We start from the raw sequence: 288,358 nt of genomic DNA, 5'->3' as shown, positions 1-288,358 counted from the left end.
TCAAAACCCAGTTTGAAACGTCTCCAATGGGATGCGCTGAGATTAAGGGGATTAAAAGTCATGGAGCCCGGCAGCGGAGAGGAGACTCTCGTTCCCACGGTAACAGCAGCATCCTTCACCTGACACTAAACCTGCTGCTCTGCATCCAGACCTTTTCTCTCTAATATCACCATCTGTCAGCAGGTAGCGTCCCGCAAACGTCACCTGGAGGCTGCAGCTCACCATAAACACCTATAAACCTTCCATAAAACCCTGAACAACAACAAGCTCTGAATGTGACCAAAATGACTCGTAACATGTCTAAAATGAAGAAAAAGTGCCCAAAATAACTCAAAATGTATCTAAAATGAAAGAAATATGCCCAAAATAACTGAAAATGTGTGCAAAATTATTTGAAACTCATTCGAAACAACTCAAACTTTGTCAAGAATGACAGAATTTTGGTCCCAATGACAACAAAATTGTCTAAAATAATTTTAATTCTCTCCAAAATGAGAATTATTTGTCCACAGTGACTCCAACTTTGTCTTAAATTGCTCATAATTTGTCTGACAGGACAACTATTTCCTTTAAATGATCTAAATTTTCTCCACGACAAAAATTCTAACTAAAATACCACGTGTCAAAATGACTTTTAAATAGAATAAATCAAACACGCTAAAATAAAAATAAATACGTTAAAAGAATTACTTTGAATGTGTTCAAAATGAGAAAATATGATTTCAGTTTCCTCCACAACAACAAAAAACATTAAAATGACAAAAATAAAAGGTCACAAATAGAGAAAATGAATCTAAAATGACCTGGAACTTGATGTAAAAAATTGTGTCTTTGTGGTTCTTTTGGGTCTTTTTATGGTTGTTTTGTGTCTTTTTGTGGTTGTTTTGTGTCTTTTCATGGTTGTTTTGTGTATTTTTGTGGTTGTTTTGTGTGTCTTTGTGGTTGTTTTGTGTCTTTTTGTGGTTGTTTTGTGTGTCTTTGTGGTTGTTTTGTGTCTTTTTGTGGTTGTTTTGTGTCTTTTTGTGGTTGTTTTGTGTGTCTTTGTGGTTGTTTTGTGTGTCTTTGTCCAGTGAGAACTTGACTGACAGCAGCAGGAAGTGAATGAACAGAACAAACAGGCGGCGTCTGGATTCATTAGATGGATTCTGATTGATAATTTACACTCAGCAACACAGTGTGTGTGTGTGTGTGTGTGTGTGTGTGTGTGTGTGTGTGTGTGTGTGTGTGTGTGTGATCAGGCAGCAGCAGGTTGTTCCTGATTCAATATAAAAGCTATTTTCTCTGCTTCTGCATCTGAGCTGGAAACAATCAGTCTGCTGCTCTACTGCTATTGATTTACCTGTGTGTGTGTGTGTGTGTGTGTGTGTGTGTGTGTGTGTGTGTGTGTGTTTGTGTGTGTGTGTGTGTGTGTGTGTGTGTGTGTGTGTGTGTGTGTGTGTGTTTGTGTGTGTGTGTGTGTGTGTGTGTGTGTGTGTGTGTGTGTGTGTGTGTGTGTGTGTGTGTGTGTGTGTGTGTGTTTGTGTTGTTGTGTGAAAGCACCTAATAATCCTCATCCATCCCCTCATTCCTTCTATCAGGTCCAGCTGAGTTAAAACACACAGCTGCAGAGGATCGATGGATGTTCCGACAAAAGACACACAAAGACACACAACAACACACACAGACACACAACAACACACAATAACACACACAGACACACAACAACACACAGCTGGGTTGTAAACTGGGTTTGGACTGGCTTTGAGCTTGGTTGTAGACTGGATTTAGACCTAGTTCTCGATTAGGTCCAGGCTTTGTTTTAGATTGGATCTAGTCCAGTGTACAGATCCATTCAAGACCAGGTTTTATATTGCATCTGGTCCAGGCTCTAGACTGGATCTAGACTTGGTTCTAGGTTGGATGTAGACTGGATCTAGACTGGGTTCAAGACTGGTTCTAGACTTTGTCCTAGACTGCATTTAGACTTAGTTCTAGATTGGATCTCGACTTGGTTCTGGACTGTATCTAGTTTTGGTTTTAGACCAGTTCTAGGCTTTGTGCTAGACCTCGTTATAGACTCATTTCAAACTACATTTGGACCAGTTTTTGATTTTGTCTTAACTTGTTTTGAGCGATCTTTAGACTTGTCTTTGGTCCTGGTTTTGGACTGGTTCTACACACGTGGACAAAATTGTTGGTACCCCTCAGTTAAAGAAGGAAAAACCCACAATTCTCACTGAAATCACTTGAAACTCACAAAAGTAACAATAAATAAAAATTTATTGAAAATTAAATAATCAAAATCAGCCATCACTTTTGAATTGTTGATTAACATAATTATTTAAAAAAACAAACTAATGAAACAGGCCTGGACAAAAATGATGGTACCTCTATAAAAGATTGAAAACTATTTGACCAGAGTGACATGATTAACTCAGGTGTGTCATTTAATTGACATCACAGGTGTTTCCAAACTCATAATCAGTCAGTTTGCCTATTTAAAGGGAGACAAGTAGTCACCCTGCTGTTTGGTGAAAAGGTGTGTACCACACTGAACATGGACAACAGAAAGCGAAGGAGAGAATTGTCCCAGGACATCCGAAAAAAAATTATAGACAAACATCTTAAAGGTAAAGGCTATAAGACCATCTCTAAACAGCTTGAAGTTCCTGTGACAACAGTGGCTCATATTATTCAGAAGTTCAAGACCCACGGGACAGTAGCCAACCTCCCTGGACGTGGCCGCAAGAGGAAAATTGATGACAAATTGAAGAGACGGATCGTTCGAATTGTATCCAAAGAGCCCAGAGCAACCTCCAAAGAAATTAAAGGTGAACTCCAAGGCCAAGGTACATCAGTGTCAGATCGCACCATTCGTCGTTGTTTGAGCCAAAGTGGACTTCATGGGAGACGACCAAGGAGGACACCACTGCTGAAAAAAACTCATAAAAAAGCCAGACTGGAATTTGCAAAAATGCATGTTGACAAGCCACAAAGCTTCTGGGAGAATGTCCTTTGGACAGATGAGACCAAACTGGAGCTTTTTGGTAAGGCACATCAACTCTATGTTCATAGACTCAAAAAGCAAGCATACGAAGAAAAGAACACTGTCCCTACGGTGAAACATGGAGGAGGCTCAGTAATGTTTTGGGGCTGCTTTGCTGCATCTGGCACAGGGTGTCTTGAAAGTGTGCAAGGTACGATGAAATCTGAAGACTATCAAGGCATTCTGGAGAGAAATGTGCTGCCTAGTGTCAGAAAGCTTGGTCTCAGTCGCAGGTCATGGGTCTTCCAACAGGACAACGATCCAAAACACACAGCCAAAAACACCCAAGAATGGCTGAGAGAAAAGCGTTGGACTATTCTAAAGTGGCCTTCTATGAGCCCAGATCTGAATCCCATTGAACATATGTGGAAGGAGCTGAAACATGCCATTTGGAGAAGACACCCATCAAACCTGAGACAACTGGAGCTGTTTGCTCATGAGGAGTGGGCCAAAATACCTGTTGACAGCTGCAGAACGCTCATTGACAAATACAGAAATCGTTTAATTGCAGTGATTGCCTCAAAAGGTTGTGCAACAAAATATTAAGTTATGGGTACCATCATTTTTGTCCAGCCCTATTTCATTAGTTTGTTTTTTTAAATAATTATGTTAATCAACAATTCAAAAGTGATGGCTGATTTTGATTATTTAATTTTCAATAAATTTTTATTTATTGTTACTTTTGTGAGTTTCAAGTGATTTCAGTGAGAATTGTGGGTTTTTCCTTCTTTAACTGAGGGGTACCAACAATTTTGTCCACGTGTGTAGATTAGCAGTAGACTGGTTTTAAACTGGTTTTGGACCAGCTTTGGACCTGGTTATGTACGTGGTTGTGGACTATATTTAGACTGGTTTTAAACTGGTTTTGGACCAGCTTTGGACCTGGTTATGTACGTGGTTGTGGACTGGATTTGGAAATGATTTAGATCTGGTTTTGAGTTTTTTTTTAAAAACTGGTTTGAGACCTGGTTTCTCAGACCTAGTTTAGGCTGAGTTTGGACCTGCTTTCAGACTAGTTTGAGTCTAGTTGTGGACTGATTTTTAACTGGCTTTAATTTGCCTGTAGACTGGTTTGTAACTGGTTTGTAACTGGTTTGTAACTGGCTTTGACCCGGTCGTTGCTGCTGGAGTGGCTGCAGATACAGTCCAATAATCTGAAATGTAATCCAGATTGGATCTGGGTCCAATTAAAGCTGCTGAGTGCGATTGTGGTCAGCGGTGAAGTTTTAATCACAATAATCAATCTTCCTCCGTCTCTCTGCTGCAGCGTTTATTGGAGCCACTCGACGCTACGAGCGGCTAATAAAGCGGCTAATTGTGAGGTTGTCAGGACGGATTGATTTGTCTGTTTCAACACTGATAACACGAGTAATCATCTGACAGCCAGCAGAGTGGAGCTGTGTGTGTCTGTTTGTGCGTGTTTGTGTGTCTGTTTGTGTGTGTTTGCAGGAAAACGACACACATTTATGCAGTTAAGACTTGCAGTACATCCAGAAGGCATTCATACAGCTTCACTTTTTCCATATTTTCTTGTTACAAATGGATTAAATTCTTTTTTCCTAAAAATTCTACACACAATATCTCATAATGACACTAAAGTGAGAAATGTTTTTTAGACAATTCTGCAAATTTATTAAAAATAAAACACTCAAATATCCTGTGTACATAAATATTCACTATTATTTACTATTTACTATTAAACTCACAGTCCAACTGTAGTAAAAATCACCTGGTTGGAAAACAAATACTGAACATCATTATGAACACACCTTCTGTGAAGCATGGTGGTGGCAGCATCATGATGTGAAGCATGGTGGAGGCAGCAGCATGATGTGAAGCATGGTGGAGGCAGCAGCATGATGTGAAGCACGGTGGAGGCAGCATCATGATGTGAAGCATGGTGGAGGCAGCAGCATGATGTGAAGCACGGTGGAGGCAGCATCATGATGTGAAGCATGGTGGAGGCAGCATCATGATGTGAAGCATGGTGGAGGCAGCATCATGATGAAGCATGGTGGAGGCAGCATCATGATGTGAAGCATGGTGGTGGCAGCATCATGATGAAGCACGGTGGAGGCAGCATCATGATGTGAAGCATGGTGGAGGCAGCATCATGATGTGAAGCATGGTGGTGGCAGCATCATGATGTGAAGCATGGTGGAGGCAGCATCATGATGTGAAGCATGGTGGAGGCAGCATCATGATGTGAAGCATGGTGGAGGCAGCAGCATGATGTGAAGCACGGTGGAGGCAGCATCATGATGTGAAGCATGGTGGAGGCAGCAGCATGATGTGAAGCACGGTGGAGGCAGCATCATGATGTGAAGCATGGTGGAGGCAGCATCATGATGTGAAGCATGGTGGAGGCAGCATCATGATGAAGCATGGTGGAGGCAGCATCATGATGTGAAGCACGGTGGTGGCAGCATCATGATGAAGCACGGTGGAGGCAGCATCATGATGTGAAGCATGGTGGAGGCAGCATCATGATGAAGCATGGTGGTGGCAGCATCATGATGTGAAGCATGGTGGAGGCAGCATCATGATGTGAAGCATGGTGGAGGCAGCATCATGATGAAGCATGGTGGAGGCAGCATCATGATGTGAAGCATGGTGGAGGCAGCATCATGATGAAGCATGGTGGTGGCAGCATCATGATGTGAAGCATGGTGGAGGCAGCATCATGATGTGAAGCATGGTGGTGGCAGCATCATGATGAAGCACGGTGGAGGCAGCATCATGATGTGAAGCATGGTGGAGGCAGCATCATGATGTGAAGCATGGTGGTGGCAGCATCATGATGTGAAGCACGGTGGAGGCAGCATCATGATGTGAAGCATGGTGGTGGCTTGCCTGGGGACCAGACAGCCTTTATATTGTGTATTACAAATACACATAAAGTCAGTCTGGAACTGCTCCATTGAACCAAATCTAGCCCAGAGGCGGGACTACCGATCACAGCTTGAATTGGAGAGAGCCAATCAGCGTAACACATGTGTGACGCAATCACTAAGCGACCTAACAACTGCCTTTCCGCCATGATGTTTTGTAGTTTTAACAGGGGTCCTGAGGAAAATCTAAGCTCTCCCTTTCAACAGTGGAGGGCAGCATTACGCATTCTATCGTACAGCCTGCCGGAATTAAAAGAAGAAGAAGAAGAAGTAGTCCAAACAGTTATGGCGACCAGTTTTAAGGACAAACTCAGCCCGTACAAAACAGAGGAAAGCGCACGAGAGAAACCTCGCTCTGTTGCGGTCGCCATTTCGTTTGTATGCGGGAGGTGCACAGGTGTTAGATGGGTAATCTCGGTCCTGAAGATGACGCATCGTTAACTCCCGCCTCTGGTGCTCTGATTGGTTCGGTCTGATCTGCTCGGAGCTTGACAACCTGTCAAAATGTGTCAATGGAGGAGGGCTAGACCGTATTCCCGTATATCCCTTATAACGGGAATACAAAGTCTAGCTAAGCTAGGCTAGGTGGTGGCAGCATCATGATGAAGCACGGTGGTGGCAGTATCATGAGTTAGTTATTTCTGCAGATGTTTGTTTTACTTGTCCATTGTTTTGTTATGCTAATAGTTTGCCTTTGTTTCCAGTCTTTATGCTAAGCTAGGCTACTTCCATGCTAGTAGATGAGTTTATTTCTAAAACCAAACATCTGCTGTTTGTTTTTCTCCATCATTAAATCCTGTTTCCTCCGTCTCTGATCTGAACATGACGCTGTGTTAAAGCAGATACTTTTCCTCCTTATTATTTCTCTCCCAGGTGTTCTCTTCCCTGTATTCTCCTCGCTTCTGTTTTTTCTTTGCTGCTTATCTGAGGCTGACAGGTACTTCCACATTAGAGCTGCAAATTGTTCCGCCGCTCTATCGAGTGGAATCAAACACGCTCCGTATAAATAGCCTCTCCGGGCAGCAACACGCTGCGATTCGTCGTGTCAAAAGGTGGAAAAACGTCGGTTCTTAAAAACATGTGATGAGCAGGGAGGGTGAGATGCAGACAAACGCTGGGATTTAATGCCTTCAGAAATTCTTCTTCTCCTCTGTCCTGCTCTGGATGTGATTCCGGCCGGTCGGGAGGATTCCTTTTGAAAAGTGGTGCTAATTAAAATCCCCAGAAAAGCCAGAATTCAAAACAAAAGGCTTAGAACGGCCCCAGCCTTGAATGCAGATTAACTCCGTCAAATCCCTTTGTTCCGCTCAGCCTTCACGTTGACGGACGTCTTCCTTCCCGTTCCTGACATCAAGGTGTCGTCTTCGCCTCAGATGTTAACCTTGGCGCCTGGTGTGGGCGTCTGCATGGAGGCAGGTGAAGGAAACATGTTGATTGTGAAGAATCTGTGAAATCTGTTGTTCCTCTGAAGGATGAGAACCTCACAGAGGAGCTCGTCTTCCACCGGGAGGCCCTTCAGACAGCAGCTTCCCTCAGAAACATTCACTCAGTGAAACTTCCGGAGATCAGAGGCGGCCGCTGGAGGCCTTTTTTTTCGGAACGGCTTCACGTTCCTCCAGTAAATTCCTTTCTGGGTTCTGTGAGTGGAAATATTTAGTGACTTAAAGGTTAAATCATCGCTGCAGATGCATCACAAAACATCAGCGTTGGTAACAAACTGAAGATCACAGCGTCTACAAACAGCTTTCACCCACATCGTAAGCTTTTCTCTTTTGTTTTTCCTCGTCATTGAATCTTTTTATGACAAGAATTTCCAAAAAGACTCCTTTCCTGTCAAAGTGAAGCAGATTTCTACACAGTGAAGTCAATTAATATAATAATAATCATGATGCTGCCTCCACCGTGCTTCATCATGATGCTGCCACCACCATGCTTCACATCATGATGCTGCCTCCACCATGCTTCATCATGATGCTGCCACCACCATGGTTCACATCATGATGTTGCCTCCACCATGCTTCATCATGATGCTGCCACCACCATGCTTCACATCATGATGCTGCCTCCACCATGCTTCACATCATGATGCTGCCTCCACCATGCTTCATCATGATGCTGCCTCCACCATGCTTCATCATGATGCTGCCTCCACCGTGCTTCACATCATGATGCTGCCTCCACCATGCTTCATCATGATGCTGCCTCCACCATGCTTCATCATGATGCTGCCTCCACCATGCTTCATCATGATGCTGCCTCCACCATGCTTCATCATGATGCTGCCTCCACCGTGCTTCACATCATGATGCTGCCTCCACCATGCTTCATCATGATGCTGCCTCCACCATGCTTCACATCATGATGCTGCCTCCACCATGCTTCATCATGATGCTGCCTCCACCATGCTTCACATCATGATGCTGCCTCCACCATGCTTCATCATGATGCTGCCACCACCATGGTTCACATCATGATGCTGCCACCACCGTGCTTCACACCATGATGCTGCCACCACCATGCCTCACAGTGGAGATAGTGTGTTTGTGATGGTGTTCAGTTTTTGGTGTCCTCCAAACTTCTACCGAGACACAAGACAACAACAATAAATTTTACAAAGAGCATCAGAAACCAGCGAACATGATCTAGGTGAGAATGGTGAAACCTCCTCCTACAGTCGATACACAGAGCAGTGTGGAGTTTGTAAAGGTTGTGCTCTTTAACACTCCTCCAGGTTTATCATCGCTGCTTTATTTCCTTTAAGTTGGTGGAGCTGCTGTCTGAGCTGCTGCTGATGGACGGAAGCTCCTGCTGTTCCTCTTATAGACGCCGAGTTGTGCAGATCAATGTCAGGTGTCGCATTAACAACAGGAGCTTGGAGCTTCATTTGACAGCAGAGGTCACTCTGGAACAACCACGAGTCAGATATCACCAAGGTCACGATGGGACAGTTCACCACGGGAAGCACCAGATTTAATGTTTTTAATGTTCAGCCTCATTCAGAGCAGCAGCATCAGGGGCAATGAAACAAAAGTGGCACAAACAGATGCACAATCACAAAAAATGAATACAAAATGTACTAAATGATCACAAAGTGACACAAAACGCTTAAAATGAGTCCTAAACAACCACAAAGAGTCACAGAAAAAATAAAAATGCCGCTTCTGATGTGTGAATCTTATTACCAGAAGAAAAGCTTCTTATCCTGCAGCAGCAAAACCAAACACCGGATCAGATCCCAGAGCAGCAGAATTAGTGAAGATGTTAAAGAAGAGAACAGAATGAGATCCTCTGGGATTCACACTTTCATCTGAGATTTTAATGACTCCATTATTCAGAGAGCCGGAAGGGTTACTGTAGCAGCCATAAACCAGTAGAAAACCAGTAGAAAACCAGCAGTGAACCAGTAAAAAACATCAGTAAACCAGCAGTAACTCAGTAATAAACCAGCAGTAAGCCAGTAGTAACTCTGTAGTAAACCTCCCATAAAAAACACAACTGGGCTCACATTAAACTCATAAAGCCTTGTAGGAAAATACTCTAACCTTACACACGCATGTTACCTAAAAAAGATTCATCGAACTTGGACCGTGCTTCATATCATGATGCTGCCTCCACCGTGCTTCATATCATGATGCTGCCTCCACCGTGCTTCATATCATGATGCTGCCTCCACCGTGTTTCATATCATGATGCTGCCTCCACCATGCTTCATATCATGATGCTGCCTCCACCGTGCTTCATATCATGATGCTGCCTCCACCGTGTTTCATATCATGATGCTGCCTCCACCATGCTTCACATCATGATGCTGCCTCCACCGTGTTTCATATCATGATGCTGCCTCCACCGTGCTTCATATCATGATGCTGCCTCCACCGTGCTTCATATCATGATGCTGCCTCCACCGTGCTTCATATCATGATGCTGCCTCCACCGTGTTTCATATCATGATGCTGCCTCCACCGTGCTTCATATCATGATGCTGCCTCCACCGTGCTTCATATCATGATGCTGCCTCCACCGTGCTTCATATCATGATGCTGCCTCCACCGTGCTTCATATCATGATGCTGCCTCAACCGTGTTTCATATCATGATGCTGCCTCAACCGTGTTTCATATCATGATGCTGCCTCCACCGTGCTTCATATCATGATGCTGCCTCCACCGTGCTTCATATCATGATGCTGCCTCCACCATGTTTCATCATGATGCCTCCACCGTGCTTCACATTGGGGATGGTGTGTTTGTGATGTTTAGTGCTTGGTGTCAACAAAGCATCTAGTTTTTTGGACAAAAACCTCCATTTTTGGTCTCATTTACATGAATGAAACTTTGGTTGAATCTTTGGTTGAATCATCATGGTTGAATCTTTGGTTGAATTTGAATCTTCGTAGTTGAATCTTCTACTAGTTGGATCTTCATGGTTGTATCTGAATCTTCGTGGTTGAATCTTTGCTTGAATCTTCATGGTTGTATCTGAATCTCCATGGTTGTATTTGAATCTTCTCGGTTGAATCTTCTACTAGTCGGATCTTCTTGGTTGTATCTGAATCTTCTCGGTTGAATCTTTGTCTGTAACTCTGACTGAGTAAATGTTTATCGAGCAGCTTCTCATCCTGACAGGCTGCAGCTGCGTTTTCATGTTTCTCCAACAACTTTAAAGTGACGTCTTTAAAACGCCGCACGCTAAGCGCTTCGCAGCTATTAAAGCAGTTGCTAGGAAACAGATTCCTGCTGCTCCTGTTTGGTTCCACAGAATAAATTCACAGACAGATGGAACAACAGCGATACTGGCTGATGCACAATAATCTCTCAGGACTCCGTCAAATTACTGCTGGACACAGCGATTTCTTCCTGCAGCTCAGCAGGGAGTAGAACGGCCACTTTATTAGGAACAGCTGGGCAACACAACCCAGCAGGCTGACAGGGTGGACAGAATGAGAGGAACACCTCAGTATGATGCAGCAGCTGCTCAGTGGACAGAAAATCATCTGGTCCTGCTGGTGGCAGTGGTTCATGTTCTGTCTCCATCCAGCTAAAACTAGAAAACAAGAAATTGGACATTAAGAACAACTTTGTGTTGTTTTCTTTTCTTCTGATCTGTTGTAGTTAAAGCACCTGTCACCATGTGTTTCAGTAAAAATCACATCTTTGCATTGTGGTGTGTGTTGAATTATCATCAGTTTCTCTGTTTAGTGTCTGTATGAGAGCATTACAGCAAAATAAGCATCGTATGTAGAACAAAAAGGCGACATAAGATGTCAAAAATAAGATTTAAAACAACAAAAATGGGACTCAAAACAAGAGGCAAAAAAAAGCCCCACAGAGAAATAAAATGACAGAAACAAGACGCAAAATGTTAAAAAAAAAAAAGCTTCAACACACCCAAAAGAAGACACTAAACAACAAAAATAACAAAAAATGTCAAGAATGAGACACAACATGACAAAAATGAGAAACGCATTATCAAAAACAAGACAAAAAGAAACAAAAGAGAACAAAAATGTATAAAACAAGAAAAAGAAGGCACAAAACAACAAAAAGAACAGAAAAATTTCCAAAAGAAGACAAAAAGCAAGAAAAAGAGAACAAAAATGTCAAAAACAAGATATGAAACAGCAGAAAGACAATAAAAAATGTCAAAAACAAGCTATAAAACAACAAAAGAGGACACAAAACAAAAGAGAGGCAAAAAAGTTCCACAGAGAAATAAAACGGAACAAACAAGACACAAAATGTCAAAAAAATACAAAAACAAAAAGAAAACAAAAAATGTCAAAAGCGAGACACAAAACTGGACACAAATTCACAAAAAGGAGACTAAAAAACAATAAATATAATAAAACAACCACAAAACAACCAAAACAAGACACAAAACTAAAAAATCAAGAAACAAAATGTAAAAAAAATGGATGCAAAACAGGAGACAAGAAATTTCAAAAATAGCCACAAAACAACCAAACTGAGACACAGAACAACAAAAACATGCCACCAAATGAGCACAGAGATCTGAAATAACACAAAACAGACACACAAACCTGTAACTTCATTTATTAGACAACCAACACCTAGACCTCTATGAACATCTAGACCTCTATGAACACCTAGACCTCTAAGAACACCGAGACCTCTATAAACATCTGGACCTCTATGAACACCTGGACCTCTATGAACATCTAGACCTCTATGAACACCTAGACCTCTAAGAACACCTAGACCTCTATGAACACCTGGACCTCTATGAACATCTAGACCTCTATGAACACCTAGACCTCTAAGAACACCTAGACCTCTATGAACATCTAGACCTCTATGAACACCTAGACCTCTATGAACATCTGGACCTCTATGAACACCTGGACCTCTATGAACATCTGGACCTCTATGAACACCTGGACCTCTATGAACACCTGGACCTCTATGAACATCTGGACCTCTATGAACATCTGGACCTCTATGAACACCTGGACCTCTATGAACACCTGGACCTCTATGAACACCTAGACCTCTAAGAACACCTAGACCTCTATGAACGTCTGGACCTCTATGAACGTCTGGACCTCTATGAACATCTAGACCTCTATGAACACCTGGACCTCTATGAAAGTCTGGACCTCTATGAACATCTGGACCTCTATGAACATCTAGACCTCTATGAACACCTAGACCTCTATGAACATCTGGACCTCTATGAACACCTAGACCTCTATGAACACCTGGACCTCTATGAACATCTGGACCTCTATGAACATCTAGACCTCTATGAACACCTAGACCTCTATGAACATCTGGACCTCTATGAACACCTAGACCTCTATGAACATCTGGACCTCTATGAACACGTAGACCTCTATGAACACCTAGACCTCTATGAACATCTGGACCTCTATGAACATCTAGACCTCTATGACCACCTAGACCTCTATGAACATCTAGACCTCTATGAACATCTGGACCTCTATGAACACCTAGACCTGTATGAACATCTAGACCTCTACGAACACCTAGACCTCTATGAACATCTAGACCTCTATGAACACCTAGACCTGTATGAACACCTAGACCTCTATGAACACCTAGACCTCTATGAACATCTGGACCTCCGTGAACACCTAGACCTCTATGAACATTTAGGCCTTTATGAACACCAACATCTAGACACCAGTCACTGAGTCATTTTAAACAAATTTCAAGTTATTTTGGATTGAACTTAGGTAATTTCTGACAGATTCTCATGGTGAAAATACAAAAAAAATGAAATTCAGGTCTGAAAACATCTACAATTCTTGCAATTCTAAATGAGTCACTGAATAATAACTTTAATGCTGATGAAAAAAAACTCCAGAATCCACCTCCAGACGGTGAATCAAACACAGAAGCCGATGAAGCTTCATTAAAACAAAGCAGAAAGGAAACAGAAGCAGAGAAAAGCAGTAAAACTAAAGGACTGAGAGAATAAAAGCAGCTCAGGGAGGATAAACAAACAGGTGAAGACAGAATTAAAACAGAATTGAAATTAAACCCAAGTAACAGGGAACAGGTGGAAACGTTCAGGGAACCACCAGAGAACCAGCAGGAAAACCAGCACAGATAAATAAACTCCAGCCAAAGACACATCCAGCTTCATTCCAGCTAGATCCCAGCTGGAATGAAGATGTTGACAAAAGGAGTTTTTCCTGACAAACCAGTTGAACTTCTGAAAATATTCTGCAGGTTTTTACTGAATCTATCCATCTGATTTAAATAACAGTTTATTCCTAAAACACAAAGACCAAAGAGTTTTTCTGATGTTTGTGTCTCTTTGCAGTCGCTTTGTGTCTTTGTGGTTGTTTTGTGTCTCTTTTAGGGCTGGCCTGAATAGTGGTTTCTGGTCTCCGGATATTCGCGCCCTATTAAAGACGAATATCTGAATATTCGCTCCATAACGTCCAGCGGGGGGGGGGGGGGGGGGGGGGGTAGACGGCCCGAATATTCGGATCCATTCGTCTGGTCTCCCAGACACAAACTTTACACACTGCCTTCGTTTTGTCTTCAGTTAAACTGAAGAATTCCCAAACAGAGGAGGTCTTCAGCATCTTGTCTTGTGTTTATCCAATGAAGTGAAGCGTGACGTCAGAGTCAGCAGCAACCCGGACATTAGGGTGGTGGTAAGAAACACGACGGGGTGAGCCGAAGTGGGCCGAAGGCGAAGGGAAGAGACGAGCTCTGAATATTTTCGTCTGGGTGGAGGAGGGGGTGATCACATAGACATATGTGTATATGTTTATGTGATCACAGATGGGATGAGCCGATGTGGGCCAAAGGCGGAGGGAAGACAGTAACGCCGAATAGTCGTTGCGCCCGGTAACGTCTGACCGAGGGGGTTTGGGGGCGGGCCGAATATTCGGATACCAAATTAATATCCGGATACCGTCCTAGCGAACGAATATTCGGATATTCGGCATATTCGGGATATTCGGGTCCAGCCCTAGTCTGTTTGTGGTTGTTTAGTGTATCTTTGTGGTCATTTTGTGTCTTTGTGGTTGTTTTTTGTATCTTTGTGGTCATTTTTTATCTCTTTGTGGTTGTCTTTTAATCTTTGTGGTCGTTTTGAGTCTATTGGAGGTTGTTATGTGCCTCCTTAGATCATTTTGTGTCTCTTTGTGGTCATTTTTGTCTCTTTTTGTGTGTGTTGTTGAAGCGCCTTCAGCTATAGTTCTACTTCCTGTGTTTCTCTCTGGATCTATAAATCTGTTTCCATTTTGGAGAGATTTTAAATCCTTTTTGATGGGTTTTAGGTCATTATGGACAAGTTTGAAGTATTTTAGGGCAGGCTGGACAAGTTTTAATTCATGTTTGACAAGTTTAGAGTCATTTTTAAACAAGTTATAGGTCGCTTTGGACACATTTCCTGTCATTTTGGACAGATTTTATGTAATTTTGGACAAATTTAAAATCATTTTGGACAGGTTTTAATTAATTTTAGACAGATTTTAGGTCATTCTGGAGATGTTTTGAGTATTTTAGGACAATGTCTACACATTTTAGGTCATTTTAGACATTTTTTAGGTCATTTTGAACAGGTTTTGAGTATTTTTGGACAATTTGGACAGGTTTCAATTAATTTTAGACAGATTTTAGGTCATTTTAGACAGGTTTTAGGTCATTGTGGAGAGGATTTAGGTCATTTTGGACATGTCTCTTTTCATTTTGAAACAGATTTTAGGTCATTTTGTACAGGTTAGCTGTTGTACCGTGATTCTGGTGGATCATCTTTCTCACTCAGACGTTAATTTCAGTCCCAATGTTGTTCTGCAGTTTGAGATGTGGAGTGGAATAATTCGTCCTCTGGAGAAGCAGCAGTGTTTGTTTCCTGCTGCAGCCAAAAGATAATGAGCTGCTGCTTCTGAGAGCATCTCCTCACTTTCATGTCTCTGTAACTTCCTCAGAAAACTTTAACTGCTTCCTGTTTGCAGCAGCACAAACAGACCGGTGAGAAGCCGGTGAGGGATCTCTGGGCGGTGGAGGAGGAACAGCGGGACAGAAAAATGTAAAACATGAACCTGGACGACGTTTCCAGGAATGAAAGGAGTGAAATTGGCTTCAGAGATGAAGGTGGATGGAGAGTCGCTCTGAAAGCGTTTGATTCGTTCATTCAAAGGTTCCCACGGCGAGCAGCAGGTAAACACTGAACACATCACACACAGACACACAACCACAACACCACCAGCTTCACCAGGTGTTCCCCAACAGCAGCTGGAATGTGCTCAGACCCACAAAATGACCACAAAAAGACACAAAATGACAAAAAGACAGACAAAATTATCACAGGCACAAAATGACCACAAAGAGACACAAAATGACTAAAAGACGAAAAAAACAATCACTTAAAGACACAAAACAACCACAGAAAGACACAAAACAACCACAAAACAACACAAAACAACCACAAAAGTATAAAACAACCACAAAGAGACCAAAAAGTACAAGAAAAAGACACAAAATGACCACAAAGAGACACAAAATGACCACAAAGAGACACAAAATGACTAAAAGACGAAAAAACAATCACTTAAAGACACAAAACAACCACAGAAAGACACAAAACAACCACAAAACAACACAAAACAACCACAAAAGTATAAAACAACCACAAAGAGACCAAAAAGTACAAGAAAAAGACACAAAATGACCACAAAGAGACACAAAATTACCACAAAGAGACACAAAATGACAAAAAGACGGAAAAAACAATAACTTAAAGACACAAAACAACCACAGAAAGACACAAAACAACCACAAAAGTATAAAACAACAACAAAGAGACCAAAAAGTACAAGAAAAAGACATAAAATGACCACAAAGAGACACAAAATAACCACAAAAGACACAAAATGACAAAAAGATAGACAAAATTATCACAGAAACACAAAATGACCACAATGATGAAAAAAACCAATCACTTAAAGACACAAAATAACCACAAAAGACAAAATGTCACAAAGGAACAGAAAATGACCACAGAGACTCAAAAAACATCCACATAAAGACAGAAAACAACGACAAAAAACACAAAATAACTACAAAAAGACTGCAAAAAGACAAAAAACAACCACAAAAAGACACAAAACAACCACAAAATGACGGCAAAACCATAACTTTTTCAACCCACGGTTTCTTTCCATCTCTATCTGTGAATCACATCTCGTTACTTTGAACCTTAAAATCTCCCAGAACTCTCCGTACTAATACCGTTAAACGTGTAGTTGAGCTGAGTACTCGAGTAAACGTACTCCTGAGGTGTAATCAGAGTAAAGTACTGATGAGGTGTAATCAGAGTAAAGTACTCCTGAGGCGTCCTATTTAAAGCTGCTCTGGCAGATGTTTGTTTTGCCCTTCAGGTTGGATTAACTTTAAGCCTTTTACACGACGCCAAGCAGACGGCGAGAAAACCTTTACGTGATCAGACCAGGAGTTCAGACGATGAAGAAGACATAAAACAGAAGAAGCAGAAGCAGACTGAGTTTCTGGTGTTCCTGTTCATCTCTCAGCCTCATGTTCCTCCACCAGAAGAATCTGAACCCTCAGTGAGTTCCTTCAGACCTACTGAAGTCATTTTCATGGAGTTTGTCTCTGAACCATCAGTGATGTGGATTCATAATTCATGAAGCTTCTGTCTTTAAACTTTAACTCCCAGTCATTAATACATTTAACACTCTTTCCCTGATTGTCTGAAGCCTCAGAGGTCATTTCAAACCATCTAAGCATGAAAACATGAAGATCTGCTCTGAGCTCCATGATCAGGTCTCATCTCTCTGAAAGCTGCAGCTCCAAACTGGAAATAAATCTTTAAAATCACTCACTGCACAACACAAAGCAGAGTTAAAGACGAGATTCTGCAATGAAACATTTGTAGGAATTCACTCACGCAGTCTTCTAGAAGCAGTGATTATGAAGAGGAAACATCCAGAAAACACAACAACTGACTGCAGAGACGCAAAACCACCACAAAGAGACACAAAACCACCACAAAGAGACACAAAACAACCATAGACACACAAAAAGACCACAAAGAGACGCAAAACCACCACAAAGAGACACAAAATCACCACAAAGAGACACAAAAAAACCACAAAGAGACACACAACAGCCACAAAGAGACACAAAACCGCCACAAAGAGACACAAAACCACCACAAAGAGACACAAAACCGCCACAAAGAGACACAAAACCACCACAAAGAGACACAAAACAGCCATAGAGACACAAAACAACCACAAAGAGACACAAAACCGCCACAAAGAGACACAAAACCACCACAAAGAGACACAAAACAGCCACAAAGAGACACAAAACCGCCACAAAGAGACACAAAACCACCACAAAGAGACACAAAACAGCCATAGAGACACAAAACAACCACAAAGAGACACAAAACCACCACAAAGAGACACAAAACAACCACAAAGAGACGCAAAACCACCACAAAGAGACACAAAACCACCACAAAGAGACACAAAACAACCATAGACACACAAAAAGACCACAAAGAGACGCAAAACCACCACAAAGAGACGCAAAACCACCACAAAGAGACACAAAACTACCACAAAGAGACACAAAACTGCCACAAAGAGACACAAAACAGCCACAAAGAGACACAAAACCGCCACATAAGACACAAAACAACCATAGACACACAAAACCACCACAAAGGGACACAAAACAGCCACAGAGACACAAAACAACCACAAAGAGACACAAAACCGCCACAAAGAGACACAAAACCGCCACAAAGAGACACAAAACCACCACAAAGAGACACAAAACAACCATAGACACACAAAACCACCACAAAGAGACACAAAACAGCCACAGAGACACAAAACAACCACAAAGCGACACAAAACCGCCACAAAGAGACACAAAACAGCCACAAAGAGACACAAAACCACCACAAAGAGACACAAAACAACCACAAAGAGACACAAAACCGCCACAAAGAGACGCAAAACAACCACAAAGAGACACAAAACCACCACAAAGAGACACAAAACCACCACAAAGAGACACAAAACAACCACAAAGAGACACAAAACCACCACAAAGAGACACAAAACCGCCACAAAGAGACACAAAACAGCCACAAAGAGACACAAAACCACCACAAAGAGACACAAAACAACCACAAAGAGACACAAAACCGCCACAAAGAGACGCAAAACCACCACAAAGAGACACAAAACAACCACAAAGAGACACAAAACCACCACAAAGAGACACAAAACCACCACAAAGAGACACAAAACCACCACAAAGAGACACAAAACAGCCACAGAGACACAAAACAACCACAAAGAGACACAAAACCGCCACAAAGAGACGCAAAACCACCACAAAGAGACACAAAACCACCACAAAGAGACAGAAAACAACCACAAAGAGACACAAAACCACCACAAAGAGACACAAAACAACCACAAAGAGACGCAAAACCACCACAAAGAGACACAAAACAACCACAAAGAGACACAAAACAGCCACAGAGACACAAAACAACCACAAAGAGACACAAAACCGCCACAAAGAGACGCAAAACCACCACAAAGAGACACAAAACAGTCACAAAGAGACACAAAACCACCACAAAGAGACACAAAACAGCCACAGAGACACAAAACAACCACAAAGAGACACAAAACCGCCACAAAGAGACGCAAAACCACCACAAAGAGACACAAAACCACCACAAAGAGACACAAAACAACCACAAAGAGACACAAAACCACCACAAAGAGACACAAAACAACCACAAAGAGACGCAAAACCACCACAAAGAGACACAAAACAACCACAAAGAGACACAAAACCACCACAAAGAGACACAAAACAACCACAAAGAGACGCAAAACCACCACAAAGAGACACAAAACAACCACAAAGAGACACAAAACCACCACAAAGAGACACAAAACAACCACAAAGAGACGCAAAACCACCACAAAGAGACACAAAACCACCACAAAGAGACACAAAACAACCACAAAGAGACGCAAAACCACCACAAAGAGACACAAAACAACCACAAAGAGACACAAAACCACCACAAAGAGACACAAAACAACCACAAAGAGACGCAAAACCACCACAAAGAGACACAAAACAACCACAAAGAGACACAAAACCACCACAAAGAGACACAGAATAACTGTCTCCTTGTTGTTGGTTTTCATCTGGAGCAGTTAAAGGAGAAGAACTCCACGGAGGTCGACTACTTTCTGCAGCTTCTGTTCCATCACAGCAGTAAAACTTACAGAGAACAGGACCAGTAATGCTGTACATTACATTCAGACGAGTGAAGCTAAAGCCATTAACGGTGCTGCTGTGATGTTTCTATGAGGCGTTATTTGGTTTTAATTGAGGTTTTTGTGTGAATGTAATAGAAACATGAAAAATCAAGTGGAAATGATGTAAAACTGCTGCAGACTGGTTTAATAAAGCACCGAAGCCTCAGGGATCTGTTTTGATATTTGCTTTTACAGACACTTGCTTCATATTTCCCCCCAAATATCTTTACTCTCATTAGTTTTTCCAATATTTTCAGCTGGGATTAGAATGGCCTCCTTCATCTCAGCGGCTTTGATCAGCTTCCTGCGTCCAGAAACAAAAATGGACTCCGAAGTCTGCGAACCTTTCAGCCGCACTTTGTGTTCCGTCACGTCGAGATCTCTGCCGAGGAGGAAATTGGAAGCAGCACTCGGCTTTCATCTTTCCACCTCCCCACCGACTGGAATTAGGAAACACACGGCGGGCCAACAGGCTTTTCCTCCAGCAGCAGATGATCCCGCTTTGACCTCTGCATGGATGCAAACGCTGCGACCGGCGCCGCACACAGACCTGCAAATTACAGCTCGATTACAGCGCTGGGCTGCAGAGGAGTGAAGGATGTTTGCGCCGTTCAAAGCTGCTGGCTGAGGCGGAGGGATTGGGAGGTGGCAGCGCCTCGGTTCATGAAAGCACAACTGGAGGCGACTGGCGCCAAACAATGAAGAATCCCTCCTCAGCCGGGGACACACTCAGCACAAATCAAAGCGGGAAAACAAAGCAGATGACAACCTGGTGAATTTTAATCAGCTTTGAGTCAGCAGCTTTTTACACATCCCTTTCTTCCTCAATGTCACCGACACACACAGCAGCTAACCTGTAATAAACAGCTGCAGGTGGAGGAAGGAGCTGCTGCCACTTTCTGCCTCTTTATGCGTCACTTCAGAGGAAATTCTTTTCATCTGACAGCTGCAGGTAGAATTCACCTCTCTGAAAACACATTATGTACTTTATATATCCAAAATGACTTAGAACCTGTCCAAAATTACATAAGCATGTCCAAAATCACTTGAAACCTGTTCAAAATGGCCTAAAACGTGTCCAAAGTGACTTATTACATGTCCAAAATTACATAAAACATGTCCACAATTCTATAAAATATCTCCAAAGTCATTTAAAACATGTCCACAATCGCTTAAAACTTGTCCAAAATTACATAAAACATGTCCACAATCGCTTAAAACTTGTCCAAAATTACATAAAACATGTCCACAATCGCTTAAAGCTTGTCCAAAATTACATAAAACATGTCCACAATTCTATAAAATATCTCCAGTCATTTAAAAAATGTCCAAAATGACTTAGAAGCTGTGCAAAATGACTTAAAACCTGTCCAAAATGTCATAAAACATGTCCACGATTCTATAAAATATCTCCAAAGTCTCTTAAAACCTGTCCAAAATCACGGAAAATCTGACCAAAATTACATAAAACATGTCCACAATCGCTTAAAACTTGTCCAAAATTACAGAAATGTGTCCAAAATGACTTAGAACCTGTGCAAAATGACTTAAAACCTGTCCAAAATTACATAAAACGTCCAAAATCACTTAAAACATGTTCAAAATCACTTAAAACCTGTCCAAAATGACTTAAAACATGCCCAAAATCACTGAAAATCTGACCAAAATGACATAAAGCCTTTCCAAAACTACATAAAACCTGTCCAAAATCACTGTGACTGTGGATGTCATCAGGGTTGGACTGGGATCATACATGTTCAGTTTGAGGCGGACTGGAGCATGTTCAGGACAGTTGGACACAAGGGCGTAGGTTTGCATAGGGACGGTAGGGACATAACACTACCAACTTTTCAAGAGGGTCAAATTGTCCCCACCAACTTTTAAGCAACCTTATTTATAATGAGTTCAGTTATATAGGTAATTTTGATTGTCTTCCCACATGTAAGGATAGAATTGACCCTACCATTATTAAGTGAATTATTTTCATTATGTTCAGACCAGGTTCAGACTTACATTTACCCCTTTTCACTTGCTGAATGTGCCGGTCCAATCAAACGTGCGTTTGATTGGCTGATGACTTGACTCAAAATGCCCAAAATATGACACGTAATTCAAAATGGCCGACTTCCTGTTGGGTTTTGGGTATGTGTGCAGGCGGCTTTTCTGTGTGTCCTGATGTTGCAGGTGTGTACTGAACTTCACAGCTGTAGGTGAAACGTGGTTGGAGGGCTGAAATTTTCACATTTTCAAGAATTTTTAGGGCCTCAGAAATGCATTTGTTTCATCTGAAGTACAGGAGGTCCTCGTGTTACATCGTTGTTTCGTTCCTACGGTGTGAGGTAAGCTGATTTTCACCTTAAGTCAGAACTCCGGTGAAAACGTGAACAAAGCCGCTCCGTGCATCGTGATCAGTTTACATGTTAGTACGACTACAGTAAGGACAGCAGTCATCAGCTCACACTGAAACACAACTCAGTCAAGAAATACAAGTCTGATGTAGCTGTAAGTCTGACTTCTGTAAGTCTGACTTCTGTAAGTCTGACTTCTGTAAGTCTGACTTATGTAAGTCTGACTTCTGTAAGTCTGACTTCTGTAAGTCTGACTTATGTAAGTCTGACTTATGTAAGTCTGACTTCTGTAAGTCTGACTTCTGTAAGTCTGACTTATGTAAGTCTGACTTCTGTAAGTCTGACTTCTGTAAGTCTGACTTCTGTAAGTCTGACTTATGCTTCCATGAGAAGTTAGTGAATGCAGCATGAGTAAATGTGGCGGCTAACGTAAACAGAGCCGTCTCACAGCGCCGCATCATGTGTTCCTTCTGTTTGCCAGCTCGTTCCACACATCCAGCTCTGACCTAACGATGACACAACAGACTCCCTGTACAGAAAGTACCGCTCCCTTACACTAGGCTCCTGTCCCTGTTGGTGCTTCTTACATTCTTACATTTGCTCTCATACTGAACAACAGACGACTCTGAATCAGGTCAGCTTTCCCTAAAACGTCCAGACTGATTTAAAGCCGTCAGACAGAATGGATGACTGCTGTTTGTTTTGTCTCTGAGTTCACGGAGGTTGAAGCTGTTGTTCCAGGACGTTTAACCGCAGATAAAACTCTGCTTTCAGGTAAATGTGTCTCCACTTCCAGCAGATTTACATCCACGGCCAAATAAACAGCCCTAACCAGCGGAGACGATGTTTGCGTGGATGGAGGTTCTCCACCTCTGCGGTCCAGAGGTCAAAGCGGTGCCGTCAGGCCTTAATAACGTTCTCCGGTGTTATCTCCATCATCAGACGTCCCTGTGAGCGTCCAGAGGGAAGGACCGGCTGACATTATGCCGAAGACAAAGACGCTGAAATGTCCCGACTCACTTATCTGCCTGCCATTTCCTAAAAGGAATGTAATTTCTGCAGAAATCAAAACAAAACGCCAAAACAAATCTCTTCTGAGGCAATTTCCAGCCATTTACTTGTCAGGCGCAGCTTTTTAAGATGCCAGACCGGCTGACGTTCGCACAGACACACAATTACAGACGGACACTCAGCAAAGACAAAGCGTTCAAACACAATCAGCTCCATCGTTCAGTCAAATCAGACCGTAATCACTGCACAGCACCTCTAACGGACCGACCAAACAGTCCAGTATTTACACTGAAGCATTCAGTCTGAATGTTAGATTCATGTTCCATAAACGAACTGCAGCTTGTTGTGTCTGTAAGGGTTCAGATAAATGAGGAGAACTGTCCCTCAGCTACTGAAATTTGTACAGAATTACTTCAAATCTGTCAAAAATAACTAAAAGCACGTCCTTAATGACTTATTTATGTCCAAAATACCTCAAATTGTGTTTAATTTATGCAACACTTATCCAGAATAACTCAGAATTTGTCCAAAGTTAATTAAAAGCTGTCAGAAATAACTCAAAGCTTGTCCAAAATGAATTCATTTCTGTCCAAAACAAGATAATCCTTTATTACTCCCCGCATCAGGGGAAAATGTCTTAATTCATGTCCAAAATAACTTAAAATGTGTTTAAAATGACGCAGAATTTATCCAGAATAACTCAGAATTTGTCCAAAATTAACTAAAAATGTGTCGCAAATTACTCCAAACTCATCAACTACAACTTGAAATGTGTGCAAAAGTGCAAATAAAAGCCCCAAATTACCTACTATGTGTCCAGAAAGACCCCAAATCTGTCAGACGGGAATATATTTTTAAATATTATCCAAAAGTCTCCCCTTATGAAACACAGAAAGCGAAAATGAAGTGAATGAAGTTGGATAGAAATCACTCAGAATACATCAGAATGTGTTCAAAATGAGCTGCAGGACTTTAAAAAGGAATCACAGCGAAGAAAACGTGGCGTTACTGCAGAGAAACTGAAGCTACAGATCAGAGACTGAAGCACAAATCACTCCATTATTTCATTCATTTGAAAATGAGTCTATTATTGTGACTGGTGTTTAAACGAGTGTAAATGATCCGCCTGCTGTTGGGTCGCTGTGCAGCAGCTGTCTGCATCGTTACGTTCATTCCTCTAATTGTTGTGACTGGTCGTGTTTCTGCAGAACTTTATGAGCTTCGTTCAGACGAACACGCTCTGATTAGGTCACTTATCTGTGATGCAGTTAGCACCGTGACCTTCCACTGCTTCACGCTCTCTGAACACGTTTCTCTGAGTATCTGCAGCATCGACACCCTGAAAGCACAAAATAAAACCAGCCCAGGATCCATTTGAAATAAACATCAGGTTCCTTCATTGCCCAAAAAATGATTTACTATTTGTCCAGAATGACTAGAATGCTTTGAAAAGGAGGAAAACAATGTCCCAAATGACTTTAAAGGCATCAAAAAGATAAAATATTCACTAAAATGACTTAAAATAGTCGAAAATGAAATCGAAGTTGAGCAAAATCCCTCAGAACTGGTTAAGAAAAGCAGAAAAAACATGAGCCACACAGACATAAAACGGGAAAAACGAGACACAAAAGAGTACAAAGTGCTAAAAACACAAGAAGAAATGCAAAAATGAGACACAAAACTGCAAAAATGAGGCACAAAACTACAAAAAAGAGACACAAAACTACAAAAATGAGACACAAAACTGCAAAAATGAGGCACAAAACTACAAAAAAGAAACACAAAACTACAAAAATGAGACACAAAACTGCAAAAATGAGGCACAAAACTACAAAAAAGAGACACAAAACTACAAAAAGAAACACAAAACTATAAAAAAGACACAAAACTACAAAAATGAGACACAAAACTACAAAAACAGACACAAAACTACAAAAAGAAACACAAAACTACAAAAATGAGACACAAAACTACAAAAATGAGACACAAAACTACAAAAATGAGACACAAAACTACAAAAAAGAGACACAAAACTACAAAAAGAAACACAAAACTACAAAAATGAGACACAAAACTACAAAAAAGAAACACAAAACTATAAAAAAGACACAAAACTACAAAAATGAGACAAAACTACAAAAAACAGACACAAAACTACAAAAAAGAAACACAAAACTACAAAAATGAGACACAAAACTACAAAAATGAGACACAAAACTACAAAAATGAGGCACAAAACTACAAAAATGAGACCCAGAACTACAAAAAAGAAACACAAAATGACAAAAAGAGACACAAAACTACAAAAATGAGACACAAAACTACAAAAAAGAAACACAAAACTACAAAAAAGAGACACAAAACTACAAAAATGAGACACAAAACTATAAAAAGACACAAAACTACAAAAATGAGACACAAACCTATAAAAAAAAGACACAAAACTACAAAATGAGACCCAGAACTACAAAAAAAGAGACACAGACGTAGGGAAAGCAGACAAAGCTTTACCCAAAGAAACACAAAACAGCACAAAGTGACAAAAAACACAACAGAAAATGCAAAAACAAGAAACAAAACTATAAAACAAGACACAAATAAATAAATAAATAAATTTCCTGTCATTTAATCATGTCCTGTAAGTACTGTATAAAAAAGTGAAAAAATATTAAATAAACCATTAAAATAATTGCTGAAACAAACATTTCTCCTCTTGCAGTCTGTACTTTAGTGGTGAAACATGTTTTCAGGATGTTTGTATTTGGGTCCACACGTTTCCTTCATCCTTTAATCCATCAGATCGATTGTAATTGTGTTAAAGGAGACGTGGTGACCCGGCTGAAGCTTGACCTGATCCTCCTGAACCATCAGAACCAGCTCCACTCTGACCTTTACTGTGGCGGGATGCTGACATTTCCTCACATTTATCTCGAAGAGCCTCTCAGTCCAATCAGAGTGTCATCAACCGAGGCTTCGCTGCAGTTTGACCTTCAAGAATCAGACAGAAAAACCTTCGTAAACATCCCGATAATTACCAGAAATATCCTCATAAACGTCCTGATCATAACCGGAAATATCCTCATAAATGTCCTGATCATAACCGGATATATCCTCATAAACGTCCTGATCATAACCAGAAATATCCTCATAAACGTCCTGATCATAACCGGAAATATCCTCATAAACGTCCTCATCATAACCGGAAATATCCTCATAAACGTCCTCATCATAACCGGAAATATCCTCATAAACGTCCTGATGATAACCGGAAATGTCCTCATAAACGTCCTGATCATAACCAGAAATATCCTCATAAACGTCCTGATCATAACCGGAAATATCCTCATAAACGTCCTGATCATAACCGGAAATATCCTCATAAACGTCCTCATCATAACCAGAAATATCCTCATAAACGTCCCGATCATAACCGGAAATATCCTCATAAACGTCCTGATCATAACCGGAAATATCCTCATAAACGTCCCGATCATAACCGGAAATATCCTCATAAACGTCCTGATCATAACCAGAAATATCCTCATAAACGTCCCGATCATAACCGGAAATATCCTCATAAACGTCCTCATCATAACCAGAAATATCCTCATAAACGTCCCGATCATAACCGGAAATATCCTCATAAACGTCCTGATCATAACCGGAAATATCCTCATAAACGTCCCGATCATAACCGGAAATGTCCTCATAAACGTCCTGATCATAACCAGAAATATCCTCATAAACATCCCGATCATAACCGGAAATGTCCTCATAAACGTCCTCATCATAACCGGAAATATCCTCATAAACGTCCTCATCATAACCGGAAATATCCTCATAAACGTCCCGATCATAACCGGAAATATCCTCATAAACGTCCTCATCATAACCGGAAATATCCTCATAAACGTCCCGATCATAACCGGAAATATCCTCATAAACGTCCTCATCATAACCGGAAATATCCTCATAAACGTCCCGATCATAACCGGAAATATCCTCATAAACGTCCTCATCATAAACGTCCCGATCATAACCGGAAATATCCTCATAAACGTCCTGATCATAACCGGAAATATCCTCATAAACGTCCCGATGATAACCGGAAATATCCTCATAAACGTCCCGATCATAACCGGAAATATCCTCATAAACGTCCCGATCATAACCGGAAATATCCTCATAAACGTCCCGATCATAACCGGAAATATCCTCATAAACGTCCTGATCATAACCGGAAATGTCCTCATAAACGTCCCGATCATAACCGGAAATATCCTCATAAACGTCCTGATCATAACCGGAAATGTCCTCATAAACGTCCCGATCATAACCGGAAATATCCTCATAAACGTCCTCATCATAACCGGAAATGTCCTCATAAACGTCCCGATGATAACCGGAAATATCCTCATAAACGTCCTGATCATAACCGGAAATGTCCTCATAAACGTCCTGATCATAACCGGAAATATCCTCATAAACGTCCTGATCATAACCGGAAATATCCTCATAAACGTCCTCATCATAACCGGAAATATCCTCATAAACGTCCCGATCATAACCGGAAATATCCTCATAAACGTCCTCATCATAACCGGAAATATCCTCATAAACGTCCCGATCATAACCGGAAATATCCTCATAAACGTCCTGATCATAACCGGAAATATCCTCATAAACGTCCCGATCATAACCGGAAATATCCTCATAAACGTCCTGATCATAACCAGAAATATCCTCATAAATGTCCCGATGATAACCGGAAATATCCTCATAAACGTCCCGATCATAACCGGAAATATCCTTATAAACGTCCTCATCATAACCAGAAATATCCTCATAAACGTCCCGATCATAACCGGAAATATCCTCATAAATGTCCCGATCATAACCGGAAATATCCTCATAAACGTCCTGATCATAACCGGAAATATCCTCATAAACGTCCCGATCATAACCGGAAATATCCTCATAAACGTCCTGATGATAACCGGAAATATCCTCATAAACGTCCTGATCATAACCGGAAATGTCCTCATAAACGTCCCGATCATAACCGGAAATATCCTCATAAACGTCCTGATCATAACCAGAAATATCCTCATAAACGTCCCGATGATAACCGGAAATATCCTCATAAACGTCCCGATCATAACCGGAAATATCCTCATAAACGTCCTCATCATAACCAGAAATATCCTCATAAACGTCCTGATCATAACCGGAAATATCCTCATAAATGTCCTGATCATAACCGGAAATATCCTCATAAATGTCCTCATCATAACCGGAAATATCCTCATAAACGTCCTCATCATAACCGGAAATATCCTCAGGGTTGACAGGTTCTAGGTGAGGTTCTCCTGCAGGTTCTAGTTGGATTTTCTATTTATGGACATTAATTACACCAACAGAGTCCTTTCTATGGTCTTTTACTAAAATAATTCACCCTAAACTCGTCTCTAATGTGACATGGGACGTATTTTTAATCCTTTCAGCCTCATTCAGAGCTGCTCTGAGTACATTTTCATTCATTTATAACACGTCATGTTCGGTTATTTCTGAGTCACTTGGACAATTTTAAGTCATTTTGTCTAAAAGGTGAGTAAATATCGACCGGTTTAAGTCATTTTGGACATGTTTAACGTGTTCAGTTCCATGTCTGAGTGGTTTTGGACAGAGATGTGTTTGTTAAAAACACAACAGGCTGAAATAAAGCCGTTTTTTTTTTCGTTGCTGTGGTGTTTGCATTCTCACCGACACGCAGCAGCAGGTTCTAAACGGAAACCTGGAACCTCAGAGAACGTTCTTAGATGTGCACGTCTCTGTTTTTACCGGCACTAATCAATGCAGCTACAGATGTTGGAAAGCTCACAAACAGCTGCTGCCACTGGAAGGACGCCCAGCAGGAACCCAGAGAACGTCAGGAACAAAGCTGTGGTTCCTGAAGGAGAACGTGCAGCTGATGGATGAGCTGTTAAACAGGATTTATACTTTAATACTGACCACCGACATCAAACCTGAGACGATAAATTCACACTGTAGGAAGCAGCAGAGATAAAGATTAGAAATATGATATCACTGAAACATCACATGGTTCCACATTTTAAGATCTTTTACCAACTTTTACAGGCTTTACTGGTTATTTTCTGCAGAATATTTGTGATTGTTTTCTGTCAACTTTTGGTCATTTCATGTTTTTATTGTGATTTTTCACCATTTTTAGGTCATTTTCTTCACATCTTTGTCATCACACATCTCTGCATGGCCCTTTTGGTCACATTTTGGTAGTTTTATGTGTTTTTGTGGTTCCTTTGCTTCATTTTGGTAGTTTTATGTGTTTTTGTGGTTCCTTTGCTTCATTTTGTCTGCTGTACGACTTTTAAATGTGATTTTGCATCACATTTTTGTTGCCTTACATCTTTTTGTGGTCGTTCTCATCAACATTTCTGATTGTTTTATGCGTTTTCCGAGTTGTTTTCTTTTAATTTGGGCATTTTAGGACTTTAACTTTGATTTTTCATCACATTTAGTCATTTTTAGATCATTTTCTTCAACACTTTTGTCATTATACTTCTCTGTGTAATTCTGAGTCCTTTTGAACAAATATTGAACAGCTTTTTAATTATTTTTGACAACAAATTTTTGAATGATTTGATAATTTTTGAGTCATTTTGGAAAATGTTTGAATACTTTTTGACAAATTTTGGGCTATTTTTGAGTCATTTTGGACTATTTTCAAGTCATTCTCAGTGGCTGTTCCCTGAAAAGCCTGAACATGCTGCACTGAAGTGGCATTGAGCTGCACTGGGCTGCATGAGAGCGCTGCACATGCAGAACATGTTGGAGGTTCCACTTGGTTACGCCGCAGTGATTGGACTAACAGGTGGAGCGTCGGCCGATGCAGATGGAGCATCAGGACCCCTCGCTGACAAAGCCGTTATCGCTGATCAGGACGATCCGCTGCGTGATTCAGCATCCTTTACAGGAATAAATAGCAGCGGAGTGGGAGGGGAGCTGATGATGGAGAGATCTGTGTGCTCACATTCCTCTGTTCTGCTGCAGATTCAGGAAACAAACAAACCTTTTCCAGAGTTCTGCAGAGGAGCTCACAAACACCAACAAACCACCCAGACCAGAACCGCCCACATGTTTGGAAGACGAGTTTAAAGAGTCACCAGAACGGAACCATTTAGCAGCAAAAACAGACAAAAGAGCAGATTATCAACTTTAGCACAAACACTGAACTGATCCTGTTCAGATTCTGTCAGAGAAATGAGCCACAGATCAGCTGATTATATATATACAGAATCATGTGGATTTAATTCTATTTTATGTCTCTTTGTGGTCATTTTGTGTCACATTTTTGTTCTTTTCTATCTTTTTGTGATTCTTTCATGTCACATTTTGGTCTTTTTTTGTTTTTGTTGTGATTTTTCATCACATTTACTCATTTTGCATCCTTTTTAAGGTCATTTTCTTCAACAGTTTTGCCGTTTTATATCTTTTTGTTGATGTTTTGTGCAGAATTTTGGTAGTTTTGTATTCTTTTATGGTCTCTATATGTCGCATTTGGTCACTTTACATCTTTTTTTAGGTAATTTTTATACAACATTTTTGTTATTTAACATTGTTTTGTGATTGTTTCATCTCAAATTTTGGTCATTTTACATTTTTTAGGTCATTTTGTTCAACATTATTGTCAATGTCTGTTTTCCTGTACTTTATTTTCCTCAGCATTTTTGTTGTTGTGCATCTTTTTCTGGTTGTTTTGTGTTGAATTTTGCCCATTTTATGTTGTTTTGTTGTGATTTTTCATCATATTTGGTGATTTTACATTTTTTAGGTCATTTTGTACATCTTTGTCCTTATATGTCTTTTTGTGGTTATTTCGTGTCACATTTTGATTGTTTAATGTTGTTTTTATTGTGATTTTTTTGCCATATTTGCATTTTTTAGGTAATTTTGTACAACATCTTTGTTGTTTTACATCTTTCTGGGGCCGTTATGTGTCACATTTTAGTCATTTTATTTTGTTTTTGTTGTGATTTTTCATCAGCTTTGGTCATTTTGCATCTTTTGTGGTCATTTTTTGTCACATTTAGGAGAATTTTACATCTTCTTCTTGTTGTTTTGTGCATAATTTTTGGTAGTTTTCCATATTTTGTGGTTGCTTTATGTCAAATTTTGTCCATTTTATGTCGTTCTTTTGTGATTTTTCATTAGATTTGATCATTGTACATCTTTTTTGGCCTTTTTCTTCAACATTTTGGTAGATTTGTATTCTTTTGTGGTCTTTATTTGTCATATTTTGGTAATTTTATGTTGTTTTTGTTGTAATTTTCATCAGATTTGGTCAGTTTACATGTTTTTTAGGTCATTTTGTGCAAAATAGTTGTTTTCCATATTTTTGTGGTTGTTTTGTGTCACATTTTAATAGTTTTATGTCTTTTTCTTGGAAAAATTTGACTCATTTTGGACAACCTTGAATCATTTTGGATAAATGTGGAGTGATTACAGATAAATGTTGCGTTATGGATAAATTTTGAAAGATTTTGCACAAACTTCAAGTGATGTTGGACCAATTTTAAGCCATTTTGGCCAAATGTGACTCATTTTAGTTAAAAGTTGGATGATTCTGGACAGATTTCAGGTGATTTTTGTACAAATTTTGCAACTTTTTGGACAAATTCCTGCCCTTCCTGATGTAAATCTAAGGTGTGGTTTGTGCAGAGCAGCGGTGGGCCGATCGTCTTCAGGTGGACTTTCAGAGCTCATTCCTCCTGCGGTGAAGCTGTGAGAGCATCTTCACCTCCTCTTCCTCGCCTGGCTGCCTCCTCTGACTCCAGCTTTTCTCCTTTCTGACCGGCGTATCCGTCGCTGTTTACTCTCGCTGCTCTTTGGTATTCGCCGGCTGGCAGCCGCTGTCATTTCAACTCTCGGAGGCGCTGACCGCATAAACTGCTGCTAGTATTAGAGCCACGGATAAAGAAGCGCACGGAGCTGAACATGCATCGATTCCTGCGACATACAGAACAGCAGGAGGCAGAAAAACACGCCGTCTGTCCAGGTGGAGAGATGAAGTCTAAAATGTCCTGAAACCTGCTGAAATAATCAAAGACTCGTCCAAAAATGTCTCAGAATTAGTCAGAAATGATTGAAAAAATTCAAAAGCACTCAAAATTGATCCAAAATGTTTGAAAACTTGTCTAATTTGACAAAAATGTGTTGAAAATGTCTTGAAAAGTGTTGAATTTACCAATGACTAGTCCTAAATGTCTCCAAATTAGTCCTAAATTATTTAAAAATTGTCCAAAATCACTCAGAATAGGTCCAGAATGTTTTTAAACTTCTATAATTTGACAAAAATGTGTCTAAAAAATTAAAAAATTAAATTTGGGAGAGAATGTCTGATTTTGGACAAGTTTGGAGTGATGTTATATCATTTTAGAAATGTTTTGTCGTTATGGACAGGCTCTATGTCAATTTGGAGATATTTTAGATCATTATGGACAAGTTTTATGTCATTTGAGTACATTTTCCCAGGTATCATCTGAAGTCCGTATTCCAGCCTTTGAGCCTGTAAAATTGAACTAAACTCTGAGATGATTTTAAACCAGTAAAGTTGAACTAAACTCTGAGATGATTTTAAACCAGTAAAGTTGAACTAAACTCTGAGATGATTTTAAACCAGTAAAGTTGAACTAAACTCTGAGATGATTTTAAACCAGTAAAATTGAACTAAACTCTGAGATGATTTTAAACCAGTAAAGTTGAACTAAACTCTGAGATGATTTAAAACCAGTAAAATTGAACTAAACTCTGAGATGATTTTAAACCAGTAAAGTTGAACTAAACTCTGAGATGATTTAAAACCAGTAAAATTGAACTAAACTCTGAGATGATTTTAAACCAGTAAAGTTGAACTAAACTCTGAGATGATTTAAAACCAGTAAAGTTGAACTAAACTCTGAGATGATTTTAAACCAGTAAAGTTGAACTAAACTCTGAGATGATTTAAAACCAGTAAAGTTGAACTAAACTCTGAGATGATTTAAAACCAGTAAAGTTGAACTAAACTCTGAGATGATTTTAAACCAGTAAAGTTGAACTAAACTCTGAGATGATTTAAAACCAGTAAAGTTGAACTAAACTCTGAGATGATTTAAAACCAGTAAAGTTGAACTAAACTCTGAGATGATTTTAAACCAGTAAAGTTGAACTAAACTCTGAGATGATTTTAAACCAGTAAAGTTGAACTAAACTCTGAGATGATTTTAAACCAGTAAAGTTGAACTAAACTCTGAGATGATTTAAAACCAGTAAAGTTGAACTAAACTCTGAGATGATTTTAAACCAGTAAAGTTGAACTAAACTCTGAGATGATTTAAAACCAGTAAAGTTGAACTAAACTCTGAGATGATTTAAAACCAGTAAAGTTGAACTAAACTCTGAGATGATTTAAAACCAGTAAAGTTGAACTAAACTCTGAGATGATTTAAAACCAGTAAAGTTGAACTAAACTCTGAGATGATTTTAAACCAGTAAAGTTGAACTAAACTCTGAGATGATTTAAAACCAGTAAAGTTGAACTAAACTCTGAGATGATTTTAAACCAGTAAAGTTGAACTAAACTCTGAGATGATTTTAAACCAGTAAAGTTGAACTAAACTCTGAGATGATTTAAAACCAGTAAAGTTGAACTAAACTCTGAGATGATTTAAAACCAGTAAAATTGAACTAAACTCTGAGATGATTTAAAACCAGTAAAATTGAACTAAACTCTGAGATGATTTTAAACCAGTAAAGTTGAACTAAACTCTGAGATGATTTAAAACCAGTAAAGTTGAACTAAACTCTGAGATGATTTTAAACCAGTAAAGTTGAACTAAACTCTGAGATGATTTTAAACCAGTAAACTCTGAATCCCGTTCTTCTTCCGGTTCTTTTTGTTTCTCCTCATATCTGTATTCTGAGCGGCTGCAGCTGTCCTGCTGATGAAACAAATCATTTTAATTGCTTTTGTGTAATTTGTTTTTGTTTCATTTGAGACCAAAACACAAACACAGTGTAGGTGGAGGTAATAAGCATTTACATCGTTCTGTAGCTGTCACACTCTTTTTTCTCTCCTTCTGAAGGTTTCTGTCTGCAGCCTTGAATCCTCAATAACACATTCATACCCAACACAAAGCAGCAGTTTAGCCTTCTGCTGCTCACAACCAACACACAATCTCATCAGAAAGTCAGCAGAAAGTCACCAGAAAGTCAACAGAAAGTCACCAGAAAGTCACCAGAAAGTCACCAGAAAGTCACCAGAAAGTCAGCTCGAGCCAGAAAAGATCAACCTGATTCAGGACACGCTTTAGATACGACCACAATTCCATATTTCTGGCTTTATTCTGCTTCTACAACATGTTTTATTTCAGATTACTGCAGAGAAAACAACAACATACACATTCAGCTGTTTAAGGAACAACAAGCAGGAACAAGAATCAGGAATAAGAATCCGGAATAACACTAAGGAATCGTAATCAGGAGTAGCAATCAGGAATAACATTTAGAACATTTGTCTGGGGCAATAGCCCCTTCAGGGTCTCCCAAGCAGAGCTGTCAGCTGATCTCCACCTGGTGATGAGGTGGATCTGATGGACAGACCTGGTAAATCCAAACCTGTAGTGAGGGTGAACTGGGAACATCTGGTGGAGGACCCTGTCTGTGAGGTTTTCAACTCCCACCTTCAGAACAGTTTCTCCTGCACCCTGGAGGAGGTTGAAGACATGGAGTCTGAGTGGTCCATGTTCAAAGCCTCCATTGTAGAAGCAGCTGTTAGGAGCTGTGGTCTGAAGGTCACTGGTGCCAAAATTGGACATCATCATTATAATAATAGCTGATGGACACCAGCTTTGCTCAGGCTGTTTACAGTCAGGTGGAGAACTGTTGACCGGTACTGGAGACATTGTTGGACGGTGGAAAGAGAAGTTTGAGGAACTCCTGAACCCGGTGAACACGTCCTCTGTGGAGGAGGCAGAGCCTGAAGACTCGAGGGAATCTTCATCCATATCCATGGCAGAGGTTGCTGAAGTAGTTAAGAAGCTCCTTGGTGGCACCAGGTGTGGATGAGCTCCTCCCTGAGATGCTGAAGGCTCTGGACATTGTTGAACTGTCTTGGCTGACACGTCTCTACAATGTCAGATGGACATCAGTACCTGTGGAGCAGCAGACCGGGGTGGTGGTTCTCATCTTTAAGAGTGAGTTCCAGCTATCAGGGTATCACACTTCTCAGCCTCCTCAGCAAAGTTTCCTCTGGGTGCTGGAAGGAAGGCTCTGACTGATTGTAGAACCTCAGATTCAGGAGGAACAATGAGGATTCTGTCCTGGTCGTGGAACGGTGGATCAGATCTTTACTCTGGTGGAGCTGCTGAGGGGGTCATGGGAGTTGGACCTGCCGGACTACATGTTCTTTGTGGATCTGGAGAAGGTCTACGACTGTGACCTCTGAGGACTTCTGAGGGGTACTGAGGGATTATGGGGTACCAGTAGCTTGGAAAATCCAAACTGAATCTCCATGTAATCTCCTATCTCCATGTTAGGAGATACAGGAGAGTCAGTTTTGTATTGGGCGAATTGAATCGCGTTTCCCTCCCAGGACAGTTTGGTACGACCAATCATAGGACGGGAGGCGGGAGTTAATGCTGCGTCATCTTCAGCGCCTCGAAGATGATGCCGGAGAACGAGGAGGGGGGCCAAAGTGAATCTTTTTGTGGTCTCTTGGCGTTTTGGATGGCGTTAGTCGTTGCCTCTTTTCACTTGACGTTTCCGACGATGAGGAGGCAGTGAATGGCTCGTTACTTTCGGCTTCTTGCCATTGTTTGTACAGAGGAAAATCCCGTTCCAAACGTGTGAGTAAATTTAAGCAACTTTTACACATACGCACTGACTTGGTTTGGCTCTGATTTAAAGTTATTCCTAACACCGTTAATCGTTCTAAGGAGTCTTTTGTTGCGTAGCCTTTTCAAAAATAAGTGTTCTACTTGAGAGTACCCCATGTATTTGCAGATTTTTGTGACAAAAACGGCAGTAATCATTCACCGCGACGCTTTCTCGGCTGCATGCCATTGTTGTTTGGACTACATGGACTTCAAGGTCGATTTGTTTGTGCGTCACATCCGTGTTACGCTGATTGGTTCTTTCTCGTTCAAGCTGCATTCGTTAGCCCCTCCTTTTTGAAATCGTCTCCTGTCATCACAATGCCAGACTGCCTTTATTTGTATTTATATTAATACATAAATAAAGTCAGTCTGGATTTTCCAGGCAAGGGTACCAGGATCACTGATACGAACCGTTCAGTCCCTGCAGAACCAAAGTGAGCGCTGTGTCCTCATACTCAGCACAAAGTCAGACTGGTTTCCAGTGGGTGTTGGACTCCTCCAGGGCTGTCCCTGGTCTATGATCCTGTTTGTGGTCTTCATGGATCTCAAGGATCAGCCGGGGTGAGGAGGGCGTCTGGTTTGGGGACCTCAGGATCTCTGCTTTTTGCAGATGATGTGGTTCTGTTGGTTCCTCAGACCTTCAGCAGCACTGGAGCGGTTTGAAGCCGAGTGTGAAGTGGTGGAGATGAAGATCAGAACCTCCAAGTCTGAGGCCATGGTTCTCTGACGGAAACCGGAGGATTGGTCCCTCTGGGTTGGAGGAAGATACTTCTCCAAGTGAAGGAGTTCAAGTATCTCAGGATCTTGTTCAGGAGTGATGGAAAATGGAGCATGATGGAGGGAGCTCAGAGTAGATCTGCTGATCCTTCACCTCTGAAGGAACCAGTGGAGGTGGTTTGAACATCTGATTAGGATCCTCCAGGGAGACTTCCTCTGGAGGTTTTCTAAACACGTCCTCCTGGGAGGAGAACCCGGGGTAGAACCAGAACCCTCTGGAGGGATTATATATCTCATCTGGCCTTGGAACGCCTCAGGATTCTCCATGAAGAGCTGGAAGTGTTGCTGGGAGGAGGAACATCTGGAATGACCTGCTGCATCTGCTGCCTAAAAGACCCAATGGATGATGGATGATGGATGGATGAAGGATGGATGGATGGATAATGGATGATAGATGGAAGGATGGATGATGGATGCATGATAGATGATGGATGGATGAATGGATGATGGATGATGGATGATGGATGGATGATGGATGGATGGATGGAAGAATGGATGGATGATGGATGGATGAAGGATGGATGGATGGATGGATGATGGATGATAGATGGAAGGATGGATGATGGATGGATGATAGATGATGGATGGATGAATGGATGGATGGATGATGGATGGATGGATGGATGGATGATGGATGGATGATGGATGGATGGATGGATGGATTGATGATGGATGGATGGATGGATGATGGATGGATGGATGGATGATGGATGGATGATGGATGGATGATGATGGATGGAGGGATGGATGGATGGAGGCTGGATGGATGGATGGAGGATGGATGGATGATGGATGATGATGGATGGATGATGGATGGATGGATGATGGATGGATGGATGATGGATGGATGATGGATGGATGATGATGGATGGATGAAGGATGGATGGAGGGATGGATGGATGGAGGCTGGATGGATGGATGGATGGAGGATGGATGGATGATGGATGGATGGATGGATGGATGGATGATGGATGGATGATGGATGGATGATGATGGATGGAGGGATGGATGGATGGAGGCTGGATGGATGGATGGATGAATGGAGGATGGATGGATGATGGATGAATGGATTAGCTCCTTTTAGAACTGTGTGTGTTTCTTAAAATTGTTTTATTTATTTATTTTATTTTATTCTGTTAAGTGCCTTGTGCTCCTTTTGGCAGTTGGAAGGCGCTTTATAAATAAAATTTGATTGATTGATTGATTGAAAATAAAACGAGAATTCTGCAGCTGCTTCATCCAAAGTTCACATTTCTGCTCTGAAATTTTATGCAAATTAGTGAATTGTTGCCGAGGTAACGGCTCATTTGCATATTTGAAAAGGTTTTTTCAGATGACTTGTAAAACAAGAACTAATTATCTCGACCTGCTGAACCCTTAAACCTGCTGGAGGGTTACTGAGCAGCATTTTCCTTTAAAATATCACCAAAAATACACAATTCATTGACAGGAAGCTGGAAAAACAGAGAGAATAGTTGGGTTTCAGGTTTCCATAGGTCCCTGAATGCATCATATCAGAGAAATTCGCTGAATGAGAGCTTAAAATCTCAATATTTCCTCACTTCGGACAAGTTATGAATCATTTTGACAAAGTTTTCAACTTATTTTAGACAAGTTTGAATAGTTTCTGACATACTGTATGTCATTTTTGACACACCGCAAATAATTTTAGGAAAAATCTGACTCATTTAGGCAGATTTTGAATCTTCTTGGACACATTTGAGTAATTTGGACATACTTTGAGTCATTTTGAACGCATGGTAGGTCATTTTGGGCAGATTTTGAATCATCTTGGACATATTTTGAATCGCTTTGAACACATTTTGAGTCACTTTTGGACATATTTCATGTCATTTTGGACACTTTTAGAGTCACTGTGGGCATATTTTAAATTATTATAGGATAATTTTGAGCCACTTTAGACAGGTTTTGAGTCATTTCAGATAAATTTTTACTTTTTACACATTATAAGTCATTTTCGAGAAATTTTGAGTCATTTTGGACTTATTTTAAGTTATTTTACACACATTTTGAGTCATTTGTGCAGGTTTTGGGTCATTTTGAAGACATGTCATGTCACTTTGGACATATTGTGGGTTATTTATAACACGATGTAGGTCATTTTAAGAGAAGTTTAGAGTATCTGCAAACATCCACTGTTTATTTCTGCTTTTAACCTGTTAAACGTGTAAACATCCGTGTGTCCGTCGGAGGTTTTCTGTCCAACAAACAGACCTTTTCCTGCAGAGAGTGAAATGGCAGCAGACCTGATCTGGTTTAAATGTCAGCAAACACTCCCCACGCTGTGATTCTAAGTCTTTATCAGCAGCAGGTTGGAGGAGCTGCTTGACGTGGAGACTTTAAATGACTCTTTCAGTTCTATTAACTGTTCTGGATCCTCCCAGCTCACATTTACACCCTCAGACGCCTCACTTCCTAAATTCTGAGGGTTCTGTTGGTGAATTTGGACAAATTTTATGTTATTTCTGACACATTTAAGTCGTTTTGGAGAAGTTTTCAGTATTCACAAGTGTTCTTTGTGACCACTTTGTGTCTCTTTCTGGTTTCTTTTGTGTCTTTTTGTGGTTGTTTTGTGTCTCTTTCTGGTCTCTTTTGTGTCTTTTTGTGGTTGCTTTGTGTGTCTTTGTGGTGGTTTTGTGTGTATTTGTGGTTGTTTTGCGTCTCTGTGGTTGTTTTGTTTCTCTTTGTGGTCGTTTTGTGTCTCTTTGTGGACATTGTGTGTCTCTTTGCGGTCGTTTTGTGGTCATTGTGTGTCTCTTTGCGGTTGTTTTGTGTCTCTTTGTGGTTGTTTTGTGTCTCTTTGTGGACATTGTGTGTATCTTTGCGGTCGTTTTGTGTCTCTTTGTGGTCGTTTTGTGTCTCTTTGTGGTCCCTTTGTGTCATTTTGTTGTCATTCTGTGTCTGTTTGTGGTCATTTTGTGTCTTTTTGTGGTTGTTTTGTGTCTCTTTGTGGTCCCTTTGTGTCATTTTGTTGTCATTCTGTGTCTCTTTTTGGACATTTTGTGTCTCTTTGTGGTTGTTTTGTGTCTTTTTGTGGACATTTTGTGTCTTTTTGTGGTCATTCTGTGTCTCTTTGTGGACATTTTGTGTCGCCTTGTGGTCGTTCTGTGTATCTGGATGTTGTGCGTCTCTTTATGATGCATTTTTTAAAGCTTACGCTGTCATGAGTTCACACGTAGATTTTCCGTCTGTGTTTCGGGGAAATAAAAACTCCATCTGTGTGTTTTCTTTCTCGGCTCTGCTCTGTAATTAACAGTCTCCTCCAGAGTGTTTGAGGATCTCAGCTTCAAAAGAATCACGTTTTAATTTAGCGCTGTAATATTTGAGCATTTTACAGCTGAACTCTGCAGCAGCCTCATTATCTGCAGCTGCCTTCAGAGCGGGAACGAAGCCGGACTGGTTCTGGAGCCGCTGTTTAACCAAACCACCGTCAGAATAAAGGTGTTGGAGCTCCGGCCTCAGCACTGATCTCCTGGATGGATTCTCAGCATCCGCAGATAAAAGCCGCAGAGCAGCGACGGCTTTATTGTCGGCCTGCCGCCTGCCAGCTGTAATTACACAGCAGTCACATCAGAAACACATTTAAAAGCTGGACCGTATCCATAACGACCACCCAGACCGAGAAATATCCACGTCAGGAGGGAGGTAAGAGACAGAGGTGAAGAATCACAGGACGGAGCACAGACACACAACATCACTGCACGATATCACCACAAAGACACAACATGGCAACACAATATCACCACAACGAGACAACATGGCAACAAAATATCACCACAAAGACACAACATGGCAACAAAATATCACCACAAAGAGACAACATGGCAACAAAATATCACCACAAAGAGACAACATGGCAACAAAATATCACCACAAAGAGACAACATGGCAATAAAATATCACCACAAAGACACAACATGGCAACAAAATATCACCACAAAGAGACACAACATGGCAACAAAATATCACCACAAAGAGACAACATGGCAACAAAATATCACCACAAAGACACAACATGGCAACAAAATATCACCACAACTAGACAACATGGCAACAAAATATCACCACAAAGAAACAACATGGCAACAAAATATCACCACAAAGAGACAACATGGCAACAAAATATCACCACAACTAGACAACATGGCAACAAAATATCACCACAAAGAAACAACATGGCAATAAAATATCACCACAAAGAGACAACATGGCAACAAAATATCACCACAAAGAAACAACATGGCAACAAAATATCACCACAAAGAGACAACATGGCAACACAATATCACCACAAAGACACAACATGGCAACAAAATATCACCACAAAGAGACAACATGGCAACAAAATATCACCACAAAGAGACAACATGGCAACAAAATATCACCACAAAGAGACAACATGGCAACAAAATATCACCACAAAGAGACAACATGGCAACAAAATATCACCACAAAGAGACAACATGGCAATAAAATATCACCACATAGACACAACATGGCAACAAAATATCACCACAAAGAGACACAACATGGCAACAAAATATCACCACAACGAGACAACATGGCAACAAAATATCACCACAAAGAGACAACATGGCAACAAAATATCACCACAAAGAGACAACATGGCAACAAAATATCACCACAAAGACACAACATGGCAACAAAATATCACCACAAAGACACAACATGGCAACAAAATATCACCACAAAGACACAACATGGCAACAAAATATCACCACAAAGACACAACATGGCAACAAAATATCACCACAAAGACACAACATGGCAACAAAATATCACCACAACGAGACAACATGGCAACAAAATATCACCACAAAGAGACAACATGGCAACAAAATATCACCACAACGAGACAACATGGCAACAAAATATCACCACAAAGACACAACATGGCAACAAAATATCACCACAAAGACACAACATGGCAACAAAATATCACCACAAAGACACAACATGGCAACAAAATATCACCACAAAGACACAACATGGCAACAAAATATCACCACAACGAGACAACATGGCAACAAAATATCACCACAAAGAGACAACATGGCAACAAAACATCACCACAAAGACGCAACATGGCAACACAATATCACCACAAAGACACAACATGGCAACACAATATCACCACAAAGACACAACATGGCAACAAAATATCACCACAAAGAGACAACATGGCAACAAAATATCACCACAAAGACACAACATGGCAACAAAATATCACCACAAAGAGACACAACATGGCAACAAAATATCACCACAACGAGACAACATGGCAACAAAATATCACCACAAAGAGACAACATGGCAACAAAATATCACCACAACGAGACAACATGGCAACAAAATATCACCACAAAGACACAACATGGCAACAAAATATCACCACAAAGACACAACATGGCAACAAAATATCACCACAAAGACACAACATGGCAACAAAATATCACCACAAAGAGACAACATGGCAACAAAATATCACCACAAAGACACAACATGGCAACAAAATATCACCACAAAGACACAACATGGCAACAAAATATCACCACAAAGACACAACATGGCAACAAAATATCACCACAAAGAGACAACATGGCAACAAAATATCACCACAAAGACACAACATGGCAACAAAATATCACCACAAAGAGACAACATGGCAATAAAATATCACCACATAGACACAACATGGCAACAAAATATCACCACAAAGAGACACAACATGGCAACAAAATATCACCACAACGAGACAACATGGCAACAAAATATCACCACAAAGACACAACATGGCAACAAAATATCACCACAAAGACACAACATGGCAACAAAATATCACCACAAAGACACAACATGGCAACAAAATATCACCACAAAGACACAACATGGCAACAAAATATCACCACAACGAGACAACATGGCAACAAAATATCACCACAAAGAGACAACATGGCAACAAAATATCACCACAAAGACACAACATGGCAACACAATATCACCACAAAGACACAACATGGCAACACAATATCACCACAAAGACACAACATGGCAACAAAATATCACCACAAAGAGACAACATGGCAACAAAATATCACCACAAAGACACAACATGGCAACAAAATATCACCACAAAGAGACACAACATGGCAACAAAATATCACCACAACGAGACAACATGGCAACAAAATATCACCACAAAGAGACAACATGGCAACAAAATATCACCACAACGAGACAACATGGCAACAAAATATCACCACAAAGACACAACATGGCAACAAAATATCACCACAAAGACACAACATGGCAACAAAATATCACCACAAAGACACAACATGGCAACAAAATATCACCACAAAGAGACAACATGGCAACAAAATATCACCACAAAGACACAACATGGCAACAAAATATCACCACAAAGACACAACATGGCAACAAAATATCACCACAAAGACACAACATGGCAACAAAATATCACCACAACGAGACAACATGGCAACAAAATATCACCACAAAGAGACAACATGGCAACAAAATATCACCACAAAGAGACAACATGGCAACACAATATCACCACAAAGACACAACATGGCAACACAATATCACCACAAAGACACAACATGGCAACAAAATATCACCACAAAGAGACAACATGGCAACACAATATCACCACAAAGAGACAACATGGCAACAAAAATCACCACAAAGAGACAACATGGCAACAAAATATCACCACAACGAGACAACATGGCAACAAAAATCACCACAAAGACACAACATGGCAACAAAATATCACCACAAAGACACAACATGGCAACAAAATATCACCACAAAGAGACAACATGGCAACAAAACATCACCACAAAGACACAACATGGCAACACAATATCACCACAAAGACACAACATGGCAACACAATATCACCACAACGAGACAACATGGCAACAAAATATCACCACAAAGAGACAACATGGCAACAAAATATCACCACAAAGAGACAACATGGCAACAAAATATCACCACAAAGAGACAACATGGCAACAAAATATCACCACAACGAGACAACATGGCAACAAAATATCACCACAAAGAGACAACATGGCAACAAAATATCACCACAAAGACACAACATGGCAACACAATATCACCACAACGAGACAACATGGCAACAAAATATCACCACAAAGACACAACATGGCAACAAAATATCACCACAAAGAGACAACATGGCAACACAATATCACCACAAAGAGACAACATGGCAACAAAATATCACCACAACGAGACAACATGGCAACAAAATATCACCACAACGAGACAACATGGCAACAAAATATCACCACAACGAGACAACATGGCAACAAAATATCACCACAAAGAGACAACATGGCAACACAATATCACCACAACGAGACAACATGGCAACAAAATATCACCACAAAGAGACAACATGGCAACAAAAATCACCACAAAGAGACAACATGGCAACAAAATATCACCACAACGAGACAACATGGCAACAAAATATCACCACAACGAGACAACATGGCAACAAAATATCACCACAACGAGACAACATGGCAACAAAATATCACCACAACGAGACAACATGGCAACACAATATCACCACAACGAGACAACATGGCAACAAAATATCACCACAAAGAGACAACATGGCAACAAAATATCACCACAAAGAAACAACATGGCAACAAAAATCACCACAAAGAGACAACATGGCAACAAAATATCACCACAAAGACACAACATGGCAACAAAATATCACCACAACGAGACACAACACCACCTCAGAGACACAAAACGACCACAAATAGACACAAAATGACAACAAAATGACACAAAAAGACACAAAATCACTACAAAAGACCCCAAAAGACACAAAACAACTTCAAAAAAACACACAATCATCAAAAAGCAGATACAAAATGATCACAAAATTACGCAAAAAGACACAAAACGACCACAAAGAGACACAAAATAACCACAAAACGACACAAAATGAACACAAAAAGACACAAAACAACCACAGGCACAAAAAACAACCACCACAAAGACACACTGAGCAGTACATTTAAAATGCAGGTAGACAGACAGGTACAGTGTCTTTCTTTAAATGCTGCAGGGTTGCGTTGAAAAGTTAAAAGAGAAAACCTAATTAATGTTATCTGAGCGTCCCCATGGACGACGGTTGAAATTAAATTAAATTAAATCAGTGTCAGCTCAGCGGAGGCAGCGAGAAAAAAGTCCCCAATTACAGCTGGGAGCTCCATCAGGTGTCTCCTACAGAAACATGAAACAGCACGAAGGTTTCAGGAGAAGAAAACCAGCAGGTGATGAGTTTCTGAGCAGAAGGAGAAACAAAAGGTTAAAGTCTGCAGAACGATATGCGACAGACAACACAACGCATGATTTAAATCCAGAAACCATCAGAGGAGCAGCAGAAAACAAACCAGGGTTTAGTTTTATTAAATAGAGGAGAACGTCCCCTGGAGAAAGTTCTAGAGAGGACCTACTGACAACCAGCCAGCAAAGACATGGAAAATCACCACAAAAACAAACAAATTTACCATGAAAACTGTAAAAACTGCCATAATACATGTGAGATTGTGATGAAAACTCAAATTAGGCACAACAAACATGCAGGTTAACCACAGAAATGAACAAAATCATGACAAAAAGACACAAAACCTACCTTGAAATGTTCAAATATACCAGGAAAAATATGCCAAATCACCATGAAAAACACCAAAACTACCACAAAAACAACCAAAACCACCGCATAAAGGGCCAAACCTACTATTAAAAATATCAACATTATCACTAAAAGTATCAAAATTACCATTAAAAATACCAAAACTACCACTGAAAGTACCACAATTACAACTAGAAGGACCAAAATTCCCACAAAAAGGACCAAAATCAGCACTAAAAATACCAAAATTACCACTAACAATACCCAAAATACCACTAAAAGTACCAAAACTACCACTAAAAGTACCAAAACTACCATGAAAAGAATCAAAACTACCACTAAAAATAACAAAATGACCACTAAAATAACCAAAACTACCACAAAACAAGTGAAATCTCAAATTCAACACAAAACTATCACCCAAAATAGGACTAAAGTTCATTCCAGACCTCCTCAGAACATCTGGTTCTTCATCTCCAGTAACTTTATCAATGATCAGAGTTCTACATTCATACTGGGAATATTTCCAGAGTTCCAGGTCCTTGAACTCCAGAGAGGAGAACGTCTCCTGGAGAAAGTTCAAGAGCAGACCTACCGACAGCTGTCCAGTTGTCGGTAGGTCTGCTCTAGAACTTTCTCCAGTTGTCAGTAGGTCTGCTCTAGAACTTTCTCCAGTTGTCAGTAGGTCTACTCTAGAACTTTCTCCAACTGTTGGTAGGTCTGCTCTAGATCTTTCTCCAGTTGTCGGTCCAGTTGTCGGTCAACAGTCAGAGTTTATCCTCAGAGAGGAGACCCTCTGGTTCTCCAGGGAGAACTCCAACAAAGCGACCTCAGCACCTCTCACCCTGGACAGCTCCGGAAAAGGACACAAAACAACCACAAAGACACACAAATAGATGAAGATAGCTTAGCCTCCAGTGTATTAACATGGTTGATTCCTCTGAATTATTTGTTGCAGAACCATCTGGTTCTGAGGAGGTGACCTAAAAACTAACCTGCATGAACATCCAAACACCAAACAGATCTAACAGTTCCAAACTATAGATGATGTCTTTAGTTAAAGTAGCATAAGTTTGAGGTTCAGATTAGATTTAAGTTGATGCTCGATTTAATTTACAGATTTAGTTTAAGGAATATTGAATTTAGGTGACGTGCTGGGAGAGGAGTGGATATTAAACCTGCAGAGAAACTCCCCTGTAGACATCTGATCCTTCAGCATAATTACATCTTTATTTAATGAACAAAGCTGCAGGTAACAGGAAGTGACATCGACGGCAGCAAAGAACAGAGAGATCTTTATTCTCTGGAATTAAAGAGTTCAGGTGGATGAAGCTGTGAGAGAAAAATAGGTATAAGGAAACAATTCTCTGGTAGTGGATGGTGTGTCTCTTTGTGCTAGTTTTGTGTCTCTTTGTTGTCTCTCTGAACACATTTACCTCATCCAGTCTCACATCTCATATTGTCTTAAATAGTTTCTTGATGACGTTAAATTCTGTTCAAATCTAAATCATGTTGACTTTAAACCCTCCAGATGTTAGCTGTAGAGATCCTGTTGTCAGTCGAATCGTTCCTCTGTGATGGAATCATTAATCAGCTGTTGCCAAACATTGTTATCGTTAGATGAAGAAACTCCTTTGTCCATCAGTCCATCCTTAAATTAGTTAAAACTGCAGTTTAATCTACAAAACCAAATTATAGTGGACAAGGGCGAGTAGACAATGGTCTTATATCTTCTTCTTCTTTTCCTTTCAGCTTTTCCCTTCAGGGGTCGCCACAGTGAATCAGTTACCTCCATCTAACCCTGTCTGCTGCATCCTCTTCTCTCACACCAACTACCTTCATGTCGTCTTTAACCACATCCATAAACCTCCTCTTTGGTCTTCCTCTAGGCCTCCTGCCTGGCAGTGGGAAACTCAGCATCCTTCTACCAATATATTCACTCTCTCTCCTCTGGACATGTCTGAACCATCTCAGTCTGGCCTCTCTGACTTTATCTCCAAAGCCTCTAACATGTGCTGTCCCTCTGATGTACTCATTCCTGATCCTATCCATCCTGGTCACTCCCAAAGAGAACCTCAGCATCTTCAGTTCTGCTACCTCCAGCTCTGCCTCCTGTCTTTTCTTCAGGGACACTGTCTCCAGACCAAACAACATGGCTGGTCTCACCAGTTTTGTAAACCTTTTCTTTCATTTTAGCTGAAACTCTTCTATCACACATCACACCTGACACTTTTCTCCAGCCGTTCCAGCCTGCCTGTACACGCTTCTTCACCTCTTTTCCACACAATGGGCTTATATGTTAATGTTATATGTTAAATGTCTGTCAAGCATTATTGTGTTTGTGGGTGGCGGAGCTGCCAAACATGTACAACAAATTTTGGGTCTCTGATCTGACAATAAAATTTCAATCTATCTATCTACCTAACTCAGATCTCTTAATTGAATTAAATAATTCAGTAATTATTGCAGCTCTGGAGGGCTGTTTGTTGTTTTTGAGCCTGAGGGGAACAACAAAACTAAAAATAAAAAGACGACTCCACACACTGTCAACACCTGGGTTTATTTAGATGCTGCTTCTGTAGTGGATGCTAACAAGAGGCCACAATACCAACATTAGCCTTCTGTAGTAGATGCTAACAAGAGGCCAAAATACCAACATTAGCCTTCTGTAGTAGATGCTAACAAGAGGATAAAATACCAACATTAGCCTTCTGTAGTAGATGCTAACAAGAGGCCAAAATACCAACATTCACCGTCTGTAGTAGATGCTAACAAGAGGCCACAATATCAACATTAGCCGTCTGTAGTGGATGCTAACAAGAGGCTAAAATACCAACATTAGCCTGCTGTAGTAGATGCTAACAAGAGGCCACAATACCAACATTAGCTGTCTGTAGTAGATGCTAACAAGAGGCCACAATACCAACATTAGCCGTCTGTAGTGGATGCTAACAAGAGGCCAAAATACCGACATTAGCCTTCTGAAGTGGATGCTAACAAGAGGCCAAAATACCAACATTAGCCGTCTGTAGTAGATGCTAACAAGAGGCTAAAATACCAACATTAGCCTTCTGTAGTAGATGCTAACAAGAGGCCACAATACCAACATTAGCCTTCTGTAGTGGATGCTAACAAGAGGCCAAAATACCAACATTCACCGTCTGTAGTAGATGCTAACAAGAGGCCACAATATCAACATTAGCCGTCTGTAGTGGATGCTAACAAGAGGCTAAAATACCAACATTAGCCTGCTGTAGTAGATGCTAACAAGAGGCCACAATACCAACATTAGCTGTCTGTAGTAGATGCTAACAAGAGGCCACAATACCAACATTAGCCGTCTGTAGTGGATGCTAACAAGAGGCCAAAATACCGACATTAGCCTTCTGAAGTGGATGCTAACAAGAGGCCAAAATACCAACATTAGCCGTCTGTAGTAGATGCTAACAAGAGGCTAAAATACCAACATTAGCCTTCTGTAGTAGATGCTAACAAGAGGCCACAATACCAACATTAGCCTTCTGTAGTAGATGCTAACAAGAGGCCACAATACCAACATTAGCCGTCTGTAGTAGATGCTAACAAGAGGCTAAAATACCAACATTAGCCGTCTGTAGTAGATGTTAACAAGAGGCTAAAATACCAACATTAGCCTTCTGAAGTGGATGCTAACAAGAGGCTAAAATACCAACATTAGCCTTCTGTAGTGGATGCTAACAAGAGGCCAAAATACCAACATTAGCCATCTGTAGTAGATGCTAACAAGAGGCCACAATACCAACATTAGCCGTCTGTAGTAGATGCTAACAAGAGGCTAAAATACCAACATTAGCCTTCTGAAGTGGATGCTAACAAGAGGCCACAATACCAACATTAGCCGTCTGTAGTAGATGCTAACAAGAGGCTAAAATACCAACATTAGCCTTCTGTAGTGGATGCTAACAAGAGGCCAAAATACCGACATTAGCCTTCTGAAGTGGATGCTAACAAGAGGCCAAAATACCGACATTAGCCTTCTGAAGTGGATGCTAACAAGAGGCCAAAATACCAACATTAGCCGTCTGTAGTAACAGGAAACTAGTAAAGTGACATTAGTCTTCTGTAGTAGATGCTAACAGGATGCAAATGTTGCTATATTTACCTTTTTATAATCAATGCTAACATGAAGCTAATACAACGACTTCAGCCTTCTATAGTTGATGCTAACCGGATGCAAATATTGCTATATTAGCCTTCTGTAGTTGATGCTATTAGGAAACTAATACAGCGACATTAACCTTTATGTACTTGATGCTAACTGGAAGCTAATATGGCGACATTAGCCTTCTGTTAACCCTCTTTCTCTGCTGCTGGTTTTCTTGAAGGTATTTTCTGATTTCTGTCGTTCCCTCAGAGTTTTTATTTTTTCTGTTTACCCTCTGTGATTCTGATTTCTCCTCTAATGGCGGAGGCTGTGATTCGCTTCAGTCGTCTTCTCGGTAATTGTCGCCCCGCTAATGTTGTCCAATCACTCTATTGCTGATGTATCCTCCGACTTCCCCTCATTAATCAGTGTTAATTCTAATTGCCTTTCCTCGTGGCTGCTGTAATTGAATTAGTGCGGGAAGGTAAAGGAGGTCAATCAGAGATGAAGTTTTAACGAGTCGGGGTGAAAACTGGACAGGCGAAGGGCAGGAGGATGATGAGAGGAAATCATGGCAGACTAATCCTCAGAGTTTGTTGTAGAAGTGATTTCCCAGCAGAATGCTTTCTGTCTTCACACTTTCTCGACTTCATTTGCAGTCACAGAAACATTTCTGTCTTTCTTCTGTTGAGCTCTTTGAGAAGTTCAGCCGGTTAGAAATCAGACGACACAAGACCACATGAAAACAGAAAAATACACAAACGAGACACAAAACACCAACGTAAAGACACAAACTGACTAAAAACTGGATATAAAGGAAACAAAGAAAGAAAAATGATACCAAACAACAAAAACACAACCACAGCAACACATTCAGTTATCCAAAAATGACACACAACACCAAGAAGAGATGCACAATGACCAAAAACAGGATGGCAAATAACAGGAAGTGACACCAATGACCAAAAACCAGAACACAAACGGCCAAAAGAGACACTTGGAGACACAAAAGAAGAAAAATATGACACAAAACTACAAAACCAAGGCCTTTCAGCTATCAAAAAAGGTACAAAAATCCATCACAATGCACAGAATGACCAAAAACCAGATATCAACTGAGTAAACACGGCAAAAAACAACACAAAACAGCCAAATAAGACATAAAACAACACAATTCAGGACAAATGATGCACAGAAAGATAACAATAAGACACAGAACTACAAAAGCAAAGGATTAAACTGTCAAAACACAATACTGAAGGCCAAGATAAGACACACAACGACCAAAAACAGGATGACAAATAACAAGAAATGACACATAATGATGAAAACAAAACACAAACAGATGAGACACTGAAACACAAAACAAGAAAAATATGGCACAAAACTACAAAACAAAGGCATTAAGCTATTGAACAAGGTACAAAAAGCTGTTGCAACACACAAAACAATCAAAAAGAAGACCAAAAATAACAGAAAATGATATCAAATGACAAAAATGAAACACAAAATGACCAAAAACAAAACACAAACAGTAAAAAGAGATACAAAACAAGAAATAAATGACACAAAACTACAAAACCAAGGCATTAAACTATCAAAACGAGGTACAAAAAGCCATCTCAACACACAAAATGACCAAAAACAAGACAAAAACTATCAGGAAGCGACACAAAATGACCAAAATTCAAACACAAAAACACAAGAGCAATGCGGTAGATTATCTAACCACAACACAGAACACCAACAAAAGACTCACAACGGCCAAAAATAGGAATTAAAATAACAGGAAGTGACATCAAATGACTAAAAATCAAAACACAAATGACTGAAAGAGAAGCAAACAAGAAAAATATGACACGCAACTAAAAAACCAAGGCACTAAACTATCAAAACAAGGTACAAAGAGCCTAAACATGACCAAAATTAACAGGAAGTGACACGAAATGACAAAAACAAAGCACAAATGGTCAAAATCCACCTGAACCTGATCCTGATCCTGGTCTGAAATCTGAAATCCTCCGTCATGCTCGGCTGACTTCTGTCTCCAGTGTCCAGACCCTCCAGAGGCCGGTTTACCTCCATGACTGGTGGCAGCAGACGGACATCGCCGTCTCTCAGACTCTAATTCCTGTAATCCTTCCTGCAGGTGGACCGGTGGAATTCCAGATGAAGAGTCTTCCTGATCCACGTCAGCTGAGGTTCGTTAAGGCGACCAGACGGGGCTCTGGAGGTTGTTGAGCAGCTAAATAAGACGTGTTTGGTTCCACTTTGATCTGAGCAGCTGAATTTGACCTAATGAGGAAGAAGCTGCTGCTGCTCTTTAAGGAAATCTGCAGCTCGGATCAACAATTCAGACGTTTATTTGAGGGAAAACGCCACTTTCTGAACCCTAAAATATCAGGTTTGGTGTCCATGACGACATTTACCAGCTTCAGTTCAGACAAAACGTAAATTTCTATAGCATGTCTCGACAAAACGACCACAGTAACACACAAAACAACTAAAAGAGACACAAAACCACCACAGAGACACAAAACAACCACAGACACAAAATAACTAAAAAGTGATGCAAAACCACCACAGAGAGACACAAAACAATCACAACAACACACAAAACCACCACAAAGAGACACAAAACAACAATAATATGACTCAAAACTACAAAAACAAGGCATTTAATGTAGAAAACTAAGCATTAAAGACCACCATAAGATACAAGACATGAAAACAATGACAAACAAAACAATCAAAAACAATACCAAAGACGATACTGAACTACAAAACTGGGACACACAATGATCCTCCTTCTTCATTATTCCATTTACTTTGTGTGAAGCTCCAGTGCCACAAAGCATGATACTGCCACCACCATGCTTGATGGTAGGTTTGGTGTTCTTGGGGTCCAAGACCTGCTGAAGACAGCCTGAAACCAGTCCTACAAAAGTCTTTAACCAGGATCAAAACCAAACCTAAGCTACTCCTAAAAAAGTCACAGACATTGTAAAACCAGTCCTGAACCAGTCCTTAAAAGATCTAAAAGCAGGACCAGAATCAAACCTAAAGCAGTCCAATAAATGTTCAGAACCAGTCAGAATCCAGTCTGAAACCAGTCCTAAAGAAGTCATAAACCAGCATAATGTTTGGCCCAAAACCAAACCTAAACTTCTGCCCCCATTCCTCTGGAACAGGGTAAATCTGGACTCATCAGACAACATGACCTTCTTCCATTGATCCAGAGTCCAGTCTTTATCCTCCACAGCAAACTGAAGCCTTTTTTCTGATCATTGTCACTGATCAGTGGTTTTCTTAGAGCTCCAGCTGTTTAGTTCCAATCCTTTGAGTTCCCTTCATGTGGAAATGTTCTTCCTTTCACTATTAAACAGCTGTGAGTCTACTATTGGTTTCCTACCATCATCTAAGAGTTTGTTCCTGAAGATGATGGTTCTCCACCATCCTTCAGGTTCTAATGATGTGTGGGACGGTTCTTAACCTGATTTTAGTCATTTCATCTCCTTAGTTGATTTCTTTTCTTGATGCAGGCCAATAATTTGACCTTCTGAGACAAATTAACATCCTTTCATGACCACAGGATATGTCTTCCTACATGGTTGTTTAGAAATGAGAATCAGCTATAGGGTTAAAGAAGTTGTTTCATCACTGCTGTATTTATCCAGTGGAAGGTTCTTACCTGTTTGTTCAGGTAAACCCAGGTCGAAAAAATGAAAGTTTCCACAAAGAAAACCAAATAGATTTTATTTACAAACAGAAGTTTTTATTTCTGTTTTTACAGACGCAGTAAGACAGTTTTAGTGTTTAACGTCATCATGTTTCCTCCATCCTTCTGTCATTGTTTTTCTGTTATTGTTATTATTGTTACTATTATTATCATTATTACAAACAGCATCAGCAGTCCCAGGCAGCTACGAGGCAGCCAGTCGATGCTTTCTGACCTTGCTGGTGTTTCTGCTCTCCAGAGACACTGAGCATGTGCAGACTGAATACAGACGATCTCATCCTGACACCATAAACTGAGTCTTTATCTGCTGCTGTTCGACTACAGACAGAAAACATCCCATAAAACACACAGCGACACGTTCACATCACCGTTATCTGATGAATGAAGCCGAGCCTCACCAGGTTTTACTCATATTTATGACAAACATTTACAGTCACAAACAACAGTTTAATCCACTAGAAAGTCTGTTTATCATCAGTCTCCAATGACTCCTGGAACTCTGGATTTAACATGGAATCACTGAAACATGAATCTCTGTCACTGTTTGTTTAGGTTCTTCCACAGATTTATTAAAGACATAAATATACAAACAGGACAAAAATATGGGACAAAAATTTTACAAAATGATAAAAATAAGACAAAAATGTCCAAAACCAGTAAAAAATCATGATACAGCCAAACCTAAACGACTCCTAAAAACGTCCACGACCCAAGACAGTCTGAAACCAGTCCTGATCCAGGACCACATCCAGAATCAAAGAAATCCGAAACCAACTTTAAATCACATCCAAAACCAGGAGAACCCAGACTGAAACCACACATAAACCAGTCCCAAGAAAGTCCAGAACCAGTCCAACATCCAGTCTGAAACCAGTCCAGAAGCTCTTCTAGAAAGAACCAGAGCATGATACTGCCTCCTCCATGCTTGATGGTTGGTTTGGTGTTGGGGTTCAAACTAAAGTCTAAAGCCTCCCTAAGACAGCCTGAAACCAGTCCTAAAAAAGTAAAATAAAACAGTACAATGTCAGAACCAAGACCAAACCTAAAATACTCCTAAAAAAGTTAGTTTTATTAACAAAAAAATCTTTCAAATAATGACAGAAAATTATAAATAACAAATGTTTTGTATTGTAAACTTGAACTATTATCTTAAAATGTTGCAAAATATAGAAATATTTATAAATATAATAAATATCTGATTATTATTTTAATTAAAAAATAGACAAAACCTAAATATGGCATTAAACAGAACAAAATATTTATTATTATTATTATTATATTTGTAGGGTGGGAGCGCGCCATCACCCCGGGTCATCGTGCTTGAGTCGCTGGGTGCGCGTGCGTGTGGCTCGTTAGACACCTGGACAGAGAACCGGAGACACCGGAGCCCCACCGGGACTGGCACGCGCCCGAGTGTGTGCGCCTGGGGGGAGGAGGGGGAGGAGGGGGAGGGGGTTTCTCGGTTTCTCCGGTCGCACGCGCCGGGTTTTTTCAGCGGAAGGAGACGCGAGCGGACGCACGAGGCAGCCGGAGTGGATTTTACCGGGAAACGCGCGTGTTGGGAGCGAACCGGACCGAGAGGCGCGCGGAGCTCCGGTGTCGTCCCTGAAGCGGCAGAAGTGACCGAGCACCGGAAAGTTGGAGTACCGGAGTGGATGTGACAGACCCACCGGGACGCTGTGGCTCCGTCCGCCGCCCGTGGAGCGACTCCCGCGGACACACCGAGGACGCAGCGCCGCCTCCCCGGAACATGCGGTCCGAACCGGGCAGCGCGCTGTGAGTCCGGAGCGGCTCCCCGGTCAACCGAACCGCCTCCGGGACTCCAGCATGTCGGTGGACCGAACCGGGGACAGAGAGTGAGACACCGAGAGACCGAGAGGAGCGGACCGGAGCGGGCAGCGCGTGACACCGACCCCCGTTAACCGTCATGACCTGTGGGATTATTACAGCTGCGCGCGACGCGATGCTGATTAACATCATCTGTGTGCTGTTCGTGTTGGGTGAGTGCACGCGCGCGCACACACACGCACGCACACACCCACGTTAACCGTCAGTCAGGTGAGTCGTGGGTTCGAGTCCCGGTGGAGGCGCCGCTGTGACTCACCTGAGTGAATCAGACAAAGTACTCGAATACTTCTGGAAAATACCACAAAATACCTCATTACAAGTAGAAAGCTGCACCTGAGTAAAGTACTTACAGTAAACAGAAGTTAAAGTACTAATTGCACAGACTTGCGATACTGCATTAACCTGTACCACCATCAACCACTGCAGTACATTGTGTATTTTATACTGCATTCCTCCAGACCACACTGTACTCTCTAATACTACACTGGTACCTCTGACCATGTATTTTATTGCTTACTGTATAATACTACCAACATTACACTTCCTATTTGTCCACTATGCTGCTATATTAGTATTTTCTCCTACATGTTGTGTTTTACTACCATTAAACTGCAGTACATTCTGTATTATGTATTGCATTCCTCCAGAGCACACTATACTCTACATTATACTACACATGTATTTTTTATTACTAATTGTATTATACAATCACCACTCTGCATTATGCTTCATATTATACTTCCTATTTGTTCACTATGCTGCTACTATATTAGTATTTTCTCCTACATGTTGTGTTTTACTACCATTAAACTGCAGTATATTCCACATTACATTACTGCAGATTACACCATGCTGCTGTACTACATTAATATATTTTCCTCATATCATGTATTGTACTACCATTACACTACATTATACTACATATTATATATTGTGTTATTCCAGATTACACTACACTGATACTGCAGTTCATCTTTCTGTTCCACACTGTATTATACTATATATTTGCAGTACTGTCGGTCGTGGGTGGTGGTCTTTACTTTCTCTTTTATTTTTCCGTTTTCTCTGCTGCTATGCGTGTATTTGTACTGCAGTGTGTGTACTTGTATCTGCTATCTGTTCTGATGTTGTGGTGAAAGCAGCTTGTTGAGATGATTCTGATTTCCTGGATCATGTTTCTCTGCTTTAGAGGCTCAGGAGGTTTTCAGGGAATCAGTCACAGAAACGCAGTAAAAACTACAATAGTTCCCCAGAGGCCAGCCTGAATACTGTGCTAATGAGCAGTACTTCACTAGGAGTATTTTGTTCCTCTGCAGAGCTGCTGTACGGAGGTTTAGAGGGCAGATACCTGGACCTGGATGTGTGGAGACTGAGGCGTCCAGCAGAGGGCGACTGTAGCTCCATCAGCTGATCAATAAAAAGGGAGGAGGACCTGAGAACAGCTGTGAAAATGAGAACATACTGAAGGATGCAGACCAGAATGGTTCTGGACCGGGTTAAGAACTGGTTCTGGACTAGTTTGGTCTTGGGTACAGGTTTGGTCCTGGTATTGGACTGGTTTTAGACTTGGTTCTGGACTGGCTTGTACTAGTTTGGTCTTGGTTTTTGATTAGTTTTATACAGATTTTGGACTGATATTTGACTCGGATTTTGTACTGGTTTTCGATTAGTTTTGGACTTTGTCTTAGACTGGTTCTGGACTGGACTGGTTTTAGGACTTGGTTTTTGACTGGTTTGGTCTTGATTTTGGGTAAAGATGTGGTCCTGGTATTGGACTGGTTGGTTCTGATACAGGAACTGGTTTTGAGCCATCCTGGTTTTGAACAGTTTAGACTGGTTCTGGTTCTGGTCCAGGACTTGATTTTGGACTGTTTTTGAATGTGGTCTTGACCTTTGGTGTTGTTTGTGAATTGATTTTGAACCTGGCTTTACACTAACTGACTGGACTGGATTTTGGACTATTTTTGGACTTTTAAACTGATCTTGGACTGGTTTTGTAGTAATTTTAGATTGACTTTGGGCTTAGTTTAGAACTAGTTTGATTCTGGTCCAGGAACTGTCTTTGATTCTTGTTTTTGAACTGTTTGAACTGGTTCTGATTCTGGTCCAGGACTTGATTTTGGACTGATTATGAACTTGATCTTGACCTTTGGCCTTGTTTGGGACTGTCTGGACTGGTTTTGTGCTGGTTTTGTACTTTATTTGGACATATGTTTGACCTGGTTGTGGTCCTGATTTTGAACTACCGTTGTTCATGGGACTGGACCTAGTTTTTGGACTGGTTTTGAATTTGTTTCCTCAGTGGCTTTGGGCTGGTTTTAGACTTAGGTTTAGGACTGGTTTTGGCCCTAGTTTTGGACATAGATGTGACCTCAGTCTTGTTTTGGACTGGTTTTGTAATAGTCTGCAACTTGGTTTTATACTTGGTTAAAATGAGGTTTGGACCTGAGCTAAGACCTGGTTTTGGACTGAGCTAAGACTTGATTTTGGACTGAGGTAAGTCTTAATCTTAAATGTTAAACTGGTTTAAGACTTGATTTTGGACTGGTTTGGGACCTGGCTTGGTTCTGGATTAAGACTTAGTTTTGGAGTGACTTAAGACTTGGTTTTGTCCATGGTTAAGACTTGGTTTTGTCCATGGTTAAGACTTGGTTTTGTCTATGGTTAAGACTTGGTTTTGTGCATGGTTAAGACTTGGTTTTGTGCATGGTTAAGACTTGGTTTTGTCCATGGTTAAGACTTGGTTTTGTCTATGGTTAAGACTTGGTTTTGTGCATGGTTAAGACTTGGTTTTGTCCATGGTTAAGACTTGGTTTTGTCTATGGTTAAGACTTGGTTTTGTGCATGGTTAAGACTTGGTTTTGTGCATGGTTAAGACTTGGTTTTGTCTATGGTTAAGACTTGGTTTTGTCCATGGTTAAGACTTGGTTTTGTCTATGGTTAAGACTTGGTTTTGTCTATGGTTAAGACTTGGTTTGTGCATGGTTAAGACTTGGTTTTGTCTATGGTTAAGACTTGGTTTTGTGCATGATTAAGACTTGGTATTGACTGGGTTTACAGTGTTTTCAGACTGAGATGAAACCTAGTTTTGGACTAACTTGAGACTTGGTCTAGGACTGGTTTTAAGGTCTCATATTGTGCCTCTTTTTGGCAGATGAATCAAAGTCTTACATGTCCTGACCGTGCATCTTTTAATTTTCCAGCTCAAAATATTTAAAAAATAGATTCTGTCCATATGGGACCTCCAAGACTTTGGTTGTAGACTTTTTGGACCTGGTTTTGGATTACTTTTGGACTGGTTTTTGTGTGGATTTAGACTCGTTTGGGATCTGGTCTTGTACTGGGTTAAGACTTGATTTTTGGACTTGGTTTTAGACTTATTTGTGACCTGGTTTTGACTAGTTTTGGAGCATCTTGGAGAACTTTCCTCAGTGTGTCTCAGTGTTTCTTCATGTGGTCCAGACTGACTCCATAAGATCAGGACTCTGGAGGGTCCAGACTGATGGTCGTTTCGGTTTGTTTTATGGCAGTCTGAATTATTGTGGGTGTTTTCTTCAGGTCTTTTTTGTTCAGAACAAAAAAAATACTCTGAGACGTAATCCATCGACGTTTCCTGCAGTTGAAACTGTCTTACTTGCTGGTTCTTCTGGTAAGTTTACATTTAGCTAATCTTCCACTGCAGCACCTCGTCCAAACAACCGATGATATTTTTAAGAAACTTAAGCAAGAACCGGAGAAACCAGGGTCTTAATGCATCAGTCTGACAGTCCTTCTCAAGAGGCTGTGGTTCTTGGTTTTGGTTTTGGACTTGGTTTCTTTTGGGTTTCACACTGGTTTGTACTGGTTTTGGTCTTTCTTTGGACATATTTTTGAGGAAATGTCCAACTTTCCCCAACAGATCCACCATTAGAAAACAGCTAATGTTGATTTTTGTTTGAAATTATAGATTTTCTGTAAAATGTTTTTGGAAAATGTCAGTTTTTTCTGTTTATACACCCTTTAGACACTGTTTTCCAGAACATTTTTAATATATATTTCTTTACAATACATAAACCATCATAATACATAAATCATACATAAAATGTCACTTTTTAAATGCTGGTTTGCTTGGATAAACTCATGAGACATTACTAGTTTCAGAAAAAATCAATAAATCAATAGTTTCATCCACCACCAGTCTGTCCAGTTAGTTTGTCTCCACTGTATAAGAAAATCAGTGATGTCCTGATTGATTATTGGTAGAGTCATAATAATAATAACAATAAATAATAATAATAATAATAATAATACATATCTACCTTCTTAATCATTTAAGAAAGCAAAAAAAAAATATCATCAACTATGTTAATCAACATCTGCTTTGACTAAAATGTTTTTTACGTCTTCAGAAACTCCACTCCAGTCAACCCACAGTAAGAGATATTTAGGACTTTTGGAGCAGAAACACCACAGCACTAACACAAAAATCTATTTACACTAACAGATTTCTATCTTTGTCTACTAGAGGTCACACAATCTAACATAGCAATAAAAGCCATAAACTCTAAATCCAGCATAGAGGGGCTGAGTGAATGTGGTCTGGACTCTGTGGATCAAAGTCATGGTCTTAGACACTCTGTAGAAGGACAGAATACCGGCACTGTGGTCCAGATAGATGCCAATTCTGGAGAACCAAGAACCTGAGATGGGAGCTGCGATGCTGTCATGAATGAAGTAGAAAGAATCTTCTAATGCCCAAGATCTGTCGTTGGTCCCAAATTCACTTCCTGGTCCTGTTCTCCTGATATCCTTGTATGTCACTGCTACTGAAGCTAGTTTTTGTTCAACCTCCCAGTAACAACGTCCAGTCAGACTCTCTCTGCTCAGGACCTGCAACCATCCCATGAATCTATCTGGATGATCAACAGATGACCGATTCCGTCTGCAGCTGAATGTTGCTGTCCTGTTCCCCTCAGACAATAATATCTTTCTGTGTGCTGTGTTTGGATCCAGTGTGAGGCGACGTGAATACTGGAGGAACTCAGCTCTGGTCTTTGGTTCTGCTGGTGACAGGGTCTTCAATCCTGAGACATCTTCCAGTCTTGGTGAGGTCTTGGTCCCTTTTTCTTTCCGACTATCATGTAGTTTATCTTTGATCTTTGACACAACCACTGTAATGTCACAAAAGAATTGCAGACGGTGAACACTGGTGATGCTGGCTGGGTTTGTGGATTCGCTGAGGTCTGACATTAGAGGAGAACTGTGTAGAAACTGGATGTGGTCTGATTGTGAGAGCTGCTCCAGCTCACAGCTTCTACTTCTCACCTCATCTGTCTGCTTGGATCTGATCTGCTGCTTCACATCAGTGTTTCTTTTCTCAATGAGACGGATGAGATCTTTGGAGGTCTCCTCACTGTTGGTTACAGCTTCATCAGCAGACTGAATGTTGTCCTCCATCCTCACATCTTTCTCTCTGTCCTGGATTCTCTGCTGAATCTTCTCTTGATTCAACACAAGTCGTTGCTTGTCGTTTCTTTCTGCTGCAGCTGAAACTGTGTCTTTATGTTCATCCAAGGAGCAAAAACGACAGATGCACTGCTGATCGGTGTGGCAGAACATCTTCATCACCTCATCGTGACGAGAGAAGATGTTCTCCTGAACCTTCCTGGATGGGTTGACCAGCTGGTGTTTCTCAAATGCAGGAGATTGATGGTGAGGCTGGAGGTGTTGGTCTCAGAAAGAGACCAGACACTGCAGACAGGACTTGACAGCTTTCAGTTTCCTCCCAGTGCAGAAATCACAGGACACATCTCCAGGTCCAGCATAGCAGAGATCTTCAGCAGCAGCTTGGAGTCTGGTCTTCTTCACTTCCTCCATTAAATCTGCCAATGCGGTATTTTTCTTCAGGTCAGGCTTCCATCTGAATGTCTGTCTGCACTGAGGACAGCTGTAGGTTTTCCCCAGATACTGTCTACCCCAGTGACTTCTGAGACACTTCTTACAGTAGTTGTGTCCACAGGGAATAGTCACCGGATCCTTCAGTAGAGCCACACAGATCCAACATCTGAGTTTCTCCTGATCCGTCTGAATTCCCTGCTGCGCCATTTCACCTCTGAGATAATGACTGTCAAAGTGTTTCTCCTTCTCACGTTAGAAAGATGCTGGGAAATAATCCACACCCAAACTGAGTTCTCGTACTTCCTGTTCACTCACTAATGCTTGGAATGTGGTTCGACAGCGCTCATATTGGTTCCACCCATCTGTCAATTTGTAGATCTGATAAGTGCTGCAGGAATCAGGAAACCCGAAGTCTGAATGTGAGCGGCTGGAAGAAGGAGTGCCAAATTCTTTTTTGTGTCAGTTTCCTCCTAACCAACATTGTGTGAACTGTCTGATAAGTTAAAGACTATTAAAGAACTGAAATCTAACCTCTACTGTTGTCTTGTTTTTGTACTTTAGTGGTTAACCTTAGAGTCAATAGATATGTGTGTTGTTTCTAATTATGATGTAGGATTCTGTGTTTATTTCCACCTTCAGTCATCCATATAGTTGGTTCTCTGTTCATGTTTGTCTCATTTGTTGGATCTTGAGAACTACATCCTGGAGCTGATGCCCACTCTGCCTCAGCTGGACGGAATAGAGAAGTCCTTCTGTTCTTTCTACGTTTGCACTGCTGTTTGCAAGTTCTTTTTTTTCTTTGACTCCCTCTGAATAAGAAAGATAAAAATTGAAGATTGACCTGCAGTTTTCTAGATGACTTGTTGGAGTTGAGAGATGAGCAGTCTGTGGTCAGTACCTCAACCTGGACAAGGATCACAACAGCATGTTGAGCAAAGAGGAGCTTTCAGGCTACAGCAGAGCTTCTCCCACCTCAGTCTTCCTGGACAGAGTGTTTCAGGAGTGTCTCACGATGTACGGGTGATCTTGCTACCTGTCTCCCCCACTGCTCTGTCCTCTTGGGCCGGATCCACACCAGACTGCCTCTTATTGTGCACTTCACACTTTTCACACCTCACTGTAAATAGCAACCTCTGGGTTGTCACATATAGGGACACAACAGTTCGGGCCCCGAGGGCAGGTGGGGGCGGGAACGATGGGCACTGTGGTGGGGCGGGTGGCAGGGCTATATGGCCCTGTCTCCCCCTCATCACCCTTTTACCTGCCTCCCCTGCTCTCTAATCTTTTTTTAGTACACCACACACACTCACCTTGGGGGTAGGTCTGGGATGGCTGATGCCTCGCTCAGCCTCCCCACTTTTAGTGCACCACATGACACTCAGGGTTACACTATCACGGTGCTGGGATAATGTTTCCCGTCAGGGATTGGAAAACGTATTAATAGGGGAGTAGTGGGTGGGTTTCACAGCTATGGCCTCTCTGGTGGGATCCGGCCCCCTTACAGCTATGAGGTGGCTGGGTGTACCATCGTCCGTGTCGCTGTGGCTGGGGGTCCCTGGGGCTGGGGGGTTGTGGCCTGTGGGGGTTCTCCTGCATGCCCGATGGGTCCCGGCTGGTGCGGTGGCTCTAGGTGGGTCTGGATCGGCTGTCCTGGTGGGCGTGGTGGCTGTGGCGCAGGCTGGTGGTGTGTGGTGGCTCTGTCCTGGTGGGGGGGTCAGTTCGCGTCGCGGGATGTGGGGGCCTTGGGTGTATGGTGCTCGCCCGGGGGCTGGTGCGGGGGGTTTGCGGGGTGCCTCCCCGTTGGCGTCGCCGGGCCCCACCGCTCTGTCCAGGCATGAGTGGAGGGTGGGTCCTCCTGCCCTGGGCTGTCTGGGTCGGTTCTGGCATGCTGGGGGTGTCGGTAGCTGCTCCCTCTTGTTTTCAGGGTCCGTGTGGTACGCGGTGGCCCCGGTTGCTCTCTGGGGTGCCGCCCCATGGCTCCTGCGGTCTGGGGGGGGGCACCCTGTCAGCCTGGCCCTGCCTTGCCTTGATAGCTGTTCTGGGCTTCGGGGTCCTTCACACTTGCATGTGCGTGTTTGTTCAGGTCCCACCAGCTCCTGTCGAGTTCCACTGTTGAGAAGTGATGTGACCCGCCAGAATGTGCTGAGACTCTCTCCAGAGTCTAAACTCACACTAAACCCACTCCCTTTTCTCTAGTATCTTCTTCTGGCCTTTTCCACTCTATACTGACATGACACCCACAACTATGGTGTTCATCGTTCATCGTGCATATATTATGTATACACAATGCAACGCGGACGTCCGTGATCTATCGTAAGCGCAGATGTCAGCGTTTACTATACAGCTGTGTCTAAATGCTGACGTCCGCGCTGCATCATGCATACATAATATATGCACGATGCAGCGCCGATGTCCGTCCGTGTTCCGCGCTCCGGTCTGATGGTGATTTCTGTTGCATTGTGCGCTCACTTCCGCTTTTGATGACATATCGTGCTCAGACGATTACTCAAGGCTTCATTAGCTGCAGCCCTATTTTGGACTGGGTTTGGATTAGTTTGGACTTGGTCTTAGACTGCTTTTTAAACTGATTTTGGGCTGGCTTCGAATTTGTTTCTTAAGTGGCTCTGGACTGGTTTTAGACTTGGGTTTAGGACTGGTTTTGGTCCAATTTTTGGACATAGGTGTGACTTTGGTCTTGTTTTAGACTGGTTGTGAACTTGGTTTTGTAGTGGGCTAAGATTTGGTTTTGGACTGTTTTTAGACTGGTTTTGGATTCAGGTTCAGGACTGGCTTTGGTCCTAATTTTAGACTTGGTTTTGTACTTTGAATTGAACATAATTTTGAACTGGTTTTAGGCTGTGTTAAGACTTGGTCCTGATTTTCGACTGCTGTTGCCCATTGGACTGGACTTGTTTTTAGACTAGGTTTAGACTGACTTTGGACTAGTTTTGGTTCTGGTTTTGGTCCTATCCAATGCGTTAGTTTGAAAATCCCTACTCGGGAAAATTTTGGTTCTGTAAGAGTCTTGGACTGGCTTTGGACTTGGTATTAGAGTGGTTTTGAGCTGATTTTGGTCCTGGACTTCATTTCTGAACTGGCTTTTGACTGTTTTTGGTCCTAACCCTAACCCTTTGTTGCTCTCAGCTAATTATCTCATCAAACTTGAAAGATGAAAAAAAAAGTTTTCTTGTGGCATAGCGAGTCTCACTTACATGATGTGTAACTGGAAAAAAGACAATAATTTGTGACATTTTGGTGCTTTACCTTCATTAAGCAAAGTACTTTGTGGTCTTTTGAGTCTTTTTGTGTTTTTTTGTGTCTCTTTGTGGTTGTTTTTATCTCTTTGTGGTTGTTTCATGTGTCTTTGCAGCCATTTTGTGTCTCTTTGTGATCTTTTATTTCTCCGTTGTTATTTTTTGTCTCTGTTTATTTTAAGTCTTTATGGCTATTTTGTGTCTCTTTGTGGTTGTTTTGTGTCTCTTTGTTGTCATTTTGTGTGTCTTTGTGTTTATTTTTACCTTTATGGCTGTTTTGTGTCTCTTTAAGGTCATTTTGTGTCTCTTTCTGGGTTTTTATTTTTATTTTTGTGCTTGGTTTCTGTCAGTGAGGTTGTCTGATGAATGCTGAACACAGAAACGTGGTGAACTAAATGTATTTTTCTGTGTGAAACGTGAGGAGATCTTTTGTCTCTTGATGGCTGAATTACTAAATGGTGGATAAACGGTTAAATATTTAACTGAAACACAGTTCAAGTGTCCGTTCAGGGCGATAATATTAATGCAAACTGGACCAAACCGACTGAGACGAGAAGCTGCTTCCACCAGAAACCAGTCTGTGTGATTATTAGTGCTGAATACATGAGAATAAACGTCAGAGATCTGCAGCAGAGACGTGAATCCAGTCTCTCTGTGTGTTTGTTGTGATTACATAATTGGGTTTGCTTCCCGCAGCAGCAGCAGCCTCGGAGCTGAACTCGGCTGATTGAGCTTCCAGTGGCGTGTCCAGAGTTAATTAATCCTCCCGCTGCCTGTTGATTCCTGCTGCAAACTTCTCATGTCTGCTCCACATATGCTGAGGTCAAAGACGCCCGGCATCGATCGCTGTGAGTTTGATTTCTGCCTCAAGTGCCAACGGGGACCGGGAGGTGAGGAGGAGAAGCTGTTGATGCTTTTATTTTGAAGGCAGGGATTCAGGTCGACTGTACGAGCAAACGCAGGAAACTAAAGCCTGAAGGAAGAACGTGTGGAGGAAACAGTCGATATATTGTTCAGAACAGATGTGATGAATCTGAGAACCGGAGAGGAGGAAATCAAACAGATGGTCGAACACTTGGCTTGTTTTATTTGGGAGCATTAGCGATATTTTAAGATGAAAATTTAGTAAGATGAAGACCGAAATGCACAAAATGACCATGAGGGGACAAAAACAACAACAGTAAGACAAAAAAAGACACAAAAAGATTAAAAGTAGGGCTGCAGCTAACGAAGCCTTGTGTAATCGTCTGAGAACGATACGTCATCAAAAGCGGAAGTTGAGTGCGCAATTCAACAGAAATCACCGTCTGACCAGAGCGCGGAACACGGACAGACATCGGCGTTGCATCGTGCATATATTATGTATGCACGATGCAGCGCAGGCATCCATGATCTACCGTAAGCGCAGATGTCAGCGTTTACTATACAGCTGTATCTAAACGCTGACGTCCGCGCTGCATCATGCATACATAATACATGCACGATGCAGCGCCGATGTCCGTCCGTGTTCCGCGCTCCGGTCGGACGGTGATTCCTGTTGCATTGTGCGCTCACTTCCGCTTTTGATGACGTATCGTGCTCAGACGATTCGTCGAGGCTTCGTTAGCTGCAGCCCTAATTAAAAGAGACACAAAATGACATTTGAAAGATCAAAAATTACCACAAAAACACAGAAAACAATCACAAAAGGATGGAAAAAGACACAAATAGGCACAAAGTGACAAAGAATAACGAGAAAAATATAAAAAATGACCACAAAGAAAAAGATAACAAACACAAAGATATGCACAATAACCACAAAAGATGAAGAATTTCCACAGATAGACACAGAGACAAGGAATATCAAGAAAAACACAAATTATTACAAAATGGAGACACAAAACGACCACAAAAAGACGCAAAACGACCACAAAGAGACGCAAAACGACCACAGAGAGACGCAAAATGACCACAAAGAGACACAAAACGACCACAAAGAGACACAAAATGACCACAAAGAGACACAAAACGACCACAAAGAAACGCAAAACAACCCCAAAGAGAAACAAAATGACCACAAAGAGATGCAAAAGGACCACAAAGAGACACAAAACGACCACAAAGAGACACAAAACGACCACAAACAGACACAAAACGACCACAAAGAGACACAAAACAACCACAAACAGACACAAAACGACCACAAATAGACACAAAATGACCACAAAGAAACACAAAACAACCCCAAAGAGAAACAAAATGACCACAAAGAGATGCAAAAGGACCACAAAGAGACACAAAACGACCACAAACAGACACAAAACGACCACAAATAGACACAAAACAACCACAAAGAGAAACAAAATGACCACAGAGACACAAAACAACCACAAAAAGACGCAAAACACCCACAAAGAGACACAGAACAACCACAAAGAGACACAAAACGACCACAAAAAGGTAAAAAAATTTATGAAAAATGACCAGAAAGACTCTGTCAGACTCGCACACAGACACACACCTGGCAGCAGCAGGTAGCATCCATATCAGAGCTCCACACCGTTCTTATCTGAGACTCACTCTTAATTGGATTCCTGCTGCTTGTTATTGTCTTTGCTGTAATGGAAGCTGTCGAACGGCACGACAAAGGACACGACACACACACACACACACACACACACACACACACACACACACACACACACACACACACACACACACACACACACACACACACACACACACAGTCAGAGGTAGTTGGTATTCAGAAAATGACCACAAAGACACTAAATATGATCACAAGGAAACACAAAATGAAACCAGGAGATGCAAAGATGCACCACAATACTGCAAAAAGATAAAAAAAGATGCAAAGATACTAAACAAGTACAGATACAAGAGGCAAATAAGAAATGCAGTCATAAAAAATGACCTCAAAGAGACAAAAAATTACAGCCAAGTGAAATAAAATCAGCAGAATGAGACACAACAATAAACCAAGAGATGCATTATTACCACAAAGACATGGAGAATGACCACAAAGTGAACACAAAGAAACAAAAAATGAGGCAAACATGAAAAGCCCTCAGAGCTCAGTCCTCCTCCAAGGCTGCTCATTCCAGCATGTGTCAGAAATGCAGAATGACAGATAGAATGCACAAACCCACAAACACAATATCCTGAGCACAGGCGTGTGTTCTGCATGTGTACGTTATGTACGGATACCGGATCACGTGACCTAAACATGTAGCGGGCGGCTCAGAAACACCCCCACAGTTTAATCAGTTGTTCTCTGGATCATTTCTGATGGATAAGTCCTGATAAGTCCTCAGAGGTGGATCTTTAGTAGGATCACAATCAGCTGATGTAGGGTTCACTGGTTGTCATGGTTACAGTGACGCCGTGCTGCTATCTGGTAAGGATACAGAAATCTTTAACAAATCTGTGGATCCAGACTATGAGCTGCATCACTGCCAGAATCTGATCATTTGGTCCTTGTGTCATTTCTGACCTCTGGAAATTTCATCCAAATCTGTTGGTCTGTTTTAGAGTGGTGTTGATAACAGACAGACAGACAGACAGACAGACAGACAGACAGACAGACAGACAGACAGACAGACAGACAGCAAGGCGATGATGCTAACCCCCACTGTGCAGCAAAGACAATAAACATTCGCTGAACAGTTTAAAAGTTAACAAATAAGCCAAAAATTGATCCAGAAGTGACACAACATGACCACAGAGACATAGAAAGACTGAAAAGACAAAAAGGTGCTGGGCGACAAAACAACCCTGAACCAGCCTCAAAGACCCGGTTCTGGTCCGGCTGGAGGACCTTTAACCCTGTGGGTCAATTGACCCGTTTTAAAGTCTGAAAATGTGGAAAACATAAAATATTTTCACCGTGAAACTTCTGATGTCCACATTTTCAACATTTTTTTTTTAATTTTTGAACATTTGTTGGTGGAAAAAAGAAATGTTAAAAATGTTTCTTTAGATCGTTCACAAAAATCAACCAAAATCCAGCAAATTTCACAGGATTTTGTTAGATTTTTTTTAATGAATGTTCTCAAAGAAAATATTAGAAGTTTTACTGATATATATGGAATCACTTTAGATATTTTTAGGGTTTTTTGGAAGATTTTACTCATTTTTTTGAAAAATATTTACAGGGATTTTCTTTCCAAATTCGTTTTTTTAAAATAATACTTTAAAGGCAAACTTTTGAGGAATTATTGGAATTTTCTTCCTGAAGGTTTTGCAAATTTTCATAAATATGGTGAATTTTTTTCTCATCAGACCCGCTGCTGTAATGCTGTTTTTGTCTGATGTTGTAATCTGTTGTCGTTCTGCAGATGTGAGCGTGTGCGACTCGGAGCTCGGACCTCCCGGCTGGAGGGAACCTCTGGACTGCGTCAGAGCCTCAGAACTCTGCAACCAGAACAGCCAGTGCAGCTCCCGCTACCGGATCATGCGCCAATGTCTGTCGGGAGGCGACAAGGAGCGCAGCGCCATGCTGGCCTCCAGGGAGTGCCAGGGGGCGCTAGAGGTGCTGCAGGACTCACCGCTGTACGACTGCCGCTGCAAGAGGAACATGAAGAAGGAGCTGCAGTGTCTCCAGAACTACTGGAGCATCCACATGGGCCTGACCGAGGGTAAGGACCAGAACCAGACCCGGTTCTAGCAGCTGCTTGGGGTTTTCTTCTCCAGTCTGTCATTCTGTATGTGTGGAAGCTGCTGTGGAAAGTCTGTAGAGCCTGTAGGGGGCGCTGTGGGACTCTGACAACCAGGGTTACACACGACCATAAAGAGACACAAAAGGACTACAAAGAGACACAAAACGACTACAAAGAGACACTAAATGACCACAAAGAGACACAAAACAACCACAGAGACACAAAATGACTACAGAGAGACACAAAACGACCACAAAGACACAAAACGACCACAAAGAGACACAAAATGACTACAGAGAGACACAAAACGACCACAAAGAGACACAAAATGACTACAGAGAGACACAAAACGACTACAGAGACACAAAACAACCACAGAGACACAAAATGACTACAGAGAGACACAAAACGACTACAGAGACACAAAACAACCACAGAGACACAAAATGACTACAGAGAGACACAAAACGACCACAGAGACACAAAACGACCACAAAGAGACACAAAATGACTACAGAGAGACACAAAACGACTACAGAGACACAAAATGACCACAAAGAGACACAAAATGACTACAGAGAGACACAAAATGACCACAAAGAGACACAAAACAACCACAAAGAGATGCTAAACGACCACAGAGACACAAAATGACCACAAAGAGACACAAAACAACCACAAAGAGACACAAAACGACCACAAAGTGACACAAAAAATGACCACAAAGAGACACAAAACGACCACAGAGACACAAAACAACCACAATGCGACACAAAACTACTACAAAGAGATATTTTTTCACCGTTTTCTGACAGTGAACAGTCCTATAATTCAACCAGGTTTGTGTCTAGTTCTGTCCCGGTTCTGTCGGTGTGTAAACGTTGGTTCTGGTTTCATTCTCTGCTAACTGAGCTGCTTCTGTGGGGATTTAACGGAACAAACGAGGCTTCAGAGGAAACTCTGCTGAGTTTAGTCACCTGGTTCTGACCCACTATACACACACACACACACACACACACACACACACACACACACACACACACACACACACACACACACACACACACACACACACACTCGGCCTACTTTGGGTCTCAGCAGTGGCAGAGCTCATTAAGAGCCTCTGTCTTTGTTCTCTCCACTAAGGATGTCTCTGTAGTGCAGCAAAGCCCTGCAACAAACACACACACACACACACACACACACACACACACACACACACACACACACACACACACACACACACTCTCTTGGCGACCACACACAGGACGAGCAGTAGTTTAAGCCAGACAAAGTTGCGACGTTCAGAAACAAACAAGTCTCAGGCGTCTGTAAACTCAGCACGACCACTTCAAGGACACGCAGCATGGTGCGTTTGTGTGCCGCGGTGTGCTTGTGTGTCTCAGAGCTGCAGCAACTTAATGTGTCTTTGTACTGTGAAGCATCTCTGTGTCTCAGTGCTGTTCATGGTACGATCGGGTGTCTTAAAACTCCAGTAAAGTTTTTTGTCTCTGTACTGTTTGTGGTGTGTTAAGTTTATCAAAGTATTGTGGTGCATTCAGGTGTTTTAGCACTGTGGTACGTTTGTGTGTGTTTGAGCTGTGGTGTGTTCAAGTTTCTTAATACTACAGTACGTTTGTGTGTTTCAGTGCATTTGTGGTGCATTCAAGTGCTTCAGCACTGTGGTGAATTTGTGTATTGAAGCCTTGTGGTGCGTTTGGGTGTCTTGGAATGACAGAGCTACAGTAAATTTGTTTTTCTCTGTTAATGTGATACGTTTACGGTGCGTTTGTACATCTCAGTACTGTGGTGTGTTTACTTCCTTACTTCTGTTACTGCTGTGGTGCGTTCGGGTTTCGCAGAGCCTTTGTGAAGGAGACTCAATAAGTGGTGCGTTCAAGTATCTTTGTATTGTGATGCGTTTGTGTGTCTTGGTGCTGTGTTGGACTTGTGGTGTGTTTGAGTGCCTTAGAGCTGTAGTAAATTTGTGTGTTTGTGGTGCGTTTGAGTGTCTATGGTAAGTTTCAGGTCTGTGGTGCATTCAAGTGACTCAGTAGTGCTACTGCGGTTACTGCTGCTGTGGTGCGTTCAGGTGCGTCTTAACACTACAGTATGTGTTTCAGTACCGCGATGCGTTCAGTGTCTCCCTGCTGTTGTAGTCTTTCTGGCCAGTTTTTGTTCATTAACTCCCAATGATGAGTTCACTGTCCGCAGGTTTTATTTAACTTTGTATGAATCCTGCAGCTGCAAACGTGATTAATTCTGTTTAAAATATTCAGATAAACTGTTTCAACTCTGCAGATTCACATCAGTCATGACGATTGTTCTGAAAACAAGAATTCAACAAGTTGAACAACTGATTTAGCTCAGATAACGTCAAATAAATCAGTCTGACCTGAGGGAAGCCAGTGAATTTAGAACTTTTCAGAGGATTTTGAGGATTTTGTCTCTTCAGACCTTCACATTTTTCTACTTTCACCCTCAAAAAACCCCCTGAGGAACCGTTTCAGTGGTTCAATATCTGCATAAATAAAACTCCAACAGCCGTGAAATGTTTTCAGGACTCAGACAGAATAGTTTGATTAGATCAGAATGATTGAATGGATCCAGCAGAGGACACAGTTTAAATATTGGACCTTAAAAATGGAATAAAAGTGCTAAATGTTTAATCTATGGTGGCATAGAGTCCACAGAAAGTTCCTGTAAGTGTATTAAGTGACTCAAACTTTGTCCAAAAGAACTTTAAATTTGTCCAGATTTACTCGACATTTGTCTAGAATAACTGCTGTAGAGTCTTAAGTTAACGGTTACCATCAGTGAAGTTCAGTGGATGTTGTTCTGTACGCTGATGACTGACTCTTTTCTCTAAATACAAGATGGAAGGTGTTAACGTTAGCTGGTGGAACCCAAAAGTTCTGCAAAATATTTAATTTCCGGACTATAAGCCGCTACTTTTTTCTCACGCTTTGGACCCTGCAGCTTATACAAAGATGCTGCTAATTATAGATTTTTACATGTGAGCTTCATGCCATCATTAAGTTTAGCCTCGTCACATCAGACCAATAAAATTACCAAACAGGTCACAGTGGACCATTGACACTGTTCAAATTAAATTAAACACACACTAAATTCTTCAGATCAGTCATTCTGTGCTTCATGCTCACACCCTCATCATGGAAACCATGAAGAAATGCGTATGATGCAGCTGTTGCAGGCCGAGCCTGCTCTCCTTTAACTTAGGCATGTTAGGGTGTGTGTGTGTGTGTGTGTGTGTGTGTGTGTGTGTGTGTGTGTGTGTGTGTGTGTGTTGCAGACACGAGTGTGAAAATGGAGGCAGAGCGAAATGCACCACGATCATACACTATACAATAAAAAACTTAAAGATAAGTTTTAGCGTTAGAGCGCTAAGCTAAGCGCGCTAGCACTACCTGAGGCTGCCCAACCATGGTTCAGCGGCCGGCAGAATCGGGTCGGTAGCACAGCTTTTAAGTTAAAGGCAATTGATCTGCCTGTCGAAGAAGGAACTAGAGCTGCTGCACGTTAGCTTGGCATCAATGAATCGACGGTGGAGTTGGCAGCGTGAACTAGAGCTGGGCGATATATTGAATTAATTCGATTTATTTTTTTCAATCGATGTGTAAAAAGTTAAATCTCAACATTGAGTTTAATGTTAATGTCCCTCTGCTATTTTTACCCGACGCATGTAATACACACAGTCGCCATACCAGGAGGACTGGCGCTGTAGCACAGTCTACAGTCAACGTTCTCTGACAATTGAGCAATAGACGAAGAACACAAACAGATACGACAGGGATACGCATGAGAGATGGAGGTGGAGAAAGGAGAAGAAAATGAGGACGATATTGTGGGCGTCGCCTTACATGCACTGAGGCCGGCTCCAAAAAAACAGCAAAGTGTAGCTGCAGTGTTTTTAAAAAAAAAATCGCTTAAAATCGTTTATCGGATTTCAAGCCAAAAAAATGGAGATTTAATTTTTTGGCTATATCGCCCAGCCCTAGCGTGAACTGACTCAGTGTGTTTCACTGCCGAGTTACAGGCACTGTTCGGAAAAAAAGTATGAATTTAATTAGAAGTTTAAAAAAATCTTTCTGTGCAAATATCTCGTTACAACGTGGACACCTGCGGCTTATATATGTACAAAACTTTTTTCTTTTTAAATTTAGTGGGTGCAGCTTATATTCAAGTGCGCTCAATAGTCTGGAAATTACGGTAGTTGAATTTTCAGAAACTCATGTTTTCAGACCGGTGATGTTTCCTACTTCACCCTCAAACAACCTGTGAAACCGTTGTAATGGTTCAGTATCTGCATAAACTAAACTCCAAGTCATGAGATGTTTCAGGCTCAGAATAGTTTGATCAGATCAGAATGATTGAATGGATCCAGTGGAGGACATATTTTTAATTATTGGAGCTAGAAAATGGAATAAAAGTGCAAAATGTTCAATTAACGATGGCATAGTTCTAAAACCTGGAACCTTGTCTGGTCCAACGTTAACCCATCAGGTTCTACTGATGTTAGAGCCTCAACAGGTGGAGAAATGTGGACCAGAGGCTGGATTTCAGTAGAAACATGGATCCATCCATAGACAAACACTGACAGGAACTTTATGGAGACACTGGACCATCCTGGATTGTAGGTTTACCACTAACCACTATTTTTCCATTATATTGTGTCTCGTTTGTGTTGTTTTAAGTCTCTTTGGACAGTTAAATTTTCTATTACGTTTTTTGTGGTTTCTTGTTTTGTTTTTTGACATTTTTTGTCTCTTTTTTTACGGTTTCGCATCTTGATTTTGACATTTTGTCTCCTTTTGATTGTTTTTTGCCTTGTTTGTACCAATAGATGTCTCTTTGGACACTTTTATCACCTTTCTTTTATTTTCTGTCTCCTTTTTGTTGTTTTTTGTCTTGTGTTTTGACATTTTATGTGTTGTTTTCGTTGTTTTGTCTGGTTTTTGAACCATTTGATGTCTCTTGAACAATTTCATTGCCTTTCTTTTTTTTGTGTCACGTTGTTGTTGGTTTGTGTTTTGTTTTTTTGACATTTATTGTCTCTTTTATATGGTTTCGCATCTTGATTTTGACATTTCGTGTCTCCTTTTCAGTTTTTTGTGCTTTCTTTGGTTGTTTTGTGTTTTATTTTTGACATTTTCTGTCTCATTTGTACTGTTTTAAGTCTCTTTGGACAGTTTTGTCGCCTTTCTTCTATTTTGCGTCACATTTTTTGTTGTTTTGGGTCTTGTGTTTTTTGGCATTTTGTGTCTTGTTTGTGACATTTGTGACTTGTTTTGGTTGTCTTCTGTTTGTTTTTTTAACTTTTAGTGTCTCGTTTTTACCGTTTTAAGTCTCTTTGAACAGTTTTGTCGCCTTTCTTCTTGTGCTATGTCTAGTTTCTGTCCCAGTTTTTCAGTGTTTAGACTAAATGTAGACGTGGCCTCATTGGTCAGAAACAATAACAGCTGTTTACAGGCGTCTGTATGTTGGTGTCAGACGTTTATAGTTTAGTTTCCTCCTGTTTTATAAAACCTTCCTCCTGGTTCTGGTGTTTTCCGTCTGTTTGCAGCTTTACTTTCTCCTTCCTGTGACCATGAACAAAGAGTTTTTCCTCCTCATGCATGAATATTTAACGAGGCCGAGGAGGATTTGTTGGCTTTTCAGCTTAAAACTTGTGGTGGAGGCGAGCGACTAGAACAGGTGGGATGAGTTTGTCCGAGGTGGAGGACGAGGTGGAATCAGCCGAGTCTGGATTTATCAGACGGATTAAAAATTCGAGGAGTCCAAAGCTGTGGTCAGAGCTGGGAAGCAGATTAAAACACCGGAGGAATAATTCAGCCGCTTTAAATAGCAGGAAGAGAAAGAATGGGCAGCTTCTAAAGACGTCCTCCAGTCTTAGTCCAGTATTAGGAATCTAGTGGGTCTTTAATTTGGTCTGAAATCTAGTTTTTAGTCTTTATTGTAGTCTTAGATGCAGTCTTTAGTCTTTATTAGAATTCTTAGTCTCTCATCCAGTCTTTAATCTAGTCTGAGAGTTTTAATTTGGTCTTAAATCTAGTATTAGTCTTTCTTCTAATCTTAGATGGTGTCTTTATTCTAGTTCTTATTCTCTTCTCTGATCTTTAATCTCGTCTGTGGTCTTTAATTTGGTCTTAAATCTAGTTTTTAGTCTTTATTCTAATCTCAGATGAAGTCTTTAGTCTTTTCTATAGTTCTTAGTTCTCATCCAGTCCTTAATCTCGTCCTGTAGGTCTTTAGTGTTTGTTGAGTCTCAAATGTTTTCTTAAGTCTCTAATTGAGTCTTAAATCTAAAATTTTATGTATTCTTAAATCCAATCTTTATCTAGTCTTTATCCCAGTCCTTTTTAATCTTGTCTTTATTCTGTCTTAAATTTAGTCTTTTATTTAGACTTTAATTTCTAATCTGGCCTTAAACATAGTTTTAAATCTAGTTTTTAATGCAGTTTTAAGTTATTCATTTAGTCTTTTGTCTTTTATCTAGTCTTTAGTCTTTTACTAGTCTTTATTCTTTTACTAGTCTTTAGAAAAGACCAAAGACTAGATACAATTTTTAGTCTTTTCTCTAGTCTTTAGTCTTTACTAGTCTTTAGTCTTTTCTCTAGTCTTTAGTCTTTACTAGTCTTTAGTCTTTTACTAGTCTTTAGTCTCCAGTGTAGTCTTAGATATAGTTGTAAATGTTGACAATTCTAGTTTTGAATGAGATTTGAATCTTTATTGCAGTCTTAGATAGAATCTTTAGTCTTTTCTATAGTTCTCAGTCTCTCATCCAGTCTTTAAAGGGGAACTTTGTTTTTTTCAACCTGGGGTCTGTTTTCATGTCATTTCATACATGTGAGTGATGGAGAAATGAATTTTCAACATAGCTCCAATAATTAGCCAGGCAGTTAGCTTAGCAGCTCAGCGCCAAAACACCGGTGTTTTGGCGCTGAGCTATCACACGATTTCGGAACGAGATTTGCTTTCTAGCGTCCAGAGATTTGGATACAGACCACAACAAAGAGCGATCACCAGGTAATGTGGAGGTTTTCGTTCACTTCTCATCTTTAGTATGTTGTGGGACACTCGTTTAGACTATCTGAGCCGGTCAGTGTGGGAAAGTTGCCTGATACTTTTCGCTAGCTGAGCTGCTAAGCTGCCTGCCTGGCTAAATACTGGAGCTATGTCGAAAATTCATTTCTCCATCACTCACATGTATGAAATTACACATGGAAACAGACCCCAGGTTGAAAAAAAACGAAGTTCCCCTTTAATGTAGTCTGTAATTTGGTCTTTAGTGTTTGTGGAGTCTCAGATGTTTTCTTTGGTCTCTCATCTATTCTTAAATCCAGCCTTTACCTAGTCTTCATTCCAGTCCTAACTTTTCAGTCTATTTGCGTTGTGTTTTCGTTCTTTTACGTCTTCTTGTGGTTAATTTTTTACATCTTTCTGTGGTTGTTTTGTGTCCCATTTTTGTTGTTTTTTTGTCTTTTTGTGTTTTGTTTTGTGTCACATTTTTAGCATTTTACATTTTATTGTGGTCATCTTGCATCGTTTTTTTTACATTTGACCTTTTATTCGTTGTATTTGTGCCATATTTTGATTGTTTTATATCTTCTTGTGGTTATTTAATCAGATTTTGATGATTTTACGAATTTTTGTGGTGATTTTGTGTCACATTTGAGTTGCTTCAAATCTTTTTCTCATTGTTTTGTGTTATATTTTTGTTGTTTCATGCCTTTTTGTGTTCTGTTTGAATCACGTTTATTGTTTTGCTGTTTTTTTGGTTGATTTTTGGCCCATTTTGCACATTTTACACCTTTTGTGGTCGTTGAATGTCACATTTTGGTTGTGCGGTTGCTTTGTGCCATGTTCTGATCATTTTATGTTTTGTTTGTGGTTCATTTTGTGCTACACCTTATTTTTGAGAAAACATAATAGACCTAAATCAACATGTCCAACATTTTTCCAAGCGATGAAGTAAAAGCTGTGCTGAGAAGTTCAGAATGTAGGTTTTCTTCTAGTCTTAACTTTTTCATCTAGTCTTTAACCTTCTAACATGTAGTCTTTAATCTAGACTTCGATCTAGTCTTTTGTTTATGATGTAGTCTTTAGTCTCCAGTGAAGTCTTAGATTCAGTTTTAACTGTTGACCTTAAGCTAGTTTCAAGTTTGATCTTTAGTCTTTAAACTATTCTTGAATCTAGTCTTTAGTCCTTAATCCAGTCGTAAATATAGTCTTTAATCTAACTCAGAATGTAGGTTGTTTTTTTTGCAAAATAAGATGCAAGAACGTTATTATTGAAGAACTTTTTGAAAGGAAATGCGTACACTGAAGTAATTTTAATGAAACATCAGGATTAGAGGTGATTTCTGACTATTTTCCTGATGGAACAAAACGTCATGGTTGATATGAGAGTTTAAAGATCTGGTGATTCTTTTGGTTCTACATTAGTAGGTTATAAATGACTTTCAGACTCTGCCAGGCTGGAGTTCTGCATTAATAGACTCTTAATGTATTCTGATAAATCATTCTTTAACGGCTTACGTAACGCTCTGAATGGACGTTTGACTAAACGATCATTTTCTCCAACAACTCTTTAATCCTCTCCGTCGTCTGCAGTGGTTTCACTTTAAAGGACGTCTGCTGGAGCTTTCAGAGGAACGCTGATTAAACGACGCAGATCAAACCCTGATATTCAGAGAATCAGATCAGAGAACGGCGGTGGAGCTTTCTGAGCAAGATCAGGACGATGAAGACGAGAACGATGAAGATCAGGACGATGAAGATGAGGACGATGTGATCAGTACGAGGAAGATCAGGACGATAAAGATCAGGATGATGAAGATCAGAACGATGAAGATCAGGACGAGGAAGGCCAGGACAATGAAGATCAGGACGATGAAGTTCAGGACGAGGAAGATCAGGACGAGGAAGATCAAGATGATGAAGAGCAGCACGATGAAGACCAGGACGATGAAGACCAGGACGATGAAGACCAGGACGATGAAGACCAGGACGAGGAAGATCAAGATGATGAAGAGCAGCACGATGAAGACCAGGACGATGAGGATCAGGACGATGAAGACCAGGACGATGCGATCAGTACGAGGAAGATCAGGACGAGGAAGATCAGGACGAGGAAGATCAGGACGATGAAGATCAGGACGATGAAGATCAGAACGATGAAGATCAGGACGATGAAGATCAGGACGATGAAGACCAGGACGATGAAGACCAGGACGATGAGGATCAGGACGATGAAGACCAGGACGATGCGATCAGGACGAGGAAGATCAGGACGAGGAAGATCAGGACGAGGAAGATCAGGACGAGGAAGATCAGGACGATGAAGATCAGAACGATGAAGATCAGGACGATGAAGACCAGGACGATGAAGACCAGGACGATGAAGACCAGGACAATGAAGACCAGGACGATGAAGATCAGGACGATGAAGACCAGGACAATGAAGATCAGGACGAGGAAGATCAAGATGATGAAGAGCAGCACGATGAAGACCAGAACAATGAAGACCAGGACGAGGAAGACCAGGACGATGAAGATCAGGGACGAGGAAGATCAAGATGATGAAGAGCAGCACGATGAAGACCAGGATGGATCAGGTTGTTTTTCGTCCAGGAAGCTGAAGTTTTCTGACTCACTGGTTGAAGGATCTGAGCAGCTGATGGATGGAGGTCTGGTTCTTGGTTCATTAAACAGTTTGACGTCCGACAGAAAGAAGAAAAATAAATCTTCAGTGTTTAATGGAAATATTCACATTTACGAGCAGCTTTAACTCGCAGAAACACACAAATCTCATATTTCATCTGTTTGTGAGGCGTCAGAATTACTGGTTCACTGGAAAAATTTAAATTAGACAATATAAAATAATAGAAAAAAGTTATAAAAACTGCATTTTTACATTTACAATATTTTTTAATAGAATTTTTGCTGTATTAAAATCAAGAAAAACAATATTTTACTGATACTCGTTGTTATATTATTTTACTGATATTCGGGGGCAGCATGGCTCAGTGGGTAGAGTGGTCGTCTGTAACTGGAAGGTTGCCGGTTCGATCCTCGGCCCGTCGTGTTCATGTCGAGGTGTCCCTGAGCAAGACACCTAACCCCTGATTGCTCCTGGTGGGTCGTGGTTAGCATCTTGCATGGCAGCTTCCACCATCAGTGTGTGAACGTGTGAATGTGATGTATCATGTAAAGCACTTTGGATAAAAGCACTATATAAATACAACCATTTACCATTTAGATTAGGGATGAAAAAATGTAAAAAAAAAAAAAAAAAAGCTGTTAAAACTGTCAGAAAAAAATTCAGTATTTTTCCATTTACGTTGTTTTTCGTATAATTATAGTATTTTTGCTGTAATTAAATTAGAAAAACTATTTATACAGATCTTTCTTGTTATTTATGTAGATTATGGACTAAAATAAGATTCAAAAAATGATAAATTGTTGTCCCCATTTTGTTAAATTACAGATATCTGGTAGAATAACAGAAAAAGGGCTAATTTACACGTTAACCTGAAAAAACAGTTTAAAATAGTAAATTACATCCACATCAAAAATCAGTATTGTTACATTTACAAGGTTTTTTGTATAACTGTGGTATTTTTGCTGCATTTAAATTAGAAATAGCAACATTTTACAGATATTTGTTGTTATTTATGTGGATTCAGGAGTAAAATAAAAGGTAATAAATTGTTAATTGTTGTTTATAATAAATTATAAATCACAGATAAAAGGAATGATTGAAACAAGCAAGAACTGTAAATAATGTCAGCGTTAGAAACACCAGATTTGATCATGAAACTAAACGGTTTATCTGTATTTTAACAACTGAAAAACAGCTTTATTTTATAGAAATTTGCTGTTATTTTTACAGGTTTTTATTGCTGTTTTTTAATTTAATGTATGGACATAAATTAGGGACTATTTTCCTTTGATTAGCTCTAAACAGACCTTTACTTTGCAGGATTTTTAGATAAACCGCTGAAAGCAAAGAGATTCCAGCCTAATGTCAGTGTTCTGTTGATAATAAACAGCGTCTGTGTGTAAAATAAGCACTTAAAGCAGTTTTTATTTATCCCAGATAGTAGAAAGAGTCTGTCCCGGTTCCACTGTGGTCCAGTCTGAGCTGCCAAATGTCGGCCACCAGTGAACCAATTAGACAAATGAAACCCAAAAACCTGCTGCTGGGTTTGGAAGGCATGCTGTCCGTTTAAAAACGCCAAAAAATACACAATCTGTCAACAGCAAACTGCAGAAACAGAAAGAAATGTTGGATTTTCAGTTTCCTGGAGGTTCTTCTGAGCTAAAATCTGAGAAAAAAAAAAGTAATATTTCATCAAAATCACTCGATTCTACATGAGTAATTCAATATATGACATATGAACATGGAGATAGAAAATATCTACAGGATCAGGAGGGACACAGAATGACAAAATGACAAGAAAAATACACAAAATGACAGAAACGAGACACAAACTGACAAAAACAAGAAAGAAAAGGAAAAGAAAAAGACACAAAACGACAAAACCGAGACACAAAACAACAAGAAAAAGCCACAAAGCCACAAAAACGAGGCACAAAATGACAAAAACGAGGCACAAAATGACAAAAACGAGGCACAAAATGACAAAAATGAGGCAAAACAGCAAATACATGACAAAGCCAACCAGAAAACCATGTAAATTGACCAAAATAAATGGAAAAGTTGTCAAACATTGATCATCCTAGAAAGACTCTACATATGTGGAGCCTCCATTTTATCCCAGTGTTGGTAACATCTTTGGACACTTTTTGTTTTTTGAATCATTTCAGACATTTTGCACAAATCATTGGATCATCTCGTAAAAACTGTTGGTTCGAAACAGATTCTGCAACAAAATAAAACTCATGAGATCACAGTGAAGAAAGAAAAGATGCAGATGGAGACCCACCTCGTTCTGTATCAACAGTCCATGGGGCGACGTTTCTCCCAAAATGAACGCTCTGATCACATGAAAGCCCTCGTATAAAATCTTCTGATGCCTTTTCAGCAGCAGCTGTTTGAAGTGTGATTGGGCAGCAGCTAGTTGCAGCAGATCAGGGTGAAATGTTTCTGTCTGGCCTTCCTCACATCTCCGGTTGACTCCTGGAAAACACCGAGATAAGCAGGTGAGGAGGCGATAACTGCTGCTGCAGCTGACGTCGAGTTGATTCGCACAGAAAAGCTTAGATTAAAGAAAACACAGAAAAGATATGTAGTCCCTCTGAGAGTCTGAGTTTTGGGACGACAGAGAACCACATGAAAGCCTGACAGATGATCAAGAAAACCAAAGACAACAGTAAGTGGATAATTGTTGGTTAATGTGGAGGCTGGACGGAGGGTTTGTGGTAATCTGTCCCTGGAGGAGTCTTCATGAAGAGATGAATCCTTCACCTCTGATCGGAGCCCCTGGTGGGACCAAAGCTGTGTTTAAAGTCATGAAAAGAAAAAACTTTATAGAGAGATGAAGACTTACACTGTAGGGCAAGGTGGTGGCAGCATTATATGAAGCACGGTGGTGGCAGCATCATGATGTGAAGCACGGTGGTGGCAGCATTATATGAAGCACGGTGGTGGCAGCATCATGATGTGAAGCACGGTGGTGGCAGCATTATATGAAGCACGGTGGTGGCAGCATCATGATGTGAAGCACGGTGGTGGCAGCATCATGATGTGAAGCACGGTGGTGGCAGCATCATGATGTGAAGCACGGTGGAGGCAGCATCATGATGTGAAGCACGGTGGTGGCAGCATCATGTGAAGCACGGTGGTGGCAGCATCATGATGTGAAGCACGGTGGAGGCAGCATCATGATGTGAAGCACGGTGGTGGCAGTATCATGTGAAGCACGATGGAGGCAGCATCATGATATGAAGCACGGTGGTGGCAGCATCATGATATGAAGCACGGTGGAGGCAGCATCATGATGTGAAGCACGGTGGTGGCAGCATCATGATGTGAAGCACAGTGGTGGCAGCATCATGATATGAAGCACGGTGGAGGCAGCATCATGATGTGAAGCACGGTGGTGGCAGCATCATGATGTGAAGCACGGTGGAGGCAGCATCATGATGTGAAGCACGGTGGTGGCAGCATCATGATGTGAAGCACAGTGGTGGCAGCATCATGATATGAAGCACGGTGGAGGCAGCATCATGATGTGAAGCACGGTGGTGGCAGCATCATGATGTGAAGCACGGTGGTGGCATCATGTGAAGCACGGTGGTGGCAGCATCATGATGTGAAGCACGGTGGTGGCAGCATCATGATATGAAGCACGGTGGAGGCAGCATCATGATGTGAAGCACGGTGGTGGCAGCATCATGATGTGAAGCACGGTGGTGGCATCATGTGAAGCACGGTGGTGGCAGCATCATGATGTGAAGCACGGTGGAGGCAGCATCATGATGTGAAGCACGGTGGTGGCAGCATCATGATGTGAAGCACGGTGGTGGCAGCATCATGATGTGAAGCACGGTGGTGGCAGCATCATGATGTGAAGCACGGTGGAGGCAGCATCATGATGTGAAGCACGGTGGTGGCAGCATCATGATATGAAGCACGGTGGAGGCAGCATCATGATGTGAAGCACGGTGGTGGCAGCATCATGATGTGAAGCACAGTGGTGGCAGCATCATGATATGAAGCACGGTGGAGGCAGCATCATGATGTGAAGCACGGTGGTGGCAGCATCATGATGTGAAGCACGGTGGAGGCAGCATCATGATGTGAAGCACGGTGGAGGCAGCATCATGATGTGAAGCACGGTGGAGGCAGCATTGCAGTCGTTCTACAAAACTGTAGTCATTTTAAACAAGTATCTGGTTGTTTTGAGCAAATGCTGAGAAATCTTGGACAAATTTTGAGTAATTTTAGGTGATTTTTGAGTCTGGACACATTTTAGGTCATTTTGGACTTATTTTGAGATGCTTTGCACAAATCACAGGTCATTATGGTGAATTGTTGAGTCATCTTGGACAAATATGGAAACAATTTAATAATATAAGTCCTCAAACATCTGTCTAGATATGTGGAGCCTCCATTTCCCGCCAGTGCTGGTAACACCTTTGGACACGTTTGGAAAAATATTGGATATTCCAGGTTTTTTGAGTCTTTTCAGACAAGTTTTAGGTAATTTTGGACAAAACTGAGATATTTTGCACAAATCATGACTCCTTGTGGTCAACAGTACTCATTTTGCACAAGTATCTGGTTCTTTTGAACAAATGTTGAGTTATCTTGGACAAATTTTTATCCATGTCAGAAATTTACATCAACTGGGTGCCCAACAGGAAGTGACCATTTTAACCTCCATCATTGACGATTTACTGCAGGACTGTTTAGTTTCATGTGAAGCAGCTGTTGGTTCAATTGTTTTTAACTTTGGTTCAGTCATTCCCCTCCTGGTCTAGAAAGTCTACTGATGATGTAAAGTCTTACATGAATGTTCTGACGGCAGGAAAAGCTGCAGCGTTCGTAATCCTCGAACTGTCGGTGATTTCAAACGTAATAAAGTCGATTCAGTGTTTTGTCTTCACACGCTTTGTTCTTTGTGACTGTGATCATCCGAGTTTACATCGAAATGTGATTAAAAAGTCATTACCAGGGCAACATGGGGACTTCAGAGCTCAGGTAAACACCCAGCTTCAATTATGGTAATTAGAGGAAGCTCTGAGCTGTGCGTCTGTCATTACGTTTTCAGTCACAACTTTAAGCCTGACAATAAAACCACCTGTAAAATCTAACAGCTCTGCCATAAATCCAGCCTTTATCACGTGTTAATGTCTTGATAGAGATATTTTACCTCATAAACAGAAACAGTGAAGACGAGAAAAACAGTTTTTCAGGCTGGAAGCTGCCAAACAAAGAGCTTGTACTGCTTTGATTTTTCTTTTTATGCTCATTATTTACCCTGAAAGTAATCAGACGACGGATAAAAACTGCCCTCGACACTTCTCTAAGATGATGAGAAAAATAATCTGTGTCTCTTAAACTGTGTTTATTGTCGCAAATTAGTCAAATACGGATTTATTTGTCAAGGAACAGAGTTTAAAATGGAGACGGATGAATACGTTTAGGGAGTTATGATTCGCTTCCCTGCAGTCTTGAATAAAACATAAGTGACATACAGTTTAAATCATCAGGAGATAAAAGGACGCCGTTTTTATTTTCTGAATTTTATTCCATGCAGCGATGAAAATAAACAGTATTCAGATTTTTTTTGTGCCCATCTGCCTCAAAGAAATAATCATATTCAGAATTATAATGCTTTTGGGTGACTGTATAATAGCTTTGAAAAGCAGATAAAAGATAGTTTTATTTTAAAAAATACCTCCACGTATGTGAGTTTAGGAGGAAAATTAGCATCCTACCAAACTTTAAACCTGTTTCCCCTGAGAATCCATGACAAGTAGTTTGCAGTAAATGGTAGTGAAGAGCGGCTAAACCGTTAAAATCAATCAAAACCAGAAGATACACAAAATAAAGAGTTAAATGTAATAATTAGCTAAGCATGATGTATAAATATGGAGTTAGGTAATGTAATAATTAGTTAAAAGTGATAATTAAACATCGAAACAAAAGTACTGTGAACCTGTTAGCTAAAAGTAAATTAGCTAAACATAATGGATTAATAATGGAAACTCTAAGTTTAAAGTAAGCTAATGGACAATCAGGTAAACAGTTGGCTAATTACCAGTTGAATCACTTGGCAAATGCAGTGAAAGTAAACATGAACACAATTCTAAAACTTAGCTAAACATAATGGATTCATAGTTAAACGTGTTAGCTAAAATTAGGCTAATGGTTAAGTAGTTTAACAATTAACTATAAACCTACTTGAAACGTTAGCTAAAAGCAAGTTTGGGTAAAGGAAAAGACTAAACATGAAATACTTAGCTAGCTAAATGTATGCATTTACAGTTTTGTTAGCTAAACAGAAGGCTAAAGGACATTAGCTGTGGCTCAGGTGGTAGAGCGGGTCGTCCAATGATCAAAGGGTCAGCGGTTCGATTCCCGCTCTTGCCTAGTCATGTGCTGTTGTGTCCTTGGGCAAGACACTTTACCCACCTTGCCTCCAGTGCTCTTCACTGGTGTATGAATGCGTGTGAATGTCCCCGTCCCCACCAGAGTGAGAATGTGTGAGTGTATGGGTGAATGGAAGCAATTGTTGTATAAGCGCTTTGAGTACTCTGATGAGTAGTAAAGCGCTATATAAGAGCAAGTCCATTCATTAAATTAAGCAACCAGCTAGCAGTTGAAATGCTAGCTGTTTTTTTTTCACCATGAGCTGTTTTAAATGACACATTAATTTATTGATACTGATTGTATTTCTTTACCGAAAAGACACTTAAAACAGTCTTACAAGTGTAAGACTTGGAAGACTTACAAGTCTTACACTTGTAAGACTTGTAAGTCTTACAAGCTAAACATAATGGATCAACTGTAGAAATGGTTAGCTAAAAAACAAATTTAGCTAAAAAAAATGAATAAACATTAGATAAATAAACAACTAGCTAAATGTATTTAAAGTTATGTTAGCCAAACAGCAGGCTAATAGACAAGAAGTTAAGCAACCAGCTAATAGACCCTTTAATGTATGGAATAAGATTACTGTCAAAAGTATTCATCCACAATTCTAACCATTCGTATTCGTAATGTTAAACATTTGTATGTTAATAAAAAATTTGTACACAAAATTCTGCTGTCATATGCATGAGTTTGATAAATTAAGGATTAGGATTGTTTTTACGAGTATGAACCTCAAAGTTGTGAGTGCAACTCTTAATTTCTACGACTACGAAGTCTTCCCTGTGAGGACGAATTCAAGTTTATGGGTACGAGTAGAAAAACACTGGAATGACGTCACATAGGTCACAGGGGAAGGTAATCGAACACCGATTGCTCCAAACGCGCATGCGCCATTTATAAAGAGTAGACGCCGGGTGGACCCGGTGGACCTACCGGGGCAGGTGACGCCTCACAGGTCAAGTAAATAACACATCCAACTTCTTGTAATTTATTTATTTCATGAAACTGTACTGTTTTAATTGATATACAGTTTATGGACGAAAGACGGTACTGCTTAGCTTGCACGCTAACGAGCCGGGCTGGTGACACATTAGCCTTCTAATGCAAGGAGGCTAATGAGGAGGCTTAATAACAAAACAAACATAATTTGAGATTATGAATCGTGGCAATTGGCGTATGAATCAGCCCATTGTACAGCCTAAATTGCTGTAAATTAAGTCCAGTTTTAGTTCTTTGCAAACTCAGACACGTGCATTAGTTTAGTTTGCAATGAATCTGGCGGAGTTCGGTAAAGTTGTAAAGATATTCACAGATTCGGACTTCCGGCATCAATAACTCATGAGATATATGTTGTCAAAACATGAACGATGCCTCTTTCAAATGGTTGTAAGGTAGACAATGTGCTACAAGGCCAATTTTATCAAAAGTCGCTGTATTTCAAGCTACAGAAATAACATTAGCGTCTATGAGCAGCCGGCGGTGCAACGAGTGAACAGGGACCGTCTGCAAATAGCAAAACCGCTGCAACAGCAAAAAGAGACACTACACATTTATTCAATAACTTTACTCTTGTACCCTGTAGAGCCACTAAAATCACTGGAGCCATGAATCGGCTGCGGCTGGTCATACTACAACTCTTTGTTTGGTGCTAAATGAAAAATTGAATTTTAAGGATTTTTTATGATTATTTTATGAGTATTAAAATTCAGTAACTTCACTCTTACACACTGTACAGTCACCAAAATCACTGGAGCCATCAATTGTCTCCTGCTGGTCAAACTACAACTCTTGCTTTGGCGCTAAAAGAAAAATCTGAATTTTAAGGAATTTGTATTTTTTATAATTATCATTTTATTAGTAATAAAATTCAATAAATTCACTCTTACACACTGTACAATCACCAAAATCACTGGAGCCATCAATTGTCTCCTGCTGGTCATACTACAACTCTTTGTTTGGTGCTAAATTAAAAATCTGAATTTTAAGGAATTTTTATGTTTTGTATGATTATTTTATGAGTATTAAAATGGCACTTTTCTTGATGTATGTGGTATATTTTATATAACACACAGGAAAAATGGCATAAGGGCATAATGTACTTGTTTGTCCAAACACATAATTCTGTATAGTAATGGAATTTACAATACTTACCAAAGAGAGTATCAGATAACACCAATATACCAAACAAACTGTTTAGACTGTCACCTCAAGTACTGATGATTGAGAAGAAAGACGATAAGACACTTTATTGCAAAGTTTCAGTTTCAATTGATTCATTTATACCATAATGTTAAAATGAGAGTAATATTTTTCTAGTTAAGGACTGTACAGACAATACTTGGAGGTAATAAACCTGACGGTCGCCAGCACAGGTCACAGCAAGTACACTATGCCCTTATGCCATTTCCCCTGTGTGTTATATAAAATATACCACATACATGAAGAAAAGTGCCATTTTAATACTCATAAAATAATCATACAAAATATAAAAATTCCTTAAAATTCAGATTTTTGATTTAGCGCCAAAGCAAGAGTTGTAGTTTGACCAGCAAGAGCCCATTCATGGCTCCAGTGATTTTGGTGGCTCTACAGTGAAGTTATTGAATAAATGTGTAGTGTCTCTTTTCGCTGTTGCAGCGGTTTTGCTATTTGCAGACGGTCCCTGTTCACTCGTTGCACCGCCGGCTGCTCATAGACGCCAATGTTATTTCTGTAGCTTGAAATACAGCGACTTTTGATAAAATTGGCCTTGTAGCACATTGTCTACCTTACAACCATTTGAAAGAGGCATTGTTCATGTTTTGACAACATATATCTCATGAGTTATTGATGCCGGAAGTCCGAATCTGTGAATATCTTTCCAACTTTACCGAACTCCGCCAGATTCATTGTAAACTAAACTAATGCACGTGTCTGAGTTTGCAAAGAACTAAAACTGGACTTAATTTACAGCAATTTAGGCTGTAGAATGGGCTGATTCATACGCCAATTGCCACGATTCATAATCTCAAATTATGTTTGTTTTGTTATTAAGCCTCCTCATTAGCCTCCTTGCATTAGAAGGCTAATGTGTCACCAGCCCGGCTCGTTAGCGTGCAAGCTAAGCAGTACCGTCTTTCGTCCTTAAACTGTATATCAATTAAAACAGTACAGTTTCATGAAATAAATAAATTACAAGAAGTTGGATGTGTTATTTACTTGACCTGTGAGGCGTCACCTGCCCCGGTAGGTCCACCGGGTCCACCCGGCGTCTACTCTTTATAAATGGCGCATGCGCGTTTGGAGCAATCGGTGTTCGATTACCTTCCCCTGTGACCTATGTGACGTCATTCCAGTGTTTTTCTACTCGTACCCATAAACTTGAATTCGTCCTCACAGGGAAGACTTCGTAGTCGTAGAAATTAAGAGTTGCACTCACAACTTTGAGGTTCATACTCGTAAAAACAATCCTAACCCTTAATTTATCAAACTCATGCATATGACAGCAGAATTTTGTGTACAAGTTTTTTATTAACATACAAATGTTTAACATTACGAATACGAATGGTTAGAATTGTGGATGAATACTTTTGACAGTAATCTTATTCCATATTAATGACCCACGTCACGAATGACGTCACAGCTTTAGCTGGAGGCAAAAGAGGAAGCCCGCAGCCGTGACCCAAAGGCGAAATACTGAGGGACTAGGCTCTGTCAACTTTTCTAAAATGTCGTCCTGCTGTGTTTTTGGATGCCAGAATAGGAGGAATGACATTGGCGAACGCAAATTAAAGTTTTATAGGATTCCACCGAACACTGGTGCTCAGAGGGAACGAAGACAGTTGTGGTTAAATGCACTGAGGCGAAAGACTGGACAGAGACGATCAGCTTCAGTCAATTCCAGCCATTTTCAGTACAAAAAATCGCTAATATTCTATTTGTAAATAAAAAATATTGAATTCAATTCAGCTTTATTCCAGACACTGGGTCCAAATACACACCATAAGAACAAGGACACAACAAGACACAGAAAAAATACAATCAAAAACAATAACCTGTTAAATATGACGAGAAATACAGGGAATATTGGACGCGCATCGCGAGGTGCATTTCCTTGAAAACGACTGATTCGTGGATTATATACCGACTTCAAGACATGTTTTGGACAAAATAGTTTACTGGCTTGTGTCATCTGGATGTCCAAGGTTGGATTATGGTCGTTTTTTGTGGAATATTTTCATCTGTGTGTAATAATGAACCCGGAAATGTGAGTCGCGCTGTGTACGTTGAAGCCGTGTATAGAGAACGGATGGATGGATATTCGTTGTTTGTCGGACAAATGTGTTTTTATTACCCGCTGTGGTAATCACATCTGAAAGTGGTTTATACCGGCAGATTCATGAGAATCTAAGCTTTCCATCGGCGTATAATGTTTATATAATCGTGTTTGCAGCCTTCGGACATTCTTTAAATTCCTATGCAAATTAGTAAGTGTACCGCCGGCGGTACACTGAAGTTTAACGGGTTAAAAATGCTCGAGTTTGCAGCGCAAACTCCCAGCGCAAACTATATACTCCCAGTCCCGCTTGACTTCTCGCTCCGCTTTTGCCTCCAGCATAAGCCCCGCCCACAAAAAACGTCACAATGTTTGTATACAAATAAAGGGTCTATAGTTAAAACAGCTAAAAGCAAATTAGGCTAAAAGTAATGGATAAACATTAGATAAATAAACAACCAGCTAAATGTATTGTATTGTATGTTAGCTAAACAGCAGGCTAATAGACAAGAAGTTAAACAACCAGCTAATAATTAGCTAAAAGCAAATTAGGCTAAAAGTAATGGATAAACATAAAATAGAGCCGGTAATTAGCTAAATGTTATATAGTTATTAGTTAACCATAATTATTAGCTAAAGGTAGGCTAATGGACAAGAAGTTAAACGACCAGCTAACATTTAAAATAGTCAGCTAAACGGTGTGGATCAACAGTAGAAATAGTTAGCTAAAAGGAAATTAGGCTAAAACTAATGGACAAACATGAAATTGAAAACAAGCAAATAGCGAAACATATTGTACTGCATAATAAGAATCTTTTTATTTTTTTGTTATTTCTAGCACCCATCCAGCCCTATTTTTCACATTTTTTAAAAAAATATTTTTTTCTTTAAATGCATAAAATGCATAACTAGTATTTAGTCAAATTAGCTCATCAATGATCTAGTTATTTACCTTTTTACCTTTTAATTGGATATTTCTAGCTACAAGGTTGGCTAAAGAATTCAACACTGAGAATTAATTCTGTAAAAACTGCACTCTTTACTGATGCTTCTTCCCATTTTAAATAAATTGAACAGAACTAGAACCTGATGCATCAGATGTTCTGTTCTCTGGTTCTCCCTTCACTTCCACCTGCAGCCGACTTTAATCCAGCTGTTAAAGGTTTTCTATCAGACCTTCTGCTGGTTGTTAACACACATGTGGCCGACATAGACGACAACACCTCAGCAGAGCGTTGAGCTTCGGCTTTGTGTCGCCGCCGTTATCGGCTCAGGAGGCGGCCGGTCGCTATGCATCGCCGTGAAAACGCTTCTCTGGGGGATTTGCTGCTCTCAGAAAACACTAATATTAGAGGCGTGCACATCAGCAGAGTGAGTCGGTGCAGCGCTGCGAGTCGCATTGTGTCAGCAGCGCATGAGAATAAAGAGAACCTGCAGCAGCATCTCCTCACATTTAACCTTCAAACAGTCAGAGCTGCTAATAAAGGATGAACGGCCTCCAGTCCTCTGGTTCAGCAGGTTTCTGTCCGCAGAACCACGACAAACATCAGAGTTTTATAAGAATAATAATCATTTTCTAGTTCAGTCAGCACAGTAAACACTGAGAACCAACAAACTGGTGCAAAAACACCATTTATTACAGTCTATACTACAACTGTTTTCTCAGTAAAAGCACATTTTACAATCATGATTAAACTGTTTCTGTTCATGTTTATATTTTTAGGTCATATTTTCTACTTACATTTATATTTTTAGGTAATATATTTTACTTATGTCTATATATTTTGTACTGTTTATATTTGACTAAAACCTAACCTAAATCTAACGTAAACCTGACCAAACCAGATCTAAACATGACCATAACCTGACCATCCCTACGAGGTGTTGGGCCATCCCCTAGCCTAAACCTGACTCAAATCTGATAAAACTTAACCTAAACCTGACCTAATCTTGACCAAAACTTTACCAAAACCAGAGGTTATATATTTCATTGAATAGCAGTTTTGTGTCGTTGCATCATAGAGTTTTGCTCTAGTTTTCTTCCTGCCTCTCTTAACTTTCATGCTTTAAATGAGTCGATATTTGTGGTTTAGTTTCGTGTTTTGCAGTATTAGTTGCATTTCACATGAGCAGATATTTAATAAAAGTCGTCCCTCAGCTTCGTCCTGATTTCTGTCTGGTGGCTTCAGTGACCGGACCCTGTTCCAGTAATTGCTGGCAGTAGATTTCTAAATCCTTTAGCTAATAGATCGGGGCTCTCAGTATTGACCGAGGCTAATTAGCATGCGCGCTAATGTTGTGGGTTTAAGTCTTCTGTCTGCTGGACGGCCGGTGGAGCTTCTAATCACAGAGGTGCTGCGAGTTCAGGCCGATAAATTACACATTTAACTCTGACATGGTGTTTAGCATGCAGTCAGATAAATGGCTAATTTAGCAGCCTGACTAATGACTGATGTGTTTAGCATGCAGGCTAATGAGCGAGCTGGAGGCTGATTAGAGTTTCCTCCGCTGAGAGAATGTCTGTTTACTCATCTCATCCAAACACAGTCTGAATGTGTGTTTTTGAAAGGACTGATGGGAATAAGACGCTGCTTCACGGCTCAGAGTCTCTCCGATTCGAAGGTTTTCATGTGGAAAGTTTCTCTCTAAATGACTGTAATTATTCTGGAAAATAAGATTTCACTGTTTCTGAAGAAAAGTCTGAAAGTGATGAAGTTCAGACAAACTGAGACACAAACTCACCCTCAGAGTGTTTCTGATTCATCAACGCTGTAAAAAAAATCCTGATGTTTAACTAGAATTACTGTTAATTTCACTGATTTGTTAAATTACAGATAATATCCAGTAAAATCACACAAAAAGTTACATGGTACATGTTAAAACTGACGTCTGCATCAAAAATCTGTAATTTTACAAACACTAATTTATTCTTTTACAATTTGATGATACATTTAAACTATTTCACTGAATTATATTCATAAAAAGAAAAATATATATAGATATAGTTTTATTAAAAATAATTTTTTGACAATAACGTTTCACCATTTTATGATATTATATATTGAGGATTGAAAAATGATTTTTATTTCAAGAACAAAACTAAAACTTAACATGTTAACTAAAACACAGATGTCCACATCAAAAATCTGTATTTTTGCAAATAGTAATTTGTTCTTTTATAATGTTTGGTGATAAATTTGACAGAATGTAACTCAGACATGAACCTGACTGAAACCTAAACAAAACTTTACCCACACCCACACTCAACCTGAACCTAACCTAAACTTAAACTGGACCAGACCTAGACCTAACATTTCCCTGACTGATTCCAAACCTAAATCTGGCCTAAACCTAAGCTAATCCTGACCTAAACCTGACCGATACCTAACGTGAACCTGGTTTAAGTCTAACCTCAACCTCAGTCTGACCTAAGCTTGACCTGAACCTAACATTAACAGGACTGAAACTCATCTAAAATCTAACCTGAACCTCAATGTGAGTGAAGCCTAACCTATATCTAAGACTAAACTAATCCTGACCTAAGCCTGGTACGATTCTAACCAAAACCTGATCTCAACCTTGATGAAACCTGACCTAAATCCACCTTATACTTGACTAAAACTTATCCTCAACCAAACCTTAGTCTAACCTAAAACCTGACCTAAACCCATCTTAAACCTGACATAGTTAACCTAAACCAGACAGAAACGTGACCTAAACCTGGAGTAATCCAACCTAAATCTGACTCAAAGCTAACCTAAACCTCATGTATGTATCCTAATCCTGACCTAAACCTAAATTAACCCTAAACTAACCCTGACCTAAACTTAAATTAACCCTAAGCTAACCTTGACCTAAATCTAAATTAAACCCAAGCTAATCCAATTTCATTCAATTTTATTTATAAAGCGCCAATTACAGTCAAATTGTCTCAAGACGCTTTACAGAACCCATATGCCTGAACCCCAGAGCAAGCCCAAAGGAGACAGTGGCAAGAAAACATCTTATAAAGGGAATAAACCTGGAGCAGAACCCGGATCTATATGTGGGGTAAAACATCTGCTGCTGGAAGGAGGGTTGAGAGGAAAAGAAGAGAAATCCTGACTTAAATCTAAATTAAACCTAAACTAGTCTGAAACTGACCTAAATCTACACAAATCTAACCTAAACCTGTTGTAAACTAAACCTAAACTTGACTGAAACCTAAGCTAAAGTGGACCTAAACCTTGGGCTGGGTGATATGGCCAAAAAATAAAATCTCGATTGTTTTAGTCATCTTGGACGATTACGATTTTAATTGATTTTTGTTGTTTCTTTGTGGTCTGTTTGCTATGGCTAGTGCTAGCTATGCCGCACTCTTCCCATTCTTTAGGAAGCCTCTGCTGGAGGTGCTGAAAGAGGTTAGTTGTGCTGCTACTCTTGGTTTTCACAGTACTTTTGCAAACCTTGCACATGACTGTAGTTTGCTCTGTGTCAGTCTTGTCAAAGCCGAACCACTTCCATATAATCGATGTAACATGAGGCCCTTTTCTCACGACCAACTCTTCGTCTGCTGTTCTGTCCGCCATGACGGGGGTGTGAGTGTTTTGGTGGAAGGAGATGAGAGGCGGAAGCAAACGCCAGTGCACAAGTCGTGAAAGGCAGAAGAAGAATCTGTATTGTTCTATATTTAAACTCGCCTCGATTTTACGATTTGGCAAATTTTCAAATTGTCAGATTTTAAAAAGGCGAATCAATGGAATTAATTCGATTTATCGCCCAGCCCTACCTAAACCTAGCTTAAGCCTGGCCTAAGCCTGACCTCGCTGTGTTTTTACCCTGAAATGTGAACTGATGGTTCATGTCCTCATAAGTGAGGAGAGTCTCCGTGGTGTTGCTGTAGAAACACATTAATGTCCTCACAACGTCAGGAGGACAAACACACCAACAGTCGTTACAGTCATTAGGACTGAAATGATTCAACTCAGTGTGTTTGTGTGTGTTTGTACTCATTAAGTAAACAAAAAACAAATGTTTTTTCATGCACATTACACACACAGATGCACACTGGACAGGAATAATAACCGGTTGAGGCTAAATTTCCTCTAATAAAAGTGTAATATGCAGCACTTAACATGTTTGTACTTTCACTGTGTTTCTGTTGTCGTTTATTTACACAGATAATTACTGGATTTTGGGCTGTTTGTTCTGTAGAATCTGAAGTTTTGGTTAAATTCTGGTTTCCAGTTATAAACCATCCTATAATATTCTGTATTTATGGAGCGATGCTGCTGTGACCAAAGCATCGCTGCTGTCTTTATGCTAACTACCACTACCAGGAAGAAAACTGTCAAGCTGATGAACTTCTTGTCTGTTAACATTTGTCTACATGAATACCAGATTTTCTTCAAAGCATTGCGTTTGTTTCTCTGTAGTAACTGCAGCTTTCAGCAATCACGGCTGCAGCTTATTCAAGAATTGCACGTTGTAGTTTTCTTTGCTTTTTCTGTTTTTTTTAGCACATCGTAACTCTAAAACGCTTGCTGATAGAAACATGGTTCTAAAGCTGCAAAAACAACCGATACGTTGAGGTTTTCTGTCTTTTAAAAAGCTCAGTGTTTGTCTTTTGTTTGTCTAAAATATGACTAAATGGCCGAAAGGACACTGAAAATGTCCAAAACACCACAGAAAATGATCAGATTGACATGAAGTTGATTAAAATGACCAAAAAGACACTAAAACTGTCCAAAATGTGACAACTTGACAAAAGAGACAGTTGCATCGTTAAAACCAAAAGGCAAAATGATCCTTAAGAGACAAAAATGATCAAAAAAAGACACTCAAAATGTCCAAATCAAGACGCAAAATGATCTAAGACATGTAAAATGACTCCAAAGAGACACAAAATGACAACAAAGAGACACAAAATGACCACAGAGACATAAAATGACCACTAAGAAACACAAATGACCACAAAGAGACACAAAATGACAACAAAGAGACACAAAATGACCACAAAGAAACACAAAATGACCACAAAGAGACACAAAATGACAACAAAGAGACACAAAATGACCACAAAGAAACACAAAATGACCACTAAGAAACACAAAATGACCACAGAGACACAAAATGACCACTAAGAAACACAAAATGACCACAGAGACATAAAATGACCACAGAGACACAAAATGCAGGCTTACTTGTTGTTCCTAGAATTTCTAAAAGTAGAATGGGAGGCAGAGCCTTCAGTTATCAGCTCCTCTCCTGTGGAACCTGCTCCCAGTTTGGGTTCTGGAGGCAGACACCCTCTCTATTTTTAAGACCAGGCTTAAAACGTTCCTTTTTGACAAATCTTATAGTTGGGGCTGACTGGGTGACCCACAGGGGTTCGGCTTGTGTCTTCATTGTACAGCTGACTCCCTCTTGGACGTCTCTTCGTTCTGCCTCTAGTCATGCTGCTATAGGCCTATAGGCTGCTGGGGGACTTTTCTTGACGCACTGAGCCCTTCTCTATCTACCTTTACATTTAATATGTATACCGTTATTGCAGTACATTCACTCTGTTTCCCCCTGTGCTATTTCTCCGAGTGTCCCTGGTCCCAGAGCTGGATGCTTCAGATCTGTGGTTGATGTTCCACCAGCTGGTCCAGTCTCCATCATGTCCACTGTAGGATGCTGCTGCTGACCTTCCTCCAGCCCTCTGCTTCCAGCTCCCTTTTTCCACCAGTCAACTCTGCATCGCCTTCACTATACTGTTATGCTAACTTACATACTGTTTGAATTTTACTGCTAGCTATATATGGAGTATGTTTAATGTCAGAGCCGTACATCATCAGAGTAAACTATGAGTCAGTTTTCAATGTTAGCTTATACTTTGTCTGTGTCACATATCCTGTCATGCATGTATCCAAATGTGTGTTGTGTTTTCCTTGCTTTCCCACCCCTCCCTCTTCTCCCATCCCTCCCCCTTGCCCTCCTCTGTCCTTCTCAACCCCCCCGGCCAGCAGGCAGATGGGTCCCCCCTATATAGAGCCGGGTTCTGCTCGAGGTTTCTTCCCTGTTAAAAGGGTGTTTTCTTGCCACTGTCGCCTTTGGGCTGCTCTGGGGGTCAGGCATTTGGGTTCTGTAAAGCGTCTTGAGACGAGTTGACTGTAATTGACGCTATATAAATAAAATTGAATTGAAATTGAATTGAAAATGACCACAAAGAGACATAAAATGACCACAAAGAAACACAAAATGACCATAGAGAGACACAAAATGACAACAAAGAGACATAAAATGACCACAGAGACATAAAATGACCACAGAGACACAAAATGACCACAAAGAGACACAAAATGACCACAGAGACACAAAATGACCACAGAGACATAAAATGACCACAAAGAGACACAAAATGATCAAAAATAGACATAAAATGTCCAAAACAAGATGCAAAAGGACCTAAAAGACTCTTTAAATGTCAAGATAAAGAAGTAAAATGACCCCAAAGCGTCTGGTTAAAGTTCTCTCAGCTCTCCTAGCGTGTTGGTTGAGGCTGCATCTGTTAGCATGTTTACAGGGAGCTTTGGTTTCTGCTGCTGTTTAAACCTGTCTTCCTGCCAGCTGTTGGTCTGCTGTAGTTTGTGATGACGGATCGAGCAGAGCTGCTGATCTGATGTTTGACAGAAAACCTCGGTGGCGTTTAAAGGCCGACACGCTGCTCTGTCAGTAATAATTCAAAAGGGGAGTGAAAGCCGAGAGGATGCAACTAAGCACTCTGAGATTCCTCCAATTCAGCAGATTCCACCTGGACACGGATGCAGAACATGAAGCAGGAGAAATGCACGTATGCAGCTTTAAAACGCCGCCGCAGTGCAGCTCTGATCTGCTCATCAGGAGCAGCAAATAAAGAAGGTCTCAGTTAAAGAAATCTGCATCCAAGCAGCTGCTCCTCTGATCATCTGAAGCAATCAACACAATTCACACTTGAGCTTCTCATCGCTCACAAGTGGAGTTCTGTTTTCCAAATCAGCACACGAAATGTCACACGATGACCAAAATTATACGTTTAAAGCAACCACAAGGAGCGACCAGCAACCAAAAAGACACTAAAATGTAAAAACAAGACGCAGAATAACCCCAAAGAGACAGAAAATGACCCAAATAATATGTAATAAATAATGATAAAACAACCCTAAGGTTATGAAAGTGGCCAAAATGACACTCAATGATCAAATTAAGACAAAAAGACAAGAAAAATGTCAAAACCGCAACATAAAATGGCCCTAAAGAGACACAAAATGAACAAACTGATACAAAAACAACCACAAGCTGATGACAGTGACCAAAAAGATGCAAAAAAAAATGTCTGAAATGTGACTATATGGCAGTGTTTCCCCTCCTATATGACCGACGAGGCGGCCCGCCTCGCTGCTATAGGCCACCGCCTCATTACTATTTTGCCGACATTGCCGCCTCACTGGTCCGCACCAAAAAAACAAAAAAAAAGTAATGCTAAATATTAGAAAGCATTGACACATAAGTCCGGTATATTCGCCGCTGAAATCAACAGAATTTCAGCCTTTTCTCGTCGTGGGTGAAGACAGCAGACACATCCCTGTTGGTCGGTAACACTCAGTTCTCTATGACATCCCGCGAGTTCGTGTTTCAAATGTCGGTCGTTCCGATTGGCGAACAACGAGCATGGCGGACAAGAAGCGGCAGCGCTCCATGGTTTCGTTTTTCGGGGCTAAAAGCAGGTGTGTATCACAGACATATGTCAAATTAAGTATCAAAACTATCGCATGTCATCAAAATAAAGTGAGCAATGCAGTGTAGGCATCGATCTCGCTTCCTTTACTGAGTTACTGTTCTGTTGTCCGCGGCGATACGAATTGACAGCGACTGTAAAAATGGCTCCAGTTAAAACATTAAGGTGACAAAACCCGTTCTACCCAATGAGACAAATGATTTCAACGGAATATAAAGTTCATAGTTTCTTTTGATAAAATGATTTATAGAGTGCCCGAAATTATATCATTCAATGGCAAAACAGATTCTGTAATTTCAACGGTTCAGCGGCCGTTTTGATATCTGCACAAGCATTTTTCAAAATAGAACAACACTGCCAACACAATTATAGAAACACTATACACCCATGGAAAGCTTAGACTGATCAACATTAATCCCCACTTATATTTGATTTGCCTCATGTAATAAAGAACATGTGTTCAAATTTGGTGTTTGTGTTTTCAAGAATGTTTACTTGAAGTCTTTAATTCAGCTGCCTGACACATATCACAGTGCAAAATTATGGATTCTAACTCAAGGTTAACGACTGGTATTCTAAAGAAGTTATTTCTTCTTTCAAAAAGGGAACAGTTTTGAAAACAGAACTCCTTCAGAAAACCAGTTGTTCACCCAGAGTTGACGTTTTCTTTCACATTTTAAGTAAAATGAAGGTCATAACCTTTTAATTATAAATAAAAATGAATTTGGTACCTAACATGTAGTTGTTTTTAGAAAAAAAGTAAAAGTCACCACTTGATTCCAGATTCAAGTCCTTTGTCGTCTTTTTCAGATGTGTAATAAGAACTGATGTGGCATTTTGGAACGGAGTGGAAATCTGACCAGAATATAACAGACTGGACTAGTTGACATGTTTTGATCACAACGACAAGTGGTTTTATATTTGTCATATTTTCTCCCTGTCACTCATTTTTAGAAAAGAAACATGAACATTTTATTTAATTTAGTTTTTGGAAATGGCTACAAATACAACAAAATGTGCTCAAACTGTGCCTGAATGCCCCATTTTGCATCTTGATTTCCAACATTTTTCCGGGGGGGCAGGCCCCCGGACCCCCCTGGTTGCTTCGTGCCTGCAGCGCTCACCAATGCACCCCCCACCACCTCACAGCCATTTCAGCCCAGGGGAAACACTGTATGGCCAAACAGGAAACTCAAAATGTTCAAAACACAACACAAAGCATTTCAGAAAACTACACAGAGCTGACAATGACCAGAACAACAATCAAAAATGTCCAAAACAAAATGACCAAAACAGTTGTTTTGTTTGTGTTTGTTTGGTGATTTCAGCTATATTTGTGGTGATTTTGTGTGTTTTTAGATCCGTTTGTGGTTATTTCACATTTTTGTGGCGTTTCTGTTGTGGTTTTTCATTGGTTCTTGGAGATTTTCCATGTTTTTGTGGTGATTTTGTGTCTTTTTCATTTCTTTTCATCTTTATTTTGTGCATTTTTTGGTTATTTTTGAATCTCTTGTGCATCTTAAAGCTGTTTTATGTTTGCTTGCTCAAATATCATCAGGTTGTGTTGATTTTGCGTCTCTTTGTCCCTGTGGAGATTGTTTTCTTCTCTTTCTGGTGTTCTGTTTTTCTCTCGCTTTATTTCCTGTCCTGGTTTTTGTCTCTTTGCAGACGTTTTGCATTCAGATGTGTCTCTTTGGGTCATTTTCTGTTGTGTTTTGGACATTTTTGGAGTGTCCTTTTGCTCATTTCGTCACATTTCCAACATGTTAAGTGCCTTTTAGATAATTTTGCGTCGTGTTTTGGTATGAAGCCCTTTAGTTTAGGAGTGTTTGTGTTTTTATTGCAGGACTTTTACCGCTAACGGCGTGTTTACAGTAAAGATTCTGTCGGTTTACAGGAAAACTTTCAGGAATCAATAAGTGCAAAAAGAAATGTTCCCATAAGAGACATTTCCAAACCTTCAGTGGACCTGATCGACCCGCTGTGTGTGTGTGTGTGTGTTTGTGTGTGTTTTAGTGTGTTGTTGTGTGTTAAAGCTGCCTACATTAACAGCTGCTGTGTTTAGCGTCGTCTCTGCTGCCTGAGGCTGGATTAGCTTCCCGCTAACGCTCTGCAGCCGTATTCATGTATCTGAACGCACACCTTCGGCTGGTTCGTCTCTGATAATTAACCTTCAGGAGGAGCCGTGCTATCGTTAACCGAGCGGCTGAGCAGCAAATCTAAATGACTACAAGCTTTAAATGATGTCAGACAGTCTCTGTGTACGTTAATCTCAGGTCACATAGTCGCTTTAATGCTTCATTCATCGTCTCTAAATGATGCACTTTCATCCTGTTTTCCAGCCACCATGGGAGAATTTCTTCAAAACTTTTTATCCTGCTGCATAAAACGGATTCAACGTCTCTCTGAAGAACAAAGAGCTGCTTCTGTTTGGTTAGAGTGGAGTCAGTTCACTGAAGGTGTCCAAAACCAGGTGCAAAGTGATCAAAAAGAGGCACAAAATGACCAAATCGACAGTAAAAACAACCACACAAGTCCAAAAGACATTTAAAAGAACCACAAAGATGCTTAAAATGTCACAAAACCAGATGCAAAATAATCAAAAACCATTCCAAATGTAAAAAGCAATACAGAAAATGACCAAAAAGACACTGAAAATACCAAAAAAAAAGATCCATAAAGATCCATAAGACACTGAAAATGTCCAAAATTAGACAAAATAATTCTAAAATACACATAAACTATTCAAAATATGACAAAAATGATCGAAAGGACATCAAAAATGTCCAAAATGAGACACAAAATGGTCATAAAGACACTTAAAATGTCACCAAACAAGATGCAAAATGATCAAAAGGCACAAAATGACCAAATTAATAGTAAAAACAATCACACAGGGATGAAAATGAAAAAAAATGTCCAAAATAAAACAAAGAGACTCAGAAGAACCACAAACATGCTCAAAATGTCTTAAAACAAGATAAATCAATCAAAAACCATTCAAAATGTACAAAGCAAGATGGAAATTAGAAATTAAATGCAAATGACTACAAGAAGACACGGGACACAAACCAACCAAAATAAACTGCAAACGGCCACAAAAAGATTCAAAACGACCCAATTGTGACAGAAAACAACCACAGTGGCGTAGAAAACACAAAAAGCAAGGAAAGCACCAAAACTGAACACAAATGACCCTGAAAAGCTGCAAAAGCCGCTGAATATAGCAAAACAACCAGAAAAAGACGCAAAAGAACCAGAAAAAGACACAAAAGAACCACTAAAAGATGCAAAACAACCACAAAAAGACACAAAAAAACCACTAAAAGACGCAAAACAACCACTAAGACGTAAAACAACCAGAAAAAGACGCAAAACAACCAGAAAAAGACTCAAAAGAACCACTAAAAGACGCAAAACAACCACAAAAAGTCACGTAAAAGACCACCTAAAGATGTAAAGCCACCGAAATGAGACGCATAACGCCCAAAATTAAATGTGAACAAATACAAAAAGACAGAAAAACCAACATGTGGCCCAAATGTGACATAAAACAAAGCAAAACGACCCAAACTGAATGCAAATGACCACAAAAAGACGTAAAACAATCAAAATACGATTTAAAATAATAAAAATTCAATGCAAACTAAACAAAAGGATGTAATACAAACAAAACTAGACACAAAACAACAAATTTGATTCAAAACAAGCACAACAACAACCGTAATTCAATGCAACTGACCACAAAACATGTGGAACAACAACACTGTGACACAAAATAGTCACAAAAAGATGCAAAACCAGACACAAAATGACCAAAATAAACTGTAAATGACCACAAAAAGATGCAAACTGACCCAAGCGTGACACAAAGCAACCACAGGGGTGAAGACAGGGACAGGGATGTAAGTTGTGTGGACTGAAACAGACGTTGAGGACCAGTAATCTGATGAACCTCCGTCATTAAGAAGCTGCAGCGTCGTGTTCAGACTTCCTTCTGGCTGATTCGCTATAAGTGAAGCTCTTCTCCTGGAGGAAGCAGCAATTTCAGACTCAGAGCAGCACTTTGGCCTTTTCTTCAGCTCGGCTTTCATCTGGCCTCGGCTCCAATCTACCGGCATTACCGCCACAAATAGTCTGCATTTATTCAGCTGCTCTCCTTCAGGAGGAGACGCCCAGACGTGGTCGGTCGCTGCCTTCACTGGCGTCTCGTTATTTTGCTCAGAGAGGGCGAATTAGTGGAACTGTGAGAGACAGGAAGCTGCTGAACGCCAGACGAATCCGGGCTGCCGTGGATCTGCAGCGAATCGCAGTTTTCTGGCACGTCGACTCGCAGATTAAAGACAAAACAGCCGACGAACAGACGGGTTTGGAGACGCCGGCTCAGAGCGTTGCCGTGGAAATGTCAGCCAACAGTCGACTGTTTACCTGCAGGATAAAGAGATGTGTCGGCGACCGTAATCCACCGTCCGTTTGCTGCTAAAGGTAGCAGGAAAACAAGCTCTTTGATCGAGCTCTGAGACGATGCTAAGCTCAGGCGTCAACATTTAGTGTTTGCAGAGTCGCTGCACGGCCTTCAGGAAGGATGAATAAAACGTGTGAAAACCTCATCAGGACAGGACAAAACGGCATCTCTTTGCTCACCGTCGACGAGAAGAAACGTTTCACTGAATCGCTGCACATTTCCCACTTTACTTCCTTTAGTTCTAATAACCTGTAGCCCCAAAATAACACACAAAAATCCATCACCAACGACTACGAAAAGACACAAAACAACCAAAACAAGACGCAAACCACCAAGAGTAGGCACAAAACAACCACACAAAGACGCAAAACTAACAAAATGAGACACAAAACAACAAAACAAACACAAACCACTAACATGAGACACAGAATGACCAAAATGAGAAGAAAACATCCACAAAAAGATCCAAAATGTGACAAAAACGACCACGAAAAAGATATAAAACAATCAAATTCAAACCACAATGTGACAAAAAACAACTACACATCACAAACGACTGTGAAAAGACACAAAACAACCAAACAAGATACAATAGTTTATACTTTTACTAATTTACAAACTGCAGTTAATGTCTTCTCTGTAATTTTTACCCTTTGAGGGCCGGATTGGACCCTCTGGAGGACCACTTTTGGACCACGGGCCTCATGTTGGACACCTCTGGTCTAATATCCTGTTCCATTTGTAGAATCTCCACTATAATCAAAATATCTGATGAGTTTTGTGCCTAAATTTTAGAAATGATCTCGTCTGCTGTTAAACTATAACAGAGATGAGTCAGTTTGATGTTTTTTAGTCGCACTAAAGGAGCGAAAATCTCATTTTGGAAAGTGGAAGAATGTATTCTAAGAATGGAATTGGTCTTTTAAAGTGTTTGAACCAGTAAAAACTGCTGAATATGTTCTAATTTCATTCTTCTTTCTGCCTTCTTCTATTGATTTGATTCTAAAACAGAAACTTGCACTTGTTGACCTCATTAGATCTGCTGTAGATCTGCATATTTTATTAGTTTTTTTCTCATTTCCAGACAGTTTAGGCTGCATTCGGAACAATAAAACCGTCTGAGACTCTCTGAGAATGAGACTGGATGTTTAATAGTTTATTTTTATTCTATGGTCATTTATTGTTTATGTAATGTGTCTGTGTGTGAGCAGCATGCAGAGATTCATCTGTAGTTTTGTTACACAATCTGAAATCATAAAGCAGCTGAAGAGTCTGAGTGGAATTACTCATAGTCACAAAGCAGCATTTAGGCAAGGTTTAGACTTAGTTCTAGACTGGTTTTAGACTTAGTTCTACACTCGTTTTAGACTTAGTTCTACACTCATTTTAGACTTAGTTCTGGACTGGTTTTAGACTTAGTTCTGGACTGGTTTTAGACTTAGTTCTGGACTGGTTTTAGACATAGTTCTAGACTGGTTTTAGACTTAGTTCTAGACTGGTTTTAGACGTAGTTCAAGACTGGTTTAGACTTAGTTCTGGACTGGTTTTAGACGTAGTTCTAGACTGGTTTTAGACTTAGTTCTAGACTGGTTTTAGACTTAGTTCAAGACTGGTTTTAGACGTAGTTCAAAACTGGTTTAGACTTAGTTCTAGACTGGTTTTAGACTTAGTTCTAGACTGGTTTTAGACTTAGTTCTGGACTGGTTTTAGACTTAGTTCTACACTCGTTTTAGACTTAGTTCTGGACTGGTTTTAGACGTAGTTCAAGACTGGTTTAGACTTAGTTCTAGACTGGTTTTAGACTTAGTTCTGGACTGGTTTTAGACTTAGTTCTACACTCGTTTTAGACTTAGTTCTAGACTGGTTTTAGACGTAGTTCAAGACTGGTTTAGACTTAGTTCTAGACTGGTTTTAGACTTAGTTCTACACTCGTTTTAGACTTAGTTCTGGACTGGTTTTAGACGTAGTTCTAGACTATTTTAGACTTAGTTCTAGACTGGTTTTAGACTTAGTTCTACACTGGTTTTAGACTTAGTTCTGGACTGGTTTTAGACTTAGTTCTACACTCGTTTTAGACTTAGTTCTGGACTGGTTTTAGACGTAGTTCAAGACTGGTTTAGACTTAGTTCTAGACTGGTTTTAGACTTAGTTCTACACTCGTTTTAGACTTAGTTCTGGACTGGTTTTAGACGTAGTTCAAGACTGGTTTAGACTTAGTTCTAGACTGGTTTTAGACTTAGTTCTACACTCGTTTTAGACTTAGTTCTGGACTGGTTTTAGACGTAGTTCTAGACTATTTTAGACTTAGTTCTAGACTGGTTTTAGACTTAGTCCTAGACTGGTTTTAGATGTAGTTCTAGACTAGTTTTAGACTTAGCTCTACACTGGTTTAGACTTAGTTCTGGACTGGTTTTAGACGTAGTTCAAGACTGGTTTAGACTTAGTTCTGGACTGGTTTTAGACGTTGTTCTAGACTGGTTTTAGACTTAGTTCTAGACTGGTTTTAGACTTAGTTTGAGACTGGTTTTAGACTTAGTTCTGGACTGGTTTTAGACTTAGTTCTACACTCGTTTTAGACTTAGTTCTGGACTGGTTTTAGACGTAGTTCAAGACTGGTTTAGACTTAGTTCTAGACTGGTTTTAGACTTAGTTCTAGACTGGTTTAGACTTAGTTCTGGACTGGTTTTACACGTAGTTCTAGACTGGTTTTAGACGTAGTTCTAGACTGGTTTTAGACTTAGTTCTAGACTGGTTTTAGACTTAGTTCTGGACTGGTTTTAGACGTAGTTCTAGACTGGTTTTAGACTTAGTTCTAGACTGGTTTTAGACGTAGTTCTGGACTGGTTTTAGATGTAGTTCTAGACTGGTTTTAGACTTAGTTCTAGACTGGTTTTAGACTTAGTTCTAGACTGGTTTTAGACGTAGTTCAAGACTGGTTTAGACTTAGTTCTGGACTGGTTTTAGACGTAGTTCTGGACTGGTTTTAGACGAAGTTCTGGACTGGTTTTAGACGTAGTTCTAGACTGGTTTTAGACTTAGTTCTACACTCGTTTTAGACTTAGTTCTACACTCGTTTTAGACTTAGTTCTGGACTGGTTTTAGACTTAGTTCTGGACTGGTTTTAGACGTAGTTCTGGACTGGTTTTAGACGTAGTTCTAGACTGGTTTTAGACTTAGTTCTGGACTGGTTTTAGACTTAGTTCTGGACTGGTTTTAGACTTAGTTCTAGACTGGTTTTAGACGTAGTTCAAGACTGGTTTAGACTTAGTTCTGGACTGGTTTTAGACGTAGTTCTAGACTGGTTTTAGACTTAGTTCTAGACTGGTTTTAGACGTAGTTCAAGACTGGTTTAGACTTAGTTCTGGACTGGTTTTAGACGTAGTTCTAGACTGGTTTTAGACTTAGTTCTAGACTGGTTTTAGACTTAGTTCTACACTCGTTTTAGACTTAGTTCTGGACTGGTTTTAGACGTAGTTCAAGACTGGTTTAGACTTAGTTCTAGACTGGTTTTAGACTTAGTTCTAGACTGGTTTAGACTTAGTTCTGGACTGGTTTTAGACGTAGTTCTAGACTGGTTTTAGACGTAGTTCTAGACTGGTTTTAGACTTAGTTCTAGACTGGTTTTAGACTTAGTTCTGGACTGGTTTTAGATGTAGTTCTAGACTGGTTTTAGACTTAGTTCTAGACTGGTTTTAGACGTAGTTCTGGACTGGTTTTAGATGTAGTTCTAGACTGGTTTTAGACTTAGTTCTAGACTGGTTTTAGACTTAGTTCTAGACTGGTTTTAGACGTAGTTCAAGACTGGTTTAGACTTAGTTCTGGACTGGTTTTAGACGTAGTTCTGGACTGGTTTTAGACGAAGTTCTGGACTGGTTTTAGACGTAGTTCTAGACTGGTTTTAGACTTAGTTCTACACTCGTTTTAGACTTAGTTCTACACTCGTTTTAGACTTAGTTCTGGACTGGTTTTAGACTTAGTTCTGGACTGGTTTTAGACGTAGTTCTGGACTGGTTTTAGACGTAGTTCTAGACTGGTTTTAGACTTAGTTCTGGACTGGTTTTAGACTTAGTTCTGGACTGGTTTTAGACTTAGTTCTAGACTGGTTTTAGACGTAGTTCAAGACTGGTTTAGACTTAGTTCTAGACTGGTTTTAGACGTAGTTCTAGACTGGTTTTAGACTTAGTTCTAGACTGGTTTTAGACTTAGTTCTAGACTGGTTTAGACTTAGTTCTGGACTGGTTTTAGACGTAGTTCTAGACTGGTTGTAGACTTAGCTCTAGACTGGTTTTAGACTTAGTCCTAGACTGGTTTTAGATGTAGTTCAAGACTGGTTTTAGACTTAGTTCTGGACTGGTTGTAGACTTAGCTCTAGACTGGTTTTAGATGTAGTTCTAGACTGGTTTTAGACTTAGCTCTACACTGGTTTTAGACTTAGTTCTGGACTGGTTTTGGACTCAGTTTTGGACTGGTTATGGATCGAGTTTAGACTTTGTTTTGGACATGAAGTTCCCTCCTTACCTCAGATCCTTCTTCGTGGTGCAGAGGTCGTCAGATCCGTAGATGTTTCATGAGGAAGGAAAAGATTTCGAGGAGTTCTGATGAGAATCTGAGCATCACTTTGGTTTGTTGACAGAAAGCTGCAGGTTTTTAATCCTGGGTAATCATGCAGCAGGTTCACCAGCTGTACATCAGGAGGGAAACACCACACAGCTGCTGGACTGAGGATTAAAATGCACTGCAGCTGGTCAGACTCTTTACATCTGTCATTAATGCATCTGAAGATGCTGCATTTAACCTCCAGCAGCTGCTTCTCCTCACTTCACTCTCCGTCACAGCAGCACATAATGGCTTCTTCCAGGAATATTTAGGCTGAGTTTAGAGGGTTTTGTGTGTTTTCAGACCTGGAGGTTTTGGGATTTTCACATTCAGACAGCATCTTACCTTGGAAGACATTTTAAAGGTTCATATCTCCAGAAATAAAACCGGTACATCCATGAAATCTGATGATGACACAGACAGAATAGTTTGAATGTCTCCATTAAAGGACACATTCTTAATAGTTGGAAAAAATGCAGTGTTTTCACTCCATGCTGGTATTATGACCTCAGAAGATTCCTGTAAGTGTATAGATATAGATGGATCCATATTTCTACTAAAGTACAGCCTTATACTGCTTCTGTGCTGCTTTTGGGCTATTTTTAGGGTTTGTACGCTGGTTTGTGCCACTTCTTGTTTTCTTCTCTGCAGAGATGCAGACTGCAAAGTCAGTATGACTCATAAACTGGTTTTGGACTATTTTGGACTGGTTTTAGGGTAGTTCTAAGCTTGTTTTGGATCTTTTTTGAACTGGTCTTGAACTGGTTTTATGCTTACTTGAGGACTGGTTTTGCTCTAGTTTTGGACCTGGCTTCAGCCCGGCTTAAGGACTTAACTTGGAAGGGTTCTAGAATTAGTTTTGGACTGGTTTTGATGTGTCTCTACAGTGGATTTAAACTTGTTTTGGGCCTGCTTCTAGACTAACTTTTAGCCCCTTTTTTGAACCTGGTTTTGAACTCATGTTTGGCCCAGGTTTTGGACTGGTTTTTAGGGTAGTTTTGCATTCATTTTGGACCTCGTTTTGACTGTATTTGGACTAGTTGTAGGCTGGTTTTGGACTAGTTCTGGATTGCCTCTAAACCTACTTTAAGGTTGGTTTTGGGGTAGTTTTTAAGTCGCTTTGAACCAAACTTTAGACTGGGTTTGTGCTGGTTTTTACTTGGTGTTAGACTTGGTTTTAGACCTTGCTTTAAGCAGGTTTTAGCTTTAGTGTTGGACCTGGTTTTGGACTGGTTGTAGGCTGGTTTTGAGCTGGTTTTCACTGGTTTTAGACCTTGCTTTAGGCAGGTATTGGATTTGGTATTGGACTAGTTTTTTTTTGGAATTTCTTTAGGACTGGTTTTACTTTAGCTATGGACTTATTTTTGGACTGGTTTTAAGCTGGTTTTAGGTTGACTATGCACTGGTTTTGGACCAGCATTTAGTCTTACCCTTAGACTTTGTTTTGAACCTGGTTTCTTGGTGGTTTTAAGTTTGTTTTGGACCCTGTTTGACTGGTGTTGGACTGGTTTGTACTCATTTTTGACTGTTTTTGAACTAGCCTCAAGGGTTCTTTAAATCTTTATTCACTGTTTTGTCTTCATTTTCCTTAATTTCTAGAGCGGAGGTGAAAAGTCCAAAGTTAATTCAGACGCTCAGCAGAAACATTAATAAGAAACACAGCAGGCTGAAGTAAACTTTAATGTTGTTCTTCGATATTTAGTAATTTTCTTTTGTTACCGTGGTGATCTTCCATAATTAACATAATAATAGATATTCCTCAGCAGCGTGAGATCAATGAGTACAACAACAATAATGACAAACGCTTGTACTGGTGATGAACAACAGACATTATCAGGAGTATTATTATTACTGTAGGTGGCCTTATTTCATTTTTAAAGGTAGAAGATAATAAAATATCCACCGCTGATCCTCTAATGACTGCAGGTGTTTATTAAAGTTTTCATATTTTATCTGACAGTGCAAACACAGCAACACTTCTAATTGAAAACTGAACGCTGAGCCGCCCACAGCAGCAGAAGTTTCACCGCCTAAACATTAAAACTTCAGAGCAGGAGTCCAGCTTGTTTTCATCCACACGGGTCGAAGGCCCAGAGGATTGTGGGAAAAACCTTCACAGCTGAGGTCAGAGTGGTCAAACCGCCTCCCGGCTGTTTTAAAGGTCAGCTGCTGTTTATTTTTCTAAAACTTCAGTTTGTAGATTTTAAACATCTATTGTGATCCAGCCTGCTCAGGCTGAAGGCTGCTGGAAATCTTCATGTGATGTCGGACTGGTTTATACTGGTTTTAGGTTAGGACTGGTTTATACTGGTTTTAGAGTTAGGACCGGTTTATACTGGTTTTAGAGTTAGGACCGGTTTATACTGGTTTTAGAGTTATATTAGGACTGGTTTAAACTGGTTTTAGAGTTAGGACTGGTTTATACTGGTTTTAGAGTTAGGACTGGTTTAAACTGGTTTTAGAGTTATATTAGGACTGGTTTAAACTGGTTTTAGAGTTATATTAGGACTGGTTTAAACTGGTTTTAGAGTTAGGACTGGTTTATACTGGTTTTAGAGTTAGGACTGGTTTATACTGGTTTTAGAGTTAAGACTGGTTTATACTGGTTTTAGATTAGGACTGGTTTATACTGGTTTTAGAGTTAAGACTGGTTTATACTGGTTTCAGAGTTAGGACTGGTTTATACTGGTTTTAGAGTTAGGACTGGTTTAAACTGGTTTTAGAGTTAGGACTGGTTTATACTGGTTTTAGAGTTAGAACTGGTTTATACTGGTTTTAGAGTTAGGACTGGTTTATACTGGTTTTAGATTAGGACTGGTTTATACTGGTTTTAGAGTTAGGACTGGTTTATACTGGTTTTAGAGTTAGGACTGGTTTATACTGGTTTTAGATTAGGACTGGTTTAAACTGGTTTTAGAGTTAGGACTGGTTTAAACTGGTTTTAGAGTTAGGACTGGTTTATACTGGTTTTAGATTAGGACTGGTTTAAACTGGTTTTAGAGTTAGGATTGATTTATACTGGTTTTAGAGTTAGGACTGGTTTAAACTGGTTTTAGAGTTAGGACTGGTTTAAACTGGTTTTAGAGTTAGGACTGGTTTATACTGGTTTTAGAGTTAGGACTGGTTTATACTGGTTTTAGATTAGGACTGGTTTAAACTGGTTTTAGAGTTAGATTAGGACTGGTTTATACTGGATTTGTGCTGGTTCTTTCTTGGGTTTCGACTTGGTTTTGGACCTGCTTGTGGACTTACTTTTAGACTTTGTCTTGATCTTGGTCTTTGACTGGTTTTCGGTTGGTTTTGTGCTCGTTTCAGCCTGATTTTTGTTTGGTTTTATACTTGGTTTTAGTCTTTATTTCTGACTGGTGATAGATGAACTTTGTTCACTTTGGAACAGTTTAAAGTTTCCCCCTTAGTTCACCTCCTTCTGTTTTATTTCTGTGTTTTACAGTTTGGTGTTTTCCAGGAGGAGATCAGATATTCCTGTCAGACTGTCGTCAGCTTCCTGCTGAGCTGCTGTGTGAAGACAAACAAAAAAACTTTTAAAAAAGGCTAAATGTCAGTTGAGGACAATCCTACAGAGCTTATCGTCAGTGAAAAGCAGAAATAGCTGCACCTATGTGAAGGCTGTTTAAAGAAGATTCTCTGTCAAGGAAGCCAAAAAAGGATCTTTCTACTTTTTGTGATTGTTTTGTGTCACTATCATCGTTTTACATCATATTGTGGTTGTTTTGTGTCACTTTTTGGCCATTCTACTTCTATTTTTTAGGTCATTTTAGTAACATTTCCACGGCTTGTGTCTTTATCTTTTTGCTTTGTGCCACATTTGGGATGTTTTACATATTTCTGTGGTGGTTTTCTGAAACATTTTGGATGTTTCATTTCTTTTTACGTCACCCTTTGGTGGTTTTACATCTTATTGTGGCTGTTTTGCTTCACTTTTTGGTCATTTTACGTGTTTTTGGGGTCATTTTAGTAACATCTCTGTGGTTTGTGTTTTTGTGCAGTCATTTTTTGACACATCTGGGACATTTTTCAACTTTTTGTGGTAATTTTACATCATTTTTGGAACATTCTGTTCAGTTGTGTCTTTATGTTGCTGTTTTGTGCCACATTTTGCATCTTTTGTGTTTGTTTTGTATCATTTTTTGGTCATTTTACATCTTTTTAAGGTAATTTTTGTAACATTTCCTTGGTTTAAGTCTTTTGTGGATGTTCTGCATCATATTTTAGTCATTCTCCATCATTTTGTGGGTGTTTTGTGTCACATTTTGTTTTATGTCTTTGTACGTCCAACACTCTGCAGAGCTGAACTTTGCGTGTTTTTCTGCGCCGCATGCAGCAGCAGCAGCAGCAGCAGCAGCAGCAGCGTTTCTATATTTATATCCGTTCACACAGCCAGGATAATGTGCCACATGCATGTGTAGCAGGAGTATTAGCAGCAGCAGCATTAGCTTTAGCATTAGCAGCAGCAGCAGCATTAGCATTAGCAGCATTAGCAGCAGCAGCATTATCATTAGCATTAGCAGCATTAGCATTAGCAGCAGCATTAGCAGCATTAGCAGCAGCATTAGCATTAGCAGCAGCAGCAGGATTAGCATTTGCATTAGCTACAGCATTAGCAGCAGCAGCATTGGCATTAGCAGCAGCAGCATTGGCATTAGCAGCATTTGCAGCAGCAGCATTAGCAGCAGCATTTGCAGCAGCAGCATTAGCAGCAGCAGCATTAGCATTAGCAGCAGCAGCATTAGCATTAGCAGCAGCAGCAGCAGCATTAGCAGCAGCAGCATTAGCATTAGCAGCAGCAGCAGCAGCATTAGCAGCAGCAGCAGCAGCAGCATTAGCAGCAGCAGCAGCAGCAGCATTAGCAGCAGCAGCAGCATTAGCAGCAGCGGGGGTTGAAGCGATGCGACGCCTTAGTTTTTCTGTCAGCATCTGATCTCGTTACGAGTCCTCGGCTTCCAGTAAAACATGTTTACATCTTTCAGGATGGAAGCTTCTCCATCACTTATTGATCTGTACACACCTTATAAATACTCTTTAACTGTAGTTTTCTATAGAATCTACTCGTATTTTACTGTTGGGTTAAATTACAGATAATACCTAGTTGATTTGTGTCACATGTGGGATGTTTTACATATTTTTACGTCACAATTTCATCGTTATAAATCTTTTCGTGGTGGCTTTACATCATGTTTTGGTCATTTTACATTATTTTGAGGTCATTTTTGTAGCATTTTGGCGATTTAGGTCTGTAACAGCCACTTTGTCATATTTGAGACATTTTTAACTTAAAAATTCTGCGTGTTTTATGTCTTTTTTTCGTCACTGCCTCTCCATTTGACATCTTTTTGTTGTGGTTTTGCATCATTTTTTGATCATTTTACATCTTTTTGAGGTCACTTTTGTTGCATTTTGGTAATTTGTGTCTATATGGTCATTTTTGTCACATTTGTGACACATTTTGTCTCTTTTGTTGTTCTGCTGCATACTTATGATGTTTTACATCACAGTTTGGTCATTTTACATTATTTTGTGTTAGTTTTGCATCACTTTTTGGTTATTTCTCATCTTTTTGATGATCTTTTGTAGGTTTTTGTCTTTATATGGTCATTTTTTTAACATTAGAGACATTTTACATCTTTTGGTATCTTTGTTTGACGTCTTTTATGTTATCGTTTGGGTATTTCACATCTTTTTGAGGCCTTTTTTGCAATACTTTGTATGTTTATGTCTTTTTGTGGTCATTTTGTGGAATATTTTGCTTCTTTTGTGGTCGTTCTGCATCACATTTTGGATGTTTTACATCTTTTTACATCACCGTTTGGTCATTTTACACGATTTTATGTTAGTTTTGCATCACTTTTTGGTAATTTTTCATCATTTTGAGGTCATTTTTGAAACATTATGTCTTGTTTTATCACAATTAGGTTGTTTTATATCATTTTGGGGTTGTTTTGTGCCACATTTTGGGTGATTTACTTCTGTTTATTTCACAGTTTCGTCCTTTTACATCATTCTGAGATTGCTTTGTGTCATATTTTGGGCGTTTTACATTGTGTTGGGGTTGTTTTGTGTCACATTATGAGAAACACGATACGTTCACAGACTAAATCAGTTTCAGTTTTTAGAACTGCGCTGTGACAGGAATATCTTCTGCTAAGGGCTTGTATCATCAGCTGACTGAAGCTTTTTCTAACTTCTGGAACCAGAAGTTTTAGTTCCGCTTCGGTTCCCTGATTGTTTCCCTCCGGACCTCAGCAGTGTTTCCTGTTAGTTTTTTGCGACTTTGAAGGTGGATTCCAGGCGCGTCCAGATGGTCGGCTGCTTGCTTGCTTGTTTGTTTGTTTGTTTGTTTACGGCTCCTCTCTCTGCTGTGTTTTCCAGGGGAAGAGTTCTACGAGACGTCTCCGTACGAACCCATCCATTTCTCCGAGGAGTTCAGGCACGCCTCCATCATCTCAGGTAGGAGTGTGTGTGTGTGTGTGTGTGTGTGTGTGTGTGTGTGTGTGTGTGTGTGTGTGTGTGTGTGTGTGTGTGTGTGACTGCAGCTGAAGCCGTCCTATATCCAGTGTTTGTGGTTATTTAGAGGACAGAGCGATGACCTTGGCTGCATGTGATTGGCTCAGACTGAAAATACTGATTACTTTCATTATTGATGGCCTTTTTAAACACTTCATCTGTCATTGAGTCCATTAAATGTAAAATAAAAATCCTCAGACTGCCCATCAGAGCTTTGGAAAACGTCTTTAAGTCGGACGGTTTGACACTAATTTACTGATTTAGCTTGAAAATCACTGAATTTTGTGGTTTCTTGTGTAACATTTTGGGTGTTTTTTGGTCTTTTTATGTCACTTTTTGTTCATTTTTGTCTTTTTGTGGCCGTTTCTTCAGCATTTTGGTGGTTTGTGCCTTTTGGGGCTCATTTTGTGTCACATTTTAGACATTTTACTTCTTTACTGGTCGTTTTGTGTCATATTTTGGTTGTTTTGCATTATTTTGTGGTTCTTTTGTGAAAGATTTGGGTGTTTTTTGTCTTTTTTCATCATAGTTGAGTCCTTTTACGTCTTTTTGAGGTCATTTTTGTAACATTTTCGCTCTCTAAGTCTTCATATGGTCATTTTTTGTCACATTTGGGACATTTTTCAAGTTTTTGTGGTTGTTTGACATCAAATTTTGGTCATTTTACATTCATTCATTCAATACTTTATTTCAGACACAATAACTGGTCCATTAAAAAAAAAGACACACATAACAATTAAATAACTTTTCTATACAGGCTCAAACGCCAGTGAGTCCATAAAATAGAAAAGTCCCGCACTGAACTTAGTCCAGGGTTGGTCAGTACAGCAATGATGCTGCTGGAAGAGTTCAACAGTCTACACCTGCATCTGAACATTAGGATGCACAAAACAGCAGGGCATGTGGGCACACCTACATTTACGAACATTTGACTGCTCCAGCGTGGAACCCTAAGTAGCATCCGCATACCATGGTTATAGGCTACAGTAAGTTTGTGCATGCTGCTCCGTTTGTAGCTCCTCCACAGGTGGGCTGTGTACATTGGCGTGCAATAGGCCGTAAATAAACAGATTTTTACAGCTCTTGAGCACATTCCAAACTTGTGGATCAACATGTTAGCTTGTCCATAGAGCATTCGACACTGTCTGTAAATGTGTTTGTCATCAGAAAGGTCTGCAGTCACACAGTGTCCCAGATATTTGCACTCCTCACTCATGGTCAGCCTACTTCCAGACAGAAAGAAGTCAGAGAACTGTCGCTTAGAGTCCTCTCTGCTCTGAACAATCATGATTATACTTTTCTTTGAATTGTATTTTATATCAAAGTCTGATCCATACTGAGAACACACTTGCAGCAGTTCTTCTAGTCCAGCACTGTATGGACAGAAAATGACAAGATCATCAGCATACAGTAGGTGGTTGATTGTGCGATTCCCAACCCTACAGCCAGTTGTGCAGTTATTTAAGAGTCTTGACAAATCATCAATATATACACTGAATAAAAAAGGAGACAAAATGCTGCCCTGTCTCACTCCATTAGACATTAAATGGTGCCGATAGGTAACTTCCCCATTTAACAATCATAAGTTGATGTGCGTACCAGTACACCAAAGTTCTTACCAAACATTTAGGCACACCTCTCTTGTATAATCTATAAAATAACTTCTCATGGTTGACATAGTCAAAAGCCTTAGAGGCATCAATAAAACACATAAACATTGTTGTATTGTGTCTGTTATAATAATCTAAAATTTCTATACACATGTCTGTTCCATGTTTGGGTTTAAACCAAATTGGTTTTCAGTGGTCACCAAAAGCTCTTCCATTTTATTCAAAATAGCCTCTCAAGCACCTTAGACAAAGTGCTGGCCAGAGCTATAGGCCTATAGTTCTCTTTGCTGTTGTTTTTTCCAGCTTTATCTTTGACAACTGGGACTAAGATCACAGACAGCAATGTGTCCGGTAGGACTCCATGTGTGAGAAACCCACTAAAGCAAATAGAAAGAAGAGAAAACAGTTTTCTGCTCGCATATTTTAAGTGCTCAGACGTTTTCTGCACCGCATGCCTTATTGTTATTCAGTTTTGTCACTATCTCATAGACTTCTTGTGAGGATACGAACACAGATTCACTCTTGTCCATATTACCAACAAGGAACTGTTTACTCTTTACAGCATTAAAGATGTTAAAATAATGTTCCTGCCATAGCTTGGTTATCTGCTCTGTTCCACTCGTGCCGTCAGTATTTGCAGGCAGAGAGGTTCTGTCATTGTTAATTCTTTTAATTTCTTTCCAGAAGTCTGTGGGGCTGTTGTTTTGTAATCTTCCAGCCAGTGCATCTGCCCTTATAGTATTCTCATTTCTCTTCATGTACCGAAACACATATTTAAATTTAAATTTTTCTTTCTTCATATATTCAAATGAGTGTCCGTTTTTAAGCCGTCCTGCTTCAACCCAGGCCTTGAAGGCTCGTCTAGCCTCAGCATGAATCTCTTCAGCACACTCATTCCAACCTGGCTTAGCTTTGAACAGCTTAGTCTTATTCAGAGGCTGGCTCCAAACAAGGAGAGAATCAACAATCTTCTTATACAATGAGCACAATTAAAGTCATTACAGACTACTGCATTTTTTGGCAACTCTATCTGACTCAACATAGTCTGTTTTAGTATAAATATAAATGTCCTCTTGTGTTAGTGAGGACCACTTAATTTTCCCACCAGGTGTGTCACAATTATTGCTCATTGGCACAAGAGATGGTACACTGCACATATTTATGGCCAGTGAGAAGGGCACATGATCACAGATAGCATTATTTTGTTGTTCTTTTGAGTAACATTTTGGATGTTTTAGGTCTTTTCACATGACAGTTTCATTGTTTTACATCATTTTGTGTCTGTTTTGTGTTACATTGGTCTTTTTTTTAAGCATTTTGGTGGTTTGTGTCTATTTGTGGTCATTTTTTGGTCACATTTGGGACATTTTTCAACTTTTTGTGGATGTTTTGCATCACATTTTGGTCATTATAGATTGTTTTGTCATTGATTTGTGTCACATTTTGGGTGTTTTATGTCTTTTTATATCACAATTTGACCATTTTACATGTTTTTGTGGCCATTTCTTAAATAATTTGGTAGTTAGTCTTTTTTCTGGTCATTTTTGCACCATTTTGGCAGTTTTTGTCTTTTTCGTGGCTTTTTTGGATCATATTTAGGGTCCGAGCACCGAGGGTGCGAAGGACAGGCGGTGCCAGGGCACCGACTGTCCAAGGCACCAGCGGTGCCAAGGACCCTATTGAAACCCTAGGGTTTATTATTATTATTATTATTATTATTATTATTTTTTTTTTTTTTTTTCTCCCGTAAAGTAAATTGGCTTTTTGGCGGCCTTATCATACTCCAAAACGCGTGAAATTTGGCATGCACATCAGGACTGGCGAAAAATTTGATATTTTATGGGAGTTGCGCATGTGCGTGGCAAAATGGCTCTATAGCGCCACCTGCAAACTTGAAAAAGTAGTCATTAGGCCAACTGCCACAATGTTTCATGTACAGCTACAATATTTGGTGGGCATATGCAGAACATCTGGACACACCAAAAAGTCAATTACAGCCACGCCCTAAACCCAACAGGAAGTCGGCCACCTTCAATTTGCTGTAAATTTTTCAAACTTAATCGCTCCTCGGGAAATGACTTGCCTTTTTGGCGGCCTTATCATGAACCAAAACGCGTGAAATTTGGCGTGCACATCAGGACTGGCGAAAAATTTGATATTTTATGGGAGTTGCGCATATGTGTGGAAAAATGGCTCTATAGCGCCACCTGCAAAATTGAAAAAGTGGTCATTAGGCCAACTTCCACAATGTTTTATTTACAGCTACAATATTTGGTGGGCATATGCACCACATCAGGACACACCAAAAAGTCAATCACAGCCACACCCTAAACCCAACAGGAAGTCGGCCATCTTGAATTTGCTGTACATTTGTCAAAATTTATAGCTCCTAGTGGATAAGTCTGAGAGAACTGAAATTTGGCCAGTACATGCACCAGACCTTTCTGATGAAAAGTTATCAAAAACTCAACCAGAAGCCAAAAGGTGTGGCCATGGCGGAGCCTCAAACAACTGATCCTTCGCCATGAAACAGGAAGTGGTGTCTAATTCTTCTCAACATGCTCCAATCTGCCTGAAACTTTACATGTATGATGACAGTCCTGTCCTGATGTCATCCACATAGGGATATTCATTGACAGTCATAGCGCCACCTTGTGGTTTCAGGAAATAGACATCTTTTACACTTTCATGCCCTATTGTTACCCAGTTGATCATATTCACTTCAAATGCAGTGACAACAGCCTAAACACATTGATGATGCATCCCAGTGAAAATGGTGACTTGTCATCAAAGGGCGTGTCTGTGGCGGCCAAACCAATTTCGATGTTTCGCCATGAAAATTTAACGATTCATATCTCAGCTGAACAACATCCTATCTGCCTCAGACTTCACATGCTGGATACCAGGTCCAGTCTGAACACATCCACACTCATAAATTTTGAAAAAGTCATAGCGCCACCTGTTGGTAATAGTAAGTTTAAGGCCTTATATTTTCAGGTACAATGGCCCCAAACTTGGTGATATCATGCTGGAAATTGGTCAGTCGAGTCTTCACCTCTTGACAATCACACACTGTGAAGGGTGTGACATTTCATGTAACGCTGTTGCCGTAGCAACCAAATATCGCCATGAAAAACAAAGCCCTTTCTGACAGGTTAGGAATACTCCAATGCTCACAAAAATTACCACACACATCACCATTGACCCAAGGAACAACACTGTATGCATCTCGGCACTGCACATGCTATAGCGCCCCCTACAGTATTTTTAACAAACAGCCCCCCCAGCACGTTTCACCTACATCCATGAAATTTGGGAGGCTTATAGAGCACATCAGGACGCACAAAAAAGCCTCTTGGAGCCATGTCCTAAACCCAACAGGAAGTCGGCCATCTTGGATTAATTGTGAGATTTTTGATGATTTTTCTCATTTTTGAGAGTTAATACCTCCTAGGGGATAATTCCAGGAGACCTGAAATTTTGTCAGTCCACACAGCAGGACTTGGTTTGGAAAAGTTATCAAAAGTTTAACCAGAAGCCAAATGGCGTGGCCATGGCGACCATCAGTGTTTTGATGCTTCGCCATGAAACATCAACTGCTGTATAACTCTCCTCTGCATGCTCCAATCTGCCTCAAACTTTCCATGTGTGATCACAATCCAATCCTGATCACATCTACAGGCCAACAGACACTCTCAGTCGCAGCGCCACCTGATGGAGGGACAGTAAATGCTGTATAACTGGCCTCTACATGATCAAATCAGCCTGAAACTTTTCATGAGTGATCAGAGTCCAACCCTCATCACATCCACTGTGTGAAATACACTCTGAGTTACAGCGCCACCTGGTGGATAGACAGGAAATGCTCTATAACTGCTCTGAACATGCTACAGTCTGGCTGAAATTTTAAATGTATGATTGGACTCTGGTCCAGATGCGATTCAGAGGCCGACATACACTCTCAGTCACAGCGCCACCTGGTGGACGTGCGTGGATTCACGACCAGCGTGGATGCGAGGACCCGTCCATCGCTGCTTGCAGCTTTAATTGGTCTTATTGTGTCACAGTTGTCTGTTTCACATCATTCTGAGGTTGTTTTGTGTCACAAAACATGATAATTATTGTTATTTTCATGAGCTGAACCTGTAATGAACATGGATATCCTGCTGTGTGATTCATTCATTTTATTTCTGAGTGAACTGAGCAGCTGAATGCAGATGTTGTGAAACATCTCTAATATCCAGAAAATGAGGAGTAATGTGCAGAAAGTGATCTTATGATGCAGCTGAATGTCGTCAGATGGATTCAGTCTGTTTGTGATGATGACTCAGGTTTTAGCACTGCAGGATCTCTGCTGCACAGTATTCTGATTTATCACACCGCTGAACCAAAAACACTGCTCTATAAATATATACTGGAAAAAATGAAAATCTGGCAGCAAGACGGAGAAAAAATCTGGTGAGAAACTGGAGTCCTGTCACATTCAGTAACCGTATAACGCTGAAAAATAATGGAAAATATCAGTAAAAAATGATATTATTGCAGATTTAAATTTAAAAAATGGTGTAATTTTATTGCAGTGCATCATAAAAGAAAGAATTATTTGTAAAAATGTTAAAATAGTTTATTTTCATTTTCTTTTTACAGTTAACATGTAAATGAATTCTTTTAAAAGAAGGCCCTGAACTAGGTCCAAATCTAGTCCAAAAGTACTTCAAAACCAGTCCAAAACCAACGCAACACTAAATCTAAAACCAGTTCAGAAAAATTTCTAAAACTAGTGCAAACCAGTTTAAGATGAATCCAAAACCAAGTCTAGAACCAGTCCAAAACCAGCTCAAAACTAATGCAAACCCAGCCCAACGCCAAACCAAATCCTTAACCAGGTCCTAACCAGGTCCAAATCGACTTTTAATCCAGCTCAAAACCAGTCCAACACCAGTCTAAAACCAGTCCAACACCAGTCTAAAACCAGTCCAACACCAGTGTAAAACCAGTCCTACGCCAGTGTAAAACCAGTCCTACGCCAGTGTAAAACCAGTCCTACGCCAGTGTAAAACCAGCCCAACACCAGTGTAAAACCAGTCCAATACCAGTGTAAAACCAGTCCAACGCCAGTGTAAAACCAGTCCAACGCCAGTGTAAAACCAGTCCAACGCCAGTCTAAAACCAGTCCAACGCCAGTCTAAAACCAGTCCAACGCCAGTGTAAAGCCAGTCCAACGCCAGTCTAAAACAAGTCCAATGCCAGTGTAAAACCAGTCCAACACCAGTGTAAAACCAGTCCAACACCAAGTCCTAAACCAGTCCAACACCAGTCTAAAACCAGTCCAACGCCAGTGTAAAACCAGTCCAACGCCAGTGTAAAACCAGCCCAACGCCAGTGTAAAACCAGTCCAACGCCAGTGTAAAACCAGTCCAACACCAGTGTAAAACCAGTCCAACGCCAGTGTAAAACCAGTCCAACGCCAGTCTAAAACCAGCCCAACACCAGTCTAAAACCAGTCCAACACCAGTCTAAAACCAGTCCAACGCCAGTGTAAAACCAGTCCAACACCAAGTCCTAAACCAGTCCAACACCAGTCTAAAACCAGTCCAACACCAAGTCCTAAACCAATCCAACACCAGTCTAAAACCAGCCCAACACCAGTCTAAAACCAGTCCAACACCAGTCTAAAACCAGTCCAACACCAGTCTAAAACCAGTCCAACACCAAGTCCTAAACCAGTCCAACACCAGTCTAAAACCAGTCCAACACCAAGTCCTAAACCAATCCAACACCAGTCTAAAACCAGTCCAACACTAAGTCCTAAACCAGTCCAAAACCAGTTGAAAGAAAGTTCAATTCCAGATCTAAAAAAAACAGCTCAAAACAAATGCCAAACCAGTCAAGCTCCAAATCTAAAAGCCGGTCCAAAGTAAGTCAGAACCAAGTCCAAATCTAGTCTAAAACCAGCTCAAAACCAGTTCAACATCAGTCCAAAACCAATCTAACACCAAGTCCTAAATCACGTCCAAATCCTGTTCTAAAACTAAGTCGAAAACCAGGTCCAACATCAAGTGGAAACCAAAGCAAGTCCAAGTCTACAGCAAGGTCCAAAACAAATTCATCACAGAGTCACAAAAACCACACAAATATCTGAGTTTTGAGGTGACCATGCGGTTAAATATAATAAATGATGTGTTTATTGTGTGGCTTGTAGACGTTTGTGCGTTTTTGTCGTCGTCGGTCTGCAGCAGCGACTCCATTAAACACTGTGGCGACTTCGACTCTCGTTTTCTGAGAAATGTTTAAATGTCAGGAGCCCCGAGCAATACATCGTCATTTACACCGTGTGTGTGTGTCGGTGTGTGTGTGTGTTTGTTTATGTGTGTTTGTGTGGTCAAACAGCTGTGAAATAGACTCACCGCTCTGTAAATTGGCTGCTGCTCTCTCAGATTAACACAAGTACGAACACGGTTGAAGTAGGAGAACTTCAAAAGCATTTTCTGCCCTTATCTTCGCCTCGACGCACACACACAGACACACAAACAGGAAGCAGGCATTGCGTAACTTCCTGTCGTCGGATGTAAGAGGCGTCCGTCCGCGATCGCATCACCTGTCGAACGGGATCTGGAAGCGTGATGTGAAGAGTTTTAGAGCAGATAAAGAGGAGGCAGATAAGAGGATAATACGGCCGAGTGTTGAGAAGAAAGAGCTGCGACATTAAAGTCTGTTTCAGAGGAGACCGTCGCTAATCGATTGGAGGGAAACGCTCGGCGTGACCGGCTGGTTGAGGCTAGAAGAGCGTGGCAGAGTGTTTTCAAGACTAAGACAATTGGGAAAGTCGTTTGGAGACTGAGATTCACAGACACCATCAAATAGGAGAGGACAAACCGATAAAACCAGGTCCAAAACCAGTCTAAATACAGGTCCAAAACCAGTCTAAATACAGGTCCAAAACCAGTCTAAATACAAGTCCAAAACCAGTCTAAATACAGGTCCAAAACCAGTGCAAATACAGGTTCAAAACCAGTCCAAATACAGGTCCAAAACCAGTCCAAATACAAGTCCAAAACCAGTCCAAATGCAGGTCCAAAACCAGTCCAAATGCAGGTCCAAAACTAGTCCAAATACAAGTCCAAAACCAGTCCAAATGCAGGTCCAAAACCAGTTCAAATGCAGGTCCAAAACCAGTCTAAATACAGGTCCAAAACCAGTTTAAATGCAGGTCAAAACTGGTGTATTACCTGTCAAAAATCAAGCTTATAAGCCAATCTATATCCAACCAAACTCCAAGTCTAAAACCCAGTCCATAACCAAAACTAAACACTGTCTAACACCAGGTCCAACACCAAGTTGAAAACCATTCACAAAAGCACGTCCAAGTCTAGTCCACATCCAGTTCAAAGCTAATTCAAGACAAGGTCCAAAAATAGTTCACAGCCAATCCAACGCCAGGCCCTAAACCAGGTCTACAACAAGGTGTAAAACCGGTTCAAAAAATCAATACCAAGTCTAAAACTAGTCCAAAACCAATCTATAGCCAATCCAGAACCAAGTCTAAAACCAGTTCAAATCCAATTCTAAAACCAACCCAAATCCAGGTTCAAAACCAATCCTCGATCAAGTTAAAACCAAGTCTAAAATCAGTCTAAAACCAAATCTGTAAGCCAATCTAAATCCAAGTCCAAAACCCAGTCCAAAATCCAGTTCAAAACCAATCCAACATGAAGTCTACAACCCAATTCAAATGCAGATCCAAAACCACAAAACCAGGTCTAAAACTAGCTCCAGAACCAAGTTTAGAACTATTTGAAATCCAATTCTAAAACCAATCCAAAACCAGGTTCAGAATCAGTGTACAACTAAATGTATAAGCCATTCTAACCAGTCCAAACCTGGTACAAAACAGTTCAAAATCAATGCAAAACCAGTCCAAAACCAGTCTAAACTATGTCCAAAACCAAGTGTAACACCAGTCCAAATGCAGGTCAAAACCAGTCCAGCATCAAGTCTAAAACCCAGTCCAAAACTGGTCCAAAACCAGTTCAAAACAAATGCAAAACTAGTCCAACACCAAATCTAAAAGCCAGTCCAAAATCAAAGCTAAACACAGTCTAAAACCAGGTCCAAGAACCAAGTTGACCATCAAACCCAAAAAGCAAGTCTAAGTCCAGTCCACAACCGGTTCACAGCCAATCCAACACCTAGTCCTAAACCAGGTTTAGAACCAGCCTCAACCAAGTCCAAAACAGTATAAAGCCAAGTTTAAAACTATGGAGCTTTTTCAGATTTGGCTGAGTTTATTTTTCCAAACAGAAAAGGAGAAAGCTGTAAAATCGAGGGTCAAACCAGCCTCCGGTAGCTCTAATGTTGACGTTAGGATTCTGAATTTATTGACGTCTTTTCCTTTGGTATAAAGCAGAGTCTCAGTGTGTTTTCATGACTAACACTGTTGGGAAAGTAGTTTACGGACCTGAAAGCAGCGCTGAAGACATTTCAGCGATGGGATAATCATTAAAATCTTAGCAGCCATGAAACGTGATCATGAAATTTAAATGTCATTGTTGAATATTTAGAGGTTTCCTGCTGAGTTCAGCTCCAAAGAAGTTGCTTGTTTTCCACTGAAGCACATTTTATATATTCTTATTTTATGTTTTTGACACAAACTGGCACAAAGTTGTCCCAACAAACACAAAAATCAACCATAGATGTTGTTATATCCAGCAGCTAATGTGTTTTTAACATAGGAGGTGGTCAAGGTGTATGGATGGGTCAGAAAAACACTGAACTCTAATACAAACTGAGACAGAAAGTTAGAAGGGATTGAATTTTAAATGTTATTATTGAATATTTAGAAGTTCCCTGCAGAGTTTAGCTGCAATAGAAGGTTTGTTTTTCTGCAAAGAACTTTTTAATTTTGTCAGTTTGTGACACAATCTTGCCCTTGATCCCATAAAAGTCAACCCCAGATGTTGTTAATTGAGTAACTTGTATGTTTTTAATATAGGAGGAGATTGAGGTGGATGAATGGGTCAGAAAACCAGTGAACTCTAATATAAATGCAGTCGGTGTTCTTTTACAAAAATGTTATTATTGAATATTTCAAAGTTTCCTGCAGTCTTTTTGTGGTGATTTAGCATGTCTTTGTGATTATTTAGCATTTTTGTGATGATTTAACATCTTTTTGTGGTAATTTAGCGTCTTTTTGTGGTGATTTAGCATCTATTTCTGGTGATTTAAAATCTTTTTGTGATGATTTAAAATCCTTTTGTGATGATTTAAAATCTTTTTGTGGTGATTTAACATCTTTTTGTGGTAATTTAGCGTCTTTTTGTGATGACTTAACATCTTCTTGTGGTGATTTAGTGTCTTTTTGTGGTGATTTAGCATCTATTTGTGGTGATTTAAAATCTTTTTGTGATGATTTAACATCTTTTTGTGGTGATTTAACATCTTTTTGTGGTGATTTAAAATCTTTTTGTGGTGATTTAAAATCTTTTTGTGATGATTTAAAATCCTTTTGTGATGATTTAAAATCTTTTTGTGGTGATTTAACATCTTTTTGTGGTAATTTAGCGTCTTTTTGTGATGACTTAACATCTTCTTGTGGTGATTTAGTGTCTTTTTGTGGTGATTTAGCATCTATTTGTGGTGATTTAAAATCTTTTTGTGATGATTTAACATCTTTTTGTGGTGATTTAAAATCTTTTTGTGATGATTTAACATCTTTTTGTGGTGATTTAACATCTTTTTGTGGTGATTTAACATCTTTTTGTGGTGATTTAAAATCTTTTTGTGATGATTTAAAATCCTTTTGTGATGATTTAAAATCTTTTTGTGGTGATTTAACATCTTTTTGTGGTAATTTAGCGTCTTTTTGTGATGACTTAACATCTTTTTGTGGTGATTTATAATCTTTTTGTGGTGATTTATAATCTATTTGTGGTGATTTAACACCACTATAAATTTCATTGCTCTTCTGCACAATGACAATAAAGTCTCTTTATCTTTGTCTCCTTTTAGCATCCTTCTGTGTATTCTTTGTGAAAATGAACCTCAGATGTTGTTTTACAGCAGCTAGTGTGTATTTAACATAGGAGGAGGTCGGGGTGAGTGGATGGGTCAGAAAAACACTGATCTCTAATATAAACAGAGTGGGAGTTGTTTCTTTTAACCTTTAATGTATTCAGATTTATTCTCTCGTTCCCTCGGTCGTCACCTCTTCTACATCTGCGCTGTCTGAAGCAGTTCATGCTAATCTACTGGTCGCCTCTGGACGGCGGGTTATTCCCTTTGTGGGTATTGTGCGTTTCAACGGAATAATAACCAATAAAATCAATAACAAAGAAGGTTATTTTTGAAGAGACTCTGACCAGAAGGGCTTGTTGAAGTTAAATAATGAATCTGTTTAACCTCCTTGTGGTTTGAAGTTCAGCAGCATGGTGCAGTCATACATAGAAAGCTCCATGTAGATTAGAATCATTTGGTTTTAAATTCACTTTTTTCAGGCTACTTTTTCATTCTATGTTTTTCTGAGTAAACACTGAACTGATTCTTTAGATCGTAGGACGTGTTGGATAATGATTATTGGTTAACTCTGATTAGTTACTCGACCATCGTCCGTTAAAGCAGCTGGTTCTGCATCAGTTTTATACCAGAAGAGCAGAAACTCTGAAAACCTGACCTGACATCCGACACTGAGAGACGGTTTGACTGGAAGTTAGAAACTGAATCATGAAGAAAACTGATCCTGATCAATAAGAAGAAGTCATGTGACAGTAGATATGATGATGTCAGAGGCTGCAGCAGGTAGAGTTACAGTCAGGTGTTCCAGCTGAGGATGGAGATTCATGGAAACAAGCTCTAAACAACATAAAAACCCAGGTCCAAACCCAGGTCCAAAGCCAGTCTAAACCCCAATCCAAAACCAGTACAAAACTAGTCCAAAACCACTTTAAAACCCAGTCTAAAACTAGTCCACAACCAGCCCCAAAAGTCCAAAACCAAGTCTAAAGTAGGTTTAGAAGAATGTATAAAACAGTCCAAAATGGAATAAAACTAATCCAGAACCAATTCTAAAACCAATCCAAAACCAGTCTAAACCCGAGTTCAAAACAAGTCAAGAATCAATGCAAAGCACATTTAAAACCAGGCTCAGACAATCTAAAATCAGTTTAAAACCTAAAGGTAGCCTAAAACCAAGTCTAAAATAGGTTCAGAAGAATTTCTAAAACTAGTCCATAATCATCAGAAACCCAGGCTAAAACCAATCCAACACCAAATCTAAAACCTATCCAAAAGAAGTCCAGAACCAGGTAAAAAAGAAAAAGAAAAAAGTCTAAACCCAAGTCTAAAGTAGGTCCAAAGAATGTATAAAACCAGCTCAAAATAAATCCAACACAAGTCTAAATGCAGGTTTAAAGCAGTATAAAACCAGTCCAAAACTAGTCCAGAACCAGGCCCAAAACAGTCTAAAAACAAGTTTAAAACGTCTAAAATAGGTTCAGAAGAATGTCTAAAACCAGTCCATAGTAATCCAGAACACAGTCTAAAACCAATCCAATACCGAATCTAAAACCAGGTCCAAAAGGAGTCCAGAACCAGGTGCAAAAGCAGTCAAATCAAGTCTAAATTCAGTTTATTATGTTGTCTAAAACTGGTTCAAAACCAGTCTAAGATATGTCCAACACAAGTCCAAATGCAGGTCCAAAACAGAATAGAACTAGCCCAGAACCAATTCTGAAACCCATCCAAAACCAAGTGCTAAACCCAGTTGAGAACCAAACTAAAACCAGTCTAAAGTCAATCTAAAACCAGTCTAAAGTCAATCTAAAACCAGTCTAGAACCAGTCTAGAACCAAACTAAAACCAGTCTAAAGTCAATCTAAAACCAGTCTAAAACCAGTCTAAAACCAGTCTAGAACCAAACTAAAACCAGTCTAAAGTCAGTCTAAAACCAGTCTAAAACTAAACTAAAATCAGTCTAAAACCATCTAAAACCAGTTTAGAACCAAACTAAAATCAGTCTAAAACCATCTAAAACCAGTCTAGAACCAGTTTAGAACCAGTCCTAAACAGGAAAGCCCAGTGAATCTTTCTGAAGCCTCCATTCCCCAGAAGAGGCTGAAACCAGGTCCAGCTCTGCAGCTTTAGTGCCTTCATTAATATTCACATTAATGGACGTGTTTCATCAGTTTTACTCTGATTGCTCCAAATGAGCTCCTCTTCATCATCATCATCAGGTTTTAAACTCCTGATTCTGTTATTCATTCAGCTCCAGGTCTCTGTTAGTTCTAGAATGAGACGAGAGAAGACGATAGGAGCAGGAAGAAAGGTGATCCTGGAGGTGGAGCAGCACAATCAGATCGTCTGTCCTCAGGGGAGCTTCCTGAAAGACGTTTCCTCCTGACTCAGCTTCTCCTGGTCAGGATGTGGTCCACATTAGAGCTAAATAAAGCCGCTCTTACTGCTCCTTCAAAGACGCTTTACTGCAGCAGAACCGAGGCGTTTAGCTAACGGCTAACACTGAGGGTTGATGGAGGCGCAGAAATCAAAGTTTGTGTCACATTTTGAGGTTGTCCTGCATCGTATTTTGGCTGATTTACGTCACTTTGGGTCACATTGTTATATTACATGGATTTGTGATCATTTTGTGTCATATTTTGGTTGTTTTATGTGGTTTTGTTGTGGTTTTGTATCACAATGTGGTCATTTTTACATGGTTTTGTGGTGTTTTTATAACGTTTTAGGGATTTATGTCTCTTTCCGGTCATTTTGTGTCACATTTTGTTCATTTCATGTCTTTTTGTGGCCATTTTGTGTTATACTTTGGTTATTTTATATTGTTTTGGGGTTGTTTTGTATCATACTGTGGTCATTTTACATGGTTTTTTGGTGTTTTTTGTAAAACTTTTGGTGGTTTTATGTGACTTTGGGGTCGTTTTGTATCACATTTTGTTCGTTTTATGTCTTTTTGTAGCCGTTTCGTGTCATATTTTGGTTGTTTTATGTTGTTTTGTTTTGGTTTTGTGTCACATTGTGATCATTTTGCATGGTTTTGTGGTGTTTTTTTTTTATAAAATTTTGGTCATTTTATATCGTTTTGGGGTTGTTTTGTATCATACTGTGGTCATTTTACATGGTTTTGTGGTGGTTTATGTAAAATTTCGGTAGTTTATGTCACTTTGGGGTTGTTTTGTATCACATTTTGTTCATTTTATGTCTTTTTGTGGCCGTTTTGTGTCATATTTTGGTTGTTTTGTTGTGGTTTTGTGACACACTGTGGTCTTTTTACATGGTTTTGTGGTGGTTTTTATAACCTTTCAGTGATTTATGTCTCTTTCCGGTCATTTTGTGTCACATTTTGCTGGTTTTACATGATATTTTGGTGGTTTACATCATTGTGGGGTTGTTCTGTGTCGCATTGTTGTCGGTTGTCTAACGTTTTGGTTGTTTTACGTCACGTTACCTCAGTTATGATGCAGATCAAACACATCTCACATCCACTCCAGGTGTCGTTGTTGCTGCCATGTGTAGTCTGTCGTTGCTGTGGGTTTTACATCGTTGTTGCAGCAGCTTGCAGACCTCTGCTGTTGCATTTTGTGTTGCGTTGTTGCTGGGGTTTCCTTTCCTGTAGTCCTTCTTCATCTTCCTTTGGTTCTTCCCTCCTCCTCCTCCTCCTGTTAGATGGTGTTTCTGTTGTGTTTTAGTAAACCATAATGTCAGTATATTTATATTTTTATACATGTACATGTGTGTATACTCAGCGTATCATGTACATATGTGTGTGTGTATTTATGTATGTGTGTGTATTCAGTGGGAGAGGTTCCTCCTCAGGGCTGGGCTTTGTGTGTTTGCTGGTGAGGGGAGATAAGAGACGACCTGAGGCAGCTCTCTGATTGGCCGGGATCCTTCCTCTATATGTACATCATCATCATCTTCATCATCTTCATCTTCATCATCTTCTTCTGTTAGAAGGTTTTATATCCAGAGCTGGAATAAACAAATACACACTGTTCACACTGTGAGACATCCCATAATAGTCAGAGTTCTTGTTCCTTCTGTGGTGATTTTACCGGTTTGTGTACAGATTTTATGTGTTTTTATGGTGATTTTTCATCTTTTTCTGCTGATTTTGTGGGTTTTTTGGTGGCGATTTTGCCTCTTTTTGCTGTGATTTTTTGTGTTTCTGAAGTGATTTTGTGTGTTCTTGAAATGATATTGCCTCCTTTCGTACTTTTGTGTGTTTTAACGTTGATTTATCCTGTTTTTGCTGTGATTTTTCATCTTTTTCTGGGGATTTTGTGTTTTTTTTGGTGGCGATTTTGCCTCTTTTTGCTGTGATTTTTCATCTTTTTCTGGGGAGTTATGTCTTTGTTGTGATTTCGCATTGCTTAAAGTTCATTTTGTGTCTTTTTGTTGTCATTTTGCCTCCTTTCATTGTGATTTTGGGTCCTTTTCTGGTGATTTAAATTTTTTCTGTAGTGTTTTTGAATCTTTTTATTTTCATTTTGTGTCTTTCTGTCATTGTTTTGCCTGTTTTTCTGGTGATTTTGTGTCTTTTTGTTGTGATTTTTCATTTTTTCTGATCATTTAAGTCAGTGGTTTTGCATCTTTTTAGATTGATTTTGTGCGTTTGCCTCCTTTTGGTGAGGGTTAAACAGTGATAAGCTAACGTGACTATTTGAGGGTTTTGTAAGAACTGCAGCTACTGATTACTTCAGTAATCGAGTATTCTAACGATTAATCGAGTAATCAGATTCTGCACTAAGCATGAAAGTGGAAGTGAGCGCGCTGTGCAACACAAATAACCGTCCTAGTAGTGGGGCTGCTGCAGACTTATCAGTTGGAAATTATACGACTGAGAAGCCTTGGTGGACTGCTGTGCTCTCTGCTGCCGGTTTGGACTCACCTGCAGCTGGATCTGAACGTCTGTCTAAGCCCCGCCCCCACACTACATCCTATTGGCTGGTGATATTAGTCTGGTTGAGAGCAAAATCTGCGTTTCCCTCATTTCATTGGTAGATGAACTCCACTGTAGTCCTATCTTTTTTGTGTGTTTTCGAGCCAAATGCCGAAATTCCAGCACGGTGCCTGAATACTTTCAGGAAACATCCAGTGAAGGTACGTGTCCACTGGGGCTGGACCTGAATATCTAGTTTAGACGACCGTTTAGACCGGACTGTTTGGACACAATAGAAAAGCTGTTCTGGTTAAATTGGAAGCGTCCCTTCAAATTTAAGGACCCGGTTTGTATTGAATGAAGTCTGGATCCGGCCTCGGACCACAGGTCTAGCATGTAGCTGATTAAACGAAGCCTCCATTCAGAGAATTAGTTTTGTAATTGAATTACTCCAATAACTCGAGGAATCGTTTCCGCCCTAATGTCAACATTAGAGCCTTCGAGTTCAGCTTTAAGTGCTGCATGAAGAAATAAAGAAGGATTCTGGTCCTGTTTAATTCATGATACATTTATCTGCTCACTAAATGAACTTTTAAGACTAAACTCACTTTGTAGAGATCATAAACTGTTGCTGAATGGTTTAGGAGAAAACTCGTTTATCCCGTTTCCATGGACAGAAAGTTAGTGTAACTAAGGTTTCACTGGTAGGGAGGTTTCTGCTCTGGAAAATGTAGTTTGACATCATGTTGAAGTTGTTAAATGTGTTTCTGTGACCCGAAAAGATGAGAGTCTTTGACCCACTGACCATCGATTGCAGAGAAACATTGTGTTTTATTCCTAATGAGCTTTTAGAGCCTCTCGTTAGCTCCGCTCTTCCTGCTGCCGTCATTAATGCGACCGTCCGCCTGCAGCTTCCAGTAGAATCGATAACGTGACGAGGCGTCTCTGCTCCTCCGAAGAACCCAGGAATTATTCATGCGCCCGTTTTTCCGGCCGTCCTTGAATGCGTCATGCAGCAGAAGAACCTCCGTTTGGATCCGTAAGCTGTAAATCCTCGACACGTTCCTCGTCCCTCTTCAGAGCTGGATGTGGAGAAACTGAATGTTCCGCTTGTCCAGCAGGAATAGAAGCAGATTCATCAGAGCTGTCTGTCAGGAGGACGTTAAACCGACCAGCGCTGTCCTAGAAAACAATCATCTGCAGCAGCTGTATCAACGATCACAAACAAACAGAGACTAAATCAACACAAACAGGGTCCAAACTACCACAAAAAATCCAAAACTAATAAAAAATGACCCCAAATCACCACAGAAAGACAAGTGAAATTATCATAGACTCAAAGTTAGCACAAAAAATACCAAAATCAGCGCAAAAAGTACCAAAATTACTACAAAACATACTAAAATTGCCAAAATTACCACTAAACAGGTGAAATTGCGACAAAAACTCAAATTCAGCACATCAACCAAATAAGACTTAAAGATCCTTCCCGACCTCCTCAGAACATCTGGTTCTTCATCTCCAGTAACTTTATCAATGATCAGAGTTCTACTTTCATACTGGGAATATTTCCAGAATTCCGGGTCCTTGAAGTCCAGAGAGGAGAACGTCTCCTGGAGAAAGTTCTAAAGTAGACCTACCGACAACTGTACAGTTATTTGGTACTGTAGAACTTTTTCCAGTTGTCAGTAGGTCTACTCTAGAACTTTCTCTAGTTGTCAGTAGGTCTACTCTGGAACTTTCTCCAGTTGTCGGTAGATCTACTCTGGAACTTTCTCCAGTTGTCGGTAGGTCTACTCTGGAACTTTCTCCAGTTGTTGGTAGGTCTACTCTAGAACTTTCTCCAGTTGTCGGTAGGTCTACTCTAGAACTTTCTCCAGTTGTCGGTAGGTCTACTCTAGAACTTTCTCTAGTTGTCAGTAGGTCTACTCTGGAACTTTCTCCAGTTGTTGGTAGGTCTACTCTAGAACTTTCTCCAGTTGTCGGTAGGTCTACTCTAGAACTTTCTCCAGTTGTCGGTAGGTCTACTTTAGAACTTTCTCCTGCTGTAGGTAGGTTTACTCTAGAACTTTCTCCAGTTGTCGGTAGGTCTACTCTGGAACTTTCTCCTGCTGTAGGTAGGTTTACTCTAGAACTTTCTCCAGTTGTCGGTAGGTCTACTCTGGAACTTTCTCCTGCTGTAGGTAGGTTTACTCTAGAACTTTCTCCAGTTGTCAGTAGGTCTACTCTAGAACTTTCTCCAGCTGTAGGAAGGTCTGCTCTAGAACTTTCTCCAGCTGTAGGAAGGTCTACTCTAGAACTTTCTCCAGTTGTCGGTAGGTCTACTCTAGAACTTTCTCCAGTTGTCGGTAGGTCTACTCTGGAACTTTCTCCAGTTGTCGGTAGGTCTACTCTAGAACTTTCTCCAGTTGTCAGTAGGTCTACTCTAGAACTTTCTCCAGCTGTAGGAAGGTCTGCTCTAGAACTTTCTCCAGTTGTCGGTAGGTCTACTCTGTGTTTATTGTGTTGGTTTTGCATCACTTTTTGTCATTTTTGACCTTTATGTGGTGATTTTTGTTGCATTTGTTTTGGGTTAGTCTATCTGTATGTGTTTTCACATTTTTTTCTGGTGATTTTGTGTCTTTTTGTAGTCATTTTGCCTCCTTTTGTAGTGATTTTGTTCTTATGGTGATTTTGCATCCCTTTCTGGCGATTTATGTCTTTCTGTAGTGTGTTTTGACTCTTTTTTAAGGTGACTTTGTGTGTTTTTGTGTAGTTTTTGCCTGTTTTTGTAGCAATTTTGTGTGTTTTTGTGGTGATTTTGACTCATTTTGTTGTGATTTTTCATGTTTTTCATGCCTTTCTGTTGTGTTTTTGCATCATTCCCTGTAATTTGGTGTCTTTTGTAATTATTTTGTCTCTTTTTTGTCGTGATTTTGTGCGTTTTTGTTGTAGTTTTTAAGCTTTTCCTGGTGATTTTGTGTCTTTCTGTAGTTTTTGCATCTTTTTTGTAGTGATTTTATGTATTTTTATGGTGCTTTTGCCAGTTTTTGAGGTTCCAGACGGTGGAACGTCTGGTTCTGACCATTTACCACCAGGATCTAAACAAACAGTGTGTTTGATCAGCTGATCGAGACGTTTAATCAATAAACCGGTTGTTCTGGTTCTCAGCTCCACTGGTTCTGGACCTGCAGTGATCAATCAATCCATCGATCTGTTGTCAGCTTTAAAGTTTACGTCCAGATGTTCAGATCATTGGTTTGATGTTGAAATAAATACGAATAAACACAACAACAGTCTGCTCAGGTTGTAGTACTGACACCACAATGAAGCATTTTATGGTCATTTATGGCTTTCCGTTGTATTGTTTAAAATCTTTTTATCGGGATTTTGTGTGTTTTTGTAGTGTTTTTGCATACTTTTGTCATGATTTTGTGTGTCTTTGTGGTCATTTTGCATCTTTTTCTTGTCATTTATATGTTTCTGTAATATTTTTGGCATCTTTTAAAGTTGATTTTGTGTCTTTGTGTCGTATTTTGCCTGCTTTTGTAGAGGTTCTATGTCTTTTTGTGATAATTTTGTAGTAAATTTGTGTGTTGTCATGATGATTTTGCATCTTTTAGTGGTAATTTTGCCTGTTTTTGTTGTGATTTTGTGTTTTTGTTGTGATTTTTAATCTTTTTCTGGCGATTTATGTCTTTCTGGGGATCTTTTGCATCTTTTTATGTTGATTTTATGTTTTTTAGTAGTAATTTTGCTTATTTAAGTAGTCATTTTGTGTGGTTTTCATGGTGATTTTGAATCTTTTTCTTGTGATTTTTCCTTTTTTTCTGCTGATTTCTGTCTTCCTGTGGTGTATCTACAGAAAAAGCGTCTAAAACATCATCAGTCTGCTCAGGTCCTCGTCGTTCTGATATTCTGATGAATTTAGCTGAAACAAGGCTTCAGTTTGTATCTTCAGGACTTTCAGAAACGTCAGATCTGTCAGAAAGTTCACCTCGATAATATTTTGATCTGAGAACAAACTGGAAAAAAGACGAAACGATCCGATCCGTCACGTTTTCTGCTCCGGTGGATTAAGTGGAAAGTTTGGAGACGATGGACGGATCCATCACTTCCACTTTCTGACTCCTGTCTCCTGAAACTCTGAGGATTTTCTGAGTGAAATAAAGAAAAAAAACACATTCCTGACCAGGATGGACGACGGCCGAAGAGAGAAAACAGAATCAGGTTTCATTTATTTGAAATTAAAAACAGTTCAGATGTCTTCGGTTGGACGTCACGTTTATGGAGAGTCTGGAAAAGAAACGTCTTTCAGAAATCTGTTGGACATCCAGGAACTATAAAGGCCACAACATGTTAGTATTTTACCTGTTAATGATCTAATTATGATAATTATACCGTTTTCTCAACAGAGCAACCGAGCTAAAGCAGGACAGAAGGTAGTATTCTGATTTTAGGAAACCTTTAAAACGATAATTTCTTAGTTAGATAATACTGTTTGGGTGAAATAATTCTTTAGAACTATACAGCCCTGACAGGAAGCAGTATCTTGGATGGAATGAACCTTTAAAAACACAACTTATTCATTATAAAGCAGTAGTTGAGTGGGAAGAACATTTTAATGCTGCAAGTACCTCAACAGAAAATAGTATTTAGGTGAAATAATCCTCTACAATTACAAGCATTTGGACAGGAAGTAGTATTTGGGTGGAACAAACCTTGTAAAACTATGAATACCTTCACAAAAAGTAGAGTTTTTGCTGGAATAAACCATTTAACTGCATCTACTGGGACAAAAGTTGTGTTTTTGGTGGAATTAACCTTTAAAACTACAAATACTTGGACAGAAAGTAGTATTCTGATTGGAGGAAACCTTTAAAACTATCACTTCTAAGTTAAATAATATTATTTAGGTGAAGCAACTCTTTAAAACTGTACCGGGACAGAATGTAGTATTTTGGATGGAATGAACCTTTAAAAACACAAATTTTTCATTGCAAAGTGGTATTTGAGTGGAATAAAACTTAGTTCAATATTTTGAGATGAATAAACCTTTGAAACTACAACATGATAGTTAGAAAGTGGTGTGTTGGGTGGAATAAAACTTTAAAACTCTAAATACTTGGACAGGAAGTCATGTTTTGGATGGAATGAACTTTAGTACCTCAACAGGAAATGCTCCAACCAGAATCCAGTGAAATTCACTGGATTTGGGTTATTTTTTTGTGTGACTGTTTTTAACATTTTTAACATTTCTTTTTTCCACCAAAAATGCTCAAAGATTTCCAAAAATGTTGAAAATGTGGACATCAGAAGTTTCACTGTGAAAATATTTATTTTCCCACATTTTCAAGCTTTAAAGCGGATCAGTTTGACCTGCAGGACGACACCAGGGCTAAAGACTAACAGGCATTTTTCAAGCAAAAATAGACAAAAAAGCCACATATTTGCAGATTTCAGCTTCTGGAAAGAGACGATTTCCTGCTTTTCTCAGTCTTATTTCATTTTAAACTGAATATTTACATTTTTTGGACGTTTAGTGGATTTACACTAAACATGTAAAGACATCTTCTGATGGAGCGATTTTATTGATATTTTATTAGATATTAATATAAAATCTTCAGTTTACTGTCATTGAGGAGGAAATAAACCATGAAATATTCATAGTAGGAAGCAGAAATCACAGAATTTAGAGAACTTAGACTTTACTTCCTGTAAAATTCCTCCAAATGATCCACATTCAGCTCATCTTTCTGTGAATTCTCCGTTTTCTACATTGAGCCTTTATCAGCCGTTTCCTGGAAACACTGTGTGTGTGTGTGTGTGTGTGTGTGTGTGTGTGTGTGTGTGTGTGTGTGTGTGTGTGTGTGTGTGTGTGTGTGTGTGTGTGTGTGTGTGTGTGTGTGTGTGTGTGTGTGTATAAACTGCCAGTAGATGTTTGAGTTGGAAGTCGCTCCATTAGAGAAGACTTTGTCAGTGAAGATAAAACGCCGTAAATCTCTGCAGTGAAACTCCTACATGCAGAGTGTGCGTGTGTGTGTGTCTGTGTATGTGTGTCTGCAAGCCAAACAACACACTCACACTGCAGACCGACATCACACACACTGTAATATTCAGATTTAATTACAGTCGACAAGAGATGGAGGTGATGACGGCTCAGTGTGGCCTCAGAATCACCTCCAGCTGCACCGGCATGATACCCGGAGACACAGGCTACAAAGATACAAAGATAACCAGAAAAACAGGCTACAAAGATACCCAGAAACACAGGCTACAAAGATACAAAGATAACCAGAAACACACACTACAAAGATACAAAGATACCCAGAAACACAGGCTACAAAGATAGAAAGATACCCAGAAACACAGGCTACAAAGATACCCAGAAACACAGGCTACAAAGATACAAAGATAACCAGAAACACAGGCTACAAAGATACCCAGAAACACAGGCTACAAAGATACAAAGATAACCAGAAACACAGGCTACAAAGATACAAAGATACTCAGAGACACAGGCTACAAAGATACCCAGAAACACAGGCTACAAAGATACAAAGATAACCAGAAACACAGGCTACAAAGATACCCAGCAACACAGACTACAAAGATACAAAGATACCCAGAAACACAGGCTACAAAGATACAAAGATACCCAGAAACACAGGCTACAAAGATACAAAGATAACCAGAAACACAGGCTACAAAGATACCCAGCAACACAGACTACAAAGATACAAAGATACCCAGAAACACAGGCTACAAAGATAGAAAGATACCCAGAAACACAGGCTACAAAGATACCCAGAAACACAGGCTACAAAGATACAAAGATAACCAGAAACACAGGCTACAAAGATACAAAGATACTCAGAGACACAGGCTACAAAGATACAAAGATACCCAGAAGCACAGGCTACAAAGATACTCAGAGACACAAGCTACAAAGATACAAAGATACCCAGAGACACAGGCTACAAAGCTACAAAGACAACCAGAAGCACAGGCTACAAAGATACCCAGAGACACAGGCTGCAAAGATACAAAGATACCCAGAAACACAGGCTACAAAGATACAAAGATACCCAGAAACACAGGCTACAAAGATACCCAGAGACACAGGCTGCAAAGATACAAAGATACCCAGAGACACAGGCTACAAAGATACAAAGATACCCAGAAACACAGGCTACAAAGATACAAAGATACCCAGAAACACAGGCTACAAAGATACCCAGAGACACAGGCTACAAAGATACAAAGATACCCAGAGACACAGGCTACAAAGATACAAAGATACCAGAGACAGAGGCTACAAAGACTCAGATCCAGGATTCAGATTCGTTTTAAGAGCTGCAGGGTTCAGATTTAGTAAAAGAGTTACAGGATTTAATAAAGCAGAAGAAGATCTTGATGTCAGTAAATGTAGATCAGCTGTAGTTCCTGGTTGTTCCACCAGGTGGAGCCTCTTCCTGTTAAATCCTGTAGAGACCAGAGGAGGTTAAAGCAGAGAGCATTGTGAGAGTTTAGCAGCAACGGGCCACCATGACAAAGACTTCTCTGGAGGTTAATGACCAGAGCTAGCTTAGCACTGAGGCTAACATTGTGTAGCTGCTGTTATGGAGAAAAGTCTGTGTTTGTGATTAAAAGTAGCTTCTTTAGCATCTGGAATAACGTCCACTGGGCTTAATGTGTTGTAGCAATTAATTGATTATTGATTGATGAAGCTGCTGTGTTGAAAAATGTTTAAAATTTGTGTCTGTTTTTTGTGGCTTTGTGAATTTCTGTCAAATTTTTTTGCCACTTTGTGTCTCATTTTTGTAATTTCTTGTTTTGTTTTTGTTTGTTGTCTTTTTTGTCTGACTTGTCATTTGTCTCTTGTTTTTGTCATTTTATGTCTTTATTTGTTTTGTTTCATGTCACTTATCCATTTTTCTGTTGCTTTATGTCTTGTTTTTGTAAGAGTTTGTCTGGTTTTTGTTGTTTTTTGTCTGACTTTTGTCATTTTGATCATGAAGTAAAATCCTCTATGGTTCAGTTCCAGATGACTACATGTTGTGTTCCTTTGTAGACACTCTGTGATGTGTAGGTTTTATTGTGGATATGATGAACTGAGGCTGAATGTTGTTGAAATGTTGTTATTTATTGTTATTATGCTGTGATTTTAACCCGCCTGATCTGAGATGAGTTTGACATCCTGATCTAAATATCAAATTAGTTTTTGTGTTCTTCTCAGAGTGAGGCTGCATCAGTTGATTTCTGTGAATCTCTTAGCTAAACATCTCAGAAAAGCGTCTAATTGATATATTTCTGAGCTTTAGAATCTCTCCTGGTGGCGTTGCTCTCCTGATTTCTGGTTTTATTCCTCTTCCTCTGCCCAGTTTTTTGCCTTGCAGGAGGCCTTTGATTCGTCACCAGAAGGCGTTAATCTGGAGCCGCTTGCTGTTTGCTGATAAAGATAAGTGAGAGGAAACTGTGGAAATGTCACCACAGCTCACTGTAAAGGGCTTTACCGGGTCAAGGTTACAGCTGTCTGTCCCATTAGACTCGTCTGATTGGACGTGTTGGAGGGAGCTTAGCTTGTGTTGATGCTCAGCGCTGGTGTGACGTTCCTGATTGGATCTCTGGGTGGCTCTACAGGAAATAAAAACTAAAGAAGAAGAAGAAGAAGAAGCCATCAGTTCATGTTCTGGTCAACACGTTTGAACATAAAATGGTTATAATCAACTCAAAATATCGGAGTTGGACGTTCAGATTCTGAGTTTGAAGGTCGACTAAAGCATGACGGCTGTAAAAATGTAAAATTCATGTTGGAGTGACCCCAGCTGAAACACCAGAGGAAGGTTTTCATTACTTCTGACACCAAAACATCGTTAAAGACTCAGAAGTTGGTTTTCTACTCCAAGAACCAATTTAAGTTCCAAAGAAGTTGTTGAAAAGTTTCTGATAAGGTTCTGTCTGAAAATTCAGGAAGATGGATGCAAATTTTATTCAGTTTTCTGAACCGACAGTCCACAGTGTTACCAATCAAACCACTAAAATACAGCGGACGTTATTCCATGGGCTGATAAAGCTACTTTTATAGGGATGCTTTGATCATTTCTTTGATTTTATTTGCTCCTAATCTGATCTGAGTCTTTTAATATTTAGTTTTTACCAACAGCCAGTAAAGGAGCGCCATGACAGAGACTCGTAACAGAGTTATTGACAGTAAAACATCTAGCGTTTGTTTTTACGGTGTTTTGTTTGACTATGAACATTATTGAAGTATTTTTGGACAGATTTCTGTCATTTTAGACAAATATTTTAATGAAGTTGGACAAATTTTGAGTCATCTTGGGAAAATTTTCAGTTATTTTCAACAAATTTGGGTAATTTTGGATCATTTTTTGAGTCATTACAACAATTCCCAAGTAATGTGTGTTAGGAGGTTGGTCAGAACAAGTTAAAGACAATGAAACTTGTTCATTTTACCTAAAAGCAAATATTTTGGGTGACTTTGGACAACTTCTAAGTGATTTTGCGTGAGGGAAGGTCATACCAAGGATTTAGCTGATTAATAAGTTGCTTGAACCCAGATTTCTCTACTGTGTAAATGGGGACCATATCCATGCACAAAAACTCTGTCACAGCCCTGTTTATTTTCTTTGCTTCTCATGACTTTGGATCATAATGTCTTTGGTGGTGTTTTGGTGTCGCTGCAGCCGGTCGACTCTCTCCACTCTCAGCGTCACTCTGGAGCTATAAGAGAAACATCACACTTAGCAGACGCAAATACGTTTGTATCTCGTTAAATTAAAGCAGTCAATTAGGATTACTCGGGCTGCGGGCATGCCTGCTAACGTTGGCAAAAAGCCCCATGTAACGTTATGTTTTGGACTAGCGCTAGCTAGCTAGCTTAGTCAGCTAATGCCCTGCCAACGTTGTGTTGCCGTTTAGGATGTAAATACAACTCAGTTCAGTCATGATCAAACGGGAGCTTACCTCACGAAATTCCCTAAAGAGACTGGGATGTCGGTCTTTAAGGTGCTTGGACAAGTTTGACGTGCTGCTGCTCTTGGTCGCACAACTCGGTAGCAGTGTTTGCATATCGCTTTGTCTATATCCTTTGCCTTTCCACGTTCATCTGCATCGTAGGCAAAATACGTCCAAACACCACTTCTACTCTTTTCCCTGTCGACCAGGACTGGCCGCGGAGGCTCTGCTGCGACACTTGCCATGGTTATATTTCTTCATTCCATCGTGTTTTGCCGGTAGTAGCGAGTCATTAACAAGCCTGGACATGCGGTGAGTTCGGAGGGGGGAGGGGGAGGGGGGGTGCGTGGACTGTAGCGGGAGCAGCAGACCATAGGAGCAGAGTATCGATAGTGTCGATACTACGGCAAGCAGTGTTGCCAACTTAGCGACTTTCTCGCTAAATCTAGCGACTTTTCAAAGCTCCTAGCGACTTTTTTTTGTCAAAAGCGACTAGCGACAAATCTAGCGACTTTTTCTGCCGTTTTGGAGACTCTAATAGGAAAACTCAGCTCATTCTGCAGTTACTGTTTTCAACAAGCAGCAGGTGCTGCTGTGAGCTCCTCCCCCTCCCAGAGCACAGATTGTCAGTCCAGTAACCCCACAGCAGTCTCAGTGAGGGGAGGAGGAGACCCACATCACTCCACGACCAGACGGCAGATGAATCGCGCATGCGCAGTCACTATAGATCCCATCCAGACTAACAGAGCGGGATATAAATGAAAATGTTTCTTCACTGTCATACTAAAATACACCACAGCATTTAGCCTCTAGTACAAAAACATATTTTGGGTGTTTTATACTCACTTTTTGGTCTCTTCCACAACGTTATTCCTCTCTCTTACAACGTTGATTACAATTACACGCAAACTGAGAAATATGCAAATTAGGCGATGACGTCATTTAGCAACTTCTAGCGACTTTTAGGACAGCCAACAGCGACTTTCCTTACTGAGGAGTTGGCAGCAGTGACGGCAAGCTAGTATCGTATCCGTTTACAGTGTTTAGGATCGAGTAAGTACCGAAGTATCGATATTTTTTACACGCCTAGTTTGGACCCTGTTTGTGGTGATTTTGTCTCTGTGGTAGTTTTGACCTCTTTTTGCATCTTTTTGTGTAAATTTTGTGTCTTTTTGTGGTATATTCACTTCTGTTTGTGGTGATTTTCGGGGGTTTTGTGCTGATTTTGTATTTTTTGTGGTAATTTTGGTCCTTTGTTGGTCGTTTGCCCACTTTTTGGGATGATTTTATGGCAATTTTGCATCTTTTTGTTGTGATTTTATATGTTTTTGGTAATTGTACATCTTTGTGGAAATTTAGGGTCATTTGTGGTAGTTTTGACCTTTTTCTGGTCATTTTGAATCTTTTTGTGTAAATTATTTGTCTTTTTTGACTAATTTTGTGTTTCTTTGTGGTAATTTTGGCCTTTCTGTCGTTTTGTTCACTTTTTGTGGTTATTTTCCAGCTTTTTTATTTTTTCTAGTTGCTGTTTTTCTGAAGGTAGAACTCTAATCATTAATAAAGTTACTGAAGAGGAAGAACCAAATGATTCTGATGCGTTCCTCTGTTTGTCCAGAACGTCAGACCCTTTCCATACAGACAGTCGGTCATTTAAACCACTGGCAGAACATTTTAGACAGCATCTGTTTTCTGATGATGATAGCTTGTGCAGAATATTTCAGAATATTTAACAGTCGGAGTTGCTGAAGAAGCAGCTGCTGTCCTGAACTCTGTCCAACTCTAAAGTTTCTTCAGAAACGAGAGGTTTCTCATTTAGAATCAGGCTCTGGGAGGAAGAAGCCCTCGAACAGAACCCACCATCTGTCTCCACACAGACCTGTTGGACGTTCTCATCTGTCCTCCACGCTTTATTACTCCCCACTTAAGCTCCACTTTAGATTTTATCGGCCAGGCTGTTATCAGTAAGCACAGCTTCACCCACTCTGGATCAGCTGATGGAGATACGTCGGGATGTCGAACACTTTGAGCTTTACGTTGAGATGAATGAGTCTTAATCACTGATCTTCTGGAGGACGTAGTTCAGCAGCAGGAGACACTGATCAGATTTAAACCATCGCTACTGATCAACACGTTCATGTTCATCCATTATTCACTTCCTGTCTGGAGCTTTGATTGTGCTTACGAGTGAAGTGGAGCCAGAAACTGAAGCTGTCATGTTGTGTTACATCTACAGCCAGAGTAGAGATGAAGAAACGTCAACACACACCTGTGAACTACACCAAGACCAGCCGAAACACAAAAATACCCGCAAAATGATGTAGAAAGACTGACAAGAGTCACAACACATCTGCACAGAGACACAAACAACAACAAAGAGACAAAAAGCCCAGAAAGAGGCATAAACACACCATAAAGAGACACAAAACGACCACAAAGAGACACAAAACAACCACAAAGAGACATAAAAACACCATAAAGAGACACAAAACAACCACAAAGAGACAAAACGACCACAAAGAGACATAAAAACACCATAGAGACACAAAACAACCACAAAAGAGACAAAACGACCACAAAGAGACATAAAAACATCATAAAGAGACACAAAACAACCACAAAGAGACAAAACGACCACAAAGTGACATAAAAACACCATAAAGAGACACAAAACAACCACAAAGAGACAAACGACCACAAAGAGACATAAAAACACCATAGACACAAAACGACCACAAAGAGGCATAAAAACAACCACAAAGAGACAAAACGACCACAAAGAGACATAAAAACACCATAGAGACACAAAACGACCACAAAAGAGACAGAAAATTAGTACTATGAGAGACAGAATGATCATAATGAGACACAATACGACTATGTACAGTCAAAAAATTATGACAAAAACAGACACAAAAAACCACAAAGAGACAGGAAACGACCACAAAGAGACACAAAACGACTACAGAGACACAAAACAGCAACACAAATAGACAAACAACTACAGAGACTCACAAAAACACCAGACAGACACACAAACAGACAGAATGAGTCGACTCCAAACTAACTGAAGTTGTTGTGTTTCTTCTGTTGTTAAATAATTATAATTATAATAAATAGGAACACTTAGGAACACTTTTGTACTTAATTTCTGTCCTGAACTGAAACCTTCTGGTCACATAAACTTCATTAGTAAATAAATCATCCTCCAGACATCTTGTTTTCAGCTTAGTTTGTCCTCGTCCTCTGAACCACTGTGAGGAACGGGATGTGGTGTTGGCCAGACGCCTGATTTAGAAGAAGTGGAGTCAGAAACAAGCCGGACAACGATCTGGCAAAGGGACGCCACTTCAAAACACTCCAGTATTTAATTAGAAACAAGGAGAATGTTTTTAATAAGATCTGGCAGCTGCTCCTCTACAGAAGGTCAGACTGATTCGGTTCACCCCAACAATCATTCTCACCATGTTTCCTCTCTTTTCTTTTGAATGTTTCACCAGCTGGACCTCAGACTTTTGTTTGTGTGTATTTCTGTAAAAAAAAATCGATAAAAGACCTCAAAGATACACACAGAGTCTGCGAAAGAGACACAAAACCAACACAAACACACGAGATGACCACAAGTTAACACAAAACAACTAGATAGATAGATAGATAGATAGATAGATAGATAGATAGATCCTTGAAATCTTCCTTTCCAGGAGATTCCAATGCCACAACAGTTTCAGAACAGACCTAACACCACATATTTCCTCAGATAGCATCCATAATAAGTTAAATAGTAACAATGAATAAATACTTAAAAATGCAAAGTTATTTTTGTGCTGGAGCCGGTGCTTGGGTACCTGGTGTTGCTGGAGGATCTTGGTTGGTGTGGTACCTTTGAAACGTTGGGTTGCTGGGAGACCTTAGGTTGCTGGGGAATCTTGGCTTGCTGTCGTACCTTTGGGACCTTTGGTTGCTGGGGGTCCTTGGGTTGATAGGGGTCCTTTGGTTGCTGGGGGTCCTTGGGTTGATGGGGATCCTTGGGTTGATGGGGATCCTTGGGTTGATGGGGATTCTCGGGTTGCTGGAGGTCCTCGGGTTGCTGGGGGTCCTTGGGTTGATGGGGGTCCTTGGGTTGATGGGGATTCTCGGGTTGCTGGGGGTCCTTGGGTTGATGGGGATCCTCGGGTTGATGGGGGTCCTTGGGTTGATGGGGATCCTTGGGTTGATGGGGGTCCTTGGGTTGATGGGGATCCTTGGGTTGATGGGGATCCTCGGGTTGATGGGGGTCCTTGGGTTGATGGGGATCCTTGGGTTGATGGGGATCCTTGGGTTGATGGGGGTCCTTGGGTTGATGGGGATCCTTGGGTTGATGGGGATCCTCGGGTTGATGGGGGTCCTTGGGTTGATGGGGATCCTTGGGTTGATGGGGATTCTCGGGTTGCTGGGGGTCCTTGGGTTGATGGGGATCCTCGGGTTGATGGGGGTCCTTGGGTTGATGGGGATCCTTGGGTTGATGGGGATCCTCGGGTTGATGGGGGTCCTTGGGTTGATGGGGGATCTTTTGTTTATGGTTCTTTTGGTTTGTGTTGTTTTGCTGCCATTTTGTGTTTCTCTGTGGTTATTTTGCATCCATTTTGATCAGTTTTAGTATCAGTGTGGTTGTTTGGTGTCTTTTTGCGGCCAGTTTGTGTCTCTGTGGTTGTTTTGCTTCTGTTTGTGGTGATCAATCACAAGAATACGAATAAAGCTTTAAAGTTCAAAACTCTTGATGATTTTGGAACAAACTTTTAAACACCGATGACTTCCTAAAACACTTTTAAATGTGCTGATTAGAGATATTTTAACTTCAGACGTTGGTGTTTGTGCGTTTAAACTGACTAAACCTTCTTTTTCTTCTTCTTCTTCTCTCCAGACTCGTCCTTGTCTAAGATGAGCCCCTGCTCTGAGACTGGGAAACCCTGTAACCCGTGTCTGGACGCGGCCAAGGCGTGTAACCTGAATGAGACGTGTAAACGCCTCCGGTCCGCCTACAACTCCATCTGCAGCAAGGCCACGCCCCCGCAGCCCGCCTCGGCCAATCAGGAGCCCTGCAGCAGGAAGAGGTGTCAGAAGGTGAGTTTAATGTAAATTAACCTCTGAGATGGTCGTTTAGTGTCTCTTTGTGGTTGTTTTGTGTCTCTCTGTGGTTGTTTATTGTCTTTTTGTGGTCATTTTGTCTCTTTGTGGTTGTTTTGTCTCTATAGTTGTTTTGTGTCTCTTTGTGGTTGTTTCATGTCTCTTTCTGCTAGTTTTTTTTGTCTTTTTGTGTCTGTTTTGTGTGATTGTGATTTATCTTGCGTCTCCATGGGATAAATCAGGATCAGTGTTTCCTAAATAAACTGCAGCTTCTCTGTACTTTAATACTCAATGATAATTAAGCGTGATGCTAATCTCTGATGATTAACAGTTTTCTGTGGATTTTATTCCATGTATAAATCAAATTTTTATGCATGTTTATCCTTGTATGTGTTTAAAATTCATGACGTTTTCTCATTGTTTAACTTGCCTCCGAATGTGTGTACAAGCAGTAAACAATTCATCAGATCTGGACTGAATGTACACATTTATGAATTATTAATGCATTATATATACAGTACATATAAAGTGATGTATCATTTACATACAGGTCTTCATACAGCCGACATGTAAGAATCATGTATGACAGAAACAGCTATTTCAGATACAGTATGTCGTGTGTTACAGTACACAATACACAACAAGACAATGTTATACAGAAAATACATACATAATCATTTTACTGCAACAGATGGATGTTATTGGTCCATCTATAGAAAAACTACAGAAGAAAAATAACAATCCACACAAGATGACAACAATGAGACACAAAACAACCACACAGAGACACAAAACCACAAAGAGACAGAAAACGACCACAAAGAGACACAAAACAACCACAAAGAGACACAAAACAACCACAAAGAGACAGAAAACGAACACAAAGAGACACAAAACAACCACACAGAGACACAAAACAACCACAAAGAGACAGAAAACGACAACAAAGAGACACAAAACCACCACAAAGAGACAGAAAACGAACACAGAGACACAAAACAACCACAAAGAGACACAAAACAACCACAAAGAGACACAAAACAACCACAAAGAGACAGAAAACGAACACAAAGAGACACAAAACAACCACAAAGAGACACAAAACCACAAAGAGACACAAAACCACAAAGAGACAGAAAACGACCACAAAGAGACACAAAACAACCACAAAGAGACACAAAACAACCACAAAGAGACAGAAAACGAACACAAAGAGACACAAAACAACCACAAAGAGACACAAAACCACAAAGAGACAGAAAACGACCACAAAGAGACACAAAACAACCACAAAGAGACAGAAAACGAACACAAAGAGACACAAAACCACAAAGAGACACAAAACAACCACAAAGACACACAAAATAACCACAAGGAGACAAAACAACCACAAAGAGACAAAATGACCACAAAGAGACAAAACAACCACAAAGAGACACAAAACAACCACAAGGAGACACAGAATAACTTTTCTGATTAACTTGACTTTATTATTAATTGATTAACTCAATTTTATTCCTGGTCTTCATTCTCCGTCTTAACTCATCTTTATTCTGTATTAATTAACTCGCTTTTAACTCATTGTTCTTCCAGGCTCCCTGTCAGTTCTTTGATTCACTTGTCTTTAATTTGTTTTAACTTGACTTTAGCTTGTTTTAACTTGTTTTAATTTGTTTCACTCATCTTTAACTCATTTTTAACTCGTTTTAAATTGTCTTGAACTCGTCTTTAACTCGTTTTCCCTCTAGGCCCTTCGTCAGTACTTTGATTAATTCGTCTTTAATTCGTCTTTCCTCCAGGCTCTCCGTCAGTTCTTTGAGCCGGTCTCCTATGAGCTCAGCTATCCTCTGCTCTTCTGTTCTTGTCCGGACCAGGCCTGATTAACTCGTCTTTAACTCGTATTAACTCGTCTTTAACTCGTCTCTCCTCCAGGCTCTCCGTCAGTTCTTTGAGCGGGTCTCCTGGGAGCTCAGCTATCCTCTGCTCTTCTGTTCTTGTCCGGACCAGGCCTGATTAACTCGTCTTTAACTCGTATTAACTCGTCTTTAACTCGTCTCTCCTCCAGGCTCTCCGTCAGTTCTTTGAGCGGGTCTCCTGGGAGCTCAGCTATCCTCTGCTCTTCTGTTCCTGTCCGGACCAGGCCTGTGCAGAACGTCGCCGTCGGACCATCGTTCCGTCCTGCAGTCATCAGGAACGCCACAAACCGTCCTGCCTGGAGCTGAGGCACACCTGTCGCTCTGACGCCCTCTGCAGGTGAGACGCCGTTAGCCGTTAGCCAATCAGGGAGAAAAGCCGCTGGAGAGCTTCATTAGAGAAAAATGTGAGCTCTCAGGTCAGAATTAACGGTTTGATTGATAACCGCCGTCTGGAGAGGTTAGAGAGGAGGGAGGAGGAGGGAGAGGAGAGCAGCCAGGTGTCCTTGAGGAGGAAGCGATGTGATTGGTTGACGGTTCCTGCATATATATGAGCCGAGCAGAGCGACGCATGCAGCAGAGTTCTACTAGGGGAGGATGGAGAACCTCCATCAGGACCAGACCAGGTGTTTTCTGTTTGTGTGAACCAGCAGGTAAATAATCAAACATCATCCCAGGAATAGTTTTTTTGATCAGTCAGTAAATATTTACTTTTAAAGCAGCAGAAGATTCTCCAGACCGTCTGCAGGTAGATTCAGGGTTCTGCTTTAATGACAACAAAGACACGCAAAATCACCACAAAGACACACAAAGTCACCACAAAGACACACAAAATGACCACAAAGACACACAACATGACCACAAAGAGACACAAAATCACCACAAAGACACACAAAATCACCACAAACAAACACAAAATCACCACAAAGACACAAAATCACCACAGACACACAAAATCTCCACAAAGAGACACAAAATCACCACAAAAGAGACACAAAACAACCAGAAAAAGACACAGAATATCTCAAAAGATGATAAAACTGACCACAAATATACAGAAAACAGCAGAAAAACACATTAAACAACAGCAAAGGCACAATAAATTACAGTAAAAAAGACACAAAACAACCACAAAAGATGGTAAATACACAAAACATATTTGTATGTATATAAATTAAATAGAAATTGTAGAATAGAGTCAAAAAACTCTGAAAAGTACAAAAAACATAAGGGTCATTCCAGGTGAAATGAGCAGATATTCCTTGGGGGTGTTGCTGCATCATCTTCAAATTAGTCCTAAATGTGCATGTCATTAGACAGTCACAAAAGTACTTTCTATGCAAAATTGTAGGCCTGTAGCTCAAATAGTTTCTGAGTTATGGGGGTCTGAAATTTTCAGAATTTGGGCTATAAAAGCCTCACCAGCGTTTTTTGCATCTTTCAGTGGTTATTTCTCAAGCCTCTAGACATACCAGAGAGCTGTGAGTTGGTAAACAAGCCTCTGCATGTAGCTAGTGCCCCACAAACATCCCCAGGTGTTTCCCTACACTCTGCAGGCCGTGGGGCTTGCTGAAAATGCTACAAATTAAGAGATACTACTCACGAGTGGGGTTTGGGACCTTGAAAGTACTAGAAATACTGCACAGAAGTGTTCTAACACCCCTGGGGTTCCATTCTACACAAACTTGTGTGATAACTTAGCAAACTGGAGCTTTCTAGGTACCTCAGTTTGGAAAATATGAGCTCCCAAAGTTGGACGAAGATTTTAAATTGGCTATTTTTAGTGGCAAAACTCTCAGTGTGGGACAGGTACCAGAGACCCCAAATTTTTCTACAAGACAGTTCCATCTGTCTTCTATCACTGTACAAAAAAGCAGCAGGGTTATATTTGTAGGTACTGAGATATTCTTACTCCAACAGCATGGGTAATGTCCAAATCGGTTTTTTCCTTTTCAGTACTTTAAATTGGGATACAAGTATTAGTAGTCATTCCAATGGTAGTATTATGTATGTTTGGTTCTTTTTGAATGTTAGTTTGTTAAACGTGACTACCTTCAAAAAGTGTAATGCCCTTTTTGTGTCACAAGGTCTAGTTTAGAGCCCATACCTGTAGATATCAATGACATGTTGACACCCATTTTCAATGCATACATGTAATTATAACATACACATACAATACATGTACTAACTTGAATTCAGGGAGCTCTGTAGTAGTTCATGTTGATTAATTTAAAATACAACAATAATGTTGAATTTTACAGTATCAAGTGCAGTGGGATTAAACATGTTAAATTTAATTGTAAAATGTCATGTTACAAGCAAAGAACCTATACCTAAGTTATAACTTAGTTATACCTAAGTTATACATTACTCTTTCGAAACCACACGGAATGACCCATATCTGAAAAACTTTAATGAATATGTGAAAAAAACATGAATAAAATAAAGAAAATATATTTCAAATATGAAATTAGATTTTTGGTAAATATGTTGGATATATACATATATATATATATTATATAAGTTAGCAACACCATTAATCAATACATTTTTTAAAACCCCCTAATTATAAAAATATTGAAGATTTATTGTCTGAAATATAAACTAAAATTAACAAATACAATTGTAGAGTAGCATAATTTCAAAAAATTAGAAAATATAAATTTATGTCTAAAGAACATTTCTGAAAATGTCTGAATACCATAAATTAATTTGCAAAATTGCACAAAATAATAATTAACAATTAAAAAAACATAAACTATTCATAAATTTCAGAAATTAAATCTTGTATTAATTAAATTAAATTTTAAAAAATGTGTTAGTGCCATAAATAAACAGTCAAAATTATCAAATAAAATTGTAGTATAGCATAAAGAAAAAAATCTGAAAAATATTAATAAAATGTCTGAAACAGTTGTTTTAAAAATGTGAAAAATATGAATAAAAAGAAAAAGAAAAACATTAATTAAATATCTGAAAATAATACATAAATATCTTTAAAATATGAAGTAGATTTTTGGAAAATATTATTGATTTGTGGGATATATAATATATAATATATAATATATATATATATATATATATATATATATCTTATATATAAATGACCATATAATATATATATATAGTATATATATATAAATAATGACCATTAATCAATGACATATTTGAAAAATCCCAATAATAATTAAAAAATCATTATATTCAAAAATATAATTGTCCAAATTAGCAACTAAATAATAATTAATAATAATTATAAATGACCCAGAAGTTTGAGAAAATAAGTCTTGGATTCATTAAATTAAATGTTGTTTTTTAAATGTGTCACTAACATAAATAAATTGTCAAAATTAGCAAATGAAATTGTGGAATAGCACAAGTTTAAAAAAAAAGCAGAAAATAAAAATATGAATAAAATGTCTTTAAAAACATTAATAAAAATATCTGAAAAAGTATAAGAAACTATCTTTTAAACTATGGAATTCTGAATGATTGTGGTGTTGTGTGAACAAAGAGCGGTCAGTCGGTGTTTGAGGAACCACAGAAGAAGCTTTCACTGGTTGAACCTCACAGCTTCATCTGCATGTGAAAGACGCTGGTTTCTGTCCAGCAGCCAAGTTTGTCTTCCTGTGAGTCCATTGAGAATCTGCAGCTCAGAGTTCATCCTTCACCCAGCAAGCATTCAAATCTACACCGCAGAATTCGGATTTAACATCCAGAGCAAACATCTGGATGCTTTAGTCACAGCTCTAACAGTTTAGAAGTGTGAGTCTGCAGAGTAACAGCGTTTGTGTTGTTTTGTCTTTGCTTGTTGCTTTATGTGTGTTTGCTGTTTTTACTCCACCAAATGATCCAATGACTGAGCAGCCTTGGAGGAGGACTGCTCTCCGAGGGTTTTCTAGTTTCACATCTTTTTGTGGTTGTTTCAAAAGTGTTTTGCATCATATGTCCGGTAATTTTCATGGTTTAGTGGTTGTTTTCATGTCTTTCTCTGGTCTTTGTGCATCCCATTTTAGTTGTTTTACATCTTTTTTTGGTTCTTTTATGTCACATTTTGGATGTTTTATGTCTTTCTGTGCTCAGTGGAAGGTCAGGGAATGAGCAGCCTTGGAGGAGGACTGAGCTCTCCGGGCTTTTCTTGTTTTACATCTTTTTGTGGTTGTTTCATGTCTCATTTGGATGTTCCATGTGTGCTTTTGGTCATTTTTGCATCACATATTGGTAGTTTTACATGTTGTTTTGGTTTTATGTCACATTTGAGTCGTTTTGCATCTTTTTTGGTTCTTTTATGACATTTTTGGTTGTTTTGTGTGCGTCCCACTTTGGCTGTTTTACGTCTTCCTGTGCTCAGATCAGGGAATGAGCAGCCTTGGAGGAGGACTGAGCTCTCTGAGGGCTTTTCTTGTACCATCTGTATTTAATCATAGTTCTGATACCTTCAGTGAGAGTCTACAATGAAAATAGTTATGAAGGTAAAGAAAAACCGTTAATTGAGAAGGTGTGTCCAAACTAAAGACTGGTAGTGTTGTAACACAATGCTTTGTGTTCATTTTGTGTGTCTTGTGGTCGTCTTTTGTCTTTGCTGTCGGTTCATGTTCATGTTTGTGTGTTCCTTGTTGCTTGTGTGTCTTTGCACGCTTTGTAATCAGAATCAGAATCACTTTATTCATCCCCAAAGGGAAATTCAGATGTCCAGAGTTCTTATCTGTTTACTTTTGAATGAATAGCCTGGACTGCTGATGGCATGAAAGACTTCCTGAATCTTTCAGTCCTGCAGCGCAGTGATAGGAGCCGTCCACTGATGTTTTGTTGTTCATTGAGGCAGATGTGAAGTGGATGATCCATGTTGTAAGAATGGCCTCCATCTTGCTCAGTGCCCGTCTGCTCCACCTCATCCTCCAATTGTTTCATTGTGATTCCAACCACAGAGCACTTTTTTAATCAGTTTGTTTAGATGCCTTGCATCCTTGTTCTTTATACTGCCTCCCCAGCAGACTGCAGCATAAAACAGGACACCTGCTACCACAGACTGATAAAACATCTGCAGCATCTTACTGCACATGTCTAGTGATCGAAGTCTTCTGAGGCAATAAAGTCGGCTCTGGCCCTTTTTGTAGATGAAGTCTACGTTTGTAGACCAGTCCAACTTATTATCAAGGTGGACACCTGAATATTTATATGATGTCACCATCTCGATGTCCATGCCACAAGTGTTCACTGGCTGAAGAGGAGGTTTGGATCTGCGGAATCTATGATCATTTCCTTTTGTCTTTGAGGCGTTTGAGCAGCAGCAGTTTTTGTGATCCAGTCACTGAAGGTACTTATCAGATCTCTGATTCAAGCTTCATGTTCATTCTGATACATGCCACGATAGCAGTATCATCAGAGTATTCTGATGTGGCAGGGACTTAGTGCTGGATTTGAAGTCAGATGTATACTAATAATGTCTAAATAAATAAAAAAACCAAAAAAAAAAAAAAACGGACAAAAACTAATAATGTCTCTTTTGGTAGGTTTTGTGTCTCTGTTGCTGTTTCACGTATTCTGTCTTCATTTTTTGTATTTTTGCTGTTGTTTTGTGTATCTTTGTGGTCGTTTGTGTCTCTTTGTAATCATTTTCTGTGTCTTTGTGGTGATTTGCGTGTCTTTGTGGTGGTTTTTTGGTGTCTTTATGTTGCTATTGTATGTCTCTGTGTCATGTTGTGTGTCTGTTTGTGGTCATTTTGTGTCTCTTTTGTGGTCGTTTGTGTGTTTTCTTTTATTTCCTGTGTTTCCTGTTGCTGTTGTGTGTCTGTAGCAGCTTCAGTGTCTTCCCCTTCAGCTGAGTCCCTGAATGTCCGTTCGCTTCCTGTTAGCTCCATTAACCTGCCAGCAGAGAGCTGTAGACTCCTGCGACCCCTGAAGGCATCGCGAGGCGTCCGGCTGCCCGCTGAGCGTCGGAGCAGGAGGGAGACTGAGACTGACACCAGCAGTAATTAATATGGACTCTGGCAGCAGTAGTACAGCAGCAGCTAGCAGGGATCTGAGAGCTTCTGTTCTTAAAGAGTTCATTAGCATTTCAATGAGTCACCACACCTCAAACTACAGGTTAGAGACTACCAACCTGAAACTACAGGTTAGAGACTACCAACCTTAACCTACAAGTTAGAGACTACCAACCTGAAACTACAGGTTAGAGACTACCAACCTGAAACTACAGCTTAGAGACTACCAACCTGAAACTACAGGTTAGAGACTACCAACCTTAACCTACAAGTTAGAGACTACCAACTTTAAACTACAGGTTAGAGACTACCAACCTGAAACTACAGGTTAGAGACTACCAACCTCAAACTACAGGTTAGAGACTACCAACCTGAAACTACAGGTTAGAGACTACCAACCTGAAACTACAGGTTAGAGACTACCAACCTGAAACTACAGGTTAGAGACTACCAACCTCAAACTACAGGTTAGAGACTACCAACCTCAAACTACAGGTTAGAGACTACCAACCTGAAACTACAGGTGAGAGGCTACCAACCTCAAACTACAGGTTAGAGACTACCAACCTGAAACTACAGGTGAGAGGCTACCAACCTCAAACTACAGGTTAGAGACTACCAACCTCAAACTACAGGTTAGAGACTACCAACCTTAACCTACAAGTTAGAGACTACCAACCTCAAACTACAGGTTAGAGACTACCAACCTGAAACTACAGGTTAGAGACTTAGAGACTACCAACTTTAAACTACAGATTAGAGACTACCAACCTGAAACTACAGGTTAGAGACTACCAACCTGAAACTACAAGTTAGAGACTACCAACCTGAAACTACAGGTTAGAGACTACCAACCTGAAACTACAGGTTAGAGACTACCAACTTTAACTACAGGTGAGAGACTACCAACCTCAAACTACAGGTTAGAGACTACCAACCTGAAACTACAGGTTAGAGACTACCAACCTGAAACTACAGGTGAGAGGCTACCAACCTCAAACTACAGGTTAGAGACTACCAACCTGAAACTACAGGTTAGAGACTACCAACCTGAAACTACAGGTGAGAGGCTGCCAACCTCAAACTACAGGTTAGAGACTACCAACTTCAAACTACAGGTGAGAGGCTACCAACCTCAAACTACAGGTTAGAGACTACCAACCTGAAACTACAGGTTAGAGACTACCAACTTTAAACTACAGGTTAGAGACACCGACCTGAAAACTACAGGTTAGAGACTACCAACCTGAAACTACAGGTTAGAGACTACCAACCTCAAACTACAGGTGAGAGATTACCAACCTGAACTACAGGTTAGAGACTACCAACCTGAAACTACAGGGGAGAGGCTATCAACCTGAAACTACAGGTGAGAGGCTACCAACCTGAAACTACAGGGGAGAGGCTACCAACCTGAAACTACAGGTTAGAGATTACCAACCTGAAACTACAGGGGAGAGGCTACCAACCTGAAACTACAGGTGAGAGGCTACCAACCTGAAACTACAGGGGAGAGGCTACCAACCTGAAACTACAGGTGAGAGACTACCAACCTGAAACGACAGGTCTTTTTGTGATCATTTTATGTTTCTTTGTGATCTTTTTGTGTCTCTTTGTGGTTGTTTTGTGTCTCTTTGTGGTCGTTTTGTGTCTCTTTGTGGTGTTTTTGTATCTGTTTGTGGTCATGTTGTGTCTTTATTGTAGGTTTGTCTCTGTGGTTATTTTATATATTTTATTGGTCTTTTATGCGTCTGTTTTTGGTTCTTTATGGTAATTTTGTGTCTCTTTGTGGTTGTTTTGTGTCTCTGTGGTAATTTTGTGTCTCTTTGTGGTTGATTTGTGTATTTATTAGTGTTTTGTGTGTCTTTGTGATTGTTTTTGTTTCCTTACTGTCATTTTGCATGTCTTTGTTTTTATTTTGTATGTCTCTTTGTGGTCATTTTATATCTTTTGTTGCCGTTTTGTGCCTGTTTGTAGTAGTTTTGTGTGTGTTTACGTATTTTATTGGTGTTTTATGTGTCTCTTTTGTCTATTTGTGGTCATTTTGTGTCTCGTTGTGGTTGTCTGACATCATTTGTTGTATTTTTGTCTCTGAGTTGTTGTTTTTTTTCGTCAAACACAAACAGAGGATACTTGTAGCTTGTTGGTCTGTTGAGGTAAATCCGGACAGGTAAACCCACTGAGAACCAGCAGAACCAATAGACCCAGTAGAACCAGTATAATGTCAGAGGCTGACTCGTTCTGATGCTCATCAGCTATGCAAATATGCAAATGAGCCGCCCACTCAGGGACGCTTAATTAAAGTGAACATGGAGACAAAGCAAAGCAGCTAATCAGCAAACAGAGACAGAATGTGCGGCGCAGACACACAACGGTGGCGTGTTGTGTCGGTCTGCAGCAGAGGAAGAGCAGCCGCTACCTGCTGCTCTCTGCAAACAGTCTGCATTTACTCTCCATAATGAGATCCCGGCCCTGGACGGGAATTATCTGCACAAACACAGGACAGGACTCCAATAAACAGCAGCACTCCCGTAATTACAGGTCGAAAAGCACCATCTGATTAGTTTCCTGAGCTGCAGAGACGAGCAGCTCCGTCATGAACGGCTGATAATTAAAGGCTGCAGAAACATCCCAAAGTCATCAGCAAACAGTCGCAGCAGCTCGAGTCTCTGAGCCACAGACTGAACAAAGTCTGCAAATCCAGCAAATTAAATCAGAGACTGGAGCAAGAATTCCTCAGATTCATCAGACTGGAGGTTCAGGAGGCTGGTGGAGACGCTGTTGTTGTTGTTGTTGGATACCTGTAGTCCTCAGATGTTCTGCTTGGTTGATAATCTCTCTGTTTTCTCCATCAGGAGGCCAGTTCAGGATTAATCCACTGTTTTTGGCAGCAGGCGAAACGTCCAACTGGAACATTTACTGGGAGTCAGATGAACTCACAACGTGTCAAACTGATAACACAACAGAAACACACAAAATAATTAATAAACGACACAAAGAGACCCAAAGCGACCATAAAAAGGCACAAACAACCTCAGAGACACAAACGGCAACAAAGAGACACAAAGCAGTAACAAAGAGACACAAAGCAGGAACAAAGAGACACAAAACAGCAACAACGAGACACAAAACAGCAACAACGAGACACAAACAGCAACAACGAGACACAAGCAACAAAGAGACACAAAGCAACCAAAGAGACACAAAGCAACAACAAGAGACACAAAGCAACAAAGAGACACAAAGCAACAACAAGAGACACAAGCAACAACAAAGAGACACAAAACAGCAACGAGACACAAACAGCAACAACGAGACACAAAGCAACAACAAGAGACACAAACAGCAACGAGACACAAAACAGCAACAACGAGACACAAAGCAACAACAAAGAGACACAAAACAGCAACGAGACACAAAACAGCAACAACAAGACACAAAACAGCAACAAAGAGACACAAAACAGCAACAACGAGACACAAAACAGCAACAACGAGACTCAAAACAGCAACAAAGAGATTCAAAACAGTAACAAAGAGACACAAAGCAACAACAAAGAGACACAAAACAGCAACAAGAGACTCAAAACAGCAACAAAGAGACACAAAGCAACAACAAGAGACACAAAGCAGCAACAAAGAGACTCAAAACAGCAACAACAAGACACAAAGCAACAACAAAGACACAAAGCAACAACAAAGAGACACAAAACAGCAACGAGACACAAAACAGCAACGAGACACAAAACAGCAACAACGAGACACAAAGCAACAACAACGAGACACAAAACAGGAACAGACACAAAACAGCAACAACAAGACACAAAACAGCAACAAAGAGACACAAAACAGCAACAACGAGACACAAAACAGCAACAAAGAGACTCAAAACAGCAACAAAGAGATTCAAAACAGTAACAAAGAGACACAAAGCAACAACAAAGAGACACAAAGCAACAACAAAGAGACACAAAACAGCAACGAGACACAAAACAGCAACAACGAGACACAAAGCAACAAAGAGACACAAAACAGCAATGAGACACAAAACAGCAACAAAGAGACACAAAGCAACAACAAAGAGACACAAAACAGCAACGAGACACAAAACAGCAACAACAAGACACAAAACAGCAACAAAGAGACACAAAACAGCAACAAAGAGACTCAAAACAGCAACAAAGAGATTCAAAACAGTAACAAAGAGACACAAAGCAACAACAGAGACACAAAACAGCAACAAAGAGACTCAAAACAGCAACAACAAGACACAAAGCAACAACAAAGAGACACAAAGCAGCAACAAAGAGACTCAAACAGCAACAGAGAGACTCAAAACAGCAACAAAGAGACACAAAACAGCAACGAGACACAAAACAGCAACAAAGAGACTCAAAACAGCAACAACGAGACACAAAACAGCAACAACGACACACACAACGACCATAAAGAGACACAAAACAACCACAAAAACGCACAAAACGACCACAAAGACTCAAAACGTCCACAAAGAGACACAACATGATGCTAAAATAGTGCAAACTGAACTTAAAACAGACTTTCTTCATCAAACAAACTCAACTCCACTCAATGACATGAGAAAATAACAATAATGTGCTGACGTCTAAACAGTTCAGTGAGTTTTCAGGAGAATAAGAGCAGAACCTCCTCTAATGTTAAACCTGCAGCTGTGATGACATTTAAAGGATTTATATGGAAACACAACGTTACACAAACTGGTGTCAGAGGGTTGCTCAGAGCAGGGAGTCTGGAGGATAATTAGGGTTTATTTCAGACTGAATGTTGTGTGTCTGAATAACGCTGCAGCTGATGTAGAAAACTGAACAAACTCTGAACAATCCAGTGTTGATGCAGCGACTGGATGTTCCACATGAATAAGATCCTCTGAGACGCAAAATAAAATGAGTCATATTTAGGAAAAACTGCAGAGCTTTCTCTGATATACACCATATATAAGACAACACAGCAAGACAGAGGCACAAAATGACAACAAAGAGACACAAAGCATCCACAAACAGACACAAAACACACACACATAGACCTACGCTGACTGGTTGTGTTGCTGTCTGATGGCTTGTGTGGGATTTTCTGCCCTGGGTTGTGCTGTGAAGGCATCAGTTTTGTTTTTCTGCCCTGGGTTGTGCTGTGAAGGCGTCAGTTTGTGTTTTTCTGCCCTGGGTTGTGCTGTGAAGGCATCAGGTTGTGTGTTTCTATCCTGGGTTGTGCTGTGAAGGCGTCGGGTTGTGTTTTTCTGCCCTGGGTTGTGCTGTGAAGGCATCAGATTGCGTTTTTCTGCCCTGGGTTGTGCTGTGAAGGCATCAAGTTGTATTTTTCTGCCCTGGGTTGTGCTGTGAAGGTGTTAGGTTGTGTTTTTCCACCCTTGGTTGTGCTGTGAAGGCATCAGGTTGGTGTTTTTCTGCCTTGGGTTGTGCTATGAAGGCGTCAGATTGGGTATAACCTGGGTAAAGCTCCGTCCTCTCTGACCTCCAGCAGCTCCTCCATCAGAACCACCTCACTGACCAGGTAATGGAGCAACACCGCCTCTGATTGGCTCCTTAAAACACCACAAGCAGTTTACCTCAGCACGCCTCAGTGCACGAGGGTGTGTGTGTGTGTGTGTGTGTGTGTGTGTGTGTGTGTGTGTGTGTGTGTGTGTGTGTGTGTGTGTGTGTGTGTGTGTGTGTGTGTGTTGTCCTCCAGCTGATGGGGTCGCCACCAACCTGATGCATAAAAACCCAACATCAGCCAGATGTGTCCTGATGGAAACCAAAGAGTTCATCAGAGGCAGTAATACACTGTAGTGCATGTGGTGTAGTGTTTATGACATTACACTATGTCTATGTCAGTATAGTATACTATAATATGCTATAATATATGAAAAATACACAAAATATACAAAGTGGCAGCAAAAAGAGACAAACATGATCACAAATGAAACATAAATAAATATCTCCAGTAGGTGGATCCTCAGTAACTTCCAGGAAACATGTTGGAAGTGATGATTTCTGATGTTTGTTTAAAGGTAATAATCAAAGAAATTCAGCTTTTATTTTCTGGTTTCCATCGTTCTGAGTCCTACAGAAAACATCTCTGAGTTTCTTCTCTCCTTCATTCTGGGTCCACAGAGCTGCAGGACTTTAAAAATGAACAGAAGGTTAAGAATCTATTAAATCGTCTCCACAAATATTTTTCTGCTCCGAGTCGTTTAACTTTAGACGTTTTCTGCTAATAATAGCTGCTGCTCCCGTCGTCTTCAGGACAAGGACAGTAAGGTGAGAACTAACGGGATCGTTTTCTGTTGGTCCTGGAATATTTCTGGGTTTTAAAAGACGCCACAGTTAGAGGAGACGAAGGAAACGCTGTGTGACGTCTGATCGACTGACTGCTGATGAGGATCTGATATGAAGCTTCATTTCTGTGCATCCAGGAATAAATCTGGGAGGAAACAATGAAACCTGAACACACAAATATAAAACCTGATATTAAAGTCATGTTAAAAATAATCTGAGAACATTTCAGTGTTTTGGACGAATTGTTCTGTAGGATTCAAAATGGGTTGAGGATAAATATGCATCAGAAAAACTGCATTTAAACATTAAAGATGCAGAAAAACTAGTTTAACTTCACCTTGACTTCCTAGATGACCTAAATAATGATCCACATTTAAACGTCTGATCCTCCTGAACTTTACAGAAACACATAAAAGCACAGTAGCAACATTTAAAACAGGAAAATAATCAGTGATGAAACACCGGCTTCTCTTCAAATGTAGTTTTTAAGACGAGTTCCTGGTCCAAACTCCATTCATATAAAAGGTACAACACAACATCAACACAAAATAATAAATAAGTCTTTGTTTGCAGCCGTCGGAATCATCTCTGACAGGAAACGTTTGTCTACTGCACACCAGATTGAAAACAAAAAAACAAATGACAAACAGAATCGAGAGTAAAAACATGGAAGATGACAGGAAAGTAACACAAACCAACCAAAAAACACAAACAAACCCCAACAAAAATGACAAATGTACAAATAATCACCACAGATATACAAAACAACCACAAAGAGACAAAAAACAACCACAAAGAGACACAAAATGACCACAAAGAGACTCAAAACAACAACAAAGAGACACGAAACGACCACAAAGAGACACGAAACAACCACAAAGAGACAAAAAATGACCACAAAGACACAAAACAACCACAAAGAGACTCAAAACAACAACAAAGAGACACGAAACGACCACAAAGAGACACGAAACCACCACAAAGAGACAAAAAATGACCACCAAAGACACAAAACAACCACAAAGAGACTGAAAACAACAACAAAGAGACACGAAACGACCACAAAGAGACACAAAACCACCACAAAGAGACAAAAAATGACCACAAAGAGACACAAAACAACCACAAAGAGACTTAAAACAACAACAAAGAGACACGAAACGACCACAAAGAGACACAAACAACCACAAAGAGACACAAAACGAGCACACAGAGACACAAAACCACATTTAGCTATATCTGTATTAATAACTGTGTGTTTGTGGAGTGTTGATGTGTGTGTTCATTGTTTACCCTCATTAACTGAACACCGCTGGAGGTGTTTGTGAGTCTGTTCCACACTGATTGACGTGTCGGATGTTGACGGGTGAATAACAGAGTCTGGATTTATTTATTCTGAGGATAACTGAGTTGGTTCCAGTGTAGATGAAGCCTGACAGTCGCTAATGAGGGCGTTTAGACCCAAACTCCTTTTAATGTTCTGCTGCTGTAAACATGAACGATGAACGATGGAGACGGAAACGAGACGCTAACGCTGGTCCAGGATCTGCAGAAGGACTGACCAGGTCCTCGACTTTAAAATGCCTTTTCTAACACCGATAGTACGGAGAAACAATCAGACTGGGGTTATTTATCTGCAGAACATGACTTAGACATCAGCGTGTCTCACGATTCCTCATTTTTAACAAAAACTTGTTGTATCATAAAATGATTTAAAATGTTCTCTTCAACAATTTGTGTTTAAATAATATTTGACTTTAAATACCATTTAAATGAAGAAATATTATAAAAATGACCAAAATGTCAATAAAATGATGGAGAGTGTTCTAAAGATGTCTAAAAATATATTTAAAACATCAGAAAATAAGAATAAAATGTAGATAAAATATCGATATGCTTTAAAAATCACAAATCAGAAAAAAAATCTAAACGTCTAAAAAAGTTATAACACAAAACAATATTAAAATATGTAGAAATAGTAATAAATGTAAAATGTAATAATAAAATGTCAAAAACAGTTGATACAATGTCAGAACATACCATAGAATTAATTATAATTAGTAGTAATAAAATGTCTAAAAATAGTAATATGCGCATATATATAAATTTTAAAAATGTTGAAAATATTGTTAAAATGTTGCACAAAATAATTTTGAAACATCAGAAACTAACAATAAAGTGTTGGAACATATTATGTTGTCCATAAATATGTTTTAAATATCCTAAAATTGTGAAGGTCATAAAATATTTATAAAATGTCTAAAAAGAGTACAAATGTAAAATATATTAATAAAACTTCTAAAACAGTTGACAAAATGTCAGAAATATTATATTCATTAATTTGTGTAAATATAAAATTTGCATTTCAAACACAATTTAAATAAAAAATATTAATTCAATTTCTGGGATTTTGAAAAAATTGTGTAAAAGATTTTAAAAACTGAAAATAATAATAAAATGTCAGAAAATACGTCTTTTAAAATAATCATAAATTATGAATATGTCAATAAAAATAATAACCTATATAAAAATAATAACTGTTGCAAATATTTGCTGATAAAATTGTTAAAACAGTTTCATAAAATATTGTATTAATTAATTTGTGTAAAAACAATAAAAAATTTACTTACAATTTAAATAAAGAAATATGAATAAAATTGTAGAAAATACTTTAAAATGTCAAAATATTTTTAAAACTTTGAAAAATGATAAATGAAATAATAATAAATGAAAATATTCTTATAACAATTGTCTATAAATGGGTTTTAAATGTCACAAAGTTCTCAATATGTCAGAAAATATAAAATAATATCAATAAAATATTTAAAAATAGCAATACAATTAAATAAATTAATAAAACATCTAAAACAGTTGATAAAATGTCCAAAAATGAACATTTTGAGTAAATATTATCAATAAATCTGTTATATATGAAGCTAAAATGCTGCTGCTGATCCTTCCATACAGTTAAATGACTCTAACATGATATTAATCTGCAATAGTTCTATATAATATTCATCAGTAAGTGGTTAATTCCAGCTGCTTCTACCATAAATCACATTAAACAGAAATCTGGGCTGGAGGTTGGTCTCCATGGCAACCGTCAGCAGACAGTAAGACAGTTGGACTCTGAAGAACCTCCTGCAGCCATCATGTTCCTGCATTAGTGTCTCCAGAACCCTCGGAGGCCTTCGCTCACTGCAGAACCTTCATGTCTTATTCAGACATGTTTACTTTTTCATGCCGAGTCGAGTCGTTTCGAGTCGGATGGAGAGTCGTCGGGTCGGAGAGAGTAAAGCTCACTTCCTGCTTCCTCTCCACCGGCTGATTCGTGCAGATGAATCTTTAACGAGCCCTGAAGGGAAACCCGCAGCTCAGGACAGATTTCATCAAGTGCTTTACGGAACGCAGATTGAAGCACTCGGATAACTCTGCTCGAGTCTCCTGCTGCCTCTGGCTCAGCACTCGTCACTCCCTGACCTTCAGCCGTCAGACTAAAGACTTTAGACTTCTTTCATCTTAAAACCTCCACATTCACACCAGGATGGACTTTATTTAATCAATAGAGGACTAGATCAGAGCCAGAGACATGTACAGGGTCGAGTCTCAGTCGGACCGAGTCCAGAACAGGTCGAGTGCAAGTCAAGACCAAGTGTGAAAGGAGTTTAATCTGAATAAAGACTGAATCCTGAAGGAATCGAGTCAGAGTCTAAACTGAATCCAAAGTCCAGACTGGACCCAAAAGAGTTTGAGTCCAAATCAAGTCCAAACATTAAAGGAGTCGAGTCCAAGTCCAGACCAACTCCAAAAGGAATTGAATCAGTATCAGGACATGTAAAACATGTTGAGTTTGAATCAAGACAACATCTATGGGGGTTCGAGTCCAAGTCAAGATTGAATCCAAAAAGAGTTGAGTCTGAGTAAAGACTGAACCCAGAAGGAATCGAGTCAGAGTCTAAACTGAATCCAAAGGGATCGAGTACAGTTCAAGACTAGATCAGAAAAGGGTCGAATCCAAGTCAAAGTTGAGTCTAAGGGGTTGAGTCCAAGTCAAAATTAGGTATAAAGGGGTTGAGCAGAAGTCCAGGTGGAATCCAAAGCAGGTCGAGTCAGAATCAAGTCTAAATCCTAAAGGAGTCGAGTCCAAGTCCAGACCAACTCCAAAGGACTGGAGTCAGTATCAGGACAAAACCTAAAAGATGTTGAGTTTGAGTCAAGACAAAATCTACTGGGGCAAGAGTTCGAATCAAGACAGAATCCAAAAAGAATTGAGTCTAGGTAAAAACTGAATCCAAAAGTAATCTAATCAGTATCAAGACTGAACCCAAAAGAGGTCAAGTTTGAGTACAAACTGAAATCAAATGAGATTGAGCCAGTATCAAAACTAGACCAATAAGATGTTGTGTCCGAGTTAAGACAGAAACTAAAAGGAGTCGAGTCAGTACAGAGACTGAAACCAGTGGGGTAGAGTACAAGTCAAGACAAAACCTTAAAGGGGTCGAGTATGAGTCAAGACAGAATCCGAAAGGAGTTTAAGTTCAAGTCAACAGTGAATCATGAAGATGTTGAGCTCATGAGACGAAATCTAAAATAGTTCAATTATGAGTTCAATTCAAGGCTGAATCCAAAAGGAATTAACACAAAATTTAATCCAAGGGGATCAAGTACAAGTCAACACCAGATCTGACAGATGTTGAGTCCGAGTCAAGACTGAATCCAAAAGGGTTTGAGTCACAGTAAAGATTAAATCCTTAGGGGGTCGAGTTTAGGACTGAATCTAAAAAGTGTTCAGTCAAGATGGAATCTTCAAAGGTTCAAGTCTGAGTCAAAATTGAATCAAGACTGAGGTTAGATCTGAAAGATGTTAAATCCGAATCAAGACTGAATCACAAAGAGGTCGAGTCTGAGTGGAGACTGAATGAAGCCTGAGACCAGAGAAGAAGAGATGTAACTCTGTTAATTCATTCTAAGAAAAAACGCTTATTATTATAATACATAAAAAACATGAAAATTTAATGAAAACTTATTAAAATATTAAATGATACGAGCTGACAATGAAACTTTGATGTAGTTCTCCTGTTCTGGGTCTCAGCATCAACTGAGGACTGAACATCGAGTCTCAGGTCACGACTAGAGCCTTAATTAGACTCTACATCTCAAACTTAAACATTTACACAAGTTTCAGTCTCAGCTGATCAAGAGTCACAGTTACACGACAAAGACGAGTCAAGACACTCACCCACCAGTCCAGTCCCGAGTCAAAACCCCCAGAGACCGAGTCAAGATGAGTCCAAGATCATAAAAAGACTAAGTCACTGTAAAAGATGGAAAATTATCATGACAAGAGGCCAAAGTACCACAAAAGAGGCAAAGCTACCAGAAAACATAATTAAATAATAAAATATACCTGAGTTTGATGTGTAAAAGTGGAGAAAAAAAAGAAATTTATGAGTTTCTTTTCAAGACAGAATCTATGGGGGTTAGAGTCCGAGTCAAGAATGAATCCAAAACAAATTGAGTCTGAGTAAAGACTGAACCCTGAAGGAATCCAGTCAGAGTCTAAATTGAATCCCAAGGGATCAAGTACAATTCAAGGCCAGATCTGAAAGGAGTCGAGTCCAAGTCAAGGGTGGATCCAAAGTGGATTGAGTCAGTATGAAGACTAAACCAATCAGATGTTGTCTATATTCTGATATTGAGCTTTTCTTTAGTCTTTATGAGTATAAAGGTGTTTTAGAAATAAAGCTAAATTTTATTATTATTACACTGAACAATAACTAGAGACCGGACGTTCATATTACTGGCAAATAAATGCATCACGTCAGCAGATATTTAAACTTCCTTTGAAGAACCTTGCTTGTACCATCCAACATGAAGCTCTTTGACCTTCAGTCGGTTTCTGTAACATAAACTCTGCTGTCAGCTTCATCCACTGCAGCGTCCTTCAGGAATCCCTCACGTGTCTGAAAACACCCTCGTGTTCCTTTGACATGAAAAGCTGCCAAACACAGCGGCAGTCGAGGTCTGAGTCACTCTGAAATCTGTCCGACAAGACCAAGGGTGAAGGTGTCGCTGCAGGAGAACCTCTGGCTCTGTGAGGACTGGATGGAGGTCCAACCAGCTGGAGGTCCAACCAGCTGGAGATCCGACCTTGGAGAGGATTCAGGCTCCAGGTTGGGCTGCAGGTTGGAGTCCTCTGAAGGATGGAAATGTGTGTCAGCTGGCAGGAAGTGTGTGTTTAGTGTGTCATTGTCGTCAGATGACTCAAACCGATACACTTCAGAGGACCAACATTCATCTGGAGGAGACTTCAGATGAGACTTCAACCCTCAAATACCTTCCTCACATCTGTAACAGAACTATGCATTAAAAACACGTCACTGTGACATGTTTAGAACATTAATAAAAAACACACAAAAAACATCCACCTGGATCAATGTGAGGCCTTCAGTCTGTCATTAGAGGCAGATAGTTTACGTTGGAGAAAAAGACCACAAAATAACCACAAAAAGGCACAAAATGACCACAAAAAAACACAAAATAACCACAAAGACACACAAAATTGCCACAAATAGTTACAAAAAGATCATAAAAATGCTCAAAATGACCACAAAAAGATGCAAAACAACCACAAAGAGGCGCAAAATAACCATAAGAAGATGCAAAAAGATCGTAAAAATACACTAAATGGCACAAAGAAACAGAAAATGGCTTCAAAGAGACACAAAACATCCACAAAAATACACAAAATCACCACAAAAGAAAGACATAGTTGCACAAAGACCACAAGAAGAACCTGTAGAAAAAGACACAGAATCACCACAAAACCCTGAGAAATCACCAGAAATGACCGTAATAAAACCATCAGCTGCTCTGTTGTCATTATTTCAGTTCTAATAACCCGTTAGTGAGTTTATCTGATGGTTTATTATCATCTATCTGCTGATGAACTGATTGATTATCTGATCGATTGATTGGTTCAGGTCATTCTGAAATGTAGAGATTTACTTCACAGAGGCTTGTTGTTGTTGTTGTTGTTGTTGTTGTTGTGTGTCCTCACAAGGTGACTGTGTCGACATATTTCAGACACACAATGACCTCAGCGAAAGTCAAACACAACACTCGGACCTGTCAGACCGCATCACTCTGCAGCCCACAAACACTTTATACTCGTGTCCAGAACGAAGGACAAGGACACACACAAAGACACGCAAAATGTCCACTAAGAAGACGCAAAGCAACCACAAAGACACACAAAATGACCACAAAGACACACAAAACGTCCACAGAATGACACAAAATGACAAAGAGAGACACAATGACCTTAAAGAAACAACAAAACGACACGAAACAATTACAAAAAGACACAAAATGACCACAAAATGACACAAAACAACTATAAAAAGACACAAAACGGCTATAAAAAGACACAAACTGACTACAAAATGACCACAAAGCGACATGAACGACACAAAATGACCCAAAACGACCCAAAACGACTATAAAAATTCACAAAATGACCACAAAATGACCACAAAGCGACACGAACAACTATAAAAGACACTAAATGACCACAAAATGACACAAAGCGACACGAACAACTATAAAGAGACACAAAATGACACACGACGACTATAAAGAGACACAAAATGACCAAAAAATGACCACAAAGCGACACGAACAACTACAAAAAGACACAAAATGACACAAAACGACTATAGAAAGACACAAACGACTATAAAAAGACACTAAATGACCACAAAATGACACAAAGCGACACGAACAACTATAAAAAGACAGAAAATGACCACAAAGCGACACAAACAACTATAAAAAGACACAAAATGACCACAAAATGACACAAAGGAGACGAACCAGCTGCAGGATGGACTGTTGGACAGAACGGAGGACAGACTATAGACTGAGCTCAGCAGCTGTTTTCTTCTATCCTGCCACAGTTTGTGTTACATTAACACATGCATGATGTAGAGACACACAATCTGACAAACCTCTGCATGAATCAGCTGGCTACTTCCAGATCTATGGAGATCTTCTGGATCTGCTCAGGAAGGACTTTAAACTACAAACATGGAGACTACAGACGTTCACTGATACTAACACACACAGAGACACACAAACCGGAACCAGAGCAGGTCCAGTGTTGCCAACTTAGCGACTTTCTTGCTAAATCTAGCGACTTTTCAAAGCGTCCTAGCAACTTTTTTTTTTTGTTAAAAGCGACTGGCGACAAATCTAGTGACTTTTCTGCCGTTTTGGAGACTCTGACAGGAAAACTGGGATCATTCTGCAGTTACTGTTTTCAACCAGCAGCAGGTGCTGCTGTGAGCTCCTCCCCCTCCCAGAGCACAGGCTGTCAGTCCAGTAACCCCACAGCAGACCCAGTGTCTGATTAGAGGACACATCACTCCAGACGGCAGATGAATCGCACATGGACAAAGTCACTACAGATCCCATCCAGACTTAGGGAGCCATATAAACGAAAATGTTTCTTCACTGTCATAAATAAACCACAGCATTTAGCCTCTAGTACAAACACGGCTGTGGGGTGGCTGTGGATCAGGTGGTAGAGCGGGTCGTCCAATGATCGAAGGGTCGGTGGTTCGATTCCCGCTCTCGCCTAGTCATGTGCTGCATGCCGAAGTTTCCTTGGGCGAGAGTCTGAACCCTGAATTGCTTACCAGTGACTGTTCCACTGGTGTATGAATGTATACTGACTGATGTTGCAGGTTGATTAGCAACCTGCAACATTAGTGTGTGTGGGTGAATGGGAGCAATTGTTGTAAAGCGCTTTGAGTACTCTGATGAGTAGAAAAGCGCTATATAAGATCAAGTCCATTTACCATATTTTGGGTCTTTTATACTCACTTTTTGGTCTCTTCCACAACGTTGTTCCTCTCTCCTACAACATTGATTACAATTACATGCAAACTGGGAAATATGCACATTAGGAGATGACGTCATTTAGCGACTTCTAGTGACTTTTAGGACAGCCAACAGCGACTTTCCTTACTGAGGAGTTGGCAGCAGTGACCTGGTCATGCTGAGGCTGTTCTGGTGAGGATTGTTCAACAGTAGATGTGTTCTCTGTCCAGAAGGAACCTGGATGTGGATCAGTTCAGATGATGCTAACGTAGCTGTTAGCTTGGTTCAGATGCTGCTACAGGAGGAAATATTTACCATTCCAGCTGGCTGGATGCTAGCATTTAGCATTTAGCTAGGTGGCTAGCAGATGCTAAGTTTCTAGAAGCAAAAAGAAATCAGAGACTCCTTCTAATACCTGACCGAACTGGATTACTGGAAAACTCACTGTTGTTTTTCCTTCAGGTCCCGGCTGGCTGACCGTTGTGTTGTTGTTGTTGTTGTTGTTGTTGTTGTGTTGCTGACAGTTGTGTTGTTGTTGTGTTTTTCCTTCAGGTCCCGGCTGGCTGACTTCCACATGAACTGTCAGATGACTCCTCACTCCGTCACCAGCTGTCCTCATGATAACTTCCACGGCTGCCTCATGTCCTACGTCGGCCTCATCGGTGAGTCTAACGACTGAAAACGTCCATTTCTGGCAGTTTGGCTCTCATTTTTGTCATTTTGCATATTGGTTACACTATTTACTCACTTGTTTTTTCTGTTTTATGTCATTTTTACATAATTTTGTGTCTCATTTTTGCTGTTTTGTGTTTCATTTTTGCCATTTTGTCTCATTTTTGTCATTTTATGTCATTTTTACATCATTTTCTGACAAATATTTTGCTGTTTTGTGTCATTTTTACACCATATTCTGGCTCATTTTTGCTATTTTATGTCTTTTTCCACCATTTTGTGCCTAATTTTTGCTCTTTTATGTCTCATTATTGTTGTTTTGTGTCTTTTTTTGCACAATTTTGTTGTTTTGTGTCTTGTTTTTGCCATTTTTGTGCCACTGAAACAATGAATTTTTGTCGCCTGATGTTTGTTCACAGTCATGGCTTCACGGTTGCTCTGAGGAGTTGAGAATTTTCTTATTTTTACAGAATCTGTTTTGAGCAAACGGTTCATTTTTGGTGAATTTCTGAACAAGACGTTTATAATTCAGTGAATTTAACTCACATTTAAACTGTAAGTCACAGACGAGCAGTTCAGGGACAGCAGGACAGAACAGTTTCTGGCTGATAAATAGTTCCATTTTTCTCATTTTCTTTAAAAAAAAGTGCATCTGTCTAACCTTCAGGCAGGTTTCAGGGTTCAGAGCGATTAGTTTCCGTGTGAATAAATATTATTCTGGTCCATTCCTCCTCCTGTCTCCAGCTGGATTTTAGCAGGCCGGTATTTGTGTAGTTTTGTGTCTCACTTTTGCTGTTTTGTCTCACTATTACTATTTAGTGTCTCGTTTTTACCATTTTGTGTCTCATTTTTGCTGTTTAGTGTCTTATTTTTGTCATTTTGTGTCTAGTTTTTACCATTTTGTGTCTCTTTTGTCATTTTGTGTGTCATTTTTGCTCTTTTGTGTCTTTTTAACACAATTTTGTGTCTCATTTTACACCATTTTGTATCTCATTTTTGCCATTTTGTGTCCCATTTTTGCTCTTTTTGTTTCATTTTTGTAATTTTGTGTCTTTTTTACATCATTTTGTGTCTCATTTTTGCTCTTTTGTGTCTCATTTTTGTCATTTTGCGTCTTGTTTTTGTTGTTTTGTGTCTGGTTTTCTCCGTTTTTGTGCATCTGAAACTCAGTGGTGGCTTCACAGCTGCTCTGAGGAGGTGAGATTTTCAGATTTTTACAGAATCTGTTTTGAGCAGATTCTTGTCTCCAGCCGGCTTTTATCAGGCCGTTATTTGAATCTTTCATGTCAGGATTTCAGAGCAGAGCAGGTGACTCATTTCTTCTCTGGAAACCATCCAGTTTTTCTGAAATCCTCTTAACCTTTCCTCTGTCTCTGATTGGCTCCTCTTCACCTTTCCTCTGTTTCTGATTGGCTTCTCTTCACCTTTCCTCTGTTTCTGATTGGCTTCTCTTCACCTTTCCTCTGTTTCTGATTGGCTCCTCTTCACCTGTCTTCCATTTCTGATTGGCTGCTCAGGCTCTGATGTGACGCCCAACTACAGCGACAGCAGCCCGTCCAACATCTCCATCGGGCTGTGGTGCAGCTGCAGGGGAACCGGAGCGCAGGAGGCCGAATGTGACGCCTTCCACCAAGACTTCACCCACAACACCTGCCTCAGTAAGTCCACAGATGCTAAACACAGCTAGAGTTAAAGAAAATCGTCTGGAGGTCACAGCTAGCGTTAAAGAAAAGCCTCCAGAAATCACAGCTAGCGTTAAAAAAAGCCTCCAGAAATCACAGCTAGCGTTAAAGAAAGCCGTCCAGAAATCACAGCTAGCGTTAAAGAAAAGCCTCCAGAAATCACTGCTAGCTTTAAAGAAAAGCTTCCAGAAAGCACAGCTCGCGTTAATGAAAAGCCTCCAGAAAGCACAGCTAGCGTTAAAGAAAAGCTTCCAGAAATCACAGCTAGCATTAAAGAAAAGTCTCCAGAAATCACAGCTAGCGTTAAAGAAAAGTCTCCAGAAATCACAGCTAGCGTTAAAGAAAAGCTTCCAGAAATCACAGCTAGCGTTAAAGAAAGCCGTCCAGAAATCACAGCTAGCGTTAAAGAAAAGCCTCCAGAAATCACAGCTAGCTTTAAAGAAAAGCTTCCAGAAAGCACAGCTCGCGTTAATGAAAAGCCTCCAGAAATCACTGCTAGCTTTAAAGAAAAGCTTCCAGAAATCACTGCTAGCTTTAAAGAAAAGCTTCCAGAAATCACAGCTAGCGTTAAAGAAAAGCCTCCAGAAATCACAGCTAACAGTGATTTAGTCCGTCCCCTAATCTGAACATTATTCCTTCCATTCACTTGTCCGGAAAACAAGAATCACTCAAGTTCCACCAATCAGCTGATCGATTGTCTCGGTTCGGATCCAGCTTACCGAAGAAACTCAAGCAGAGACAATTTTTTTTTACACATTTTTAAACATTTTTTACTCGGAAAAAATGACTTCAACAACAAATCTGTTATCAGTTTATTCATCCAGTAATTTAATTGATTCATTTTTCTGATGATCAAAAAATATAAATAAATCAACAAATATTTCACGTTTGATTCAGTTTGCAAAGATGTCAAACAGAAATATTACCGTGTGAGAAACTGAAGCAGATATGATCATTTTCAGAGATTTTTTTAACCCAGTAGTTTTCATCAATTTTAGCAATTGACAAATTAATTAACATATATGTAATTTTTTTATTAATTATTTATATTATTGAAGAGATGATATCAGGCAAGTATTTGATATTTCTGCTTCAATTTTGATATATGAAAATATATCAATATGTACATATAGATATAGATATATAAAATTTATCTATATGCATATATAGATAAATCACCAGAAAACCAAATATATATTTACATATATTTAAAATATATTGTTTCAAGCTCAGAACAGATTTACGCTTTTAGATATTTATTCTTAGAAAATGGCTAATAAGATTCAGATTCAATAAAGGGATTTGATTCTGGATTCCATAAAATATCTAATCAGGTACATTAAAGATTAAATGTTTCCTCCTTAGTGCTCCTGTTCTTCTTAAGGCGTCATATTAACGGGTGGAAACTTTCACACGGTTTGGCGTTAAGCAGGAAAACAGAGTGTGAGCAGCAGATAATTGGGGAGAAAGGTTAGAGGAGCTCCCCTGGTAGCTCCTTTAAATAACACTGACCCAGCTACAGCAGCAGATAGCCGCTAACGCTAACAGAATACTGCAGCGCTGCATCAACACGCCTTCATTCTGCTGATATCTAGAGGACAGAGTCTGTAATACTGAAGTATGATCAGAAAGTACCTTTAAATTACACCGAAGAACAATAAGTTGAGGAATTTGACTTTAGCTTCTTGGATTCAGAACATTCAGTAAAATGGATAAACTCACAATAAAGAATGTTTTAGAGACTTTTGCTGCAATGACATGCTATTAATATTTAACATTTATTTTATATATGTGCTTAGAAAAAGAATTGAAAGTTGAAAACCTTTTTTTTGTTTGTTTTCCAAAATCGATTGCTTGTTGTTTTAAGTCCAGTTAAATCCATCATTAAGAAATGGAAGGAATGTGGAACACGAATAAATCTGACCAGTAAGAAACAAGGGAGGGTGGCCACCAAGACACCTATGACTCCTCTGAAGGAGTTACACTATCCCCATTGTGAAGCATGGTGGAGGCATCATTAGAATATGAAGCATGGTGGTGGCAGCATCATGACGTGAAGCATGGTGGAGGCAGCATTATAATATGAAGTATGGTGGTGGCAGCATCATGACGTGAAGCATGGTGGAGGTAGCATTATAATATGAAGTATGGTGGTGGCAGCATCATGACGTGAAGCAAGGTGGTGGCGGCATCATGATGTGAAGCATGGTGGTGGCAGCATCATGATGTGAAGCATGGTGGTGGCGGCATCATGATGTGAAGTATGGTGGTGGCAGCGTCATGACGTGAAGCATGGTGGAGGTAGCGTCATGACGTGAAGCATGGTGGAGGCAGCATCATGATGTGAAGCATGGTGGTGGCGGCATCATGATGTGAAGCATGGTGGAGGCAGCATCATGATGTGAAGCATGGTGGTGGCGGCATCATGATGTGAAGTATGGTGGTGGCAGCATCATGACGTGAAGCATGGTGGAGGTAGCGTCATGACGTGAAGCATGGTGGAGGCGGCATCATGATGTGAAGCATGGTGGTGGCGGCATCATGATGTGAAGCATGGTGGAGGCAGCATCATGATGTGAAGCATGGTGATGGCGGCATCATGATGTGAAGCATGGTGGAGGCAGCATCATGATGTGAAGCATGGTGATGGCGGCATCATGATGTGAAGCATGGTGGAGGCAGCATTATAATATGAAGTATGGTAGTGGCAGCATCATGACGTGAAGCATGGTGGAGGTAGCATCATGACGTGAAGCATGGTGGTGACAGCATCATGATGTGAAGCATGGTGGTGGCAGCATTATAATATGAAGTATGGTGGTGGCAGCATCATGATGTGAAGCATGGTGGTGGCAGCATTATAATATGAAGTATGGTGGTGGCAGCATCATGACGTGAAGCAAGGTGGTGGCGGCATCATGATGTGAAGCATGGTGGTGGCAGCATCATGATGTTCTTCAGCAGCAGGTTCTGGAAGGCTTGTAAAGGTTGAGGTTAAATGAAAGCAGTAAAGTCTTGAGGAAGTTTAGTCTTCTTGAAGACCAAAACCTGAATGGACATTTCGGTTGTTGCCTGTTGTTGGAGGTCAGCTTCAAACCTTCATGTTTTGTGACACATTAATGCAGATAAACATTCAAATTGTGGGAATAAAGTATCAGTAGAGGATGATCTCCAGGATGGGTTGACTAACTAACACCTTCTCGTGTTTCTTTCTCAGAAAACGCCATCCAGTCATTCGGTTACGGTTCAGAAGGAGGAACTCTGCCGGTGACCGAACCTTCATCCACCTTCCTGCCTCCCGCCCAGCCGCCAATTATATCCAAGCCTGCCCCCTCTCTCCATGGAAACGCCATCAAGCCCCTGGACAGCGCCTGCATGTTCTCCACCTGCGCCAATCTGCAGGTGAGTCCTTCACTTTTCACAGAATACGCTGAAAACCGATCAATTGTTTCAGTCATGTATTCTTAACAGTTTTTAGGGTTCGAGCACCAAAGGACACTAAAACTGTGGACAGTTTTCATAGGTCGCCATTAAATAGGCCATAGGTTGAAATATACTCGCAGTCGCAGTGCCACCTGGTGGACATGCTTCCAGCCTCCGACCAGTGAGGATGTGAGGACCCGACCATCTTGCAGCTTTAATTTTTCGTCATTTTTTGAATCACAATTTTGAAGGCATAAAATACTTGAAAACGTGTGAAACTTTGCACTCACACACCAGGGCCAGCAAACATTTTGATATTTGATGGAACTTTCATTGGTGTGAGTCAAAATGGCTCAATAGCGCCACCTGGAAAATTTCAAACAGGCTGTACAACCAGGATGTGTCACCTTGAGCTGTGAAATTTGGTCGGCATATGTAACTCGTCAGGATGCACAAAAATGTAGCTGACACCCATACCTAAAATCGGTGATTCCACAGTTAAATAATCAGACAGAGAAGACGCCGCTGTTCTTCAGCAGACTGACGACGCTGCAGGTTGTTAATCTGTCCATCAGAGAATCATCAGAAAATGGAAAAATGTAGCTGTTTCTGCAGAAATAGAGAAGCAGACGGTTCATATCCAGACAGAGCAGAGGAGGTTCTGAACCGAGCAGATTCATGAGGCTCGCTCTTCTTCACCTTCACACGCATTAGTCCCGTCTGCATCCGGGGAAAGTGGAAACCCATCCATTATGTACCGAGACGAGGTGTAGGGCTGCAGGTTAAAGGCCGCTATGAGTCGCTATCCATTATGTAAGAGATTTAAAGCATGAATTATACAACGCTGCCACATGTAATGTGACTGGATGGAGGGATGTTATACTAAACGGCTTCATTTTTATCTCACTTACAGATAAATAGAACTTTTAGTGAGACAAAAATGAGAATCTGCTGTTAAAATTAGCATTAGCTCGCATTAGCGCAGCTTTGTGTCATGTGATTGTCCTGACCATATGTTTATATCTCAGTTTGTGAGTTTTGAACTGAATTTACCCCATAAAGTTGTTGTTAGAAACTTCAGTTCAGTGAAATAAACTTCTGGAGAAGATGTTCTGTGCAGCCCGGCCAATCAGAGCTTTATTTATTCTGCTTGTTGTTCAGTCATCTTTTTATTAAAAGAATGTCTTTAATCTTTGGTGTGATACATTTTGACAACCTTTCATTCATATTTTATGGCAGAAAAATAGACATGAGTGACACTGTGAAACCAAGTTATTAAATTAGTCTTGTTAACTATTGGGGTGATCAATAACTCAAATTTCTCAAATTCTTTAAGCTAAAATTAGAGGAATGCATCAGCGTTCACCACAGCACAGATGTTTGTGCGTACAGCTGAACGTGTACCTATAAAGCAGACTAACGGTGGTTGATGTAAAGGACGGAATAAGACATTTTTGATATTGGCAGAAATGTAGGGATTATTGACGGGTCTTTGCCTCACATGGGGCACCACAAAATGTAGATACCATTGGAATAATAAATCAGGCTTCAGATCCTTAATCAAAGGAAAATAGATCAATAAATCTGATTATTAGTCCAAAAAATACTAAACTATTAATTTGGAACACTGATTATTCATTACATTAATAACTAGAATTAAAATGACCTTTTCAATACCTGGGGTTACAGTTCTGGACAGGAAAGCTTGTTAGAAATCAGTGTTATGCAGGAGGCCACCAAAACACCTACGACTCCTCAAAAGGAGTTCCAAGAGATTAGTGAGAGAGACCACCAAGACACCTATAACTCCTCTGAAAGAGTTACAAGAAAGAGACTAGTAAGTTTCTCCGTTCTGACGACTTATATTGCCCTGAGCTATCGTAGGAGGCAGTTGCATTTTTTCTCTCTCCGTCTCGATCTCTAGCCTTCTCCCCACACCCTCATGTTTCTGCTTGCTGCACTCTTTTTCTCGTCTCGTCTGACTTGTAGCGATCGCTTGGCACTGGACCTTCGAAACACCGATCATGGAATTGATTAACTGGTCTCTCAACGCGATTGACAAGATTGTCGTCACAAAAAGCACGGGCTTAGGGGAGCCTACCTGCCCGGATGGGAGTTTCGCTTCTGGTCACGTGATCGACGCCTGGGGGAAGTGGAAGGGGATTATGTGCCTCGTACCCCTATCCGTGGAGGATGTGGAAGATGTTTTTATATTTGGATTTATGATGACAGGTCTGCTGATAATTGGCTTGATCGTGGGCCTGAGCTTCTGGAAAATTAGGATGGCTGCAGATAGAAACGACGTCCAAACTCTGCTGGTCTTTGCAAACGATCGGATCAAGGCTCCTGGTGACCGGAATGACGAACTCAAACGTAAATGGACAATTTGCTTGGTGTGACTGTTGATTTGAGTTGCAAAGTGGATGCCATCAAGGTGAGGATCGCCACAGCTGAGGTCTAAAAAAGTTGAGAGCAGCCAGGGGGAAGGTGAAATTGCTCCTCTCCACCGCCTAAACAAAAGGATACCGATTACATTCTGGTGCCCCTGGAACAATAACAAACTCCTCTGGAAGTTTTTCATGGCCAAGAGATAGCTCTCCTAAACCCTGCCCCACTTTCCCAACGACACCTGTTGACTTCTGAACTAGTTCATCCGAGGACGTCTCCATAGCAACCTGCTGTGTTATCGTGCTCCCACCTCTTGCGAACTGAGACACCGGGGTCTGGGACGGAAGGAGATTGGCTACACGCATACACACTCACTTGGACTCATGAACTGAGGACTGAGCTCACATTCACACACATGCCCATTCCCCTCTCCAAACCGCCTCCACCAGCTTCCCTCTCGCGAGGCACAGTGGGCAGGAATCCCGTGCGGAGCGCGCTGTATGGTGCTACAGCTGTATAGGAAAGTGTCTACTGTGCTGAACTACCTGTCCCATCACCCCCATCCTTATCCCAATTTGACCCTGTCTCATGTCATGCTTTGCTCGGTGCGGGTTTGTTTTTTTTCAGGTTCCTTCTCAAATTGAATTTACCAACACTGGAGGTTTTATTTGGTATAACAAACCTTTTTTTTTCATTTTACCCGATGCTATCCCTACCCCGATCCCTAATGTCTTTTTTTCCTTCTTCCTAAGACAGGCAGTGTGCTTTAGGTGCAGCAGCCTGAGTTGCTATCGGCAAGGCAGCTCAAACTAATTTCATTGCATATGAAAGTGTGCAATGACAATAAAATCTTCTCTCTCTCTTCTCTCATTATATTTTATGTAAAAGGCATAAAATCATGTGTTGGATTAGAAGCAAAGACTTTGTATCTCCAGAAACCGTTTAATTCTTGTGGGACCTTCATGATTTCTAATGTGTTTGGAAAACTGGTGGAATTGGTGTTAGGTACAAGGCGACTGTAAACTTTCCTGGTGGATTTTGGGGACTTTGCACAGTTTGTTGGGAAGCTGTAAAGATGAGGAAGCTAGCAGGCTGTTGGTTGCTGGACTATGATAAAGGTCCAACTGTGTAGATGTAGAATTGAATAGAAATTAATTTGTCGTGTGGCTCATGTCTTTGGAGAAAATATCCTAGCACCTTCCTGCAAACCTGGTAAGACAGTGTCCTTGTTTATTTCATCAACACTCCATGATCATAAAACTAGAAGGCACAAGAACTGATGTTACCTCAAACATCTGGTTGTTTAGTCCGAGGCCCTGCAGCTAGCATCACACCGCTAACATGAACTATCCAGTACCCAGCCATGATACCACATCAGAACCGTGAGATCATGTTGGTGCTTCAACTCTGCCGATTGTTTGTTCATTTAAAGTAATCAGATTAGTCTGTGAAGTTCCTCGTGGTACCAGCTTATCTCCCAGCTACATGTTTTACATACATACAGTACAGAGTTCATTGTTTTAAACATTTATTATGCTGCAATGTGGAGGTAAAGGTCAGGTTCTCCATTATTCTATCGAAAACTGCAGGCCAGTCCTCGTTTTGTGGAGTTTTTGGCAGCAAACAGTCTTTCTGGGATTTTGCTCAACTTCTGTTCCAAAAACATTCATTATTATTTCTTCAGCAATCTGTTGCCCATATGGAAAAAACTTCAGGGCAAGGCCAGAAAATCTAGAAATGTTCAGCCTCCAGTGTTCATGGTGTCCATGGAAAGCTACCTGAATGGATCTGATTTCAAATTTGGAGTCACAAAATACTGATTTATGTTCTTTTCTCCAAGACCTGGAGCTGCTGGTCTCAGTCGGACTCACATTAAATATTCAATTTTCCTTCAGGTCTCATTCTTCCTCCCAGTTCTACACTTTCTGTTGAATTATGCTGATATTAGATATTCAGACCTTATGTGTAAACTAGTATGCTTAATATTTTTTAAATAAGTTGTCTCCACCCTGCAGATATCTGAAGAAATCACTTTATTCAAGGTTATATGTATTTAAAAGGTGTTTATCAGCCTGTATGGTGCGATAACATTCCAGTTTTCTTTCATGCTTCTAAATGCAAAACATTTCTGAAGTCTGAAATCAAACACAATTTAAAGCTTTAAAAGGTTATTTTTCAGATAATTCTTTTAATTTTCCTGCTCGGGTGAAATGTTGTCAACAAGCTTTTCAAGATGTCCTTCGCTCTACGAACAGCAGCGTCTTAAACAACATCTATTAATGTTCAGCCGATGGAAGTCAGGGGATGCTATTAATGAGCTCGGGGGTGGAGGTCGGGGTGGATGGATGGGTCGACAGAACGTTACCAGCGCTTTGGTTCCTGAAGACAAAAACAACACAGACACAAAAATCCAAGCTAAAATTGGGATACCGTGATAACGAAGTGGAATGGAAGATGAATATATTATGATAGAAATACTTGGTTTTGTTGTTGGCACACTTTAAGGATCAGTCTTGCAGATTGCAGCACATCTGGAAACCTAAGGTCTGTTTTCAGGTTATTATTTGTCACAGAGGTCTTTGTCATGGTGCCTGTTGCTAGCTAAACTCCCACAATGCTCTCTGATTGCTAACATGGACTTCCTGTAGTCTGCCTCCTCTGGTCTCTACAATATTAAACATTAAGAGGTTCCACAGCTAAACTACAGTAGATTGTCTGACATGCATGACCTTCTTCTTCTTCTTCTTCTTCCTTATCGGTTAAATTATTGATTGGTTAAGACTTAACTATTAGAGTCCCTGTAAGAAAACCTTTTGTTCTCTTGCAGTTAAATAAAAATGTGTCAGAGATTAAGAGTAGGAGTATTTCACCAATAAAGAAGAATGTCGTCCATGTCAGAAGATCTACTACAGATTAGTTGTAGAACCTGTTTATTCCAAATTAAGACCCTACACCAGGTCCTCGGTTTACGACGTCCTCGACCTACAGCGTTTCATGGTTACGTTGCCATCTCCCATAAGTTTATTAAGAAAGTCTTGTTCCATCATTTCAACGTACGGCATTTGTGACGTTAAAACATATTTTGTGTGGGAACTGTTGACGAGCAAAGCGGGTGAATACGTCGTGACGCGGTGCTAAACGAGGAAGACGACTTTGTTCACATTTGCTGGCTGTTTGCCACAGACGTCACGGTATGTGAGGAGTTCCAACTTACGGTGAAAATCGCATTACGTGGCACCGTAGGAACAGAATTCCAACGTAAGTGAAGGAGCCCCTGTAGTACTTACTGCAGCTGGCCTCCCTTCCAGATGTTTCTCCACATGTTGTTTTGCCTTCATTAAGGACGATGAACACGCTCCTACACTTAATCTCTGACACATTTTTACTTTTTAGCTGTGAGAGAGCAAAAGGTAAATAGTTTAGCACCCTGCAGACTCTGCTGAGAGAACAGGGGGAAACAATTACCCCTAAGCCTTTGCCACCCCTTGATTTAGTTGTGGCTGTTCCTGTCCTGATCAGGGTATTCTGACAGTTTTATTTAGCAGCCATGTGGCCTTAATAACAACCATTAGAAAGAAATAACAACCTCGTTGAGCCATTTGCCTTCACAATAAATTCTATATTTGCCAGACCATGTGAGCCTGTTTAACAAAACTTGTAATACCTGGACAAGGAATCAGGACTGAGCACTTATTCCTTATGTCTTTATTTCAGCTTTGATGATTTGTAAAAGCTCCACTTGTAAACACCGTCTTCATTCTGTTGTCTTAAAATCTATAAAATTACCTTTCAACAACTTGAAATATGAGAATCCAGCTTGTACTTATGGCTTTCCACCACCAAATGTGTCCTTCTACAGGGACGCTAATAGTGAAGCCTTAACCAATCAATAATTTAACCGATAAGGAAGAAGAAGGACAGATAATCTGCTATAGATTAGCTGTAGTCCATCAGAGGCTGCAGTCCGGCCTACTTTCCAGATGTTTCTCCACATGTTGGTTTGGCTTCATTAACAACGATGAACATGCTCCAGGTCTTAGTTTCTGGTACATTTTTACTTTTGTGAGAGAACAAAAGCTTTTCTTATTGGGGCGTTAATAATTAAGACTTAACGAAGCCAAACCAACATGTGGAGAAACATCTGGAAGGGAGGCTGGACTGCAGTAAGACATACGGTCTTAATTTGGAAAAAAAAACAGGTTCTCCAGCTCATCTACAGTAGATTATCTGACATGCATGACCTTCTTCTTGCTTATCAGTTGATACATCTGATCAGCAGTCGTCAGCGTTTCCACCATTATTAGAGGATGAACTCCAGGTTTGTTTCTTTCTGCGGAGCTTCAGAGGGAATCTGAGATCACCCCACTCCTTCTTTTATCATTCCCTTTATTGGTTTAGTGGCTGAATAATGCATCGACACACAAACATAATCAGACGACGGATCAGCCTCTGTTACCCACAATCCCCTTCAGGTCCGACCGCTGATTCCTCCGGAGCTCGTTCCTTTTCAAAGCGAGCAGCGAGTCTTAAATAAACATAACGAGGAGGCAGCAGATAACATCCCGGCGTGGCAATTTAGATCAGATAAAAGAGAAGAAAAGCAAACATGTGACCTCCTGGTGGAGCCGGGTTCATCGAAAATCAAAGAAGAACTTCAGGAATGGAAGAGAAGCACCTGGAGCCTCAGATGGAGGAGGTTCTTCAACGATCCTGTACTGTTTAACCCTCGTGTCGTCCTGCAGGTCAAACTGACCCGTTTTAAAGTGGGAAAATGCGGGGGGGGGGGGGGGGGGGGGGAATATTTTCACAGTGAGACTACTGGTGGCCACATTTTCAACATTTTTGGGAAATTTCTGAACATTTTTTTGGTGTAAAAAAAGAAACGCTAAAAAATGTTTCTTAAGAACATTCACGTAAAAATCAACCAAAATTCGCTGGATTTTGGTTGATTTATTCTGAATGTTCTTAAGAAAATAGAAGTTTTACTGATATATATGGAATCATTTCAGATATTTTTAGGATTTTTTGGAAGATTTTTATTAATTTTTTGAAAATATTTGCAAGAATTTTCTTGCCAAATTTGGGGATTTTTTTTTAAATAAAACTTTAAAGGGAAACTTTTAAGGAATTATTGGAATTTTCTTCCTGAAGGTTTTGCAAATTTTCAGAAATTTGGGGATTTTTTTTGGCTGAATTTTTGGATTCCTTTTTAGATCTTTTTCTGGTGATTTCTCATGTTTTCATGGTGATTTTATGTGTTTTTCTTAGAATTTTCCACTGTTTGTGGTGATTTTGCTGCTTTTTTGTGGTGCTTTTCTGTCTTTTGTGGTGATTTCTTTTGTTTTTGTCGTAATTTAGCATCTTTTTGTTAGAATTTTGCATCTTTTTCTGGTGATTTCTTTTGTTTTTGTCATAATTTAGCATCTTTTTGTTAGAATTTTGCATCTTTTTCTGGTGATTTCTTTTGTTTTTGTCATAATTTAGCATCTTTTTGTTAGAATTTTGCATCTTTTTCTGGTGATTTCTTTTGTTTTTGTCATAATTTAGCATCTTTTTGTTAGAATTTTGCATCTTTTTCTGGTGATTTCTTTTGTTTTTGTCGTAATTTAGCATCTTTTTGTTAGAATTTTGCATCTTTTTCTGGTGATTTCTTTTGTTTTTGTCATAATTTAGCATCTTTTTTGTTAGAATTTTGCATCTTTTTCTGGTGATTTCTTTTGTTTTTGTCATAATTTAGCATCTTTTTGTTAGAATTTTGCATCTTTTTCTGGTGATTTCTTTTGTTTTTGTCATAATTAAGCATCTTTTTGTTAGAATTTTGCATCTTTTTCTGGTGATTTCTCAGACTTTCGTGGGGATTTTCGATCTGTTCGTTGGAACTTTTCGTCTTTTTGTGGTGATCTAGCATTTTTAGTGGTGATTTTGCATCTTTTTGTGATGATTTATTTAAAACCGGAATCTTTTTGCAGCTTCTCCGTTCGTCCGTTTCCATGTAAACAAGCCGCTAATGAAGCTAAACTGAGTCTGAATCAAACACATTCAGCAACAAATGTGTGAAACGATCATAAATAATAAAAATATCTCCTGGAACAGGTTTTATTCCGACCACAGCAGTGAACCGTGTGAACCAGAGGCCTTTAAAGACTCTTTAAACACCAGAAACAGTCGTATGAGGTGGACAATGCTGCTGCTTTGACTGTAAATAATAAAACGCGGCTGTCTTCTCTCTAATAAAACACGATGTTTGATTCCTCCTGTGGATTCTCGGTCTATATGTTCCTGAATAAATTAGTTGAGTCACACATTTAAAGTGGATTAACTGGAGGTGGAAGCAGCTGCTGCTCACAGCGGCTCAACGCGTCGTTAATATGCTTTATGGAATAATTACCTCGTAGTTATTGACAGGAAAACACAGAAATAGCAGCAATCCGATGCTCTAAGCTAATAATCAGCTTTAATTTCCCCGACAGAGACCTGGAGGAGTCAAACTGGCCTCCACAGGTCGATAGAAGTCATCTTTATAACGCTTCTCTTCAGAATTATCTGATAAAATAAAGATTATTTTAAGTGGGATGCAAGGAGGCGATTTTCAGCCCTGAGCTCCGCCTGAAGGCTCCGTAAAGTCAAACACCTCCAGCTCTAACGGACGCTTTAGGGGCAAATGAGTCTTTTTCTGGTGATTCCTCGTGTTTTTGTGATGATTTTGAATCTTTCTGTTAGAATTTTACGTCTTTTTTGTTGTAATTTTACGTTTTTTTTGTTGATTTCTTGTGCTTTTCTGGTGATTTTGCAGTTTTTTACTGATGATTTTCTGCCTTTTTGTAGCGATTTCTCATGTTTCCATCGTAATTTTGTATCTTTATCTGCTGATTTTTCAGGCTTTTGTGGTGCTTTTGAATGTGCTTTTGGTCATTTTTCATCATTTTCTGCTGATTTCTCATGTTTTTGAGGTGATTTTCTGTCTTTTTATGTTGATTATGTGACCGTTCATGGCAACTTCTCCAGTTTTTGTGATAATTTTGCATGTTTTTGTTCAAAATGTTCGCACCATTTGGGATGATTTTGCATCTTTTCCAGGTAGCTTTGTGTCGTTTTCTTGTGATTTCTCCTGTTTTTGGGGTGAACTTTCATCTTTTAGCTACATTTTGTGTCTTTTTGTGGTGATTTTTAATGTTTTTGAGCTGATTTTCTCTTTGTTTGTGGTGATTTTGCGTATTTGTCTTGTGATTTCTCATTTTTTTAGGATGACTTTTCTTGTTTTAGCTAATTTTTTTTAATCATTTTGTGATGATTTTGAATCTTTTTCTGGTAATTTCTCATGTTTTTGAGGTGATTTTCTGTCTTTTTATGTTGATTATGTGTCTATTCATGGTAATTTCTCCAGTTTTTGTGATAATTTTTCATGTTTTAGCTACATTTTTTGCCTTGTTTTGGTGATTTCTCATGTTTTTGAGCTGATTTTCTATTTATTTGTGGTGATTTTGCGTATTTGTCTTGTGATTTCTCCTGTTTTTGGGGTGACTTTTCATCTTTTAGGTACATTTTTTATCATTTTGTGGTGATTTTGAATCTTTTTCTATGTTTTCATGGTGAGGTGTTAAAGAGTCAAACTGTCCTTCATAGGTAGATAAAAATAATCTTTTTTCCACTTCTCTCGATGGCTTCATGTCTTTCAGGCAGAATTATCTGATAAAATAAAGATTATTTTAAGTGGGATGCAGATTGTCACATCCATTGTGTTTGAATGTGAATCTGCTCCTCCTGGATGTTTTATTATTAATCTGTTGATTGTTTTATGGATGAATTCATTTATTTATTGGATCTAAAATATCACAAAATTGTGAAAATTGTGGATCAGAGTTTAATCAAATGTAAAAACAATATTCAGTTTATTGTCGTGTTTCTACTAACTCCTTCAGAGGAGTCATAGGTGTCCTGGTGGCCTCCATCACCAGAAAATATTATATTTTTTATATTATAGTCCATATTTTTGTAGATTTTATGTTGATGTATTCAGTCGTGTGAGTCGAAGTCTCTTGTTTCTGCTGTTCTTCTGGTTCCTGTTTGGTCTGAACCCAGAATCACATTAAAATGATTTCTCACCAGGAGCTTCTTGTTTTTCAGGATGGAGGTCAGAAGTGCGTCTCCTCTGATGACTTCGAGTGTGAGGAGGTGAGAAGCTCTGATTCTACTGTTTATTACGGATAATTATTAATGAATACAGTTTTTATTAATAGTTTCCATCAGACTCTGACATCAGCACTACACGGAGTTTATTAATCCATCATAGTTAGTGCTGAAACAGATCACTACAAAATAATGTCAGCAACTACAAAGCTACATGATGCTGCCTCCACCATGCTTCATCATGATGCTGCCTCCACCATGCTTCACATCATGATGCTGCCTCCACCGTGCTTCATCATGATGCTGCCTCCACCGTGCTTCATCATGATGCTGCCTCCACGTACTTCATCATGATGCTGCCTCCACCGTGCTTCATCATGATGCTGCCACCACCATGCTTCATCACGATGCTGCCTCCACCGTGCTTCACATCATGATGCTGCCTCCACCGTGCTTCATCATGATGCTGCCTCCACCATGCTTCACATCATGATGCTGCCTCCACCATGCTTCATCACGATGCTGCCTCCACCGTGCTTCACATCATGATGCTGCCTCCACCATGCTTCATCATGATGCTGCCTCCACCATGCTTCACATCATGATGCTGCCTCCACCATGCTTCATCATGATGCTGCCTCCACCGTGCTTCACATCATGATGCTGCCTCCACCGTGCTTCATCATGATGCTGCCTCCACCGTGCTTCATCATGATGCTGCCTCCACGTACTTCATCATGATGCTGCCTCCACCATGCTTCACATCATGATGCTGCCTCCACCGTGCTTCACATCATGATGCTGCCTCCACCGTGCTTCATCATGATGCTGCCTCCACCGTGCTTCATCATGATGCTGCCACCACCATGCTTCATCACGATGCTGCCTCCACCGTGCTTCACATCATGATGCTGCCTCCACCGTGCTTCATCATGATGCTGCCTCCACCGTGCTTCATCATGATGCTGCCTCCACCGTGCTTCATCATGATGCTGCCACCACCATGCTTCATCACGATGCTGCCTCCACCATGCTTCACATCATGATGCTGCCTCCACCATGCTTCACATCATGATGCTGCCTCCACCGTGCTTCATCATGATGCTGCCTCCACCGTGCTTCATCATGATGCTGCCTCCACCATGCTTCATCATGATGCTGCCTCCACCGTGCTTCATCATGATGCTGCCTCCACCGTGCTTCACATCATGATGCTGCCACCACCATGCTTCATCACGATGCTGCCTCCACCGTGCTTCACATCATGATGCTGCCTCCACCGTGCTTCACATCATGATGCTGCCTCCACCGTGCTTCACATCATGATGCTGCCTCCACCGTGCTTCATCATGATGCTGCCTCCACCGTGCTTCACATCATGATGCTGCCTCCACCGTGCTTCATCATGATGCTGCCTCCACCGTGCTTCACATCATGATGCTGCCTCCACCGTGCTTCACATCATGATGCTGCCTCCACCGTGCTTCATCATGATGCTGCCTCCACCGTGCTTCATCATGATGCTGCCTCCACCGTGCTTCATATAATGATGCTGCCTCCACCGTGCTTCATCATGATGCTGCCTCCACCGTGCTTCATCATGATGCTGCCTCCACTGTGCTTCATATAATGATGCTGCCTCCACCGTGCTTCATCATGATGCTGCCTCCACCGTGCTTCATATAATGATGCTGCCTCCACCATGCTTCATCATGATGCTGCCTCCACCATGCTTCATCATGATGCTGCCTCCACCGTGCTTCATATAATGATGCTGCCTCCACCGTGCTTCATCATGATGCTGCCACCACCATGCTTCATCACGATGCTGCCTCCACCATGTTTTACATCATAAACACCTACAGCTGATAAATATCCAGATTTTACAAATAAGAGAAATTTGAGGAGAAATTATTGTAAAAATGTGACGATTTAAGTTGAAATTATTCAAAACTTAATGATGTAATGTCTGTCCTCCCCCCTCCTCACACTGTCTTCAATCTTCCTCCCCCTCTCTTCCATCTTCCTCACCCCTCCTCACCCTCTCTTCCATCCTCCTCCCCCAGGCTCTGCTGGTTCAGGGTTCCATCGACTCTCAGGACTCTTCAGGTCCGACCAGCGGTTCGTCTTCAGTCCTCGACGTCGTCTCCATGACTCTGTGTGTGGTTCTCCTCTCCGTCTCATTAATGTGACCGCACACACACACATGAACACACAAACACACACATAAACACACACACATAAATACACATAAACACACTGTTAAATGTCAACCAACACCGACATCGACGTGTTTCTGAGGGAGAATCTGAGGGAGGATCATCTGCAGAGGAAGAAGATGGGCAGACATAAACACACACAAACACACATAAACACACACACACACTCCTGGGACTGTGGATCACGTTGACTTCGTGTCTTCGGGCCTTTGGGAGCGTTTTGTGCAGCTCGGCTCGGACTCGCTGCCTCCAGCCTTTCTGGACCAGAGACAGCTGGGCGGGAAAACGCTTTGGCTGGAAACCACACAAAACACACACAACACACACACAGACACAAACAGACACACACACGGTGGGACAACAAGTCTTAAAGTTGGCAGCGAGTGGACGGGGCTGGACAGATGGGACGGATCCTTCAGCTCCATCCATCACTTCCTGGACCTCTGGTGGCAAGAAATCTATACAACAGGCACACACACAGACACACACAGACACACAACAGACACACACACTTCCCCTCAGACCTCGTTAACGGGCGAACAGGGTCCCCGCACGGACGCCAACCCTCCTGCCAGGTCTTCATCCTCGTGTCGTCATCCTGTACAAACTCCATTCGATGTGGAAACGTCCGAGTCTCCTGGACGGCTGTATAGTTCACATGTGTAGCGTGTAGTTGTGTGTCTGTGTGTGCACGAGTGTCTGGATGTGAGTCTGTGGACGGAATCGGCCGAGCAGCAAACTGAGGTCCAACAGTTTCACAGTTTGTGGTTTGAGTTTGAGTCTTTAGCAGTTTGATGAACGGGACTTTCGAGTTTAAAATCTGTGGTTTGGGTCATTTTCAGAGCAGACGTCTAAATATTTGATGGATTTTAGGTTCCGAAATGTAAGAATTTGGCATTTTTTCCCATTTTGCGTTCTGGTTTGTTGGATATTTCTGGATGTTGGACGTTTATTTGGACTAAACTGAGTCTTCTGTGTCACTTTAGTCTCCAAGAAACTGATTCATAACCTCAAAAAAAACAAAAATGGAAACAAATGTGTTATTCTTCACTTTCTGTGTGGGACATGAGGCTGTTACCAGATAGATCTGCAACGATTAATCAATTAAGCACCAACCTTTAAAATAAACTGGAAATTCTCAGATTTCAGCATTATATTTTTTGGTTTCTTTCCCAGTAAACTCAAGAAATTGCCAGTAAAAGATGCAAAATTATGACAAAGACACACAAAATTGCTACAAAAACAAACACCAAAAAGATGAGACAACAACATAAAAACACAAAATTGCCACAAATAGGCATGAAGCAACCACAAGCAGATGCAAAATCACCACAAAAACACACAAAATTACCACAAAAATACCTAAGATCACCACAGAAAGATGTGAAGTAACCACAAAAAGCTGCAAAATTGGCAGTAAAAGATGCAAACTAATAACAAAAATACCCCAAATTACTACATAAATAGGAAAAGTGACCACAAAAAGACAAGGAACCATCAAAAAAATGAAACTACCACAGACAAAGACAAAATTGCCACAAAAAGATGCAAATTAACCAAAACAGATGTAGAATTACTATAGAAAGACACAAATCGCCAAATATAGATGCAAATTCCCAACAAAATCATGCTAAATCCCAACGAAAACACAACATCCCCACAAAAAGAAGCAAATCACGACAAGAAGTTGTAAAACCACCATATAACGATGCCAAACGCCCTCCTTGTTGATGGAGTTTTGTTTCAAACTAACAGAGATCCAGTTGTTCAATCCACAACTTAACTGCATTACTCTTATAATAAACTCTGCTACTGGTTCAGTTCTTTAAAATCTGGTCTCTGATGGAGTTCAGATCTGGACCGAAGCACCTCGAACAGACTTCTGATTCTTAGAAGCTGAACTTAAGCATCAAATCTAGAAGTTCCAGCCTTTAAGGAGCATAAATGACACATTAAACAGAAAGTTCTGCAGCTTCTCTTTGACTGTTTGACATGAAAACTCATAAAACAGCTTCAGGGCCGAACGACGGAGAGAAAACAAGACAAAACTGGGTTAGAGACACTCAGCGGGGACTCGACTTTCACAGAGATTCATGGAAGCAGCAACAAAGTACAGAATCAGAACATTAACAGACCACCGTTAACCGGAAGAACGCTGCTGCTCACTGTTAGCATCAAAAATCACAAAAAAACACGCAGAGTTTCCACAATAGGCAAAATTACCACAAAAACAGAAGAAATCCCCAAAAAAGACTAAACTACCACATAAAAAGACAAAATCACCACATAAAGATGTAGAATTACTATAGAAAGACATAAATCACCAGCTAAAGATGTAAAATAACACACAAAATTACCACAAAAACACAATTTATCGCCAAAGAAGACACAACCACTACATAGAAAGACAAAATTACCACAAAAAGGCACAAAATCGACATAGAAAGACGTGAAATAACCACAAAAACATGTAAACACAAACACAAAAATAAGCAAAATTATGGCAAAAAGAGAAGAAAACATCAAAAACTACCACATCACAAAAAATGCCACAAAAACTCATGAAACGACAAGAAGATGTAGAATAACAACAAAAACACACAAAATCACCAAGACGTGATCACAGACGTGAAATAACCACAAAAAGTTGCAAATTGCCAGTAAAAGATGCAAAATTACCACAAACAGACAAGGAATCACCAAAAAAATGAAACTACCAAATAAAACGATAAAATTTCAACAAAAAGACACAAAACAACCACAAACAGATACAAAAAAACACAAAATCTCCATAGAAAAATCCATCCTTGTTTAAGGAGATGCTTCCTGTTGATGGTTTTCTTGGTTCTTTGACGTTTTCTGTCTAGTTAAAGAGAGTAAGTAGTTTAGGAACAGACAGGAAGTAGTTTTTTTGATTGTTGTACACGACAGATGTTTAAATCCGATCTTTTGTTTCTTTGTTTGCTTGAATTCAAACCAGTTAAATTCAGATTCTGAACGTTTCTCAGTTTCCTGTTCGGCTGTTATTAAATGATTTTTAATTTCGCTTCCGTAAACGTGTTCAATCCGTGTGTGTGTGTGTGCGTGTGTGTGCGCGTGCGTGTGTGTGTGTGTGTGTGTTTGTCAGTGTGTACTTTACCTCTGGACACTCTGTGGGGTATTTTTTATTTTCCTAGAAGCTGGATGAGGAACATCATATCTGACAGATCAGAGTTCCTGGTGTTCTTCTTTCTGACGCATTCGAGAGGAAGGTTAGCGCCCCGCAAGCAGCTAAAACAAATGCTAAAACTAGCCACATCAAGCTAGCTCTGGTTATTCATGATCCCCAGAGGATGAATCCTGGTTTTATTGATCCACAGGTTCTTAAAAGGCAACAGTATCAAAGAAAAGTTACACACTTTCATAGCAAGAAATCCTAAAATCATTCAACTCATGGTCCCCAGAGGAGGAACCCAACTGTTCATGGTGACCCTAGTCTTCCTATAAACAAGCTGAAAGCTAAAATTTTATTTCAGAAATGCGAATTAAACATTTTATTTTGAGCAGCATTTTCATGGTTAGATATCTTCAGTGATATGTTGTGGATATTCATGATCCCCAGCGGATCTTTCAGCTGTTAATGGTGACTCCAATCTTTTCCCAGAGCCTAATCAAGCTCATGCAGTTAGCTAATGCAAAATAAGTAAAACAGTGCAGGTTTGTTTTTGTTCTTTAGCAATCGATAAATCTCAGAATCTGTCAGAAGTAAACAACCTCAATCTCATTCAGACTCCCCAGAGGATGAAGCATTTCCATTTGGTCAAACTATCACATTTTGTCTTGAAATATCAGGAATAATACTGAATTGTGTACAAAAGACCAATTAATCTACCGGCAGGATTTTTATCATGTTTACTCTAAGTTATTCATGCTCCCCAGAGGTTGACCTCTAACAGGGTTGCTAATCACTTAACTGTTTAATTCAAGTTACCAACAGGGAAATATTTGATTCAAAGCGACATTTTTAATAGTGATGCATCTTATTATCTAAATATTGTGGCTATTCATGGTCCCCAGAGGAGGAACCCAGCTTCTAATGGTGACCCTGATGGTCCTCTGGTCTTATAATCCTGCTCAAACTCCCCAGAAGATTACACCATCAGGATCAAATTTGACTTTTTTTTTTTTTTTTTTACCAGTGACAGAAAAATCTACTAACAAGATTTATTTAAGTGAATCATGATCCCCAGAGGATGATCCCGAACAGGTTTCCTGATCCCCCGACCGGTTTATTGGAACCATCAACAGTAAAATGTTTGATTTTAAGCCACATTTTAACAGTGATACATTTTGATATGGGCAATATTCATGATTCCCAGAGGAGGAAAACAAATGATCTGCTAGACCCATAATTAAGCTCAAATTAAATTTTGTTCTCCAATATTAAAATAAATAAAGGCGATTGACTGTAGCATTCCAAAGATACTCAAATCTAACCGCTACATTTCAATAAATAATACCAGTTTCATTCATACTCCGCAGTGGATAAGCCTTTCCATCACTTCTCCTGTTGCATTATCAGGGAAAAAAAAGACAGAAAATCTACAAAAATCTGTAAATTGTGGATAATCTTTCATTTTGAATTCCCCTCAGGATCAATAAAGTACCCACCAACCTATTCATGGTCCCCAGTGGAGATCATTTAAACCCTTCAGTTTTAACTGTGATTTTCTCTCCAGAACAAACATGTTTGTTAGCAAAAAAGAAAGAAGCAAACCAGTAAAAATCAATACGGAACAAAAGAGGACCGATGATGGAGCCCTGAGGGATGCCACGGCTAGTTTGTTCTGATAATCAATACGATGTTGATCGATTACGGATCAATCAAATAAAGCCATCAAGTTCAGTTTAAATCCAGAAATAAACCTAAATCGGATTTAGTATTTACCACATTTATCAGGACAGAGCTCACACTTTTAACCCCTCCACGGTGTTTTTTAGATGCTGCTAGCGGGGCGTCACGTTTTTTCCGATTCTGCCGGTTAAAGAGCGAATCGAGTGGACGAGTGGAGGAACCAGGTGATGACGAGGTTGTAAATTTGCTGGTCTGTTTGTAAAGTCTAACAGTGCTATGGCGGCGCAACTGAAATATGTGTGGAGATAAAATAAAGTAACATCTGTAACAACAGCCGCTCGTGTCTCGGCGTCTTTACTTCCACCGTTTGAGTTTCTACAGTCTGAATATCAGAGTCTCTCTAAGGCCGCTAACAGAGGTAACATCAGACATGATGTCCATAAAGAGGCTGAATGAGATGAGTTTAGATGATTTAAATAAATAGTTTAGTTTACCGTCTTTCTAAAATTCTCTGTTTGTGGTGAACAGCTCGTCCCTGGGAGTCTCTGGAGACGTTGGTTTAAACCGTTAACTGATGAGCTTGTGTCTGTAAATCAGAGGTTACTGCAGCTCTAATATCAGTGGACATTTACGCTAATGCTTCCTGCCAGCTGGACTCCCGGTGACACCGATGCTGCTGCACCTCGTTTCCATCAGAAGGAAACCAGAACCAGCCACCAGACCAGGTCATGTGACCGAAGCCTCGGGGAGGAAGTAACCGGAGCCGACAAACTGAAAGTCTAAATGTGCCGTCTGCCCGGCAGCCTTCACACCTTTAACAGAGTTTATCTGGGAGGCCTTTCAGAACCTGACAACAGGAGCAGAGAGGCTTTTAGAGGGATACTTTTCACCCAACAGAATCTCATTTGTTTGGGCCAAACCAAAATCCAGCTTCAGGATTTGTAACGTAGCGATTCCTCATGGCGAACACACCTGGAGAACAGATTTAGAACAGATGGGAGGAAAACCTGAGGAAAAACTGAGTTCCAAAAACAGAAATTTCCCACCTGACCCAACCAGACCCAACCCAAACCGACCCAACCTGACTAGACCCAACCCAAACTGACCAGACCCGACCCAACTAGACCCGATCCAATGCAACGCAATCCAATCTGACCAGACCCGATCCAACCCGACCAGACCCAAACTAATGGACGAGACCCAGATCAGAAGGCGGTGACCCAAACAGCAGCAGATGATGATGAGCAGCATTTTGGATTATTTTATATAAAATCAACAAAATCTGAAATAAATAAATGATTTTTGTGCTGCTGAAATGACGATGCATCTCATAATGCCAATGCCAAAAGTCGATCATAGACAAAATTAACAAAAACCAGATGTAGTGTTCAGAGTGTGACTCCCGGATGGATTTAAACTGATCTAGGGTCAGTTTTTTACCAGACCTCAGCTGTTTCTCCTCCTAAATGTCATGTCTATCTGCAGGACTGATGAAGTTCTGAAAAAGTCCAATAAAATGTGAAAAATCTGGACCCATCTCTATGGACTTCAAGGACCTGGAATGTTCTTAGTCAGACTAAACCTATAGACTGGAAGTAGGAAAGGAGAACGTTCTAGACTAGACCTACCAACAACTGGAGAAAGTTCTACAGTAGATCTACCGACAACTGGAGAAAGTTCTAGAGCAGACCTACCGACAGCTGGAGAAAGTTCTCGAGTAGATCTACCGACAACTGGAGAAAGTTCTAGAGTAGACCTACCGACAGCTGGAGAAAGTTCTCGAGTAAACCTACTGACAACTGGAGAAAGTTCTAGAGTAGACCTACCGACAGCTGGAGAAAGTTCTAGAGTAGACCTACCGACAATTGTCCAGTTGTTGGTAGGTCTGCTCTAGAACTTTCTCCAGGAGACCTTCTCCTCTCTGGACTTCAAGGACCTGGAACTCTGGAAATATTCCCAGTATGAAGGTAGAACTCGGATCATTGATAAAGTTACTGGAGATGAAAACCCAGCTGATTTGTTCCCATTTCTGACCAACTGTTTTGTAATAATGTCTTCACTTTTCGGCTTATGTTAGTCATATCTGCAGATTTCTGTCTAAGGTTCCTTTTAACTCCAGACAAACCTTCGTCTCCTGGAGGTCTGAATTAGAACCGACTCTAGTTTCCTCTGAGGACATGAAGTCATGCTCTCGGGTTAATGTTCGACATCTGCACACTAATTACACGTGTTGTTCTGAGGACTAATTAGGACGTTAATTAAACTCATGTTCATAAATGAGGCGAGGTCTTTGTGGTGCAGAGCTGGTTGGGAAAACAGCAACGCCTACATCATTATCGTTTTCAGCCGATAGAGGATTAACAGAAAACTTCAATCAGATAAAAAGAAAATACAGGTTAGTTTTTAAAAAACATGCAAATTTAAAATAATTTCATCATCATCAGTCTGCAGCAAAGACGGTTTGGTTTCATGAGCAGCACAGCTACAGAAATGCCACATTAGGAGATTTTTTTTTGCCCTTTGTGGCTGATTTTTTTTTATTGATTTTTGTCATTTTTGTCCCTTTTTTGTGTTTTTTTGCCAGAGTTTTTGTCATTTTGTGGCTGATTTTTCTTTTTATGGCTGAGTTTTGCCTTTTTTTGTGGTTTTGTGCCAGATTTTGTGTGTGTGTGTGTTTTTGGTCATTCTGTGACTGTTTTTTGTCTTTTTGTGACAGATTGCTGTCATTTTTGTCGTTTTGTGCTCACTATTGTATTTTTTTGCTGTTTTGTGCCTGATTTTGTCTTTTTTGTCATTTTTGTCATTTTGTGCCACATTTGTGTCTTTTTTGTCATTGTGTGCCTCAGTTTTGTCATTTTTTGTCGTTTTGTGGCTGATTTTTGTCTATTTATTTGTCTTTTTATGGTGAATTTTTGACATTTTGTCCAGGTGACCCCAAAATTTTGAACGGTAGTGTGAATTGAATGTGCAGATGTTTGCATAGGAAACTTGTATCGTGAAAAACCAGGCTTGATGCAGCTTTAAATGCAGTGAAAACACTCTTAAAACTCTTAAAATCACGAAATGAATCCATCTAGACCAAATGGACAGCCTGGCTTCAAAGCAGCAAAGAAACAAACATTTCCCTCTTTGAAATGACGTTCCTACACAGCTGGATGTGTTCAGATTCTCTGTCACTTAAAGATTAAATACTTTGCTCTTGTCGTAGAAGCTGCGTGAGAAAATCCATTATCCTGGAACTCGGGGGGCTAAAACTGTGGCTTGAGTTGGCCGATTAAAGATTAAAAGCACACGCTATTTTGTGCCTGATTTGTTGTCATTTCTTGTCTTTTTTGTCATGTTGTGGCTGATTTTTGCCATTTTGTGCCTCATTTTTGTCATTTTGTTGTCTTTTTGTCATTTTGTGGCTGATTTTTTGCCATTTTGTGCCTCATTTTTGTCATTTTGTGGCTGATTTTTTGCCATTTTGTGCCTCATTTTTGTCATTTTGTGGCTGATTTTTGTCATGTTGTCTGGTGAGCCCAAACTTTTCAGCGGTAGTGTGTACTGAATGTGCTTTCAGTTCCTCCGTCACTTAAAGACTAAACACTGCGTTCTCGTCGTAGAAGCTGAGTGAGAAACCCATTTTCCTGGAACTCTGGGGCTAAAACTGCTGCTAGAGTTGGGTGATAAATGATTCAAAGCACACGTACAGTAATGCATGGATGTATGTCTGCGACCAAAGGGACGCTCCGGCTCTGCTGTCGCTATAGCAACAGGTCTGTGGGGGGTGTAATTATGAAACAACAGCAGGGGGAGGGCAGAGGTGCAGCGTTTAAAAGGAGGCGAGAGGAAAGGAGGATATCTGAAGGGCTGACTCTGCTGCTTCTGCCTCATTAATTCTCAGTCGGACGCTTCGCTTCGTCCATCTGTTTGTCTTCTTCACCGTGCGATGTGCCAATCAGGCGGCCAATCAGGAGCCAGGCTGCAAATGAGCCAAGAAGAAGGAGAAGAAGAAGAAGGAGAAGAAGAACTAGCTCCTCCAGGACTGAACAAACACAGACTGAGTGGAGGTAGAAAGGATTCCAAACCTCAGTACAGAGTTCAAACATCTCCACAGCTCCTGGACGTCATTAGGAAATTAAACTTCAGCAGCTTTTACAAACTAAAACATCTCATCAGGTCTGAGTGGAGACCATCAAACCACAGCGAGGCTCCTCAGGACGACCTGGGTCCTATTTACGCTCAGGGAACAAAACCTCATTGAAGCAATAAGCATTAAAGAATGAACAAATGTACAAAAATACAAAGTTATAAAAACCTCCTGATTGATTAATTAATTACACTGTAAAAAATCAGCTGATTAAATATTCACTAGGAGGTCATTAACGTCCTCAAGAGTCTTTGTCATGGTGCCCATTGCTACCTAAACACCCCACTCCTCATTTCTGTACTTTTGTGTCTTGTTTTTGTCATTTTCTGCCTCATTTTTGTTGCTTTATGTCTCATTTTTGATGTTTTATGTTTCTTTTTGTTGTTTTGTCTCATATTTGTCATTTTGTTTCATTTTTGTCATTTTGTCTCTTTTTTGTTGTTTTGTGTCTTGTTTTGTAATATTTTGCCTTGTTTTTGTTGTGTTTTGTTTTGTTTTTGTCATATTTTGCCTTGTTTTTGTTGTTTTTTGTTTTGTTTATGTCATATTTTGCCTTGTTTTTGTTGTTTTTTGTTTGTTTTTGTCATATTTTGCCTTGTTTTTGTTGTTTTTTGTTTTGTTTTTGTCATATTTTGCCTTGTTTTTGTTGTGTTTTGTTTTGTTTTTGTAATATTGTGCCTTGTTTTTGTTGTTTTTGTTTTGTTTTTGTCATATTTTGCCTTGTTTTTGTTGTGTTTTGTTTGTTTTTGTCATATTTTGCCTTGTTTTTGTTGTTTTTTGTCTCTCTTTCTTTGATTTTGATTTGTCTGACTGCATGAACTTTGGTTTACATGGAGTCTCATCTGATCAGACAGTATTCTGTGCACGTCGTCCTCCTGGACTGTATTTAACCTGTGAGAGCTTCAGGTGAGTGTTTCTGTTTGAGCCTCACTGAGAGCAGATTAAAGGCTTGGAAACAGCAGCTTGATGGGAAGGAGGAGGACAAATGTCCGTGAGCGGAGGAAGCGATGACCTGAGCCAGGGAGGTCTGACAAATATTCTGCTCTTCCTGGAAAACAAGGCGGTTGTAGATAAATACTCAGCGTGCAGCGGGGTCCAGCGAGGCGACGGCGATGCAGCGCTCTGCAGATGTCAGCAGCAATCAGGGCCGGCGCCGTGACGGATCCACACACTTCATCTGTATACGTGTGAACAAACACAACACGCCGACAGAATCCATCACACTGACGGCGACGCGAGGCTGCAGGAAGGTCGACTCTCCGTCACATGAAGTCACACCACAGAGTGATGCTCACTGCTGTGAAATGTGATGTGGGAGCAGCGGCTAAAAATAACCGCCGTGGACGAACTCTTTAGGAAAATAAGAGTCATGAGCTGGAGCCGCCGGGCAGACAGGAAGCTGGAACCACTGCTGGAATTAGTCAGGTGTTAACGAGACAGGAGGATCCTCTGGAGGTCACCTGTCTGACAGCAGGATGTAGAGCAGAAACACCGGGTCTACACCGGCTAAAAGACTACAGACATGGAGGCGCTAATGAACTGTTAGCTACTGGTCAAAGAAACAGACTGTGAACACACCATTAACATGATACAGAGGCTAACAAAGTAGTAGGCTAACGGGCTACAACCCGGTCTCACGAGGATTCGTGAAACTGTCGCGTAAATTTTTGTTTCGGTTTCGTGCGCACCAACACGATTTCGTCATGTTTATCGTGCCGCTCACAACGAAATGTTTTTCGTGTTGCTCACAACGAAACCCGCTGTGGTAATCACATCTGAAAGTGGTTTATACCGGCGGATTCATGACAATCTAAGCTGTCCATCGGCGTATCCTGTTTGTGTAATCGCGTTTGCAGCCGTCGGACATTCTTAGAATCGCGTTTGCAGCCTTTGGACATTCTTTAAATTCCTATGCAAATTGGTAAGTGTACCACCGGGTTATGGTTAGGGTTATGGTTAGGGATGATGTAATGCAAAATATAGCGTTGGATTCGCAACGGTTTCACATTAAAAATATAATATACCCATTCGTTTGAAATACGTTCTGAGTGGCACGAAAAGTCCGCCGTTTAAAATACATTGGTGTGCATTTCGTGGTGAGCGGCACGAAAAACATGATGAAATCGTGTTGGTGCGCACGAAACTGAAACAAAAATTTACGTGACAGTTTCACGAATCCTCGTGAGATCGGGCTGCGGGCTAACAAGCTAACACATTAGCATGTTAGCAGACCAACAAGTTAATGGACTAAGAATCTAACAGGTTTAGGTTTGCTTTTGGTCCTGATTTTCCCCTGATTTTCGACTTTTTAGAACTGGTTTCAGACTATTTCTAAAAGTGATTTTAGTTTTGTTTAGGACTGATTTCTGAGTGTATTCTGACTGGTTCTGCACATTTTTGGACTGCTTTAGGTTTGCTTTTGGTCCTACTTTTAGAACTTTTTAGAACTGGTTTCAGGCTGTATTGGGCACATTTTAGAATTTTTTATCACCCCAACAACACCAAACCTACCATCCAGCATGGCGGTGGCAGTATCATGCTCTGGGGCTTTCTAGAAGAGCTTCTGGACTGGGTTCAGACTGTCTTGGGCGGGACCTGGGCTTTTTTAGGAATAGTTTCAGACTGTATTCTGACTGGTTTTGAAAATTTCTTTGGGTTGGTTTCGGTTTGACTTTGGTCCTGTTTTTTTTAATATACTTTTTGAGGACTGGTTTCAGACTGTCTTGGGCGGGTCTTGGACTGTTTTAGGATTAGTTTGGATTTTGTCCCAATTTTGCACTGATTTTTGACTTTTTTAGGCTTAGTTTCAGACTGGATTCTGACTGGTTTTGAAATAGTCTAGGTTTGATTTTGGTCCTGGTTTTAGACCTTTTTAGGACTGTCTTGGGTTGGTCTTTATTTCACCCCAAGAACACCAAACCTACCATCAAGCATAGTGGTGACAGTATCATGCTCTGGGGCTTTCTTGAAGTACTTCTGGCTCTTTGCAGACTCCATGTTGAACTGGTTTTGGACTTTCTTGATTCTCCGAATTTCGGATGTGATTTAAGTTGGTTTAGGATTTACTTCATGCTGGATCTGGTCCAGGATGAGGACTGGTTTTAGATGGTCTTGGGCGAGTCTTTCAGGTTTGTAGTTCAGGTTTGATTTTGGTCCTGATTTTGTACTAGTTTTTGACTTTTTAGGTCTGGTTTTGGACTGTGTTGGACAGGTCATAGACGTTCTTTTTAACCCCAAGAACACCAAAGCTACCATCAAGCATGGAGGAGGCAGTATCATGATCCGGGACTTTCTAGGAGTGCTTTTAGACTGGTTTCAGACTGGATGCTGGACTGGTTCTGGATTTTCTTGGGTGCTTGGAGGAGTAGTTTAGGTTTGGTTTTGGTCCCAATTTTTCACTTTTTTTTACTTTTGTATGACTGGTTTTAGTCTGCTTTCTAGCTGGTTTTGAACTGGTTTTAGACTGGTCTGGGTTTGGTTTTGGTCCTGGTTTTAGTCTGCTTTCTAGCTGGTTTTGAACTGGTTTTGGACTGTCTTGGACTATTTTAGGAGTAGTATAGGTTTGGTTTTGGTCCTGTTTTAAAACTTGTTTTAGACATTTTTAGGACTGCTTTCTGACTGGTCTAGGTCTGACTTTGGTCCCGGTTTTAGTCTTCAGTAATGGCCTGTTTATTGGGGTATCAGAACGTGGCAGCTTATCCAACACTGAGTGCTTCAGGTGTGAGGCGGTTGTGTTTTAAGTATTTGTGAGAACAAATCCAGAAGCACCTCCAGCAGTATTTCTAATCCACTCGTTGGGTTCTTCTGCCTGGCTGCTGATAATGAATAAACCCGGTTACAGTAGACGAGCTGTTTTCTCTAGTTTGTCCGGTCATTGATCAGAGCCGGACGGAACAAATCCGATGCCTCCCCCTCGCTATCGATACGATGCACTGGGCTGACGGCCATCATTAGTCATGGAAGCAGAAAGTTTGTGTGTTGCGGGGGCTGAAGCTGCTCTTATTGCTTTTAGCCGAGTGGATAAATGTGTGGAACGGCGGCGCTCTTCTTTCATTTCGCCCTCCTTTGTTCTTTTGCTTCATTTTTTGCTGCAGACATCAAGGCCGGCTTTCTGTTTGCTTCAGGACAGGTAAACATCTCGGTGTTGTTTAAAGGTGACATTTTCCTCACAAAGGACGGGAGAGCAAAAGGAGGAAAAATACCTCGACTGTTTCACCGCCGCTGATAATTTTCTTGTTGTTTGTGCGTGGAGGTGCGATCTTTCACCGCCTTGATCTCTTTTTGTGCCTTCAAAGTGCACGTGGCGGTGCTGAGGGTGGTGTTATCTGTGTGATAAGTTGCTGTGTTTAAATTTGCCATTATCAACCCAATCTGTGGTCCGGGAAGAAAAAATAAGAGCCTCCACATGATAGGAATGATAGGAGGGAACATCAAGCAGCAGAAAAAAGTGGAAGGAAAATGCTCCAAATGTTCTCAGCTAAATGCATGGAGACAGACCATAATGTCTCTCTACGTGGTTTTCCAAATTAAGAGCATATTTCTTCCATGGGTGGCTGCAGGCCGGCCTCCTGTCCACATGTTGGTCTGTTGGCTAAACATGATTAAGATGTTCCAGGTCTTCATCTCTGACACACTTTTACTGTTTAACTGTGTTTATTCTGAGATTAATAAACATTTCTTTAATGATTAACCCCTAATCAATTAGCAGGTTAACCGACTGAAAACACACGACTCACTGAAAGTTCAGAATATTCGGCTTTCAGGTGAAATTTCAGGATGAACCTAAAATTAACTCTAACCTTTACAAGGGAACTTAATGTGACCTTCTCTAAACTTCTGAATGCACACAGCCCAAGGTTTCACTACTTTCTGCACAACTTGTTGTTCTCTAACGAGGAGCTTAACGGCAGAGTTCACAGGAAGCCGTTTGATCCATGAATCGACCAGTAAGTTTCCTGCTAGAATTGGTATTTAAACGGTCCTCCTCATCAAACTGCTCACATTCTGACATCAAGACGACACCCAACAGTTGATCAACAGCACCTTGCCTCAAGGCTTCAAACAGGAAGTTCTCAGATGGAAGTGACCAATGAGCTTAGAGCGTCACAGTGTCAGTAATTTAGCCCCTTTTTGTGCTGATGTTGGGTTTTTGTGGTAGTTTGGATCCTGTTTGTGGTTATTTGGTTGCTGTTTGTGGAAATTTTGCACTTTTTGTGCTGGCTTTGCTTTCGTCTGTGGTAGTTTGGGCCTTTTTGTGGTGATTTTGCATTTTTTTTGTGTAAATTCAGTTTCTTTTTGTGGTGACTTTTGGGTCTTGATCATTAATAAAGTTACTGTAGATGCAGAACCAGATGATTCTTTGTGCTAATTTTGCTACTTTTGGTCAAGATTTTGTCTTTTTGTGGTGATTAGGGATCATTTTGTGGTAGTTTTTCCCATTTTGCAGTAATTTTGCACCTTTTCTGTTGATTTAGTGCCTTTCTGTGGTAGTTTGTGTGTTTTGTGGTAATTTTGCATGTTTTTGTGAAAATGTTGCGTCTTTTTGTGCTAATTTTGTGTTTCTTGGTGGTAATTTTGGCCATTTTTAAGGGGTGATGTAGCCTCTTTTTGTGGTGAGTTTTCAGCTTTTTTAAAATTTATTTTAGTTGTAATTTCTACCAGAACTCGGATGTTATTTTCCTCCTAAATGTCATGGTTCTATCTGCTGCACTGATGAAGTTCTGAGGCTCAGAAATGATGGAAAAGTCCATTAAAAAGTGATAAATCTGGACCCACCTCTATGGACTTCAAGGACCTGGAGCTTTTCTCAGGTTTGGGTGATTTAGTAAGAAATAATCTTTCTCCAACTTCAACAGCTCTGAAGCACATTATGGTAAAATGAATTTAAATGACAGTGATTTTCCACAGAGAGCTGAAGGCTTTGTTAAAGGAAGACGTCGTTATAACAGCTTCTACGCTTTGAATTAAAGCCTGACGGTGATATGTGTGTGTTTTGGTGTAACGGAACAGAAGAAAGAAGGCTGTGGAGAAGGTGGGAACCAGAAGAAGTGTTTCCAGCTGCTGCTGCTCGTGTTTCAGGAAATGAACAGAGAGAACAATTCCTCTAAGCCACTTTATCTGATCCTCATCCACACTCAGAAAATGGATTTTCTACAGAATCCATTCCTCCTGCTCTAAAGCAGCCCGCCTCCACCCAGCAACGCGAATGTAGGACAAAACAACATCTCAGAGCACCAGGAGTATTATCTGTTCACCAGGACAGCTTCTACAAAATAATACTAAGTGGGTTTACAGGAGAACAGGATGCAGACTCTGCTTTAATGCTCCTCAGCCTCACTACTGGTCTTTTCCTTATAAAGCCTGATTTTAACCAGTGTTGTTACACTTAAGGTGAACAATGTGATGTTTTCTGTTGTTTTCTTTCTGTTTAACGTTTAGTGGCTCCTCTAAATATTTACCAAAGTCCTACAGATGTTCATCTTTTAAATGCATTAATATCTTTCTGTCTAATGAAGCATCTATTAGAGCTGCAGTGATTAACAGATTCAGTGTCCACAGGGTTCTAGAGAATCCATCAAGAAGGAATCCAAAGCTGTTTAAATCCATCCACTGGACTCCAAGAAAGTTCCTTGAAGACGTTTCACCTCTCATTCAACAAGCTTCTTCAGTTCCCTTCTTCAGCCTCTTGGATGAGAGGTGAAACATCTTCAAGGAACGTTCTTAAAGTCCAGTGGATTGATTTAAACGACTTTGGATAACCATGACCTGGATGAATGAGAACCTACACAGACATGAAGAAGGAAGTTCTTCCTCTAGAAGCAGAACCTTAAAAGCTCCACTCAAGTCTGCTGCTGATCACATGGACAAAGAAAAGACTGAAGGTGAGGCCTTTAACCCCAAGAACAGCAAATCTACCATCAAACACGGTGGTGGCAGTATCATGCTCTGAGGATTTGCATAAAAATCAACCAAAAAGAGGCAGAAAACAGTCAAAAAATGATGCAGAAAATGACCAAATGAGGCACAAAACAACAGAAATGAGACAAAAAACAACCAAACTCAAGCATTAAAGTCACAAAATGATACACTAAACAACCGAAACAAGACACAAAATTTGTAAAACGAGGCACAAAATACCCAAATCAGGCATTAAGCTAACAAAATGAGACTCAAACTGACAAAAATGTGACACAGAACAACCAAAAAGAAACACAACACAACTAGATTTTTTGTCATTTATCGACTAGAAACTGCAAAACTAGAAAGAATCCACAGATTTCCAACTTTCCGACACTCCTTCAACGTATCATGCACAGTCTGCTGCTGATCACATGGAAAACAAAAGATCTTCTGGAGGAAAGTTCTGTGGTCAGATGAAACAAAAACTGAAAGTGAGGCCTTTAACTCCAAGAACGTCAAACCTACCATCAAGCATGGAGGTGGGAGTATCATGCTCTGTGGAACTGGAGCTTTCCACAAAGTAAATGGAATAATGAAGAAGGAGGATCACCTCCACGTTCTTCAGGAGAACCTAAAACCATCAGCAGAAGGTTGATCTTAGACACAGCTGGATGTTTCAACCAGACAATGAGCCCAAACACACATCAGACGTGGTAAAGAAATGGTTCCATCAGGCTGGAATGAAGGTTCTCGAATGAAAGTTCTAGAATGAAGGTTCTAGAATGAAGGATCTAGACTGGTCTCCCCAAAGTCCTGACTTAAACCATCAAGAACCTGAAGGAACAAGTCCAATTCTGGTGCAGTTCCACTACATTTGTCGTCTTTCTGTCTCAAACTTGAATCAGTTTAACGGATAGTTTAATGATACTTCCACCTCCATGCCTAATGGTAGGTGTAGTGTTCAAAGGAGTTGAAGACAAACCTGCAGATTGAAACTAGAAGAACCAAACTGAGGAGGAAACAGACCATTTAACCAAATATTAACATTTCTGTTTGCAAAAATATGACCCAACAGGTTTTTTAATGATCAGAAGACCTTTAATAAATCTATGAAAGAATCAAAACACATTCTGACAAAGATGTGTCTGTTTCAGTGATTCAACTGTAGAAAGTTCTAGGAGTCACTGGGAACTACAGACTGATGACAAACATGGACTTTATGGTCTTTTATGACTAAATATTCATTCAGCAACTCTTTAGACAATCAAAAAATGGTTTTAGTGATTTTTAATAAATATTTGATTATGTTTATGATGATAATTAGAACATTTTGGGTGTTTTTAGAAACAGATGACCAAAACAAGACATTTAAGGACATTTTTCAACGTTTCTGAGACCAAACAACTAATCGACGGATCCAGAAGATGATTAATGATGAAAACACTGGTTATTTGCAGAAGTAGAGCATTGTTCTAATGTTCATACATGTGGTCTGTGTGCATCACAGCTGGTTTTACTTGGAGACTTTTTGGGTTCCAGCGCTTGTCGTGTCGCCTTCGGGGAATGTGGACGCTGCTGGAACAACGAAGGTTCGCCGGCGGATGTTTGTCGGAACGTCGTCCTGGATGTGAACAATCGGCCGGAGCTGAAATCTGATCTGACGGCTGACGACCGGAGATCAGGCTGTGGGCCAGATCCTGATTAACATACATTAAAGTCACAGCTGACAGAACCAGACCAGAGACGGAGTGGAACCCAAAGCGGCGCAACACGGACACTTAAGTTCTAGTGGAACATGTACAGCAGAAACGTGCAGGGTTCTAAAGGAACACCGTCTGAAACCACAACGTGGAACATCTCTGTGGGTAAACAGGATGTTAAAAGGTTGTTGGACATCTATGTTTGTCTCTGGTTGGTTCTTTTCTATCCACTTCACATGAATTTCTCTCAGGGTTTAAGTCGACCGTGGAACTGTTCCTTTGGGATGTTTACTTTGGATTTCAGACATTTTTAGTCACTGTTTTCTGGCTTCTCACATACTATTAAAAGTGTTTTTAGTGACTTTTTAGTGACTTTTCAGTCATTTTCAGCCTGTTTTTGGTCACTCTCAGTCACTGTAGTTGCTTCAGTTGCTCTTTGCAGTGTTTTCAGTCACTGTTTTAACCCTTGTGTCGTCCTGTGGGTCAAATTAATCCGCTTTAAAGTTTGAGAATGTGGAAAGATATATATATATATATATATATATATATATTTTTTTTTTTTTTTTTCAAAGTGAAACTTCTGATGTCCACATTTTCAACATTTTTGGGAAATCTTTGAACATTTTTGGTGGAAAAAAAAAGAAATGTTAAAAATGTTTCTGTAAGAACATTCACATAAAAATCAAACAAAATCCAGCGAAATTCGCTGGATTTTGTTTGATTTTTATGTGAATGTTCTTACAGAAAATATCAGAAGTTTTACTGATATATATGGAATCATTTTAGATATTTTTAGGATTTTTTGGAAGATTTTTGCTCATTTTTAAAAAAAAATATTTACAACAATTTTCTTGCCACATTTGGGGGATTTTAAAAAAAATAAAACTTGTAAGGGAAACTTTTAATTTTCTTCCTGAAGGTTTTGCAAATTTTCAGGAATATGGGGAATTTTTTTGCTAAATTTCTGGATTTTTTTTAGACAAAGAAACTAAATTTTTTGGTGCCCATAAATGAGGACAACAGGAGGGTTGAGTCATTTACAGTCGCTGTTTTTGGTCACTTTCAGGAGCTGTTTGTGCCAGTTTCAGTTTCAGTTGCTGTTTTCAGGCATTTTTAGCCCGTTTTTAGTTGCTCTCAGTCACTGTTTGTAGTTGTTTCAGCTGCTCTTCTCAGTTGTTTTCAGTCACTGTTTCAGTCATTTCCAACTGTTTTCAGCTGTTGTTTTTACTAGTTTCTAGTCTCAGGTCTTTTCACACTTTACAGTGTTTCACTTGCTGTTTTCAGTCACTATTTGTGCTAGTTTCAGTTGCTGTTTTTGGTCATGTTCAGTCACTGATTGTAGTTTCAGTTGCTGTTGTAAGTTGATTTTAGCCACTGTTTGCACTATAAAACTACTTGGTTTTGGTGAATGTTATGGTTTGGGTTCAAGTCATAAATCTCCAGTTATTTCTAAATAAAGAATAACTCCTGAAAGACAGAAACATCTCACAGTTTCATTACTGCTAGTCGTGGTTGTTGTGTTTCCACAGAGCTGCTGGAGGGAAAAATGAACCACAGTGAGTTAAAATGAGACACCCAGAAAGTGTCTGGAGTTCAGAGGGTTCATTCAATTTCATCATTCTCTGTGTTTGTTGTGGTGTTTTTCTATCTTTAATTGCGGGACCCTTTTTGTTTAAGGCGTCTCTAATCTAAATATCTTTTCTAAGGGTTTTAGCGTCACACTTCTGCAGACGTATCGACGAGCTGTCGCCGCTTCAGACGGAGAAATCTCTACAGCTAAGTGGCAAATGGCAGCATTACACAGCACTTTCCTCCAGAGGCCTACAATTTGCCTTTCAGTCTCACTTCACATGGCGACGGTGGCGAGGTTCTGATCCGAACATCACCAATAATTTAGAGGGTTTTTAGTGTGTCGACCAAGGACACTTCAACACCAGGACCAGACATCCAGCCGACCGACCGACGACCAGCAGAAAACATCTGCAGAAGGTTAGAAAACATCTGTAGAAGATTAGAAAACATCTGTAGAAGGTTAAAAAACATCTGTAGAAGATTAGAAAACATCTGCTGAGGGTCAGAAAACATCTGCAGGAGGTTAGAAAATATCTGCAGAAGATTAGAAAACATCTGCAGGAGGTTAGAAAATATCTGCAGAAGATTAGAAAACATCTGCAGGAGGTTAGAAAACATCTGATGAAGGCTAGAAAACATCTGTAGAAGGTTAGAAAACATCTGCTCAAGGTTAGAAAACATCTGCAGAAGGTTAGTAAACATCTGCTGAAGGTTAGAAAACATCTGCTCAAGGTTAGAAAACATCTGCAGAAGGTTAGAAAACATCTGCTGAAGGCTAAAAAAAAGCTGATGGTTAGAAAACATCTGTAGGTTAGAAAACATCTGCAGGAGGTTAGAAAACATCTGCAGGAGGTTAGAAAACATCTGCTGAAGGTTAGAAAACATCTGCTCAAGGTTAGAAAACATCTGCAGGTTAGAAAACATCTGCTCAAGGTTAGAAAACATCTGCAGAAGGTTAGTAAACATCTGTTGAAGGTTAGAAAACATCTGCTCAAGGTTAGAAAACATCTGCAGAAGGTTAGAAAACATCTGCTGAAGGCTAAAAAAAAGCTGATGATTAGAAAACATCTGTAGGTTAGAAAACATCTGCAGGAGGTTAGAAAACATCTGTAGAAGGTCAGAAAACATCTGTAGAAGATTAGAAAACATCTGTAGAAGGTTAGAAAACATCTGCAGAAGGTTAGTAAACATCTGCAGAAGGCTAGAAAACATCTGCTGAAGGTTAGAAAACATCTGCAGGAGGTTAGTAAACATCTGCTCAAGGTTAGAAAACATCTGCTGAAGGCTAAAAAAAAGCTGATGGTTAGAAAACATCTGTAGGTTAGAAAACATCTGTAGAAGATTAGAAAACATCTGCAGGAGGTTAGAAAACATCTGCTGAAGGCTAGAAAACATCTGCAGAAGGTTAGAAAACATCTGCCAATGGTTAGAAAACATCTGCAGGAGGTTAGAAAACATCTGTAGAAGGTCAGAAAACATCTGTAGAAGATTAGAAAACATCTGTAGAAGGTTAGAAAACATCTGCAGGAGGTTAGAAAACATCTGTAGAAGGTCAGAAAACATCTGTAGAAGATTAGAAAACATCTGTAGAAGGTTAGAAAACATCTGCTGAAGTTCGAATCTGAATCAGGACTGAAGTAAGGCAGAAATATAACACAGACATGTGACCTCACGATAAAGAAAACAGTAATGAATTATGGTAAAGTTGGTGAACAAGCAGGAAATACTGAAAATAACAGATTAGAATCTGAGCTGAGTGGATCCATGAAGAAGGAAGTTCTTCCTCTAGAAGCAGAACCTTAAAGCTCCACTCATCACATGGACAAAGAAAAGGTTCTGGAGGAAAGTTCTGAGGTCAGATGGAAGAAAAACCGAAGGTGAGGCTTTAACCCCAAGAACAAGCATGGAGGTGGCAGGATCATGCTCTGGGGCTTTAGACAAAAAGCAACCAGAAGAGGCACAAAACAGTTGAAATGATTCACAAAACGAGCAACAGACAAGACACAAAAACAGATTAGGTTTAGTTAACTGTAACTGATTGTTGACGTATCGCTTCAGGAAAGTATTTAAAACGTTCTTCCTGATCAGGTGCAGAATTTGAATCATTCAGTGACTCCGGCTGCAGAGTTCCACTCTGATGCTGGATTTTTCTGTTCTTATTGTTGCATTTGGTGAAGACTGAGTGAATCTCAACAGGTTTCAGGTTGAATAAAGGATCAACAAACGTCTTTTCTTCTTCAACTCAGAATCTGAAGCATGTTTTCCTCCAGAAACCTGCAGCCGCCCCAGCGTGCTCCCACAGGCAGATTTAGAGGCTTTTTTTAGGCTCAGATCACGTTTCAGCTGCAGCTCCGGTTGGATCTCGGCTGAAATAAAGCAGCGAAGGCGTCGTTTGTTTGCTTGTTTGAGGCGCTGCACGAAGAGATAACAGCGTTCAGAGCAACAAATGGTTCCACATGCAGCAGGAAGTCGAGGCGCTGCTGCAGCTCGCCGCCATGCGCTAATCTCTGAGGATCCTGGTAGCAGCTGGAGGTCGTGGTGCTGCTTTAGCTGATCTGAGAGCAGACTTACTGAACGTCTACATCATTAACCGCCTGCTTTCAGAACGCTGGAAGGTTGAGGAACGGTGAAAACACAAGATAAGGTGGCAGGAAGTTAAAGAGTCTAGAGAGAACTTTAAACCCTAAAATAAACCAGTTTATCTTGACTGAAGGAACTTTCAGATATTTAGACCAGACAGAACGTTTCTGAATCGCCTCACTAGAACATCTTTTAGGGATAAAAACTGCTCCTGCACTTGATGATCAAAAGAATGATTCTTCCTGAGTCATCTTGGACGCGGTTAAAGTCATGGTAGATGTAATTTAAGTCATTTTAGACACATTTTAAGCAATGTAAGACGTTTTAAGTAATTTTAGTCACCTTTTAAGACATTTTAGACACATTTAAAGAAAATTGAAGGTAAAATCATAAACAAAATGCAAAAACTAATAATAGTTGAACAAATAGTAAATAAACAAATGTGTAAATAAATAAAGGGTAAAAGAGAACAAAGTGAGCAAATAAAACTTAATAAATCAATTAGATGATCAAAATAGACGACATTCAATGCCACTGTCCTGATGTTTGGACGGCAGTCGATGGTTTACGGAGACAAATTAGTTTCACTTTTAGCTTTAGGAAGGAAAATAGAAGTGAGACGAACAAAGATACAGATTCAGAGACGTCTTAACGATGGGAAACTCATCCAAGAAGGAAAATCAGCCGAAACTCAATCTGACGTCTTTAACTTTTAGAGCCAAAAACAGACGAAAGACAAAAATCTGCAGCCCTGAAGGTCGTTTAGTCGAACTTAGAACACAATATGTGGATTAAAAAGCATCTGGATCAGGACCAGATTCAGTTATTGGACATCAGAGAGAAGAAAACAAAACCTGAACATGAACCGAACATCTGGACAAGTCTTTGTTTGGTTGATTCTCTGCCAGTCGGTCGCTGCCAAGAAGAACCAGTGGAGTGTTCTCAAACCAACGGAGTCTTTTTAAACCAACAGAATCTTTTCAAATCAACAGAGTGTCTTTAAACCAACAGTTTCACCATCTATTGAGGAATCTCTTTGTGGTTGCTCAACGCCGTTGGAAAGCTGCTGTCCAGATCTCCGAGTGTTCAGGAAGGAACCGAGCTCCAGGAGATCCCTCAGGAGACTCATCATCATCATCATCTTCTCCATCTGAGGAGGCAACAACCAGCAGCTTCACTTCCTGTTTCCCCAAAGGATGCATTTAAAACGCTGGTTTTCTTCTTGTTTACATGTTTTGTGTAACAATATATTCAAATATATTCCTCAGCTAATGCGACTCAAACTCAGTAGAAATCTGCCGTAAAACTTCCTCTTTGTGTCCTCATTTTTGTACTAAAAAACTTTTTGTGCACATTTTCAATTTGCACATAAAAGCTCTTTGTGGAGGCGCTGAGAAATCGTCAAGAAGTTTTAGTGAATAAATTAAGACAAACGTGAATAATGTGGTGTGAAACTGTCACCTTCCTCACATTAACACACAACAATTTAAAGAGCAAATCCTGTAATTAAAGCTGCAAGCAGCGATGGACGGGTCCTCGTATCCACGCTGGTCAGTGAATCCACACATGTCCACCAGGTGGCGCTGCGACCAAGAGTGTATGTCAGACTATGGATGCCATGAGGAGTGGACTGTGATCACACATGCAAAATTTCAGGCAGATTGGAGCATGTTCAGGCTAGTTTTACAGCTTTTCCTGTCCATCCAGCAGGTGGCGCTGCAACAGAGAGTATATATTGGCCCATGGATGTGATCAGAACTGGACTGTGATGACACGTAAAGTTTCAGTCAGATTGGAGTGTGTGTAGGCTAGTTATAGAGCATTTCCTTCCATCCAGTAGGTGGCGCTATGACTATGACTGTATATCAGCATATAGATGTGATCAGGGCAGGACCGTGATCATACATGTAAAGTTTGATGCAGATTGGAGCATGTACGGGACAGTTACACAGTATTTCCTGTTTCATGGCGAATTGTCAAATTCCAGGGGTCGCCATTTCCACGTCGTTAGACTTTTGTGGAGCATTTTGATAACTTTTGATCACCCGTGTCTGCTGTACATCCTGGCCAAATTTCAGCTCTCTTGGTGTTACCCTGTTTGAGTATATAGCTTTTGAAAATAGTCAAAAATGACCCAAACTTATAAATACATCTGACACATAATTCAAAATGGCCGACTTCCTGTTGGATTTGGAGCATGGGTGTCAATTACATTTTTGTGTGTCTTGAGGACTTACATATGCCTGCTGCATTTTATACCTGTAGGTGACACGTTCTAGCTGTAGTAAATGTTTGAAATTTTCCAGGTGGCGCTATGGAGCCATTTTGCCACAATCAGGTGAAATTCCCCTAAAACATCAAATGGCCCACGAGTCCAGATATGTTTGTTAATTTTGGTGAGCATTTGTGCATTTTTAACCTGTGAAAAGTACTTTGTTACGTCAGCAATGCGTGTGGCCACGGCAACAGCGTTTCTACTGAATCTACTGAAAAACACTGTAAAACAGTACATTCCTATTCCATTACACTAGCTAACTCTAATTATGAATTGTGCTCTATCCCTGCTAAAGCAAACAATAAAACCTAAATGAATATTTATTGTGTAAAGTAGTGGCAGTGGGCCACCATGACATAGACTTCTGTAGCCCTTAATGACCTCCAGAAAGTGGAAAAAACTCAAATTACACTTAATTAATAGTAAATTAATTATTAATTAATTACTGCAATCTAAACCTGAATTCATCTTTTCACAACAGTAATTTGACTTTTTTTTGCAAAATGTTCCACATTAGGTTACATAATACCTATTTCCTTTTTGTTTTGCAGCGTTATTCTGCGCTGTTTATTGGTAAATTATTGTTTTCACACGTCTATATCCTTAATTAACATTAAAAAGCCCTAAAATGCCACAACGACAATATAACTGCATTTTTTCTGTTATTTTACAGCTGCTAGTGTTAACTTTAAATCTATCTTTCTTTCCTGTTTTTTACAGTGTAGTAAGAGACTTTTGTAGAATTTTTTTGGAAAATTGTAAAAATTTTAATGCAAACCAACGACTCTAAATGTAGTTCAACACAAAAAAGAGCTTTAGTTCACATTTTCTTTGAAATATGGTTAAAATTGATGCATAATTTGGATTCAGACCCAGAACATCTGGAGCTACCTGCTAGATTTGGACACCTGAAGCTGTAACAGTATGAATTCAAACACATTTCTGTTCCTAAAGACGATGCTTTTTATGTCTACTACTAACAGCGACTAAACGTCTCCACATTGTCCACAACCAGACCTGAAACAACCAGAACTTCTCCTTTAATTTGCGGTTCTCCACGGTTCCTGAGTCGGTTTCTCCTCTTAGATCGACTCTTCAGCCTTTCTGCTCTAATTGTTCTCGGAGGATTTCGGATTCGGATAACGACGTGTTGATAATTAGATCTGGAAAGAGAAAAGTGTTTCTGTTCTTATTAAACATTTTGCTTTTTCCAAGAACTCTGTTAAATCTGATCAGCATGTTCTAAAGAAATCCTTCAGGGCCATTTAGGTAAAAACTCAACTAATTTATTTCCTCATTTATTTTTTCTCTTCTAGACTTTCTGAAGCTGCTGTTTGTGTCAAAGTTTTTTTTTAAAATGACCTCAACCTCAGTTTTTATGAATCAGAATTAATTTACAGAGGCTTGAAATTTAAAAAATTATGACAATATGGAAATATAGACCCATCTACAGTAGGTAAATAAAGAGGGCTGCGCGCCCACCATGGCAACGGAAGTATGGCGGCTGGCAGTGGCTTGTCAAGCCATGCGGGTGCATTATCAGGGGAATTTCGACTAATTTCCGAACCGACTAGTCGCCAATAAAATTAGCGACTCGTCGGTTCGGAAATTAGTATTGAACTTGCAATTTAACCCTTTAAGCGCCAAAGTCGCAATATTGCCACAAGCAACATTGCTGAACATAACAAGCCATAGCTTCAAATATACTGCCTCGTGTGCCTCATGTACTGTACACCAGGAGATGGCGGACATCTGGATCTTCAGTCTGAGCATCAGTTGTGGGCGTGTTTTCATGCAAAGTTTTGGAGTTTACAGAGTTTGAAAACCAAGGAGACCAGACTCGCCGTCGGAGCGTATCAGAGCGCATGACGGCACATTTTAGAGTGAGAAAACTCACCGTACCGAGAGGTCTGCTCAACGCTGACAAAGTACTTTGTCAAGTAATGGCTTACTCATATTCTGAAGAGGAATATTCACCCTCTGATGAAGATGTTCAGTCGTCCACTGAGACAGAAAGTGCCGCTGCGTCTGTGCGTAACGGCAGCGGGTCGGTGCGCCATGACAGTCCACGAGCAGCACATACTGGAGCGGATGCTTTGCTTCGGGGGGGCAGGAAGGGACGTGGTGGGTGTAGCTGGAGTGGTCAAAACACCGCTAATGATGAGGGGGATAGCGGGGGTTGAAAAAAGAGACAAGCATATGCTAGTGGCAGGATCAACCAGGTAGCCCAGACGGGACGAGTGTGCGGCACACGGCCGAGCGTAGAGCTGCATAGCGGCGCACGGTCGGGACCGGGGGCCGCGAAGCGTGGCTGTGCGGGGGGGGCACACTAGCGTTTAACCGACTAGTAAAATACTAACCGTTTAATAAATGAGTCGACAATTAACCGATTAACCGACTAGTCCGCACATCCCTACCCTGTACACTTACCAAATGGGACTATGACGTTAGTAAGTGGCCCAATATTTATTTATATTTAGTTGAAAAACCTAGCATGTACACTAGAGAGAAGCTGCGAGCATACAAATCTATGGAGGCCTATGATTATGCAGTTTGTGGACAGGTACAGGTGAGATACAAGGACACTGACTAAGAGTTTTGTGTTCTGATGTCTGAAATCCTACCCAGCCAAAGGCAAGGGCAGAAGACTACGATGTATGAGGCATGGGTGATCATCAACAAAGTGGAGAACTACATACACACAGCAAACTGTACCTGTACGGCGGCGACTCCAGCCGCTTTATTGTTCATGTCCCCCTGTCACAACAGTCAACAGGGCTTTTATTAGTGGCTCTAATCGTGTGGGAACCGACAGCTCGTCAGTATATTTTGCGCTGATTTCGCTTTATTTGCCACAACAGAGCACACACGTGCATTGTTGATGGTATCCTCCGTCCAATCCACTCGCTTGATAGCCTGGAGCCACAGCCGCCTTCAGTTGCTCTGAAACGGCTGAGAGCCCATTGGCATGCGGTACTTAAGTCTTTCTTGAGTATTTCGGTTCGTACAACCAAAAACACAACAGCCTGACATTATGATGCCGACAGTTCAGCGTTAGCTTTTAGTTTTGCTACTCCGTGTGGTGCGAACAATGCCAGATAAATGATATGAAGCGGTACTTCCGTTGCCTTGACCCGCACGCAGCTTGTTGATGACGTAGGCTCTGATGGGGTCTATAAAATCATGAAATTTGTATTAGATTTAAATTAGCATATTTATAAAACATTTTAAAAATATCTGATAAAGAAAATGAAAACAGTTAATAATAATATAAATAATATAAAATAATAAAAGGTCAAAAAACATTTCAATAATAATAATAATAACATAAAAATAACAAAATGCAAAAAAATCACAGTTAGAAATAAAATGTGACAACAAAAATATCAAAATTAATATTGTGTTATTATACTAATCATAAAATAAATAATTCATTAAAATGTCAAAAACAAATCTGAAATATTATTTCTATATATTCTAGGAAAAAGTAATAAACAATATTATATTACAACAATAATTATCATTCATAACAGTATAAATATTTCAAGTTTGAAAAAAATCCTGATTATAATAGTGCTACATCTCTAAAAAAAATCTTCGAATATTAAAAAAGTGAGAACAAAAAACTAATATAATGTCCAAATTATAATATGAAATTTTCTCAAAAACTCTTCCTTTCCTTACTATTCTGAGGAAACACTGAAGCTACATCCTTAGCTTAGCTCCGCCCACAGTGACTGTGATTGGTTTAATAAAACACAAACAAGCTGTAGTGTTTTTAATTTCCGTACAGCAGAATAATACCGAGGTACAGCAGACCATTCCACACCGTTCTACACTAAAGTGAGGCTATGAAGGGCCGATGTCAACTCAAACTTTGGTACAACTTCAAACTGCTGCAGCGTCGAGAAAAACCTTCATTTGTCCGGATTTCAACAGATTTATCTTTATAAAACAGGTTGTCCAGAGACATTAATAACCCAAAATTAGATCCTCCACTTGGTTTCTGATGATAAGATCTTCTGATCTTGAACATCGTAGACGTACCTATCAACACAGAAACGGTCCTTGGCCTTGGTGTTTTGGAGACCTTAAATAACCCAAAGATAGATCTTATTCCTGGTTCCTGATGAACATCGTACAAATACATATGAACATAGAAACCATCCTTTACGTTGTTTTGGAGACATTAAATAATCAAAAGTTAGATCCTTTCCTGGTTCTTGATGAAAAGATGCTCTGATCTTGAACACCGTAGATGTACGTAGAAACGTAGAAACTGTCCTTTCTAAAGTGCTGCTTTGTGTTTGCTGGTGTTTTGGATTCACTGAAGCAGACCAAACATCTCTTTGATTTTCTGTATTGGGCAGAATAAAGCTCACTTAGCGGTGACGAGGAGGAGGTTTAATTGTTTTGTGGTTTACTGGAGCTGAATGCTGAGCAACTCTCTACCCGTTGTGTAGTTTAAAACACATCTCTGTGATAATCGCTGTGAAATTAAAGTCGGAGCGGCGCTGAGGACTTGTGACGGGGCGTCTGGTTCGGAGTCTCGGCGGCCGCGGATATCGGTGTGATCTGAGCTGGATGACGGCGCTGCAGGGCGGATTAGCAGCCGGCGTCCTATTAAAGCCTCCGATGTGTCCTGGTGGAGGGAAGAGCAGCAACATGACGCTGCTGCTCCTGAAATAGGCCATGGACCGACGCTGCACGAAGCCCCGAGGACGAGGCGGTTTAAAAGGATCCACCCACCGGTAAACGCTGGGAAATGAGCCGTCCTGTCGGGTCCTCCGGGCTCCACGTCAGAGAGCCGTTTACCAGGAAAAGCAAACAGCATTAAAAGTGGAAGAGAAAACCACTGAAACTCTCTGCATTGAAGCTTCAGCAGCAACAGATTCAGGCTAAAAACTCGTCAACAAACCTCCAGCTGAAAGAGAAACACAAAGACAAGACTGTTTCTGAACGGATCTGTAGCAAACTCTTGAAACGTCACAGTAGATTTATGAAAAAAAATGTATCTTGTTCCGATTAACTGCTTTGGAGAGAATAAACCAGGCCGCCATCACAAGATGGCGCTTTAGGCGACGTTAGCCGTAATAAACACAGTAGAAGAAACCAGAAACAATCTCCCAGCACCTTCTGGTTTCCCTGAAGAATGTTATGATTCCATTTACCCAGTGTGAAGCTCCAGTTCCACAGAGCATGATACTGCCACCACCATGCCTGATGCAAGGTTTGGTGTTCCTGGGGTTAAAAAAGACCCACTCAAGACACTCTGAAACCGGTCCTCAAAATGTCTAAAACCAGGAATAAAATCAAACCTAAACCAGTCCAAAAAAATGTTCAGAACTAATCAGAATACTGTCCTCATCCATGACCAGATCCAGAGTCAAACAAATCCTAAACCAACTTTAAATCACATCCAGAACCAGGAGAACCAAGACTGAAACCAAACATAAACCAGTCCCAAGAAAGTCCAGAACCAGTCCAACATCCAGTCTGAAACCAGTCCAGAAGCTCTTCTAGAAAGCTGCAGATACTTCATGCCTCCATGCCTGATGGTAGGTTTGGTGTTCTTGGGGTTCATGAGTTTTCATTCAGTTCTGATATTTTCTAGATGATAAATTAAGAGTTTAGAGTTAGAACATGAGGCCAGTTGATCCATAAATGTCTGATTCCAGCCTCTAACCTCCAGGATGGGTTTATTTGGGGACTAATGTTGGATCTCTACAGTATTTTTGATTTGATCTGATTTTAAATATTCAATAAAAATCAAGCAGAGTGTTGTGTATAAATGTTGTTGAAGTGTTAGTTCTTCATGGAGGTCCAGGTTCAGCAGTAAAACGTGGACAGGAAGCAGAAGGAAGTCAGTGTTTTTCTTCTCTAATTAACTCTGTTTGCTGAGTTAATTTCCCAGGATGCCGCGGTGCAGATGGTCAGCAGGAAGTGTTCGATGAGCTCAGCTGTTAGCATCATTATATTATACATTATATATTAGCTCAGTGTGGTGAAGCATCCACAGGTCAGAGTCACAGGTCTGAACACAGTACTACTGCAGTACTCTAGTAGTAGTACTACCATCAGAATATCACAGATGATGTATGGAACTAGTTTCATGTGACTTTTAACATGTTTTGGGTCAATCTGGGTAAATTTCATGTCACTTTGGGCCAGCTTTGAGTGAATTTGGGCAACTTTCAAGTCATTGTGAACAAGTTTTGAGTCACTTTGGGAAAGTTTTCCGTCATTCTGGACGAGTTTCAGGTCATTCTGAACATGCTTTGAGACATCGTGGAGGAGGTTTCAGTCACTTTGTGTCAATTTTGAGTTTGAGTCGTTCTGGACACCTTTTGTGTCCTTCTGGGCAGGTTTTGAGTCAATCTTGTTGGGTTTTGAGTAAATTTGGACATTGTACTTCACTTTGGGCAGGTTTTGAGTCATTCTGGACAAGTCTAGAGTCAATTTAGACAATTTCTGAGTTATTTTGGGCAAACTTTCAGTCATTCTGGATGAGTTTCATGTCACTTTGGACAGGTTCTGAGTGAATTAGGGCAAGCTTTGATTCAGTTTTGATGAGTTTCACTTGAGTGTCAATTTGGGCACTTTATAAGTCTTTCTGAACAAGTTTGAGTTTATTTGGGCAAGATCTGAGTCAATCTGGACGAGTTTTGTGTCATTTTCTATAAGTTTTGAGTCAATCTGGATGAGTTTTGTGTCATTTTCTATAAGTTTTGAGTCAATCTGGACGAGTTTTGTGTCATTTTCTATAAGTTTTGAGTCAATCTGGACAAGTTTTGAGACATTCAGGATGAGATTCAAATCACTTTGGGCATGTTTTGATTAAATTTGCAGAAGTTTTAGTCATTTAACTTAATTGCAGCCTTGCAAAGTATTAAGAATGATCAGGTTGTTATTATTAATGCAACAGAACCAACAGTGATCCTTTAAACCCATACTGAGCTTTTACTCAGAATGAGGATGTGAGCGAGTGAAGCCGACTTTATTACCACATTTTATTCTGACATAATGAACTCTGTCCCATTAAAGCAGCAGTTTTTATTCACCCGGCTCCTCTATCGACCCAAATACGGCCGTCTTTATCAGAAAATGTATTCCCCGTTCGGCTTATTAAATGCAAATGGAGCAGCAGCGAGTCGGGATGAGGTTTGGACGGACGGCCGGCTGTAACCTCGGCAGGTACGAGCGATTCCTGAGGAAGAAGCAGCAGAACTATGGGATGTCTCAGCAGATGATGACATTAGCATCCATCCTGACCCGGTGGCAGCGCTGCACCGTGACGCTCTGCTCCTTTTCCATTCCTTCCCGGTGACTCGGCCTATCTGAGGCTCGCTCTCTGCTGCCGGGTCGCATTAAACCTCCTCATTCTGTTTAGAGAAGCGGCGCTGCACACCGTAATGATGTGTTTCACCGCCTCAGTGGAAGCATGAAGTCGTAGAACTGATTCCACAGCTGCTGCTCCCAAATATTAGATTTATTTCTATGAAACTAGTGTAGAACAGCAGTTTAACTTCAGAGGAACGTTTCACCTGATCAGCATAATGAAAGCTCCGCTAACGGATCGTTTTAGTCCACTGGTCTGACATCTTAGTACCTTTAAATGATCAAATATCCGGCGTATATCGTGACTGTAACAGCTGGAACTTCGCAGATCTGAGGGTTTAGTTCATCAGCTGGCTGCAGTTTAAAGGTTTCCTCAGTAGAAACACGAACATCAGATTATAGAAGTCCAACTACTTCCTCCGAGTCTCGTCATCTTCAGACTCTGCTTCCAGGAAATACCAACAAGTTTCTCCTAATTTTTCTGTCAATTTAAACAAATTCGGAGTCATTTTGGATACTTGATGAGTCATTTAATTAAGTCTCCAGTTTGAACTCACTTTGAACACATTTCTGAAAAATTATGAACAATTTAAATCATTTTATACACATTTTCTGTCAAACTGGAGAATTTTCAAGTCATTTCAGACACATTTTAAGTCAGTTTGGACACGCTTCAAATCAGTTTTGAGAAGTTTCAAGTAAACTTGCCCAAGTTTTAGGGAATCTTAGAAATACTCCCTATCAACTTTTGAGTTGCGTTTTGAGTCATTGAGTCATTTAACATTTTCTCTTAATTTGTCCCTTTTAGCAGATTCTGAGCTACACACGTGGACAAAATTGTTGGTACCCCTCAGTTAAAGAAGGAAAAACCCACAATTCTCACTGAAATCACTTGAAACTCACAAAAGTAACAATAAATAAAAATTTATTGAAAATTAAATAATCAAAATCAGCCATCACTTTTGAATTGTCGATTAACATAATTATTTAAAAAAACAAACTAATGAAATAGGGCTGGACAAAAATGATGGTACCCATAACTTAATATTTTGTTGCACAACCTTTTGAGGCAATCACTGCAATTAAACGATTTCTGTATTTGTCAATGAGCGTTCTGCAGCTGTCAACAGGTATTTTGGCCCACTCCTCATGAGCAAACAGCTCCAGTTGTCTCAGGTTTGATGGGTGTCTTCTCCAAATGGCATGTTTCAGCTCCTTCCACATATGTTCAATGGGATTCAGATCTGGGCTCATAGAAGGCCACTTTAGAATAGTCCAACGCTTTTCTCTCAGCCATTCTTGGGTGTTTTTGGCTGTGTGTTTTGGATCGTTGTCCTGTTGGAAGACCCATGACCTGCGACTGAGACCAAGCTTTCTGACACTAGGCAGCACATTTCTCTCCAGAATGCCTTGATAGTCTTCAGATTTCATCGTACCTTGCACACTTTCAAGACACCCTGTGCCAGATGCAGCAAAGCAGCCCCAAAACATTACTGAGCCTCCTCCATGTTTCACCGTAGGGACAGTGTTCTTTTCTTCGTATGCTTGGTTTTTGAGTCTATGAACATAGAGTTGATGTGCCTTACCAAAAAGCTCCAGTTTGGTCTCATCTGTCCAAAGGACATTCTCCCAGAAGCTTTGTGGCTTGTCAACATGCATTTTTGCAAATTCCAGTCTGGCTTTTTTATGAGTTTTTTTCAGCAGTGGTGTCCTCCTTGGTCGTCTCCCATGAAGTCCACTTTGGCTCAAACAACGATGAATGGTGCGATCTGACACTGATGTACCTTGGCCTTGGAGTTCACCTTTAATTTCTTTGGAGGTTGCTCTGGGCTCTTTGGATACAATTCCAACGATCCGTCTCTTCAATTTGTCATCAATTTTCCTCTTGCGGCCACGTCCAGGGAGGTTGGCTACTGTCCCGTGGGTCTTGAACTTCTGAATAATATGAGCCACTGTTGTCACAGGAACTTCAAGCTGTTTAGAGATGGTCTTATAGCCTTTACCTTTAAGATGTTTGTCTATCATTTTTTTTCGGATGTCCTGGGACAATTCTCTCCTTCGCTTTCTGTTGTCCATGTTCAGTGTGGTACACACCTTTTCACCAAACAGCAGGGTGACTACTTGTCTCCCTTTAAATAGGCAGACTGACTGATTATGAGTTTGGAAACACCTGTGATGTCAATTAAATGACACACCTGAGTTAATCATGTCACTCTGGTCAAATAGTTTTCAATCTTTTATAGAGGTACCATCATTTTTGTCCAGGCCTGTTTCATTAGTTTGTTTTTTTAAATAATTATGTTAATCAACAATTCAAAAGTAATGGCTGTTTTTGATTATTTAATTTTCAATAAATTTTTATTTATTGTTACTTTTGTGAGTTTCAAGTGATTTCAGTGAGAATTGTGGGTTTTTCCTTCTTTAACTGAGGGGTACCAACAATTTTGTCCACGTGTGTATTTTGGATACTTTTCCGTCAGTTTGGACAAGTTTCAAGTCAATTTCGAGAAATTCTGAGAAAATCTGACCAAGTTTTGGGGCAACTTAGACATATTTCCTGTCATTTTGAACACGTTTTAGATAAATCTGGAGAAGTTTCAGGTCATTCTGAAGAAGTTTGAAGTAACTTTGGAGAAATTTTGAGTAATTCTTAGAAAGTTTTTGAGAAGTTCCAAATCATTTTAGGCAGAGTTTGAGTCATTTTGGAAAAATTTCAAGACAGTTTTGAAAAAATGTTATTAAAATTTCCTGTCAGTTTGAACAAGTCCCTTTGAGCAGGCTCTACGTCATTTTGGATACGTTAAAGTCGTTTGGACAAACTTCAAGTCAGTTTTGAAGAGTTTCAAGTCAATGTGAACAAATTTAAAATAACTTTTGCCCTGCTTTGGATCAATCTGGATGAGTTTCAAGTATTTTTAGAAAGTTTTGAATTATTTTTGGAGAAGCTTCAAATCATTTTGGGCAGATTTTGAGTAATTTTCAATAACTTTCAAGACAATTTTGGAAAATTTCGAGTAAAATTTCCTGTCAATTTGAACATGTCACTTTTGGCAGGTTATGAGTCATTTTGGTTTTAAGTCAATTTGGAAAAACTTCAAGTCAGTTTTGTGTAAATTTGACCAAGCTTTAGGGCAACTTAGACTGAAGTCAATTTGGGCAGGTTTTGAGTCATTTTGGACAAGTTTCAGATACATTTGGAGAAGCTTCGGGTCACTTTGGAAAACTGGTCATGATTGTAAAATTACCTGAGACTGTCCTGATTTTCCCAGACTTCCATCAACAGTTTCCAGTCTTTGCAGCATCAGTTTTCCTCCTCAGATGTTCCTGCTGTTCTTCAGCATCCATCTTTTCCATTTATTTCAGCTCGTCTTGTGCGACTCCTTTCCATGAATCCCTACAACAAAGGTGGAAAAGTTAGTGTGAAACGTAGCGCTACCCAAGGGCGTCAGTTTGTTTTTAAAAGTGGGGGGGACGGAGACCACAGCACTTTGAGAAAATGTCGAAGAATGGCGGCAAAATGCCACAAGCTGGGCTCGAACTCACAACCACCAAACCAAAGGTAGAGACTCAACCTGTTGAGCTATCAGTACATGTGGGTAGAGGGGTCTGTGGGCCGCTATAGTACTAATTCTCCCGGGCCGAAATTTTGCCCCTACACGCCTCTGGTCGGAGCTTCCACTTGGCACAGGCGCAAATTTAGCATCTGCGAGTTTTTTTTTTTTTTTTTAACCTCATGAAGGTGTGCTGCGTGTCTGTGCAACTCTCGGCCGAGTGCGGATGGTGCGTTCAGGAGCGTCGGAATTTTCTATACTACTGAAAATAACTGGTTTACAACGGCTTACATGTGAAGAATTTGAATGTGTTGGAGACAAAATGACCCCTGACAAAAAGTGGGGGGGACACGTCCCCATCTTCCCCCCCTAAACTGACGCCTATGGCGCTACGGCTAATGCTACATTAGCAGAAAATAAATCAGAATCGTCGACGCAAATGTGTTAGCAAATACGTGTTTGCTTGCACACGTATTTGCAATAAATATGATAATTTTGTAGTCGTGTTTGTGTCCACCTCTGATCTTTTTGCTGTTTTTGGTCTCCACCAGCTCCAGAGGTAAATATCTGGATCTTTAGCTGCTAAACATTTCACCGGTTTGTCTTAATCTGTGTTTCTCTGTCGTTTCCTGCAGGTCGTGTACAGAGTTTTGTTTTTACAGCTGTTTTTCTGTGAACATCTGCATGCTGCAGCTGAACGCTCACAAACAACGTATTTTATGTGCTTTATTACAATGAGCAGTTGTAGTGTCCTCTTCCAGGTTTCTGGGTGAAGTTCAAGGGAATTACAGCAAAATCTACTTTAAACACCCATCATCCACCTGCCTCGTCCCTCCGGCTTCTGTACAGCAGAAAAACAACAGCTGTGGATGTAAACATGGTTTCTGTACGGTTCACTGGGTTAGATGTTGGACTCTGTAGGCCTTCTTAGTAGTCACTTGGATGGATGGAAAACTGTTTCCTGATGATTCTACATCTTTTTGTGGTGATTTTGTGCATTTCTGTAGAGATTTTGAATATTTTTGTAGGGATTTTACATATTCTAGTGGTCATTTATTTCTCTTGTAGTTATTTCTCATTTTTGGGGTAATTTGCAGTGTTTTTGTTCTGATTTTGCATCATTTTGTGGTGATTTCACATGTTTCTGTGGTGATCTGGTGTCAGTTTTTACCAGAACTCAGATGTTTCTCCTCCTAAACGTCCTGGTTCTATCTGCTGGACTGATGAAGTTCTGAGGCTCAGAGATGATGGAAAAAGTCCATTAAAAAGTGATAAATCTGGACCCACCTCTGTGGACTTCAATGAAGAACATCATTTGGAGAAAGTTCTAGAGTAGTTAGGGTACCATGACAAAGTCTACTGTGACACTTAATGACCTCCAGTTAGCGCACAAGTGTTTAAGCAAGCTGGAGTCAAACAGTACAGCTTAATATAGAGCAAAGTAAGTACAGCGATTTATCTTTTTCTGGAGTAATTCTGCATCTTTTTCATCTAATTTTACCTCTTTTTGTAGTGATTTTGGGTGTTTTGCTGTGATTTTGCATCTTTATCTGGTGATTTATTACTTTCTACAGTAATTTATCAACTTTTTTGACTGTTTTTGTGTCCTGCTGCAGGTATTGTTTATTTTTGTGGTGATTTTGCAACTTTATGTATAGTTAGTGGTGATCTGGTGTCAGTTTTTATCAGAACTCAGATGTTTTTCGTCCTAAATGTCATGGTTCTATCTGCTGGACTGATGAAGTTCTGAGGCTCAGAAATTATGGAAAAATGTCAGAAAGTGTGAAATTTACTCAAAACCCTTCATTAAAACTGTTCCAAATCAGCCCTATAGGTGTCTCAAAGTGAAGACTAAATCTTGTTTTTGATTGGGAAGTGTGAAATTATGCCAATAATTGGGTTTATCGTTATAATTTGGAACTGAAGGTTTTGTCACCCCACCATCAACCCTGACCTCCTCCCTGAGTCTCTGAGTTTCCTGCTGCACTCTGGACTCAGTTACTTACATTTAGAGGTTGAATTTGTGGTTTATGAAGACTGAAACCATCTAATACAACCAAATAACTGTAAAACACAACTTTGGGTCGTTCTATAACCTCGTGTTCTTTAGGCAACAGCTCACAGACCAAACACCACGACCATAAATCAGCACAATCCGACGTGTTTGTGTTGGACTGTCAGCCGCTGCGTGTAGAAACATGCATTTGTCTGAACGGCGCCGAGTGAAGAAGAAAAAGACGCTGCGTGAACAGAAAGTCAGTATTAACGGCTCTGGTCTGTGGAGACTTCAGGTCAGAGGCAACATTCATCTCTCAGCTGTTTTTCTGCTGAGCTGCAACATCTTACTGCCCCCAACACACAACAGACACACAGCAGACACACAACTCTACAACCCAACAGACACACAACTCTACAACCCAACAGACACACAACTCTACAACCCAACAGACACACACCGTCTCTACACTCTGTCTGAGCCTCGGCTTTGAAAAACTCCCTTTAAACTCCGAAATCTGGCGTTCAACGGGAACTGCAAGAAGCCAGGTAAATAAACATCTGAGAAAAGAGAAAAGACAGGATAAAATAAAACACTCAGTTCTGACCTGCTGTTCTCACAGAAAAAGCGTTCACGTCTCACTGAGGAGAATTTTATCTGCATGAAAGCTAAAGGAGTATCTGTAAATGCCAACACCCACGTGACAAACAGGTGAATTAACTATTACTGAGGATCCTCTGAACATCTGATTCTTCTTCTACAATTCAAACTTTATCAATGATCAGAGTTCTACCTTCATTTTGGGAATATTTCCAGAGTTCCAGGTCCTTGAAGTCCATAGAGGTGGGTCCAGAGTTATTACTTTTAAATGGACTTTTCCCATCACATTTCTGAGCCTCAGAACCACAAAAAGGTGAAATTACCACACAATGGCACAAAATAACCACAAAACGATACAAAATCAACATGAAAACATTACATGAAAAATTACCTCAAAAACGGCCAAAATCACCACAAAAATAGGTGAATATACAACAAAAAGACAAGCAAAGTTACCCTAGACTCAGAATCTCCACAAACAGTCAAAATTACCACAAAGAACCATCTGGTTCTTCATCTCCTGTAACTTTATTCCAGGTCATTGAAGTCCAGAGAGGAGAACCTGTTGAAAGTTCTAGAGTTCTAGAACTTTCTCCAGCTGTCGGTGGGTCTGCTCTAGAACTTTCTCCAGTTGTCATTAGGTCTACTCTAGAACTTTCTACAGTTGTCGGTAGGTCTGCTCTAGAACTTTCTACAGTTGTCGGTAGGTCTACTCTAGAACTTTCTACAGTTGTCGGTAGGTCTACTCTAGAACTTTCTACAGTTGTCGGTAGGTCTACTCTAGAACTTTCTACAGGTGTCGGTAGGTCTACTCTAGAACTTTCTACAGTTGTCGGTAGGTCTACTCTAGAACTTTCTCCAGTTGTCGGTGGGTCTGCTCTAGAACTTTCTACAGTTGTCGGTAGGTCTACTCTAGAACTTTCTACAGTTGTCGGTAGGTCTACTCTAGAACTTTCTACAGTTGTCGGTAGGTCTACTCTAGAACTTTCTACAGGTGTCGGTAGGTCTACTCTAGAACTTTCTACAGGGGACATTCTCCTTTCCTGCTTCCAGTCTTTAAGTTTAGTCTCAGTTAGAACATTCCAGGCCCTTGAAGTCCATAGAAGTGGATCCAGATTTATCACTTTTTAATGGACTTTTTCCATCATTTCTGAGCCTCAGAACTTCATCAGTCCAGCAGACGGAACCAGGACATTTAGGAGGAGAAACACATCTGAGTTCTGATAAAAACTGACCCCAGACCACCACTAAAAAGGTAAAATTACCACGTAAAGATACATCACTACAGAGGAACAGAAAATCTGTCCAAAAATAGGCTAAATTACAGTTGTTTAAGATTTGGTTGATTTTATATGATTTGTATGTTCTCTGTAGATCTCTGATCTGTGTTTGTTTGGTACCAGCAACGTAAAACAGCCAAACATTAAACCATGTTTATGTGTTTTCTGCATCACAAATGGATGGATGTAGGATCTCGTGGCGGTTTTCCTGCTGAACATCGATGGATGACTGACATGAAGCTGAACAGGTTCACAGATAAAACCTCGGCTGAGAATCTGCATCGCTCAGAGAAAGTCTGGAGTTTCTTCTTCCAGCTGATTTAAATCCCAAATCCAGCCGGAGCAGGTGAGCAGTGCAGAATAAGTTACCATGGTGATGTAGGAGGTTAGCTTCAGGCTAGCGTACCTGCTAACACATTAGTCTGCCTTCACGGTGCTACAACCTGACATTTCCACACGTGCACAAATACATTCACTGTTGTTCTGTTTCTGCACTCTGCTGCTCCTCTTTTCTTTCTGTTTCGTTGTGTGCCGTGTTGTTGTGATGTCGGTTGTTGTGCTGTGTTGTGTCATTGTGCCGTTGTGTTGTGTAATGAAACGGTGACCTTTTGATAGCAGAGGTATAATTGGCCAAATCAGCGGAGCGTTCTCACGCTCCACAAAACACAATTCACTGCCAGTGACACACACACTTGCTTTTATATATTACAAACGGTGGACTGTACACACACATACATTCCTATTCGACCATCTGGGGACCGTTTGACTGTGGCCACTAAACATGACCTCCAATAGAGTTCAAAGGAAACTGATTTCTGGTGTTTTTAACATCTAATTGTCTTAGTTCTTTCACCTTTAGTTGTCTTTAATGTTGTGTCATACTATCTTTTTTAAATGTCTTATTGTCCCTTTAGTGTGCCAATGTCCTTAGCAGAGTTTGGTCCATGTTGGACTGATGCCTTCACGCAGCTCTGACACTTTAGACTCATCCAGAGTCACACAAAGACAAATGTGACAGTAAAATCAAGTGGTAAAGACTTCAGAAGGAGCTACAACAAACAGAGAAAACAGAGAGAATGTTTTTTAATGTGGTCGGGTTTTCATTCTGTCTGAGCGCTCAGACGGTTTCCTGTTAATGCACAGCTGCTGCTGCCTCGTCTTTAATATCTGAGCTTAGTCACGGCTCTGACAACAATCCAGCGTCCAGGTTCAAACCAGGGACACAACGTCTTTAAAGCAGACGCTAAAAACCAACCTTTTAAACCGTCCTTAACTGTGATTGTTGAAATAATTCACCGTCTTTGTACAGATTTAGTGAATTTACAGATAATTTGTAGCAATATCACACTAGATTACATCCTGACAGTAAAAATGTCCACATGAAATGTCTGTGTTTTAACAAATAGTAATTTGTTCTTTTACAATATGTGACTGATAATTATGACTGTACAAATATTGTTATTTTTCGTCATTATGTCACAGTTTGGTCGTTTTACATCTTTTTGTGGCTGTTTTGCATCATTTTGGTCATTTTGCATCTTTTTATAGCCCTTTCTCCAGCAATTTGGTGGTTTGTGTCTTTTTGAGGTCATTTTTTTGTCACATGTGGGACATTTTTCAACTTTTTGTGGTTGTTTTGTGTCATATTTTGGTAGTTTTATGTCTTTTTACATCACTGTTTGGTCATTTTACATATTTTTGTGGTAGTTTTTGTCACATTTGCGTTGTTTGTGGTTGTTCTGCATCATATTTTGGTTGTTTTGCATCACTGTATGGTTGTTTTTGTAGAATGTTGGTGGTTTATGTCTTAATGTGGTCATTTTTTGTGACATCTGGGACAGTTTTCAACTTACCATTAATTTTAAATGAAAAGAGTGACTGATCATTGTTCTGCTGTCATTTTGTGTCTGATTTTTGCAATATTTTATCTTGTTTTTGTTGTTTTTTGTCTTTTTTGTCTGACTTTTGTCGCTCGTCTCATGTTTTTGCCATTTTGTGTATTGTTTTTGTCATTTTCTGTCTTATTTTTGTAATAATTTGTCTTGTTTTTGTCAGTTTTTTTGTCTTTTGTTTGTCTGACTTTTGTTGCTTGTCTCATGTTTTTGCTGTTCTGTTTCTCATTTTTGTCGTTTTGTGTCTCAAACACCCTAAAAGATGCAGATGAACCCATGAACTGAAGCTCCCTGCAGAAGTGGTGTTGCTGAATTTCTGCTTTGTAACGTCTCATTTCTGAACCTTTAATTTATGTTTTCCTCTCTGAACTTCAAAGGTATGAATGTTTTTTTTAAAAGCGGCAGTGAAAGTGCTTACTCCCTCCTCCACCTGCTACCCAGCCAGATAAGTCCGATTAGACTCTCCTCTTTCATTTCCCAGTGAGCCCCGCTGTGAGTAATCACATTATACACCTGCACGGCGACCGGGTTGAAAAGGTTAAAGACGGGAAAGGAAAGGTTAAGCTGCATCGATCTGAGCAGAGAGTGGGAGGAAGGACGGAGGAATCTGAGCGAACCGAAGCTCCGAGCTGCACATAAAAACTAGTTTGGCTGCTGACTGAAAGGAGTATTTATGAATCACCTGAGGAGGAAAAGCAGCTAAAAGCAGAGCAACAAAGAGTGGAGCCGGAGAGCGACGTCAGAGAGATCAGCAGGCCGCCGGCGTCAACAAGCAGGCAGAAGCTCAGAGCTTCTGCTGGATTCTGGATCACTTCATTCACCCTCATCTTCAGGAGGTCGAGTTGAGACCATTAATCAGGACCATTAAATGTTCAGGCCTTCAAAAACCAATCAGTGCCCAAATGACCTCCTCAGAATCATCTGGTTCTTCAGCTCCAGTCACTTTATTAATGATCAGAGTTCTACCTTCATTTTGGGAATATTTCCAGAGTTTCAGGTCCTTGAAGTTCACAGAAGTGGGTCTAGATTTATATTTTTTAATGGACCTTTTCCATAATTTCTGAGCCTCAGAACCACAAAAACGGGGAAATTACCACACAATGGCACAAAATAACCACAAAAAGACACAAAATCAACATGAAGACATGAAAAATCATGACAAAATCACTACAAAAAGAGCTAAAATAACCACAAAAAGAGACAAAATCAACACAAAAAATGAAAAGAATTACCACACAAATGGCAACAACTACCACAAAAATAGATGAATATACAACATAAAGACAAGCTAAACATACAGACGTTCTCCTCTATGGACTTCAAGGACCTGGAACTCTGGAGCTCTTCCCAGTGTGAAGGTAGAACTTCATTGAGCAAAACGTTCATTAAAAAGTTTTGTCAGATTTGTTTGGTTTTCTACGGCCTGACCTTCTGTCTCCTTGTTTCCTTCCTGATCCTCTTGTTTCTCATCCTTTGACATCTTCATATCCTCACCAACTCCTTTCTTCATGTTCTCTTCACCTATAGTCCACCTTTCATCTATCGTCTGGTGTCCTCTTGTTTCTTCTAACCTCTTTCCTATCTCCTCCACTCTAGTCTTCTTGCTTCCTTCCCTGTCTTCCTTTCCTCTACCTCCTCGTCTCCTCTGCTCTAGTCGATAAAAGCTTTCTGTTTTTCAGACTTTAAGTTTCTGAGATGATGGAGGAGTTGGGGTTTTAAAAGAGCGCTGACCTTTGTCTTCTCCAACACAAATTCACCGATAAGAGCAGCAAAGCAACACAAAGACGTCAGAGTGCAGCGCCGCTCTCACACTAATTGGTTGTCGAGCAAACACACAAAGCGACGAACACACGGGGTTTATTAAGATGCACCAACACACAGTAATGAAATTCAGCCAGATGGAAACAGACGGCGTTTCCATGGAGAGGGAAGAGACGTTTTCCTGCGATGAAACGAGCGAAGAGGAAAATCCTGAGGGGGAGGACGGATCTGCAGGCTGCAGATAAACACAGAGGTGAAGAAGAAGAGCAGAGATGCGTTTAGGAGCAGAAGAAGAAGAAGAAGCTGGATTTACGGATCACACTCTGACCTGAAGCTCCTCCAGTCAGTAAACCCCAAACAGAACACCGAGGATCAGGACTGGATCTGAGCCCAGAACTACATCCACCACATGAAACCTGAAAGATGCTCCAACATAAGAAAAACTGCATGAACCGCTGCTACAAGGACTGTGGTTTAAAGTACACTTACTCTAGTTCTCTTCATGAACGACTTGTACTGGAGTATTTCCATTTTCTGCTGAATTATCCATCCTCTCTGCTGCATTTCAGAGGAAATCCCTGGATAATACACTCATCTCTTCTGACTCACTGAACCGACCTTCTGGTAGCTGAGCAGGTCTCCATCTTCCTAATTCATGAAACTCCTTTATAATCTCATTTAAGGACAACACAACTGTAATTTTATACAAAACAAACAAAAAGTCTCCCACACATGATGTTAGACATGTTGGTTAAGTTTAGACACCAAAATTACTCGCTTAGATTTAGATACCAAAAGAACTCAGATAAGTTCCGGTACAAGAACTAGTGTGTTGAATTTCATCCCCAAAACTACATACTTGGTTAAATTTAGGCATCAGATCTATTTGATTAAGTTTCAACACTAAAACTACTTGGTAAGGTTTAGGTACAAGAACAGCTTTGTTAAGTTTAGATGCTAAATTTGATCGGTAAAGTTGACACATCAATACTATTTAGTTAACTTTAGACACCAAACCTTCTTGGTTAAATTGAGACACCAAAAGTTTAGAAACCACTTGCTTAAGTTAAGATGCTAAAACTACTTGCTTCAGTTGACATATCAAAACTACTTGCTTCAGTTCAGATAACTACCATACCTGGCTAAGATTAAGAGCAAGACTACCTGGTTAACTTTAGACACCAAACCTGTTTTGTTAAGTTTAGGCACTAAAACTGCTTGGTTAGGTTTAGAAGCTAAGCCGACACAGTTAAGCTGACACAGCAAAACTTCTTAGTTAATCAAAAATAGTTCACTGCAGACACCAAACCTGCTTAGTTATCTTTATACACCAGTACTACTCTGTTAAGTTATCTCACTAAAACTACTTGGTTAGGTTCAAGTACAAGAACTATTTGGTTGAATTTCATTCCCAAAAGTACTTACCTGGTCAAGTTTAGATACCAAAACGACTTGATTATGTTTCGGGATGCATGAAAAGTAGACAGATAGATAGACCTTTATTGTCCTCAAAGGGATATTCATTGTCATAGGCACTGCCAGGTACGTACTAAATACACATATTATAGACAGTAAAACACAGGACAATAAGACAACACACGTGCTGTGAGAGATGGGTGGGAAACATGCTACAGATGATTCAGAGCAGCAGTGGCAGAGGGTACAAAGCTTTTGCTAAAGCACACCTGTTTCCACTTCAGAGTCCTGAACCTCTGGCCAGAGGGCAGCAGGGAGAAGTGAGTATGGAGTATCTCAAGAAGAAGGATCTGATTAAGTTATTTCACTAAAACTACTGATTAGGTTTTCGGCACTAACACTACCTGGTTAGGTTCAGACCCCAAATGGCCTGGTTAAGGTTAGGTACAAGAACAACTCAGTTCAATTTAGGCACCAAAACTAGTCTACCTTTAATGGGTTGGTAACGTCTAAATCTGGTGATAAAACAAACTTTTAGAACACATCTCATCATTGATGATGGAACCAGACTTTTTGTGATTGGCTCACCTCTAATCTATGTTTGGGTTTTTAGTTGCTAACTTTTAATGGAGGGGTTTTACGTTGTTATTTTGGGACTTTTAAATAATTGATAAACTTCTTCCACCACTGTCAGAAACAACTCTGTATGATGTATGAGTGATTATTTAACAGTGAGTAAGTCTCAAGCAGCTCTGATGATCTTTTTTGGGGTTTTTAAGCTGATTTATTGGACATTTGGGATAAAATCTTCAGCCAGCATACAAGTGATTATCTGCTTTCTAGTACAACTCTGGCTGATGCTTTAATTTCCAGAAAGTCTTCAGCGTCACTAAACCCTCTATCTGTCACTGATGGTGTTCATCAGCAAATTCCATCACTTGGAAAGCTGTTGGAAGCCTCTTTTGTCTTTTAAACTTTCCTTTTAGGTTCCAAAAGAGCAGCTCTAATCACCCCGGCTGGGCTGCACTCCTGTGAAACATCCCCCCGACATGCTCCATGAATACATTTGCAGATAATTTGCAGTGATTTGGATGCAGTTTGTTGCTCGCTGCTGTTACTATTTTCTCCTTGTTTAAACTGAAAGTTATTATCACCACAAGAAAGGAGGTCAAATCCCCCGAAAACAGACCGGTGAGGCGGAATTGGTCTCGAATATCATGAATGTGTTGCAGGCAGCCACATAGGCCTGTGTCTGTGTTGCTATGGGTTACATTATCAGTCGTGACCAATGGAATCAGCTCCTCATGGCCTCCTTTAAAGCAGAGCACTCCCCACCATGACGCTCTGATTGATTCGTAACACCGAGTCCAAACTGACTTCCCGCAGAGGAAACTCATGTTGTTGTCTGCAAACAGACTAACACCTGAGACACGACAACATGACGTGGAGAGATAAAGGTTCTGTTTTAAGAATATTATTCAGCCGAGACCAAGGTGCAGGAAAACCCTGAAGATGTGATTGTTGTCTGGTTGGTTCATTGGGTTTTACAGATGGCAGGTTTGGTTTGTTTTTCCAGCTGCAGCATCATCAACTAGTCACTGAGTCTGTAAAGTTCCTGAAAATTAAATTCCCATCAGGTTGAATGGTTTGATGGATGAACGCAAAGCATGCTGGGACATGTTGATGTCTGGATGTCAGAAACATGGATGCTAATTTGAAATCAAGTTTTTTTGCCCTAATCCAATTCAGTCATGTATTATTTAGAACATCAAGTCCCAGTGCGATACCATTTTGTGAGATAATACACACTTCAAGACTTATTGATCAGCTGTAGCTCCTGGTTGTTTCATCAGGGGGAGCCTCTTCCTGTTTGATACTGCAGAGATCAGAGGAGGCGACACCTCCGTGTAAATGATGACGAAAATGTGTTTCTCCTCCTAAATGTCATGGTTCTATCTGCTGGACTGATGAAGGTCTGTGGATCAGAAATGATTGAAAAAGTCCATTAAAAATTGATAAATCTGGACCCTCCTCTATGGACTTCAAGGACCTTGAATGTTGTAAGTGAGACTAAACTTAAAGACTGGAAGCAGGAAAGGAGAACGTCCCCCGGAGGAAGTTCTACAGTAGACTTACTGACAACTATAGAAAGTTCTAGAGTAGACCTACTGACAACTGGAGACAGTTCTAGTATAGACCTACTGTTACAGCCACCAGTATTGGTGGCCATTGGATTCCTGAGGGTGTCTTTTTGGGGCCTTTGAGTGGAGGACAATTGCAAGTGTGGGTTCAGCTGTGGCTGTTTCCAGAGTCTCTCCAGGAACCCCAGCTGTGAACCATGCCAACAACGACTCATCAGTTAACGACCTGCACTGCAACCTTGTTCTCCCCGCCTCCCGACCGTCCTGATTGGGCCACCCTCCAGCTCCTTTCCACCATTATCCAATCGGATGCAGCCAGCACCACACCTGCAGACGATATATCTGCCACCAAGTTATTAGTTGAGGTGGCTGGTGTTTATGACCAGTCCACCCTGGTGCCTCTGTGTATTGTTGTTCTGTGTGGTCTTTCGGTTTGTAAGCTCTTGTGGTGGGTGCTACGGACAAATTCGACCTTCTGTTGGCAGCTTTAGTTTTGGTGTGGAGCCCTATGTCTCAGTGGAGATGGAGGCTCCAATTCGCAGTCTGCCAACTGTGTGAAGAAGCCATTCAGTACTTTGAGTATTCATGAACTGTGCGTTCAGTATGTGTACATATTCAGAGGCACCAGTTTTGCTTAGTTAGTTTTGTGCACATTTTGTATTAGTTTTTGTTCCTGGTGGTGGGTGTTGCTGATGTAGTTATGTTTGGCTAGGGAGTTTAGTTGTTTTCTTTGTGTTTAGCTCAGTTACGAACTCTGTTAGCCTTCGTTTTGTTTTATTCTGTTCTTTGATTTAGCAACACTCACCAGTCTTGTGTTCCTTGTCACTTTTATGTTTCCATTTTGTCACTAAGCAATAAATCCCTTCACCTAACCAATAACATCTGGTTATTCTGTTGCATCCAGCCAACCCCTAGCGGTTGGATCGTACCACCTACCGACAACTGACAACAGCTGTCCAGTTGTAGGTCTACTCCTGAACTTTCTCCAGTTGTCGGTAGGTCTACTCCAGAACTTTCTACAGGGGACATTCTCCTCTATGGACTTCAAGGACCTCGAACTTGGGAAATATTCCCAGTATGAAGGTAGAACTTTGATCATTGATAAAGTTACTGAAGATGAAGAACCAGATGTTCTGAGGAGGTCAGGTATGAGGCGCTGATTGATTGTGAATGGGATGCTGCTGCTGTTGACCTGAATTCTAGCTGCTTTCATCAAAAAAAATCAATAGCTGTCCACATAACTTCCAATATATTCACTTTAACAGAGGGACAGGTGCTTTTGGACTCATATCCAACACCAAAAGTTTGCATTTTGTCTTAAAAGCTCCACTTATTTTGCAATCATTTACTCTAAAGTTGTACTATATTGAAAAAAAGTCAAATTTCTTTTTAAAAGTCACCAAATAAAGTTAATTAAAGGATCATTTCTTCTCTAATTCATTGTTGAAGTGTGTCTTCAAGCTTAAATTATAGCTGCTTTCATAAAAGAAATCAATATAAGTGACAGGATGTTCTTCTGTGGCACCATCCAACACCTTTTTCCTGCTAAAACCACAAACCTCCTTCTCTCCACGTTCTATAAATGCTTCCAGTGCAGACGGAGGTTGGACTGTGATTCAGATTCCAGGAACCCGGAGCCAGAAGCCCCATGAATCTGCTCAGTCAACGGGAATATAATCACAGCTCAGCCTCTCTTTGTCCACCACAGCCAGGCTTCACACATTCCTGCACACGCGTGTTCGCCGGCTGCACGCATGAACTCCACACTAACACGGCTCGCTGTGTCTGGAGCGGACGACAGGTGAAGTTCTGGCTTCCTACCAGTTCTAACTGGTTTGTTTATGCTGTTTGATTGGGTGGACCACATGTGCCTGCTGTGGCATTAGATTAGGGGGAAAACACCACCAGGAGGGCTTTTCTTCAGCGTCGCGTTGGAGGAAGCAGGCCAAAGCTGATTTACTTCCCAAAAAATGCCCCAACAGGAGGTCTGAATGCTCCTCAGAGGGGTTCTCTGGTGGTTCAACACCACCAAGACAGATTCTAGGAAATCTGGGCAGAACTGAGATTTACTGCTGCAGCAGAGAAAAACTCACTGAGTAGTTTCTGCTTTTCTTTTTCTCGTATGACAGAACTGTGATGACTATCCAACCATAAAACCATCTAATTATAAAACTGTCCATCAGCAAGCTGTGTTCATTCATCACACCCAATAACCGTCCACAGCCACTCTCATGATCCCCAAGATAATATACCATCCAGATCTAGTCACATGACCATCCATCACACCCAATAACCGTCCACAGCGTCAAACCATCCAACCAGAACACTATCCATCATTCACACCCAGTCACATGACCACTCAACTAATATACCGTCCAACCAGAAAGGTTAATGATTAATCGCTTAAATCCTGTTAATGATTTAACTCAATACGAATACAGAAGCTGATGAAGAAGAAGGTGTTGATGTCAGTAAATGTAGATCAGCTGTAGTTCCTGGTTGTTCCAACAGGTGGAGCCTCTAACTGTTTGATAGGAGGGGGTTTAGCTAGTAAAGGGGCACCATGACAAAGACCTCTGATTGGTTAATGACATCTGGTTAGAGCTGATGTGTTCTGTGTTGGAATTTATGTTTTTCTAAATTAAGACAGCAAGATTTTAATCGTTACTGCAAAATTTACTACGAAGTTTCTCGTAACTCCTTCAGAGGAGTCATAGGAGTCTTAGTGGCCATCAAGCAGATTATCGGCACGTTCTGGACATTTATTCATCCGGCTGTGGATCTGCAGCAGAGGACAAACAAGGAACATGATGTCTTTTTAGGAACAGAAGCAACAGTGACCCCAGCGCTCGGTTAGATGAAACCAGAGCTGTGAGATAAGAGCTTCCTCTTCCACCAGGACTTCCTCTTCCACCAGGACTTCCTCTTCCACCAGGACTTCCTCTTCCACCAGGACTTCTTCCCGCTGATCCAGCAGCAGTGTGACAACAGAGAGGCCTGCAGCCTCCATCTCTCTATTTACATGCTGTAATTTGTCAGCAGCATTAGCGCCGCCAACAATAGCGACTCAGACACAGCGAGACGAGCCGCCGGCGGAGAAACTGATTTACAGAGAATGAACCAGCAGACCGACTGGTGAGAAGAAAACCAAGAATCATTTATCTGTTAGCAGGAATCCTCCTCACTGGTGGCGCTGCTTCATCCTAACGTAAAACCCTAACAGTCCTCAGTTTAATAATGAGTCCAGCAGCAATAAAGACGTTTTCATACACCTGTTCTCATTTTATACCCCTGTTCTTATCTAAACCCATGAACTAATTGTTCTTGACTGTGGCCTTAGTTTGTCTCACTATGAACTCATTTTTCCTCACTATGGGGTGATTTTTCTTCAATGCAGGCTGTTTTTCCTCACTTTATATATTTTTTTGTCACAGTGGGCTCCTTTTTCGTCATTAGCGGCTAATTTTCCTTATCGTCTCGTTTTTCCTCACTGTGGGCTATTTTTTCTGCAGTATAAAGTCCTATACCTTTATGAAAACAGCACCACTGTGGGTCCTTCTTAGCCACAGTTTCCATTGTTCGTTTTGTGTCGTCTTCATGTCATTTTGTGTCTCTTTTTTTTTCTCATTTTGCATCTCTATGTGACACTTTTGTCTCTTTGTTGTCACGTTGCATTAAATTTTTGTCATTTTGTGTCTTGTTTATGTTGGCTTGTGACTCGTTTTTGTTGTTTCATGTCTGTTTTGGACACTTTTTGTCATCATTTTGAGTCTCGTTTTAGTCATTTTATGTTCCTCTGTGACAGTTTTGTGTCTATTTTTGCCGTTTTGTGTGCATTTTCTGTCATTTTCAGTCTTGTCTATGTCGTTTTGTGTCTTGTTTGTGTCGTTTTGTGTCTCTTTTGAATATATTTGTCTGTTGAGTAATGTTTTTGTTGTATTGCATCTCTTTAGGATACTTTGTGAACTTTTTGTGTCCTGTTTTTGTCATTTTGTGTACTTTTGTGACACTGTGATAATTTTTCGTCTCATTATTGTTTTTTGTGTTTTGTTTGTATCACTTTGTGTGAGACAGTTAAAATAATTTATCATTTTCAATCGTTATCGTATCAGTAGCAAATAATCAGGTTAGAAGGTTTAACGGCTGCTAAAACCAGCTGTTTATGTCGGTTTAAGGTTCATTCAGGCTGATAATCTGCAGGTGGAGCCACTCTATGCAACATTTCGATCATCTGCCTGCTGATGAATCGATAATCAATCGATCGGTTTTAGAGCAGTTTTGGTTTTCTGTTTTTAAATCAGAAAATATCACCTCTGGAGCTCGGCGTTGCTTCTCTCTGGTTGTTTAACAGGAAACATCCAATCAGGTTGACTGTTATTGAGTGGAGCACATGAAAGCAGAGCTGGGAGTCGTGTTCTCGGTTCTCCTCACGTCTCGCACTCATCCATTACTCTTGTGTTTAATTCTAATCTGGAGAGTCTTTTTATCCGTCCTGCTCTCCACACTTATCTGTCTGCAGAGAGTCGCCGCTATCAGCTCGGATTCCTGCAGCTCTGCTCGTCCGAGTGCAAAAAAAGAGACTCATTTAAAAGAGGAGGTTTCATAGCTCAGAGTAGGACATGAAGTTGTTCCCCAGTTCCTGACCCGGACACTCAGAAGAGACGTGAACAGACTGTTAATCTGCTCAGAACGGGAAATAAAACCAAACACGGTGAATGAGAATGTATTCCAGAAACACAGTATAGTCTACAGTAAGGTTATTAAAAGGTTCTCCAGCTCCTTTAAGGGTTCTGGTGTTCATTGTTCTACAGACAGTAAGAGATTGCATTGCTTGGTTTAGTCCTTTAGTTGGTTCTGTTCACACCTTAGTGGTTCCTACTGGTCACCTTTTGGGTTCTTTACGAGGTTCAGGAGACTAAGCTCTAATTTCTAATCTGTGGAAAATATTTTTCACAATAGTCCAAACATGACCACAAAAAGATGTAAAACTACAACAACGTGATGCAAAACAACCCCAGAAAGACTTAAAATGACCACAATGTGACGCAGAAAAACCTCAACAAGATGGAAAACCACCAAAATGTTACACAAAAAGACATCAAACAACTGAAATGTGACCCAAAAAAAGCCCCAGAAAGATGGAGAACAACCAAAATGTCACACAAAACAACCTCAAAATGATATCAAATGACCAAAGTGTTATGTATAAAGACACAAAGCAACCGAAATGCTCGACAAAACGACCACATAAAGACATAAAATGTTCATCAGATGTTCCTTCAGAATGTTCTAGCTGTCTTTAAACCTTTAGTGGGTTCTGGTGATCTCTTAGCTGTAAAGTACTGGGACCAAGGAGCTTTAATGGTCACTATTAGGTTCTTTACCAGGTTATAGCAGTTCCTCAAGAGGTTCTAAAGCACCTTCATGAGAATCAGTGAATGTTTAAGAGGTTGCACCACAAGTTCTTGTAGAAGTTCTAACAGTCAGTAGTTGTGAGATTTTGTCGACATTCAGGAGATTCTCCAGGTCAGTGAGGAAATTCTCAGTGTCCTTTTGGATGTTCTGCTGGTTCTCTCAGAAATTATGTTAGTTTAGAAGACATCTCTGAAGGATAGTAGTCCTTTGGAAGGTTCTACAGATGATGAAGGAAAGTTATGGATATCAAGATGGTTCTACAGGTCATTCAAGGAGTTCTATTGGTTCCTTAAGAAATTCTAGTCGTCTAGAAAACATCTATTCAGTCTAGTAGTCTAGGAAGTTTCAAGAAGCCATCTGGGAGGTTCTGGGTCAATGAGGAAGTTTGGGCATCATTAAGGAGATTTTTCTGGTCATTGAAGAGGTTCTGTTGGTTCCTTAAGCAACCCCAGTGGTCTTGAAGAGGGTTAGCAGTCCTGATAGAGGTAGAAGTGGCACTGAAGAGGTTCTAAGTCCTTCAGGTTTCTTTAAGAGGTTGTACATCCCACACTGATGAGACTCAGTGGTCCTGTAGAAGGTTCCAGAGGTCTTTTGGGTTCGAGGATGAGTTTATCTGATAGAAGATCAGCCTCGACACAGATCAGAAGGTCTGAAGCTGATGGAGAACAAACTGCGGTTGCTTTAAAATCCACCAACAGTTCCACATCTCGTTGATTAAAACGGATCTGACTGCAGCGTGTTTCCTAAAATCTAGATGAGTTTTGTAGGAACATCACTCCAGCTCTGAGGCGTGTTCTGAAGACATGCAGATAAATAATTCCGTGTAACTTGTGGGGTTTGTTTGTTGAGCCGAGCGTCTGCAGAGACGTCAGACCGGAGGGCAATTAAAATGAATTCTGGCTCTAACCAGAGCCTCCGTTTAAGATGAAAAGCTCCTTTCTCTCCCCGGTCTGTCTGGACCGTTGCGCTACATTTATGTTCTTCAAAACATTCAGCTAATCTGCTCGCTGACCTTAAAGAGACTCAAACATAATTAGACAGATACATGAATTTAATCCTCGACTTGAATGCATGTGGAATCAATGAATTACGCTTCTGTTGGCCCGCTGTGTTTGTTCATGTGAGGAATATTTATATAAAATACAACTTGAATTCTGATCTGAACGCATGTAAACATGTTATATAAGACATGAGAGGAAGGACGGAGTGACACAACACCTTCACTTCCTGTGCAGGTGTGCAGAGCTTTGATAAAAGACGAAGCAGTTTCTCCACCCTGAGCAGCAGCCGGCCCAGTGAATAGACTCAATAAAGCAGAGAATGAAGAGGGATTACATCTTCGCTAATAGTTCACAGATTATTCTCACTTATAAATTGAATATAGGGCAGACAAACAGAGCCTCTAGTATTCTAAATACATATTTATAAAGTTGGCTGAGTGCTGGGATTTGCTCGACTCTAACTGCATGAGCTTCCACACAATGAGCTCCGGCAGACGTGACCTTATTGTGGCGGTTAAGACTCCACAAATGAATTTCATTTCGTGTCACATTCAGGATTCGTTGCCTTTATGTGCGGCAGAAACGTGTGCGGTGGTGATGGGGGGAGGAAAAAAAGAACAGTTTATTGTCATTTGTGTTCATGATCTGAATTTACTGAGTGAGGAAATGAGCCGAGATCCACTTAGGAGACAGAATCAGCGCTAACTTATGCGTTTGCACACGCAGATTTGCATATTATGAAGCCACACAAACAGACAGAATATAAATCAATCTCTTAGTTCGTCCAGTGAAGGAGAACACAAAAAGATTGTTGATGTTGAGTGCAGAGATATCCAACCGTAGACGAAAAAGGAAGACATCTTTACTCAAGAAAAACTGAACAGAACCAAATACATTGTCTTAATTAGGAGATTTCAGTATTCTGCTGATGTAAAACCACACAGACTTTATCAGCTTACACTAGAACACGTTGAGGAGCTGCACAAAAAAAGAGCATAAAAAGTATAAAAGCAGTCAAATACTAGTTTTATGGTCAGGCTGACGGCAGTCTTCATCTGATGCAGACATTCATGAGACTCAAAAAAGTTGTACAAAAAAAGAGTATTAAGTCTATAACCAGTTTATAATTGGGAAAAGCCACTAAAATCAGCCCAAATCACAGTAAAAAAATAGTTTAAAATGAGTTTAAAAAACCCAGTCCAAATGCATATCACATCCAGTTCAAAACCAAGACCAGAACCAGTCTAAAGTCAAGTTAAATAAAGTCTAAAACCCTACGCAAAGCCACGTTCAAGATGAGGTCTAAAACCTGGTAAACAAGTCTGAAACTAATCACAGACCAACCTAGTTTAAAACCAGGTAAGAAACCAATCCAAACGCACATCCTAAACAGTTCAAATCCAGGACCAGAACCCGTCCAAAACCAGTCCAAAATCAGATCCACACACCAGTCCAGAGTCAAGTTAAAAACCAAGTCTAAAACCAGTCTTAAAACCAAGTCTAAAAGCAGTCCAAAATTAGCAAAAACTACTCTAAAACCAGCCCAAACCTAGTTTAAAACCAGATTTTAAAAAAATCAAAATAAAACAACCCAAACCCATTTTATAACGGTTTAAAACCAAGACCAAAACCAGTCCAAAGCCAAGTGCAAAACAAGTCTAAAACCAGTTAAAAATGAAGTCCAAAACGAGCCCAAGACCAAGTCCAAAACCAATGAAAAACCAGCTTGTAGCCAGTTCAAAATCAAGTCAAAAACCAGTTCAGTAACCATGTGTCCTGTGGGCCGTGTGTCCGAGGGGAACGAGCTGGAGTATCAGTCGGTCATCATGGACTTTGTGGACTGGTGTGAGCGCAACCATCTGTGCCTCAACACCAGTAAGACGAAGGAGATGGTGGTCGACTTCAGGAGAAGGACACTCCCACATCCACCAGTGAACATCCAGGGGCAGGACATTGAAACAGTGGACAGTTTCAAGTACCTGGGTGTTCACCTCAACAATAAACTGGACTGGTCCCACAACACCGATGCTCTGTACAAGAAGGGCCAGAGTCGCCTCCACCTTCTGAGGAGGCTGAGGTCCTTCGGAGTGTGCAGACCTCTACTAAGGACTTTCTACGACACTGTGGTAGCCTCTGCTTTCCTCTACGCTGTCGTCTGCTGGGCCCCGGGCAGCACAGAGCGGGACATGAAGAGACTGAACAAGCTGACCAAGAGGGCCAGCTCTGTCATGGGCTGCCCACTGGACTCTGTGATGGATGTGGGTGAGAGGAGGATGTTGACCAAGCTCTCATCCATCATGGACAACAGCTCCCACCCACTGCACCGGACTGTAGTGGAGCTGAGCAGCTCCTTTAGCACGAGACTCAGACACCCTCAGTGCAAGAAGGAGCGCTACCACAGGTCCTTCATCCCCACTGCCATCAGACTGTAGAACACTACTGTGTAGTTGTTATTATGTGCAATATTTATTATCTTGTTCTTGCACTTTCGTGACTTTTGCACTCCTCTGTTTTTTGTTTCTAAGAGCCCTGTAATGTTAAATTTCTCCTTTGTGAGATCAATAAAGTCTATCTTATCTTATCTTATCACGAGTCAGTCTATAACCTGCTCCAAGGCCAGGTCCGAAACCAGTTTATAACCAGTTCAAAGCCAAGACCAAAACCAGTAAAAAAAACAGTCAACCCAAAACCACTTAAAAACTGTAAAACCATGTCTTGCTATCCACAGCTCCTCCAGATCTCATGGTCCATCTGATTCAGCTCTTCATATTCCAATAAAAACTGAAATCATCCGACGTCAGTGATCGCTGAATGTCTCAGAACCATCCACAGGTTGATCCACATCCAGGTTCAGGTTCAGGTGATTTGTTCAGACAGTGAGGATCCTGGAGGTAGAAACCAGATCTATCAGAATACAGTTACTGCTAGCTTCATGAAGCTCCGTCCTCCCTGCAGCGCCTCCTGCTGGGTGAAACGAGCTGCTTGTGAACCCAAACCAAAGTCTTAATTGTCCAAAAAATACGCACTATAAATATGTGATATTTTCTATGTATAAATAAATAAATAAGATGCTTTCTGAAAGCTCCTCTTCTATTTTTATTCCAACCGTGATCCGCTCCATTAAAGGCTATTTAAAGGCATTTAAAAACTCTTTATGCATCACACTGAGTTCTGACCCTCAACATGTGACAATAAAACGCATCATTAGGCACATGAGATGTCAGTATTATCTATTAAATAGAATTTCATATATTTAATGCTCCTTTGTATCGAGGTTAAAGTATGTAGCATGAATGCTCAACTGTCAATAGGTCTGTACAGACATCATCTATAAACTTTAGACAAAAATGTGTACACAGTGTCCTATATTTTTAAAATAAAATAAATCATCAACTTCAAATTTATGTTTAAGGGTCCAAGTGTTTTCTTCGATTTAGGCCATCAACTGTGGTTCTGTGGTGAATTTATTGAGCATTAAACTGAAGAAAGTGAAGCAGAAACAGCTGCCGTTGAAGTATCACCCGAAAGAAACCAGAAAGATCAGCTCTGAGAGTTCAATGTGAACGTTAAAAATGAGTTAGAAGAAAAAGTCAACCACAACACATCAAAATGAGAATGACACAGGTTGGTAAAACCAGACTAATAACAATCAAAACCAGGTCCAAACCAAGTCTAAAACTAGTCCAAAACAGGTTAAAAACCAGACAAAATTAAAGCGTCTAAAGCGAGTTCCAAACCAGATCTAAAACCAAGTAGAAAACCAGTCCATTACCTGAAAAGCCCTGATCTAAAACTAGTCAAAACCAAGTGCAGGATCATTCCAAAACTAGATCTAAGTCAACAAATAGTTCCAACCGGTCCAAAATGCAGTCCAAAATCACTTTAAAGGCAGTCCAAAAAAAGTCTAAACCAGGTCTAAAACCAGTCAAAACCAGATTCAAAATGGTCTAAAACCAGATTTCAAACGAGATCTACAACTAAGTCCACAAACAGTTCAAACCAAAGTAATATCAAATCTAAAATTAGCTCAAAACCAGATGCAGAACCAAATCTACAACTCGCTCAAAAACAGTAAAAACCATCTAAAATCAAGTCTATGAACAGTCAGAAACAGTTGTAAACCAGGTCCCAAACTAAGTGTAAAACCAACACAAAGACACAAAACCAAGTCCAAAACCAAGTGTAAAACTGATCCAATAGCCAGCACAGAAGAAGTTCAAAATCAAGCACAAAACCAGGTTTAAAACCACTTCAAAAACAGTCTAAATATGATTTAAAACCAACCCAAAACCAGTCTAAAAACTCAGTCTATGACTAGATGCAGACAATTCAAATGGAGTCTAAAGACAGTCTAAAACCAGTCCAAAACTAAATCTAAAACCAGTCCAATCAGCCAGGTCAAAATCAGCCCCAAACCAGTTTAGAACCACAAATCCAGAGATCCATGTCCACATGGACCCACTGAGAAAAGCTCCAGCAGAGCAGAACCACTGGGAAACACCAACAGAACAGATCCAGCACAGCCCACAAGAACTTCAAAATCAAGACCAAAAATACATCTGAAACCAGGTCAAAACCAGGTCCAGAACAGTCTAAAACGAGCCCAAAATCAGATGCAAAACCAGATCTACAAGTTCAAACCCAGTCAAAACCTGTTAAAAGTCCAAAATCAAATCTATGAACAGTCAGAAACTAGTCCAAAACAAGACCACAAGACTGCTTTACAACTGGAGACACAAACATTTAAAAAGAGTCTGAAAACAGTCTGATAACAGTCCAACCTAAATCTAAAACCAGTCTAAAACCGGACCTAAAACAAGCCCAAACCAGATGCAGAACCAGATCCATAGCTACCTCAAAACCAGGTCACAAATAAAGTACAAAACTAGTCTACAACCAGCCTCAAGCTAGATCTACGACTAGACACACAAACTAGTCGAAAACAAGTCTAGAATCCCAAGTTGTCTGAATCCAGCCCTAAATAAGCCCCAAACCAGTCTAGAACCATAAATCCAGAGATCTACGTCCATGTTGATGCTCTGATTAAAATGTTTTCCTGAGAACAGCTCCAGTCGAGCAGAACCGCTGGGAAACACCAACAGAACAGGTCTGGAAGCAGCTGTGGAGCCCCTGGTGGTGGATCTGAGGCAGTGCAGAGGTTCTCCAGCTGCTAGAAACCTGCGTGTCTGATTTCAGTCCATCTCCTGAGGCGAGTACATTACAGTGTGTAGCAGTCATGCTCCAGTTTGCTGCAGATGTGTATTTAACACGCTTCTTTACAGCAGCAGTGAAGCTCCTGCTTTAGAAAGCTGCTGGTGGCGGCTCACAAACACCATCATCTGATTCAAAACAGGACACCCGTCAGCCATCACCCATGAATTCATTCTGCTGCACCTGCTATTTCATTCTCCTATCGATGGTTTACACTGATTCTGATTTCCATATCCACACTGAACTGTTGCTAATACAACCGTTAGCCGTGAACAATTGACAGCATTCAGCAGAGCGGCACAATACTGTGACCTTCACTGCTGCCGTCAAATGAAAAGCTGCCGAAGCACAAAACACTGTGATGTAAGCAGAGAAGCTTCATAGAAAAAGTACTCGGATACTTTATTCTACTGGCTGCAGTGTTTAGCAAATGTCCTGGATCTGAATATGATCACAATGGAAGCAGAAAAACGTATTCAGGAAGCAGAAAAATACACCAAAACTAAGTCTAAAACCAAGTTCAAAACCAGTCTAAGACCAGTCCAAAACAGTCTAAAACAGGCCTAAATCCAGTGCAAAACTAAATCTAAAACATGCCTTGAACCAGTCTAAAACCAAGTCCAAAACGAGTCTAGAACAGGCCTAAAACCAATCTAAACCCAGTCTAAAACTAAATCTAAAACCAGTCTACAACCAAGTCTAAAATCAAGTCCAAAGTTTACAACCAGCACAGAGGCTCAAAATTGAGCCCACACCAGTCCCAAACCACTCCACCAAATCCACCTTATCAGAGTTAAATTGAAGATTCTAGTAAATAACCACTGATGGATCCACGGTGTCGCTTCATTTTGATGTTGGAGCAACTAAAGAGGTTTAATCTCACAATTATCATCTGTTAATTGTTCAGGTGATTCTTTAAAAGCCTGAAATATATTCAGCTAATCATCAAGATCGATACGTCTGAAGTGGAAAACGTCAAAAACCCTGAATAATTCACTTTAAAGAACAGATGGAAGATCTTTATCCCTGGAAAAGCGGTCAGATAAACGTAGATCAGCTGCTTCTTCATCTGCAAGGAGTTTATTTAATGAAGAAAAGTTCTACCTCCATAAAGGAAGTCCATAGAGGTGGTTTATCAGTTTACAGTGAGGAACTCTGAACAGATATTTTATAGCTGAAATAGTTGATGAAAGGTTCCGTAAAAGTTTGGCTGATCTTCTGGTGTTCTTTTTCTTTCTCATTATGGTGCCGTTCTTTTCAGGCCAACATTTGATTTTCCTGTTATTATCCGGTGAAAAGCAGCTCATTACGTCTGACACTTCACACTGCGTCTGAATCACTTCCTATTCTATCTGCACCTCTAATTTCTACCTCCTGACAGTTTCCAAACTGTAAAATCTGATCCCCAAATCAAACTCCTGAAGGCTGCAAATTAGGAAAAACACCTCGAATATCATCTACTGCAATCACAATCAGAGCTGTTTAGTGTTTTATTTTAGTCACTTTCTGTCTCGTACTTCTTGTTTTTGTTCATTTTCTGTTATGTTTATGTTGTTCCTTTCTAATTTATATAGTTTTGTGTCTCATTTTTGTTATTTTGTGGCTATTTTTACTTCTACATGTTCTGCTTTGTCCAGATCCAGAACCAAGTCTTAAACCACATCCAAAACCAAGTCTAAAACCAGATATAAAACTAAGTCTAAAACCACACCCAGAACCAAGTCTAAAACCAGATATAAAACCAAGTCTAAAACCAGATCCAGAACCAAGTCTAAAACCAGATATAAAACTAAGTCTAAAACCACACCCAGAACCAAATCTAAAACCAGATCCAGAACCAAGTCTAAAACCAGATATAAAACTAAGTCTAAAACCACACCCAGAACCAAGTCTAAAACCAGATCTAAAACCAAGTCTAAAACCAGATATAAAACTAAGTCTAAAACCACACCCAGAACCAAGTCTTAAACCAGATCTAAAACCAAGTCTAAAACCAGATATAAAACTAAGTCTAAAACCACACCCAGAACCAAGTCTAAAACCAGATCTAAAACCAAGTCTAAAACCTGATCCAGAACCAAGTCTAAAACCAGATATAAAACTAAGTCTAAAACCACACCCAGAACCAAGTCTAAAACCAGATCTAAAACCAAGTCTAAAACCAGATATAAAACTAAGTCTAAAACCACACCCAGAACCAAGTCTAAAACCAGATCTAAAACCAAGTCTAAAACCTGATCCAGAACCAAGTCTAAAACCAGATATAAAACTAAGTCTAAAACCACACCCAGAACCAAGTCTAAAACATGATCTAAAACCAAGTCTAAAACCAGATCCAGAACTCAGTCTTAAACCAGATCCAGAACTCAGTCTAAACCCAGATCTAAAACCACTTCAACACTATATTTTTGGAGGGTTTCAAAATGAGACAAGTAGAATAAATTGATGACATATCACAATTATAAACTCAGATTCTGTTATTTTTCCATCCAGACACATCAGGTCACATATTTTATGTTGAAGAAACTCACAAAGGTTTGGAATCCGACGAATCTTTATGTTTTTAGACTTTCTGGCTGATGAACTGTTTTGGTTCTTTTAGGTGATTTTTAAAAAGATAAAATGTTCTGGAGAAAAAGTATGAGGACTTCCACTGACAATATGCATCAATATTTCTATAAATTAGTCTTAAATAATCGGAAACAGAAAAAAACTCAACGTTTTATTCTTTCCCTGCTGATCTGACGTCTCGTGTTGAACAGCGATGGTTAATATTTTTGCTGCCACGTTATCATGAAGTAATGTCTGGAGAAAAACGGAATAAACAAACGTTTGTGAGCTAATTAGAGGAATGTTGGTTGGCGCGTCGTCGTGTTCAGATCGATCCAATTAGAAAAGAACATGCAGTTGCAGAAAAACACGTCTGACAGAAGCTTCCAGGACAACTGGAGTAGTTTACAGTGTGTGTGTGTGTGTGTGTGTGAATACATAATATCCCAGAACAGTCATTAGTGGAATCTAGGCCTCGTTACTGGAACTGCCTCGTTACAAAGTACCGTCAAACATGTTGTTTTATTCATGTTTCATCTCACAATAGTTAATCACATCAACTAGCGCTGCTGCACAAACATCCTTGACCCACTTCCACACACACACACACACACACACACACACACACATGTTTGTACTTCTATCTTAGTGAGGACATCCATAGGCGTAATGCATTTCCTAGAGCCTTACCCTAACCTTAACCATCACAACTGATTGCCTAAACTTAATCCTTACCCTAACCCTAACCAAACCTCAATTCATACCTGTTCTCTAAAAACAAGTCTTCACCCTCAAACATGGCTGTTTCAAAGTGAGGACCGGCCAAAATGTCCTCACTTTGTAAAAATGTCCTCACTTTGATAGTTAAATGCAGAAAATGGTTCTCACAATGTAGCAAGTACAAGAACACACACACACACACACACACACACACATCTATGTTTATATATTTATGTATATGTACAGAGGAACACACACACAGAGTAGCGGTTGGGGCTGTTTTGCTTTTGTTTCCTGCCAATTATAACAATTCAATTAGGACTGCCGGCAGTAAGGATCCTGAAAAAGCATGACGCTGCGCCTGCAGAGAGAAACATTAGCAGATTAGCATGCACAAGTGCAATCACAGGCAAACAAGTTTACAGTGCACGGAGTTATGTGGCGGCAGAGGTAGCAATTACCTCCCTGCCGAGGTTGTTTAGTTTGCTGTTGGCTGGAGGTATTAGTTCAGGAAGGAGGAGTGAAGTTGTTCATGTGAGAGGAAATGAAGCGTGGCTGTTACCTGGTCCAAACCCCGGGCTGGTTTAAGGTGGTTTAGAAACAACAGCACAGCAGCAACACGTCCTCAGTGTGTTCACAGGTAGTTCAGTCGTCTATCAGGGAACGTAGTGGTTGAGTCGGTACTGGAGTCCGATGATAAAACCGTTTCTAGGCTTATAGACTATGTCAGTGAGAATCTAGTTGATGAACAACTAAATCAAGAACCAGCTACCAAAACAAATTCAAAAGTCGAATATGACTTTCAAAAACCCGTTCAAAACTAGCCCAAATGGTGTTTAAAGTCGAAAACCAGGTCCAAACTGAATCTAAACCCAGTGGTCTCACCTTCATGAAGTCCCTCTGGAACATATGAAGAGACACTAAGACAGGTGGAATAAAGATCTTCAAGATTCTCCAGAATGAACTGAAAACCAGTACGAAAGCAGGTGGAAACTGGTTCAGAGGGAAGACCAAAACCAGTTTAAAACTAGAAAAGCACTCGGAGAGCGCATACCTCCGCCATGCCGTTTGTCTGTCTGTCCGTCTGTGTGTGTGTGTGTGTGTGTGTGTGTGTGTGTGTGTGTGTGTGTGTGTGTGTGTGTGTGTGTGTGTGTGTGTGTGTGTGTGTGTCTATTAACAGCATAACTCAAAAAGTCATGGACGGATTTTCACCAAATTTTTACAGGATGTCCAGAAGAGCAAAAGTAAGAATCTATTAGATTTTGGAGGTGATCCGAATCACCATCTGGATCCTGGCGGCCATCTCTCAATTGTCCTTCGACCTTCAAAAAATTCCTGGATCCAGACGGTGATTCGGATCACCTCCAAAATCTAATTGATTCTTACTTTTGCTCTTCCGGACATCCTGTAAAAATTTGGTGACAATCCGTTCATGATTTTTTGAGCTATGCTGTTAACAGACACACACACACACACACACACACACACACACACACACACACACACACACACACACGGACAGACAAACAAACTCCGGTGATTACATATCCTCCTGGCGGAGGTAACCAGGTCTAAAAGCAGTTTAAAATCAGCTTTAAAAATAAGTTCAAAACCTGAGTCTAAGACTAAAACCAGTTTCAAAACAAAGTCCAGCTCCAGTCCAGAGCCAAGTCCAAAACAAGGACAAATACCACTCTCAGACCATATCTAATACCAACAAACAGAACGCTCTAGCCAGATCCAAAACCAGTCTCAAAACCAAGTACAAAACCTGAGTCTAAGACTAAAACCAGGTCCAAAACCAAGTCCAAAGCCAGTTTAAAACTAAGTTCAACACCAGTCTGTCCTGATCTCAGCATCATGAATTGATTTACAGCAGAGACAGACTGAATCTACAGTTGAAGAACCGTGGAGAACTAGAACACATCTACCGGGACTGGAGTTCTTTGTTTTTAGTCTAATTAAATTCCTTTATGTGTTTCTCTGTAATGAACCCAGTTATCATGAACTGACTGATGATCGGCTCCATCAGTCTGATTAAAGTTCACCTGGACAGACAGACGGAGGCTCAGTGAACCCTAACAAGCACAAAATATTCATTTCCTGAACCTCAAAGTTATCAACAACGTTCATCTCTGTGAGGATCACAACTAAACGAAACAGCGGCAGAGAAATTTCACACACAAATAAGATAAAACATTAATTCAGATCATTCTCCACGTTCTCTTTCGTTGGTCGTTTATCTCCATGAATCCCTGCAGTCGTTACTCCAGGACTCCATTACCTCCTGGACAGACAGAAGGACGAAGCCTGAGATGGAACCAGTCTGGAGTTTATCACAAGGAGGACTTAGGTCCATGATCAGTGCAAAATTAGTCCAATAACTATGTCAAAACCAGTCAAAAGCAGCCAAAAAACAGTGTAAAATACATGGTAAAATCAGCCAAAACTATCCCAAAAACACATGGGAAAACCAGTCAAAAACCAATCAAAAAACATGGCACAACAGCCAAAAACCAGTATAACTAATCTAAAAACCAAGTCCAAAACAACTTCAAAGCCAACCTAGAACCACAACAAAAATCAACTCTTCAAAAAGTTCAAAAGCAAGTCCAAAACCAGTCAAAATCCAGCACAAAACCAGGGCAAGACCAGTCAAAAGTAATCTGGGACGAGTCCAAAATCAGATCCAAAAACCAGTCTAAACTAGTCTAAAACCAAGTCCAAAACCATTCCACCAAAACCACCAAGCCAATCTAAAACCACAGCCAAAATCAACTCTTAAAAATGCTCAAAACAAGTCCAAAACCAGTCAAAATCCAGTACAAAACCAGTCTATAACTAATGCAAAAACCGGGGAAAAACCAGCCAAAAATACTCTAAGAGTCCAAAATCAGATCCAAAAACCAGTCTAAAACCAAGTCCAAAACCACTTCAAAACTGATCTAAAACCATAACCAAATGTAAAAAAGAAGTTCAAAATCCAGTAGAACACCAGTCTATACCCAGGTCCAAAACCAGTCTAAGATCAAGTTAAAAGTAGTTTAAAACCAAGTAAAAAAAACAAAAAAGAAAACATCCAAAACCATCGAGTAAAACTATTAAAAATCAGGTCCATATGCAGCACCAAACCAGTTCATAACCCTTCTGTATGAATGCAAAGTAGTGTAGCGTCCCACACAGAACCACAACCTGTCTGAACCCAATGCAGTGTTTCCAAGACTTTCACTGGTTTGAACTGATTTACTGATGAAGACATGAATGCAGCTACAGAAACAGATTTATGTGCACATGTAATAAATAATACAACTACAAAAACACACACATACCAACACAAATCACACCATAAAGCCCAGAAGGATTCCTGGTGGACGGTACAGTCTCTGGTGTCCTGCTTTATCTCTGCACATACAGTATTTACCTGGTATGTCTGCATATTTGTCCCTGTATGTTCATGTATAAAACAGCTGTGTTCTGTCTGCTTCTCTGTTTGTCCTTGACAATAATAACGCCGCCCTCTCTGTTTCTCAGTGTGTTGTCTCTCAGTCCAGTCACAAGGTGTGTTTCCTGCCAGAAAATGTAATAAAAGTAAGCAAATATGTTTTTCACGCCTGAATGAGGTGGGAAAAGTTTGAAAGGAAAATGAAACAAGGTGCAGCAGAGAGTAAACGAAGTGTTTGGTCCAAGGAGGAAACTTTCTCACATTAAAGGTCACTGTGGTTGATTTCAGCCTGCTGGGTGTCCTGGTGCTGCTACTGTGTCTCTAAAATCAAGTCAAAATACAGGTTAGAAATACCAGACCAAAACCATGTCAAAACCAGTCTAAAGTGGGTCCAAATCCAGACAAAAACCAGTCTAAAGCTGGTCCAGAACCACTTTAAAACCACACTGAAACAAGCCAAAAACCAGTCTAAAGTGGGTCCAAAACCAGCCAAAAACCAGTCTAAAGCTGGTCCAGAACCACTTTAAAACCACACTGAATCGAGCCAAAAACCAGTTCAACAGCAAGCCAAATATCAATCTCAAACCAGCTCCACAAGCAGGTCCAAAACCAGCCAAAAACCAGTCTAAAACCAGTTTAAAACGAAGTCTAAATCCAGCCAATGAGTCCAAAATCAGTCAGCTCTGCAACCATGTCCAAAAACAGACTGAAAATATGTCTAAACCAAGTTTTAAACTAAGCCCAAAACCAGTCCAAAACCAATTTTCAACCAGCGCTAAAACGAAGTCGAAAACCGGGTTCAAAAATAGTCAAAAACCAAGACCTAACCAAGGGTGGAACCCAGACAAAAAACAGTCAAAAAATTCCAAAACCAGCCAAATAAAAGTTTAAAATCTATTCAAATCCACATCTAAGATCAGTTGAATAAGAGTCTTAAACAGTCCAAAACCATTCTAAAACAAGTCTGAAACCAGTCCAGAGACAAGTCAGTTTGAAACCAAGTCCAAAACTCCTCTAAAAGTGAACAAAACCAGCCAAAAACAGACTAAAACCAGCAAAAAACAATGCAAACTCAAGTCCAAAGCTAGTTCTAAAATTAATTCAAAACCAGTCTAAAATAATCCAAAACCAGTGTGAAACCAAGGTCAAATGCAAGAACAAAACTAGCCAAAAAACAGTTTAAAACCAAGTCCAAAACCACATCTAAAGTCAATACAAAACCAGTCTAAAAAAATTACCACAGACCCAGTCTAAAATAATCCAAATCCAAGTACAAATCTATCAAAAAAACCAGTCTGAAACCAAAGGAAATCTCGCAAAAAACAGTGTGAAACCAATCGAAACCTAGCAAAAACCAGTGTGAAACCAATGGAAATCTAGCAAAAACCAGTGTGAAACCAATGGAAATCTAGCAAAAACCAGTGTGAAACCAACCGAAATCTAGCAAAAACCAGTGTGAAACCAATCGAAACCTAGCAAAAACCAGTGTGAAACCAATCGAAATCTAGCAAAAACCAGTGTGAAACCAACCGAAACCTAGCAAAAACCAGTGTGAAACCAATGGAAATCGATCAAAAAAACCAGTCTGAAACCAATGGAAATCTAGCAAAAAACAGTGTGAAACCAATCGAAACCTAGCAAAAACCAGTGTGAAACCAATGGAAATCTAGCAAAAACCAGTGTGAAACCAATGGAAATCTAGCAAAAACCAGTGTGAAACCAACCGAAATCTAGCAAAAACCAGTGTGAAACCAATCGAAACCTAGCAAAAACCAGTGTGAAACCAATCGAAATCTAGCAAAAACCAGTGTGAAACCAACCGAAATCTAGCAAAAACCAGTGTGAAACCAACCGAAATCTAGCAAAAACCAGTGTGAAACCAATCGAAACCTAGCAAAAACCAGTGTGAAACCAATGGAAATCTAGCCAAAAACCAGTGTGAAACCAATGGAAATCTAGCAAAAACCAGTGTGAAACCAATGGAAATCTAGCAAAAACCAGTGTGAAACCAACCGAAATCTAGCAAAAACCAGTGTGAAACCAATCGAAACCTAGCAAAAACCAGTGTGAAACCAATGGAAATCTAGCCAAAAACCAGTGTGAAACCAATGGAAATCTAGCAAAAACCAGTGTGAAACCAATCGAAATCTAGCAAAAACCAGTGTGAAACCAATTGAAATCTAGCAAAAACCAGTGTGAAACCAACCGAAATCTAGCAAAAACCAGTGTGAAACCAACCGAAATCTAGCAAAAACCAGTGTGAAACCAATCGAAATCTAGCAAAAACCAGTGTGAAAGCGGGTCCTGGTTCAGGCTAACTTGGCTCTGAAGGTTGGGTCCATGTTTTCCTGGACTTTCCAGCAGCTCAGAGAAGCAGCGCTGCCTCTCCTGGTGGCTGATTCCCACCGTCTTTATCGCCTCATGACTACCTGCAGACAGTCTTTAGGTGTTTCTGACAGCTGACATTTCATTTACGTCGAGCCGATGCCGTTTCTGATTAACACCGGTTGGTCACATCAGTCAGCCGCTCTGTACTTTCCCTCCTCTGTCATCAGTCCATCCCGGCTCCTCTCTCTGCCTTCGCTTCACTTTCCCTGACTCTAAGTTCTGCCGACCTGTAATCATCGCCGTCAGCCCCAGAATGTCATTCCACCACATGCAGGTAAACACACACAGGTGTCAGCTGGAGAAATGGCAGCCATCACGGTGATAACAGCTCAGCCAGACACCATCGACTCCCTGCTTCCCCCCGACTCACACTTATTTGTTCACACAGTTTTAAAGAGAGAAGAAGAGAGAGAAATGTGCAGCAGGGATTTATCTTCTCTGAAACAGACGAATCGACGTATTTCACCAGTTTTTACTTTCATAAAGAATTATTGCGCTCAGTTGAGTGTCGGCACATCGTACAAAATGACACGAAATTAGTTTCAAAGGACTTGTCATCTGTCCACAATCACTGAGAATTACTTGCAACTCAAATCTTGTAAAAACAAATTCTTAAAATGTGCCCAAAATGACTCAAATGACTTTAAATGTATCCAAGATTACACAAAATGACCTAATACTCATCAAAATCTACCTAGCGTGTCCAAAACGACTAATAACGGTTTCGAATGACTTGAAACGTGTCCATAATGATGTTAAAAGTGTATCAAAATGTCTTCAAATTAGCTCAAAATCACCCACAACTTCACAAAAACAACTTTAAACTCGTTCTATGGCATCAAAATTTGCCCCAAATGCGTTTAAAATTGCCCAAAAATGACTCAAACATGACTTAAACCTTGCTGAAATTACTCAAATCCTTAAACTTGTCATAAATTACTTAAAATTTGTCTAAAATGACTTAAATGCATCTAACATGACCTAAAATTACCTAATACTAATCAAAATCTCCATAAAATGTGTCCAAAATGACTCAAACTGACATGAAATTCTACTTCAAATGTGTCTAAAATGACACAAAATTACTTAATATCTGTCAAATCTACTGCAGATATGTCCAATGATATGACTTAAAATGACTCAATATTCATCAAAATCTCCTTCAAATGTGTCCAAAATGACTTAAGGTGTGTCTAACATGACTTAAAATAGGTTAAAAATGACTCCAAAATTGTCCCATATAACTAAAAACATGTTCAAGATGACTCAAATTGAATTAATACTACTTAAAATCTCCTTCAAATGTGTCCATAATTACTTAAAATGTGTCTGACATGACTTAAAACCTGTGCAAAATGACCTCAAATGAGTTTAAAAATCTGTATGAAATGACACAAAATGACTTAATGTCTCTCAAAACCGCAGATACATCCAAAGTGACTTAAAATGTGTCCAAAGTGATACAAAAATTGTCCCATATGACTTTAAATGTGTCCACAATGACTTAAAATGACTTAATACTCATCAAACTCCCCTTCAGATGTGTTGCTAATGTCTGCTAGCTCGGCGCTAACAGCAGACTTCTGGATCCTCAGTGTCTCACTCTGCCTCTCCGAAGATAAATGCAGGACGGTGATGGAATGAAGCTCCAGATGAATCCTCCATCAGTATTCAGAGGCTCTGGGAGGGCAGGAGTCAGGACTGCAGAGACGCCGTTATTACTCTGAGTTCAACAACCAGAAGCAGCGGCAGAATAGAAGATGTTCAGATCTAATTCACCGCCTCCATCCTCTGCCCTCTCTGACTTTGTTATTGTGATTTTATGTGAGAAAAACTTTCCTGAATATAGAGAAGAAATTATAAAGTGATGCTGTCTTGTCTCCTCCTCTGGTTCTACTGTAAGTTAGCTGATGCAGATGATAGTTAACCTCCATCAGAGCATAACAGCCTGACAGGAAGTAAAAACTACTTTGAATAGGGAATTATAGTTTAGAAGCACTCATGGTAAATATGCTGGATTCCTTTACTTATAGTTTCTACCATAAAGAGACGGAAAATCACCACAAAGAGACACAAAACAACCACAAAGAGACACAAAACATTAAACAATGAACTACTGTGAATGATGATGTTGTGTTCTCAGACTGTGAGTCCAGAAAAAGACAAAAAAAATGTCCTCAAAGAAACAAAATGACCACAAAGGAGGTCATTACTAGCACAGAAGTCTTTGTCATGGAGTATTAAACAGGAAGAAGCTCCACCTGGTGGAACAACCAGGAACTACAGCTGATCTGCAGTACTTGAAGTGTGTATTATCTAGAAAAATGGTAACATAATAGTACTGTACTACATATTATACTGAAAGTATGATGTAGGAAGATGTCCTAATTGATCCCAGCTTGATTAAACACCAGCTGGAGGTCATTAAGTATCACAGAAGACTTTGTCATGGTGCCCTTTTATTAGCTAACGTCTCACAATGCAGCAGAGACACAAAACATTCCAACGTAAACACGTGAATGTCGGTGTAGAAACCCCGAATCCTCACTAGAACCTCCTGAAGGCCTCCTAAAACCTCATGAATCAACACTAGAGCTTCCTGAAGGCCCACTAGAACCCCTTGAATCCTCATTAGAACCTCCTTAAGACCCACTAGAACCTCCTGAAGGCCCACTAGAACCTCCTGAATCAACACTAGAACCCCCCGAAGGCCCACTAGAACCCCCTGAAGGCCCACTAGAACCTCCTGAAGGCCCACTAGAACCTCCTGGAGGCCCACTAGAACCATTGAATCCCCACTAGAACCTCCTGAACCCCTACTAGAATCTCCTGAAGGTCCACTAGTACCCCCTGAACCCCCACTAGAACCTTCTGAAGGCCTCCTAGAACCTTCTGGAGGCCCGCCCCTGTGTCGTGTGAACACTATCTTATTAAACACATCACCTGAACCCTCCCTGTCTCCTAGAACATCTAATTCGGCGGGGCTGTGAATTCCTGATGTGCAATCTGTTCTCATTACACTGATTCTCGCTGCCTCCCCTCTCCATCCGCCTCCCCCGCCTCCCTCAGGTGGAGAGTGTAATTGCTGTGGTTTAACCGGCGCTGCGTTTGATCTCACGCTTATCCTCTGAAGCCTCGTGAAAGAGATGAAGGAGGAACGCGTCTCCCGGCAAACGCCTGTTGAGCTCTGAGTGGGAACAGCTCCGGTCTGCTTCGGGTTTCTCAGTAATTCAATTACAGCGGCGGCGCTGGAACTGCCGGCTAAAACACACAAATCACTCCAATCTAAAGCCAATTCCTTCCCGTTTAACCTCCGTGTATTACACTGCTGCTGCCGTTTATTAGATTCCATCTGCAGCCCCTGGCGAGGAGCAGGAAGTGGACTTGGTCGCCGTGGTGATTCAGCCGCTGAAGATGATTTAAGGAGGTTCTATTGATCGGAGCCTCCCGGGGCCGTACAGGACTCACAGTGAGTTTTACTACATTTATCAGCTGCTCTAATTAATAAACCAGCTGTGAGGAAGATCGTTCTTTTACCCACAAGTGATGATTAAGTGTTTTCAGCTCCACTGAATGTTGGGAAATAGACGAGGAAGAACCTGAATGTTCTATATTCATTAAACTGAGATCCTCTGTTTACTGTCGCAACTCATTTAGGACTGAAGGGAGGCAATTTGACAGGCGGATTTAAACAGAGCTGGTTCCTGATTGGGCTGCACAGTAGTGTGGTGGTTAGCACTTTCTCCTTGCAGCAAGAAGATCCCCGGTTCAAATCCTGGCCTGGGCCTGGGATCTTTCTGCATGGAGTCTGCATGTTCTCCTTGTGCATGCGTGGGTTTTCTCCGGGTACTCCGGCTTCCTCCCACAGTCCAAAAATATGCTGAGGTTAACTGGTTACTCTAAATTGTCCATATCAGCTGGGATAGTGAGGATAAAGCGGTGTATCGAGAATGGATGGATGGATGAATGGTTCCTGATTGGTCAGAACTGTCATTTATGAGGTTCTAGTGGGCCTTCAGGAGGTTCTACTGGGGATTCAGAATGGTTCTAAGGGGCCTTTAGGAGGTTCCATTGGCTTTCAGCAGCCAATATGATGTTTTATTTTTCTTAAAAATTTTTGAGTGATCATTAAGGAGGTTCTAGTGGGCCTTCAGGAGGTTCTGGGGGGCCTTCAGGGGGGTTCTAGTGGGGATTCAGAATGGCTCTAGGGAGCCTTCAGGAGGTTCTTGGTGGCTTTCAGGGGTTCTAGGGAGCCTTCAGGAGGTTCCATTGGCTTTTAACAGCCAATAGGATGCTTTGTTTCTCTACAGGACTTTAGCGTGATCATTAAGGAGCTTCTAGTGGGCCTTCGGGGGGTTCTAGGGGGAATGGTAGAAGTTCTACAGGTTCTTTAAGGAGCATCAAGGTGGCTAAGAAAGCTGTCTTGTTTTTATAGAAGGTTCTACAAGGTCAGAGGTTGTTGAAAAGCCTCTAAAGATGTTCTAGGAGGTCGTTTGACTGCTCCATTGAGAAAGGTTTGTGGTCCCTCAAAGTTCCTTCCTTCAGAAGGTTCTGGTGGGGCTTGTGGAAGGTTTACGGTTCCTTTACTGTAGACCTCAGGTGCTAAGAACCTTCTGACAGAAGAACATTTTGACATTTATTGATCCTTTGAGAGGTTTTTCTGGTCACTAAGATGATTCTGGGGGTCTTTAAGGAGGTTCTAGTGGAAGTTCTGCCGGTCCTCCAGGAGTTAAAAGTTCTGAAGAAGTCTCTAATCGGTTTTAAGAGGTTCTACAAGTTTAGCGGACATTAATGACCAGGATGTATGAATTAAAGGTTCTATACTGCAGTTTACATTTGAGCAGACACGTTTAATACTTTCAGATAATTTTCCTGTCGTGTTGGAAATAAAATGCATAAATAAGAGTGAAGTCGTTCTAAATATGATTCTAAAGGATTAGCTGCTCAAACGGAGCGCTGTGAGTCGGGTTCTCTGTAGAACATTTGACTGATAACTGTGTTCTCAGACACTCAAGGAGGTTCATTCACAGCGAAGGACAGATTGTCTGTTTATCTCAGGGTTACAATAACTCACTAATTGCCTTGTTTCTGCTGCTGCCAGCGTAGGGAGTTCAGCGCCTGGTTCCAGAGCTCATCACAGTTCCAACACGTTCCGTCGGTTCTGCTGCAGAAACACCACGGCATCCTGAGACAGGTTCAAACAAATTCTGTAATCATTCCATCTTATAGGAATTACAACATGCTTCTTTTTCTGTGATTTTACTGGATATTATCTTTAACACAACAACACAGGAAAATAACAGTTTATTTAACATTTTCATTTCTTAATGTGTATTATTGTTCTTTCAAATAATATATTTTTAATAAATGAAAGTGAAATATTCAGAGTATCTGGAAGCAGGACAGTAAACAAGGTTCTGATTTGGAGTTTTAACGGACTGAGGTCTTCAGGATTCAGATAAATTAATAAAAAATCCACCTGATGGATTCATTATCATCTATTAAGAGTAAACAACAACCTCAGAGGGAGATTCTACTTCCTGTCAGCAGGTTTCTGACATGACTTAAGTTTACCGATAATAATATGTCTGGTTCAGTGTCGTCAAAACATTCTCATCAATTTTAATTCACAGCGTCTGAATCAGACAATGAATGGCAGCATGAAGTTCCACCTCACTGAACCTGACAAAGAGCCTCCAAGGACACAAACACTTCAAGTCCACAATGAAAACCTGAACGGGAAGTTTAGCGTGAAACAGGAGCTGATGGACGTCTGCCTCCATCAGACGTCTGACAGCAGAAACAAGCTGCAGATTCACAGCAGAAGACTCATTTAAGGAGCCAATAGGAGGCTAAAAGAGCTAATAGGAGGCTAAAGGAGCTAATGGAGCTAATGGGAGGCTAGGGAGCTAATAGGAGGCTAAAGGAGCTAATGGAGCTAATGGGAGGCTAGGGAGCTAAAGTTGGGTAAAGAAACTAAATCTGGTCAAAAATGACAAAAATTTGTCCAAACTGATTTAAAACTCGTCTAACGTGGTTTTAAAATTTGTCCAAAATTACTCAAAACTTGGCTAAAATGTCAAAATGTTGTCAAGAATTTTTTTTAAAAAGTTTTCTAAAATGACTTGAAATGTGTCTAAAACGACTAATAGATGCTCTGAAACAACTCAGAATGAGTTTAAAATGAAATTCATCCAAAATTACACTAAGTTAGCTAGTTTTAAATAAAAAAACAGATACCAAACAATGCAAGACTAAGAAGTCCCAAAGACGGATAAAATAAAAAGCACAAAGACACAAAATGACCAAAAACAAAGAAAAATAATTAATTTCTTTAATTATTTATTCAAACCTGAAAAACAAAACTAACAGGTGCTAAGAAGAATTGAATGGAGCTAACAGGAGCTAACAGGAGGCTAAAGGAGCTAATAGGAGGCTAAAGGAGCTAACAGGAGCTAATGCGAAGCTAAAGAAAATAACAGGAGGCTAAAGAAGCTAACAGGAGGCTAATGGAGCTAACGGAAGGCTAAAGGAGCTAACAGGAGGCTAAAGGAGCTAATAGGAGCTAATGCGAAGCTAAAGAAAATAACAGGAGGCTAAAGGAGCTAATAGGAGGCTAAAGGAGCAAACAGGAGGCTAAAGGAGCTAATAGGAGGCTAAAGGAGCTAACAGGAGTTAAAGCGAAGCTAAAGAAAATAACAGGAGGCTAAAGGAGCTAACAGGAGGCTAATGGAGCTAACAGGAGGCTAAAGGAGCTAATAGGAGCTAATGCGAAGCTAAAGGAAATAACAGGAGGCTAAAAGAGCAAACAGGAGCTAATAGCATCACTGAAAACATAAACAGCAGATGATGAGTGACAGATGAGACAACAGGTGGTTTGGAGATGAATGTGGAGCTGATATCCTCCATTTTCCTCACCCTCTCCCCCCTCTCCTTCCTCCTGTGGTTTCATCTTTGTTCAGGACTAATCATCTTCACCCTCCGACCTGAACCTCCTCCAGCTCCTTGCTCCCCTCCAGATGAGTAAAAAGAGGAAGTGACACGTTCCTGACTGTCTCAGCAGGAAGTCTTTGCTGGACTTTTCTCTAATAAAGTGAGAGGAGTAGTTTCCTACAGGAGTAGTTTCCTAGAGCAGCGTCCAGCGCTCCTCCTGATGTTCCTCCTGATGTCCTCCCTTCACCTGCAGCTCCACGTTAAATCCTAATCTCCTCAGCAGAACAATAAATAGTCTCAGTCAAACATCCGACCCAGATCGATCCATCATGAGCTCTGAGTGGGCGGAACAAGAAGCGCTTCTGCTGAGAACTAAATGTTTATCTCAGTGCTGCTAATCCACCAGAGCTGACGGAGAAACAACCAGAAAAGAGCTCCAGGAACAGAAGAACCCCAGTCTGGATGCTCACACTCATTTACAGGTTTTCCTACAAGAACAACACTGAGATTTTATGTTCTAATGTCCTCTCAACTCCAAACAGCAGCTATAGTCGTATTTTAATCACTGTATGTTTGTGTATCACTGCAATAAAACAACCTGGACCTCTATGGAAACAGCAAAACCACGACTAGAAGGACAGACGACGCAGACATGTCCAGATGACTCAAAACATCACACAAAATTGTAGCCTAGCTTAGCTAGACTGTATTCCCGTTATAAGGGATATACGGGAATACGGTCTAGCCCTCCTCCATTGACACATTTTGACAGGTTTTCAAGCTCCGAGCAGATCAGACCGAACCAATCAGAGCACCAGAGGCAGGAGTTACGATGCGACCGCAACAGAGCGAGGTTTCTCTTGTGCGCTTTCCTCTGTTTAGCACGGGCTGAATTTGTCCTTAAAACCTCAACAAGAAGCAGCTCTTAAAGCTTTTCTTTTTAAAAAGGATGTATTTTTAATTCCGGCAGGCTGTACGATAGAATGCGTAATGCTGCCCTCCACTGTTGAAAGGGAGAGCTTAGATTTTCCTCAGGACCCCTGTACGGCGAAGGAAGCTGTTAAAACTACAAACATCATGGCGGAAAGGCAGTTGTTAGGTCGCTTAGTGATTGTGTCACACATGTGTTACGCTGATTGGCTCTCTCCAATTCAAGCTGTGATCGGTAGTCCCGCCTCTGGGCTAGATTTGGTTCAATGGAGCAGTTCCAGACTGACTTTATGTGTATTTGTAATACACAATATAAAGACTGTCTGGTCCCCAGGCAAACAAAATTGAACACAAATGAATTAAAGTCAGTCTAAAATGACTAAAAATGTCTTAAAAACTCTAAAAAAAAAAAAGACTCAATATTGTCCAACATGACTCAAAAATTCACACAAAATGACACTACATTTAAGACAAATGACTTAGTCTAAAATGACAAAAAATATCTTAAGACCTGTGAAAAATAAAATGCCTCAATATGCCCAAAATGACCCAAATTCATCCTAGAGTGAAAATGACTCAAAACCTCTCCAAGATTATTTCAAATACATCAAAAATGATCCAAAATGACTCAGAACTTCTCCAAAACTACATACAAATTGTTCCAAACTTAGAATTGACCCATAATTACTTTAAACCTAACACAAATGGTCTCTCCAAAAGTACTAAAAATAACTGAATACCTGTAAAAAATGATTCCAAATTTGTCCAAAATGACTCAAAGTCTGACCATGCTGACTAAAAATACGTCTAAATGGCTCTTTCATAGTTTTAACATGTCCAAAAAGACTAAAGATGTGTGGAAACTTGTCCGTATGACCAAATTTGTCTAAAATGAGTCAAGACTTACTCCAAATCTCTCTAAGAATACTTCAAATTTGTCAAAAAATGCTTCTCCAAAACTGTTTGAAAAACGTTTCAACAATTCAAAACTTGTCAAAAGTTACTTGGAAATTATTCCAATGAACTCAAAACTGATCCAAGATGACTTGAAAAGTTTTAAAGCTTCTTTAAAATCATTCTAAATAGATCCAGAATGACCTAAATGTGTCCACATGAACTGAGTCATAGGAGTCTTGGCGGCTCCTCCTGAGGTTCCTCCTCTTGTTTCCTGGCTGATCTCCAGATGTTCATGTGGCTGTTTTCTATCATTTTGGGATGGTTTTGAGTCACATTTTGAACAGTTTACATCTCTCTTGGTCCTTTTGCAACACTTTTTGCTAACGTTCCATCGTTTTGTGGTTGTTTTCCTTCATATTTTTGTCATTTTCCTTTTTTTTTTAGGTCATTTTGTGTAAAATGTTGGTTACTTTACATCTTTTTGAGGTTGTATTACATCTTGAGGTAATTTTGCTTCACATTTGTCATTTTCCATCTTTATGAGGTCATTTTGTGTAAAATGTTTGTTTTTCACCTTTTTGTGGTGGTTTTGTGTAACAGGCTGGTCATTTTCCATCTTTTTGTAGTAGTTTTGCGTAAAATTTTAGTTTTTCACCTTTTTGTGGTAATTTTGCAAAAGCTTTGAGTAACTACATCTTTTTGAGGTTGTTTTGCATCACGTTTTTGTTGTTTTCCATATTTTTGAGATCATTTTGTCTGGCATGTTGTTTTTTGTATAACATCTTTTTAACGTCATTTTGTGTAGAATGTTGGTCGTCTTACATCTTTTTGACGTCATTTTGTGTAGAATGTTGGTCGTCTTACATCTTTTTGACGTCATTTTGTGTAGAATGTTGGTCGTCTTACATCTTTTTGACGTCATTTTGTGTAGAATGTTGGTCGTCTTACATCTTTTTGACGTCATTTTGTGTAGAATGTTGGTCGTCTTACATCTTTTTGACGTCATTTTGTGTAGAATGTTGGTCGTCTTACATCTTTTTGACGTAATTTTGTGAAGAATGTTGGTCGTTTTACATCTTTTTGACGTCATCTTGTGTAGAATGTTGGTCGTCTTACATCTTTTTGACGTAATTTTGTGAAGAATGTTGGTCGTTTTACATCTTTTTGACGTCATCTTGTGTAGAATGTTGGTCGTCTTACATCTTTTTGACGTAATTTTGTGAAGAATGTTGGTCGTTTGACATCTTTTTGACGTCATTTTGTGTAGAATGTTGGTCGTCTTACATCTTTTTGACGTCATTTTGTGAAGAATGTTGGTCGTCTTACATCTTTTTGACGTCATTTTGTGTAGACTGTTGGTCGTCTTACATCTTTTTGACGTCATTTTGTGTAGAATGTTGGTCGTCTTACATCTTTTTGACGTCATTTTGTGTAGAATGTTGGTCGTTTTACATCTTTTTGACGTCATTTTGTGTAGAATGTTGGTCGTCTTACATCTTTTTGACGTAATTTTGTGAAGAATGTTGGTCGTCTGACATCTTTTTGACGTCATTTTGTGAAGAATGTTGGTCGTTTGACATCTTTTTGATGTCATTTTGTGAAGAATGTTGGTCGTCTTACATCTTTTTGACGTCATTTTGTGTAGAATGTTGGTCGTCTTACATCTTTTTGACGTCATTTTGTGTAGAATGTTGGTCGTTTTATATCTTTTTAACGTCATTTTGTGTAGAATGTTGGTCGTCTTACATCTTTTTGACGTCATTTTGTGTAGAATGTTGGTCGTCTTACATCTTTTTGACGTAATTTTGTGAAGAATGTTGGTCGTTTTACATCTTTTTGACGTCATCTTGTGTAGAATGTTGGTCGTCTTACATCTTTTTGACGTAATTTTGTGAAGAATGTTGGTCGTTTGACATCTTTTTGACGTCATTTTGTGTAGAATGTTGGTCGTTTTACATCTTTTTGAGGTGGTTTTGTGTCACATTTTGAACATTTTCACTCGACTACTTCCTGGTAGAAAAGATTTGCTGATTTTCATTCGTCTCTATTTTCCACAACTCGACCGTTTACTGGCGGAAACAAACTGGGTGTAAGTCGGATGTATCTGGGCCGGCGCTTCCCTCGGCTCCATCTTTGATATTGCACCTCAGGTCATGGCTTTATCACAGATAAGAACGGGACGGAAAATGAATACGCAGCCGGAAGAGAAATGAAAGAGCAGAAAAAAGAAAAAAAGACCATGAGAAAGATTTCATATCTGGCCTCTCCTGCGCTGGAGTGCACCCCGCCAGAAAGGAACTATATTTATTCACAATGATCTATTCAGAAACTCAATTTTAACTCAATTAAAGCTCCTCTCCCTGTCGGTCATGCCTTTGTTGCGGTAATTGTCAGTCTCTGCTTCTCAGACTGCACTTCTTTGAACATGAATCGCGGCGGAGCTCAAACCTTCGGCAGAGCGAGGGGGAACATTTTAATTCAGCCTCACAAGAGGAAGAGAAACCATGAAGAGGAGCAGGTAGGAGTGGGTTAGAGAGCCTGCAGCCAGCGGGAAGGAAGGAGGGAGGACGTGCACACACACACACACACACTCACACACTTCTACATGCACACACACAAACACACACACACACTACATGCACACACACGCTACATGCACACACACACACTCCCGCTGCAGCAGAGAGCGAGTCGATGCAAATCGTCGACTAATGAATTTCTGAATTCCAGGCTTTGGCTCCTGTGATGGTAATGAGCTTATTTTGGCGTGAGCTCATAGAGGAGAGGAAATGAACACAATCATACGTGTGCACACAAACACACACACACCACAAACACACACACACACACACGGTGGTGATCCCAGCCAATCACAGCCTCCCGCTGACAGCAGCTCATCTTCCTCTCTGTCATCTTTTCTACCTGATGTTCTGCCTCCACGTGTCACCTGAGTTAGCGTGTTAGCATGTTAGCATGTCCGACAACCAGAGCCTGTTAGCTCATCTGGGTAGAAATGCACAAGAAGCGTCAAAAACTGCAGTTCTTCAAAGGTTCACGGCATGTTGGAGTTGTTTTGCATCACATTTTGAACCTTTTACATCTTTGTGTGGTTGTTTTGTGTCACTGTCTTTTTTTGTCACATTTTGGTCATTTTTTGTCAATGTGGTGAACTTGTGTAACGTAGCAGACATTTTACATCTTTTTGTGCTCATTTTATGTCTTTTTGTGCCACATTTTTACGTATTTTTGTGGTGCCTTGAGTCACCTTTTATGTCTTTTAGTCGTGTTACGGGTTTGACTGAGGCTCAGACCTAGCTTGGAAAATCCAAACTGAATCTCCATGTAATCTCCTATCTCCATGTTAGGAGATACAGGAGAGTCAGTTTGGCATTGGGCGAATTGAATCGCGTTTCCCTCCCGGTCCAGTTTGGTACGACCAATCATAGCACGGGAGGCGGGAGTTAATGCTGCGTCATCTTCAGCGCCTGGATTACCCATAAAGATGATGCTGGAGGAGGAGGAGGGGGGGGCCAAAGCGAATCTTTTTGTGGTCTCTTGGTGTTGTGGATGGCGTTAGTCGTTGCCTCTTTTCACTTGACGTTTCCGACGATGAGGAGGCAGTGGATGGCTCGTTACTTTTGGCTTCTTGCCGTTGTTTGTACAGAGGAAAATCCCGTTCCAAACGTGTGAGTAAATTTAAGCAACTTTTACACATACGCACCGACTTGGTTTGGCTCCGATTCAAAGTTATTCCTAACACCGCTAATCGTTCGGAAGGAGTCTTTTGTTGCGTAGCCTTTTCAAAAATAAGTGTTGTACTTCAGAGTACCCCATGTATTCACAGATTTTTGTGACAAAAACGGCAGTAATCACCGCGACGCTTTCTCGGCTGCATGCCATTGTTGTTTGGACTACATGGACTTCAAGGTCAATTTGTTTGTGCGTCACATCCGTGTTACGTTGATTGGTTCTTTCTCGTTCAAGCTGCATTCGTTAGCCCCTCCTTTTTGAAATCGTCTCCTATCATCACAATGCCAGACTGCCTTTATTTGTATTTATATTAATACATAAATAAAGTCAGTCTGGATTTTCCAGGCAAGCTCAGACCCAGGATGGACATCAAGACAGATCAGGTTAAAAAAAAGACTAAGACAAAAATTCAGACACAACTTAGAAAGCTAGGCTAAGGAACTGCTATGGGGAGTGATGCAACTAAAAAGCGACGACTACACAAACTGAGGAAAGCCGGGACTACAGAAAAAGTCCACAAGACTGCAACAGGACGTGATGCAACTCTAGCGACTTCCAAAAACTCTAAACTACAATATTCGTTGGAAGACCACAACAAAAAGTGGCGCAAAAAATGCTGCGCATACACAGCCGAAGCTTTACAGGCTGGAGAATATTAGAATATAAAAAGTAAGAACGACCACCCACGTTAGGCAACACCGAGGCAGGAAGGCAAATAAAACAACAACAACAAAGTACTACAGAACACGAATTAACCGAGGGTGAGTAGTTCCTCGAACGGCACAAGAATACGCTACAGATCAGAAATTCCGACTACAACTCAGATAGACAACGCAGAAGCCAAAAACTACAAGTATTCAAGATAACCTACTAGACAGGTAAGTCAGAAATGTTCACTAGAAGGAAACTACTCTCAACTAACAAACTACCTGGAATAACTTAGTGGTCAGGAATGCTCATAGTGGGAATAAGCAGAACTGACTGACTGGAGAGGAGAACTGTCAGCTGGGTGGTGGTCGGAGGTGGAGATGGAGAGAACTGGGGAGGCTGGAGGTTTGGGCAGACGGTCCAGAGGCTGGAGGTTTGGGCAGACGGTCCAGAGGCTGGAGGTTTGGACCGAGGGTCCAGAGGCTGGAGGTTTGGGCTGACGGTCCAGAGGCTGGAGGTTTGGGCTGACGGTCCAGAGGCTGGAGGTTTGGGCAGACGGTCCAGAGGCTGGAGGTTTGGGCTGACAGTCCAGAGGCTGGAGGTTTGGGCAGACGGTCCAGAGGCTGGAGGTTTGGACCGAGGGTCCAGAGGCTGGAGGTTTGGGCTGACGGTCCAGAGGCTGGAGGTTTGGGCAGACGGTCCAGAGGCTGGAGGTTTGGACCGAGGGTCCAGAGGCTGGAGGTTTGGGCTGACGGTCCAGAGGCTGGAGGTTTGGGCTGACGGTCCAGAGGCTGGAGGTTTGGGCCGAGGGTTCAGAGGCTGCGGTGACATTTCCTGGGGGAATGGAGTCCAGGTGGTTCCAGATGGATGGAACCCAGAGCTGGATTCTTCATGGCGAGTGGAGACCAGTCTTACTGCAGAGGAGTGACTTCTGATTGGTTCAGCGCCGCCTGCTCCCGCTCTGCTGATTGGAATTAAGCACACCTGTGTGGACGAACACACCTGAGAGACAGAAAGGGAGGGGAAGGGAGCAGGAGCAGGCTTTGTGTCACATTCTGGACATTTTTTCATCTTTTTGTGGTCATTTTGTGTCACGTTGTGGTCACTTTCATTTATTTGTGGCCAAAATCATTTATTTTTTTTACAATCTTTAACTATGAATTATTGTGTGTATGTGTGATATTTGCATTTATTTTCTATTTTGTTTTATCCTTTGACTACTGCCACCAGATTTTTTGTGTTGTTAACAGAACAATAACCGGTCTGACAGCCGCTCTGCTGAGCTAACAAACCTCTGGATGTAACAGAACATCTGACATGAAATCAAACAAGTTTATCTGCCAGACTGGATTTCTTTACGATCTGCTGATCGTTTCATTCTGATCCACTGTGACAGCAGGAGTCTGATGAATACTAACTGCGGTTCCAGCAGCTGTTTATCGTTCATTTACAACAGCTGGATGAGACGTTCTTCACATCTGCTGCTGGTGTCAGAACGACAAACAGGACGGCGGTAAAACAAGCAGCGATCGATGGAAGAAAAATAGATCAGAGGCTGTCAGGAAAACAACCAGATCGACCGCCGTTTAAATTAGCTTTCACTGGAGATGGATCTGGAAATAAACAGGAGCAGAAATCAGGTTTGTCTGCTGCTAGCACATCAACAGAACAGGCTGTCAGTGTTAAGAACATCTTTAACTACTGTACAGACCTGAAAATAATGAAGTCAAAGGGAAATTAGTTTATGAAGCGCATTAAAAAACAGGAAACGAGCTGGACAGTTAAAATATTATGCCATAAAAACATGAAACCCATTACACATCTGAACAGAAGTTAATAAAAAACAATAAAAGACCAAATAAAATAACAACTGAAGTCAGCATGCCGAGTTCTAAATCTACTTCCTGACATTGCATGCGATGCAAAATGACAACAAAAGGATGTAAAACGAACAAAATGTTGCACAAAATGACCCAAAAAGATGTAAAGTGACTGAAATGTGACTTAAAACAACCACAAAAAGACATTTAATCACCAATGTGATGCAAAACAACCATAAATAGATGTAAAATGTTCAAAATGTGACAAAGATCAACCATAAAATGATGTAAAACAACACAATGTTGACATAAAAATACATAAAATGACCAAAAAAGATGTACAATGACATGAATACAAAACAACCTCACAATGATGAAAAACAACCAAAATGTTAAACAAAATAACCACACAGACATAAATTACCACAATGTGACACAAAACAACTCCACAATTACACAAAGAGACTAATAAGAGATGCAAAACAACCAAATAAACACAAAAATGACCACAAACGGATGTAAAAGGTTCAAAATGTGAAACAAAACAACCAGAAAATGATGTAAAACAACAAAAAATGGATGCAAATCTACCACAGAAAGACATAAACCACCATGATGTTAAACAAAACAACTACAAAAAGACATAATTTACCACAATGTGACACAAAACAAGTTAAACGACAACAAAAAAGATACACAATGATCAAAATGTGACAAAAACAAAATAAAAAAGCAATAAATTACCAAAATACTGCATAAAATGACCACAAAGACATGCAAAACAACTGAAATGTGATGTCAAACAACAAAAAAGGCAAGAAATGGCCAAAACATTGCACAGAAATATGTATAACGACCAATAAGCGACACAAAACAACAAAAAAATGACGCAATACAATAAAAAAGTGACGTAAACAACCATGAAAACATGTGAACCAGCCACAAAACGACCACAAATAGAACTAAAATGTTCGAAATACGACATTAACCAACCACAAAAGCATGTAAAATGTTTAAAATGCAACATGAAACGACCAGCAAAAGACATAAAATGACTAAGATATCACACAAAACGACCACAAAATGTGACATTAACCAACCACAAAAGCATGAGAAATCACACAAAATGACCACAAATGGACATAAAAATGGTCCAAATGTGACATTAACCAACCACAAAAGCATGTAAAATGTCTAAACTGCAACATGAAACGACCAGCAAAAGACATAAAATGACTAAGATATCACACAAAACGACCACAAATAGACCTAAAATGTTCAAAATGTGACATTAACCAACCACAAAAGCATGTAAAATGTCTAAAATGCAACATGAAATGACCAGGAAATAGAGATATCACACAAAATGACCACAAATGGACATAAAATGGTCCAAATGTGACATTAAAGGACCAGGAAAAGACGAGTGACTGAATCAGAAGAAGCTCCTGACAGCAGCAGGTGATCTGGAGGAAACAGCATCAACATGTTTGATATAATTCTGCAGCTGCTGAAAGGCAGAAGATCAGCTTCCATCTGCTGGTGAGGCTCAGACTCCTGCTGTGAATCATGTTTACTGTGGAAACTGTCTGACAGCAAAATCCTTCCACAGACGTGTCAGAAATCAAGTCTTCCAGCAGAGCCCTGGATCGGCTCAGAATAAGGTCAGTCCATCAAAGATCAATAAATCTATCAGATCTCCACCTCAGAATTACACGATTCTTCATCAAAAAGATGCAAAATGTTCAAAATGTTACATAAAATTAACACAAAGAGACAAAAAACGAAGGTAAAATGCTGTAAGATGTAAAATGTGACAACGCGTCTAAAATATGACACAAAATACATAACATAAATACATAAAATGAGCAAAATGTGACGCAAAACAACAAAAAATGTAAAACCACAACAATGTGAGACAAAATAACCCCAAAATAAAACAACCAAAATGTTGTACAATGACCAGAAAAACACTGTTTTGTCTTTAACGCTACAGTTTCTTCTCCTTAGTTTCGTCTTTAACGTTACAGTTTCTTCTCCACTGTTTTAATTTAAATCTTCAGTTTCTTCTCCATGGTTTTGTCTTTAACGCTACAGTTTCTTCTCCACTGTTTTGTCTTTAACGCTACAGTTTCTTCTCCACTGTTTAGTCTTTAACGTTACAGTTTCTTCTCCACTGTTTAGTCTTTAACGTTACAGTTTCTTCTCCACTGTTTTGTCTTTAACGCTACAGTTTCTTCTCCACTGTTTAGTCTTTAACGTTACAGTTTCTTCTCCACTGTTTAGTCTTTAACGTTACAGTTTCTTCTCCATGGTTTTGTCTTTAACGCTACAGTTTCTTCTCCATGGTTTTGTCTTTAACGTTACAGTTTCTTCTCCATGGTTTTGTCTTTAACGCTACAGTTTCTTCTCCACTGTTTTGTCTTTAACGCTACAGTTTCTTCTCCACTGTTTAGTCTTTAACGTTACAGTTTCTTCTCCATGGTTTTGTCTTTAACGCTACAGTTTCTTCTCCATGGTTTTGTCTTTAACGCTACAGTTTCTTCTCCATGGTTTTGTCTTTAACGCTACAGTTTCTTCTCCATGGTTTTGTCTTTAACGCTACAGTTTCTTCTCCATGGTTTTGTCTTTAACGCTACAGTTTCTTCTCCACTGTTTTGTCTTTAACGCTGCAGATTCTTCTCCATGGTTTAGTCTTTAACGTTACAGTTTCTTCTCCATGGTTTTGTCTTTAACGCTACAGTTTCTTCTCCACTGTTTTGTCTTTAACGCTACAGTTTCTTCTCCACTGTTTAGTCTTTAACGTTACAGTTTCTTCTCCATGGTTTAGTCTTTAACGCTACAGTTTCTTCTCAACTGTTTAGTCTTTAACGCTGCAGATTTTTCCTCCAGTTTTGTCTTTCACGCCGTCACCCTGAAGCCGTTTCCTGACGTTCACCTGCTGCCTCCAGGATCCTCTCATGTATCGTGACTCAGTTTTCCTCCTTGGTTCCTCCCGTTAAACTCCCGCTGGGCCTCTCTGGGAACCTCCAACACCTTCATCTTCCTGTTTGTGCGTCAGGCGACGTCGGCAGCCTCCACGTCTTCCTCTGAAGCTCCGACTGATGAGCACTTCAAACAGCCGACGAGATGCTGCTATTTGTGTTTTAACTCGACGCTGTACCATCCCGTTCTGCTGCCGTTTGAAATGGAAAAACAAAAGACTTAAAGTTTGTGGCTTTAAAAGAATCCACAACGAAAGGTTTCAAATGAAATAGCTACGCCTAAAACAAATATTTACTGCTGCATCTGACTGTGTAGTTTGGTTTCTTTAAGAAGACTAAGATCTAATTTAGTATCTGCGGAAAATCTTTTCCAAACATTCCCGAAAAGACCCCAAAAAGATGCAAAATGTGACCCAAAACAACCCCAACATGACCCAAATCCACCAACATACGATGCAAAACGACCACAAAGAGTCGTAAAATGACCACAACGTGACACAAAACGACCACAAAGAGACGTAAAATGACCACAACGTGACACAAAACGACCACAAAGAGACGTAAAATGACCACAGCGTGACACAAAACGACCACAAAATTGACATAAATGACTAGGATTTAATGAAACACAATTACAAAAGACAGAAGACGTCCAAATGTCATAAAACAACCAAAATGTTACACAAAATGACCACAATGTGAAACAAAATGACCAATGAAAGATGCAAAACCACAACAACGTGAAGTAAAACAATCACAAAATAACAAACTGATTAAAAAATGATGCAAAAGATGTAACAGCAACAATGTCATGGAAAAGACGACACAAACCAAACAAAATATGATGCAAAACAACTCCAACATGACAAACTGACTAAAATATGGTGCAAAAGATGTAATATGATCAAAATGTCACACAAAATGACCCTTAAAAAGATGTAAAAACACAACGATGTGACGCAAAATCACCCCAACATGAAATAAAAGCACCAAAATATGATGCAAAACAACCGCAAAAAGACAAAAAGTGAGCACAATGTGACACAAAATAACCACAAAAAGACGAAAAATGATAAAAATGTAATGCAAAAGTACAATATGATTAAAATATGATGCAAAGATGTAGCATGGCCAAAAGGTCACAGAAAACGGACCCAAAAGACGTAAAATAAGAGGTTAAACAACTCCAAAATGACACAAACAAACAAAATATGATACAAAACGTCAAAAATGTCAGGCAAAAAGATAAAAAAAAGACGTAAAATGATGACGAGACACAAAACAACTCCAAAATGATGTCAAACAAACAAAATATGACGAAAAAGTGAAACAAATGTGACATTAAATGATCAAAAAAGGATGTAAAATGACACCAAAGTGGCACAAATCAACCTCAGAAAGACGGTAAAATGACCAACTTGTGACATAAAACCCTAAAAAAATCAGAAACAACCAAAATGTTATATAAAATCATGACAGAAAGATGTAAAATGACGTCTATGTGACAGAAAAACCCAAAAAGATGGAAAACAAACAAAATTTTATCACCAAAAAGACGTAAAATGACCAAAACGTGATTCAAAACACCACTAAAACAATGCAAGGTGTCTAAAATGTGACACAGTATGACCGAAAAAAGATGCAAACCGAACACATCTTGACTGAAAAAGTAAAATGACCAAAATGTGACACAAAACATCTCCAAGAATATTGAGCACTGAGAATATTGAGAATATTGACAGTATGAAGGTAAAACTTCATTAAAATATACATATTCTGCTACAGGAAGCAGCTCACTCCTCGACTCTCTTCACATTATTATATTCATATTTGTGTTTCTGCGTCAGGATGAGCAGATTCTGAACATCTACAGCAGCCGAGGCGTAAAGCTGCAGGATCCACGTCCATTATGAACCATTACAGATGATTGAAGTCATTACTCCTCCTCTAAACGCTATCATTGTGAGGAGAGCTCCGGCGTCTCAGCGACCCGTCCAACTGTCAGAAATAAGTAGAGAGCAGAAAGAAACGCCGACAGATAAAGACAGCGCCGTGGAGGAAGCTAAAAGCCGGGTTATTATCGCCGGCAGCCGAGGGCTTTTTGTCTCGCTGATCAATCTGAGATACGAGAGGAGCTCAGGCCGATCCAACATCACCGAAGGCCAGGAGGAAAAAACACGAAAAGAAAACTGAGAATCCAGCAGCTGCATGAAGGATCTGAAGGATTATTACCGTAAAAACATCCAAAACAGGAAGCAGAGAAAGAAAACAGCTGCTTTTATTCACTGGATAGGTAGAAATCCATCCATCCATCCATCCATCATCCAACATCCATCCATCATCTATCCATCATCCATCCCTCCATCCATCCATCCATCATCCATCCATCCATCCATCCATCCATCATCGATCCATCCATCCATCATCATCCATCCATCTATCATCCATCCATCCGTCCATCATCCATCCATCCGTCCATCATCCATCCATCATCCATCCGTCCATCATCCATCCATCCGTCCATCATCCATCCATCCGTCCATCATCCATCCATCCGTCCATCATCCATCCATCCATCATCCATCCATCATCATCCATCCGTCCATCATCCATCCATCCATCCATCATCATCCATCCGTCCATCATCTATCAATCCATCATCCATCCATCCATCCATCCATCCATCACCCATCCATCCATCATCATCCATCCATCATCCATCCATCCATCATCCATCCATCCATCATCCATCCATCCATCATCCATCCATCCATCCATCCATCCATCCATTCATCCATCCATGGGTCATGGAGGCAGCAGATGAAGCAGATCATTCCAGATGTTCCTCCTCCCAGCAACACTTTCCAGCTCTTCCTGGGGGACCCTGAGGTGTTCTCAGGCCAGATGAGATATATAATCCCTCCAGAGGGTTCTGGGTCTACCCCGGGGTCTCCTCCCAGGAGGACGTGTTCAGAAAACCTCCAAAGGAAGTCTCCCTGGAGGATCTGAATCAGATGCCCAAACCACCTCCACTGGTTCCTTCAGAGGTGAAGGATCAGCAGATCAACTCTGAGCTCCCTCCAGATGTCTGATCTTCTCCTCCTATCTCTAAGGTTGAGCCCAGACACCCTACAGAGGAAGTTCATTTCAGACGCTTGTATCCACGATCTCATTCTTTGGGTCACTACCCAGAGCTCATGACCATAGGTGAGGGTTGGAACGTAGATGGATGGTAAACTGAGATCTTCTCCTTGAGGTTCAGCTCCTTCTTCACCACCACGGTTCAGTACAACGCCTTCATTACTGCTGACACTGTACTGATCCTCCTGTCCATCTCTAGCTCCATTTTCCATCACTCATGAACAAGATCCTGAGATACTTGAAGTCGTTCACTTGAGGAAATTAGTAGTTGGGAATAACAGAACACCTGACACTCTTCAGTTGTAATAGCTTGTTAGATCCTATCCCTGTTTCGTCCTGTCCTGCCTTTGTTTCCCCTGAACATCACTGAGGTGTAGCACTGCCCTCCCTGGCTCATAATACGTACAGGGTCCTCCACCAGACGTTCCCAGTTCACCTTCAATAAAATTACATTATTTTTACTGTACTAAATCTGCTTCAAGCTAAGCCCTAAACTTATTGTTCAGAATAAAGAATATGTTATCTCCCTGCTCATCTTCTTTCTGGTTTCTGATTTGACTCTTTGCTTTGGTTTCAGGCTGAATATTGTGGCTGATTCATCTGTGAATTGAAGCACCGAATTACTTCCAGCAGCAGAAACTCTTCCTTCTCCTGGAGCCGTGGGATTTGGCCACCGGCCGACTTGTGATGAATCTCCGCAGAGCAAACACTGTGTTTAGTGTTAATGAGGCCGGTTCCCACAGAAGTTCTAGTTCGTCTGCAGCTCCACGTTCAGAATCCCAGAGAGGCCGCTGTTATGTGTATAATTAAGGTAAAGTTTCAGTAAGAATAAAAACTGGGCTAAAGTGAGTTTAAAGGAGTCTAACCTCCAGCAGAAGAAAGCGCTGAGTCATGTTCTGTCTCTGAATTCTTCATCTGAAGCTTTAACTCTGTGCAGATTATTTTTGTTTCCTTCTATCAGTAACGTCGCCTAATGTGAAGAATTAATCAGCCAAAGTGAAGCCAGAGACTTTTAGACGGTTTCCATGACAACCTTTAAAATCTGGATTTATCACGGCTGAAGTTCCCTCTCAGCTCAAAGAGGTCAGAGAATTATTTTTTAAATTTCCTCCCTTTTAGCTGCACATTTGTCAAGAAAACTCCTCAGCATCAGTAAAGAACACGATGATTCAATGAATCTGAGCAGCGAAATGATCGCAAAGAGGAAAAAAAACACACAAAAAGACACAAAAAATGACCACAAATAGACACAAAATGACCAAGAACGACACAAAATTATGACAAAAAGACACAAAACAACCACAAATAGTGACAAAATGATCACAGACAGAATATTACCACAAAGAGACACAACATGACCACAAAAACACAAAATTATGACAAAAAGACACAAAACACCCACACAAAAAACAAAAAGACACAAAACACCCACAGAATTACCACAAAGAGATACAAAACAACCACAAAAAGACACAAAACAACCACAAAGAGACACAAAACAACCACAAAAAGACACAAAACAACCACAAAGAGACACAAAACAACCACAAAAAGACACAAAACAACCACAAAGAGACACAAAACAACCACAAAGAGACACAAAACAACCACAAAGAGATACAAAACAACCACAAAAAGACACAAAACAACCACAAAGAGACACAAAACAACCACAAAAAGACACAAAACAACCACAAATAGACACAAAACAACCACAAATAGACACAAAACAACCACAAATAGTGACAAAACGACCAGAGACAGAAAATTACCACAAAGAGACACAACATGGCCACAATGACACAAAATTATGACAAAAGACACAAAACAACCACAAAAACACACAAAAAGACACAAAACACCCACAAAACGACCACAAAGACACAAAACAACCATAAAATGACCACAAAACAACCACAAAATTACCACAAAGGGATACAAAACAACCACAAAGACACAAAACAACCATAAAATGACCACAAAACAACCACAAAATTACCACAAAGGGATACAAAACAACCACAAAGACACAAAACAACCACAAACAGACACAAAACAACCACAAATAGACACAAAACAACCACAAATAGTGACAAAACGACCACAGAGACAGAAAATTACCACAAAGAGACACAACATGGCCACAATGACACAAAATTATGACAAAAGACACAAAACACCCACAAAAAAACACAAAAAGACACAAAACACCCACAAAACGACCACAAAGACACAAAACAACCATAAAATGACCACAAAACAACCACAAAATTACCACAAAGAGACATAAAACAACCACAGAGACCAGAGTCGGTCCTTCATTCAGAGTGTAACCAGATATTGCACTCTGAGCTCACAGCTAAATGATCCTCGTGTTGTAATTTATCCTGAGCTGCTGACGGGCTTCACTTCACATGAAGCGTTTACGACTCATCACTGCTGTTCAAAGGCTGTTCCTGCCAGAACGTGTTGCTCTGCTGCAGCTGGATGGAGGTCCTGCTGCTGCTTCCACCTGGAATGATCCTACCACAGATGTGTCACCAACACTCCACCCTCCACCAGATAAAGCCACTCTACTGCTCCGCTGTCCTTATTTCATTATTTATCTGGTGTGAAGGGAAAACAGAACCAACAAAGCTGCCATGTCCTGAGGAAAATACGACAACGCTTTCATCTGGCGTGTTATAGATGAGTAAAAAAGTTTTTTAGGCTCACACAAATAGAACAGAAATCAAATATAATTTCTATTGAACATGTTATCAGATAACTAAAGTGAGGATTGTAATGTTTTCACTCATCCACACGTAGAATTACCACCAAACTGCCACAAAGAGACACAATCAATCACAGAACACTTTCCAGTAACCCTTCCATCCCTGTGGTTCCTGACAGACAGAACTGAGGGTGAATTAACTAAACTCAGTGATGTCTGACTGTTTACCAGCTGATTTTGTATCATGACTCGTCTCGGTGTTTCTGAGGAGATTAAAACGTCACTGAGACGGAATATAAACTCCACATCCTCTGGAGGAATCTGCAGGTTTTCATCTAAACGCAACACGAAGTTTGAAAAATGTTCCACAGAAGCGTCAAAGGCAGTGAAAGCTCGCTTCCATCCACCTCTGCTGCCGAGTGAATATTCCTGATGAAGATAAACAGCTGGTGAAACTAATCCTCCGCTCGCTGCCAGCAAACCATTATCTGTGGAAACATACTGTATGAGCAGCAAACTGGCAGCAGATTAATGCAGAATACAGGAAACACATCAGCGGCATTTCTACGGACGCTCATCACCACCAGCAGCAGATAAAATGAGAAGATTTACCACTGAAACTAGAATAACATGTAGAATCTGAGGAGGAGGACCAGGAAGGACAGATTTAACATTTTAATGACACACAATGACCACGATGAGACACAAAATGACCACAATGAGACACAAAATAACCACGATGAGACACAAAATGACCACAATGAGACACAAAATGACCACAATGAGACACAAAATGACCACAATAAGACACAAAATGACCACAATGAGACACAAAATGACCACAATGAGACACAAAATGACCACAATGAGACACAAAATGACCACAATGAGACACGAAATGACCACAATAAGACACAAAATAACCACGATGAGACACAAAATGACCACAATGAGACACAAAATGACCACAATGAGACACAAAATAACCACGATGAGACACAAAATGACCACAATGAGACACAAAATGACCACAATGAGACACAAAATGACCACAATGAGACACGAAATGACCACAATAAGACACAAAATAACCACGATGAGACACAAAATGACCACAATGAGACACAAAATGACCACAATGAGACACAAAATAACCACGATGAGACACAAAATGACCACAATGAGACACAAAATGACCACGATGAGACACAAAATGACCACAATGAGACACAAAATAACCACGATGAGACACAAAATGACCACAATGAGATACAAAATGACCACAATGAGACACAAAATGACCACAATGAGACACAAAATAACCACAAAGAGACACAAAATAACCACAATGAGACACGAAATGACCACAATAAGACACAAAATAACCACGATGAGACACAAAATGACCACAATGAGACACAAAATGACCACAATGAGACACAAAATGACCACAATGAGACACAAAATAACCACAAAGAGACACAAAATAACCACAATGAGACACAAAATGACCACGATGAGACACAAAATGACCACAATGAGACACAAAATAACCACGATGAGACACAAAATGACCACAATGAGACACAAAATGACCACGATGAGACACAAAATGACCACAATGAGACACAAAATAACCACAAAGAGACACAAAATAACCACAATGAGACACGAAATGACCACAATAAGACACAAAATAACCACAATGAGACACAAAACAACCACAGACACACAAAACGAACACAAAGAGACACAAAGCGACCACAAAGAGACACAAAACAACCACAAAGAGACACAAAACAACCACAGACACACAAAACGAACACAAAGAGACACAAAGCGACCACAAAGAGACACAGAACAACCACAAAGAGACACAAAATGACCACAAAAAGACACAAAATGACCACAATGAGACACAAAATAACCACAAAGAGACACAAAATAACCACAATGAGACACGAAATGACCACAATAAGACACAAAATAACCACAATGAGAAACCACAATGAGACACAAAATAACCACAATGAGACACAAAATAACCACAATGAGACACGAAATGACCACAAATGACCACAATGAGACACAAAATGACCACAATGAGACACAAAATAACCACAATGAGACACGAAATAACCACAATGAGACACGAAATGACCACAAATGACCACAATGAGACACAAAATGACCACAATGAGACACAAAATAACCACAATGAGACACGAAATAACCACAATGAGACACAAAATGACCACAATGAGACACAAAATAACCACAATGAGACACGAAATGACTACAATAAGACACAAAATAACCACAATGAGAAACCACAATGAGACACGAAATGACCACAAATGACCACAATGAGACACAAAATGACCACAATGAGACACAAAATAACCACAATGAGACACGAAATAACCACAATGAGACACGAAATGACCACAAATGACCACAATGAGACACAAAATGACCACAATGAGACACAAAATAACCACAATGAGACACGAAATAACCACAATGAGACACAAAATAACCACAATGAGACACAAAATAACCACAATGAGACACGAAATAACCACAATGAGACACAAAATGACCACAATAAGACACAAAATGACCACAATGAGATACAAAATGACCACAATGAGACACAAAATAACCACAATGAGACACAAAATAACCACAATGAGACACAAATGACCACAAAAACACACAAAATGACCACAATGAGACACAAAATAACCACAATGAGACACGAAATGACCACAATGAGACACAAAATAACCACAATGAGACACAAAATAACCACAATGAGACACGAAATAACCACAATGAGACACGAAATAACCACAATGAGACACAAAATAACCACAATGAGACACGAAATGACCACAATGAGACACAAAATAACCACAATGAGACACGAAATAACCACAATGAGACACAAAATGACCACAATGAGACACAAAATAACCACAATGAGACACAAATGACCACAAAAACACACAAAATGACCACAATGAGACACGAAATAACCACAATGAGACACGAAATGACCACAATGAGACAAAAAATAACCACGAGACACGAAATAACCACAATGAGACACAAAATGACCACAATGAGACACCAAATGACCACAAAAACACACAAAATGACCACAATGAAACACAAAATAACCACGAGACACCACGAGACACAAAATGACCACAATGAGACACAAATGACCACAAAAACACACAAAATAACCACAATGAGACACAAAATGACCACAATGAGACACAAATGACCACAATGAGACACAAAATGACCACAATGAGACACAAATGACCACAAAAACACACAAAATGACCACAATGAGACACAAAATAACCACGAGACACAAAATGACCACAATGAGACACAAATGACCACAAAAACACACAAAATAACCACAATGAGACACAAAATGACCACAATGAGACACAAAATGAAAACAAAGAGACACAAATGACCACAAAAACACACAAAATAACCACAATGAGACACAAAATGACCACAATGAGACACAAAATGAAAACAAAGAGACACAAATGACCACAAAAACACACAAAACAACCGCAGAGACACAAAATGACCACAAAGAGACACAAATGACCACAATAATACACAAATGACCACAAAAACACACAAAACAACCACAAAGAGATACAAAACAACCACAAAAAGACACAAAACAACCACAAAGAGATACAAAACAACCACAAAAAGACACAAAACAACCACAAAGAGACACAAAACAACCACAAATAGACACAAAACAACCACAAATAGTGACAAAACGACCACAGAGACAGAAAATTACCACAAAGAGACACAACATGGCCACAATGACACAAAATTATGACAAAAGACACAAAACAACCACAAAAAAACACAAAAAGACACAAAACACCCACAAAACGACCACAAAGATACAAAACAACCATAAAATGACCACAAAGGGATACAAAACAACCACAAAAAGACACAAATGACCACAAAGAGACACAAATGACCACAATGAGACACAAAATGACCACAATGAGACACAAATGACCACAATGAGACACAAAATGACCACAATGAGACACAAATGACCACAAAGAGACACAAATGACCACAAAGAGACACAAAATGTCCACAAAGAGACACAAATGACCACAAAAGACACAAAATGTCCACAAAGAGACAAAAATGACCACAAAGAGACACAAATAACCACAAAGAGACACAAAATGACCACAAAGAGACACAAATGACCACAATGAGACACACAATGACCACAAAGAGACACAAATAACCACAATGAGACACAAATGACCACAAAAACACACAAAACTACCACAGAGACACAAACCCTCCAGAACACCAAAATGTGTAGCTGTTGTGTTGTGTGTCAGTGAGCGTCACTAACTGTGTGAATCCTCTCCACTGCTGCTGTTATTTCTGGTTCATCTGGGATGTTGTGACTCGGTGCTTCCTCCCGTTGTGTTGCCGCAGACACACGCCTGATCGTTTAGCTGTAACGGCATCGTCAAGGAAACCACAATTAGCAGGCGGCTAACTGGCAGACTAATGACTCTTCTTCTGTGGTGTCCTGAGGTAAATAAGGTGTTAGAAGTGGAAATGTCACCTGTTCTGCTGGGAGGAGGATGAAGAGGAGTTTATCTGCAGACCTGCTGCGAGGACGGAAGCCTGGGGGTTCAAACTGAAACAGAAGACCTGATCAGACGACAAGCTAACAGCTGTAAATACCACAGACACGCCGTTTATCTGCAACCTTTAGCATCTTTAGAGCAGCAAGACAGGACCCAGGACTTCATTTAACCCTTAAACTGTCACAAAAAGATGCAACATGACCAAAAAAAGAAGCCAAGTGACCACAAACTGAAGCACAAATAGCATAAACAGGCACAAAATAGTGAAAAAAACAAATCAACTGACAAGAAACCAATGGAAAAAATGAAAAAGACACAAAACAGAGACAAATAAAGCAAAACGAGCCAAAAAATTACACATAATGATCACAAAAACATGCAAAATTACCAAAAAGAGCCACAAAATGACTACTAACCAGTCCTTCCAGGATTTCGCGGGCGTTTTTCATGACTGTTGCGGCTGAAAATGCCTGAATTCACGGCAGCATTTCTAAAAAAATTGCAATAAAAGTTGCGATGTTTTTAGCGTATTTGTTGTGATGAAATTGCAGGAGACAGTGACAGTTGCTAAAACGCTGCCTTTGTCCAGCTTCTAGAACATGTTTCAATGCTGTAATTGACAATATTTATTCTGAAAATAATTCTTTAACGTTCCAACCCATTTCCACAAAAGCTGACACACCACGGTGGGACATTAGCAGCAGCCAGATACTGGTTTAACATGTTAGTAGATTTAAGGCACAAAATGATCATTTACTCTTGAATGAATCATATTCAGACATATCTGTCAGTGGCTTAAAAAGTTAATTTCACTTCCTGGCACACACGTGTTCACACACACACGCTCACGGCTTGTCACGTCAACTAACAAGAACAGCACTGAGAGAGCACAGTCCTCCACCAAGACACGTTCTGCATGTTTAAGTACCAAATCACGTGACCTAAACATGTAGGGGGCGACGGGAATTGATGGGACTCAGAAACACCCCCACAGTTTAATCAACTGTTCCTTGTATCATTTCCGATACGTCCACAGTGGTAGATTTGTTGTAGGATCACAATCATGTGATCGTCAGCGGGCCGCTGAGGTAGCGTTCACTTGTTGCCATGGTTACCGTGCTGCTATCAGACGCCGTGCGCTACCTTAATGGGAAATCCTTAACAAATCCGTGGATCCAAACTTTGAGCCGTATCACTGCTGAAGTCTAATCATTTGGTCCTTGTGTCATTTCTGACCGACCCTGAAAACTTCATTTAAATCTCTGAGTCTGTTTTTGAGTGATGTTGGTAACAGAGGAAGGATTCACAGGCGCTGATCGTCACATAACTCCACCGTGTTCTTTGGTGGAATAAATAATATAATTTACCTTCATTCTTTCAGAGCTCTAACGGATCTGGATGAAACAGTTTCCATCATGGTGATTTATGTGGTCTGTTGTCTGATCATTTCATCCATTCTAATATGTTTCGTGTTTTTTTAAGTGTATCAATCGATGATTTTTTTTCTTTTTTTTGTATTCCACCACAATATTGCACGGTTGTAAAACAGCTTAGCTCCTCTTTAGTGAAGAACATCAGTGAATTAACTCTTTATCACGGTCTTCAGCAGTAATTTTTGTTGGTAAATGAGAGACATTAGTATCGCACATGTCTGCATCTTCAAACCATAAACAGGAAGTGAATTTGGTGATGTACGTGCATTAGGTTTGCACTGGGAGCTGCTATGATTGGTGGAACTCATGGGAGGCGGGCCAAAGTTGCGGGAAAGTTGCTGTGATTGGACAAAATTGCAAGGCCGCGCAAAATTCGCAGAGATTGGTTGATTTCGCGTGAATTGGCATGATCGCAACATCGCGAATTCCTGGAGGGACTGACTAAAGGACACAAAAATGACCGCAGAGACAAAATGAACACAAAAGATGCAAAATGACCACGAAGAGACACTAAAAAAGAACAAAAAGACACAAAACCACAAAAAGACACAAAACAGCAACAAAAAGACACAAAATGACCACAAAAGATGCAAAATGACGGCAAAGAGACACAAAACAACCACAAACTGTCCAAAAAATACGACAAAAAGACACAAAATGACCACAAACAGGCACACAACTAACAAAGAGAGTTGTGTCTCTGATCCTTGGTGGAATCACACTGAACTTTGTGACGTCTCTAACAAACTGAAGTGTTTATTTACAGGTGAGTTATTATGGAGCTGATGACGTCCATCCTGCTGCAGACACACAACCTCCCTCCTGTCCTCCCTCCACCTCTAATTATACCTCTCTCTCTCACACACACACACACAGCGGGGCAGCAGTGTGTCCTTGGATCCAGGAATAGAGCATCAGATCAGACAGCAGCAGCCTGGAGGAAGGAGAAGGAAAGTCAGCGGCCTTAAAGAGTTCCTCTGGGCCGAGCGGCCGGCCGGCAGCACAGCGCCGCCTGGAACCGACCCGGCCTCGGAAATAAGGAGATAAACAGCGGCTCGGTGCAGGAGACAGACCCCGTATCTGAAAATAGGATCACATTTGAACCACCTTGAAGCCTCGTTCTCAAAGTGAAGTGAAAACTTGGTGCAGTTAGACAGAGTTTTCCTCACACAGGTGATGGACAGGTGGGAGGTTTTGGTCACAGCTGCAGGGCCTCAGAATAATCTTAAAATGAGTGAAACACGACCTGTCGACAGATAATTATACAGAGAAAGATAAAAGACCTGGAAGAGCCAGAAACAGACAGAAATGGACTCAAAATGAAAAAGAAAAAGCAACTTATAACAACAAAAATGGCAAGAAAGACACTTAAAATCACCACAAAGGGACAGAAAACAACCACAGAGAGACACAAAATGACCACAAAGAGACACAAAACAACAACAAAGGGATGCAAAAGGACCACAAAGAGACACAAAATGACCACAAAGAGACACAAATCAATCACAAAGACACACAAAATAACCACAAAGAGACACAAAATGACCACAAACAGACACAAAATAACCACAAAGAGACACAAAATGACCACAGAGACACAAAATGACCAGAGACACAAAACAACCACAAAGAGACACAAAACAACCACAGACATGCAAAACGACCACAAATGGAGTCAAAATGACAAGAAGAGACACATTAAACAGCAAAATTACAAAAATATGAAAAATCTTCAATAACACATTAAAAAATGAAGATAAGGAGGCACAAAAAATGATCACAAACAGACAAACAGGTGGAATATCTAGAAAAGCATTAAAAATATCCCTTAGAGACACTAAACGTTCAGGATCCGTCTGAGTTGGTGTTTAACCAGAGTTCCTGTAACGAGTCCAGATTCAGATCCATCTGACTCAACCTCAACAACGTGATTAAAGCATTAATCACAACATTTAACATGCTTGCTATGGATGAAAACATGAAGAAGCTGTTGGTCCTCAAGTCTTCTCAGTGATTATTCTGATGTGTCATCGTGTATTTGGTGTTTTCTGGTTGCTGCTGGTTGAGATTCTCCAAATAAATCTATTTTATTCCAGTTTATTTACCAAATATAAATCTATTTTATTCCAGGTTTATTTACCAACTATAAATCTATTTTATTCCAGTTTATTTACCAACTATAAATCTATTTTATTCCAGTTTATTTACCAAATATAAATCTATTTTATTCCAGGTTTATTTATAGACTATAAATCTATTTTATTCCAGTTTATTTATAGACTATAAATCTATTTTATTCCAGTTTATTTAAAGACTATAAATCTATTTTATTCCAGTTAGTTTACCAACTATGAATCTATGCTATTCCAGTTTATTTACAAATTATAAATCTATTTTATTCCAGTTTATTTACAAATTATAAATCTATTTTATTCCAGTTTATTCACAGATATAAATCTATTGTATTCCAGTTTCTTTAGTGACTATAAATCTATTTTATTTCAGTTTATTTATAGACTATAAATATATTTTATTCTAGGTTTATTTATAGACTATAAATCTTTTTTATTCGAATTTCTTTAATGACTCTAAATCTATTTTATTTCAGTTTATTTATAGACAATAAATCTATTTTATTCCAGTTTCTTTAGTGGCTTTAAATCTATTTTACTCCAGTTTATTTACAGACTACAAATATAATTTATTCTAGGTTTATTTATAGACTATAAATCTTTTTTATTCCAGTTTGTTTAGTGACTTTAAATCTATTTTATTCCAGTTTATTTATAGACTATAAATCTATTTTATTCCACTTTCTTTTGTGACTGTAGATCTATTTTATTCCAGTTTGTTTACCGCCCTTCTGGAATACACCCTCGTTAACGGACTGACAGGAAGTGCTACACCGGTTGACTCACTGTCGCTAACCTTTGTAATTAGCTCGTGTATTTGCTGTGACAGGTAAATTAGCGTGTTAGCGTGTTGACAGACACGTGTATTGTCCCTGTTGATGTGTTTTTCCCAGCATGCTTTGTGATTGGAGGCCGTCTGCAGCCGAAGCTTCAATCAGCTGTCAGAGACGGAAACCAAACAAGTCTCATTCTTTCTATTCTTCTTCTTCCTATTCTTATTACTCCTCTTCTTCTTCCTATTCCTCTTCACTCTATTCTTTTTTCTTTTCTCCCTATTCTTCATTGTCCTCTTCTTAATCATTCTCTTGGTCTTCTTCCTATTCCTATTTTCTTTCCCATTCTTCAGGTTCTTCTTCTTCTTCCTATTCATATTCCAATTTGTTTACTATTCCTCTTCCATCTATTCTGCTTCCAATTCTTCTTTTTTCTGCATTTTCTTCTTAATATTCATCTTTTCCTTTTTCCTATTCTTTGTACTGTTCGTCTTCTTCCTATTCTTCATTTTCCTCTTTTTCTTCGTCCTCTTGTTGTTCTTCTTCCAATTTTTCTTCTTTCTTTTCCACATCCTCTTCTTCCTCTTCATCTTCTTTTTCTTCTCCTTCCCATTCTTCTTCACCTTCTTGTCCTTCTTGTACCTAAAGTTCTTATATTTCATTTTCTTCTTATTCTTCCTATTTGTCTTCCTGATTTTCTTACTCTTTTACTACGTCTTCCTCTTCTATTTATTTCCTGATTTCTTTTCTTTTTATTCATTTTCTCATTCTTCTTCCCAGTTTATTCAGATCCAGTGAAGTTCCTCTTCATCAGCCATGGAATCAATAAAACCAGTTTATATTCTTCTTCTTCCTATTCTCCTCCTTCTTCCTAATCGTCTTCTTCATCTTTCTATTCTCCTTCTTCTCCTCCTCCTCTCAGATCCAGTACAGCTACTCTTCATCAGGGCAATAATTTATAAAACCAGTTTCTATTCCTCTTCTTTCTCTTCTTCTTCATCTCTCTCTCTCTCTTCCTATTCTCCTCCTTCTTCCTCTTCCTCTCATTACTCTTATTCCTCCTCCTCTTCCTCCTCCTTCAGCTCCAGGATCTATTCCCGTTGGGTTTTGTCGAAGTATCTGGGGGTAAATGGAGTGAATCTTCGGGGTTTCAGACCATCGAGTCTCTCTGGAGTTCCTGACGTTCAGATAAATATTCTGTTATAGATGAAGATTTATTGATAAGGTGCGACGATCAATCACTGATCGTTAATGACACGTGGCTAATAAAGCTTTAGTTCAAACTGACGGTTATTCTGGGATGTAAGGCCGTTGCTGGTGAAGGTTGTTCTGGACCAGAAGCTGCAGAATTTAGAGGGAAAAACGTAAATTTAAAAGCCTGAAAATGCAGAAATTAGCAAAATTCTGATCATCACCATTCAGATTAGCAAATTAGTTTCATTCAAATTAGCATCATTCAGATTAGCAGACTAGCATCATTCAGATTAGCATGATTCAGATTAGCAGACTAGCATAATTCAGATTAGCATCATTCAGATTAGCATGACTCAGATTAGTATAATGCAGATTAGCATCATTCAGATTATCTGTGTAGGTTCTCATTCATCCAGGTTTTTTTAAACTACTTTGGATAATTCAGATTAGCATAATTCAAATTAGCATCAGTTAGATTAACAAAATAGCATTGTTCAGATTAGCATGATTCAGATTAATAAATTAGCATACTAGCATCATTTACATTAGCATAATTTAGATTAATAAATTAAAACCATTCGGATAAATAAATTAGCATCTTTCATATTAGTATATTAGCATCATTTAGATTAGCATCGTTCAGATTGAATAATTAGCATAATTCAAATTAATGAATTAGCATGTTTCAGATTAGCATTTTTCAGATTAGCAGCATTTAGATTAGCATATTAGCATCATT

General features: G+C 40.1%; 2 protein-coding genes and 1 long non-coding RNA gene across 5 annotated transcripts; 2 read left to right on the top strand and 1 right to left on the bottom strand.

Annotated features, from left to right (window-relative positions):
- The first annotated feature begins 54,886 nt into the window (after nucleotides 1-54,886).
- Nucleotides 54,887-192,058, top strand: gfra2b (GDNF family receptor alpha 2b). 2 transcript variants are annotated; one of them, XM_051938519.1, is made up of 10 exons: nucleotides 54,888-55,437; nucleotides 68,751-69,050; nucleotides 113,602-113,679; nucleotides 145,088-145,287; nucleotides 147,356-147,543; nucleotides 168,933-169,042; nucleotides 170,570-170,710; nucleotides 173,952-174,136; nucleotides 184,670-184,717; nucleotides 186,739-192,058. In XM_051938519.1, exons 1-10 carry the CDS (start codon nucleotides 55,365-55,367, stop codon nucleotides 186,862-186,864), a joined length of 1,449 nt encoding a protein of 482 aa, XP_051794479.1. In that variant the 5' UTR covers nucleotides 54,888-55,364; the 3' UTR covers nucleotides 186,865-192,058. The 2 variants fall into 2 exon arrangements, with proteins under 2 accessions (XP_051794480.1, XP_051794479.1); XM_051938520.1 differs by lacking the exons at nucleotides 184,670-184,717; nucleotides 186,739-192,058 and adding an exon at nucleotides 176,147-178,434 and having other exon boundaries at nucleotides 54,887-55,437.
- On the top strand, nucleotides 131,987-132,607 carry LOC127530845 (uncharacterized). The gene is made up of 3 exons (XR_007937549.1): nucleotides 131,987-132,123; nucleotides 132,190-132,255; nucleotides 132,520-132,607. It is a non-coding gene; the product is annotated as an uncharacterized LOC127530845 (long non-coding RNA).
- A 29,220-nt stretch (nucleotides 192,059-221,278) lies between the features above and the next one.
- Nucleotides 221,279-282,306, bottom strand: LOC127530837 (uncharacterized). Of its 2 annotated transcripts, XR_007937520.1 has the most exons (4): nucleotides 282,063-282,306; nucleotides 281,844-281,949; nucleotides 258,661-258,771; nucleotides 221,279-221,616 (listed from the first exon to the last, which is right to left on the bottom strand). XR_007937520.1 is itself a non-coding variant. In XM_051938571.1 (3 exons), the coding sequence occupies exon 1, from the start codon at nucleotides 264,274-264,276 to the stop codon at nucleotides 263,062-263,064; it is 1,215 nt and encodes a 404-aa protein (XP_051794531.1). In that variant the 5' UTR covers nucleotides 264,277-267,740; the 3' UTR covers nucleotides 221,279-221,616; nucleotides 258,661-258,771; nucleotides 260,505-263,061. The 2 variants fall into 2 exon arrangements, 1 of the variants encoding a protein (XP_051794531.1); XM_051938571.1 differs by lacking the exons at nucleotides 281,844-281,949; nucleotides 282,063-282,306 and adding an exon at nucleotides 260,505-267,740.
- Nucleotides 282,307-288,358: the final 6,052 nt, after the last annotated feature.

This window comes from Acanthochromis polyacanthus, chromosome 18 (assembly GCF_021347895.1).
Source record: "Acanthochromis polyacanthus isolate Apoly-LR-REF ecotype Palm Island chromosome 18, KAUST_Apoly_ChrSc, whole genome shotgun sequence".
NCBI classification, from domain to species: domain Eukaryota; kingdom Metazoa; phylum Chordata; class Actinopteri; family Pomacentridae; genus Acanthochromis; species Acanthochromis polyacanthus.
Note: the sequence above shows the minus strand (reverse complement) of the source record. Positions and strands in the feature narration are given on the sequence as shown.

Bases quoted from the DNA above. Each gene is read 5' to 3' on its own strand.
- gfra2b (XM_051938519.1), top strand. From the start codon at position 55,365: ATGACCTGTGGGATTATTACAGCTGCGCGCGACGCGATGCTGATTAAC. The intron at 145,288-147,355 runs GTGAGTTTAATG...TCTCTCCTCCAG, and splicing joins GCAGGAAGAGGTGTCAGAAG to GCTCTCCGTCAGTTCTTTGA. The intron at 170,711-173,951 runs GTAAGTCCACAG...TTTCTTTCTCAG, and splicing joins CACCCACAACACCTGCCTCA to AAAACGCCATCCAGTCATTC.
- LOC127530837 (XM_051938571.1), bottom strand. From the start codon at position 264,276: ATGACGTCAAAAAGATGTCAAACGACCAACATTCTTCACAAAATTACG.